This window comes from Ambystoma mexicanum, chromosome 12 (assembly GCF_040938575.1).
Source record: "Ambystoma mexicanum isolate Mex_15411 chromosome 12, UKY_AmexF1_1, whole genome shotgun sequence".
NCBI classification, from domain to species: domain Eukaryota; kingdom Metazoa; phylum Chordata; class Amphibia; order Caudata; family Ambystomatidae; genus Ambystoma; species Ambystoma mexicanum.
This window is the reverse complement of record NC_090936.1, coordinates 897,674,376-897,962,733: the sequence shown is the minus strand read 5'-3', so window position 1 is coordinate 897,962,733 and position 288,358 is coordinate 897,674,376.

The following is a 288,358-nucleotide window of genomic DNA, read 5'->3' as shown; positions in this document are numbered from 1 at the left end:
AGATTTTGGGCAGTAATGGGTTAATGACAGCATATTGGTGGAGCTTTCTCATTTCAACATGTTCTTCATGTGTGCTTGCATCATTTTCATGTGAGTTTCGCTGCCGTTTTATATATGAGGGTACCGTTCCGGCCTGTTCCGGGTACTTTTTCGTGATAAAATGTAGATTTTGGGCAGTAATGAGTTAATGACAGCATATTGGTGGAGCTTTCTCATTTCAACATGTTCTTCATGTGTGCTTGCATCATTTTCATGTGAGTTTTGCTGCCGTTTTATATATTAGGGTACCGTTCCGGCCCGTTACGGGTACTTTTTCGTGATAAAATGTAGATTTTGCGCAGTAATGGGTTAATGACAGCATATTGGTTCACCTTTCTCATTTCAAAATGTTCTTCATGGGTGTTTGCATCATTTTCAGGTGAGTTCACTGCCGTTTTATATATTAGGGTAGCGTTCCGGCCCGTTCCGGGTACTTTTTCTTGATAAAATGTAGATTTTGGGCAGTAATGGGTTAATGACAACATATTGGTGCACCTTCCTCATTTTGAAATATTCTGCATGTGTGTTTGCATCATTTTCAGGTGATTTGTGCTGCCTTTGTATATGTTAGGGTACCGTTCTGGCCGTTCCGGGTACTTTTTCGTGTTAAAATGTAGATTTTGGGCAGTAACGGGTTAATGACAGCCTATTCGTGCACCTTTCTCTTTTCAAAATGTTCTTCATGTGTATTTGCATCATTTTCAGGTGATTTGTGATGCCATTTTATATGTTAGGGTACCGTTCCGGCTCGTTCCGGGTACTTTTTCGTGTGAAAATGTAGATTTTGGGCAGTAATGGGTTAATGACAGCATATTGGTGCACCTTTCTCATTTCAAAATGTACTTCATGTGTGTTTGCATCATTTTCATGTGAGTTTCGCTGCCGTTTTATATATTAGGGTAGCGTTCTTGTCGGTTCCGGGAACTTTTTCGTGTTAAACTGTAGATTTTGGGAGTAATGGGTTAATGACAACATATTGGTGCACCTTTCTCATTTCAAAATGTTCTGCATGTGTGTTTACATCATTTTCTGGTGATTTGTGCTGCCATTTTATATTTTAGGGTACCGTTCCGGCTCGTTCCGGGTACTTTTTCGTGTGAAAATGTAGATTTTGGGCAGTAATGGGTTAATGACAGCATATTGGTGGAGCTTTCTCATTTTAACATGTTCTTCATGTGTGTTTACATCATTTTCAGGTGAGTTTTGCTGCCGTTTTATATATTAGGGGAGCATTCCGGCCTTTCCGGGAACTTTTTCTTGTTAAAATGTAGATTTTGGGCAGTAATGGGTTAATGACAGCATATTGGTGCACCTTTATCATTTCAAAATGTTCTTCATGTGTGTTTGCATCATTTTCAGATGATTTTTGCTGCCAGTTTATATGTTAGGGTACGGTTCCGGTCCGTTCTAGGTACTTTTTCGTGTGAAAATATAGATTTTGGGCAGTAATGGGTTAATGACAACATATTGGTGCACCTTTCTCATTTCAAAATGTTCTGCATGTATGTTTGCATCATTTTCAGGTGATTTGTGCTGCCATTTTATATGTTAGGGTATCGTTCCGGCCCGTTCCGGGTACTTTTTCGTGTTAACATGTAGATTTTGGGCCGTAATGGGTTAATGACAGCCTATTGGTGCACCTTGCTCATTTCAAAGTAATCTTCATGTGTCTTTGCATCATTTTCAGGTGATTTGTGCTGCCATTTTATATGTTAGGGTATCGTTCCGGCCCGTTCCGGGTACTTTTTTGTGTTAAAATGTAGATTTTGGGCAGTAATGGGTTAATGACAGCCTATTGGTGCACCTTTCTCATTTCAAAATATTCTTCATGTGTCTTTGCATCATTTTCAGGTGATTTGTGCTGCCATTTTATATGTTAGGGTACCGTTCCGACTCGTTCCGGGTACTTTTTCGTGTGAAAAGGTAGATTTTAGGCAGTAATGGGTTAATGACAGCATATTGGTGGAGCTTTCTCATTTCAACATGTTCTTCATGTGTGTTTACATAATTTTCAGGTGAGTTTCGCTGCCGTTTTATATATTAGGGTAGCGTTCCGGCCCGTTGCGGGAACTTTTTCGTGGTAAAATGTAGATTTTGGGCAGTAATGGGTTAATGACAACATATTGGTGCACCTTTCTCATTTCAAAATGTTCTGCATGTGTGTTTGCATCATTTTCAGGTGATTTGTGCTGCCATTTTATATGTTAGGGTATCGTTCCGGCCCGTTCTGGGTACTTTTTCGTGTTAAAATGTAGATTTTGGGCAGTAATGGGTTAATGACAGCCTATTGGTGCACCTTTCTCATTTCAAAATATTCTCCATGTGTCTTTGCATCATTTTCAGGTGATTTGTGCTGCCATTTTATATGTTAGGGTACCGTTGTGACTCGTTCCGGGTACTTTTTCGTGTGAAAATGTAGATTTTGGGCAGTAATCGGTTAATGACAGCATATTGGTGGAGCTTTCTCATTTCAACATTTTCTTCATGTGTGTTTACATCATTTTCAGGTGAGTTTCGCTGCCGTTTTATATATTAGGGTAGCGTTCCGGCCCGTTCCGGGAACTTTTTCGTGTTAAAATGTAGATTTTGGGCAGTAATGGGTTAATGACAGCATATTGGTGCACCTTTATCATTTCAAAATGTTATTCATGTGTGTTTGCATCATTTTCAGGTGATTTTTGCTGCCTTTTTATATGTTAGGGTACCGTTCCGGCCCGTTCCGGGTACTTTTTCGTGTGAAAATATAGATTTTGGGCAGTAATGGGTTAATGACAGCATATTGGTGCACCTTTATCATTTCAAAATGTTATTCATGTATGTTTGCATCATTTTCAGGTGATTTGTGCTGCCATTTTATATGTTAGGGTATCGTTTTGCCCCGTTCCAGGTACTTTTTCGTGTTAAAATGTAGATTTTGGGCAGTAATGGGTTAATGACAGCATATTGGTGCACCTTTCTCATTTCAACATTTTCTTCATGTGTGTTTACATCATTTTCAGGTGAGTTTTGCTGCCGTTTTATATATTAGGGTAGCGTTCCGGCCCGTTCTGGGATCTTTTTCGTGTTAAAATGTAGATTTTGGGCAGTAATGGGTTAATGACAGCATATTGGTGGAGCTTTCTCATTTCAAATTATTCTGCATGTGTGTTTGCATCATTTTCAGGTGATTTTTGCTGCCTTTGTATATGTTAGGGTACCGTTCTGGCCCGTTCCGGGTACTTTTTCGTGTTAAAATGTAGATTTTGGGCAGTAATGGGTTAATGACAGCCTATTGGTGCACCTTTCTCATTTCAAAATGTTCTTCATGTGTGTTTGCATCATTTTCAGGTGATTTGTGATGCCTTTTTATATGTTAGGGTACCGTTCTGGCCCGTTCTGTGTACTTTTTTGTGTGAAAATGTACATTTTGGGCAGTAATGGGTTAATGACAGCATATTGGTGCACCTTTCTCATTTCAAAATGTTCTTCATGTGTGTTTGCATCATTTTCAGGTGATTTTTGCTGCCAGTTTATATGTTAGGGTACGGTTCCGGCCCGTTCTGGGTACTTTTTCGTGATAAAATGTAGATTTTGGGCAGTAAAGGGTTAATGACAGCATATTGGTGCACCTTTATCATTTCAAAATGTTCTTCATGTGTGTTTGCATCATTTTCAGGTGATTTTTGCTGCCTTTTTATATGTTAGGGTACCGTTCCGGCCCGTTCCGGGTACTTTTTCGTGTGAAAATGTAGATTTTGGGCAGTAACGGGTTAATGACAGCATATTGGTGGACCTTTCTCATTTCAACATGTTCTTCATGTGTGTTTACATCATTCTCAGGCGAGTTTCGCTGCCGTTTTATATATTAAGGTAGCGTTCCGGCCCGTTCCGGGAACTATTTCGTGTTAAAATGTAGATTTTGGGCAGTAATGGGTTAATGACGGCATATTGGTGCACCTTTCTCATTTCAAAAGGTTCTTCATGTGTGTTTGCATTATTTTCATGTGAGTTTTACTGATATTTTATATGTTAGGGTAGCGTTACGGCCCGTTCCGGGTACTTTTTCGTGATAAAATGTAGATTTTGGGCAGTAATGGGTTAATGACAGCATATTGGTGGAGCTTTCTCATTTCAACATGTTCTTCATGTGTGCTTGCATCATTTTCAGGTGAGTTTCGCAGCCGTTTTATATATTAGGGTAGCGTTCCGGCCTGTTCCGGGTACTTTTTCGTGATAAAATGTAGATTTTGGGCAGTAATGGGTTAATGACAGCATATTGGTTCACCTTTCTCATTTCAAAATGTTCTTCATGGGTGTTTGCATCATTTTCAGGTGAGTTCACTGCCGTTTTATATATTAGGGTAGCGTTCCGGCCCGTTCCGGGTACTTTTTCTTGATAAAATGTAGATTTTGGGCAGTAATGGGTTAATCACAACCTATTGGTGCACCTTCCTCATTTTGAAATATTCTGCATGTGTTTTTGCATCATTTTCAGGTGATTTGTGCTGCCTTTGTATATGTTAGGGTACCGTTCTGGCCATTCCGGGTACTTTTTCGTGTTAAAATGTAGATTTTGGGCAGTAACGGGTTAATGACAGCCTATTCGTGCACCTTTCTCATTTCAAAATGTTCTTCATGTGTATTTGCATCATTTTCAGGTGATTTGTGATGCCATTTTATATGTTAGGGCACCGTTCCGGCTCGTTCCGGGTACTTTTTCGTGTGAAAATGTAGATTTTGGGCAGTAATGGGTTAATGACGGCATATTGGTGCACCTTTCTCATTTCAAAATGTACTTCATGTGTGTTTGCATCATTTTCATGTGAGTTTCGCTGCCGTTTTATATATTAGGGTAGCGTTCTTGTCCGTTCCGGGAACTTTTTCGTGTTAAACTGTAGATTTTGGGCAGTAATGGGTTAATGACAACATATTGGTGCACCTTTCTCATTTCAAAATGTTCTGCATGTTTGTTTACATCATTCTCAGGCGAGTTTCGCTGCCGTTTTATATATTAAGGTAGCGTTCCGGCCCGTTCCGGGAACTATTTCGTGTTAAAATGTAGATTTTGGGCAGTAATGGGTTAATGACGGCATATTGGTGCACCTTTCTCATTTCAAAAGGTTCTTCATGTGTGTTTGCATTATTTTCATGTGAGTTTTACTGATATTTTATATGTTAGGGTAGCGTTACGGCCCGTTCCGGGTACTTTTTCGTGATAAAATGTAGATTTTGGGCAGTAATGGGTTAATGACAGCATATTGGTGGAGCTTTCTCATTTCAACATGTTCTTCATGTGTGCTTGCATCATTTTCAGGTGAGTTTCGCTGCCGTTTTATATATTAGGGTAGCGTTCCGGCCTGTTCCGTGTACTTTTTCGTGATAAAATGTAGATTTTGGGCAGTAATGGGTTAATGACAGCATATTGGTGGAGCCTTCTCATTTCAACATGTTCTTCATGTGTGTTTGCATCATTTTCAGGTGATTTTTGCTGCCTTTTTATAAGTTAGGGTACCGTTCCGGCACGTTCCGTGTACTTATTCATTTTAAAATGTAGATTTTGGGCAGTAATGGGTTAATGACAGCCTATTGGTGCACCTTTCTCATTTCAAAATGTTCTTCATGTGTGCTTGCATCATTTCCATGTGAGTTTTGCTGCCGTTTTATATATTAGGGTACCGTTCCGGCCCGTTCTGGGTACTTTTCAGTGATAAAATGTAGATTTTGGGCAGTAATGGGTTAATGACAGCATATTGGTGGAACTTTCTCATTTCAACATGTTCTTCATGTGTGCTTGCATCATTTTCAGGTGAATTTCACTGTCGTTTTATTTATTAGGGTAGCGTTCCGGCCTGTTCCGGGTACTTTTTCGTGATAAAATGTAGATTTTGGGCAGTAATGGGTTAATGACAACATATTGGTGCACTTTTCTCATTTCAAAATGTTCTGCATGTGTGTTTGCATCATTTTCAGGTGATTTGTGCTGCCATTTTATATGTTAGGGTACCGTTCCGGCTCGTTCCGGGTACTTTTTCGTGTGAAAATGTAGATTTTGGGCAGTAATGGGTTAATGACAACATATTGGTGCACCTTTCCCATTTCAAAATGTTCTTCATGTGTGTTTGCATCATTTTCAGGTTATTTTTGCTGCCATTTTATATTTTAGGGTACCGTTCCGGCCCATTCCGGGTACTTTTTCGTGTTAAAATGTAGATTTTGGGCAGTAATGGGTTAATGACAGCATATTGGTGCACCTTTCTCATTTCAAAAGGTTCTTCATGTGTGTTTGCATTATTTTCAGGTGAGTTTTGCTGATATTTTATATGTTAGGGTACCATTCCGGGTACTTTTTCGTGTTAAAATGTAGATTTTGGGCAGTAATGGGTTAATGACATCATATTGGTGGAGCTTTCTCATTTCAACATGTTCTTCATGTGTGTTTGCATCATTTTCAGGTGATTTTTGCTGCCTTTTTATATGTTAGGGTACCGTTCCGGCCCGTTCCGGGTACTTTTTCGTGTTAAAATGTAGATTTTGGGCAGTAACGGGTTAATGACAGCATATTGGTGGAGCTTTCTCATTTCAACATGTTCTTCATGTGTGTTTACATCATTTTCAGGCATGTTTCGCTGCCGTTTGATATATCAAGGTAGCGTTCCGGCCCGTTTCGGGAACTTTTTCGTGTTAAAATGTAGATTTTGGGCAGTAATGGGTAAATGACAGCATATTGGTGCACCTTTCTCATTTCAAAATGTTCTTCATGTGTGTTTGCATCATTTTCAGGCGAGTTTCGCTGCCGTTTGATATATCAAGGTAGCGTTCCGGCCCGTTCTGGGAACTTTTTCGTGTTAAAATGTAGATTTTGGGCAGAAATGGGTTAATGACAGCATATTGGTGCACCTTTCTCATTTCAAAATGTTCTTCATGTGTGTTTGCATCATTTTCAGGTGATTTTTGCTGCCATTTTATATGTTAGGGTACCGTTCCGACCCATTCCGGGTACTTTTTCGTGTGAAAATGTAGATTTTGGGCAGTAATGGGTTAATGATAGCATATTGGTGTAGCTTTCTCATTTCAAAAGGTTCTTCATGTGTGTTTGCATTATTTTCAGGTGAGTTTTGCTGATATTTTATATGTTAGGGTACCGTTCCGGCCAGTTCCGGATACTTTTTAGTGATAAAATGTAGATTTTGGGCAGTAATGGGTTAATGACAGCATATTGGTGGAGCTTTCCCATTTCAACATGTTCTTCATGTGTGCTTGCATCATTTTCAGGGGAGTTTCGCTGCCGTTTTATATATTAGGGTAGGGTTCCGGCCCGTTCCGTGTACTTTTTTGTGATAAAATGTAGATTTTGGGCAGTAATGGGTTAATGACAGCATATTGGTCGAGCTTTCTCATTTCAACATGTTCTTCATGTGTGTTTGCATCATTTTCAGGTGATTTTTGCTGCCTTTTTGTATGTTAGGGTACCGTTCCGGCCCGTTCCGGGTACTTTTTCGTGTTAAAATGTAGATTTTGGGCAGTAATGGGTTAATGACAGCATATCGGTGGAACTTTCTCATTTGAACATGTTCTTCATGTGTGCTTGCATCATTTTCAGGTGAGTTTCACTGCCGTTTTATTTATTAGGGTAGCGTTCCAGCCTGTTATGGGTACTTTTCAGTGATAAAATGTAGATTTTGGGCAGTAATGGGTTAATGACAGCATATTGGTGGAACTTTCTCATTTCAACATGTTCTTCATGTGTGCTTGCATCATTTTCAGGTGAATTTCACTGTCGTTTTATTTATTAGGGTAGCGTTCCGGCCTGTTCCGGGTACTTTTTCGTGATAAAATGTAGATTTTGGGCAGTAATGGGTTAATGACAACATATTGGTGCACTTTTCTCATTTCAAAATGTTCTGCATGTGTGTTTGCATCATTTTCAGGTGATTTGTGCTGCCATTTTATATGTTAGGGTACCGTTCCGGCTCGTTCCGGGTACTTTTTCGTGTGAAAATGTAGATTTTGGGCAGTAATGGGTTAATGACAACATATTGGTGCACCTTTCCCATTTCAAAATGTTCTTCATGTGTGTTTGCATCATTTTCAGGTTATTTTTGCTGCCATTTTATATTTTAGGGTACCGTTCCGGCCCATTCCGGGTACTTTTTCGTGTTAAAATGTAGATTTTGGGCAGTAATGGGTTAATGACAGCATATTGGTGCACCTTTCTCATTTCAAAAGGTTCTTCATGTGTGTTTGCATTATTTTCAGGTGAGTTTTGCTGATATTTTATATGTTAGGGTACCATTCCGGGTACTTTTTCGTGTTAAAATGTAGATTTTGGGCAGTAATGGGTTAATGACATCATATTGGTGGAGCTTTCTCATTTCAACATGTTCTTCATGTGTGTTTGCATCATTTTCAGGTGATTTTTGCTGCCTTTTTATATGTTAGGGTACCGTTCCGGCCCGTTCCGGGTACTTTTTCGTGTTAAAATGTAGATTTTGGGCAGTAACGGGTTAATGACAGCATATTGGTGGAGCTTTCTCATTTCAACATGTTCTTCATGTGTGTTTACATCATTTTCAGGCATGTTTCGCTGCCGTTTGATATATCAAGGTAGCGTTCCGGCCCGTTTCGGGAACTTTTTCGTGTTAAAATGTAGATTTTGGGCAGTAATGGGTTAATGACAGCATATTGGTGCACCTTTCTCATTTCAAAATGTTCTTCATGTGTGTTTGCATCATTTTCAGGCGAGTTTCGCTGCCGTTTGATATATCAAGGTAGCGTTCCGGCCCGTTCTGGGAACTTTTTCGTGTTAAAATGTAGATTTTGGGCAGAAATGGGTTAATGACAGCATATTGGTGCACCTTTCTCATTTCAAAATGTTCTTCATGTGTGTTTGCATCATTTTCAGGTGATTTTTGCTGCCATTTTATATGTTAGGGTACCGTTCCGACCCATTCCGGGTACTTTTTCGTGTGAAAATGTAGATTTTGGGCAGTAATGGGTTAATGATAGCATATTGGTGTAGCTTTCTCATTTCAAAAGGTTCTTCATGTGTGTTTGCATTATTTTCAGGTGAGTTTTGCTGATATTTTATATGTTAGGGTACCGTTCCGGCCAGTTCCGGATACTTTTTAGTGATAAAATGTAGATTTTGGGCAGTAATGGGTTAATGACAGCATATTGGTGGAGCTTTCCCATTTCAACATGTTCTTCATGTGTGCTTGCATCATTTTCAGGGGAGTTTCGCTGCCGTTTTATATATTAGGGTAGGGTTCCGGCCCGTTCCGTGTACTTTTTTGTGATAAAATGTAGATTTTGGGCAGTAATGGGTTAATGACAGCATATTGGTCGAGCTTTCTCATTTCAACATGTTCTTCATGTGTGTTTGCATCATTTTCAGGTGATTTTTGCTGCCTTTTTGTATGTTAGGGTACCGTTCCGGCCCGTTCCGGGTACTTTTTCGTGTTAAAATGTAGATTTTGGGCAGTAATGGGTTAATGACAGCATATCGGTGGAACTTTCTCATTTGAACATGTTCTTCATGTGTGCTTGCATCATTTTCAGGTGAGTTTCACTGCCGTTTTATTTATTAGGGTAGCGTTCCAGCCTGTTATGGGTACTTTTTCGTGATAAAATGTAGATTTTGGGCAGTAATGGGTTAATGACAGCATATTGGTGCACCTTTCTCATTTCAAAATGTTCTTCATGGGTGTTTGCATCATTTTCAGGTGAGTTTCGCTGCCGTTTTATATATTAGGGTAGTGTTCCGGCCCGTTCCGGGTACTTTTTTGTGATAAAATGTAGATTTTGGGCAGTAATGGGTTAATGACAACATATTGGTGCCCCTTTCTCATTTCAAAATGTTCTGCATGTGTGTTTGCATCATTTTCAGGTGATTTTTGCTGCCTTTTTATATGTTAGGGTACCGTTCCGGCCCGTTCCGGGTACTTTTTCGTGTTAAAATGTAGATTTTGGGCAGTAATGGGTTAATGACAGCCTATTGGTGCACCTTTCTCATTTCAAAATGTTCTTCATGTGTGTTTGCATCATTTTCAGATGATTTGTGCTGCCATTTTATATGTTAGGGTACCGTTCCGGCTCGTTCCGGGTACTTGTTCGTGTGAAAATGTAGATTTTGGGCAGTAACGGGTTAATGACAGCATATTGGTGGACCTTTCTCATTTCAACATGTTCTTCATGTGTGTTTACATCATTCTCAGGCGAGTTTCGCTGCCGTTTTATATATTAAGGTAGCGTTCCAGCCCGTTCCGGGAACTATTTCGTGTTAAAATGTAGATTTTGGGCAGTAATGGGTTAATGACAGCATATTGGGGCACCTTTCTCATTTCAAAAGGTTCTTCATGTGTGTTTGCATTATTTTCATGTGAGTTTTACTGATATTTTATATGTTAGGGTAGCGTTACGGCCCGTTCCGGGTACTTTTTCGTGATAAAATGTAGATTTTGGGCAGTAATGGGTTAATGACAGCATATTGGTGGAGCTTTCTCATTTCAACATGTTCTTCATGTGTGCTTGCATCATTTTCAGGTGAGTTTCGCTGCCGTTTTATATATTAGGATAGCGTTCCGGCCTGTTCCGTGTACTTTTTCGTGATAAAATGTAGATTTTGGGCAGTAATGGGTTAATGACAGCATATTGGTGGAGCTTTCTCATTTCAACATGTTCTTCATGTGTGCTTGCATCATTTTCATGTGAGTTTCGCTGCCGTTTTATATATGAGGGTACCGTTCCGGCCTGTTCCGGGTACTTTTTCGTGATAAAATGTAGATTTTGGGCAGTAATGAGTTAATGACAGCATATTGGTGGAGCTTTCTCATTTCAACATGTTCTTCATGTGTGCTTGCATCATTTTCATGTGAGTTTTGCTGCCGTTTTATATATTAGGGTACCGTTCCGGCCCGTTACGGGTACTTTTTCGTGATAAAATGTAGATTTTGCGCAGTAATGGGTTAATGACAGCATATTGGTTCACCTTTCTCATTTCAAAATGTTCTTCATGGGTGTTTGCATCATTTTCAGGTGAGTTCACTGCCGTTTTATATATTAGGGTAGCGTTCCGGCCCGTTCCGGGTACTTTTTCTTGATAAAATGTAGATTTTGGGCAGTAATGGGTTAATGACAACATATTGGTGCACCTTCCTCATTTTGAAATATTCTGCATGTGTGTTTGCATCATTTTCAGGTGATTTGTGCTGCCTTTGTATATGTTAGGGTACCGTTCTGGCCGTTCCGGGTACTTTTTCGTGTTAAAATGTAGATTTTGGGCAGTAACGGGTTAATGACAGCCTATTCGTGCACCTTTCTCATTTCAAAATGTTCTTCATGTGTATTTGCATCATTTTCAGGTGATTTGTGATGCCATTTTATATGTTAGGGTACCGTTCCGGCTCGTTCCGGGTACTTTTTCGTGTGAAAATGTAGATTTTGGGCAGTAATGGGTTAATGACAGCATATTGGTGCACCTTTCTCATTTCAAAATGTACTTCATGTGTGTTTGCATCATTTTCATGTGAGTTTCGCTGCCGTTTTATATATTAGGGTAGCGTTCTTGTCCGTTCCGGGAACTTTTTCGTGTTAAACTGTAGATTTTGGGAGTAATGGGTTAATGACAACATATTGGTGCACCTTTCTCATTTCAAAATGTTCTGCATGTGTGTTTACATCATTTTCTGGTGATTTGTGCTGCCATTTTATATTTTAGGGTACCGTTCCGGCTCGTTCCGGGTACTTTTTCATGTGAAAATGTAGATTTTGGGCAGTAATGGGTTAATGACAGCATATTGGTGGAGCTTTCTCATTTTAACATGTTCTTCATGTGTGTTTACATCATTTTCAGGTGAGTTTTGCTGCCGTTTTATATATTAGGGTAGCATTCCGGCCTTTCCGGGAACTTTTTCTTGTTAAAATGTAGATTTTGGGCAGTAATGGGTTAATGACAGCATATTGGTGCACCTTTATCATTTCAAAATGTTCTTCATGTGTGTTTGCATCATTTTCAGATGATTTTTGCTGCCAGTTTATATGTTAGGGTACGGTTCCGGTCCGTTCTAGGTACTTTTTCGTGTGAAAATATAGATTTTGGGCAGTAATGGGTTAATGACAACATATTGGTGCACCTTTCTCATTTCAAAATGTTCTGCATGTATGTTTGCATCATTTTCAGGTGATTTGTGCTGCCATTTTATATGTTAGGGTATCGTTCCGGCCCGTTCCGGGTACTTTTTCGTGTTAACATGTAGATTTTGGGCAGTAATGGGTTAATGACAGCCTATTGGTGCACCTTGCTCATTTCAAAGTAATCTTCATGTGTCTTTGCATCATTTTCAGGTGATTTGTGCTGCCATTTTATATGTTAGGGTACCGTTGTGACTCGTTCCGGGTACTTTTTCGTGTGAAAATGTAGATTTTGGGCAGTAATGGGTTAATGACAGCATATTGGTGGAGCTTTCTCATTTCAACATTTTCTTCATGTGTGTTTACATCATTTTCAGGTGAGTTTCGCTGCCGTTTTATATATTAGGGTAGCGTTCCGGCCCGTTCCGGGAACTTTTTCGTGTTAAAATGTAGATTTTGGGCAGTAATGGGTTAATGACAGCATATTGGTGCACCTTTATCATTTCAAAATGTTATTCATGTGTGTTTGCATCATTTTCAGGTGATTTTTGCTGCCTTTTTATATGTTAGGGTACCGTTCCGGCCCGTTCCGGGTACTTTTTCGTGTGAAAATATAGATTTTGGGCAGTAATGGGTTAATGACAGCATATTGGTGCACCTTTATCATTTCAAAATGTTATTCATGTATGTTTGCATCATTTTCAGGTGATTTGTGCTGCCATTTTATATGTTAGGGTATCGTTTTGGCCCGTTCCAGGTACTTTTTCGTGTTAAAATGTAGATTTTGGGCAGTAATGGGTTAATGACAGCATATTGGTGCACCTTTCTCATTTCAACATTTTCTTCATGTGTGTTTACATCATTTTCAGGTGAGTTTTGCTGCCGTTTTATATATTAGGGTAGCGTTCCGGCCCGTTCTGGGATCTTTTTCGTGTTAAAATGTAGATTTTGGGCAGTAATGGGTTAATGACAGCATATTGGTGGAGCTTTCTCATTTCAAATTATTCTGCATGTGTGTTTGCATCATTTTCAGGTGATTTTTGCTGCCTTTGTATATGTTAGGGTACCGTTCTGGCCCGTTCCGGGTACTTTTTCGTGTTAAAATATAGATTTTGGGCAGTAATGGGTTAATGACAGCCTATTGGTGCACCTTTCTCATTTCAAAATGTTCTTCATGTGTGTTTGCATCATTTTCAGGTGATTTGTGATGCCTTTTTATATGTTAGGGTACCGTTCTGGCCCGTTCCGTGTACTTTTTTGTGTGAAAATGTACATTTTGGGCAGTAATGGGTTAATGACAGCATATTGGTGCACCTTTCTCATTTCAAAATGTTCTTCATGTGTGTTTGCATCATTTTCATGTGAGTTTCGCTGCCGTTTTATATATTAGGGTAGCGTTCTTGTCCGTTCCGGGAACTTTTTCGTGTTAAACTGTAGATTTTGGGAGTAATGGGTTAATGACAACATATTGGTGCACCTTTCTCATTTCAAAATGTTCTGCATGTGTGTTTACATCATTTTCTGGTGATTTGTGCTGCCATTTTATATTTTAGGGTACCGTTCCGGCTCGTTCCGGGTACTTTTTCGTGTGAAAATGTAGATTTTGGGCAGTAATGGGTTAATGACAGCATATTGGTGCACCTTTCTCATTTCAAAATGTTCTGCATGTGTGTTTGCATCATTTTCAGGTGAGTTTCACTGCCGTTTTATTTATTAGGGTAGCGTTCCAGCCTGTTCTGGGTACTTTTTCGTGATAAAATGTAGATTTTGGGCAGTAATGGGTTAATGACAGCATATTGGTGCACCTTTCTCATTTCAAAATGTTCTTCATGGGTGTTTGCATCATTTTCAGGTGAGTTTCGCTGCCGTTTTATATATTAGGGTAGTGTTCCGGCCCGTTCTGGGTACTTTTTCGTGATAAAATGTAGATTTTGGGCAGTAAAGGGTTAATGACAGCATATTGGTGCACCTTTATCATTTCAAAATGTTCTTCATGTGTGTTTGCATCATTTTCAGGTGATTTTTGCTGCCTTTTTATATGTTAGGGTACCGTTCCGGCCCGTTCCGGGTACTTTTTCGTGTTAAAATGTAGATTTTGGGCAGTAATGGGTTAATGACAGCCTATTCGTGCACCTTTCTCATTTCAAAATGTTCTTCATGTGTGTTTGCATCATTTTCAGATGATTTGTGCTGCCATTTTATATGTTAGGGTACCGTTCCGGCTCGTTCCGGGTACTTGTTCGTGTGAAAATGTAGATTTTGGGCAGTAACGGGTTAATGACAGCATATTGGTGGACCTTTCTCATTTCAACATGTTCTTCATGTGTGTTTACATCATTCTCAGGCGAGTTTCGCTGCCGTTTTATATATTAAGGTAGCGTTCCGGCCCGTTCCGGGAACTATTTCGTGTTAAAATGTAGATTTTGGGCAGTAATGGGTTAATGACGGCATATTGGTGCACCTTTCTCATTTCAAAAGGTTCTTCATGTGTGTTTGCATTATTTTCATGTGAGTTTTACTGATATTTTATATGTTAGGGTAGCGTTACGGCCCGTTCCGGGTACTTTTTCGTGATAAAATGTAGATTTTGGGCAGTAATGGATTAATGACAGCATATTGGTGGAGCTTTCTCATTTCAACATGTTCTTCATGTGTGCTTGCATCATTTTCAGGTGAGTTTCGCAGCCGTTTTATATATTAGGGTAGCGTTCCGGCCTGTTCCGTGTACTTTTTCGTGATAAAATGTAGATTTTGGGCAGTAATGGGTTAATGACAGCATATTGGTGGAGCTTTCTCATTTCAACATGTTCTTCATGTGTGCTTGCATCATTTTCATGTGAGTTTTGCTGCCGTTTTATATATGAGGGTACCGTTCCGGCCTGTTCCGGGTACTTTTTCGTGATAAAATGTAGATTTTGGGCAGTAATGAGTTAATGACAGCATGTTGGTGGAGCTTTCTCATTTCAACTTGTTCTTCATGTGTGCTTGCATCATTTTCATGTGAGTTTTGCTGCCGTTTTATATATTAGGGTACCGTTCCGGCCCGTTCCGGGTACTTTTTCGTGATAAAATGTAGATTTTGGGCAGTAATGGGTTAATGACAGCATATTGGTTCACCTTTCTCATTTCAAAATGTTCTTCATGGGTGTTTGCATCATTTTCAGGTGAGTTCACTGCCGTTTTATATATTAGGGTAGCGTTCCGGCCCGTTCCGGGTACTTTTTCTTGATAAAATGTAGATTTTGGGCAGTAATGGGTTAATCACAACCTATTGGTGCACCTTCCTCATTTTGAAATATTCTGCATGTGTTTTTGCATCATTTTCAGGTGATTTGTGCTGCCTTTGTATATGTTAGGGTACCGTTCTGGCCATTCCGGGTACTTTTTCGTGTTAAAATGTAGATTTTGGGCAGTAACGGGTTAATGACAGCCTATTCGTGCACCTTTCTCATTTCAAAATGTTCTTCATGTGTATTTGCATCATTTTCAGGTGATTTGTGATGCCATTTTATATGTTAGGGCACCGTTCCGGCTCGTTCCGGGTACTTTTTCGTGTGAAAATGTAGATTTTGGGCAGTAATGGGTTATTGACGGCATATTGGTGCACCTTTCTCATTTCAAAATGTACTTCATGTGTGTTTGCATCATTTTCATGTGAGTTTCGCTGCCGTTTTATATATTAGGGTAGCGTTCTTGTCCGTTCCGGGAACTTTTTCGTGTTAAACTGTAGATTTTGGGCAGTAATGGGTTAATGACAACATATTGGTGCACCTTTCTCATTTCAAAATGTTCTGCATGTGTGTTTACATCATTTTCTGGTGATTTGTGCTGCCATTTTATATGTTAGGGTACCGTTCCGGCTCGTTCCGGGTACTTTTTCGTGTGAAAATGTAGATTTTGGGCAGTAATGGGTTAATGACAGCATATTGGTGGAGCTTTCTCATTTTAACATGTTCTTCATGTGTGTTTACATCATTTTCAGGTGAGTTTCGCTGCCATTTTATATATTAGGGTAGCGTTCCGGCCCGTTCCGGGAACTATTTCGTGTTAAAATGTAGATTTTGGGCAGTAATGGGTTAATGACAGCATATTGGTGCACCTTTATCATTTCAAAATGTTCTTCATGTGTGTTTGCATTATTTTCATGTGAGTTTTACTGATATTTTATATGTTAGGGTAGCGTTACGGCCCGTTCCGGGTACTTTTTCGTGATAAAATGTAGATTTTGGGCAGTAATAGGTTAATGACAGCATATTGGTGCACCTTTCTCATTTCAAAATGTTCTTCATGTTTGCTTGCATCATTTTCAGGTGAGTTTTGCTGCCGTTTTATATATTAGGGTAGCGTTCCGGCCTGTTCCGGGTACTTTTTCGTGTTAAGATGTAGATTTTGGGCAGTAATGGGTTAATGACAGCATATTGGTGGAGCTTTCTCATTTCAACATTTTCTTCATGTGTGTTTACATCATTTTCAGGTGAGTTTCGCTGCCGTTTTATATATTAGGGTAGCGTTCCAGCCCGTTCTGGGATCTTTTTCGTGTTAAAATGTAGATTTTGGGCAGTAATGGGTTAATGACAGCATATTGGTGCACCTTTATCATTTCAAAATGTTCTTCATGTGTGTTTGCATCATTTTCAGGTGATTTTTGCTGCCAGTTTATATGTTAGGGTACGGTTCCGGCTCGTTCTGGGTATTTTCGTGTGAAAATGTAGAATTTGGGCAGTAATGGGTTAATGACAGCATATTGGTGGAGCTTTCTCATTTCAGCATGTTCTTCATGTGTGTTTACATCATTTTCAGGTGAGTTTCGCTGCCATTTTATATATTAGGGTAGCGTTCCGGCCCGTTCCGGGAACTTTTTTGTGTTAAAATGTAGATTTTGGGCAGTAATGGGTTAATGACAACATATTGGTGCACCTTTCTCATTTCAAAATGTTCTGCATGTGTGTTTGCATCATTTTCAGGTGAGTTTCACTGCCGTTTTATTTATTAGGGTAGCGTTCCAGCCTGTTCTGGGTACTTTTTCGTGATAAAATGTAGATTTTGGGCAGTAATGGGTTAATGACAGCATATTGGTGCACCTTTCTCATTTCAAAATGTTCTTCATGTGTGTTTGCATCATTTTCAGGTGATTTGTGCTGCCATTTTATATGTTAGGGTACCGTTCCGGGTACTTTTGTGTGTTAAAATGTAGATTTTGGGCAGTAATGGGTTAATGACAGCCTATTGGTGCACCTTTCTCATTTCAAAATGTTCTTCATGTGTGTTTGCATTATTTTCAGGTGAGTTTTGCTGATATTTTATATGTTAGGGTAGCGTTCCGGACCGTTCCGGGTACTTTTTTGTGATAAAATGTAGATTTTGGGCAGTAATGGGTTAATGACAGCATATTGGTGGAGCCTTCTCATTTCAACATGTTCTTCATGTGTGTTTGCATCATTTTCAGGTGATTTTTGCTGCCTTTTTATAAGTTAGGGTACCGTTCCGGCACGTTCCGTGTACTTATTCATTTTAAAATGTAGATTTTGGGCAGTAATGGGTTAATGACAGCCTATTGGTGCACCTTTCTCATTTCAAAATGTTCTTCATGTGTGCTTGCATCATTTCCATGTGAGTTTTGCTGCCGTTTTATATATTAGGGTACCGTTCCGGCCCGTTCTGGGTACTTTTTAGTGATAAAATGTAGATGTTGGGCAGTAATGGGTTAATGACAGCATATTGGTGGAACTTTCTCATTTCAACATGTTCTTCATGTGTGCTTGCATCATTTTCAGGTGAATTTCACTGTCGTTTTATTTATTAGGGTAGCGTTCCGGCCTGTTCCGGGTACTTTTTCGTGATAAAATGTAGATTTTGGGCAGTAATGGGTTAATGACAACATATTGGTGCACTTTTCTCATTTCAAAATGTTCTGCATGTGTGTTTGCATCATTTTCAGGTGATTTTTGCTGCCTTTTTATATGTTAGGGTACCGTTCCGGCCCGTTCCGGGTACTTTTTCGTGTTAAAATGTAGATTTTGGGCAGTAACGGGTTAATGACAGCATATTGGTGGAGCTTTCTCATTTCAACATGTTCTTCATGTGTGTTTACATCATTTTCAGGCGTGTTTCGCTGCCGTTTGATATATCAAGGTAGCGTTCCGGCCCGTTTCGGGAACTTTTTTGTGTTAAAATGTAGATTTTGGGCAGTAATGGGTTAATGACAGCATATTGGTGCACCTTTCTCATTTCAAAATGTTCTTCATGTGTGTTTGCATCATTTTCAGGTGAGTTTCGCTGCCGTTTGATATATTAAGGTAGCGTTCCGGCCCGTTCTGGGAACTTTTTCGTGTTAAAATGTAGATTTTGGGCAGTAATGGGTTAATGACAACATATTGGTGCACCTTCCTCATTTTGAAATATTCTGCATGTGTGTTTGCATCATTTTCAGGTGATTTGTGCTGCCTTTGTATATGTTAGGGTACCGTTCTGGCCGTTCCGGGTACTTTTTCGTGTTAAAATGTAGATTTTGGGCAGTAACGGGTTAATGACAGCCTATTCGTGCACCTTTCTCATTTCAAAATGTTCTTCATGTGTATTTGCATCATTTTCAGGTGATTTGTGATGCCATTTTATATGTTAGGGTACCGTTCCGGCTCGTTCCGGGTACTTTTTCGTGTGAAAATGTAGATTTTGGGCAGTAATGGGTTAATGACAGCATATTGGTGCACCTTTCTCATTTCAAAATGTACTTCATGTGTGTTTGCATCATTTTCATGTGAGTTTCGCTGCCGTTTTATATATTAGGGTAGCGTTCTTGTCCGTTCCGGGAACTTTTTCGTGTTAAACTGTAGATTTTGGGAGTAATGGGTTAATGACAACATATTGGTGCACCTTTCTCATTTCAAAATGTTCTGCATGTGTGTTTACATCATTTTCTGGTGATTTGTGCTGCCATTTTATATTTTAGGGTACCGTTCCGGCTCGTTCCGGGTACTTTTTCGTGTGAAAATGTAGATTTTGGGCAGTAATGGGTTAATGACAGCATATTGGTGGAGCTTTCTCATTTTAACATGTTCTTCATGTGTGTTTACATCATTTTCAGGTGAGTTTTGCTGCCGTTTTATATATTAGGGTAGCATTCCGGCCTTTCCGGGAACTTTTTCTTGTTAAAATGTAGATTTTGGGCAGTAATGGGTTAATGACAGCATATTGGTGCACCTTTATCATTTCAAAATGTTCTTCATGTGTGTTTGCATCATTTTCAGATGATTTTTGCTGCCAGTTTATATGTTAGGGTACGGTTCCGGTCCGTTCTAGGTACTTTTTCGTGTGAAAATATAGATTTTGGGCAGTAATGGGTTAATGACAACATATTGGTGCACCTTTCTCATTTCAAAATGTTCTGCATGTATGTTTGCATCATTTTCAGGTGATTTGTGCTGCCATTTTATATGTTAGGGTATCGTTCCGGCCCGTTCCGGGTACTTTTTCGTGTTAACATGTAGATTTTGGGCAGTAATGGGTTAATGACAGCCTATTGGTGCACCTTGCTCATTTCAAAGTAATCTTCATGTGTCTTTGCATCATTTTCAGGTGATTTGTGCTGCCATTTTATATGTTAGGGTATCGTTCCGGCCCGTTCCGGGTACTTTTTTGTGTTAAAATGTAGATTTTGGGCAGTAATGGGTTAATGACAGCCTATTGGTGCACCTTTCTCATTTCAAAATATTCTTCATGTGTCTTTGCATCATTTTCAGGTGATTTGTGCTGCCATTTTATATGTTAGGGTACCGTTCCGACTCGTTCCGGGTACTTTTTCGTGTGAAAAGGTAGCTTTTAGGCAGTAATGGGTTAATGACAGCATATTGGTGGAGCTTTCTCATTTCAACATGTTCTTCATGTGTGTTTACATCATTTTCAGGTGAGTTTCGCTGCCGTTTTATATATTAGGGTAGCGTTCCGGCCCGTTGCGGGAACTTTTTCGTGGTAAAATGTAGATTTTGGGCAGTAATGGGTTAATGACAGCATATTGGTGGAGCTTTCTCATTTCAAATTATTCTGCATGTGTGTTTGCATCATTTTCAGGTGAGTTTCGCTGCCGTTTTATATATTAGGGTAGCGTTCCGGCCCGTTCTGGGAACTTTTTCGTGTTAAAATGTAGATTTTGGGCAGTAATGGGTTAATGACAGCATATTGGTGCACCTTTCTCATTTCAAAATGTTATTCATGTGTGTTTGCATCATTTTCAGGTGATTTTTGCTGCCTTTTTATATGTTAGGGTACCGTTCCGGCCCGTTCCGGGTACTTTTTCGTGTGAAAATATAGATTTTGGGCAGTAATGGGTTAATGACAGCATATTGGTGCACCTTTATCATTTCAAAATGTTATTCATGTATGTTTGCATCATTTTCAGGTGATTTGTGCTGCCATTTTATATGTTAGGGTATCGTTTTGGCCCGTTCCAGGTACTTTTTCGTGTTAAAATGTAGATTTTGGGCAGTAATGGGTTAATGACAGCATATTGGTGCACCTTTCTCATTTCAACATTTTCTTCATGTGTGTTTACATCATTTTCAGGTGAGTTTTGCTGCCGTTTTATATATTAGGGTAGCGTTCCGGCCCGTTCTGGGATCTTTTTCGTGTTAAAATGTAGATTTTGGGCAGTAATGGGTTAATGACAGCATATTGGTGGAGCTTTCTCATTTCAAATTATTCTGCATGTGTGTTTGCATCATTTTCAGGTGATTTTTGCTGCCTTTGTATATGTTAGGGTACCGTTCTGGCCCGTTCCGGGTACTTTTTCGTGTTAAAATATAGATTTTGGGCAGTAATGGGTTAATGACAGCCTATTGGTGCACCTTTCTCATTTCAAAATGTTCTTCATGTGTGTTTGCATCATTTTCAGGTGATTTGTGATGCCTTTTTATATGTTAGGGTACCGTTCTGGCCCGTTCCGTGTACTTTTTTGTGTGAAAATGTACATTTTGGGCAGTAATGGGTTAATGACAGCATATTGGTGCACCTTTCTCATTTCAAAATGTTCTTCATGTGTGTTTGCATCATTTTCAGGTGATTTTTGCTGCCAGTTTATATGTTAGGGTACGGTTCCGGCCCGTTCTGGGTACTTTTCGTGTGAAAATGTAGATTTTGGGCAGTAATGGGTTAATGACAGCATATTGGTGCACCTTTCTCATTTCAAAATGTTCTTCATGGGTGTTTGCATCATTTTCAGGTGAGTTTCGCTGCCGTTTTATATATTAGGGTAGTGTTCCGGCCCGTTCTGGGTACTTTTTCGTGATAAAATGTAGATTTTGGGCAGTAAAGGGTTAATGACAGCATATTGGTGCACCTTTATCATTTCAAAATGTTCTTCATGTGTGTTTGCATCATTTTCAGGTGATTTTTGCTGCCTTTTTATATGTTAGGGTACCGTTCCGGCCCGTTCCGGGTACTTTTTCGTGTTAAAATGTAGATTTTGGGCAGTAATGGGTTAATGACAGCCTATTCGTGCACCTTTCTCATTTCAAAATGTTCTTCATGTGTGTTTGCATCATTTTCAGATGATTTGTGCTGCCATTTTATATGTTAGGGTACCGTTCCGGCTCGTTCCGGGTACTTGTTCGTGTGAAAATGTAGATTTTGGGCAGTAACGGGTTAATGACAGCATATTGGTGGACCTTTCTCATTTCAACATGTTCTTCATGTGTGTTTACATCATTCTCAGGCGAGTTTCGCTGCCGTTTTATATATTAAGGTAGCGTTCCGGCCCGTTCCGGGAACTATTTCGTGTTAAAATGTAGATTTTGGGCAGTAATGGGTTAATGACGGCATATTGGTGCACCTTTCTCATTTCAAAAGGTTCTTCATGTGTGTTTGCATTATTTTCATGTGAGTTTTACTGATATTTTATATGTTAGGGTAGCGTTACGGCCCGTTCCGGGTACTTTTTCGTGATAAAATGTAGATTTTGGGCAGTAATGGATTAATGACAGCATATTGGTGGAGCTTTCTCATTTCAACATGTTCTTCATGTGTGCTTGCATCATTTTCAGGTGAGTTTCGCAGCCGTTTTATATATTAGGGTAGCGTTCCGGCCTGTTCCGTGTACTTTTTCGTGATAAAATGTAGATTTTGGGCAGTAATGGGTTAATGACAGCATATTGGTGGAGCTTTCTCATTTCAACATGTTCTTCATGTGTGCTTGCATCATTTTCATGTGAGTTTTGCTGCCGTTTTATATATGAGGGTACCGTTCCGGCCTGTTCCGGGTACTTTTTCGTGATAAAATGTAGATTTTGGGCAGTAATGAGTTAATGACAGCATGTTGGTGGAGCTTTCTCATTTCAACTTGTTCTTCATGTGTGCTTGCATCATTTTCATGTGAGTTTTGCTGCCGTTTTATATATTAGGGTACCGTTCCGGCCCGTTCCGGGTACTTTTTCGTGATAAAATGTAGATTTTGGGCAGTAATGGGTTAATGACAGCATATTGGTTCACCTTTCTCATTTCAAAATGTTCTTCATGGGTGTTTGCATCATTTTCAGGTGAGTTCACTGCCGTTTTATATATTAGGGTAGCGTTCCGGCCCGTTCCGGGTACTTTTTCTTGATAAAATGTAGATTTTGGGCAGTAATGGGTTAATCACAACCTATTGGTGCACCTTCCTCATTTTGAAATATTCTGCATGTGTTTTTGCATCATTTTCAGGTGATTTGTGCTGCCTTTGTATATGTTAGGGTACCGTTCTGGCCATTCCGGGTACTTTTTCGTGTTAAAATGTAGATTTTGGGCAGTAACGGGTTAATGACAGCCTATTCGTGCACCTTTCTCATTTCAAAATGTTCTTCATGTGTATTTGCATCATTTTCAGGTGATTTGTGATGCCATTTTATATGTTAGGGCACCGTTCCGGCTCGTTCCGGGTACTTTTTCGTGTGAAAATGTAGATTTTGGGCAGTAATGGGTTAATGACGGCATATTGGTGCACCTTTCTCATTTCAAAATGTACTTCATGTGTGTTTGCATCATTTTCATGTGAGTTTCGCTGCCGTTTTATATATTAGGGTAGCGTTCTTGTCCGTTCCGGGAACTTTTTCGTGTTAAACTGTAGATTTTGGGCAGTAATGGGTTAATGACAACATATTGGTGCACCTTTCTCATTTCAAAATGTTCTGCATGTGTGTTTACATCATTCTCAGGCGAGTTTCGCTGCCGTTTTATATATTAAGGTAGCGTTCCGGCCCGTTCCGGGAACTATTTCGTGTTAAAATGTAGATTTTGGGCAGTAATGGGTTAATGACGGCATATTGGTGCACCTTTCTCATTTCAAAAGGTTCTTCATGTGTGTTTGCATTATTTTCATGTGAGTTTTACTGATATTTTATATGTTAGGGTAGCGTTACGGCCCGTTCCGGGTACTTTTTCGTGATAAAATGTAGATTTTGGGCAGTAATGGGTTAATGACAGCATATTGGTGGAGCTTTCTCATTTCAACATGTTCTTCATGTGTGCTTGCATCATTTTCAGGTGAGTTTCGCTGCCGTTTTATATATTAGGGTAGCGTTCCGGCCTGTTCCGTGTACTTTTTCGTGATAAAATGTAGATTTTGGGCAGTAATGGGTTAATGACAGCATATTGGTGGAGCCTTCTCATTTCAACATGTTCTTCATGTGTGTTTGCATCATTTTCAGGTGATTTTTGCTGCCTTTTTATAAGTTAGGGTACCGTTCCGGCACGTTCCGTGTACTTATTCATTTTAAAATGTAGATTTTGGGCAGTAATGGGTTAATGACAGCCTATTGGTGCACCTTTCTCATTTCAAAATGTTCTTCATGTGTGCTTGCATCATTTCCATGTGAGTTTTGCTGCCGTTTTATATATTAGGGTACCGTTCCGGCCCGTTCTGGGTACTTTTCAGTGATAAAATGTAGATTTTGGGCAGTAATGGGTTAATGACAGCATATTGGTGGAACTTTCTCATTTCAACATGTTCTTCATGTGTGCTTGCATCATTTTCAGGTGAATTTCACTGTTGTTTTATTTATTAGGGTAGCGTTCCGGCCTGTTCCGGGTACTTTTTCGTGATAAAATGTAGATTTTGGGCAGTAATGGGTTAATGACAACATATTGGTGCACTTTTCTCATTTCAAAATGTTCTGCATGTGTGTTTGCATCATTTTCAGGTGATTTGTGCTGCCATTTTATATGTTAGGGTACCGTTCCGGCTCGTTCCGGGTACTTTTTCGTGTGAAAATGTAGATTTTGGGCAGTAATGGGTTAATGACAACATATTGGTGCACCTTTCCCATTTCAAAATGTTCTTCATGTGTGTTTGCATCATTTTCAGGTTATTTTTGCTGCCATTTTATATTTTAGGGTACCGTTCCGGCCCATTCCGGGTACTTTTTCGTGTTAAAATGTAGATTTTGGGCAGTAATGGGTTAATGACAGCATATTGGTGCACCTTTCTCATTTCAAAAGGTTCTTCATGTGTGTTTGCATTATTTTCAGGTGAGTTTTGCTGATATTTTATATGTTAGGGTACCATTCCGGGTACTTTTTCGTGTTAAAATGTAGATTTTGGGCAGTAATGGGTTAATGACATCATATTGGTGGAGCTTTCTCATTTCAACATGTTCTTCATGTGTGTTTGCATCATTTTCAGGTGATTTTTGCTGCCTTTTTATATGTTAGGGTACCGTTCCGGCCCGTTCCGGGTACTTTTTCGTGTTAAAATGTAGATTTTGGGCAGTAACGGGTTAATGACAGCATATTGGTGGAGCTTTCTCATTTCAACATGTTCTTCATGTGTGTTTACATCATTTTCAGGCATGTTTCGCTGCCGTTTGATATATCAAGGTAGCGTTCCGGCCCGTTTCGGGAACTTTTTCGTGTTAAAATGTAGATTTTGGGCAGTAATGGGTTAATGACAGCATATTGGTGCACCTTTCTCATTTCAAAATGTTCTTCATGTGTGTTTGCATCATTTTCAGGCGAGTTTCGCTGCCGTTTGATATATCAAGGTAGCGTTCCGGCCCGTTCTGGGAACTTTTTCGTGTTAAAATGTAGATTTTGGGCAGTAATGGGTTAATGACAGCATATTGGTGCACCTTTCTCATTTCAAAATGTTCTTCATGTGTGTTTGCATCATTTTCAGGTGATTTTTGCTGCCATTTTATATGTTAGGGTACCGTTCCGACCCATTCCGGGTACTTTTTCGTGTGAAAATGTAGATTTTGGGCAGTAATGGGTTAATGATAGCATATTGGTGTAGCTTTCTCATTTCAAAAGGTTCTTCATGTGTGTTTGCATTATTTTCAGGTGAGTTTTGCTGATATTTTATATGTTAGGGTACCGTTCCGGCCAGTTCCGGATACTTTTTAGTGATAAAATGTAGATTTTGGGCAGTAATGGGTTAATGACAGCATATTGGTCGAGCTTTCTCATTTCAACATGTTCTTCATGTGTGTTTGCATCATTTTCAGGTGATTTTTGCTGCCTTTTTGTATGTTAGGGTACCGTTCCGGCCCGTTCCGGGTACTTTTTCGTGTTAAAATGTAGATTTTGGGCAGTAATGGGTTAATGACAGCATATCGGTGGAACTTTCTCATTTGAACATGTTCTTCATGTGTGCTTGCATCATTTTCAGGTGAGTTTCACTGCCGTTTTATTTATTAGGGTAGCGTTCCAGCCTGTTATGGGTACTTTTTCGTGATAAAATGTAGATTTTGGGCAGTAATGGGTTAATGACAGCATATTGGTGCACCTTTCTCATTTCAAAATGTTCTTCATGGGTGTTTGCATCATTTTCAGGTGAGTTTCGCTGCCGTTTTATATATTAGGGTAGTGTTCCGGCCCGTTCCGGGTACTTTTTTGTGATAAAATGTAGATTTTGGGCAGTAATGGGTTAATGACAACATATTGGTGCCCCTTTCTCATTTCAAAATGTTCTGCATGTGTGTTTGCATCATTTTCAGGTGATTTTTGCTGCCTTTTTATATGTTAGGGTACCGTTCCGGCCCGTTCCGGGTACTTTTTCGTGTTAAAATGTAGATTTTGGGCAGTAATGGGTTAATGACAGCCTATTGGTGCACCTTTCTCATTTCAAAATGTTCTTCATGTGTGTTTGCATCATTTTCAGATGATTTGTGCTGCCATTTTATATGTTAGGGTACCGTTCCGGCTCGTTCCGGGTACTTGTTCGTGTGAAAATGTAGATTTTGGGCAGTAACGGGTTAATGACAGCATATTGGTGGACCTTTCTCATTTCAACATGTTCTTCATGTGTGTTTACATCATTCTCAGGCGAGTTTCGCTGCCGTTTTATATATTAAGGTAGCGTTCCAGCCCGTTCCGGGAACTATTTCGTGTTAAAATGTAGATTTTGGGCAGTAATGGGTTAATGACAGCATATTGGGGCACCTTTCTCATTTCAAAAGGTTCTTCATGTGTGTTTGCATTATTTTCATGTGAGTTTTACTGATATTTTATATGTTAGGGTAGCGTTACGGCCCGTTCCGGGTACTTTTTCGTGATAAAATGTAGATTTTGGGCAGTAATGGGTTAATGACAGCATATTGGTGGAGCTTTCTCATTTCAACATGTTCTTCATGTGTGCTTGCATCATTTTCAGGTGAGTTTCGCTGCCGTTTTATATATTAGGATAGCGTTCCGGCCTGTTCCGTGTACTTTTTCGTGATAAAATGTAGATTTTGGGCAGTAATGGGTTAATGACAGCATATTGGTGGAGCTTTCTCATTTCAACATGTTCTTCATGTGTGCTTGCATCATTTTCATGTGAGTTTCGCTGCCGTTTTATATATGAGGGTACCGTTCCGGCCTGTTCCGGGTACTTTTTCGTGATAAAATGTAGATTTTGGGCAGTAATGAGTTAATGACAGCATATTGGTGGAGCTTTCTCATTTCAACATGTTCTTCATGTGTGCTTGCATCATTTTCATGTGAGTTTTGCTGCCGTTTTATATATTAGGGTACCGTTCCGGCCCGTTACGGGTACTTTTTCGTGATAAAATGTAGATTTTGCGCAGTAATGGGTTAATGACAGCATATTGGTTCACCTTTCTCATTTCAAAATGTTCTTCATGGGTGTTTGCATCATTTTCAGGTGAGTTCACTGCCGTTTTATATATTAGGGTAGCGTTCCGGCCCGTTCCGGGTACTTTTTCGTGTGAAAATGTAGATTTTGGGCAGTAATGGGTTAATGATAGCATATTGGTGTAGCTTTCTCATTTCAAAAGGTTCTTCATGTGTGTTTGCATTATTTTCAGGTGAGTTTTGCTGATATTTTATATGTTAGGGTACCGTTCCGGCCAGTTCCGGATACTTTTTAGTGATAAAATGTAGATTTTGGGCAGTAATGGGTTAATGACAGCATATTGGTGGAGCTTTCCCATTTCAACATGTTCTTCATGTGTGCTTGCATCATTTTCAGGGGAGTTTCGCTGCCGTTTTATATATTAGGGTAGGGTTCCGGCCCGTTCCGTGTACTTTTTTGTGATAAAATGTATATTTTGGGCAGTAATGGGTTAATGACAGCATATTGGTCGAGCTTTCTCATTTCAACATGTTCTTCATGTGTGTTTGCATCATTTTCAGGTGATTTTTGCTGCCTTTTTGTATGTTAGGGTACCGTTCCGGCCCGTTCCGGGTACTTTTTCGTGTTAAAATGTAGATTTTGGGCAGTAATGGGTTAATGACAGCATATCGGTGGAACTTTCTCATTTGAACATGTTCTTCATGTGTGCTTGCATCATTTTCAGGTGAGTTTCACTGCCGTTTTATTTATTAGGGTAGCGTTCCAGCCTGTTATGGGTACTTTTTCGTGATAAAATGTAGATTTTGGGCAGTAATGGGTTAATGACAGCATATTGGTGCACCTTTCTCATTTCAAAATGTTCTTCATGGGTGTTTGCATCATTTTCAGGTGAGTTTCGCTGCCGTTTTATATATTAGGGTAGTGTTCCGGCCCGTTCCGGGTACTTTTTTGTGATAAAATGTAGATTTTGGGCAGTAATGGGTTAATGACAACATATTGGTGCCCCTTTCTCATTTCAAAATGTTCTGCATGTGTGTTTGCATCATTTTCAGGTGATTTTTGCTGCCTTTTTATATGTTAGGGTACCGTTCCGGCCCGTTCCGGGTACTTTTTCGTGTTAAAATGTAGATTTTGGGCAGTAATGGGTTAATGACAGCCTATTGGTGCACCTTTCTCATTTCAAAATGTTCTTCATGTGTGTTTGCATCATTTTCAGATGATTTGTGCTGCCATTTTATATGTTAGGGTACCGTTCCGGCTCGTTCCGGGTACTTGTTCGTGTGAAAATGTAGATTTTGGGCAGTAACGGGTTAATGACAGCATATTGGTGGACCTTTCTCATTTCAACATGTTCTTCATGTGTGTTTACATCATTCTCAGGCGAGTTTCGCTGCCGTTTTATATATTAAGGTAGCGTTCCAGCCCGTTCCGGGAACTATTTCGTGTTAAAATGTAGATTTTGGGCAGTAATGGGTTAATGACAGCATATTGGGGCACCTTTCTCATTTCAAAAGGTTCTTCATGTGTGTTTGCATTATTTTCATGTGAGTTTTACTGATATTTTATATGTTAGGGTAGCGTTACGGCCCGTTCCGGGTACTTTTTCGTGATAAAATGTAGATTTTGGGCAGTAATGGGTTAATGACAGCATATTGGTGGAGCTTTCTCATTTCAACATGTTCTTCATGTGTGCTTGCATCATTTTCAGGTGAGTTTCGCTGCCGTTTTATACATTAGGATAGCGTTCCGGCCTGTTCCGTGTACTTTTTCGTGATAAAATGTAGATTTTGGGCAGTAATGGGTTAATGACAGCATATTGGTGGAGCTTTCTCATTTCAACATGTTCTTCATGTGTGCTTGCATCATTTTCATGTGAGTTTCGCTGCCGTTTTATATATGAGGGTACCGTTCCGGCCTGTTCCGGGTACTTTTTCGTGATAAAATGTAGATTTTGGGCAGTAATGAGTTAATGACAGCATATTGGTGGAGCTTTCTCATTTCAACATGTTCTTCATGTGTGCTTGCATCATTTTCATGTGAGTTTTGCTGCCGTTTTATATATTAGGGTACCGTTCCGGCCCGTTCCGGGTACTTTTTCGTGATAAAATGTAGATTTTGCGCAGTAATGGGTTAAAGACAGCATATTGGTTCACCTTTCTCATTTCAAAATGTTCTTCATGGGTGTTTGCATCATTTTCAGGTGAGTTCACTGCCGTTTTATATATTAGGGTAGCGTTCCGGCCCGTTCCGGGTACTTTTTCTTGATAAAATGTAGATTTTGGGCAGTAATGGGTTAATGACAACATATTGGTGCACCTTCCTCATTTTGAAATATTCTGCATGTGTGTTTGCATCATTTTCAGGTGATTTGTGCTGCCTTTGTATATGTTAGGGTACCGTTCTGGCCGTTCCGGGTACTTTTCCGTGTTAAAATGTAGATTTTGGGCAGTAACGGGTTAATGACAGCCTATTCGTGCACCTTTCTCATTTCAAAATGTTCTTCATGTGTATTTTCATCATTTTCAGGTGATTTGTGATGCCATTTTATATGTTAGGGTACCGTTCCGGCTCGTTCCGGGTACTTTTTCGTGTGAAAATGTAGATTTTGGGCAGTAATGGGTTAATGACAGCATATTGGTGCACCTTTCTCATTTCAAAATGTACTTCATGTGTGTTTGCATCATTTTCATGTGAGTTTCGCTGCCGTTTTATATATTAGGGTAGCGTTCTTGTCCGTTCCGGGAACTTTTTCGTGTTAAACTGTAGATTTTGGGAGTAATGGGTTAATGACAACATATTGGTGCACCTTTCTCATTTCAAAATGTTCTGTATGTGTGTTTACATCATTTTCTGGTGATTTGTGCTGCCATTTTATATTTTAGGGTACCGTTCCGGCTCGTTCCGGGTACTTTTTCGTGTGAAAATGTAGATTTTGGGCAGTAATGGGTTAATGACAGCATATTGGTGGAGCTTTCTCATTTTAACATGTTCTTCATGTGTGTTTACATCATTTTCAGGTGAGTTTTGCTGCCGTTTTATATATTAGGGTAGCATTCCGGCCTTTCCGGGAACTTTTTCTTGTTAAAATGTAGATTTTGGGCAGTAATGGGTTAATGACAGCATATTGGTGCACCTTTATCATTTCAAAATGTTCTTCATGTGTGTTTGCATCATTTTCAGATGATTTTTGCTGCCAGTTTATATGTTAGGGTACGGTTCCGGTCCGTTCTAGGTACTTTTTCGTGTGAAAATATAGATTTTGGGCAGTAATGGGTTAATGACAACATATTGGTGCACCTTTCTCATTTCAAAATGTTCTGCATGTATGTTTGCATCATTTTCAGGTGATTTGTGCTGCCATTTTATATGTTAGGGTATCGTTCCGGCCCGTTCCGGGTACTTTTTCGTGTTAACATGTAGATTTTGGGCAGTAATGGGTTAATGACAGCCTATTGGTGCACCTTGCTCATTTCAAAGTAATCTTCATGTGTCTTTGCATCATTTTCAGGTGATTTGTGCTGCCATTTTATATGTTAGGGTATCGTTCCGGCCCGTTCCGGGTACTTTTTTGTGTTAAAATGTAGATTTTGGGCAGTAATGGGTTAATGACAGCCTATTGGTGCACCTTTCTCATTTCAAAATATTCTTCATGTGTCTTTGCATCATTTTCAGGTGATTTGTGCTGCCATTTTATATGTTAGGGTACCGTTCCGACTCGTTCCGGGTACTTTTTCGTGTGAAAAGGTAGCTTTTAGGCAGTAATGGGTTAATGACAGCATATTGGTGGAGCTTTCTCATTTCAACATGTTCTTCATGTGTGTTTACATCATTTTCAGGTGAGTTTCGCTGCTGTTTTATATATTAGGGTAGCGTTCCGGCCCGTTGCGGGAACTTTTTCGTGGTAAAATGTAGATTTTGGGCAGTAATGGGTTAATGACAACATATTGGTGCACCTTTCTCATTTCAAAATGTTCTGCATGTGTGTTTGCATCATTTTCAGGTGATTTGTGCTGCCATTTTATATGTTAGGGTATCGTTCCGGCCCGTTCTGGGTACTTTTTCGTGTTAAAATGTAGATTTTGGGCAGTAATGGGTTAATGACAGCCTATTGGTGCACCTTTCTCATTTCAAAATATTCTCCATGTGTCTTTGCATCATTTTCAGGTGATTTGTGCTGCCATTTTATATGTTAGGGTACCGTTGTGACTCGTTCCGGGTACTTTTTCGTGTGAAAATGTAGATTTTGGGCAGTAATGGGTTAATGACAGCATATTGGTGGAGCTTTCTCATTTCAACATTTTCTTCATGTGTGTTTACATCATTTTCAGGTGAGTTTCGCTGCCGTTTTATATATTAGGGTAGCGTTCCGGCCCGTTCCGGGAACTTTTTCGTGTTAAAATGTAGATTTTGGGCAGTAATGGGTTAATGACAGCATATTGGTGCACCTTTATCATTTCAAAATGTTATTCATGTGTGTTTGCATCATTTACAGGTGATTTTTGCTGCCTTTTTATATGTTAGGGTACCGTTCCGGCCCGTTCCGGGTACTTTTTCGTGTGAAAATATAGATTTTGGGCAGTAATGGGTTAATGACAGCATATTGGTGCACCTTTATCATTTCAAAATGTTATTCATGTATGTTTGCATCATTTTCAGGTGATTTGTGCTGCCATTTTATATGTTAGGGTATCGTTTTGGCCCGTTCCAGGTACTTTTTCGTGTTAAAATGTAGATTTTGGGCAGTAATGGGTTAATGACAGCATATTGGTGCACCTTTCTCATTTCAACATTTTCTTCATGTGTGTTTACATCATTTTCAGGTGAGTTTTGCTGCCGTTTTATATATTAGGGTAGCGTTCCGGCCCGTTCTGGGATCTTTTTCGTGTTAAAATGTAGATTTTGGGCAGTAATGGGTTAATGACAGCATATTGGTGGAGCTTTCTCATTTCAAATTATTCTGCATGTGTGTTTGCATCATTTTCAGGTGATTTTTGCTGCCTTTGTATATGTTAGGGTACCGTTCTGGCCCGTTCCGGGTACTTTTTCGTGTTAAAATATAGATTTTGGGCAGTAATGGGTTAATGACAGCCTATTGGTGCACCTTTCTCATTTCAAAATGTTCTTCATGTGTGTTTGCATCATTTTCAGGTGATTTGTGATGCCTTTTTATATGTTAGGGTACCGTTCTGGCCCGTTCCGTGTACTTTTTTGTGTGAAAATGTACATTTTGGGCAGTAATGAGTTAATGACAGCATATTGGTGCACCTTTCTTATTTCAAAATGTTCTTCATGTGTGTTTGCATCATTTTCAGGTGATTTTTGCTGCCAGTTTATATGTTAGGGTACGGTTCCGGCCCGTTCTGGGTACTTTTCGTGTGAAAATGTAGATTTTGGGCAGTAATGGGTTAATGACAGCATATTGGTGCACCTTTCTCATTTCAAAATGTTCTTCATGGGTGTTTGCATCATTTTCAGGTGAGTTTCTCTGCCGTTTTATATATTAGGGTAGTGTTCCGGCCCGTTCTGGGTACTTTTTCGTGATAAAATGTAGATTTTGGGCAGTAAAGGGTTAATGACAGCATATTGGTGCACCTTTATCATTTCAAAATGTTCTTCATGTGTGTTTGCATCATTTTCAGGTGATTTTTGCTGCCTTTTTATATGTTAGGGTACCGTTCCGGCCTGTTCCAGGTACTTTTTCGTGTTAAAATGTAGATTTTGGGCAGTAATGGGTTAATGACAGCCTATTCGTGCACCTTTCTCATTTCAAAATGTTCTTCATGTGTGTTTGCATCATTTTCAGATGATTTGTGCTGCCATTTTATATGTTAGGGTACCGTTCCGGCTCGTTCCGGGTACTTGTTCGTGTGAAAATGTAGATTTTGGGCAGTAACGGGTTAATGACAGCATATTGGTGGACCTTTCTCATTTCAACATGTTCTTCATGTGTGTTTACATCATTCTCAGGCGAGTTTCGCTGCCGTTTTATATATTAAGGTAGCGTTCCGGCCCGTTCCGGGAACTATTTCGTGTTAAAATGTAGATTTTGGGCAGTAATGGGTTAATGACGGCATATTGGTGCACCTTTCTCATTTCAAAAGGTTCTTCATGTGTGTTTGCATTATTTTCATGTGAGTTTTACTGATATTTTATATGTTAGGGTAGCGTTACGGCCCGTTCCGGGTACTTTTTCGTGATAAAATGTAGATTTTGGGCAGTAATGGATTAATGACAGCATATTGGTGGAGCTTTCTCATTTCAACATGTTCTTCATGTGTGCTTGCATCATTTTCAGGTGAGTTTCGCAGCCGTTTTATATATTAGGGTAGCGTTCCGGCCTGTTCCGTGTACTTTTTCGTGATAAAATGTAGATTTTGGGCAGTAATGGGTTAATGACAGCATATTGGTGGAGCTTTCTCATTTCAACATGTTCTTCATGTGTGCTTGCATCATTTTCATGTGAGTTTTGCTGCCGTTTTATATATGAGGGTACCGTTCCGGCCTGTTCCGGGTACTTTTTCGTGATAAAATGTAGATTTTGGGCAGTAATGAGTTAATGACAGCATGTTGGTGGAGCTTTCTCATTTCAACTTGTTCTTCATGTGTGCTTGCATCATTTTCATGTGAGTTTTGCTGCCGTTTTATATATTAGGGTACCGTTCCGGCCCGTTCCGGGTACTTTTTCGTGATAAAATGTAGATTTTGGGCAGTAATGGGTTAATGACAGCATATTGGTTCACCTTTCTCATTTCAAAATGTTCTTCATGGGTGTTTGCATCATTTTCAGGTGAGTTCACTGCCGTTTTATATATTAGGGTAGCGTTCCGGCCCGTTCCGGGTACTTTTTCTTGATAAAATGTAGATTTTGGGCAGTAATGGGTTAATCACAACCTATTGGTGCACCTTCCTCATTTTGAAATATTCTGCATGTGTTTTTGCATCATTTTCAGGTGATTTGTGCTGCCTTTGTATATGTTAGGGTACCGTTCTGGCCATTCCGGGTACTTTTTCGTGTTAAAATGTAGATTTTGGGCAGTAACGGGTTAATGACAGCCTATTCGTGCACCTTTCTCATTTCAAAATGTTCTTCATGTGTATTTGCATCATTTTCAGGTGATTTGTGATGCCATTTTATATGTTAGGGTACCGTTGTGACTCGTTCCGGGTACTTTTTCGTGTGAAAATGTAGATTTTGGGCAGTAATGGGTTAATGACAGCATATTGGTGGAGCTTTCTCATTTCAACATTTTCTTCATGTGTGTTTACATCATTTTCAGGTGAGTTTCGCTGCCGTTTTATATATTAGGGTAGCGTTCCGGCCCGTTCCGGGAACTTTTTCGTGTTAAAATGTAGATTTTGGGCAGTAATGGGTTAATGACAGCATATTGGTGCACCTTTATCATTTCAAAATGTTATTCATGTGTGTTTGCATCATTTACAGGTGATTTTTGCTGCCTTTTTATATGTTAGGGTACCGTTCCGGCCCGTTCCGGGTACTTTTTCGTGTTAACATGTAGATTTTGGGCAGTAATGGGTTAATGACAGCATATTGGGGCACCTTTCTCATTTCAAAAGGTTCTTCATGTGTGTTTGCATTATTTTCATGTGAGTTTTACTGATATTTTATATGTTAGGGTAGCGTTACGGCCCGTTCCGGGTACTTTTTCGTGATAAAATGTAGATTTTGGGCAGTAATGGGTTAATGACAGCATATTGGTGGAGCTTTCTCATTTCAACATGTTCTTCATGTGTGCTTGCATCATTTTCAGGTGAGTTTCGCTGCCGTTTTATATATTAGGATAGCGTTCCGGCCTGTTCCGTGTACTTTTTCGTGATAAAATGTAGATTTTGGGCAGTAATGGGTTAATGACAGCCTATTGGTGCACCTTTCTCATTTCAAAATGTTCTTCATGTGTGTTTGCATCATTTTCAGATGATTTGTGCTGCCATTTTATATGTTAGGGTACCGTTCCGGCTCGTTCCGGGTACTTGTTCGTGTGAAAATGTAGATTTTGGGCAGTAACGGGTTAATGACAGCATATTGGTGGACCTTTCTCATTTCAAAATGTTCTGCATGTGTGTTTGCATCATTTTCAGGTGATTTTTGCTGCCTTTTTATATGTTAGGGTACCGTTCCAGCCCGTTCCGGGAACTATTTCGTGTTAAAATGTAGATTTTGGGCAGTAATGGGTTAATGACAGCATATTGGGGCACCTTTCTCATTTCAAAAGGTTCTTCATGTGTGTTTGCATTATTTTCATGTGAGTTTTACTGATATTTTATATGTTAGGGTAGCGTTACGGCCCGTTCCGGGTACTTTTTCGTGATAAAATGTAGATTTTGGGCAGTAATGGGTTAATGACAGCATATTGGTGGAGCTTTCTCATTTCAACATGTTCTTCATGTGTGCTTGCATCATTTTCAGGTGAGTTTCGCTGCCGTTTTATATATTAGGATAGCGTTCCGGCCTGTTCCGTGTACTTTTTCGTGATAAAATGTAGATTTTGGGCAGTAATGGGTTAATGACAGCATATTGGTGGAGCTTTCTCATTTCAACATGTTCTTCATGTGTGCTTGCATCATTTTCATGTGAGTTTCGCTGCCGTTTTATATATGAGGGTACCGTTCCGGCCTGTTCCGGGTACTTTTTCGTGATAAAATGTAGATTTTGGGCAGTAATGAGTTAATGACAGCATATTGGTGGAGCTTTCTCATTTCAACATGTTCTTCATGTGTGCTTGCATCATTTTCATGTGAGTTTTGCTGCCGTTTTATATATTAGGGTACCGTTCCGGCCCGTTACGGGTACTTTTTCGTGATAAAATGTAGATTTTGCGCAGTAATGGGTTAATGACAGCATATTGGTTCACCTTTCTCATTTCAAAATGTTCTTCATGGGTGTTTGCATCATTTTCAGGTGAGTTCACTGCCGTTTTATATATTAGGGTAGCGTTCCGGCCCGTTCCGGGTACTTTTTCTTGATAAAATGTAGATTTTGGGCAGTAATGGGTTAATGACAACATATTGGTGCACCTTCCTCATTTTGAAATATTCTGCATGTGTGTTTGCATCATTTTCAGGTGATTTGTGCTGCCTTTGTATATGTTAGGGTACCGTTCTGGCCGTTCCGGGTACTTTTTCGTGTTAAAATGTAGATTTTGGGCAGTAACGGGTTAATGACAGCCTATTCGTGCACCTTTCTCATTTCAAAATGTTCTTCATGTGTATTTGCATCATTTTCAGGTGATTTGTGATGCCATTTTATATGTTAGGGTACCGTTCCGGCTCGTTCCGGGTACTTTTTCGTGTGAAAATGTAGATTTTGGGCAGTAATGGGTTAATGACAGCATATTGGTGCACCTTTCTCATTTCAAAATGTACTTCATGTGTGTTTGCATCATTTTCATGTGAGTTTCGCTGCCGTTTTATATATTAGGGTAGCGTTCTTGTCCGTTCCGGGAACTTTTTCGTGTTAAACTGTAGATTTTGGGAGTAATGGGTTAATGACAACATATTGGTGCACCTTTCTCATTTCAAAATGTTCTGCATGTGTGTTTACATCATTTTCTGGTGATTTGTGCTGCCATTTTATATTTTAGGGTACCGTTCCGGCTCGTTCCGGGTACTTTTTCGTGTGAAAATGTAGATTTTGGGCAGTAATGGGTTAATGACAGCATATTGGTGGAGCTTTCTCATTTTAACATGTTCTTCATGTGTGTTTACATCATTTTCAGGTGAGTTTTGCTGCCGTTTTATATATTAGGGTAGCATTCCGGCCTTTCCGGGAACTTTTTCTTGTTAAAATGTAGATTTTGGGCAGTAATGGGTTAATGACAGCATATTGGTGCACCTTTATCATTTCAAAATGTTCTTCATGTGTGTTTGCATCATTTTCAGATGATTTTTGCTGCCAGTTTATATGTTAGGGTACGGTTCCGGTCCGTTCTAGGTACTTTTTCGTGTGAAAATATAGATTTTGGGCAGTAATGGGTTAATGACAACATATTGGTGCACCTTTCTCATTTCAAAATGTTCTGCATGTATGTTTGCATCATTTTCAGGTGATTTGTGCTGCCATTTTATATGTTAGGGTATCGTTCCGGCCCGTTCCGGGTACTTTTTCGTGTTAACATGTAGATTTTGGGCAGTAATGGGTTAATGACAGCCTATTGGTGCACCTTGCTCATTTCAAAGTAATCTTCATGTGTCTTTGCATCATTTTCAGGTGATTTGTGCTGCCATTTTATATGTTAGGGTATCGTTCCGGCCCGTTCCGGGTACTTTTTTGTGTTAAAATGTAGATTTTGGGCAGTAATGGGTTAATGACAGCCTATTGGTGCACCTTTCTCATTTCAAAATATTCTTCATGTGTCTTTGCATCATTTTCAGGTGATTTGTGCTGCCATTTTATATGTTAGGGTACCGTTCCGACTCGTTCCGGGTACTTTTTCGTGTGAAAAGGTAGCTTTTAGGCAGTAATGGGTTAATGACAGCATATTGGTGGAGCTTTCTCATTTCAACATGTTCTTCATGTGTGTTTACATCATTTTCAGGTGAGTTTCGCTGCCGTTTTATATATTAGGGTAGCGTTCCGGCCCGTTGCGGGAACTTTTTCGTGGTAAAATGTAGATTTTGGGCAGTAATGGGTTAATGACAACATATTGGTGCACCTTTCTCATTTCAAAATGTTCTGCATGTGTGTTTGCATCATTTTCAGGTGATTTGTGCTGCCATTTTATATGTTAGGGTATCGTTCCGGCCCGTTCTGGGTACTTTTTCGTGTTAAAATGTAGATTTTGGGCAGTAATGGGTTAATGACAGCCTATTGGTGCACCTTTCTCATTTCAAAATATTCTCCATGTGTCTTTGCATCATTTTCAGGTGATTTGTGCTGCCATTTTATATGTTAGGGTACCGTTGTGACTCGTTCCGGGTACTTTTTCGTGTGAAAATGTAGATTTTGGGCAGTAATGGGTTAATGACAGCATATTGGTGGAGCTTTCTCATTTCAACATTTTCTTCATGTGTGTTTACATCATTTTCAGGTGAGTTTCGCTGCCGTTTTATATATTAGGGTAGCGTTCCGGCCCGTTCCGGGAACTTTTTCGTGTTAAAATGTAGATTTTGGGCAGTAATGGGTTAATGACAGCATATTGGTGCACCTTTATCATTTCAAAATGTTATTCATGTGTGTTTGCATCATTTACAGGTGATTTTTGCTGCCTTTTTATATGTTAGGGTACCGTTCCGGCCCGTTCCGGGTACTTTTTCGTGTGAAAATATAGATTTTGGGCAGTAATGGGTTAATGACAGCATATTGGTGCACCTTTATCATTTCAAAATGTTATTCATGGATGTTTGCATCATTTTCAGGTGATTTGTGCTGCCATTTTATATGTTAGGGTATCGTTTTGGCCCGTTCCAGGTACTTTTTCGTGTTAAAATGTAGATTTTGGGCAGTAATGGGTTAATGACAGCATATTGGTGCACCTTTCTCATTTCAACATTTTCTTCATGTGTGTTTACATCATTTTCAGGTGAGTTTTGCTGCCGTTTTATATATTAGGGTAGCGTTCCGGCCCGTTCTGGGATCTTTTTCGTGTTAAAATGTAGATTTTGGGCAGTAATGGGTTAATGACAGCATATTGGTGGAGCTTTCTCATTTCAAATTATTCTGCATGTGTGTTTGCATCATTTTCAGGTGATTTTTGCTGCCTTTGTATATGTTAGGGTACCGTTCTGGCCCGTTCCGGGTACTTTTTTGTGTTAAAATATAGATTTTGGGCAGTAATGGGTTAATGACAGCCTATTGGTGCACCTTTCTCATTTCAAAATGTTCTTCATGTGTGTTTGCATCATTTTCAGGTGATTTGTGATGCCTTTTTATATGTTAGGGTACCGTTCTGGCCCGTTCCGTGTACTTTTTTGTGTGAAAATGTACATTTTGGGCAGTAATGGGTTAATGACAGCATATTGGTGCACCTTTCTTATTTCAAAATGTTCTTCATGTGTGTTTGCATCATTTTCAGGTGATTTTTGCTGCCAGTTTATATGTTAGGGTACGGTTCCGGCCCGTTCTGGGTACTTTTCGTGTGAAAATGTAGATTTTGGGCAGTAATGGGTTAATGACAGCATATTGGTGCACCTTTCTCATTTCAAAATGTTCTTCATGGGTGTTTGCATCATTTTCAGGTGAGTTTCGCTGCCGTTTTATATATTAGGGTAGTGTTCCGGCCCGTTCTGGGTACTTTTTCGTGATAAAATGTAGATTTTGGGCAGTAAAGGGTTAATGACAGCATATTGGTGCACCTTTATCATTTCAAAATGTTCTTCATGTGTGTTTGCATCATTTTCAGGTGATTTTTGCTGCCTTTTTATATGTTAGGGTACCGTTCCGGCCTGTTCCAGGTACTTTTTCGTGTTAAAATGTAGATTTTGGGCAGTAATGGGTTAATGACAGCCTATTCGTGCACCTTTCTCATTTCAAAATGTTCTTCATGTGTGTTTGCATCATTTTCAGATGATTTGTGCTGCCATTTTATATGTTAGGGTACCGTTCCGGCTCGTTCCGGGTACTTGTTCGTGTGAAAATGTAGATTTTGGGCAGTAACGGGTTAATGACAGCATATTGGTGGACCTTTCTCATTTCAACATGTTCTTCATGTGTGTTTACATCATTCTCAGGCGAGTTTCGCTGCCGTTTTATATATTAAGGTAGCGTTCCGGCCCGTTCCGGGAACTATTTTGTGTTAAAATGTAGATTTTGGGCAGTAATGGGTTAATGACGGCATATTGGTGCACCTTTCTCATTTCAAAAGGTTCTTCATGTGTGTTTGCATTATTTTCATGTGAGTTTTACTGATATTTTATATGTTAGGGTAGCGTTACGGCCCGTTCCGGGTACTTTTTCGTGATAAAATGTAGATTTTGGGCAGTAATGGATTAATGACAGCATATTGGTGGAGCTTTCTCATTTCAACATGTTCTTCATGTGTGCTTGCATCATTTTCAGGTGAGTTTCGCAGCCGTTTTATATATTAGGGTAGCGTTCCGGCCTGTTCCGTGTACTTTTTCGTGATAAAATGTAGATTTTGGGCAGTAATGGGTTAATGACAGCATATTGGTGGAGCTTTCTCATTTCAACATGTTCTTCATGTGTGCTTGCATCATTTTCATGTGAGTTTTGCTGCCGTTTTATATATGAGGGTACCGTTCCGGCCTGTTCCGGGTACTTTTTCGTGATAAAATGTAGATTTTGGGCAGTAATGAGTTAATGACAGCATGTTGGTGGAGCTTTCTCATTTCAACTTGTTCTTCATGTGTGCTTGCATCATTTTCATGGGAGTTTTGCTGCCGTTTTATATATTAGGGTACCGTTCCGGCCCGTTCCGGGTACTTTTTCGTGATAAAATGTAGATTTTGGGCAGTAATGGGTTAATGACAGCATATTGGTTCACCTTTCTCATTTCAAAATGTTCTTCATGGGTGTTTGCATCATTTTCAGGTGAGTTCACTGCCGTTTTATATATTAGGGTAGCGTTCCGGCCCGTTCCGGGTACTTTTTCTTGATAAAATGTAGATTTTGGGCAGTAATGGGTTAATGACAGCCTATTGGTGCACCTTTCTCATTTCAAAATATTCTCCATGTGTCTTTGCATCATTTTCAGGTGATTTGTGCTGCCATTTTATATGTTAGGGTACCGTTGTGACTCGTTCCGGGTACTTTTTCGTGTGAAAATGTAGATTTTGGGCAGTAATGGGTTAATGACAGCATATTGGTGGAGCTTTCTCATTTCAACATTTTCTTCATGTGTGTTTACATCATTTTCAGGTGAGTTTCGCTGCCGTTTTATATATTAGGGTAGCGTTCCGGCCCGTTCCGGGAACTTTTTCGTGTTAAAATGTAGATTTTGGGCAGTAATGGGTTAATGACAGCATATTGGTGCACCTTTATCATTTCAAAATGTTATTCATGTGTGTTTGCATCATTTACAGGTGATTTTTGCTGCCTTTTTATATGTTAGGGTACCGTTCCGGCCCGTTCCGGGTACTTTTTCGTGTGAAAATATAGATTTTGGGCAGTAATGGGTTAATGACAGCATATTGGTGCACCTTTATCATTTCAAAATGTTATTCATGTATGTTTGCATCATTTTCAGGTGATTTGTGCTGCCATTTTATATGTTAGGGTATCGTTTTGGCCCGTTCCAGGTACTTTTTCGTGTTAAAATGTAGATTTTGGGCAGTAATGGGTTAATGACAGCATATTGGTGCACCTTTCTCATTTCAACATTTTCTTCATGTGTGTTTACATCATTTTCAGGTGAGTTTTGCTGCCGTTTTATATATTAGGGTAGCGTTCCGGCCCGTTCTGGGATCTTTTTCGTGTTAAAATGTAGATTTTGGGCAGTAATGGGTTAATGACAGCATATTGGTGGAGCTTTCTCATTTCAAATTATTCTGCATGTGTGTTTGCATCATTTTCAGGTGATTTTTGCTGCCTTTGTATATGTTAGGGTACCGTTCTGGCCCGTTCCGGGTACTTTTTCGTGTTAAAATATAGATTTTGGGCAGTAATGGGTTAATGACAGCCTATTGGTGCACCTTTCTCATTTCAAAATGTTCTTCATGTGTGTTTGCATCATTTTCAGGTGATTTGTGATGCCTTTTTATATGTTAGGGTACCGTTCTGGCCCGTTCCGTGTACTTTTTTGTGTGAAAATGTACATTTTGGGCAGTAATGGGTTAATGACAGCATATTGGTGCACCTTTCTTATTTCAAAATGTTCTTCATGTGTGTTTGCATCATTTTCAGGTGATTTTTGCTGCCAGTTTATATGTTAGGGTACGGTTCCGGCCCGTTCTGGGTACTTTTCGTGTGAAAATGTAGATTTTGGGCAGTAATGGGTTAATGACAGCATATTGGTGCACCTTTCTCATTTCAAAATGTTCTTCATGGGTGTTTGCATCATTTTCAGGTGAGTTTCGCTGCCGTTTTATATATTAGGGTAGTGTTCCGGCCCGTTCTGGGTACTTTTTCGTGATAAAATGTAGATTTTGGGCAGTAAAGGGTTAATGACAGCATATTGGTGCACCTTTATCATTTCAAAATGTTCTTCATGTGTGTTTGCATCATTTTCAGGTGATTTTTGCTGCCTTTTTATATGTTAGGGTACCGTTCCGGCCTGTTCCAGGTACTTTTTCGTGTTAAAATGTAGATTTTGGGCAGTAATGGGTTAATGACAGCCTATTCGTGCACCTTTCTCATTTCAAAATGTTCTTCATGTGTGTTTGCATCATTTTCAGATGATTTGTGCTGCCATTTTATATGTTAGGGTACCGTTCCGGCTCGTTCCGGGTACTTGTTCGTGTGAAAATGTAGATTTTGGGCAGTAACGGGTTAATGACAGCATATTGGTGGACCTTTCTCATTTCAACATGTTCTTCATGTGTGTTTACATCATTCTCAGGCGAGTTTCGCTGCCGTTTTATATATTAAGGTAGCGTTCCGGCCCGTTCCGGGAACTATTTCGTGTTAAAATGTAGATTTTGGGCAGTAATGGGTTAATGACGGCATATTGGTGCACCTTTCTCATTTCAAAAGGTTCTTCATGTGTGTTTGCATTATTTTCATGTGAGTTTTACTGATATTTTATATGTTAGGTTAGCGTTACGGCCCGTTCCGGGTACTTTTTCGTGATAAAATGTAGATTTTGGGCAGTAATGGATTAATGACAGCATATTGGTGGTTCTTTCTCATTTCAACATGTTCTTCATGTGTGCTTGCATCATTTTCAGGTGAGTTTCGCAGCCGTTTTATATATTAGGGTAGCGTTCCGGCCTGTTCCGTGTACTTTTTCGTGATAAATGTAGATTTTGGGCAGTAATGGGTTAATGACAGCATATTGGTGGAGCTTTCTCATTTCAACATGTTCTTCATGTGTGCTTGCATCATTTTCATGTGAGTTTTGCTGCCGTTTTATATATGAGGGTACCGTTCCGGCCTGTTCCGGGTACTTTTTCGTGATAAAATGTAGATTTTGGGCAGTAATGAGTTAATGACAGCATGTTGGTGGAGCTTTCTCATTTCAACTTGTTCTTCATGTGTGCTTGCATCATTTTCATGTGAGTTTTGCTGCCGTTTTATATATTAGGGTACCGTTCCGGCCCGTTCCGGGTACTTTTTCATGATAAAATGTAGATTTTGGGCAGTAATGGGTTAATGACAGCATATTGGTTCACCTTTCTCATTTCAAAATGTTCTTCATGGGTGTTTGCATCATTTTCAGGTGAGTTCACTGCCGTTTTATATATTAGGGTAGCGTTCCGGCCCGTTCCGGGTACTTTTTCTTGATAAAATGTAGATTTTGGGCAGTAATGGGTTAATCACAACCTATTGGTGCACCTTCCTCATTTTGAAATATTCTGCATGTGTTTTTGCATCATTTTCAGGTGATTTGTGCTGCCTTTGTATATGTTAGGGTACCGTTCTGGCCATTCCGGGTACTTTTTCGTGTTAAAATGTAGATTTTGGGCAGTAACGGGTTAATGACAGCCTATTCGTGCACCTTTCTCATTTCAAAATGTTCTTCATGTGTATTTGCATCATTTTCAGGTGATTTGTGATGCCATTTTATATGTTAGGGCACCGTTCCGGCTCGTTCCGGGTACTTTTTCGTGTGAAAATGTAGATTTTGGGCAGTAATGGGTTATTGACGGCATATTGGTGCACCTTTCTCATTTCAAAATGTACTTCATGTGTGTTTGCATCATTTTCATGTGAGTTTCGCTGCCGTTTTATATATTAGGGTAGCGTTCTTGTCCGTTCCGGGAACTTTTTCGTGTTAAACGTTAGATTTTGGGCAGTAATGGGTTAATGACAACATATTGGTGCACCTTTCTCATTTCAAAATGTTCTGCATGTGTGTTTACATCATTCTCTGGCGAGTTTCGCTGCCGTTTTATATATTAAGGTAGCGTTCCGGCCCGTTCCGGGAACTATTTCGTGTTAAAATGTAGATTTTGGGCAGTAATGGGTTAATGACGGCATATTGGTGCACCTTTCTCATTTCAAAAGGTTCTTCATGTGTGTTTGCATTATTTTCATGTGAGTTTTACTGATATTTTATATGTTAGGGTAGCGTTACGGCCCGTTCCGGGTACTTTTTCGTGATAAAATGTAGATTTTGGGCAGTAATGGGTTAATGACAGCATATTGGTGGAGCTTTCTCATTTCAACATGTTCTTCATGTGTGCTTGCATCATTTTCAGGTGAGTTTCGCTGCCGTTTTATATATTAGGGTAGCGTTCCGGCCTGTTCCGTGTACTTTTTCGTGATAAAATGTAGATTTTGGGCAGTAATGGGTTAATGACAGCATATTGGTGGAGCTTTCTCATTTCAACATGTTCTTCATGTGTGCTTGCATCATTTTCATGTGAGTTTTGCTGCCGTTTTATATATGAGGGTACAGTTCCGGCCTGTTCCGGGTACTTTTTCGTGATAAAATGTAGATTTTGGGCAGTAATGAGTTAATGACAGCATGTTGGTGGAGCTTTCTCACTTCAACATGTTCTTCATGTGTGCTTGCATCATTTTCATGTGAGTTTTGCTGCCGTTTTATATATTAGGGTACCGTTCCGGCCCGTTCCGGGTACTTTTTCGTGATAAAATGTAGATTTTGGGCAGTAATGGGTTAATGACAGCATATTGGTTCACCTTTCTCATTTCAAAATGTTCTTCATGGGTGTTTGCATCATTTTCAGGTGAGTTCACTGCCGTTTTATATATTAGGGTAGCGTTCCGGCCCGTTCCGGGTACTTTTTCTTGATAAACTGTAGATTTTGGGCAGTAATGGGTTAATCACAACATATTGGTGCACCTTCCTCATTTTGAAATATTCTGCATGTGTTTTTGCATCATTTTCAGGTGATTTGTGCTGCCTTTGTATAAGTTAGGGTACCGTTCTGGCCATTCCGGGTACTTTTTCGTGTTAAAATGTAGATTTTGGGCAGTAACGGGTTAATGACAGCCTATTCGTGCACCTTTCTCATTTCTAAATGTTCTTCATGTGTATTTGCATCATTTTCAGGTGATTTGTGATGCCATTTTATATGTTAGGGCACCGTTCCGGCTCGTTCCGGGTACTTTTTCGTGTGAAAATGTAGATTTTGGGCAGTAATGGGTTAATGACGGCATATTGGTGCACCTTTCTCATTTCAGAATGTACTTCATGTGTGTTTGCATCATTTTCATGTGAGTTTCGCTGCCGTTTTATATATTAGGGTAGCGTTCTTGTCCGTTCCGGGAACTTTTTCGTGTTAAACTGTAGATTTTGGGCAGTAATGGGTTAATGACAACATATTGGTGCACCTTTCTCATTTCAAAATGTTCTGCATGTGTGTTTACATCATTTTCTGGTGATTTGTGCTGCCATTTTATATGTTAGGGTACCGTTCCGGCTCGTTCCGGGTACTTTTTCGTGTGAAAATGTAGATTTTGGGCAGTAATGGGTTAATGACAGCATATTGGTGGAGCTTTCTCATTTTAACATGTTCTTCATGTGTGTTTACATCATTTTCAGGTGAGTTTCGCTGCCATTTTATATATTAGGGTAGCGTTCCGGCCCGTTCCGGGAACTATTTCGTGTTAAAATGTAGATTTTGGGCAGTAATGGGTTAATGACAGCATATTGGTGCACCTTTATCATTTCAAAATGTTCTTCATGTGTGTTTGCATTATTTTCATGTGAGTTTTACTGATATTTTATATGTTAGGGTAGCGTTACGGCCCGTTCCGGGTACTTTTTCGTGATAAAATGTAGATTTTGGGCAGTAATAGGTTAATGACAGCATATTGGTGCACCTTTCTCATTTCAAAATGTTCTTCATGTGTGCTTGCATCATTTTCAGGTGAGTTTTGCTGCCGTTTTATATATTAGGGTAGCGTTCCGGCCTGTTCCGGGTACTTTTTCGTGTTAAGATGTAGATTTTGGGCAGTAATGGGTTAATGACAGCATATTGGTGGAGCTTTCTCATTTCAACATTTTCTTCATGTGTGTTTACATCATTTTCAGGTGAGTTTCGCTGCCGTTTTATATATTAGGGTAGCGTTCGAGCCCGTTCTGGGATCTTTTTCGTGTTAAAATGTAGATTTTGGGCAGTAATGGGTTAATGACAGCATATTGGTGCACCTTTATCATTTCAAAATGTTCTTCATGTGTGTTTGCATCATTTTCAGGTGATTTTTGCTGCCAGTTTATATGTTAGGGTACGGTTCCGGCCCGTTCTGGGTATTTTCGTGTGAAAATGTAGAATTTGGGCAGTAATGGGTTAATGACAGCATATTGGTGGAGCTTTCTCATTTCAGCATGTTCTTCATGTGTGTTTACATCATTTTCAGGTGAGTTTCGCTGCCATTTTATATATTAGGGTAGCGTTCCGGCCCGTTCCGGGAACTTTTTTGTGTTAAAATGTAGATTTTGGGCAGTAATGGGTTAATGACAACATATTGGTGCACCTTTCTCATTTCAAAATTTTCTGCATGTGTGTTTGCATCATTTTCAGGTGAGTTTCACTGCCGTTTTATTTATTAGGGTAGCGTTCCAGCCTGTTCTGGGTACTTTTTCGTGATAAAATGTAGATTTTGGGCAGTAATGGGTTAATGACAGCATATTGGTGCACCTTTCTCATTTCAAAATGTTCTTCATGTGTGTTTGCATCATTTTCAGGTGATTTGTGCTGCCATTTTATATGTTAGGGTACCGTTCCGGGTACTTTTGCGTGTTAAAATGTAGATTTTGGGCAGTAATGGGTTAATGACAGCCTATTGGTGCACCTTTCTCATTTCAAAATGTTCTTCATGTGTGTTTGCATTATTTTCAGGTGAGTTTTGCTGATATTTTATATGTTAGGGTAGCGTTCCGGACCGTTCCGGGTACTTTTTTGTGATAAAATGTAGATTTTGGGCAGTAATGGGTTAATGACAGCATATTGGTGGAGCCTTCTCATTTCAACATGTTCTTCATGTGTGTTTGCATCATTTTCAGGTGATTTTTGCTGCCTTTTTATAAGTTAGGGTACCGTTCCGGCACGTTCCGTGTACTTATTCATTTTAAAATGTAGATTTTGGGCAGTAATGGGTTAATGACAGCCTATTGGTGCACCTTTCTCATTTCAAAATGTTCTTCATGTGTGCTTGCATCATTTCCATGTGAGTTTTGCTGCCGTTTTATATATTAGGGTACCGTTCCGGCCCGTTCTGGGTACTTTTTAGTGATAAAATGTAGATGTTGGGCAGTAATGGGTTAATGACAGCATATTGGTGGAACTTTCTCATTTCAACATGTTCTTCATGTGTGCTTGCATCATTTTCAGGTGAATTTCACTGTCGTTTTATTTATTAGGGTAGCGTTCCGGCCTGTTCCGGGTACTTTTTCGTGATAAAATGTAGATTTTGGGCAGTAATGGGTTAATGACAACATATTGGTGCACTTTTCTCATTTCAAAATGTTCTGCATGTGTGTTTGCATCATTTTCAGGTGATTTTTGCTGCCTTTTTATATGTTAGGGTACCGTTCCGGCCCGTTCCGGGTACTTTTTCGTGTTAAAATGTAGATTTTGGGCAGTAACGGGTTAATGACAGCATATTGGTGGAGCTTTCTCATTTCAACATGTTCTTCATGTGTGTTTACATCATTTTCAGGCGTGTTTCGCTGCTGTTTGATATATCAAGGTAGCGTTCCGGCCCGTTTCGGGAACTTTTTTGTGTTAAAATGTAGATTTTGGGCAGTAATGGGTTAATGACAGCATATTGGTGCACCTTTCTCATTTCAAAATGTTCTTCATGTGTGTTTGCATCATTTTCAGGTGAGTTTCGCTGCCGTTTGATATATTAAGGTAGCGTTCCGGCCCGTTGTGGGAACTTTTTCGTGTTAAAATGTAGATTTTGGGCAGTAATGGGTTAATGACAACATATTGGTGCACCTTCCTCATTTTGAAATATTCTGCATGTGTGTTTGCATCATTTTCAGGTGATTTGTGCTGCCTTTGTATATGTTAGGGTACCGTTCTGGCCGTTCCGGGTACTTTTTCGTGTTAAAATGTAGATTTTTGGCAGTAACGGGTTAATGACAGCCTATTCGTGCACCTTTCTCATTTCAAAATGTTCTTCATGTGTATTTGCATCATTTTCAGGTGATTTGTGATGCCATTTTATATGTTAGGGTACCGTTCCGGCTCGTTCCGGGTACTTTTTCGTGTGAAAATGTAGATTTTGGGCAGTAATGGGTTAATGACAGCATATTGGTGCACCTTTCTCATTTCAAAATGTACTTCATGTGTGTTTGCATCATTTTCATGTGAGTTTCGCTGCCGTTTTATATATTAGGGTAGCGTTCTTGTCCGTTCCGGGAACTTTTTCGTGTTAAACTGTAGATTTTGGGAGTAATGGGTTAATGACAACATATTGGTGCACCTTTCTCATTTCAAAATGTTCTGCATGTGTGTTTACATCATTTTCTGGTGATTTGTGCTCCCATTTTATATTTTAGGGTACCGTTCCGGCTCGTTCCGGGTACTTTTTCGTGTGAAAATGTAGATTTTGGGCAGTAATGGGTTAATGACAGCATATTGGTGGAGCTTTCTCATTTTAACATGTTCTTCATGTGTGTTTACATCATTTTCAGGTGAGTTTTGCTGCCGTTTTATATATTAGGGTAGCATTCCGGCCTTGCCGGGAACTTTTTCTTGTTAAAATGTAGATTTTGGGCAGTAATGGGTTAATGACAGCATATTGGTGCACCTTTATCATTTCAAAATGTTCTTCATGTGTGTTTGCATCATTTTCAGATGATTTTTGCTGCCAGTTTATATGTTAGGGTACGGTTCCGGTCCGTTCTAGGTACTTTTTCGTGTGAAAATATAGATTTTGGGCAGTAATGGGTTAATGACAACATATTGGTGCACCTTTCTCATTTCAAAATGTTCTGCATGTATGTTTGCATCATTTTCAGGTGATTTGTGCTGCCATTTTATATGTTAGGGTATCGTTCCGGCCCGTTCCGGGTACTTTTTCGTGTTAACATGTAGATTTTGGGCAGTAATGGGTTAATGACAGCCTATTGGTGCACCTTGCTCATTTCAAAGTAATCTTCATGTGTCTTTGCATCATTTTCAGGTGATTTGTGCTGCCATTTTATATGTTAGGGTATCGTTCCGGCCCGTTCCGGGTACTTTTTTGTGTTAAAATGTAGATTTTGGGCAGTAATGGGTTAATGACAGCCTATTGGTGCACCTTTCTCATTTCAAAATATTCTTCATGTGTCTTTGCATCATTTTCAGGTGATTTGTGCTGCCATTTTATATGTTAGGGTACCGTTCCGACTCGTTCCGGGTACTTTTTCGTGTGAAAAGGTAGCTTTTAGGCAGTAATGGGTTAATGACAGCATATTGGTGGAGCTTTCTCATTTCAACATGTTCTTCATGTGTGTTTACATCATTTTCAGGTGAGTTTCGCTGCCGTTTTATATATTAGGGTAGCGTTCCGGCCCGTTGCGGGAACTTTTTCGTGGTAAAATGTAGATTTTGGGCAGTAATGGGTAATGACAACATATTGGTGCACCTTTCTCATTTCAAAATGTTCTGCATGTGTGTTTGCATCATTTTCAGGTGATTTGTGCTGCCATTTTATATGTTAGGGTATCGTTCCGGCCCGTTCTGGGTACTTTTTCGTGTTAAAATGTAGATTTTGGGCAGTAATGGGTTAATGACAGCCTATTGGTGCACCTTTCTCATTTCAAAATATTCTCCATGTGTCTTTGCATCATTTTCAGGTGATTTGTGCTGCCATTTTATATGTTAGGGTACCGTTGTGACTCGTTCCGGGTACTTTTTCGTGTGAAAATGTAGATTTTGGGCAGTAATGGGTTAATGACAGCATATTGGTGGAGCTTTCTCATTTCAACATTTTCTTCATGTGTGTTTACATCATTTTCAGGTGAGTTTCGCTGCCGTTTTATATATTAGGGTAGCGTTCCGGCCCGTTCCGGGAACTTTTTCGTGTTAAAATGTAGATTTTGGGCAGTAATGGGTTAATGACAGCATATTGGTGCACCTTTATCATTTCAAAATGTTATTCATGTGTGTTTGCATCATTTTCAGGTGATTTTTGCTGCCTTTTTATATGTTAGGGTACCGTTCCGGCCCGTTCCGGGTACTTTTTCGTGTGAAAATATAGATTTTGGGCAGTAATGGGTTAATGACAGCATATTGGTGCACCTTTATCATTTCAAAATGTTATTCATGTATGTTTGCATCATTTTCAGGTGATTTGTGCTGCCATTTTATATGTTAGGGTATCGTTTTGGCCCGTTCCAGGTACTTTTTCGTGTTAAAATGTAGATTTTGGGCAGTAATGGGTTAATGACAGCCTATTGGTGCACCTTTCTCATTTCAAAATATTCTTCATGTGTCTTTGCATCATTTTCAGGTGATTTGTGCTGCCATTTTATATGTTAGGGTACCGTTCCGACTCGTTCCGGGTACTTTTTCGTGTGAAAAGGTAGCTTTTAGGCAGTAATGGGTTAATGACAGCATATTGGTGGAGCTTTCTCATTTCAACATGTTCTTCATGTGTGTTTACATCATTTTCAGGTGAGTTTCGCTGCCGTTTTATATATTAGGGTAGCGTTCCGGCCCGTTGCGGGAACTTTTTCGTGGTAAAATGTAGATTTTGGGCAGTAATGGGTTAATGACAACATATTGGTGCACCTTTCTCATTTCAAAATGTTCTGCATGTGTGTTTGCATCATTTTCAGGTGATTTGTGCTGCCATTTTATATGTTAGGGTATTGTTCCGGCCCGTTCTGGGTACTTTTTCGTGTTAAAATGTAGATTTTGGGCAGTAATGGGTTAATGACAGCCTATTGGTGCACCTTTCTCATTTCAAAATATTCTCCATGTGTCTTTGCATCATTTTCAGGTGATTTGTGCTCCCATTTTATATTTTAGGGTACCGTTCCGGCTCGTTCCGGGTACTTTTTCGTGTGAAAATGTAGATTTTGGGCAGTAATGGGTTAATGACAGCATATTGGTGGAGCTTTCTCATTTTAACATGTTCTTCATGTGTGTTTACATCATTTTCAGGTGAGTTTTGCTGCCGTTTTATATATTAGGGTAGCATTCCGGCCTTTCCGGGAACTTTTTCTTGTTAAAATGTAGATTTTGGGCAGTAATGGGTTAATGACAGCATATTGGTGCACCTTTATCATTTCAAAATGTTCTTCATGTGTGTTTGCATCATTTTCAGATGATTTTTGCTGCCAGTTTATATGTTAGGGTACGGTTCCGGTCCGTTCTAGGTACTTTTTCGTGTGAAAATATAGATTTTGGGCAGTAATGGGTTAATGACAACATATTGGTGCACCTTTCTCATTTCAAAATGTTCTGCATGTATGTTTGCATCATTTTCAGGTGATTTGTGCTGCCATTTTATATGTTAGGGTATCGTTCCGGCCCGTTCCGGGTACTTTTTCGTGTTAACATGTAGATTTTGGGCAGTAATGGGTTAATGACAGCCTATTGGTGCACCTTGCTCATTTCAAAGTAATCTTCATGTGTCTTTGCATCATTTTCAGGTGATTTGTGCTGCCATTTTATATGTTAGGGTATCGTTCCGGCCCGTTCCGGGTACTTTTTTGTGTTAAAATGTAGATTTTGGGCAGTAATGGGTTAATGACAGCCTATTGGTGCACCTTTCTCATTTCAAAATATTCTTCATGTGTCTTTGCATCATTTTCAGGTGATTTGTGCTGCCATTTTATATGTTAGGGTACCGTTCCGACTCGTTCCGGGTACTTTTTCGTGTGAAAAGGTAGCTTTTAGGCAGTAATGGGTTAATGACAGCATATTGGTGGAGCTTTCTCATTTCAACATGTTCTTCATGTGTGTTTACATCATTTTCAGGTGAGTTTCGCTGCCGTTTTATATATTAGGGTAGCGTTCCGGCCCGTTGCGGGAACTTTTTCGTGGTAAAATGTAGATTTTGGGCAGTAATGGGTTAATGACAACATATTGGTGCACCTTTCTCATTTCAAAATGTTCTGCATGTGTGTTTGCATCATTTTCAGGTGATTTGTGCTGCCATTTTATATGTTAGGGTATCGTTCCGGCCCGTTCTGGGTACTTTTTCGTGTTAAAATGTAGATTTTGGGCAGTAATGGGTTAATGACAGCCTATTGGTGCACCTTTCTCATTTCAAAATATTCTCCATGTGTCTTTGCATCATTTTCAGGTGATTTGTGCTGCCATTTTATATGTTAGGGTACCGTTGTGACTCGTTCCGGGTACTTTTTCGTGTGAAAATGTAGATTTTGGGCAGTAATGGGTTAATGACAGCATATTGGTGGAGCTTTCTCATTTCAACATTTTCTTCATGTGTGTTTACATCATTTTCAGGTGAGTTTCGCTGCCGTTTTATATATTAGGGTAGCGTTCCGGCCCGTTCCGGGAACTTTTTCGTGTTAAAATGTAGATTTTGGGCAGTAATGGGTTAATGACAGCATATTGGTGCACCTTTATCATTTCAAAATGTTATTCATGTGTGTTTGCATCATTTTCAGGTGATTTTTGCTGCCTTTTTATATGTTAGGGTACCGTTCCGGCCCGTTCCGGGTACTTTTTCGTGTGAAAATATAGATTTTGGGCAGTAATGGGTTAATGACAGCATATTGGTGCACCTTTATCATTTCAAAATGTTATTCAAGTATGTTTGCATCATTTTCAGGTGATTTGTGCTGCCATTTTATATGTTAGGGTATCGTTTTGGCCCGTTCCAGGTACTTTTTCGTGTTAAAATGTAGATTTTGGGCAGTAATGGGTTAATGACAGCCTATTGGTGCACCTTTCTCATTTCAAAATATTCTTCATGTGTCTTTGCATCATTTTCAGGTGATTTGTGCTGCCATTTTATATGTTAGGGTACCGTTCCGACTCGTTCCGGGTACTTTTTCGTGTGAAAAGGTAGCTTTTAGGCAGTAATGGGTTAATGACAGCATATTGGTGGAGCTTTCTCATTTCAACATGTTCTTCATGTGTGTTTACATCATTTTCAGGTGAGTTTCGCTGCCGTTTTATATATTAGGGTAGCGTTCCGGCCCGTTGCGGGAACTTTTTCGTGGTAAAATGTAGATTTTGGGCAGTAATGGGTTAATGACAACATATTGGTGCACCTTTCTCATTTCAAAATGTTCTGCATGTGTGTTTGCATCATTTTCAGGTGATTTGTGCTGCCATTTTATATGTTAGGGTATTGTTCCGGCCCGTTCTGGGTACTTTTTCGTGTTAAAATGTAGATTTTGGGCAGTAATGGGTTAATGACAGCCTATTGGTGCACCTTTCTCATTTCAAAATATTCTCCATGTGTCTTTGCATCATTTTCAGGTGATTTGTGCTGCCATTTTATATGTTAGGGTACCGTTGTGACTCGTTCCGGGTACTTTTTCGTGTGAAAATGTAGATTTTGGGCAGTAATGGGTTAATGACAGCATATTGGTGGAGCTTTCTCATTTCAACATTTTCTTCATGTGTGTTTACATCATTTTCAGGTGAGTTTCGCTGCCGTTTTATATATTAGGGTAGCGTTCCGGCCCGTTCCGGGAACTTTTTCGTGTTAAAATGTAGATTTTGGGCAGTAATGGGTTAATGACAGCATATTGGTGCACCTTTATCATTTCAAAATGTTATTCATGTGTGTTTGCATCATTTTCAGGTGATTTTTGCTGCCTTTTTATATGTTAGGGTACCGTTCCGGCCCGTTCCGGGTACTTTTTCGTGTGAAAATATAGATTTTGGGCAGTAATGGGTTAATGACAGCATATTGGTGCACCTTTATCATTTCAAAATGTTATTCATGTATGTTTGCATCATTTTCAGGTGATTTGTGCTGCCATTTTATATGTTAGGGTATCGTTTTGGCCCGTTCCAGGTACTTTTTCGTGTTAAAATGTAGATTTTGGGCAGTAATGGGTTAATGACAGCATATTGGTGCAACTTTCTCATTTCAACATTTTCTTCATGTGTGTTTACATCATTTTCAGGTGAGTTTTGCTGCCGTTTTATATATTAGGGTAGCGTTCCGGCCCGTTCTGGGATCTTTTTCGTGTTAAAATGTAGATTTTGGGCAGTAATGGGTTAATGACAGCATATTGGTGGAGCTTTCTCATTTCAAATTATTCTGCATGTGTGTTTGCATCATTTTCAGGTGATTTTTGCTGCCTTTGTATATGTTAGGGTACCGTTCTGGCCCGTTCCGGGTACTTTTTCGTGTTAAAATATAGATTTTGGGCAGTAATGGGTTAATGACAGCCTATTGGTGCACCTTTCTCATTTCAAAATGTTCTTCATGTGTGTTTGCATCATTTTCAGGTGATTTGTGATGCCTTTTTATATGTTAGGGTACCGTTCTGGCCCGTTCCGTGTACTTTTTTGTGTGAAAATGTGCATTTTGGGCAGTAATGGGTTAATGACAGCATATTGGTGCACCTTTCTCATTTCAAAATGTTCTTCATGTGTGTTTGCATCATTTTCAGGTGATTTTTGCTGCCAGTTTATATGTTAGGGTACGGTTCCGGCCCGTTCTGGGTACTTTTCGTGTGAAAATGTAGATTTTGGGCAGTAATGGGTTAATGACAGCATATTGGTGCACCTTTCTCATTTCAAAATGTTCTTCATGGGTGTTTGCATCATTTTCAGGTGAGTTTCGCTGCCGTTTTATATATTAGGGTAGTGTTCCGGCCCGTTCTGGGTACTTTTTCGTGATAAAATGTAGATTTTGGGCAGTAAAGGGTTAATGACAGCATATTGGTGCACCTTTATCATTTCAAAATGTTCTTCATGTGTGTTTGCATCATTTTCAGGTGATTTTTGCTGCCTTTTTATATGTTAGGGTACCGTTCCGGCCCGTTCCGGGTACTTTTTCGTGTTAAAATGTAGATTTTGGGCAGTAATGGGTTAATGACAGCCTATTCGTGCACCTTTCTCATTTCAAAATGTTCTTCATGTGTGTTTGCATCATTTTCAGATGATTTGTGCTGCCATTTTATATGTTAGGGTACCGTTCCGGCTCGTTCCGGGTACTTGTTCGTGTGAAAATGTAGATTTTGGGCAGTAACGGGTTAATGACAGCATATTGGTGGACCTTTCTCATTTCAACATGTTCTTCATGTGTGTTTACATCATTCTCAGGCGAGTTTCGCTGCCGTTTTATATATTAAGGTAGCGTTCCGGCCCGTTCCGGGAACTATTTCGTGTTAAAATGTAGATTTTGGGCAGTAATGGGTTAATGACGGCATATTGGTGCACCTTTCTCATTTCAAAAGGTTCTTCATGTGTGTTTGCATTATTTTCATGTGAGTTTTACTGATATTTTATATGTTAGGGTAGCGTTACGGCCCGTTCCGGGTACTTTTTCGTGATAAAATGTAGATTTTGGGCAGTAATGGATTAATGACAGCATATTGGTGGAGCTTTCTCATTTCAACATGTTCTTCATGTGTGCTTGCATCATTTTCAGGTGAGTTTCGCAGCCGTTTTATATATTAGGGTAGCGTTCCGGCCTGTTCCGTGTACTTTTTCGTGATAAAATGTAGATTTTGGGCAGTAATGGGTTAATGACAGCATATTGGTGGAGCTTTCTCATTTCAACATGTTCTTCATGTGTGCTTGCATCATTTTCATGTGAGTTTTGCTGCCGTTTTATATATGAGGGTACCGTTCCGGCCTGTTCCGGGTACTTTTTCGTGATAAAATGTAGATTTTGGGCAGTAATGAGTTAATGACAGCATGTTGGTGGAGCTTTCTCATTTCAACTTGTTCTTCATGTCTGCTTGCATCATTTTCATGTGAGTTTTGCTGCCGTTTTATATATTAGGGTACCGTTCCGGCCCGTTCCGGGTACTTTTTCGTGATAAAATGTAGATTTTGGGCAGTAATGGGTTAATGACAGCATATTGGTTCACCTTTCTCATTTCAAAATGTTCTTCATGGGTGTTTGCATCATTTTCAGGTGAGTTCACTGCCGTTTTATATATTAGGGTAGCGTTCCGGCCCGTTCCGGGTACTTTTTCTTGATAAAATGTAGATTTTGGGCAGTAATGGGTTAATCACAACCTATTGGTGCACCTTCCTCATTTTGAAATATTCTGCATGTGTTTTTGCATCATTTTCAGGTGATTTGTGCTGCCTTTGTATATGTTAGGGTACCGTTCTGGCCATTCCGGGTACTTTTTCGTGTTAAAATGTAGATTTTGGGCAGTAACGGGTTAATGACAGCCTATTCGTGCACCTTTCTCATTTCAAAATGTTCTTCATGTGTATTTGCATCATTTTCAGGTGATTTGTGATGCCATTTTATATGTTAGGGCACCGTTCCGGCTCGTTCCGGGTACTTTTTCGTGTTAAAATGTAGATTTTGGGCAGTAATGGGTTATTGACGGCATATTGGTGCACCTTTCTCATTTCAAAATGTACTTCATGTGTGTTTGCATCATTTTCATGTGAGTTTCGCTGCCGTTTTATATATTAGGGTAGCGTTCCGGCCGTTCCGGGAACTTTTTCGTGTTAAAATGTAGATTTTGGGCAGTAATGGGTTAATGACAGCATATTGGTGCACCTTTATCATTTCAAAATGTTATTCATGTGTGTTTGCATCATTTTCAGGTGATTTTTGCTGCCTTTTTATATGTTAGGGTACCGTTCCGGCCCGTTCCGGGTACTTTTTCGTGTGAAAATATAGATTTTGGGCAGTAATGGGTTAATGACAGCATATTGGTGCACCTTTATCATTTCAAAATGTTATTCATGTATGTTTGCATCATTTTCAGGTGATTTGTGCTGCCATTTTATATGTTAGGGTATCGTTTTGGCCCGTTCCAGGTACTTTTTCGTGTTAAAATGTAGATTTTGGGCAGTAATGGGTTAATGACAGCCTATTGGTGCACCTTTCTCATTTCAAAATATTCTTCATGTGTCTTTGCATCATTTTCAGGTGATTTGTGCTGCCATTTTATATGTTAGGGTACCGTTCCGACTCGTTCCGGGTACTTTTTCGTGTGAAAAGGTAGCTTTTAGGCAGTAATGGGTTAATGACAGCATATTGGTGGAGCTTTCTCATTTCAACATGTTCTTCATGTGTGTTTACATCATTTTCAGGTGAGTTTCGCTGCCGTTTTATATATTAGGGTAGCGTTCCGGCCCGTTGCGGGAACTTTTTCGTGGTAAAATGTAGATTTTGGGCAGTAATGGGTTAATGACAACATATTGGTGCACCTTTCTCATTTCAAAATGTTCTGCATGTGTGTTTGCATCATTTTCAGGTGATTTGTGCTGCCATTTTATATGTTAGGGTATTGTTCCGGCCCGTTCTGGGTACTTTTTCGTGTTAAAATGTAGATTTTGGGCAGTAATGGGTTAATGACAGCCTATTGGTGCACCTTTCTCATTTCAAAATATTCTCCATGTGTCTTTGCATCATTTTCAGGTGATTTGTGCTCCCATTTTATATTTTAGGGTACCGTTCCGGCTCGTTCCGGGTACTTTTTCGTGTGAAAATGTAGATTTTGGGCAGTAATGGGTTAATGACAGCATATTGGTGGAGCTTTCTCATTTTAACATGTTCTTCATGTGTGTTTACATCATTTTCAGGTGAGTTTTGCTGCCGTTTTATATATTAGGGTAGCATTCCGGCCTTTCCGGGAACTTTTTCTTGTTAAAATGTAGATTTTGGGCAGTAATGGGTTAATGACAGCATATTGGTGCACCTTTATCATTTCAAAATGTTCTTCATGTGTGTTTGCATCATTTTCAGATGATTTTTGCTGCCAGTTTATATGTTAGGGTACGGTTCCGGTCCGTTCTAGGTACTTTTTCGTGTGAAAATATAGATTTTGGGCAGTAATGGGTTAATGACAACATATTGGTGCACCTTTCTCATTTCAAAATGTTCTGCATGTATGTTTGCATCATTTTCAGGTGATTTGTGCTGCCATTTTATATGTTAGGGTATCGTTCCGGCCCGTTCCGGGTACTTTTTCGTGTTAACATGTAGATTTTGGGCAGTAATGGGTTAATGACAGCCTATTGGTGCACCTTGCTCATTTCAAAGTAATCTTCATGTGTCTTTGCATCATTTTCAGGTGATTTGTGCTGCCATTTTATATGTTAGGGTATCGTTCCGGCCCGTTCCGGGTACTTTTTTGTGTTAAAATGTAGATTTTGGGCAGTAATGGGTTAATGACAGCCTATTGGTGCACCTTTCTCATTTCAAAATATTCTTCATGTGTCTTTGCATCATTTTCAGGTGATTTGTGCTGCCATTTTATATGTTAGGGTACCGTTCCGACTCGTTCCGGGTACTTTTTCGTGTGAAAAGGTAGCTTTTAGGCAGTAATGGGTTAATGACAGCATATTGGTGGAGCTTTCTCATTTCAACATGTTCTTCATGTGTGTTTACATCATTTTCAGGTGAGTTTCGCTGCCGTTTTATATATTAGGGTAGCGTTCCGGCCCGTTGCGGGAACTTTTTCGTGGTAAAATGTAGATTTTGGGCAGTAATGGGTTAATGACAACATATTGGTGCACCTTTCTCATTTCAAAATGTTCTGCATGTGTGTTTGCATCATTTTCAGGTGATTTGTGCTGCCATTTTATATGTTAGGGTATCGTTCCGGCCCGTTCTGGGTACTTTTTCGTGTTAAAATGTAGATTTTGGGCAGTAATGGGTTAATGACAGCCTATTGGTGCACCTTTCTCATTTCAAAATATTCTCCATGTGTCTTTGCATCATTTTCAGGTGATTTGTGCTGCCATTTTATATGTTAGGGTACCGTTGTGACTCGTTCCGGGTACTTTTTCGTGTGAAAATGTAGATTTTGGGCAGTAATGGGTTAATGACAGCATATTGGTGGAGCTTTCTCATTTCAACATTTTCTTCATGTGTGTTTACATCATTTTCAGGTGAGTTTCGCTGCCGTTTTATATATTAGGGTAGCGTTCCGGCCCGTTCCGGGAACTTTTTCGTGTTAAAATGTAGATTTTGGGCAGTAATGGGTTAATGACAGCATATTGGTGCACCTTTATCATTTCAAAATGTTATTCATGTGTGTTTGCATCATTTTCAGGTGATTTTTGCTGCCTTTTTATATGTTAGGGTACCGTTCCGGCCCGTTCCGGGTACTTTTTCGTGTGAAAATATAGATTTTGGGCAGTAATGGGTTAATGACAGCATATTGGTGCACCTTTATCATTTCAAAATGTTATTCAAGTATGTTTGCATCATTTTCAGGTGATTTGTGCTGCCATTTTATATGTTAGGGTATCGTTTTGGCCCGTTCCAGGTACTTTTTCGTGTTAAAATGTAGATTTTGGGCAGTAATGGGTTAATGACAGCCTATTGGTGCACCTTTCTCATTTCAAAATATTCTTCATGTGTCTTTGCATCATTTTCAGGTGATTTGTGCTGCCATTTTATATGTTAGGGTACCGTTCCGACTCGTTCCGGGTACTTTTTCGTGTGAAAAGGTAGCTTTTAGGCAGTAATGGGTTAATGACAGCATATTGGTGGAGCTTTCTCATTTCAACATGTTCTTCATGTGTGTTTACATCATTTTCAGGTGAGTTTCGCTGCCGTTTTATATATTAGGGTAGCGTTCCGGCCCGTTGCGGGAACTTTTTCGTGGTAAAATGTAGATTTTGGGCAGTAATGGGTTAATGACAACATATTGGTGCACCTTTCTCATTTCAAAATGTTCTGCATGTGTGTTTGCATCATTTTCAGGTGATTTGTGCTGCCATTTTATATGTTAGGGTATTGTTCCGGCCCGTTCTGGGTACTTTTTCGTGTTAAAATGTAGATTTTGGGCAGTAATGGGTTAATGACAGCCTATTGGTGCACCTTTCTCATTTCAAAATATTCTCCATGTGTCTTTGCATCATTTTCAGGTGATTTGTGCTGCCATTTTATATGTTAGGGTACCGTTGTGACTCGTTCCGGGTACTTTTTCGTGTGAAAATGTAGATTTTGGGCAGTAATGGGTTAATGACAGCATATTGGTGGAGCTTTCTCATTTCAACATTTTCTTCATGTGTGTTTACATCATTTTCAGGTGAGTTTCGCTGCCGTTTTATATATTAGGGTAGCGTTCCGGCCCGTTCCGGGAACTTTTTCGTGTTAAAATGTAGATTTTGGGCAGTAATGGGTTAATGACAGCATATTGGTGCACCTTTATCATTTCAAAATGTTATTCATGTGTGTTTGCATCATTTTCAGGTGATTTTTGCTGCCTTTTTATATGTTAGGGTACCGTTCCGGCCCGTTCCGGGTACTTTTTCGTGTGAAAATATAGATTTTGGGCAGTAATGGGTTAATGACAGCATATTGGTGCACCTTTATCATTTCAAAATGTTATTCATGTATGTTTGCATCATTTTCAGGTGATTTGTGCTGCCATTTTATATGTTAGGGTATCGTTTTGGCCCGTTCCAGGTACTTTTTCGTGTTAAAATGTAGATTTTGGGCAGTAATGGGTTAATGACAGCATATTGGTGCAACTTTCTCATTTCAACATTTTCTTCATGTGTGTTTACATCATTTTCAGGTGAGTTTTGCTGCCGTTTTATATATTAGGGTAGCGTTCCGGCCCGTTCTGGGATCTTTTTCGTGTTAAAATGTAGATTTTGGGCAGTAATGGGTTAATGACAGCATATTGGTGGAGCTTTCTCATTTCAAATTATTCTGCATGTGTGTTTGCATCATTTTCAGGTGATTTTTGCTGCCTTTGTATATGTTAGGGTACCGTTCTGGCCCGTTCCGGGTACTTTTTCGTGTTAAAATATAGATTTTGGGCAGTAATGGGTTAATGACAGCCTATTGGTGCACCTTTCTCATTTCAAAATGTTCTTCATGTGTGTTTGCATCATTTTCAGGTGATTTGTGATGCCTTTTTATATGTTAGGGTACCGTTCTGGCCCGTTCCGTGTACTTTTTTGTGTGAAAATGTGCATTTTGGGCAGTAATGGGTTAATGACAGCATATTGGTGCACCTTTCTCATTTCAAAATGTTCTTCATGTGTGTTTGCATCATTTTCAGGTGATTTTTGCTGCCAGTTTATATGTTAGGGTACGGTTCCGGCCCGTTCTGGGTACTTTTCGTGTGAAAATGTAGATTTTGGGCAGTAATGGGTTAATGACAGCATATTGGTGCACCTTTCTCATTTCAAAATGTTCTTCATGGGTGTTTGCATCATTTTCAGGTGAGTTTCGCTGCCGTTTTATATATTAGGGTAGTGTTCCGGCCCGTTCTGGGTACTTTTTCGTGATAAAATGTAGATTTTGGGCAGTAAAGGGTTAATGACAGCATATTGGTGCACCTTTATCATTTCAAAATGTTCTTCATGTGTGTTTGCATCATTTTCAGGTGATTTTTGCTGCCTTTTTATATGTTAGGGTACCGTTCCGGCCCGTTCCGGGTACTTTTTCGTGTTAAAATGTAGATTTTGGGCAGTAATGGGTTAATGACAGCCTATTCGTGCACCTTTCTCATTTCAAAATGTTCTTCATGTGTGTTTGCATCATTTTCAGATGATTTGTGCTGCCATTTTATATGTTAGGGTACCGTTCCGGCTCGTTCCGGGTACTTGTTCGTGTGAAAATGTAGATTTTGGGCAGTAACGGGTTAATGACAGCATATTGGTGGACCTTTCTCATTTCAACATGTTCTTCATGTGTGTTTACATCATTCTCAGGCGAGTTTCGCTGCCGTTTTATATATTAAGGTAGCGTTCCGGCCCGTTCCGGGAACTATTTCGTGTTAAAATGTAGATTTTGGGCAGTAATGGGTTAATGACGGCATATTGGTGCACCTTTCTCATTTCAAAAGGTTCTTCATGTGTGTTTGCATTATTTTCATGTGAGTTTTACTGATATTTTATATGTTAGGGTAGCGTTACGGCCCGTTCCGGGTACTTTTTCGTGATAAAATGTAGATTTTGGGCAGTAATGGATTAATGACAGCATATTGGTGGAGCTTTCTCATTTCAACATGTTCTTCATGTGTGCTTGCATCATTTTCAGGTGAGTTTCGCAGCCGTTTTATATATTAGGGTAGCGTTCCGGCCTGTTCCGTGTACTTTTTCGTGATAAAATGTAGATTTTGGGCAGTAATGGGTTAATGACAGCATATTGGTGGAGCTTTCTCATTTCAACATGTTCTTCATGTGTGCTTGCATCATTTTCATGTGAGTTTTGCTGCCGTTTTATATATGAGGGTACCGTTCCGGCCTGTTCCGGGTACTTTTTCGTGATAAAATGTAGATTTTGGGCAGTAATGAGTTAATGACAGCATGTTGGTGGAGCTTTCTCATTTCAACTTGTTCTTCATGTCTGCTTGCATCATTTTCATGTGAGTTTTGCTGCCGTTTTATATATTAGGGTACCGTTCCGGCCCGTTCCGGGTACTTTTTCGTGATAAAATGTAGATTTTGGGCAGTAATGGGTTAATGACAGCATATTGGTTCACCTTTCTCATTTCAAAATGTTCTTCATGGGTGTTTGCATCATTTTCAGGTGAGTTCACTGCCGTTTTATATATTAGGGTAGCGTTCCGGCCCGTTCCGGGTACTTTTTCTTGATAAAATGTAGATTTTGGGCAGTAATGGGTTAATCACAACCTATTGGTGCACCTTCCTCATTTTGAAATATTCTGCATGTGTTTTTGCATCATTTTCAGGTGATTTGTGCTGCCTTTGTATATGTTAGGGTACCGTTCTGGCCATTCCGGGTACTTTTTCGTGTTAAAATGTAGATTTTGGGCAGTAACGGGTTAATGACAGCCTATTCGTGCACCTTTCTCATTTCAAAATGTTCTTCATGTGTATTTGCATCATTTTCAGGTGATTTGTGATGCCATTTTATATGTTAGGGCACCGTTCCGGCTCGTTCCGGGTACTTTTTCGTGTTAAAATGTAGATTTTGGGCAGTAATGGGTTATTGACGGCATATTGGTGCACCTTTCTCATTTCAAAATGTACTTCATGTGTGTTTGCATCATTTTCATGTGAGTTTCGCTGCCGTTTTATATATTAGGGTAGCGTTCTTGTCCGTTCCGGGAACTTTTTCGTGTTAAACGTTAGATTTTGGGCAGTAATGGGTTAATGACAACATATTGGTGCACCTTTCTCATTTCAAAATGTTCTGCATGTGTGTTTACATCATTCTCTGGCGAGTTTCGCTGCCGTTTTATATATTAAGGTAGCGTTCCGGCCCGTTCCGGGAACTATTTCGTGTTAAAATGTAGATTTTGGGCAGTAATGGGTTAATGACGGCATATTGGTGCACCTTTCTCATTTCAAAAGGTTCTTCATGTGTGTTTGCATTATTTTCATGTGAGTTTTACTGATATTTTATATGTTAGGGTAGCGTTACGGCCCGTTCCGGGTACTTTTTCGTGATAAAATGTAGATTTTGGGCAGTAATGGGTTAATGACAGCATATTGGTGGAGCTTTCTCATTTCAACATGTTCTTCATGTGTGCTTGCATCATTTTCAGGTGAGTTTCGCTGCCGTTTTATATATTAGGGTAGCGTTCCGGCCTGTTCCGTGTACTTTTTCGTGATAAAATGTAGATTTTGGGCAGTAATGGGTTAATGACAGCATATTGGTGGAGCTTTCTCATTTCAACATGTTCTTCATGTGTGCTTGCATCATTTTCATGTGAGTTTTGCTGCCGTTTTATATATGAGGGTACCGTTCCGGCCTGTTCCGGGTACTTTTTCGTGATAAAATGTAGATTTTGGGCAGTAATGAGTTAATGACAGCATGTTGGTGGAGCTTTCTCACTTCAACATGTTCTTCATGTGTGCTTGCATCATTTTCATGTGAGTTTTGCTGCCGTTTTATATATCAGGGTACCGTTCCGGCCCGTTCCGGGTACTTTTTCGTGATAAAATGTAGATTTTGGGCAGTAATGGGTTAATGACAGCATATTGGTTCACCTTTCTCATTTCAAAATGTTCTTCATGGGTGTTTGCATCATTTTCAGGTGAGTTCACTGCCGTTTTATATATTAGGGTAGCGTTCCGGCCCGTTCCGGGTACTTTTTCTTGATAAAATGTAGATTTTGGGCAGTAATGGGTTAATCACAACATATTGGTGCACCTTCCTCATTTTGAAATATTCTGCATGTGTTTTTGCATCATTTTCAGGTGATTTGTGCTGCCTTTGTATAAGTTAGGGTACCGTTCTGGCCATTCCGGGTACTTTTTCGTGTTAAAATGTAGATTTTGGGCAGTAACGGGTTAATGACAGCCTATTCGTGCACCTTTCTCATTTCTAAATGTTCTTCATGTGTATTTGCATCATTTTCAGGTGATTTGTGATGCCATTTTATATGTTAGGGCACCGTTCCGGCTCGTTCCGGGTACTTTTTCGTGTGAAAATGTAGATTTTGGGCAGTAATGGGTTAATGACGGCATATTGGTGCACCTTTCTCATTTCAGAATGTACTTCATGTGTGTTTGCATCATTTTCATGTGAGTTTCGCTGCCGTTTTATATATTAGGGTAGCGTTCTTGTCCGTTCCGGGAACTTTTTCGTGTTAAACTGTAGATTTTGGGCAGTAATGGGTTAATGACAACATATTGGTGCACCTTTCTCATTTCAAAATGTTCTGCATGTGTGTTTACATCATTTTCTGGTGATTTGTGCTGCCATTTTATATGTTAGGGTACCGTTCCGGCTCGTTCCGGGTACTTTTTCGTGTGAAAATGTAGATTTTGGGCAGTAATGGGTTAATGACAGCATATTGGTGGAGCTTTCTCATTTTAACATGTTCTTCATGTGTGTTTACATCATTTTCAGGTGAGTTTCGCTGCCATTTTATATATTAGGGTAGCGTTCCGGCCCGTTCCGGGAACTATTTCGTGTTAAAATGTAGATTTTGGGCAGTAATGGGTTAATGACAGCATATTGGTGGAGCTTTCTCATTTCAACATGTTCTTCATGTGTGCTTGCATCATTTTCAGGTGAGTTTCGCTGCCGTTTTATATATTAGGGTAGCGTTCCGGCCTGTTCCGTGTACTTTTTCGTGATAAAATGTAGATTTTGGGCAGTAATGGGTTAATGACAGCATATTGGTGGAGCTTTCTCATTTCAACATGTTCTTCATGTGTGCTTGCATCATTTTCATGTGAGTTTTGCTGCCGTTTTATATATGAGGGTACCGTTCCGGCCTGTTCCGGGTACTTTTTCGTGATAAAATGTAGATTTTGGGCAGTAATGAGTTAATGACAGCATGTTGGTGGAGCTTTCTCACTTCAACATGTTCTTCATGTGTGCTTGCATCATTTTCATGTGAGTTTTGCTGCCGTTTTATATATCAGGGTACCGTTCCGGCCCGTTCCGGGTACTTTTTCGTGATAAAATGTAGATTTTGGGCAGTAATGGGTTAATGACAGCATATTGGTTCACCTTTCTCATTTCAAAATGTTCTTCATGGGTGTTTGCATCATTTTCAGGTGAGTTCACTGCCGTTTTATATATTAGGGTAGCGTTCCGGCCCGTTCCGGGTACTTTTTCTTGATAAAATGTAGATTTTGGGCAGTAATGGGTTAATCACAACATATTGGTGCACCTTCCTCATTTTGAAATATTCTGCATGTGTTTTTGCATCATTTTCAGGTGATTTGTGCTGCCTTTGTATAAGTTAGGGTACCGTTCTGGCCATTCCGGGTACTTTTTCGTGTTAAAATGTAGATTTTGGGCAGTAACGGGTTAATGACAGCCTATTCGTGCACCTTTCTCATTTCTAAATGTTCTTCATGTGTATTTGCATCATTTTCAGGTGATTTGTGATGCCATTTTATATGTTAGGGCACCGTTCCGGCTCGTTCCGGGTACTTTTTCGTGTGAAAATGTAGATTTTGGGCAGTAATGGGTTAATGACGGCATATTGGTGCACCTTTCTCATTTCAGAATGTACTTCATGTGTGTTTGCATCATTTTCATGTGAGTTTCGCTGCCGTTTTATATATTAGGGTAGCGTTCTTGTCCGTTCCGGGAACTTTTTCGTGTTAAACTGTAGATTTTGGGCAGTAATGGGTTAATGACAACATATTGGTGCACCTTTCTCATTTCAAAATGTTCTGCATGTGTGTTTACATCATTTTCTGGTGATTTGTGCTGCCATTTTATATGTTAGGGTACCGTTCCGGCTCGTTCCGGGTACTTTTTCGTGTGAAAATGTAGATTTTGGGCAGTAATGGGTTAATGACAGCATATTGGTGGAGCTTTCTCATTTTAACATGTTCTTCATGTGTGTTTACATCATTTTCAGGTGAGTTTCGCTGCCATTTTATATATTAGGGTAGCGTTCCGGCCCGTTCCGGGAACTATTTCGTGTTAAAATGTAGATTTTGGGCAGTAATGGGTTAATGACAGCATATTGGTGCACCTTTATCATTTCAAAATGTTCTTCATGTGTGTTTGCATTATTTTCATGTGAGTTTTACTGATATTTTATATGTTAGGGTAGCGTTACGGCCCGTTCCGGGTACTTTTTCGTGATAAAATGTAGATTTTGGGCAGTAATAGGTTAATGACAGCATATTGGTGCACCTTTCTCATTTCAAAATGTTCTTCATGTGTGCTTGCATCATTTTCAGGTGAGTTTTGCTGCCGTTTTATATATTAGGGTAGCGTTCCGGCCTGTTCCGGGTACTTTTTCGTGTTAAGATGTAGATTTTGGGCAGTAATGGGTTAATGACAGCATATTGGTGGAGCTTTCTCATTTCAACATTTTCTTCATGTGTGTTTACATCATTTTCAGGTGAGTTTCGCTGCCGTTTTATATATTAGGGTAGCGTTCCAGCCCGTTCTGGGATCTTTTTCGTGTTAAAATGTAGATTTTGGGCAGTAATGGGTTAATGACAGCATATTGGTGCACCTTTATCATTTCAAAATGTTCTTCATGTGTGTTTGCATCATTTTCAGGTGATTTTTGCTGCCAGTTTATATGTTAGGGTACGGTTCCGGCCCGTTCTGGGTATTTTCGTGTGAAAATGTAGAATTTGGGCAGTAATGGGTTAATGACAGCATATTGGTGGAGCTTTCTCATTTCAGCATGTTCTTCATGTGTGTTTACATCATTTTCAGGTGAGTTTCGCTGCCATTTTATATATTAGGGTAGCGTTCCGGCCCGTTCCGGGAACTTTTTTGTGTTAAAATGTAGATTTTGGGCAGTAATGGGTTAATGACAACATATTGGTGCACCTTTCTCATTTCAAAATGTTCTGCATGTGTGTTTGCATCATTTTCAGGTGAGTTTCACTGCCGTTTTATTTATTAGGGTAGCGTTCCAGCCTGTTCTGGGTACTTTTTCGTGATAAAATGTAGATTTTGGGCAGTAATGGGTTAATGACAGCATATTGGTGCACCTTTCTCATTTCAAAATGTTCTTCATGTGTGTTTGCATCATTTTCAGGTGATTTGTGCTGCCATTTTATATGTTAGGGTACGGTTCCGGGTACTTTTGCGTGTTAAAATGTAGATTTTGGGCAGTAATGGGTTAATGACAGCCTATTGGTGCACCTTTCTCATTTCAAAATGTTCTTCATGTGTGTTTGCATTATTTTCAGGTGAGTTTTGCTGATATTTTATATGTTAGGGTAGCGTTCCGGACCGTTCCGGGTACTTTTTTGTGATAAAATGTAGATTTTGGGCAGTAATGGGTTAATGAAGCATATTGGTGGAGCCTTCTCATTTCAACATGTTCTTCATGTGTGTTTGCATCATTTTCAGGTGATTTTTGCTGCCTTTTTATAAGTTAGGGTACCGTTCCGGCACGTTCCGTGTACTTATTCATTTTAAAATGTAGATTTTGGGCAGTAATGGGTTAATGACAGCCTATTGGTGCACCTTTCTCATTTCAAAATGTTCTTCATGTGTGCTTGCATCATTTCCATGTGAGTTTTGCTGCCGTTTTATATATTAGGGTACCGTTCCGGCCCGTTCTGGGTACTTTTTAGTGATAAAATGTAGATGTTGGGCAGTAATGGGTTAATGACAGCATATTGGTGGAACTTTCTCATTTCAACATGTTCTTCATGTGTGCTTGCATCATTTTCAGGTGAATTTCACTGTCGTTTTATTTATTAGGGTAGCGTTCCGGCCTGTTCCGGGTACTTTTTCGTGATAAAATGTAGATTTTGGTCAGTAATGGGTTAATGACAACATATTGGTGCACTTTTCTCATTTCAAAATGTTCTGCATGTGTGTTTGCATCATTTTCAGGTGATTTTTGCTGCCTTTTTATATGTTAGGGTACCGTTCCGGCCCGTTCCGGGTACTTTTTCGTGTTAAAATGTAGATTTTGGGCAGTAACGGGTTAATGACAGCATATTGGTGGAGCTTTCTCATTTCAACATGTTCTTCATGTGTGTTTACATCATTTTCAGGCGTGTTTCGCTGCCGTTTGATATATCAAGGTAGCGTTCCGGCCCGTTTCGGGAACTTTTTTGTGTTAAAATGTAGATTTTGGGCAGTAATGGGTTAATGACAGCATATTGGTGCACCTTTCTCATTTCAAAATGTTCTTCATGTGTGTTTGCATCATTTTCAGGTGAGTTTCGCTGCCGTTTGATATATTAAGGTAGCGTTCCGGCCCGTTCTGGGAACTTTTTCGTGTTAAAATGTAGATTTTGGGCAGTAATGGGTTAATGACAGCATATTGGTGGAGCTTTCTCATTTCAAAATGTTCTTCATGTGTGTTTGCATCATTTTCAGGTGATTTTTGCTGCCATTTTATATGTTAGGGTACCGTTCCGACCCATTCCGGGTACTTTTTCGTGTGAAAATGTAGATTTTGGGCAGTAATGGGTTAATGATAGCATATTGGTGTAGCTTTCTCATTTCAACACGTTCTTCATGTGTGTTTGCATAATTTTCAGGTGATTTTTGCTGCCATTTTATATGTTAGGGTACCGTTCCGGCCAGTTCCGGATACTTTTTAGTGATAAAATGTAGATTTTGGGCAGTAATGGGTTAATGACAGCATATTGGTGGAGCTTTCCCATTTCAACATGTTCTTCATGTGTGCTTGCATCATTTTCAGGGGAGTTTCGCTGCCGTTTTATATATTAGGGTAGCGTTCCGGCCCGTTCCGTGTACTTTTTTGTGATAAAATGTAGATTTTGGGCAGTAATGGGTTAATGACAGCATATTGGTGGAGCTTTCTCATTTCAACATGTTCTTCATGTGTGTTTGCATCATTTTCAGGTGATTTTTGCTGCCTTTTTATATGTTAGGGTACCGTTCCGGCCCGTTCCGGGTACTTTTTCGTGTTAAAATGTAGATTTTGGGCAGTAATGGGTTAATGACAGCCTATTGGTGCACCTTTCTCATTTCAAAATGTTCTTCATGTGTGCTTGCATCATTTCCACGTGCGTTTTTCTGCCGTTTTATATATTAGAGTACCGTTCCGGCCCGTTCCGGGTACTTTTTCGTGTTAAAATGTAGATTTTGGGCAGTAATGGGTTAATGACAGCATATCGGTGGAACTTTCTCATTTGAACATGTTCTGCATGTGTGCTTGCATCATTTTCAGGTGAGTTTCGCTGCCGTTTTATATATTAGGGTAGTGTTCCGGCCCGTTCCGGGTACTTTTTCATGATAAAATGTAGATTTTGGGCAGTAATGGGTTAATGACAACATATTGGTGCCCCTTTCTCATTTTATATATTAGGGTACCGTTCCGGCCCGTTACGGGTACTTTTTCGTGATAAAATGTAGATTTTGCGCAGTAATGGGTTAATGACAGCATATTGGTTCACCTTTCTCATTTCAAAATGTTCTTCATGGGTGTTTGCATCATTTTCAGGTGAGTTCACTGCCGTTTTATATATTAGGGTAGCGTTCCGGCCCGTTCCGGGTACTTTTTCTTGATAAAATATAGATTTTGGGCAGTAATGGGTTAATGACAACATATTGGTGCACCTTCCTCATTTTGAAATATTCTGCATGTGTGTTTGCATCATTTTCAGGTGATTTGTGCTGCCTTTGTATATGTTAGGGTACCGTTCTGGCCGTTCCGGGTACTTTTTCGTGTTAAAATGTAGATTTTGGGCAGTAACGGGTTAATGACAGCCTATTCGTGCACCTTTCTCATTTCAAAATGTTCTTCATGTGTATTTGCATCATTTTCAGGTGATTTGTGATGCCATTTTATATGTTAGGGTACCGTTCTGGCTCGTTCCGGGTACTTTTTCGTGTGAAAATGTAGATTTTGGGCAGTAATGGGTTAATGACAGCATATTGGTGCACCTTTCTCATTTCAAAATGTACTTCATGTGTGTTTGCATCATTTTCATGTGAGTTTCGCTGCCGTTTTATATATTAGGGTAGCGTTCTTGTCCGTTCCGGGAACTTTTTCGTGTTAAACTGTAGATTTTGGGAGTAATGGGTTAATGACAACATATTGGTGCACCTTTCTCATTTCAAAATGTTCTGCATGTGTGTTTACATCATTTTCTGGTGATTTGTGCTGCCATTTTATATTTTAGGGTACCGTTCCGGCTCGTTCCGGGTACTTTTTCGTGTGAAAATGTAGATTTTGGGCAGTAATGGGTTAATGACAGCATATTGGTGGAGCTTTCTCATTTTAACATGTTCTTCATGTGTGTTTACATCATTTTCAGGTGAGTTTTGCTGCCGTTTTATATATTAGGGTAGCATTCCGGCCTTTCCGGGAACTTTTTCTTGTTAAAATGTAGATTTTGGGCAGTAATGGGTTAATGACAGCATATTGGTGCACCTTTATCATTTCAAAATGTTCTTCATGTGTGTTTGCATCATTTTCAGGTGATTTTTGCTGCCAGTTTATATGTTAGGGTACGGTTCCGGTCCGTTCTAGGTACTTTTTCGTGTGAAAATATAGATTTTGGGCAGTAATGGGTTAATGACAACATATTGGTGCACCTTTCTCATTTCAAAATGTTCTGCATGTATGTTTGCATCATTTTCAGGTGATTTGTGCTGCCATTTTATATGTTAGGGTATCGTTCTGGCCCGTTCCGGGTACTTTTTCGTGTTAACATGTAGATTTTGGGCAGTAATGGGTTAATGACAGCCTATTGGTGCACCTTTCTCATTTCAAAATATTCTTCATGTGTCTTTGCATCATTTTCAGGTGATTTGTGCTGCCATTTTATATGTTAGGGTATCGTTCCGGCCCGTTCCGGGTACTTTTTTGTGTTAAAATGTAGATTTTGGGCAGTAATGGGTTAATGACAGCCTATTGGTGCACCTTTCTCATTTCAAAATATTCTTCATGTGTCTTTGCATCATTTTCAGGTGATTTGTGCTGCCATTTTATATGTTAGGGTACCGTTCCGACTCGTTCCGGGTACTTTTTCGTGTGAAAAGGTAGATTTTAGGCAGTAATGGGTTAATGACAGCATATTGGTGGAGCTTTCTCATTTCAACATTTTCTTCATGTGTGTTTACATCATTTTCAGGTGAGTTTCGCTGCCGTTTTATATATTAGGGAAGCGTTCCGGCCCGTTGCGGGAACTTTTTCGTAGTAAAATGTAGATTTTGGGCAGTAATGGGTTAATGACAACATATTGGTGCACCTTTCTCATTTCAAAATGTTCTGCATGTGTGTTTGCATCATTTTCAGGTGATTTGTGCTGCCATTTTATATGTTAGGGTACCGTTCCGACTCGTTCCAGGTACTTTTTCGTGTGAAAAGGTAGATTTTAGGCAGTAATGGGTTAATGACAGCATATTGGTGGAGCTTTCTCATTTCAACATTTTCTTCATGTGTGTTTACATCATTTTCAGGTGAGTTTCGCTGCCGTTTTATATATTAGGGTAGCGTTCCGGCCCGTTCCGGGAACTTTTTCGTGTTAAAATGTAGATTTTGGGCAGTAATGGGTTAATGACAGCATATTGGTTCACCTTTATCATTTCAAAATGTTATTCATGTGTGTTTGCATCATTTTCAGGTGATTTTTGCTGCCTTTTTATATGTTAGGGTACCGTTCCGGCCCGTTCCGGGTACTTTTTCGTGTGAAAATATAGATTTTGGGCAGTAATGGGTTAATGACAGCATATTGGTGCACCTTTATCATTTCAAAATGTTATTCATGTATGTTTGCATCATTTTCAGGTGATTTGTGCTGCCATTTTATATGTTAGGGTATCGTTTTGGCCCGTTCCAGGTACTTTTTCGTGTTAAAATGTAAATTTTGGGCAGTAATGGGTTAATGACAGCATATTGGTGCACCTTTCTCATTTCAACATTTTCTTCATGTGTGTTTACATCATTTTCAGGTGCGTTTTTCTGCCGTTTTATATATTAGGGTAGCGTTCTGGCCCGTTCTGGGATCTTTTTCGTGTTAAAATGTAGATTTTGGGCAGTAATAGGTTAATGACAGCATATTGGTGGAGCTTTCTCATTTCAAATTATTCTGCATGTGTGTTTGCATCATTTTCAGGTGATTTTTGCTGCCTTTGTATATGTTAGGGTACCGTTCTGGCCCGTTCCGGGTACTTTTTCGTGTTAAAATGTAGATTTTGGGCAGTAATGGGTTAATGACAGCCTATTGGTGCACCTTTCTCATTTCAAAATGTTCTTCATGTGTGTTTGCATCATTTTCAGGTGATTTGTGATGCCTTTTTATATGTTAGGGTACCGTTCTGGCCCGTTCCGTGTACTTTTTTGTGTGAAAATGTACATTTTGGGCAGTAATGGGTTAATGACAGCATATTGGTGCACTTTTCTCATTTCAAAATGTTCTTCATGTGTGTTTGCATCATTTTCAGGTGATTTTTGCTGCCAGTTTATATGTTAGGGTACGGTTCCGGCCCGTTCTGGGTACTTTTCGTGTGAAAATGTAGATTTTGGGCAGTAATGGGTTAATGACAACATATTGGTGCACCTTCCTCATTTTGAAATATTCTGCATGTGTGTTTGCATCATTTTCAGGTGATTTGTGCTGCCTTTGTATATGTTAGGGTACCGTTCTGGCCGTTCCGGGTACTTTTTCGTGTTAAAATGTAAATTTTGGGCAGTAACGGGTTAATGACAGCCTATTCGTGCACCTTTCTCATTTCAAAATGTTCTTCATGTGTATTTGCATCATTTTCAGGTGATTTGTGATGCCATTTTATATGTTAGGGTACCGTCCTGGCTCATTCCGGGTACTTTTTCGTGTGAAAATGTAGATTTTGGGCAGTAATGGGTTAATGACAGCATATTGGTGCACCTTTCTCATTTCAAAATGTACTTCATGTGTGTTTGCATCATTTTCATGTGAGTTTCGCTGCCGTTTTATATATTAGGGTAGCGTTCTTGTCCGTTCCGGGAACTTTTTCGTGTTAAACTGTAGATTTTGGGAGTAATGGGTTAATGACAACATATTGGTGCACCTTTCTCATTTCAAAATGTTCTGCATGTGTGTTTACATCATTTTCTGGTGATTTGTGCTGCCATTTTATATTTTAGGGTACCGTTCCGGCTCGTTCCGGGTACTTTTTCGTGTGAAAATGTAGATTTTGGGCAGTAATGGGTTAATGACAGCATATTGGTGGAGCTTTCTCATTTCAACATGTTCTTCATGTGTGTTTACATCATTTTCAGGTGAGTTTTGCTGCCGTTTTATATATTAGGGTAGCATTCCGGCCTTTCCGGGAACTTTTTCTTGTTAAAATGTAGATTTTGGGCAGTAATGGGTTAATGACAGCATATTGGTGCACCTTTATCATTTCAAAATGTTCTTCATGTGTGTTTGCATCATTTTCAGGTGATTTTTGCTGCCAGTTTATATGTTAGGGTACGGTTCCGGTCCGTTCTAGGTACTTTTTCGTGTGAAAATATAGATTTTGGGCAGTAATGGGTTAATGACAACATATTGGTGCACCTTTCTCATTTCAAAATGTTCTGCATGTATGTTTGCATCATTTTCAGGTGATTTGTTCTGCCATTTTATATGTTAGGGTATCGTTCTGGCCCGTTCCGGGTACTTTTTCGTGTTAACATGTAGATTTTGGGCAGTAATGGGTTAATGACAGCCTATTGGTGCACCTTTCTCATTTCAAAATATTCTTCATGTGTCTTTGCATCATTTTCAGGTGATTTGTGCTGCCATTTTATATGTTAGGGTATCGTTCCGGCCCGTTCCGGGTACTTTTTTGTGTTAAAATGTAGATTTTGGGCAGTAATGGGTTAATGACAGCCTATTGGTGCACCTTTCTCATTTCAAAATATTCTTCATGTGTCTTTGCATCATTTTCAGGTGATTTGTGCTGCCATTTTATATGTTAGGGTACCGTTCCGACTCGTTCCGGGTACTTTTTCGTGTGAAAAGGTAGATTTTAGGCAGTAATGGGTTAATGACAGCATATTGGTGGAGCTTTCTCATTTCAACATTTTCTTCATGTGTGTTTACATCATTTTCAGGTGAGTTTCGCTGCCGTTTTATATATTAGGGTAGCGTTCCGGCCCGTTGCGGGAACTTTTTCGTGGTAAAATGTAGATTTTGGGCAGTAATGGGTTAATGACAACATATTGGTGCACCTTTCTCATTTCAAAATGTTCTGCATGTGTGTTTGCATCATTTTCAGGTGATTTGTGCTGCCATTTTATATGTTAGGGTACCGTTGTGACTCGTTCCGGGTACTTTTTCCTGTGAAAATGTAGATTTTGGGCAGTAATGGGTTAATGACAGCCTATTGGTGCACCTTTCTCATTTCAAAATATTCTTCATGTGTCTTTGCATCATTTTCAGGTGATTTGTGCTGCCATTTTATATGTTAGGGTACCGTTCCGACTCGTTCCGGGTACTTTTTCGTGTGAAAAGGTAGATTTTAGGCAGTAATGGGTTAATGACAGCATATTGGTGGAGCTTTCTCATTTCAACATTTTCTTCATGTGTGTTTACATCATTTTCAGGTGAGTTTCGCTGCCGTTTTATATATTAGGGTAGCGTTCCGGCCGTTCCGGGAACTTTTTCGTGTTAAAATGTAGATTTTGGGCAGTAATGGGTTAATGACAGCATATTGGTGCACCTTTATCATTTCAAAATGTTATTCATGTGTGTTTGCATCATTTTCAGGTGATTTTTGCTGCCTTTTTATATGTTAGGGTACCGTTCCGGCCCGTTCCGGGTACTTTTTCGTGTGAAAATATAGATTTTGGGCAGTAATGGGTTAATGACAGCATATTGGTGCACCTTTATCATTTCAAAATGTTATTCATGTATGTTTGCATCATTTTCAGGTTATTTGTGCTGCCATTTTATATGTTAGGGTATCGTTTTGGCCCGTTCCAGGTACTTTTTCGTGTTAAAATGTAAATTTTGGGCAGTAATGGGTTAATGACAGCATATTGGTGCACCTTTCTCATTTCAACATTTTCTTCATGTGTGTTTACATCATTTTCAGGTGCGTTTTTCTGCCGTTTTATATATTAGGGTAGCGTTCCGGCCCGTTCTGGGATCTTTTTCGTGTTAAAATGTAGGTTTTGGGCAGTAATAGGTTAATGACAGCATATTGGTGGAGCTTTCTCATTTCAAATTATTCTGCATGTGTGTTTGCATCATTTTCAGGTGATTTTTGCTGCCTTTGTATATGTTAGGGTACCGTTCTGGCCCGTTCCGGGTACTTTTTCGTGTTAAAATGTAGATTTTGGGCAGTAATGGGTTAATGACAGCCTATTGGTGCACCTTTCTCATTTCAAAATGTTCTTCATGTGTGTTTGCATCATTTTCAGGTGATTTGTTCTGCCTTTTTATATGTTAGGGTACCGTTCTGGCCCGTTCCGTGTACTTTTTTGTGTGAAAATGTACATTTTGGGCAGTAATGGGTTAATGACAGCATATTGGTGCACCTTTCTCATTTCAAAATGTTCTTCATGTGTGTTTGCATCATTTTCAGGTGATTTTTGCTGCCAGTTTATATGTTAGGGTACGGTTCCGGCCCGTTCTGGGTACTTTTCGTGTGAAAATGTAGATTTTGGGCAGTAATGGGTTAATGACAGCATATTGGAGGAGCTTTCTCATTTCAACATGTTCTTCATGTGTGCTTGCATAATTTTCAGGTGAGTTTCACTTCTGTTTTATTTATTAGGGTAGCGTTCCAGCCTGTTCTGGGTACTTTTTCGTGATAAAATGTAGATTTTGGGCAGTAATGGGTTAATGACAGCATATTGGTGCACCTTTCTCATTTCAAAATGTTCTTCATGGGTGTTTGCATCATTTTCAGGTGAGTTTAGCAGCCGTTTTATATATTAGGGTAGTGTTCCGGCCCGTTCTGGGTACTTTTCCGTGATAAAATGTAGATTTTGGGCAGTAAAGGGTTAATGACAGCATATTGGTGCACCTTTATCATTTCAAAATGTTCTTCATGTGTGTTTGCATCATTTTCAGGTGATTTTTGCTGCCTTTTTATATGTTAGGGTACCGTTCCGGCCCGTTCCGGGTACTTTTTCGTGTTAAAATGTAGATTTTGGGCAGTAATGGGTTAATGACAGACTATTCGTGCACCTTTCTCATTTCAAAATGTTCTTCATGTGTGTTTGCATCATTTTCAGATGATTTGTGCTGCCATTTTATATGTTAGGGTACCGTTCCGGCTCGTTCCTGGTACTTGTTCGTGTGAAAATGTAGATTTTGGGCAGTAACGGGTTAATGACAGCATATTGGTGGACCTTTCTCATTTCAACATGTTCTTCATGTGTGTTTACATCATTCTCAGGCGAGTTTCGCTGCCGTTTTATATATTAAGGTAGCGTTCCGGCCCGTTCCGGGAACTATTTCGTGTTAAAATGTAGATTTTGGGCAGTAATGGGTTAATGACGGCATATTGGTGCACCTTTCTCATTTCAAAAGGTTCTTCATGTGTGTTTGCATTATTTTCATGTGAGTTTTACTGATATTTTATATGTTAGGGTAGCGTTACGGCCCGTTCCGGGTACTTTTTCGTGATAAAATGTAGATTTTGGGCAGTAATGGGTTAATGACAGCATATTGGTGGAGCTTTCTCATTTCAACATGTTCTTCATGTGTGCTTGCATCATTTTCAGGTGAGTTTCGCTGCCGTTTTATATATTAGGGTAGCGTTCCGGCTTGTTCCGTGTACTTTTTCGTGATAAAATGTAGATTTTGGGCAGTAATGGGTTAATGACAGCATATTGGTGGAGCTTTCTCATTTCAACATGTTCTTCATGTGTGTTTGCATCATTTTCATGTGAGTTTTGCTGCCGTTTTATATATGAGGGTACCGTTCCGGCCTGTTCCGGGTACTTTTTCGTGATAAAATGTAGATTTTGGGCAGTAATGAGTTAATGACAGCATGTTGGTGGAGCTTTCTCATTTCAACATGTTCTTCATGTGTGCTTGCATCATTTTCATGTGAGTTTTTCTGCCGTTTTATATATTAGGGTACCGTTCCGGCCCGTTCCGGGTACTTTTTCGTGATAAAATGTAGATTTTGGGCAGTGATGGGTTAATGACAGCATATTGGTTCACCTTTCTCATTTCAAAATGTTCTTCATGGGTGTTTGCATCATTTTCAGGTCAGTTCACTGCCGTTTTATATATTAGGGTAGCGTTCCGGTCCGTTCCGGGTACTTTTTCTTGATAAAATGTAGATTTTGGGCAGTAATGGGTTAATCACAACATATTGGTGCACCTTCCTCATTTTGAAATATTCTGCATGTGTTTTTGCATCATTTTCAGGTGATTTGTGCTGCCTTTGTATATGTTAGGGTACCGTTCTGGCCATTCCGGGTACTTTTTCGTGTTAAAATGTAGATTTTGGGCAGTAACGGGTTAATGACAGCCTATTCGTGGACCTTTCTCATTTCAAAATGTTCTTCATGTGTATTTGCATCATTTTCAGGTGATTTGTGATGCCATTTTATATGTTAGGGCACCGTTCCGGCTTGTTCCGGGTACTTTTTCGTGTGAAAATGTAGATTTTGGGCAGTAATGGGTTAATGACGGCATATTGGTGCACCTTTCTCATTTCAAAATGTACTTCATGTGTGTTTGCATCATTTTCATGTGAGTTTCGCTGCCGTTTTATATATTAGGGTAGCGTTCTTGTCCGTTCCGGGAACTTTTTCGTGTTAAACTGTAGATTTTGGGCAGTAATGGGTTAATGACAACATATTGGTGCACCTTTCTCATTTCAAAATGTTCTGCATGTGTGTTAACATCATTTTCTGGTGATTTGTGATGCCATTTTATATGTTAGGGTACCGTTCCGGCTCGTTCCGGGTACTTTTTCGTGTGAAAATGTAGATTTTGGGCAGTAATGGGTTAATGACAGCATATTGGTGGAGCTTTCTCATTTTAACATGTTCTTCATGTGTGTTTACATCATTTTCAGGTGAGTTTCGCTGCCATTTTATATATTCGGGTAGCGTTCCGGCCCGTTCCGGGAACTATTTCGTGTTAAAATGTAGATTTTGGGCAGTAATGGGTTAATGACAGCATATTGGTGCACCTATATCATTTCAAAATGTTCTTCATGTGTGTTTGCATTATTTTCATGTGAGTTTTACTGATATTTTATATGTTAGGGTAGCGTTACGGCCCGTTCCGGGTACTTTTTCGTGACAAAATGTAGATTTTGGGCAGTAATAGGTTAATGACAGCATATTGGTGCACCTTTCTCATTTCGAAATGTTCTTCATGTGTGCTTGCATCATTTTCAGGTGAGTTTTGCTGCCGTTTTATATATTAGGGTAGCGTTCCGGCCTGTTCCGGGATCTTTTTCGTGTTAAAATGTAGATTTTGGGCAGTAATGGGTTAATGATACCATATTGGTGCACCTTTCTCATTTGAAAATGTTCTTCATGTGTGTTTGCATCATTTTCAGGTGATTTTTGCTGCCATTTTATATGTTAGGGTACCGTTCCGGCCCATTCTGGGTACTTTTTCGTGTGAAAATGTAGATTTTGGGCAGTAATGGATTAATGACAGCATATTGGTGCACCTTTCTCATTTCAAAAGGTTCTTCATGTGTGTTTGCATTATTTTCAGGTGACTTTTGCTGATATTTTATATGTTAGGGTACCGTTCCGGCCAGTTACGGATACTTTTTAGTGATAAAATGTAGATTTTGGACAGTAATGGGTTAATGACAGCATATTGGTGGAGCTTTCCCATTTCAACATGTTCTTCATGTGTCTTTACATCATTTTCAGGTGAGTTTCGCTGCCGTTTTATATATTAGGGTAGCGTTCCGGCCCGTTCTGGGTACTTTTTCGTGATTAAAAGTAGATTTTGGGCAGTAATGGGTTAATGACAGCATATTGGTGGAGCTTTCTCATTTCAACATGTTCTTCATGTGTGTTTGCATCATTTTCAGGTGATTTTTGCTGCCTTTTTATATGTTAGGGTACCGTTCTGGCCCGTTCCGGGTACTTTTTCGTGTTAACATGTAGATTTTGGGCAGTAATGGGTTAATGACAGCCTATTGGTGCACCTTTCTCATTTCAAAATGTTCTTCATGTGTGTTTGCATCATTTTCAGGTGATTTGTGATGCCATTTTATATTTTAGGGTACCGTTCCAGCTCGTTCTGGGTACTTTTTCGTGTGAAAATGTAGATTTTGGGCATTAATAGGTTAATGACAGCATATTGGTGCACCTTTCTCATTTCAAAATGTACTTCATGTGTGTTTGCATCATTTTCAGGTGAGTTTCGCTGCCGTTTTATATATTAGGGTAGCGTTCCGGGAACTTTTTCGTGTTAAAATGTAGATTTTGGGCAGTAATGGGTTAATGACAACATATTGGTGCACCTTTCTCATTTTAAAATGTTCTGCATGTGTGCTTGCATCATTTTCAGGTGAGTTTCGCTGCCGTTTTATGTTTTAGGGTAGCGTTCCGGCCCGTTCCGGGTACTTTTTCGTGATAAAAAGTAGATTTTGGGCAGTAATGGGTTAATGACATCATATTGGTGGAGCTTTCTCATTTCAACAAGTTCTTCATGTGTGTTTGCATCATTTTCAAGTGATTTTTGCAGCCTTTTTATATGTTAGGGTACCGTTCTGGCCCGTTCCGTGTACTTTTTTGTGTTAAAATGTAGATTTTGGGCAGTAATGGGTTAATGACAGCCTATTGGTGCACCTTTCTCATTTCAAAATGTTCTTCATGTGTGTTTGCATCATTTTCAGGTGATTTGTGATGCCATTTTATATTTTAGGGTACCGTTCCAGCTCGTTCTGGGTACTTTTTCGTGTGAAAATGTAGATTTTGGGCATTAATAGGTTAATGACAGCATATTGGTGCACCTTTCTCATTTCAAAATGTACTTCATGTGTGTTTGCATCATTTTCAGGTGAGTTTCGCTGCCGTTTTATATATTAGGGTAGCGTTCCGGGAACTTTTTCGTGTTAAAATGTAGATTTTGGGCAGTAATGGGTTAATGACAACATATTGGTGCACCTTTCTCATTTTAAAATGTTCTGCATGTGTGCTTGCATCATTTTCAGGTGAGTTTCGCTGCCGTTTTATGTTTTAGGGTAGCGTTCCGGCCCGTTCCGGGTACTTTTTCGTGATAAAAAGTAGATTTTGGGCAGTAATGGGTTAATGACATCATATTGGTGGAGCTTTCTCATTTCAACAAGTTCTTCATGTGTGTTTGCATCATTTTCAGGTGATTTTTGCAGCCTTTTTATATGTTAGGGTACCGTTCTGGCCCGTTCCGTGTACTTTTTTGTGTTAAAATGTAGATTTTGGGCAGTAATGGGTTAATGACAGCCTATTGGTGCACCTTTCTCATTTCAAAATGTTCTTCATGTGTGTTTGCATCATTTTCAGGTGATTTGTGATGCCATTTTATATGTTAGGGTACCGTTCCGGCTCGTTCCGGGTACTTTTTCGTGTGAAAATGTAGATTTTGGGCAGTAATGGGTTAATGACAGCATATTGGTGCACCTTTCTCAGTTCAAAATGTACTTCATGTGTGTTTGCATCATTTTCAGGTGAATTTCGCTGCCGTTTTATATATTAGGGTAGTGTTCCGGCCCGTTCCGGGAACTTTTTCATGTTAAAATGTAGATTATGGGCAGTAATCGGTTAATGACAACATATTGGTGCACCTTTCTCATTTCACAATGTTCTGCATGTGTGTTTGCATCATTTTCAGATGATTTGTGCTGCCATTTTATATGTTGGGGTACCGTTCCGGCCCGTTCCGGGTACTTTTTCGTGGTAAAATGTAGATTTTGGGCAGTAATGGGTTAATGGCAGCCTATTGGTGCACCTTTCTCATTTCCAAATGTTCTTCATGTGTTTTTGCATCATTTTCAGGTGATTTGTGCTGCCATTTTATATGTAAGGGTACCGTTCCGTCTCGTTCCGGGTACTTTTTCGTGTGAAAATGTAGATTTTGGGCAGTAATGGGTTAATGACAGCATATTGGTGCACCTTTCCCATTTCAAAATGTTCTTCATGTGTGTTTGCATCATTTTCAGGTGATTTTTGCTGCCATTTTATATTTTAGGGTACCGTTCCGGCCCATTCCGAGTACTTTTTCGTGTGAAAATGTAGATTTTGGGCAGTAATGGGTTAATGACAGCATATTGGTGCACCTTTCTCATTTCAAAAGGTTCTTCATGTGTGTTTGCATTATTTTCAGGTGAATTTTGCTTATATTTTATATGTTAGGGTACCATTCCGGGTCCTTTTTCGTGTTAAAATGTAGATTTTGGGCAGTAATGGGTAAATGATAGCATATTGGTGGAGTTTTCTCATTTCAACATGTTCTTCATGTGTGTTTGCATCATTTTCAGGTGAGTTTTGCTGCCGTTTTATATATTAGGGTAGCGTTCCGGCCCGTTCCGGGAACTTTTTCGTGTTAAAATGTAGATTTTGGGCATTAATGGGTTAATGACAGCATATTGGTGCACCTTTCTCATTTCAAAATGTACTTCATGTGTGTTTGCATCATTTTCAGGTGAGTTTCGCTGCCGTTTTATATATTAGGGAAGCATTCCGGGAACTTTTTCGTGTTAAAATGTAGATTTTGGGCAGTAATGGGTTAATGACAGCATATTGGTGCACCTTTCTCATTTCAAAAGGTTCTTCATGTGTGTTTGCATTATTTTCAGGTGAATTTTGCTGATATTTTATATGTTAGGGTACCGTTCCGGCCCGTTCCGGGTACTTTTTCGTGTGAAAATGTAGATTTTGGGCAGTAATGGGTTAATGATAGCATATTGGTGGAGCTTTCTCATTTCAACACGTTCTTCATGTGTGTTTGCATAATTTTTCAGGAGATTTTTGCTGCCATTTTATATATTAGGGTACCGTTCCGGCCAGTTCCGGATACTTTTTAGTGATAAAATGTAGATTTTGGGCAGTAATGGGTTAATGACAGCCTATTGGTGCACCTTTCTCATTTCAAAATGTTCTTCATGTGTGCTTGCATCATTTCCATGTGAGTTTTGCTGCCGTTTTATATATTAGGGTACCGTTCCGGCCCGTTCCGCGTACTTTTTAGTGATAAAATGTAGATTTTGGGCAGTAATGGGTTAATGACAGCATATCGGTGGAACTTTCTCATTTCAACATGTTCTTCATGTGTGCTTGCATCATTTTCAAGTGATTTTTGCTGCCTTTTTATGTGTTAGGGTACCGTTCCGGCCCGTTCTGGGTACTTTTTCGTGTTAAAATGTAGATTTTGGGCAGTAATGGGTTAATGACAGCCTATTGGTGCACCTTTCTCATTTCAAAATGTTCTTCATGTGTGCTTGCATCATTACCATGTGAGTTTTGCTGCCGTTTTATATATTAGGGTAGCGTTCCGGCCTGTACCCGGTACTTTTTTGTGATAAAATGTAGATTTTTGGCAGTAATGGGTTAATGACAGCATATTGGTGGAGCATTCTCATTTCAACATGTTCTTCATGTGAGCTTGCATCATTTTCATGTGAGTTTCGCTGCCGTTTTATATATTAGGGTACCGTTACGGCCCGTTCCGGGTACTTTTTCGTGATAAAATGTAGATTTTGGGCAGTAATGGGTTAATGACAGCACATTGTTCATCCTTTGCCATTTCAAAATGTTCTTCATGTGTGTTTGCATCATTTTCAGGTGAGTTTTGCTGCCTTTTTATATATTAGGGTACCGCTCCGGCCCGTTCCCCGTACTTTTTCGTGAAAATGTAGATTTTGGGCAGTAATGGGTTAATGACAGCATATTGGTGCACCTTTCTCATTTCAAAAAGGTTCTTCATGTGTGTTTGCATTATTTTCAGGTGAATTTTGCTGATATTTTATATGTTAGGGTACCATTCCGGGTCCTTTTTCGTGTTAAAATGTAGATTTTGGGCAGTAATGGGTTAATGATAGCATATTGGTGGAGCTTTCTCATTTCAACATGTTCTTCATGTGTGTTTGCATCATTTTCAGGTGAGTTTTGCTGCCGTTTTATATATTAGGGTAGCGTTCCGGCCCGTTCCGTGTACTTTTTTGTGATAAAATGTAGATTTTGGGCAGTAATGGGTTAATGACAGCATATTGGTGGAGCTTTCTCATTTCAACATGTTCTTCATGTGTGTTTGCATCATTTTCAGGTGATTTTTGCTGCCTTTTTCTATGTTAGGGTACCGTTCCGGCCCGTTCCGTGTACTTTTTCGTGTTAAAATGTAGATTTTGGGCAGTAATGGGTTAATGACAGGCTATTGATGCACCTTTCACATTTCAAAATGTTCTTCATGTGTACTTGCATCATTTCCATGTGAGTGTTGCTGCTGTTTTATATATTAGGGTACCGTTCCGGCCCTTTCCGGGTACTTTTTAGTGAAAAAAATGTAGATTTTGGGCAGTAATGGGTTAATGACAGCATATTGGTGGAACTTTCTCATTTCAACATGTTCTTCATGGGTGTTTGCATCATTTTCAGGTGAGTTTCGCTGCCGTTTTATATATTAGGGTAGCGTTCCGGCCCGTTCCGGGTACTTTTTCGTGATGAAATGTAGATTTTGGGCAGTAATGGGTTAATGACAACATATTGGTGCATCTTTCTCATTTCAAAATGTTCTGCATGTGTGTTTGCATCATTTTCAGGTGATTTTTGCTGCCTTTTTATATGTTAGGGTACCGTTCCGGCCCGTTCCGGGTACTTTTTCGTGTTAAAATGTAGATTTTGGGCAGTAATGGGTTAATGACAGGCTATTGATGCACCTTTCACATTTCAAAATGTTCTTCATGTGTGTTTGCATCATTTTCAGGTGATTTTTGCTGCCATTCTATATTTTAGGGTACCGTTCCGGCCCATTCCGGGTACTTTTTCGTGTGAAAATGTAGTTTTTGGGCAGTAATGGGTTAATGACAGCATATTGGTGCACCTTTCTCATTTCAAAAGGTTCTTCATGTGTGTTTGCATTATTTTCAGGTGAGTTTTGCTGATATTTTATATGTTAGGGTACCATTCCGGGTACTTTTTCGTGTTAAAATGTAGATTTTGGGCAGTAATGGGCTAATGATAGCATATTGGTGGAGCTTTCTCATTTCAACATGTTCTTCATGTGTGTTTGCATCATTTTCAGGTGAGTTTCGCTGCCGTTTTATATATTAGGGTAGCGTTCCGGCCGGTTCCGGGAACTTTTTCGTGTTAAAATGTAGATTTTGGGCAGTAATGGGTTAATGACAGCATATTGGTGGAGCTTTCTCATTTCAAAATGTTCTTCATGTGTGTTTGCATTATTTTCAGGTGAGTTTTGCTGATATTTTATATGTTAGGGTACCGTTCCGGCCAGTTACGGATACTTTTTAGTGATAAAATGTAGATTTTGGGCAGTAATGTGTTAATGACAGCATATTGGTGGAGCTTTCCCATTTCAACATGTTCTTCATGTGTGCTTGCATCATTTTCAGGTGAGTTTCGCTGCCGTTTTATATTTTAGGGTAGCGTTCCGGCCCGTTCTGGGTACTTTTTCGTGATAAAAAGTAGATTTTGGGCAGTAATGGGTTAATGACAGCATATTGTTGGAGCTTTCTCATTTCAACATGTTCTTCATGTGTGTTTGCATCATTTTCAGGTGATTTTTGCTGCCTTTTTATATGTTAGGGTACCGTTCTGGCCCGTTCCGGGTACTTTTTCGTTTTAACATGTAGATTTTGGGCAGTAATGGGTTAATGACAACATATTGGTGCACCTTTCTCATTTTAAAATGTTCTGCATGTGTGCTTGCATCATTTTCAGATGATTTGTGATGCCATTTTATATTTTAGGGTACCGTTCCAGCTCGTTCCGGGTACTTTTTCGTCTGAAAATGTAGATTTTGGGCAGTAATGGGTTAATGACAGCATATCGGTGCACCTTTCTCATTTCAAAATGTACTTCATGTGTGTTTGCATCATTTTCAGGTGAATTTCGCTGCCGTTTTATATATTAGGGTAGTGTTCCGGCCCGTTCCGGGAACTTTTTCATGTTAAAATGTAGATTATGGGCAGTAATCGGTTAATGACAACATATTGGTGCACCTTTCTCATTTCAAAAGGTTCTTCATGTGTGTTTGCATTATTTTCAGGTGAGTTTTGCTGATATTTTATATGTTAGGGTACCATTCCGGGTACTTTTTCGTGTTAAAATGTAGATTTTGGGCAGTAATGGGTTAATGATACCATATTGGTGCACCTTTCTCATTTGAAAATGTTCTTCATGTGTGTTTGCATCATTTTCAGGTGATTTTTGCTGGCATTTTATATGTTAGGGTACCGTTCCGGCCCATTCTGGGTACTTTTTCGTGTGAAAATGTAGATTTTGGGCAGTAATGGATTAATGACAGCATATTGGTGCACCTTTCTCATTTCAAAAGGTTCTTCATGTGTGTTTGCATTATTTTCAGGTGACTTTTGCTGATATTTTATATGTTAGGGTACCGTTCCGGCCAGTTACGGATACTTTTTAGTGATAAAATGTAGATTTTGGACAGTAATGGGTTAATGACAGCATATTGGTGGAGCTTTCCCATTTCAACATGTTCTTCATGTGTCTTTACATCATTTTCAGGTGAGTTTCGCTGCCGTTTTATATATTAGGGTAGCGTTCCGGCCCGTTCTGGGTACTTTTTCGTGATTAAAAGTAGATTTTGGGCAGTAATGGGTTAATGACAGCATATTGGTGGAGCTTTCTCATTTCAACATGTTCTTCATGTGTGTTTGCATCATTTTCAGGTGATTTTTGCTGCCTTTTTATATGTTAGGGTACCGTTCTGGCCCGTTCCGGGTACTTTTTCGTGTTAACATGTAGATTTTGGGCAGTAATGGGTTAATGACAGCCTATTGGTGCACCTTTCTCATTTCAAAATGTTCTTCATGTGTGTTTGCATCATTTTCAGGTGATTTGTGATGCCATTTTATATTTTAGGGTACCGTTCCAGCTCGTTCTGGGTACTTTTTCGTGTGAAAATGTAGATTTTGGGCATTGATAGGTTAATGACAGCATATTGGTGCACCTTTCTCATTTCAAAATGTACTTCATAAGTGTTTGCATCATTTTCAGGTGAGTTTCGCTGCCGTTTTATATATTAGGGTAGCGTTCCGGGAACTTTTTCGTGTTAAAATGTAGATTTTGGGCAGTAATGGGTTAATGACAACATATTGGTGCACCTTTCTCATTTTAAAATGTTCTGCATGTGTGCTTGCATCATTTTCAGGTGAGTTTCGCTGCCGTTTTATGTTTTAGGGTAGCGTTCCGGCCCGTTCCGGCTACTTTTTCGTGATAAAAAGTAGATTTTGGGCAGTAATGGGTTAATGACATCATATTGGTGGAGCTTTCTCATTTCAACAAGTTCTTCATGTGTGTTTGCATCATTTTCAGGTGATTTTTGCAGCCTTTTTATATGTTAGGGTACCGTTCTGGCCCGTTCCGTGTACTTTTTTGTGTTAAAATGTAGATTTTGGGCAGTAATGGGTTAATGACAGCCTATTGGTGCACCTTTCTCATTTCAAAATGTTCTTCATGTGTGTTTGCATCATTTTCAGGTGATTTGTGATGCCATTTTATATTTTAGGGTACCGTTCCAGCTCGTTCTGGGTACTTTTTCGTGTGAAAATGTAGATTTTGGGCATTAATAGGTTAATGACAGCATATTGGTGCACCTTTCTCATTTCAAAATGTACTTCATGTGTGTTTGCATCATTTTCAGGTGAGTTTCGCTGCCGTTTTATATATTAGGGTAGCGTTCCGGGAACTTTTTCGTGTTAAAATGTAGATTTTGGGCAGTAATGGGTTAATGACAACATATTGGTGCACCTTTCTCATTTTAAAATGTTCTGCATGTGTGCTTGCATCATTTTCAGGTGAGTTTCGCTGCCGTTTTATGTTTTAGGGTAGCGTTCCGGCCCGTTCCGGGTACTTTTTCGTGATAAAAAGTAGATTTTGGGCAGTAATGGGTTAATGACATCATATTGGTGGAGCTTTCTCATTTCAACAAGTTCTTCATGTGTGTTTGCATCATTTTCAGGTGATTTTTGCAGCCTTTTTATATGTTAGAGTACCGTTCTGGCCCGTTCCGTGTACTTTTTTGTGTTAAAATGTAGATTTTGGGCAGTAATGGGTTAATGACAGCCTATTGGTGCACCTTTCTCATTTCAAAATGTTCTTCATGTGTGTTTGCATCATTTTCAGGTGATTTGTGATGCCATTTTATATGTTAGGGTACCGTTCCGGCTCGTTCCGGGTACTTTTTCGTGTGAAAATGTAGATTTTGGGCAGTAATGGGTTAATGACAGCATATTGGTGCACCTTTCTCAGTTCAAAATGTACTTCATGTGTGTTTGCATCATTTTCAGGTGAATTTCGCTGCCGTTTTATATATTAGGGTAGTGTTCCGGCCCGTTCCGGGAACTTTTTCATGTTAAAATGTAGATTATGGGCAGTAATCGGTTAATGACAACATATTGGTGCACCTTTCTCATTTCACAATGTTCTGCATGTGTGTTTGCATCATTTTCAGATGATTTGTGCTGCCATTTTATATGTTGGGGTACCGTTCCGGCCCGTTCCGGGTACTTTTTCGTGGTAAAATGTAGATTTTGGGCAGTAATGGGTTAATGGCAGCCTATTGGTGCACCTTTCTCATTTCCAAATGTTCTTCATGTGTTTTTGCATCATTTTCAGGTGATTTGTGCTGCCATTTTATATGTTAGGGTACCGTTCCGTCTCGTTCCGGGTACTTTTTCGTGTGAAAATGTAGATTTTGGGCAGTAATGGGTTAATGACAGCATATTGGTGCACCTTTCCCATTTCAAAATGTTCTTCATGTGTGTTTGCATCATTTTCAGGTGATTTTTGCTGCCATTTTATATTTTAGGGTACCGTTCCGGCCCATTCTGAGTACTTTTTCGTGTGAAAATGTAGATTTTGGGCAGTAATGGGTTAATGACAGCATATTGGTGCACCTTTCTCATTTCAAAAGGTTCTTCATGTGTGTTTGCATTATTTTCAGGTGAATTTTGCTTATATTTTATATGTTAGGGTACCATTCCGGGTCCTTTTTCGTGTTAAAATGTAGATTTTGGGCAGTAATGGGTAAATGATAGCATATTGGTGGAGTTTTCTCATTTCAACATGTTCTTCATGTGTGTTTGCATCATTTTCAGGTGAGTTTTGCTGCCGTTTTATATATTAGGGTAGCGTTCCGGCCCGTTCCGGGAACTTTTTCGTGTTAAAATGTAGATTTTGGGCATTAATGGGTTAATGACAGCATATTGGTGCACCTTTCTCATTTCAAAATGTACTTCATGTGTGTTTGCATCATTTTCAGGTGAGTTTCGCTGCCGTTTTATATATTAGGGAAGCGTTCCGGGAACTTTTTCGTGTTAAAATGTAGATTTTGGGCAGTAATGGGTTAATGACAGCATATTGGTGCACCTTTCTCATTTCAAAAGGTTCTTCATGTGTGTTTGCATTATTTTCAGGTGAATTTTGCTGATATTTTATATGTTAGGGTACCGTTCCGGCCCGTTCCGGGTACTTTTTCGTGTGAAAATGTAGATTTTGGGCAGTAATGGGTTAATGATAGCATATTGGTGGAGCTTTCTCATTTCAACACGTTCTTCATGTGTGTTTGCATAATTTTTCAGGAGATTTTTGCTGCCATTTTATATATTAGGGTACCGTTCCGGCCAGTTCCGGATACTTTTTAGTGATAAAATGTAGATTTTGGGCAGTAATGGGTTAATGACAGCCTATTGGTGCACCTTTCTCATTTCAAAATGTTCTTCATGTGTGCTTGCATCATTTTCAGGTGATTTTTGCTGCCATTTTATATTTTAGGGTACCGTTCCGGCCCATTCCGAGTACTTTTTCGTGTGAAAATGTAGATTTTGGGCAGTAATGGGTTAATGACAGCATATTGGTGCACCTTTCTCATTTCAAAAGGTTCTTCATGTGTGTTTGCATTATTTTCAGGTGAATTTTGCTTATATTTTATATGTTAGGGTACCATTCCGGGTCCTTTTTCGTGTTAAAATGTAGATTTTGGGCAGTAATGGGTAAATGATAGCATATTGGTGGAGTTTTCTCATTTCAACATGTTCTTCATGTGTGTTTGCATCATTTTCAGGTGAGTTTTGCTGCCGTTTTATATATTAGGGTAGCGTTCCGGCCCGTTCCGGGAACTTTTTCGTGTTAAAATGTAGATTTTGGGCATTAATGGGTTAATGACAGCATATTGGTGCACCTTTCTCATTTCAAAATGTACTTCATGTGTGTTTGCATCATTTTCAGGTGAGTTTCGCTGCCGTTTTATATATTAGGGAAGCGTTCCGGGAACTTTTTCGTGTTAAAATGTAGATTTTGGGCAGTAATGGGTTAATGACAGCATATTGGTGCACCTTTCTCATTTCAAAAGGTTCTTCATGTGTGTTTGCATTATTTTCAGGTGAATTTTGCTGATATTTTATATGTTAGGGTACCGTTCCGGCCCGTTCCGGGTACTTTTTCGTGTGAAAATGTAGATTTTGGGCAGTAATGGGTTAATGATAGCATATTGGTGGAGCTTTCTCATTTCAACACGTTCTTCATGTGTGTTTGCATAATTTTTCAGGAGATTTTTGCTGCCATTTTATATATTAGGGTACCGTTCCGGCCAGTTCCGGATACTTTTTAGTGATAAAATGTAGATTTTGGGCAGTAATGGGTTAATGACAGCCTATTGGTGCACCTTTCTCATTTCAAAATGTTCTTCATGTGTGCTTGCATCATTTCCATGTGAGTTTTGCTGCCGTTTTATATATTAGGGTACCGTTCCGGCCCGTTCCGCGTACTTTTTAGTGATAAAATGTAGATTTTGGGCAGTAATGGGTTAATGACAGCATATCGGTGGAACTTTCTCATTTCAACATGTTCTTCATGTGTGCTTGCATCATTTTCAAGTGATTTTTGCTGCCTTTTTATGTGTTAGGGTACCGTTCCGGCCCGTTCTGGGTACTTTTTCGTGTTAAAATGTAGATTTTGGGCAGTAATGGGTTAATGACAGCCTATTGATGCACCTTTCTCATTTCAAAATGTTCTTCATGTGTGCTTGCATCATTACCATGTGAGTTTTGCTGCCGTTTTATATATTAGGGTAGCGTTCCGGCCTGTACCCCGTACTTTTTTGTGATAAAATGTAGATTTTTGGCAGTAATGGGTTAATGACAGCATATTGGTGGAGCATTCTCATTTCAACATGTTCTTCATGTGAGCTTGCATCATTTTCATGTGAGTTTCGCTGCCGTTTTATATATTAGGGTACCGTTACGGCCCGTTCCGGGTACTTTTTCGTGATAAAATGTAGATTTTGGGCAGTAATGGGTTAATGACAGCACATTGTTCATCCTTTGCCATTTCAAAATGTTCTTCATGTGTGTTTGCATCATTTTCAGGTGAGTTTTGCTGCCGTTTTATATATTAGGGTACCGCTCCGGCCCGTTCCCCGTACTTTTTCGTGAAAATGTAGATTTTGGGCAGTAATGGGTTAATGACAGCATATTGGTGCACCTTTCTCATTTCAAAAAGGTTCTTCATGTGTGTTTGCATTATTTTCAGGTGAATTTTGCTGATATTTTATATGTTAGGGTACCATTCCGGGTCCTTTTTCGTGTTAAAATGTAGATTTTGGGCAGTAATGGGTTAATGATAGCATATTGGTGGAGCTTTCTCATTTCAACATGTTCTTCATGTGTGTTTGCATCATTTTCAGGTGAGTTTTGCTGCCGTTTTATATATTAGGGTAGCGTTCCGGCCCGTTCCGTGTACTTTTTTGTGATAAAATGTAGATTTTGGGCAGTAATGGGTTAATGACAGCATATTGGTGGAGCTTTCTCATTTCAACATGTTCTTCATGTGTGTTTGCATCATTTTCAGGTGATTTTTGCTGCCTTTTTCTATGTTAGGGTACCGTTCCGGCCCGTTCCGTGTACTTTTTCGTGTTAAAATGTAGATTTTGGGCAGTAATGGGTTAATGACAGGCTATTGATGCACCTTTCACATTTCAAAATGTTCTTCATGTGTGCTTGCATCATTTCCATGTGAGTGTTGCTGCTGTTTTATATATTAGGGTACCGTTCCGGCCCTTTCCGTGTACTTTTTAGTGAAAAAAATGTAGATTTTGGGCAGTAATGGGTTAATGACAGCATATTGGTGGAACTTTCTCATTTCAACATGTTCTTCATGGGTGTTTGCATCATTTTCAGGTGAGTTTCGCTGCCGTTTTATATATTAGGGTAGCGTTCCGGCCCGTTCCGGGTACTTTTTCGTGATGAAATGTAGATTTTGGGCAGTAATGGGTTAATGACAACATATTGGTGCATCTTTCTCATTTCAAAATGTTCTGCATGTGTGTTTGCATCATTTTCAGGTGATTTTTGCTGCCTTTTTATATGTTAGGGTACCGTTCCGGCCCGTTCCGGGTACTTTTTCGTGTTAAAATGTAGATTTTGGGCAGTAATGGGTTAATGACAGGCTATTGATGCACCTTTCACATTTCAAAATGTTCTTCATGTGTGTTTGCATCATTTTCAGGTGATTTTTGCTGCCATTCTATATTTTAGGGTACCGTTCCGGCCCATTCCGGGTACTTTTTCGTGTGAAAATGTAGTTTTTGGGCAGTAATGGGTTAATGACAGCATATTGGTGCACCTTTCTCATTTCAAAAGGTTCTTCATGTGTGTTTGCATTATTTTCAGGTGAGTTTTGCTGATATTTTATATGTTAGGGTACCATTCCGGGTACTTTTTCGTGTTAAAATGTAGATTTTGGGCAGTAATGGGCTAATGATAGCATATTGGTGGAGCTTTCTCATTTCAACATGTTCTTCATGTGTGTTTGCATCATTTTCAGGTGAGTTTCGCTGCCGTTTTATATATTAGGGTAGCGTTCCGGCCGGTTCCGGGAACTTTTTCGTGTTAAAATGTAGATTTTGGGCAGTAATGGGTTAATGACAGCATATTGGTGGAGCTTTCTCATTTCAAAATGTTCTTCATGTGTGTTTGCATTATTTTCAGGTGAGTTTTGCTGATATTTTATATGTTAGGGTACCGTTCCGGCCAGTTACGGATACTTTTTAGTGATAAAATGTAGATTTTGGGCAGTAATGTGTTAATGACAGCATATTGGTGGAGCTTTCCCATTTCAACATGTTCTTCATGTGTGCTTGCATCATTTTCAGGTGAGTTTCGCTGCCGTTTTATATTTTAGGGTAGCGTTCCGGCCCGTTCTGGGTACTTTTTCGTGATAAAAAGTAGATTTTGGGCAGTAATGGGTTAATGACAGCATATTGTTGGAGCTTTCTCATTTCAACATGTTCTTCATGTGTGTTTGCATCATTTTCAGGTGATTTTTGCTGCCTTTTTATATGTTAGGGTACCGTTCTGGCCCGTTCCGGGTACTTTTTCGTTTTAACATGTAGATTTTGGGCAGTAATGGGTTAATGACAACATATTGGTGCACCTTTCTCATTTTAAAATGTTCTGCATGTGTGCTTGCATCATTTTCAGATGATTTGTGATGCCATTTTATATTTTAGGGTACCGTTCCAGCTCGTTCCGGGTACTTTTTCGTGTGAAAATGTAGATTTTGGGCAGTAATGGGTTAATGACAGCATATCGGTGCACCTTTCTCATTTCAAAATGTACTTCATGTGTGTTTGCATCATTTTCAGGTGAATTTCCCTGCCGTTTTATATATTAGGGTAGTGTTCCGGCCCGTTCCGGGAACTTTTTCATGTTAAAATGTAGATTATGGGCAGTAATCGGTTAATGACAACATATTGGTGCACCTTTCTCATTTCAAAAGGTTCTTCATGTGTGTTTGCATTATTTTCAGGTGAGTTTTGCTGATATTTTATATGTTAGGGTACCATTCCGGGTACTTTTTCGTGTTAAAATGTAGATTTTGGGCAGTAATGGGCTAATGATAGCATATTGGTGGAGTTTTCTCATTTCAACATGTTCTTCATGTGTGTTTGCATCATTTTCAGGTGAGATTTGCTGCCGTTTTATATATTAGGGTAGCGTTCCGGCCCGTTCTGGGAACTTTTTCGTGTTAAAATGTAGATTTTGGGCATTAATGGGTTAATGACAGCATATTGGTGCACCTTTCTCATTTCAAAATGTACTTCATGTGTGTTTGCATCATTTTCAGGTGAGTTTCGCTGCCGTTTTATATATTACGGTAGCGTTCCGGGAACTTTTTCGTGTGAAAATGTAGATTTTGGGCAGTAATGGGTTAATGACAGCATATTGGTGCACCTTTCCCATTTAAAAATGTTCTTCATGTGTGTTTGCATCATTTTCAGGTGATTTTTGCTGCCATTTTATATTTTAGGGTACCGTTCTGGCCCATTCCGGGTACTTTTTCGTGTGAAAATGTAGATTTTGGGCAGTAATGGGTTAATGACAGCATATTGGTGCACCTTTCTCATTTCAAAAGGTTCTTCATGTGTATTTGCATTATTTGCAGGTGAGTTTTGTTGATATTTTATATGTTAGGGTACCATTCCGGGTACTTTTTCGTGTTAAAATGTAGATTTTGGGCAGTAATGGGCTAATGATAGCATATTGGTGGAGCTTTCTCATATCAACATGTCCTTCATGTGTGTTTGCATCATTTTCAGGTGAGTTTCGCTGCCGTTTTATAGTTAGGGTAGCGTTCCGGCCCGTTCCGGGAACTTTTTCGTGTTAAAATGTAGATTTTGGGCAGTAATGGGTTAATGATAGCATATTGGTGCACCTTTCTCATTTCAAAATGTTCTTCATGTGTGTTTGCATCATTTTCAGGTGATTTTTGCTGCCATTTTATATGTTAGGGTACCGTTCCGGCCCATTCCGGGTTCTTTTTCGTGTGAAAATGTAGATTTTGGGCAGTAATGGATTGATGACAGCATATTGGTGCACCTTTCCCATTTCAAAAGGTTCTTCATGTGTGTTTGTATTATTTTCAGGTGAGTTTGCTGATATTTTATATGTTAGGGTACTGTTCCGGCCAGTTACGGATACTTTTTAGTGATAAAATGTAGATTTTGGGCAGTAATGGGTTAATGACAGCATATTGGTGGAGCTTTCCCATTTCAACATGTTGTTCATGTGTGCTTCCATCATTTTCAGGTGAGTTTCGCTGCCGTTTTATATTTTAGGGTAGCGTTCCGGCCCGTTCTGTGTACTTTTTCGTGATAAAAAGTAGATTTTGGGCAGTAATGGGTTAATGACAGCATATTGGTGGAGCTTTCTCATTTCAACATGTTCTTCATGTGTGTTTGCATCATTTTCAGGTGATTTTTGCTGCCTTTTTATATGTTAGGGTACCGTTCTGGCCCGTTCCGGGTACTTTTTTGTGTTAACATGTAGATTTTGGGCAGTAATGGGTTAATGACAGCCTATTGGTGCACCTTTCTCATTTCAAAATGTTCTTCATGTGTGTTTGCATCATTTTCAGATGATTTGTGATGCCATTTTATATTTTAGGGTACCGTTCCAGCTCGTTCCGGGTACTTTTTCGTGTGAAAATGTAGATTTTGGGCATTAATGGGTTAATGACAGCATATTGGTGCACCTTTCTCATTTCAAAAGGTTCTTCATGTGTATTTGCATTATTTGCAGGTGAGTTTTGTTGATATTTTATATGTTAGGGTACCATTCCGGGTACTTTTTCGTGTTAAAATGTAGATTTTGGGCAGTAATGGGCTAATGATAGCATATTGGTGGAGCTTTCTCATATCAACATGTCCTTCATGTGTGTTTGCATCATTTTCAGGTGAGTTTCGCTGCCGTTTTATAGTTAGGGTAGCGTTCCGGCCCGTTCCGGGAACTTTTTCGTGTTAAAATGTAGATTTTGGGCAGTAATGGGTTAATGATAGCATATTGGTGCACCTTTCTCATTTCAAAATGTTCTTCATGTGTGTTTGCATCATTTTCAGGTGATTTTTGCTGCCATTTTATATGTTAGGGTACCGTTCCGGCCCATTCCGGGTTCTTTTTCGTGTGAAAATGTAGATTTTGGGCAGTAATGGATTGATGACAGCATATTGGTGCACCTTTCCCATTTCAAAAGGTTCTTCATGTGTGTTTGTATTATTTTCAGGTGAGTTTGCTGATATTTTATATGTTAGGGTACTGTTCCGGCCAGTTACGGATACTTTTTAGTGATAAAATGTAGATTTTGGGCAGTAATGGGTTAATGACAGCATATTGGTGGAGCTTTCCCATTTCAACATGTTGTTCATGTGTGCTTCCATCATTTTCAGGTGAGTTTCGCTGCCGTTTTATATTTTAGGGTAGCGTTCCGGCCCGTTCTGGGTACTTTTTCGTGATAAAAAGTAGATTTTGGGCAGTAATGGGTTAATGACAGCATATTGGTGGAGCTTTCTCATTTCAACATGTTCTTCATGTGTGTTTGCATCATTTTCAGGTGATTTTTGCTGCCTTTTTATATGTTAGGGTACCGTTCTGGCCCGTTCCGGGTACTTTTTTGTGTTAACATGTAGATTTTGGGCAGTAATGGGTTAATGACAGCCTATTGGTGCACCTTTCTCATTTCAAAATGTTCTTCATGTGTGTTTGCATCATTTTCAGATGATTTGTGATGCCATTTTATATTTTAGGGTACCGTTCCAGCTCGTTCCGGGTACTTTTTCGTGTGAAAATGTAGATTTTGGGCATTAATGGGTTAATGACAGCATATTGGTGCACCTTTCTCATTTCAAAATGTACTTCATGTGTGTTTGCATTATTTTCAGGTGAGTTTTGCTGATATTTTATATGTTAGGGTACCATTCCGGGTACTTTTTCGTGTTAAAATGTAGATTTTGGACAGTAATGGGCTAATGATAGCATATTGGTGGAGATTTCTCATTTCAACATGTTCTTCGTGTGTGTTTGCATCATTTTAGGTGAGTTTCGCTGCCGTTTTATATATTAGGGTAGCGTTCCGGCCCGTTCCGGGAACTTTTTCGTGTTAAAATGTAGATTTTGGGCATTAATGGGTTAATGACAGCATATTGGTGCACCTTTCTCATTTCAAAATGTACTTCATGTGTGTTTGCATCATTTTAGGTGAGTTTCGCTGCCGTTTTATATATTACGGTAGCGTTCCAGGAACTTTTTCGTGTTAAAATGTAGATTTTGGGCAGTAATGGGTTAGTGACAGCATATTGGTGCACCTTTCTCATTTCAAAATGTTCTTCATGTGTGTTTGCATCATTTTCAGGTGAGTTTTGCTGCCATTTTATATGTTAGGGTACCGTTCCGGCCCATTCCGTGAACTTTTTCGTGTTAAAATGTAGATTTTGGGCAGTAATGGGTTAATGACAGCCTATTGGTGCACCTTTCTCATTTCAAAATGTTCTTCATGTGTGTTTGCATCATTTTCAGGTGATTTGTGCTGCCATTTTATATGTTAGGGTACCGTTCCGGCTCGTTCTGGGTACTTTTTCGTGTGAAAATGTAGATTTTGGGCAGTAATGGTTTAATGACAGCATATTGGTGCACCTTTCCCATTTAAAAATGTTCTTCATGTGTGTTTGCATCATTTTCAGGTGATTTTTGCTGCCATTTTATATTTTAGGGTACCGTTCCGGCCCATTCCGGGTACTTTTTCGTGTGAAAATGTAGATTTTGGGCAGTAATGGGTTAATGACAGCATATTGGTGCACCTTTCTCATTTCAAAAGGTTCTTCATGTGTATTTGCATTATTTGCAGGTGAGTTTTGTTGATATTTTATATGTTAGGGTACCATTCCGGGTACTTTTTCGTGTTAAAATGTAGATTTTGGGCAGTAATGGGCTAATGATAGCATATTGGTGGAGCTTTCTCATTTCAACATGTTCTTCATGTGTGTTTGCATCATTTTCAGGTGAGTTTCGCTGCCGTTTTATATATTAGGGTAGCGTTCCGGCCCGTTCCGGGAACTTTTTCGTGTTAAAATGTAGATTTTGGGCAGTAATGGGTTAATGATAGCATATTGGTGCACCTTTCTCATTTCAAAATGTTCTTCATGTGTGTTTGCATCATTTTCATGTGATTTTTGCTGCCATTTTATATGTTAGGGTACCGTTCCAGCCCATTCCGGGTTCTTTTTCGTGTTAAAATGTAGAGTTTGGGCAGTAATGGATGAATGACAGCATATTGGTGCGCCTTTCTCATGTCAAAAGGTTCTTCATGTGTGTTTGCATTATTTTCAGGTGAGTTTTGCTAATATTTTATATGTTAGGGTACCGTTCCGGCCAGGTACGGGTGCTTTTTAGTGATAAAATGTAGATTTTGGGCAGTAATGGGTTAATGACAGCATATTGGTGGAGCTTTCCCATTTCAACATGTTCTTCATGTGTGCTTGCATCATTTTCAGGTGAGTTTCGCTACCGTTTTATATTTTAGGGTAGCGTTCTGGCCCGTTCCGGGTACTTTTTTGTGTTAACATGTAGATTTTGGGCAGTAATGGGTTAATGACAGCCTATTGGTGCACCTTTCTCATTTCAAAATGTTCTTCATGTGTGTTTGCATCATTTTCAGGTGACTTGTGATGCCATTTTATATTTTAGGGTACCGTTCCAGCTCGTTCCGGGTACTTTTTCGTGTGAAAATGTAGATTTTGGGCATTAATGGGTTAATGACAGCATATTGGTTCACCTTTCTCATTTCAAAATGTACTTCATGTGTGTTTGCATCATTTTCAGGTGAGTTTCGCTGCCGTTTTATATATTAGGGTAGCGTTCCGGGAACTTTTTCGTGTTAAAATGTAGATTTTGGGCAGTAATGGGTTAATGACAACATATTGGTCCACCTTTCTCATTTTAAAATGTTCTGCATGTGTGCTTGCATCATTTTCAGGTGAGTTTCGCTGCCGTTTTATGTTTTAGGGTAGCGTTCCGGCCCGTTCCGGGTACTTTTTCGTGATAAAAGGTAGATTTTGGGCAGTAATGGGTTAATGACATCATATTGGTGGAGCTTTCTCATTTTAACAAGTTCTTCATGTGTGTTTGCATCATTTTCAGGTGATTTTTGCAGCCTTTTTATATGTTAGGGTACCGTTCTGGCCCGTTCCGTGTACTTTTTTGTGTTAAAATGTAGATTTTGGGCAGTAATGGGTTAATGACAGCCTATTGGTGCACCTTTCTCATTTCAAAATGTTCTTCATGTGTGTTTGCATCATTTTCAGGTGATTTGTGATGCCATTTTATATGTTAGGGTACCGTTCCGGCTCGTTCCGGGTACTTTTTCGTGTTAAAATGTAGATTTTGGGCAGTAATGGGTTAATGACAGCCTATTGGTGCACCTTTCTCATTTCAAAATGTACTTCATGTGTGTTTGCATCATTTTCAGGTGAATTTCGCTGCCGTTTTATATATTAGGGTAGTGTTCCGGTCCGTTCCGGGAACTTTTTCATGTTAAAATGTAGATTATGGGCAGTAATCGGTTAATGACAACATATTGGTGCACCTTTCTCATTTCACAATGTTCTTCATGTGTGTTTGCATCATTTTCAGGTGATTTTTGCTGCCATTTTATATTTTAGGGTACCGTTCCGGCCCATTCCGGGTCCTTTTTCGTGTTAAAATGTAGATTTTGGGCAGTAATGGGTTAATGATAGCATATTGGTGGAACTTTCTCATTTCAACATGTTCTTCATGTGTGCTTGCATCATTTTCAGGTGAGTTTCACTGCCGTTTTATTTATTAGGGTAGCGTTCCGGCCTGTTCCGGGTACTTTTTCGTGATAAAATGTAGATTTTGGGCATTAATGGGTTAATGACAGCATATTGGTGCACCTTTCTCATTTCAAAATGTTCTTCATGGGTGTTTGCATCATTTTCAGGTGAGTTTCACTGCCGTTTTATTTATTAGGGTAGCGTTCCGGCCTGTTCCGGGTACTTTTTCGTGATAAAATGTAGATTTTGGGCATTAATGGGTTAATGACAGCATATTGGTGCACCTTTCTCATTTCAAAATGTTCTGCATGTGTGTTTGCATCATTTTCAGGTGATTTTTGCTGCCTTTTTATATGTTAGGGTACCGTTCCGGCCCGTTCCGGGTACTTTTTCGTGTTAAAATGTAGATTTTGGGCAGTAATGGGTTAATGACAGGCTCTTGATGCACCTTTCTCATTTCAAAATGTTCTTCATGTGTGTTTGCATCATTTTCAGGTGATTTTTGCTGCCATTTTATATTTTAGGGTACCGTTCCGGCCAATTTTCACTTTTTTGTGTGAAAATGTAGATTTTGGGCAGTAATGGGTTAATGACAGCATATTGGTGCACCTTTCTCATTTCAAAATGTACTTCATGTGTGTTTGCATCATTTTCAGGTGAGTTTCGCTGCCGTTTTATATATTAGGGTAGCGTTCCGGGAACTTTTTCGTGTTAAAATGTAGATTTTGGGCAGTAATGGGTTAATGACAACATATTGGTGCACCTTTCTCATTTTAAAATGTTCTGCATGTGTGCTTGCATCATTTTCAGGTGAGTTTCGCTGCCGTTTTATGTTTTAGGGTATCGTTCCGGCCCGTTCCGGGTACTTTTTCGTGATAAAAAGTAGATTTTGGGCAGTAATGGGTTAAATGACATCATATTGGTGGAGCTTTCTCATTTCAACAAGTTCTTCATGTGTGTTTGCATCATTTTCAGGTGATTTTTGCAGCCTTTTTATATGTTAGGGTACCGTTCCGGCTCGTTCCGGGTACTTTTTCGTGTGAAAATGTAGATTTTGGGCAGTAATGGGTTAATGACAGCATATTGGTGCACCTTTCACATTTCAAAATGTACTTCATGTGTGTTTGCATCATTTTCAGGTGAATTTCACTGCCGTTTTATATATTAGGGTAGTGTTCCGGCCCGTTCCGGGTACTTTTTCGTGTGAAAATGTAGATTTTGGGCAGTAATGGGTTAATGACAGCATATTGGTGCACCTTTCCCATTTCAAAATGTTCTTCATGTGTGTTTGCATCATTTTCAGGTGATTTTTGCTGCCATTTTATATTTTAGGGTACGGTTCCGGCCCATTCCGAGTACTTTTTCGTGTGAAAATATAGATTTTGGGCAGTAATGGGTTAATGACAGCATATTGGTGCACCTTTCTCATTTCAAAAGGTTCTTCATGTGTGTTTGCATTATTTTCAGGTGAATTTTGCTGATATTTTATATGTTAGGGTACCATTCCGGGTACTTTTTCGTGTTAAAATGTAGATTTTGGGCAGTAATGGGTTAATGATAGCATATTGGTGGAGTTTTCTCATTTCAACATGTTCTTCATATGTGTTTGCATCATTTTCAGGTGAGTTTCGTTGCCGTTTTATATATTAGGGTAGCGTTCCGGCCCGTTCCGGGAACTTTTTCGTGTTAAAATGTAGATTTTGGGCATTAATGGGTTAATGACAGCATATTGGTGCACCTTTCTCATTTCAAAATGTACTTCATGTGTGTTTGCATCATTTTCAGGTGAGTTTCGCTGCCGTTTTATATATTAGGGTAGCGTTCCGGGAACTTTTTCGTGTTAAAATGTAGATTTTGTGCAGTAATGGGTTAATGACAGCATATTGGTGCACCTTTCTCATTTCAAAAGATTCTTCATGTGTGTTTGCATTATTTTCAGGTGAATTTTGCTGATATTTTATATGTTAGGGTACCATTCCGGCCCGTTTTGGGTACTTTTTCGTGTGAAAATGTAGATTTTGGGCAGTAATGGGTTAATGATAGCATATTGGTGGAGCTTTCTCATTTCAACACGTTCTTCATGTGTGTTTGCATAATTTTTCAGGAGATTTTTGCTGCCATTTTATATATTAGGGTACCGTTCTGGCCAGTTCCGGATACTTTTTAGTGATAAAATGTAGATTTTGGGCAGTAATGGGTTAATGACAGCGTATTGGTGCACCTTTCTCATTTCAAAATGTTCTTCATGTGTGCTTGCATCATTTCCATGTGAGTTTTGCTGCCGTTTTATATATTAGGGTACCGTTCCGGCCCGTTCCGCGTACTTTTTAGTGATAAAATGTAGATTTTGGGCAGTAATGGGTTAATGACAGCATAGCGATGGAACTTTCTCATTTCAACATGTTCTTCATGTGTGCTTGCATCATTTTATGGTGATTTTTGCTGCCTTTTTATATGTTAGGGTACCGTTCCGGCCCGTTCCGGGTACTTTTTCGTGTTAAAATGTAGATTTTGGGCAGTAATGGGTTAATGACAGCCTATTGATGCACCTTTCTCATTTCAAAATGTTCTTCATGTGTGTTTGCATCATTTTCAGGTGATTTGTGCTGCCATTTTATATGCTAGGGTACCGTTCCGGCTCGTTCCGGGTACTTTTTCGTGTGAAAATGTAGGTTTTGGGCAGTAACGGGTTAATGACAGCATATTGGTGGAGCTTTCTCATTTCAACATGTTCTTCATGTGTGTTTACATCATTTTCAGGCGAGTTTCGCTGCCGTTTTATATATTAAGGTAGCGTTCCGGCCCATTCCGGGTACATTTTCGTGTGAAAATGTAGATTTTGGGCAGTAATGGGTTAATGATAGTATATTGGTGGAGCTTTCTCATTTCAAAAGGTTCTTCATGTGTGTTTGCATTATTTTCAGGTGAGTTTCGCTGGCATTTTATATATTAGGATACCGTTCCGGCCCGTTCCGGGTACTTTTTCGTGATAAAATTGTCATGATGCCTACCCCCGGAGAACCAGGCCAGGCCCAGCACCCCTGGGAGCAGGCATCATGCCCCCGGGTAAAAGCCCAGCGGCCCTTTATAGGGGCTCTTTGGACTCTGTCCTGGCGCCGTTGGCGCCAGGCTCATGTTGGACATCAGTCCTGGCGCCATAGGCGCCAGGCTCATAAGGGGAAGTGTTTGGTGCACTTACCTGAAGCAGACCATGCTGCATACTCACCTGATGCAGACCATGCTGCATGAAGAACCAAGCCAAATGAGGATTAGGAGGGACTATTTTTCTGAAGGAGCTATTTTGTTACTTGGGTGGGGCTGTGGAAGAATACTCACCTGGAACTTCTTCCAAGGCTATTTAAGCCATGCCCGGACAGCCACACGTGCTGCGCGTTGTTCTGCATCCCAGCAGCTGAACGCTCACCGTGTCTGCTCCTGCACCTGGACTCCAGCCACGCCCGCCTCGAACCTGGAACACCTTTAAGGGAATAAGAGAAGAGAAATGTGAAAACCAAGAACTTATTCAACCTTCTTACCTGCATCCGGAATCTTCACGCCAGCTTTCCTGAAGGAAGACTTCCATTTAAAAGCACCGCGTTGCTCGCTGCAGCGCCGCGCTTCACTCACCTGTTCCCGAGACGCCGCCCGGCTCCATCGCGGCTCTCAGCACCGGTCGCCACATCTCTGCACCTAGGGGAGAGAAGAAGAGACAAAAGGTGAGCAAGGGAACACAAGAGGAAAGCCGAATTTTCAGCCATATTACTTACCGGCTTTTCTTGGTGAACCATTCCACATCTCGGGTCGGCGCCGCACCTCTGGCAGGTACAACACCCCAGCCCCTAGGGGGAAAGGACAAAAGACATTGCTGGGGAATTATAAAGACATTTAGAGAGGTCGCCCTCATCACTAACTCACCTGATTTTACCACCGGCAATTTAACCCCTCAACGCATCGCCTTTGTTCTGCACCTGAAATAAAGGACAGAAAAAACAACATAAAAGGAGGCTCACACTTGAACTTTTGCATCTTCATACTTACGGGTATCGCTCAGAAAAGTCAAGTGGATTTGCCAGCGCCATTCTGAAAACCAGTGAAGTAACTGGACGAACGCGCGCCCCTGCACCAGAAGCAGGATGGAGAGTTCATCCTTCCAAACCATAAGGTGAGCTTAAACCGGGGGTTTTGGAGGAAGTCAGAGAAGAACGAAGGGAGTAAGGGGGGAGCAAGCACACTATTCAGCAGACAGCTAATCCCCTTTCTCATCTGCAGAAGGATATTCCTACGGGCCAGGCAAGCAAGATTTGGGGGTCCTGTTCAGTCGGTGGTCTGAATTCTGCGCATCACACTTGAAGAGGCCACAGCAACCCAGACCAGACCAGCGCCTCCGTGGGAGCCAGGTGAGCGTTACAAAAATGTAGATTCTGGGCAGTAATGGGTTAATGACAGCATATTGGTGGAGCTTTCTCGTTTCAACATGTTCTTCATGTGTGTTTGCATAATTTTCAGGTGATTTTTGCTGCCTTTTTATATGTTAGGGTACCGTTCCGGCTCATTCCGGGTACTTTTTCGTGTGAAAATGTAGATTTTGGGCAGTAATGGGTTAATGACAGCATATTGGTGCACCTTTCTCATTTCAAAATGTACTTCATGTGTGTTTGCATCATTTTCATGTGAGTTTCGCTGCCGTTTTATATATTAGGGTAGCGTTCTTGTCCGTTCCGGGAACTTTTTCGTGTTAAACTGTAGATTTTGGGAGTAATGGGTTAATGACAACATATTGGTGCACCTTTCTCATTTCAAAATGTTCTGCATGTGTGTTTACATCATTTTCTGGTGATTTGTGCTGCCATTTTATATTTTAGGGTACCGTTCCGGCTCGTTCCGGGTACTTTTTCGTGTGAAAATGTAGATTTTGGGCAGTAATGGGTTAATGACAGCATATTGGTGGAGCTTTCTCATTTTAACATGTTCTTCATGTGTGTTTACATCATTTTCAGGTGAGTTTTGCTGCCGTTTTATATATTAGGGTAGCATTCTGGCCTTTCCGGGAACTTTTTCTTGTTAAAATGTAGATTTTGGGCAGTAATGGGTTAATGACAGCATATTGGTGCACCTTTATCATTTCAAAATGTTCTTCATGTGTGTTTGCATCATTTTCAGGTGATTTTTGCTGCCAGTTTATATGTTAGGGTACGGTTCCGGTCCGGTCTAGGTACTTTTTCGTGTGAAAATATAGATTTTGGGCAGTAATGGGTTAATGACAACATATTGGTGCACCTTTCTCATTTCAAAATGTTCTGCATGTATGTTTGCATCATTTTCAGGTGATTTGTGCTGCCATTTTATATGTTAGGGTATCGTTCTGGCCCGTTCCGGGTACTTTTTCGTGTTAACATGTAGATTTTGGGCAGTAATGGGTTAATGACAGCCTATTGGTGCACCTTTCTCATTTCAAAATATTCTTCATGTGTCTTTGCATCATTTTCAGGTGATTTGTGCTGCCATTTTATATGTTAGGGTATCGTTCCGGCCCGTTCCGGGTACTTTTTTGTGTTAAAATGTAGATTTTGGGCAGTAATGGGTTAATGACAGCCTATTGGTGCACCTTTCTCATTTCAAAATATTCTTCATGTGTCTTTGCATCATTTTCAGGTGATTTGTGCTGCCATTTTATATGTTAGGGTACCGTTCCGACTCGTTCCGGGTACTTTTTCGTGTGAAAAGGTAGATTTTAGGCAGTAATGGGTTAATGACAGCATATTGGTGGAGCTTTCTCATTTCAACATTTTCTTCATGTGTGTTTACATCATTTTCAGGTGAGTTTCGCTGCCGTTTTATATATTAGGGTAGCGTTCCGGCCCGTTGCGGGAACTTTTTCGTGGTAAAATGTAGATTTTGGGCAGTAATGGGTTAATGACAACATATTGGTGCACCTTTCTCATTTCAAAATGTTCTGCATGTGTGTTTGCATCATTTTCAGGTGATTTGTGCTGCCATTTTATATGTTAGGGTACCGTTGTGACTCGTTCCGGGTACTTTTTCCTGTGAAAATGTAGATTTTGGGCAGTAATGGGTTAATGACAGCATATTGGTGGAGCTTTCTCATTTCAACATTTTCTTCATGTGTGTTTACATCATTTTCAGGTGAGTTTCGCTGCCGTTTTATATATTAGGGTAGCGTTCCGGCCCGTTCCGGGAACTTTTTCGTGTTAAAATGTAGATTTTGGGCAGTAATGGGTTAATGACAGCATATTGGTGCACCTTTCACATTTCAAAATGTACTTCATGTGTGTTTGCATCATTTTCAGGTGAGTTTCGCTGCCGTTTTATATATTAGGGTAGCGTTCCGGGAACTTTTTCGTGTTAAAATGTAGATTTTGGGCAGTAATGGGTTAATGACAGCATATTGGTGCACCTTTCTCATTTCAAAATGTACTTCATGTGTGTTTGCATCATTTTCAGGTGAGTTTCGCTGCCGTTTTATATATTAGGGTAGCGTTCCGGGAACTTTTTCGTGTTAAAATGTAGATTTTGGGCAGTAATGGGTTAATGACAACATATTGGTCCACCTTTCTCATTTTAAAATGTTCTGCATGTGTGCTTGCATCATTTTCAGGTGAGTTTCGCTGCCGTTTTATGTTTTAGGGTAGCGTTCCGGCCCGTTCCGGGTACTTTTTCGTGATAAAAGGTAGATTTTGGGCAGTAATGGGTTAATGACATCATATTGGTGGAGCTTTCTCATTTTAACAAGTTCTTCATGTGTGTTTGCATCATTTTCAGGTGATTTTTGCAGCCTTTTTATATGTTAGGGTACCGTTCTGGCCCGTTCCGTGTACTTTTTTGTGTTAAAATGTAGATTTTGGGCAGTAATGGGTTAATGACAGCCTATTGGTGCACCTTTCTCATTTCAAAATGTTCTTCATGTGTGTTTGCATCATTTTCAGGTGATTTGTGATGCCATTTTATATGTTAGGGTACCGTTCCGGCTCGTTCCGGGTACTTTTTCGTGTTAAAATGTAGATTTTGGGCAGTAATGGGTTAATGACAGCCTATTGGTGCACCTTTCTCATTTCAAAATGTACTTCATGTGTGTTTGCATCATTTTCAGGTGAATTTCGCTGCCGTTTTATATATTAGGGTAGTGTTCCGGTCCGTTCCGGGAACTTTTTCATGTTAAAATGTAGATTATGGGCAGTAATCGGTTAATGACAACATATTGGTGCACCTTTGTCATTTCACAATGTTCTTCATGTGTGTTTGCATCATTTTCAGGTGATTTTTGCTGCCATTTTATATTTTAGGGTACCGTTCCGGCCCATTCCGGGTCCTTTTTCGTGTTAAAATGTAGATTTTGGGCAGTAATGGGTTAATGATAGCATATTGGTGGAGCTTTCTCATTTCAAAAGGTTCTTCATGTGTGTTTGCATTATTTTCAGGTGAGTTTTGCTGTCGTTTTATATATTAGGGTAGCGTTCCGGCCCGTTCCGGGTACATTTTTGTGATAAAATGTAGATTTTGGGCAGTAATGGGTTAATGACAGCATATTGGTGGAGCTTTCTCATTTCAACATGTTCTTCATGTGTGTTTGCATCATTTTCAGGTGAGTTTTGCTGTCGTTTTATATATTAGGGTACCGTTCCGGCCCTTTCCGGGTACTTTTTAGTGATAAAATGTAGATTTTGGGCAGTAATGGGTTAATGACAGCATATTGGTGGAACTTTCTCATTTCAACATGTTCTTCATGTGTGCTTGCATCATTTTCAGGTGAGTTTCACTGCCGTTTTATTTATTAGGGTAGCGTTCCGGCCTGTTCCGGGTACTTTTTCGTGATAAAATGTAGATTTTGGGCATTAATGGGTTAATGACAGCATATTGGTGCACCTTTCTCATTTCAAAATGTTCTTCATGGGTGTTTGCATCATTTTCAGGTGAGTTTCACTGCCGTTTTATTTATTAGGGTAGCGTTCCGGCCTGTTCCGGGTACTTTTTCGTGATAAAATGTAGATTTTGGGCATTAATGGGTTAATGACAGCATATTGGTGCACCTTTCTCATTTCAAAATGTTCTGCATGTGTGTTTGCATCATTTTCAGGTGATTTTTGCTGCCTTTTTATATGTTAGGGTACCGTTCCGGCCCGTTCCGGGTACTTTTTCGTGTTAAAATGTAGATTTTGGGCAGTAATGGGTTAATGACAGGCTCTTGATGCACCTTTCTCATTTCAAAATGTTCTTCATGTGTGTTTGCATCATTTTCAGGTGATTTTTGCTGCCATTTTATATTTTAGGGTACCGTTCCGGCCCATTCCGGGTACTTTTTCGTGTGAAAATGTAGATTTTGGGCAGTAATGGGTTAATGACAGCATATTGGTGAACCTTTCTCATTTCAAAATGTACTTCATGTGTGTTTGCATCATTTTCAGGTGAGTTTCGCTGCCGTTTTATATATTAGGGTAGCGTTCCGGGAACTTTTTCGTGTTAAAATGTAGATTTTGGGCAGTAATGGGTTAATGACAACATATTGGTGCACCTTTCTCATTTTAAAATGTTCTGCATGTGTGCTTGCATCATTTTCAGGTGAGTTTCGCTGCCGTTTTATGTTTTAGGGTAGCGTTCCGGCCCGTTCCGGGTACTTTTTCGTGATAAAAAGTAGATTTTGGGCAGTAATGGGTTAAATGACATCATATTGGTGGAGCTTTCTCATTTCAACAAGTTCTTCATGTGTGTTTGCATCATTTTCAGGTGATTTTTGCAGCCTTTTTATATGTTAGGGTACCGTTCCGGCTCGTTCCGGGTACTTTTTCGTGTGAAAATGTAGATTTTGGGCAGTAATGGGTTAATGACAGCATATTGGTGCACCTTTCTCATTTCAAAATGTACTTCATGTGTGTTTGCATCATTTTCAGGTGAATTTCGCTGCCGTTTTATATATTAGGGTAGTGTTCCGGCCCGTTCCGGGTACTTTTTCGTGTGAAAATGTAGATTTTGGGCAGTAATGGGTTAATGACAGCATATTGGTGCACCTTTCCCATTTCAAAATGTTCTTCATGTGTGTTTGCATCATTTTCAGGTGATTTTTGCTGCCATTTTATATTTTAGGGTACCGTTCCGGCCCATTCCGAGTACTTTTTCGTGTGAAAATATAGATTTTGGGCAGTAATGGGTTAATGACAGCATATTGGTGCACCTTTCTCATTTCAAAAGGTTCTTCATGTGTGTTTGCATTATTTTCAGGTGAATTTTGCTGATATTTTATATGTTAGGGTACCATTCCGGGTACTTTTTCGTGTTAAAATGTAGATTTTGGGCAGTAATGGGTTAATGATAGCATATTGGTGGAGTTTTCTCATTTCAACATGTTCTTCATATGTGTTTGCATCATTTTCAGGTGAGTTTCGTTGCCGTTTTATATATTAGGGTAGCGTTCCGGCCCGTTCCGGGAACTTTTTCGTGTTAAAATGTAGATTTTGGGCATTAATGGGTTAATGACAGCATATTGGTGCACCTTTCTCATTTCAAAATGTACTTCATGTGTGTTTGCATCATTTTCAGGTGAGTTTCGCTGCCGTTTTATATATTAGGGTAGCGTTCCGGGAACTTTTTCGTGTTAAAATGTAGATTTTGGGCAGTAATGGGTTAGTGACAGCATATTGGTGCACCTTTCTCATTTCAAAATGTTCTTCATGTGTGTTTGCATCATTTTCAGGTTATTTTTGCTGCCATTTTATATGTTAGGGTACCGTTCCGGCCCATTCCGTGTACTTTTTCGTGTTAAAATGTAGATTTTGGGCAGTAATGGGTTAATGACAGCCTATTGGTGCACCTTTCACATTTCAAAATGTTCTTCATGTGTGTTTGCATCATTTTCAGGTGATTTGTGCTGCCATTTTATATGTTAGGGTACAGTTCCGGCTCGTTCCGGGTACTTTTTCGTGTGAAAATGTAGATTTTGGGCAGTAATGGTTTAATGACAGCATATTGGTGCACCTTTCCCATTTAAAAATGTTCTTCATGTGTGTTTGCATCATTTTCAGGTGATTTTTGCTGCCATTTTATATTTTAGGGTACTGTTCCGGCCCATTCCGGGTACTTTTTCGTGTGAAAATGTAGATTTTGGGCAGTAATGGGTTAATGACAGCATATTGGTGCACCTTTCTCATTTCAAAAGGTTCTTCATGTGTATTTGCATTATTTGCAGGTGAGTTTTGTTGATATTTTATATGTTAGGGTACCATTCCGGGTACTTTTTCGTGTTAAAATGTAGATTTTGGGCAGTAATGGGCTAATGATAGCATATTGGTGGAGCTTTCTCATTTCAACATGTTCTTCATGTGTGTTTGCATCATTTTCAGGTGAGTTTCGCTGCCGTTTTATATATTAGGGTAGCGTTCCGGCCCGTTCCGGGAACTTTTTCGTGTTCAAATGTAGATTTTGGGCAGTAATGGGTTAATGATAGCATATTGGTGCACCTTTCTCATTTCAAAATGTTCTTCATGTGTGTTTGCATCATTTTCATGTGATTTTTGCTGCCATTTTATATGTTAGGGTACCGTTCCAGCCAGGTACGGGTACTTTTTAGTGATAAAATGTAGATTTTGGGCAGTAATGGGTTAATGACAGCATATTGGTGGAGCTTTCCCATTTCAACATGTTCTTCATGTGTGCTTGCATCATTTTCAGGTGAGTTTCGCTGCCGTTTTATATTTTAGGGTAGCGTTCTGGCCCGTTCCGGGTACTTTTTTGTGTTAACATGTAGATTTTGGGCAGTAATGGGTTAATGACAGCATATTGGTGCACCTTTCTCATTTCAAAATGTACTTCATGTGTGTTTGCATCATTTTCAGGTGAGTTTCGCTGCCGTTTTATATATTAGGGTAGCGTTCCGGGAACTTTTTCGTGTTAAAATGTAGATTTTGGGCAGTAATGGGTTAATGACAACATATTGGTCCACCTTTCTCATTTTAAAATGTTCTGCATGTGTGCTTGCATCATTTTCAGGTGAGTTTCGCTGCCGTTTTATGTTTTAGGGTAGCGTTCCGGCCCGTTCCGGGTACTTTTTCGTGATAAAAGGTAGATTTTGGGCAGTAATGGGTTAATGACATCATATTGGTGGAGCTTTCTCATTTTAACAAGTTCTTCATGTGTGTTTGCATCATTTTCAGGTGGTTTTTGCAGCCTTTTTATATGTTTGGGTACCGTTCTGGCCCGTTCCGTGTACTTTTTTGTGTTAAAATGTAGATTTTGGGCAGTAATGGGTTAATGACAGCCTATTGGTGCACCTTTCTCATTTCAAAATGTTCTTCATGTGTGTTTGCATCATTTTCAGGTGATTTGTGATGCCATTTTATATGTTAGGGTACCGTTCCGGCTCGTTCCGGGTACTTTTTCGTGTTAAAATGTAGATTTTGGGCAGTAATGGGTTAATGACAGCCTATTGGTGCACCTTTCTCATTTCAAAATGTACTTCATGTGTGTTTGCATCATTTTCAGGTGAATTTCGCTGCCGTTTTATATATTAGGGTAGTGTTCCGGTCCGTTCCGGGAACTTTTTCATGTTAAAATGTAGATTATGGGCAGTAATCGGTTAATGACAACATATTGGTGCACCTTTCTCATTTCACAATGTTCTTCATGTGTGTTTGCATCATTTTCAGGTGATTTTTGCTGCCATTTTATATTTTAGGGTACCGTTCCGGCCCATTCCGGGTCCTTTTTCGTGTTAAAATGTAGATTTTGGGCAGTAATGGGTTAATGATAGCATATTGGTGGAGCTTTCTCATTTCAAAAGGTTCTTCATGTGTGTTTGCATTATTTTCAGGTGAGTTTTGCTGTCGTTTTATATATTAGGGTAGCGTTCCGGCCCGTTCCGGGTACTTTTTTGTGATAAAATGTAGATTTTGGGCAGTAATGGGTTAATGACAGCATATTGGTGGAGCTTTCTCATTTCAACATGTTCTTCATGTGTGTTTGCATCATTTTCAGGTGAGTTTTGCTGTCGTTTTATATATTAGGGTACCGTTCCGGCCCTTTCCGGGTACTTTTTAGTGATAAAATGTAGATTTTGGGCAGTAATGGGTTAATGACAGCATATTGGTGGAACTTTCTCATTTCAACATGTTCTTCATGTGTGCTTGCATCATTTTCAGGTGAGTTTCACTGCCGTTTTATTTATTAGGGTAGCGTTCCGGCCTGTTCCGGGTACTTTTTTGTGATAAAATGTAGATTTTGGGCATTAATGGGTTAATGACAGCATATTGGTGCACCTTTCTCATTTCAAAATGTTCTTCATGGGTGTTTGCATCATTTTCAGGTGAGTTTCACTGCCGTTTTATTTATTAGGGTAGCGTTCCGGCCTGTTCCGGGTACTTTTTCGTGATAAAATGTAGATTTTGGGCAGTAATGGGTTAATGACAGCATATTGGTGCACCTTTCTCATTTCAAAATGTTCTGCATGTGTGTTTGCATCACTTTCAGGTGATTTTTGCTGCCTTTTTATATGTTAGGGTACCGTTCCGGCCCGTTCCGGGTACTTTTTCGTGTTAAAATGTAGATTTTGGGCAGTAATGGGTTAATGACAGGCTCTTGATGCACCTTTCTCATTTCAAAATGTTCTTCATGTGTGTTTGCATCATTTTCAGGTGATTTTTGCTGCCATTTTATATTTTAGGGTACCGTTCCGGCCCATTCCGGGTACTTTTTCGTGTGAAAATGTAGATTTTGGGCAGTAATGGGTTAATGATAGCATATTGGTGCACCTTTCTCATTTCAAAATGTACTTCATGTGTGTTTACATCATTTTCAGGTGAGTTTCGCTGCCGTTTTATATATTAGGGTAGCGTTCCGGGAACTTTTTCGTGTTAAAATGTAGATTTTGGGCAGTAATGGGTTAATGACAACATATTGGTGCACCTTTCTCATTTTAAAATGTTCTGCATGTGTGCTTGCATCATTTTCAGGTGAGTTTCGCTGCCGTTTTATGTTTTAGGGTAGCGTTCCGGCCCGTTCCGGGTACTTTTTCGTGATAAAAAGTAGATTTTGGGCAGTAATGGGTTAAATGACATCATATTGGTGGAGCTTTCTCATTTCAACAAGTTCTTCATGTGTGTTTGCATCATTTTCAGGTGATTTTTGCAGCCTTTTTATATGTTAGGGTACCGTTCCGGCTCGTTCCGGGTACTTTTTCGTGTGAAAATGTAGATTTTGGGCAGTAATGGGTTAATGACAGCATATTGGTGCACCTTTCTCATTTCAAAATGTACTTCATGTGTGTTTGCATCATTTTCAGGTGAATTTCGCTGCCGTTTTATATATTAGGGTAGTGTTCCGGCCCGTTCCGGGTACTTTTTCGTGTGAAAATGTAGATTTTGGGCAGTAATGGGTTAATGACAGCATATTGGTGCACCTTTCCCATTTCAAAATGTTCTTCATGTGTGTTTGCATCATTTTCAGGTGATTTTTGCTGCCATTTTATATTTTAGGGTACCGTTCCGGCCCATTCCGAGTACTTTTTCGTGTGAAAATATAGATTTTGGGCAGTAATGGGTTAATGACAGCATATTGGTGCACCTTTCTCATTTCAAAAGGTTCTTCATGTGTGTTTGCATTATTTTCAGGTGAATTTTGCTGATACTTTATATGTTAGGGTACCATTCCGGGTACTTTTTCGTGTTAAAATGTAGATTTTGGGCAGTAATGGGTTAATGATAGCATATTGGTGGAGTTTTCTCATTTCAACATGTTCTTCATATGTGTTTGCATCATTTTCAGGTGAGTTTCGTTGCCGTTTTATATATTAGGGTAGCGTTCCGGCCCGTTCCGGGAACTTTTTCGTGTTAAAATGTAGATTTTGGGCATTAATGGGTTAATGACAGCATATTGGTGCACCTTTCTCATTTCAAAATGTACTTCATGTGTGTTTGCATCATTTTCAGGTGATTTTTGCTGCCATTTTATATGTTAGGGTACCGTTCCGGCCCATTCCGGGTTCTTTTTCGTGTGAAAATGTAGATTTTGGGCAGTAATGGATTGATGACAGCATATTGGTGCACCTTTCCCATTTCAAAAGGTTCTTCATGTGTGTTTGTATTATTTTCAGGTGAGTTTGCTGATATTTTATATGTTAGGGTACTGTTCCGGCCAGTTACGGATACTTTTTAGTGATAAAATGTAGATTTTGGGCAGTAATGGGTTAATGACAGCATATTGGTGGAGCTTTCCCATTTCAACATGTTGTTCATGTGTGCTTCCATCATTTTCAGGTGAGTTTCGCTGCCGTTTTATATTTTAGGGTAGCGTTCCGGCCCGTTCTGGGTACTTTTTCGTGATAAAAAGTAGATTTTGGGCAGTAATGGGTTAATGACAGCATATTGGTGGAGCTTTCTCATTTCAACATGTTCTTCATGTGTGTTTGCATCATTTTCAGGTGATTTTTGCTGCCTTTTTATATGTTAGGGTACCGTTCTGGCCCGTTCCGGGTACTTTTTTGTGTTAACATGTAGATTTTGGGCAGTAATGGGTTAATGACAGCCTATTGGTGCACCTTTCTCATTTCAAAATGTTCTTCATGTGTGTTTGCATCATTTTCAGATGATTTGTGATGCCATTTTATATTTTAGGGTACCGTTCCAGCTCGTTCCGGGTACTTTTTCGTGTGAAAATGTAGATTTTGGGCATTAATGGGTTAATGACAGCATATTGGTGCACCTTTCTCATTTCAAAATGTACTTCATGTGTGTTTGCATTATTTTCAGGTGAGTTTTGCTGATATTTTATATGTTAGGGTACCATTCCGGGTACTTTTTCGTGTTAAAATGTAGATTTTGGACAGTAATGGGCTAATGATAGCATATTGGTGGAGATTTCTCATTTCAACATGTTCTTCGTGTGTGTTTGCATCATTTTAGGTGAGTTTCGCTGCCGTTTTATATATTAGGGTAGCGTTCCGGCCCGTTCCGGGAACTTTTTCGTGTTAAAATGTAGATTTTGGGCATTAATGGGTTAATGACAGCATATTGGTGCACCTTTCTCATTTCAAAATGTACTTCATGTGTGTTTGCATCATTTTAGGTGAGTTTCGCTGCCGTTTTATATATTACGGTAGCGTTCCAGGAACTTTTTCGTGTTAAAATGTAGATTTTGGGCAGTAATGGGTTAGTGACAGCATATTGGTGCACCTTTCTCATTTCAAAATGTTCTTCATGTGTGTTTGCATCATTTTCAGGTGAGTTTTGCTGCCATTTTATATGTTAGGGTACCGTTCCGGCCCATTCCGTGAACTTTTTCGTGTTAAAATGTAGATTTTGGGCAGTAATGGGTTAATGACAGCCTATTGGTGCACCTTTCTCATTTCAAAATGTTCTTCATGTGTGTTTGCATCATTTTCAGGTGATTTGTGCTGCCATTTTATATGTTAGGGTACCGTTCCGGCTCGTTCTGGGTACTTTTTCGTGTGAAAATGTAGATTTTGGGCAGTAATGGTTTAATGACAGCATATTGGTGCACCTTTCCCATTTAAAAATGTTCTTCATGTGTGTTTGCATCATTTTCAGGTGATTTTTGCTGCCATTTTATATTTTAGGGTACCGTTCCGGCCCATTCCGGGTACTTTTTCGTGTGAAAATGTAGATTTTGGGCAGTAATGGGTTAATGACAGCATATTGGTGCACCTTTCTCATTTCAAAAGGTTCTTCATGTGTATTTGCATTATTTGCAGGTGAGTTTTGTTGATATTTTATATGTTAGGGTACCATTCCGGGTACTTTTTCGTGTTAAAATGTAGATTTTGGGCAGTAATGGGCTAATGATAGCATATTGGTGGAGCTTTCTCATTTCAACATGTTCTTCATGTGTGTTTGCATCATTTTCAGGTGAGTTTCGCTGCCGTTTTATATATTAGGGTAGCGTTCCGGCCCGTTCCGGGAACTTTTTCGTGTTAAAATGTAGATTTTGGGCAGTAATGGGTTAATGATAGCATATTGGTGCACCTTTCTCATTTCAAAATGTTCTTCATGTGTGTTTGCATCATTTTCATGTGATTTTTGCTGCCATTTTATATGTTAGGGTACCGTTCCAGCCCATTCCGGGTTCTTTTTCGTGTTAAAATGTAGAGTTTGGGCAGTAATGGATGAATGACAGCATATTGGTGCGCCTTTCTCATGTCAAAAGGTTCTTCATGTGTGTTTGCATTATTTTCAGGTGAGTTTTGCTAATATTTTATATGTTAGGGTACCGTTCCGGCCAGGTACGGGTGCTTTTTAGTGATAAAATGTAGATTTTGGGCAGTAATGGGTTAATGACAGCATATTGGTGGAGCTTTCCCATTTCAACATGTTCTTCATGTGTGCTTGCATCATTTTCAGGTGAGTTTCGCTACCGTTTTATATTTTAGGGTAGCGTTCTGGCCCGTTCCGGGTACTTTTTTGTGTTAACATGTAGATTTTGGGCAGTAATGGGTTAATGACAGCCTATTGGTGCACCTTTCTCATTTCAAAATGTTCTTCATGTGTGTTTGCATCATTTTCAGGTGACTTGTGATGCCATTTTATATTTTAGGGTACCGTTCCAGCTCGTTCCGGGTACTTTTTCGTGTGAAAATGTAGATTTTGGGCATTAATGGGTTAATGACAGCATATTGGTTCACCTTTCTCATTTCAAAATGTACTTCATGTGTGTTTGCATCATTTTCAGGTGAGTTTCGCTGCCGTTTTATATATTAGGGTAGCGTTCCGGGAACTTTTTCGTGTTAAAATGTAGATTTTGGGCAGTAATGGGTTAATGACAACATATTGGTCCACCTTTCTCATTTTAAAATGTTCTGCATGTGTGCTTGCATCATTTTCAGGTGAGTTTCGCTGCCGTTTTATGTTTTAGGGTAGCGTTCCGGCCCGTTCCGGGTACTTTTTCGTGATAAAAGGTAGATTTTGGGCAGTAATGGGTTAATGACATCATATTGGTGGAGCTTTCTCATTTTAACAAGTTCTTCATGTGTGTTTGCATCATTTTCAGGTGATTTTTGCAGCCTTTTTATATGTTAGGGTACCGTTCTGGCCCGTTCCGTGTACTTTTTTGTGTTAAAATGTAGATTTTGGGCAGTAATGGGTTAATGACAGCCTATTGGTGCACCTTTCTCATTTCAAAATGTTCTTCATGTGTGTTTGCATCATTTTCAGGTGATTTGTGATGCCATTTTATATGTTAGGGTACCGTTCCGGCTCGTTCCGGGTACTTTTTCGTGTTAAAATGTAGATTTTGGGCAGTAATGGGTTAATGACAGCCTATTGGTGCACCTTTCTCATTTCAAAATGTACTTCATGTGTGTTTGCATCATTTTCAGGTGAATTTCGCTGCCGTTTTATATATTAGGGTAGTGTTCCGGTCCGTTCCGGGAACTTTTTCATGTTAAAATGTAGATTATGGGCAGTAATCGGTTAATGACAACATATTGGTGCACCTTTCTCATTTCACAATGTTCTTCATGTGTGTTTGCATCATTTTCAGGTGATTTTTGCTGCCATTTTATATTTTAGGGTACCGTTCCGGCCCATTCCGGGTCCTTTTTCGTGTTAAAATGTAGATTTTGGGCAGTAATGGGTTAATGATAGCATATTGGTGGAACTTTCTCATTTCAACATGTTCTTCATGTGTGCTTGCATCATTTTCAGGTGAGTTTCACTGCCGTTTTATTTATTAGGGTAGCGTTCCGGCCTGTTCCGGGTACTTTTTCGTGATAAAATGTAGATTTTGGGCATTAATGGGTTAATGACAGCATATTGGTGCACCTTTCTCATTTCAAAATGTTCTTCATGGGTGTTTGCATCATTTTCAGGTGAGTTTCACTGCCGTTTTATTTATTAGGGTAGCGTTCCGGCCTGTTCCGGGTACTTTTTCGTGATAAAATGTAGATTTTGGGCATTAATGGGTTAATGACAGCATATTGGTGCACCTTTCTCATTTCAAAATGTTCTGCATGTGTGTTTGCATCATTTTCAGGTGATTTTTGCTGCCTTTTTATATGTTAGGGTACCGTTCCGGCCCGTTCCGGGTACTTTTTCGTGTTAAAATGTAGATTTTGGGCAGTAATGGGTTAATGACAGGCTCTTGATGCACCTTTCTCATTTCAAAATGTTCTTCATGTGTGTTTGCATCATTTTCAGGTGATTTTTGCTGCCATTTTATATTTTAGGGTACCGTTCCGGCCAATTTTCACTTTTTTGTGTGAAAATGTAGATTTTGGGCAGTAATGGGTTAATGACAGCATATTGGTGCACCTTTCTCATTTCAAAATGTACTTCATGTGTGTTTGCATCATTTTCAGGTGAGTTTCGCTGCCGTTTTATATATTAGGGTAGCGTTCCGGGAACTTTTTCGTGTTAAAATGTAGATTTTGGGCAGTAATGGGTTAATGACAACATATTGGTGCACCTTTCTCATTTTAAAATGTTCTGCATGTGTGCTTGCATCATTTTCAGGTGAGTTTCGCTGCCGTTTTATGTTTTAGGGTATCGTTCCGGCCCGTTCCGGGTACTTTTTCGTGATAAAAAGTAGATTTTGGGCAGTAATGGGTTAAATGACATCATATTGGTGGAGCTTTCTCATTTCAACAAGTTCTTCATGTGTGTTTGCATCATTTTCAGGTGATTTTTGCAGCCTTTTTATATGTTAGGGTACCGTTCCGGCTCGTTCCGGGTACTTTTTCGTGTGAAAATGTAGATTTTGGGCAGTAATGGGTTAATGACAGCATATTGGTGCACCTTTCACATTTCAAAATGTACTTCATGTGTGTTTGCATCATTTTCAGGTGAATTTCACTGCCGTTTTATATATTAGGGTAGTGTTCCGGCCCGTTCCGGGTACTTTTTCGTGTGAAAATGTAGATTTTGGGCAGTAATGGGTTAATGACAGCATATTGGTGCACCTTTCCCATTTCAAAATGTTCTTCATGTGTGTTTGCATCATTTTCAGGTGATTTTTGCTGCCATTTTATATTTTAGGGTACGGTTCCGGCCCATTCCGAGTACTTTTTCGTGTGAAAATATAGATTTTGGGCAGTAATGGGTTAATGACAGCATATTGGTGCACCTTTCTCATTTCAAAAGGTTCTTCATGTGTGTTTGCATTATTTTCAGGTGAATTTTGCTGATATTTTATATGTTAGGGTACCATTCCGGGTACTTTTTCGTGTTAAAATGTAGATTTTGGGCAGTAATGGGTTAATGATAGCATATTGGTGGAGTTTTCTCATTTCAACATGTTCTTCATATGTGTTTGCATCATTTTCAGGTGAGTTTCGTTGCCGTTTTATATATTAGGGTAGCGTTCCGGCCCGTTCCGGGAACTTTTTCGTGTTAAAATGTAGATTTTGGGCATTAATGGGTTAATGACAGCATATTGGTGCACCTTTCTCATTTCAAAATGTACTTCATGTGTGTTTGCATCATTTTCAGGTGAGTTTCGCTGCCGTTTTATATATTAGGGTAGCGTTCCGGGAACTTTTTCGTGTTAAAATGTAGATTTTGTGCAGTAATGGGTTAATGACAGCATATTGGTGCACCTTTCTCATTTCAAAAGATTCTTCATGTGTGTTTGCATTATTTTCAGGTGAATTTTGCTGATATTTTATATGTTAGGGTACCATTCCGGCCCGTTTTGGGTACTTTTTCGTGTGAAAATGTAGATTTTGGGCAGTAATGGGTTAATGATAGCATATTGGTGGAGCTTTCTCATTTCAACACGTTCTTCATGTGTGTTTGCATAATTTTTCAGGAGATTTTTGCTGCCATTTTATATATTAGGGTACCGTTCTGGCCAGTTCCGGATACTTTTTAGTGATAAAATGTAGATTTTGGGCAGTAATGGGTTAATGACAGCGTATTGGTGCACCTTTCTCATTTCAAAATGTTCTTCATGTGTGCTTGCATCATTTCCATGTGAGTTTTGCTGCCGTTTTATATATTAGGGTACCGTTCCGGCCCGTTCCGCGTACTTTTTAGTGATAAAATGTAGATTTTGGGCAGTAATGGGTTAATGACAGCATAGCGATGGAACTTTCTCATTTCAACATGTTCTTCATGTGTGCTTGCATCATTTTATGGTGATTTTTGCTGCCTTTTTATATGTTAGGGTACCGTTCCGGCCCGTTCCGGGTACTTTTTCGTGTTAAAATGTAGATTTTGGGCAGTAATGGGTTAATGACAGCCTATTGATGCACCTTTCTCATTTCAAAATGTTCTTCATGTGTGTTTGCATCATTTTCAGGTGATTTGTGCTGCCATTTTATATGCTAGGGTACCGTTCCGGCTCGTTCCGGGTACTTTTTCGTGTGAAAATGTAGGTTTTGGGCAGTAACGGGTTAATGACAGCATATTGGTGGAGCTTTCTCATTTCAACATGTTCTTCATGTGTGTTTACATCATTTTCAGGCGAGTTTCGCTGCCGTTTTATATATTAAGGTAGCGTTCCGGCCCATTCCGGGTACATTTTCGTGTGAAAATGTAGATTTTGGGCAGTAATGGGTTAATGATAGTATATTGGTGGAGCTTTCTCATTTCAAAAGGTTCTTCATGTGTGTTTGCATTATTTTCAGGTGAGTTTCGCTGGCATTTTATATATTAGGATACCGTTCCGGCCCGTTCCGGGTACTTTTTCGTGATAAAATTGTCATGATGCCTACCCCCGGAGAACCAGGCCAGGCCCAGCACCCCTGGGAGCAGGCATCATGCCCCCGGGTAAAAGCCCAGCGGCCCTTTATAGGGGCTCTTTGGACTCTGTCCTGGCGCCGTTGGCGCCAGGCTCATGTTGGACATCAGTCCTGGCGCCATAGGCGCCAGGCTCATAAGGGGAAGTGTTTGGTGCACTTACCTGAAGCAGACCATGCTGCATACTCACCTGATGCAGACCATGCTGCATGAAGAACCAAGCCAAATGAGGATTAGGAGGGACTATTTTTCTGAAGGAGCTATTTTGTTACTTGGGTGGGGCTGTGGAAGAATACTCACCTGGAACTTCTTCCAAGGCTATTTAAGCCATGCCCGGACAGCCACACGTGCTGCGCGTTGTTCTGCATCCCAGCAGCTGAACGCTCACCGTGTCTGCTCCTGCACCTGGACTCCAGCCACGCCCGCCTCGAACCTGGAACACCTTTAAGGGAATAAGAGAAGAGAAATGTGAAAACCAAGAACTTATTCAACCTTCTTACCTGCATCCGGAATCTTCACGCCAGCTTTCCTGAAGGAAGACTTCCATTTAAAAGCACCGCGTTGCTCGCTGCAGCGCCGCGCTTCACTCACCTGTTCCCGAGACGCCGCCCGGCTCCATCGCGGCTCTCAGCACCGGTCGCCACATCTCTGCACCTAGGGGAGAGAAGAAGAGACAAAAGGTGAGCAAGGGAACACAAGAGGAAAGCCGAATTTTCAGCCATATTACTTACCGGCTTTTCTTGGTGAACCATTCCACATCTCGGGTCGGCGCCGCACCTCTGGCAGGTACAACACCCCAGCCCCTAGGGGGAAAGGACAAAAGACATTGCTGGGGAATTATAAAGACATTTAGAGAGGTCGCCCTCATCACTAACTCACCTGATTTTACCACCGGCAATTTAACCCCTCAACGCATCGCCTTTGTTCTGCACCTGAAATAAAGGACAGAAAAAACAACATAAAAGGAGGCTCACACTTGAACTTTTGCATCTTCATACTTACGGGTATCGCTCAGAAAAGTCAAGTGGATTTGCCAGCGCCATTCTGAAAACCAGTGAAGTAACTGGACGAACGCGCGCCCCTGCACCAGAAGCAGGATGGAGAGTTCATCCTTCCAAACCATAAGGTGAGCTTAAACCGGGGGTTTTGGAGGAAGTCAGAGAAGAACGAAGGGAGTAAGGGGGGAGCAAGCACACTATTCAGCAGACAGCTAATCCCCTTTCTCATCTGCAGAAGGATATTCCTACGGGCCAGGCAAGCAAGATTTGGGGGTCCTGTTCAGTCGGTGGTCTGAATTCTGCGCATCACACTTGAAGAGGCCACAGCAACCCAGACCAGACCAGCGCCTCCGTGGGAGCCAGGTGAGCGTTACAAAAATGTAGATTCTGGGCAGTAATGGGTTAATGACAGCATATTGGTGGAGCTTTCTCGTTTCAACATGTTCTTCATGTGTGTTTGCATAATTTTCAGGTGATTTTTGCTGCCTTTTTATATGTTAGGGTACCGTTCCGGCTCATTCCGGGTACTTTTTCGTGTGAAAATGTAGATTTTGGGCAGTAATGGGTTAATGACAGCATATTGGTGCACCTTTCTCATTTCAAAATGTACTTCATGTGTGTTTGCATCATTTTCATGTGAGTTTCGCTGCCGTTTTATATATTAGGGTAGCGTTCTTGTCCGTTCCGGGAACTTTTTCGTGTTAAACTGTAGATTTTGGGAGTAATGGGTTAATGACAACATATTGGTGCACCTTTCTCATTTCAAAATGTTCTGCATGTGTGTTTACATCATTTTCTGGTGATTTGTGCTGCCATTTTATATTTTAGGGTACCGTTCCGGCTCGTTCCGGGTACTTTTTCGTGTGAAAATGTAGATTTTGGGCAGTAATGGGTTAATGACAGCATATTGGTGGAGCTTTCTCATTTTAACATGTTCTTCATGTGTGTTTACATCATTTTCAGGTGAGTTTTGCTGCCGTTTTATATATTAGGGTAGCATTCTGGCCTTTCCGGGAACTTTTTCTTGTTAAAATGTAGATTTTGGGCAGTAATGGGTTAATGACAGCATATTGGTGCACCTTTATCATTTCAAAATGTTCTTCATGTGTGTTTGCATCATTTTCAGGTGATTTTTGCTGCCAGTTTATATGTTAGGGTACGGTTCCGGTCCGGTCTAGGTACTTTTTCGTGTGAAAATATAGATTTTGGGCAGTAATGGGTTAATGACAACATATTGGTGCACCTTTCTCATTTCAAAATGTTCTGCATGTATGTTTGCATCATTTTCAGGTGATTTGTGCTGCCATTTTATATGTTAGGGTATCGTTCTGGCCCGTTCCGGGTACTTTTTCGTGTTAACATGTAGATTTTGGGCAGTAATGGGTTAATGACAGCCTATTGGTGCACCTTTCTCATTTCAAAATATTCTTCATGTGTCTTTGCATCATTTTCAGGTGATTTGTGCTGCCATTTTATATGTTAGGGTATCGTTCCGGCCCGTTCCGGGTACTTTTTTGTGTTAAAATGTAGATTTTGGGCAGTAATGGGTTAATGACAGCCTATTGGTGCACCTTTCTCATTTCAAAATATTCTTCATGTGTCTTTGCATCATTTTCAGGTGATTTGTGCTGCCATTTTATATGTTAGGGTACCGTTCCGACTCGTTCCGGGTACTTTTTCGTGTGAAAAGGTAGATTTTAGGCAGTAATGGGTTAATGACAGCATATTGGTGGAGCTTTCTCATTTCAACATTTTCTTCATGTGTGTTTACATCATTTTCAGGTGAGTTTCGCTGCCGTTTTATATATTAGGGTAGCGTTCCGGCCCGTTGCGGGAACTTTTTCGTGGTAAAATGTAGATTTTGGGCAGTAATGGGTTAATGACAACATATTGGTGCACCTTTCTCATTTCAAAATGTTCTGCATGTGTGTTTGCATCATTTTCAGGTGATTTGTGCTGCCATTTTATATGTTAGGGTACCGTTGTGACTCGTTCCGGGTACTTTTTCCTGTGAAAATGTAGATTTTGGGCAGTAATGGGTTAATGACAGCATATTGGTGGAGCTTTCTCATTTCAACATTTTCTTCATGTGTGTTTACATCATTTTCAGGTGAGTTTCGCTGCCGTTTTATATATTAGGGTAGCGTTCCGGCCCGTTCCGGGAACTTTTTCGTGTTAAAATGTAGATTTTGGGCAGTAATGGGTTAATGACAGCATATTGGTGCACCTTTCACATTTCAAAATGTACTTCATGTGTGTTTGCATCATTTTCAGGTGAGTTTCGCTGCCGTTTTATATATTAGGGTAGCGTTCCGGGAACTTTTTCGTGTTAAAATGTAGATTTTGGGCAGTAATGGGTTAATGACAGCATATTGGTGCACCTTTCTCATTTCAAAATGTACTTCATGTGTGTTTGCATCATTTTCAGGTGAGTTTCGCTGCCGTTTTATATATTAGGGTAGCGTTCCGGGAACTTTTTCGTGTTAAAATGTAGATTTTGGGCAGTAATGGGTTAATGACAACATATTGGTCCACCTTTCTCATTTTAAAATGTTCTGCATGTGTGCTTGCATCATTTTCAGGTGAGTTTCGCTGCCGTTTTATGTTTTAGGGTAGCGTTCCGGCCCGTTCCGGGTACTTTTTCGTGATAAAAGGTAGATTTTGGGCAGTAATGGGTTAATGACATCATATTGGTGGAGCTTTCTCATTTTAACAAGTTCTTCATGTGTGTTTGCATCATTTTCAGGTGATTTTTGCAGCCTTTTTATATGTTAGGGTACCGTTCTGGCCCGTTCCGTGTACTTTTTTGTGTTAAAATGTAGATTTTGGGCAGTAATGGGTTAATGACAGCCTATTGGTGCACCTTTCTCATTTCAAAATGTTCTTCATGTGTGTTTGCATCATTTTCAGGTGATTTGTGATGCCATTTTATATGTTAGGGTACCGTTCCGGCTCGTTCCGGGTACTTTTTCGTGTTAAAATGTAGATTTTGGGCAGTAATGGGTTAATGACAGCCTATTGGTGCACCTTTCTCATTTCAAAATGTACTTCATGTGTGTTTGCATCATTTTCAGGTGAATTTCGCTGCCGTTTTATATATTAGGGTAGTGTTCCGGTCCGTTCCGGGAACTTTTTCATGTTAAAATGTAGATTATGGGCAGTAATCGGTTAATGACAACATATTGGTGCACCTTTGTCATTTCACAATGTTCTTCATGTGTGTTTGCATCATTTTCAGGTGATTTTTGCTGCCATTTTATATTTTAGGGTACCGTTCCGGCCCATTCCGGGTCCTTTTTCGTGTTAAAATGTAGATTTTGGGCAGTAATGGGTTAATGATAGCATATTGGTGGAGCTTTCTCATTTCAAAAGGTTCTTCATGTGTGTTTGCATTATTTTCAGGTGAGTTTTGCTGTCGTTTTATATATTAGGGTAGCGTTCCGGCCCGTTCCGGGTACATTTTTGTGATAAAATGTAGATTTTGGGCAGTAATGGGTTAATGACAGCATATTGGTGGAGCTTTCTCATTTCAACATGTTCTTCATGTGTGTTTGCATCATTTTCAGGTGAGTTTTGCTGTCGTTTTATATATTAGGGTACCGTTCCGGCCCTTTCCGGGTACTTTTTAGTGATAAAATGTAGATTTTGGGCAGTAATGGGTTAATGACAGCATATTGGTGGAACTTTCTCATTTCAACATGTTCTTCATGTGTGCTTGCATCATTTTCAGGTGAGTTTCACTGCCGTTTTATTTATTAGGGTAGCGTTCCGGCCTGTTCCGGGTACTTTTTCGTGATAAAATGTAGATTTTGGGCATTAATGGGTTAATGACAGCATATTGGTGCACCTTTCTCATTTCAAAATGTTCTTCATGGGTGTTTGCATCATTTTCAGGTGAGTTTCACTGCCGTTTTATTTATTAGGGTAGCGTTCCGGCCTGTTCCGGGTACTTTTTCGTGATAAAATGTAGATTTTGGGCATTAATGGGTTAATGACAGCATATTGGTGCACCTTTCTCATTTCAAAATGTTCTGCATGTGTGTTTGCATCATTTTCAGGTGATTTTTGCTGCCTTTTTATATGTTAGGGTACCGTTCCGGCCCGTTCCGGGTACTTTTTCGTGTTAAAATGTAGATTTTGGGCAGTAATGGGTTAATGACAGGCTCTTGATGCACCTTTCTCATTTCAAAATGTTCTTCATGTGTGTTTGCATCATTTTCAGGTGATTTTTGCTGCCATTTTATATTTTAGGGTACCGTTCCGGCCCATTCCGGGTACTTTTTCGTGTGAAAATGTAGATTTTGGGCAGTAATGGGTTAATGACAGCATATTGGTGAACCTTTCTCATTTCAAAATGTACTTCATGTGTGTTTGCATCATTTTCAGGTGAGTTTCGCTGCCGTTTTATATATTAGGGTAGCGTTCCGGGAACTTTTTCGTGTTAAAATGTAGATTTTGGGCAGTAATGGGTTAATGACAACATATTGGTGCACCTTTCTCATTTTAAAATGTTCTGCATGTGTGCTTGCATCATTTTCAGGTGAGTTTCGCTGCCGTTTTATGTTTTAGGGTAGCGTTCCGGCCCGTTCCGGGTACTTTTTCGTGATAAAAAGTAGATTTTGGGCAGTAATGGGTTAAATGACATCATATTGGTGGAGCTTTCTCATTTCAACAAGTTCTTCATGTGTGTTTGCATCATTTTCAGGTGATTTTTGCAGCCTTTTTATATGTTAGGGTACCGTTCCGGCTCGTTCCGGGTACTTTTTCGTGTGAAAATGTAGATTTTGGGCAGTAATGGGTTAATGACAGCATATTGGTGCACCTTTCTCATTTCAAAATGTACTTCATGTGTGTTTGCATCATTTTCAGGTGAATTTCGCTGCCGTTTTATATATTAGGGTAGTGTTCCGGCCCGTTCCGGGTACTTTTTCGTGTGAAAATGTAGATTTTGGGCAGTAATGGGTTAATGACAGCATATTGGTGCACCTTTCCCATTTCAAAATGTTCTTCATGTGTGTTTGCATCATTTTCAGGTGATTTTTGCTGCCATTTTATATTTTAGGGTACCGTTCCGGCCCATTCCGAGTACTTTTTCGTGTGAAAATATAGATTTTGGGCAGTAATGGGTTAATGACAGCATATTGGTGCACCTTTCTCATTTCAAAAGGTTCTTCATGTGTGTTTGCATTATTTTCAGGTGAATTTTGCTGATATTTTATATGTTAGGGTACCATTCCGGGTACTTTTTCGTGTTAAAATGTAGATTTTGGGCAGTAATGGGTTAATGATAGCATATTGGTGGAGTTTTCTCATTTCAACATGTTCTTCATATGTGTTTGCATCATTTTCAGGTGAGTTTCGTTGCCGTTTTATATATTAGGGTAGCGTTCCGGCCCGTTCCGGGAACTTTTTCGTGTTAAAATGTAGATTTTGGGCATTAATGGGTTAATGACAGCATATTGGTGCACCTTTCTCATTTCAAAATGTACTTCATGTGTGTTTGCATCATTTTCAGGTGAGTTTCGCTGCCGTTTTATATATTAGGGTAGCGTTCCGGGAACTTTTTCGTGTTAAAATGTAGATTTTGGGCAGTAATGGGTTAGTGACAGCATATTGGTGCACCTTTCTCATTTCAAAATGTTCTTCATGTGTGTTTGCATCATTTTCAGGTTATTTTTGCTGCCATTTTATATGTTAGGGTACCGTTCCGGCCCATTCCGTGTACTTTTTCGTGTTAAAATGTAGATTTTGGGCAGTAATGGGTTAATGACAGCCTATTGGTGCACCTTTCACATTTCAAAATGTTCTTCATGTGTGTTTGCATCATTTTCAGGTGATTTGTGCTGCCATTTTATATGTTAGGGTACAGTTCCGGCTCGTTCCGGGTACTTTTTCGTGTGAAAATGTAGATTTTGGGCAGTAATGGTTTAATGACAGCATATTGGTGCACCTTTCCCATTTAAAAATGTTCTTCATGTGTGTTTGCATCATTTTCAGGTGATTTTTGCTGCCATTTTATATTTTAGGGTACTGTTCCGGCCCATTCCGGGTACTTTTTCGTGTGAAAATGTAGATTTTGGGCAGTAATGGGTTAATGACAGCATATTGGTGCACCTTTCTCATTTCAAAAGGTTCTTCATGTGTATTTGCATTATTTGCAGGTGAGTTTTGTTGATATTTTATATGTTAGGGTACCATTCCGGGTACTTTTTCGTGTTAAAATGTAGATTTTGGGCAGTAATGGGCTAATGATAGCATATTGGTGGAGCTTTCTCATTTCAACATGTTCTTCATGTGTGTTTGCATCATTTTCAGGTGAGTTTCGCTGCCGTTTTATATATTAGGGTAGCGTTCCGGCCCGTTCCGGGAACTTTTTCGTGTTCAAATGTAGATTTTGGGCAGTAATGGGTTAATGATAGCATATTGGTGCACCTTTCTCATTTCAAAATGTTCTTCATGTGTGTTTGCATCATTTTCATGTGATTTTTGCTGCCATTTTATATGTTAGGGTACCGTTCCAGCCAGGTACGGGTACTTTTTAGTGATAAAATGTAGATTTTGGGCAGTAATGGGTTAATGACAGCATATTGGTGGAGCTTTCCCATTTCAACATGTTCTTCATGTGTGCTTGCATCATTTTCAGGTGAGTTTCGCTGCCGTTTTATATTTTAGGGTAGCGTTCTGGCCCGTTCCGGGTACTTTTTTGTGTTAACATGTAGATTTTGGGCAGTAATGGGTTAATGACAGCATATTGGTGCACCTTTCTCATTTCAAAATGTACTTCATGTGTGTTTGCATCATTTTCAGGTGAGTTTCGCTGCCGTTTTATATATTAGGGTAGCGTTCCGGGAACTTTTTCGTGTTAAAATGTAGATTTTGGGCAGTAATGGGTTAATGACAACATATTGGTCCACCTTTCTCATTTTAAAATGTTCTGCATGTGTGCTTGCATCATTTTCAGGTGAGTTTCGCTGCCGTTTTATGTTTTAGGGTAGCGTTCCGGCCCGTTCCGGGTACTTTTTCGTGATAAAAGGTAGATTTTGGGCAGTAATGGGTTAATGACATCATATTGGTGGAGCTTTCTCATTTTAACAAGTTCTTCATGTGTGTTTGCATCATTTTCAGGTGGTTTTTGCAGCCTTTTTATATGTTTGGGTACCGTTCTGGCCCGTTCCGTGTACTTTTTTGTGTTAAAATGTAGATTTTGGGCAGTAATGGGTTAATGACAGCCTATTGGTGCACCTTTCTCATTTCAAAATGTTCTTCATGTGTGTTTGCATCATTTTCAGGTGATTTGTGATGCCATTTTATATGTTAGGGTACCGTTCCGGCTCGTTCCGGGTACTTTTTCGTGTTAAAATGTAGATTTTGGGCAGTAATGGGTTAATGACAGCCTATTGGTGCACCTTTCTCATTTCAAAATGTACTTCATGTGTGTTTGCATCATTTTCAGGTGAATTTCGCTGCCGTTTTATATATTAGGGTAGTGTTCCGGTCCGTTCCGGGAACTTTTTCATGTTAAAATGTAGATTATGGGCAGTAATCGGTTAATGACAACATATTGGTGCACCTTTCTCATTTCACAATGTTCTTCATGTGTGTTTGCATCATTTTCAGGTGATTTTTGCTGCCATTTTATATTTTAGGGTACCGTTCCGGCCCATTCCGGGTCCTTTTTCGTGTTAAAATGTAGATTTTGGGCAGTAATGGGTTAATGATAGCATATTGGTGGAGCTTTCTCATTTCAAAAGGTTCTTCATGTGTGTTTGCATTATTTTCAGGTGAGTTTTGCTGTCGTTTTATATATTAGGGTAGCGTTCCGGCCCGTTCCGGGTACTTTTTTGTGATAAAATGTAGATTTTGGGCAGTAATGGGTTAATGACAGCATATTGGTGGAGCTTTCTCATTTCAACATGTTCTTCATGTGTGTTTGCATCATTTTCAGGTGAGTTTTGCTGTCGTTTTATATATTAGGGTACCGTTCCGGCCCTTTCCGGGTACTTTTTAGTGATAAAATGTAGATTTTGGGCAGTAATGGGTTAATGACAGCATATTGGTGGAACTTTCTCATTTCAACATGTTCTTCATGTGTGCTTGCATCATTTTCAGGTGAGTTTCACTGCCGTTTTATTTATTAGGGTAGCGTTCCGGCCTGTTCCGGGTACTTTTTTGTGATAAAATGTAGATTTTGGGCATTAATGGGTTAATGACAGCATATTGGTGCACCTTTCTCATTTCAAAATGTTCTTCATGGGTGTTTGCATCATTTTCAGGTGAGTTTCACTGCCGTTTTATTTATTAGGGTAGCGTTCCGGCCTGTTCCGGGTACTTTTTCGTGATAAAATGTAGATTTTGGGCAGTAATGGGTTAATGACAGCATATTGGTGCACCTTTCTCATTTCAAAATGTTCTGCATGTGTGTTTGCATCACTTTCAGGTGATTTTTGCTGCCTTTTTATATGTTAGGGTACCGTTCCGGCCCGTTCCGGGTACTTTTTCGTGTTAAAATGTAGATTTTGGGCAGTAATGGGTTAATGACAGGCTCTTGATGCACCTTTCTCATTTCAAAATGTTCTTCATGTGTGTTTGCATCATTTTCAGGTGATTTTTGCTGCCATTTTATATTTTAGGGTACCGTTCCGGCCCATTCCGGGTACTTTTTCGTGTGAAAATGTAGATTTTGGGCAGTAATGGGTTAATGATAGCATATTGGTGCACCTTTCTCATTTCAAAATGTACTTCATGTGTGTTTACATCATTTTCAGGTGAGTTTCGCTGCCGTTTTATATATTAGGGTAGCGTTCCGGGAACTTTTTCGTGTTAAAATGTAGATTTTGGGCAGTAATGGGTTAATGACAACATATTGGTGCACCTTTCTCATTTTAAAATGTTCTGCATGTGTGCTTGCATCATTTTCAGGTGAGTTTCGCTGCCGTTTTATGTTTTAGGGTAGCGTTCCGGCCCGTTCCGGGTACTTTTTCGTGATAAAAAGTAGATTTTGGGCAGTAATGGGTTAAATGACATCATATTGGTGGAGCTTTCTCATTTCAACAAGTTCTTCATGTGTGTTTGCATCATTTTCAGGTGATTTTTGCAGCCTTTTTATATGTTAGGGTACCGTTCCGGCTCGTTCCGGGTACTTTTTCGTGTGAAAATGTAGATTTTGGGCAGTAATGGGTTAATGACAGCATATTGGTGCACCTTTCTCATTTCAAAATGTACTTCATGTGTGTTTGCATCATTTTCAGGTGAATTTCGCTGCCGTTTTATATATTAGGGTAGTGTTCCGGCCCGTTCCGGGTACTTTTTCGTGTGAAAATGTAGATTTTGGGCAGTAATGGGTTAATGACAGCATATTGGTGCACCTTTCCCATTTCAAAATGTTCTTCATGTGTGTTTGCATCATTTTCAGGTGATTTTTGCTGCCATTTTATATTTTAGGGTACCGTTCCGGCCCATTCCGAGTACTTTTTCGTGTGAAAATATAGATTTTGGGCAGTAATGGGTTAATGACAGCATATTGGTGCACCTTTCTCATTTCAAAAGGTTCTTCATGTGTGTTTGCATTATTTTCAGGTGAATTTTGCTGATACTTTATATGTTAGGGTACCATTCCGGGTACTTTTTCGTGTTAAAATGTAGATTTTGGGCAGTAATGGGTTAATGATAGCATATTGGTGGAGTTTTCTCATTTCAACATGTTCTTCATATGTGTTTGCATCATTTTCAGGTGAGTTTCGTTGCCGTTTTATATATTAGGGTAGCGTTCCGGCCCGTTCCGGGAACTTTTTCGTGTTAAAATGTAGATTTTGGGCATTAATGGGTTAATGACAGCATATTGGTGCACCTTTCTCATTTCAAAATGTACTTCATGTGTGTTTGCATCATTTTCAGGTGAGTTTCGCTGCCGTTTTATATATTAGGGTAGCGTTCCGGGAACTTTTTCGTGTTAAAATGTAGATTTTGTGCAGTAATGGGTTAATGACAGCATAATGGTGCACCTTTCTCATTTCAAAAGGTTCTTCATGTGTGTTTGCATTATTTTCAGGTGAATTTTGCTGATATTTTATATGTTAGGGTACCATTCCGGCCCGTTTCGGGTACTTTTTCGTGTGAAAATGTAGATTTTGGGCAGTAATGGGTTAATGATAGCATATTGGTGGAGCTTTCTCATTTCAACACGTTCTTCATGTGTGTTTGCATAATTTTTCAGGAGATTTTTGCTGCCATTTTATATATTAGGGTACCGTTCTGGCCAGTTCCGGATACTTTTTAGTGATAAAATGTAGATTTTGGGCAGTAATGGGTTAATGACAGCGTATTGGTGCACCTTTCTCATTTCAAAATGTTCTTCATGTGTGCTTGCATCATTTCCATGTGAGTTTTGCTGCCGTTTTATATATTAGGGTACCGTTCCGGCCCGTTCCGCGTACTTTTTAGTGATAAAATGTAGATTTTGGGCAGTAATGGGTTAATGACAGCATATCGATGGAACTTTCTCATTTCAACATGTTCTTCATGTGTGCTTGCATCATTTTATGGTGATTTTTGCTGCCTTTTTATATGTTAGGGTACCGTTCCGGCCCGTTCCGGGTACTTTTTCGTGTTAAAATGTAGATTTTGGGCAGTAATGGGTTAATGACAGCCTATTGATGCACCTTTCTCATTTCAAAATGTTCTTCATGTGTGTTTGCATCATTTTCAGGTGATTTGTGCTGCCATTTTATATGCTAGGGTACCGTTCCGGCTCGTTCCGGGTACTTTTTCGTGTGAAAATGTAGGTTTTGGGCAGTAACGGGTTAATGACAGCATATTGGTGGAGCTTTCTCATTTCAACATGTTCTTCATGTGTGTTTACATCATTTTCAGGCGAGTTTCGCTGCCGTTTTATATATTAAGGTAGCGTTCCGGCCCATTCCGGGTACATTTTCGTGTGAAAATGTAGATTTTGGGCAGTAATGGGTTAATGATAGTATATTGGTGGAGCTTTCCCATTTCAAAAGGTTCTTCATGTGTGTTTGCATTATTTTCAGGTGAGTTTCGCGGGCATTTTATATATTAGGATACCGTTCCGGCCCGTTCCGGGTACTTTTTCGTGATAAAATTGTCATGATGCCTACCCCCGGAGTACCAGGCCAGGCCCAGCACCCCTGGAAGCAGGCATCACGCCCCCGGATAAAAGCCCAGCGGCCCTTTATAGGGGCTCTTTGGACTCTGTCCTGGCGCCGTTGGCGCCAGGCTCATGTTGGACATCAGTCCTGGCGCCATAGGCGCCAGGCTCATAAGGGGAAGTGTTTGGTGCACTTACCTGAAGCAGACCATGCTGCATACTCACCGGATGCAGACCATGCTGCATGAAGAACCAAGCCAAATGAGGATTAGGAGGGACTATTTTTCTGAAGGAGCTATTTTGTTACTTGGGTGGGGCTGTGGAAGAATACTCACCTGGAACTTCTTCCAAGGCTATTTAAGCCATGCCCGGACAGCCACACGTGCTGCGCGTTGTTCTGCATCCCAGCAGCTGAACGCTCACCGTGTCTGCTCCTGCACCTGGACTCCAGCCACGCCCGCCTCGAACCTGGAACACCTTTAAGGGAATAAGAGAAGAGAAATGTGAAAACCAAGAACTTATTCAACCTTCTTACCTGCATCCGGAATCTTCACGCCAGCTTTCCTGAAGGAAGACTTCCATTTAAAAGCACCGCGTTGCTCGCTGCAGCGCCGCGCTTCACTCACCTGTTCCCGAGACGCCGCCCGGCTCCATCGCGGCTCTCAGCACCGATCGCCACATCTCTGCACCTAGGGGAGAGAAGAAGAGACAAAAGGTGAGCAAGGGAACACAAGAGGAAAGCCGAATTTTCAGCCATATTACTTACCGGCTTTTCTTGGTGAACCATTCCACATCTCGGGTCGGCGCCGCACCTCTGGCAGGTACCGCACCCCGGCCCCTATGGGGAAAGGACAAAAGACATTGCTGGGGAATTATAAAGACATTTAGAGGGGTCGCCCTCATCACTAACTCACCTGATTTTACCACCGGCAATTTAACCCCTCAACGCATCGCCTTTGTTCTGCACCTGAAATAAAGGACAGAAAAAACAACATAAAAGGAGGCTCACACTTGAACTTTTGCATCTTCATACTTACGGGTATCGCTCAGAAAAGTCAAGTGGATTTGCCAGCGCCATTCTGAAAACCAGTGAAGTAACTGGACGAACGCGCGCCCCTGCACCAGAAGCAGGATGGAGAGTTCATCCTTCCAAACCATAAGGTGAGCTTAAACCGGGGGTTTTGGAGGAAGTCAGAGAAGAACGAAGGGAGTAAGGGGGGAGCAAGCACACTATTCAGCAGACAGCTAATCCCCTTTCTCATCTGCAGAAGGATATTCCTACGGGCCAGGCAAGCAAGATTTGGGGGTCCTGTTCAGTCGGTGGTCTGAATTCTGCGCATCACGCTTGAAGAGGCCACAGCAACCCAGACCAGACCAGCGCCTCCGTGGGAGCCAGGTGAGCGTTACAAAAATGTAGATTCTGGGCAGTAATGGGTTAACGACAGCATATTGGTGGAGCTTTCTCGTTTCAACATGTTCTTCATGTGTGTTTGCATAATTTTCAGGTGATTTTTGCTGCCTTTTTATATGTTAGGGTACCGTTCCGGCCCGTTCTGGGTACTTTTTCGTGTTAAAATGTAGATTTTGGGTAGTAATGGGTTAATGACAGCCTATTGGTGCACCTTTCTCATTTCAAAATGTTCTTCATGTGTGCTTGCATCATTACCATGTGAGTTTTGCTGCCGTTTTATATATTAGGGTAGCGTTCCGGCCTGTACCCGGTACTTTTTCGTGATAAAATGTAGATTTTTGGCAGTAATGGGTTAATGACAGCATATTGGTGGAGCATTCTCATTTCAACATGTTCTTCATGTGAGCTTGCATCATTTTCATGTGAGTTTCGCTGCCGTTTTATATATTAGGGTACCGTTACGGCCCGTTCCGGGTACTTTTTCGTGATAAAATGTAGATTTTGGGCAGTAATGGGTTAATGACAGCACATCGTTCATCCTTTGCCATTTCAAAATGTTCTTCATGTGTGTTTGCATCATTTTCAGGTGAGTTTTGCTGCCGTTTTATATATTAGGGTACCGCTCCGGCCCGTTCCCCGTACTTTTTCGTGAAAATGTAGATTTTGGGCAGTAATGGGTTAATGACAGCATATTGGTGCACCTTTCTCATTTCAAAAAGGTTCTTCATGTGTGTTTGCATTATTTTCAGGTGAATTTTGCTGATATTTTATATGTTAGGGTACCATTCCGGGTCCTTTTTCGTGTTAAAATGTAGATTTTGGGCAGTAATGGGTTAATGATAGCATATTGGTGGAGCTTTCTCATTTCAACATGTTCTTCATGTGTGTTTGCATCATTTTCAGGTGAGTTTTGCTGCCGTTTTATATATTAGGGTAGCGTTCCGGCCCGTTCCGTGTACTTTTTTGTGATAAAATGTAGATTTTGGGCAGTAATGGGTTAATGACAGCATATTGGTGGAGCTTTCTCATTTCAACATGTTCTTCATGTGTGTTTGCATCATTTTCAGGTGATTTTTGCTGCCTTTTTCTATGTTAGGGTACCGTTCCGGCCCGTTCCGGGTACTTTTTCGTGTTAAAATGTAGATTTTGGGCAGTAACGGGTTAATGACAGCCTACTGGTGCACCTTTCACATTTCAAAATGTTCTTCATGTGTGCTTGCATCATTTCCATGTGAGTGTTGCTGCTGTTTTATATATTAGGGTACCGTTCCGGCCCTTTCCGGGTACTTTTTAGTGATAAAATGTAGATTTTGGGCAGTAATGGGTTAATGACAGCATATTGGTGGAACTTTCTCATTTCAACATGTTCTTCATGGGTGTTTGCATCATTTTCAGGTGAGTTTCGCTGCCGTTTTATATATTAGGGTAGCGTTCCGGCCCGTTCCGGGTACTTTTTCGTGATGAAATGTAGATTTTGGGCAGTAATGGGTTAATGACAACATATTGGTGCATCTTTCTCATTTCAAAATGTTCTGCATGTGTGTTTGCATCATTTTCAGGTGATTTTTGCTGCCTTTTTATATGTTAGGGTACCGTTCCGGCCCGTTCCGGGTACTTTTTCGTGTTAAAATGTAGATTTTGGGCAGTAATGGGTTAATGACAGGCTATTGATGCACCTTTCACATTTCAAAATGTTCTTCATGTGTGTTTGCATCATTTTCAGGTGATTTTTGCTGCCATTCTATATTTTAGGGTACCGTTCCGGCCCATTCCGGGTACTTTTTCGTGTGAAAATGTAGTTTTTGGGCAGTAATGGGTTAATGACAGCATATTGGTGCACCTTTCTCATTTCAAAAGGTTCTTCATGTGTGTTTGCATTATTTTCAGGTGAGTTTTGCTGATATTTTATATGTTAGGGTACCGTTCCGGCCAGTTACGGATACTTTTTAGTGATAAAATGTAGATTTTGGGCAGTAATGTGTTAATGACAGCATATTGGTGGAGCTTTCCCATTTCAACATGTTCTTCATGTGTGCTTGCATCATTTTCAGGTGAGTTTCGCTGCCGTTTTATATTTTAGGGTAGCGTTCCGGCCCGTTCTGGGTACTTTTTCGTGATAAAAAGTAGATTTTGGGCAGTAATGGGTTAATGACAGCATATTGTTGAAGCTTTCTCATTTCAACATGTTCTTCATGTGTGTTTGCATCATTTTCAGGTGATTTTGCTGCCTTTTTATATGTTAGGGTACCGTTCTGGCCCGTTCCGGGTACTTTTTCGTTTTAACATGTAGATTTTGGGCAGTAATGGGTTAATGACAACATATTGGTGCACCTTTCTCATTTTAAAATGTTCTGCATGTGTGCTTGCATCATTTTCAGATGATTTGTGATGCCATTTTATATTTTAGGGTACCGTTCCAGCTCGTTCCGGGTACTTTTTCGTGTGAAAATGTAGATTTTGGGCAGTAATGGGTTAATGACATCATATTGGTGGAGCTTTCTCATTTTAACAAGTTCTTCATGTGTGTTTGCATCATTTTCAGGTGATTTGTGATGCCATTTTATATGTTAGGGTACCGTTCCGGCTCGTTCCGGGTACTTTTTCGTGTTAAAATGTAGATTTTGGGCAGTAATGGGTTAATGACAGCCTATTGGTGCACCTTTCTCATTTCAAAATGTACTTCATGTGTGTTTGCATCATTTTCAGGTGAATTTCGCTGCCGTTTTATATATTAGGGTAGTGTTCCGGTCCGTTCCGGGTACTTTTTCGTGTTAAAATGTAGATTTTGGGCAGTAATGGGTTAATGACAGCCTATTGGTGCACCTTTCTCATTTCAAAATGTACTTCATGTGTGTTTGCATCATTTTCAGGTGAATTTCGCTGCCGTTTTATATATTAGGGTAGTGTTCCGGTCCGTTCCGGGAACTTTTTCTTGTTAAAATGTAGATTATGGGCAGTAATCGGTTAATGACAACATATTGGTGCACCTTTCTCATTTCACAATGTTCTTCATGTGTGTTTGCATCATTTTCAGGTGATTTTTGCTGCCATTTTATATTTTAGGGTACCGTTCCGGCCCATTCCGGGTCCTTTTTCGTGTTAAAATGTAGATTTTGGGCAGTAATGGGTTAATGATAGCATATTGGTGGAGCTTTCTCATTTCAAAAGGTTCTTCATGTGTGTTTGCATTATTTTCAGGTGAGTTTTGCTGTCGTTTTATATATTAGGGTAGCGTTCCGGCCCGTTCCGGGTACATTTTTGTGATAAAATGTAGATTTTGGGCAGTAATGGGTTAATGACAGCATATTGGTGGAGCTTTTTCATTTCAACATGTTCTTCATGTGTGTTTGCATCATTTTCAGGTGAGTTTTGCTGTCGTTTTATATATTAGGGTACCGTTCCGGCCCTTTCCGGGTACTTTTTAGTGATAAAATGTAGATTTTGGGCAGTAATGGGTTAATGACAGCATATTGGTGGAACTTTCTCATTTCAACATGTTCTTCATGTGTGCTTGCATCATTTTCAGGTGAGTTTCACTGCCGTTTTATTTATTAGGGTAGCGTTCCGGCCTGTTCCGGGTACTTTTTCGTGATAAAATGTAGATTTTGGGCATTAATGGGTTAATGACAGCATATTGGTGCACCTTTCTCATTTCAAAATGTTCTTCATGGGTGTTTGCATCATTTTCAGGTGAGTTTCACTGCCGTTTTATTTATTAGGGTAGCGTTCCGGCCTGTTCCGGGTACTTTTTCGTGATAAAATGTAGATTTTGGGCATTAATGGGTTAATGACAGCATATTGGTGCACCTTTCTCATTTCAAAATGTTCTGCATGTGTGTTTGCATCATTTTCAGGTGATTTTTGCTGCCTTTTTATATGTTAGGGTACCGTTCCGGCCCGTTCCGGGTACTTTTTCGTGTTAAAATGTAGATTTTGGGCAGTAATGGGTTAATGACAGGCTCTTGATGCACCTTTCTCATTTCAAAATGTTCTTCATGTGTGTTTGCATCATTTTCAGGTGATTTTTGCTGCCATTTTATATTTTAGGGTACCGTTCCGGCCCATTCCGGGTACTTTTTCGTGTGAAAATGTAGATTTTGGGCAGTAATGGGTTAATGACAGCATATTGGTGAACCTTTCTCATTTCAAAATGTACTTCATGTGTGTTTGCATCATTTTCAGGTGAGTTTCGCTGCCGTTTTATATATTAGGGTAGCGTTCCGGGAACTTTTTCGTGTTAAAATGTAGATTTTGGGCAGTAATGGGTTAATGACAACATATTGGTGCACCTTTCTCATTTTAAAATGTTCTGCATGTGTGCTTGCATCATTTTCAGGTGAGTTTCGCTGCCGTTTTATGTTTTAGGGTAGCGTTCCGGCCCGTTCCGGGTACTTTTTCGTGATAAAAAGTAGATTTTGGGCAGTAATGGGTTAAATGACATCATATTGGTGGAGCTTTCTCATTTCAACAAGTTCTTCATGTGTGTTTGCATCATTTTCAGGTGATTTTTGCAGCCTTTTTATATGTTAGGGTACCGTTCCGGCTCGTTCCGGGTACTTTTTCGTGTGAAAATGTAGATTTTGGGCAGTAATGGGTTAATGACAGCATATTGGTGCACCTTTCTCATTTCAAAATGTACTTCATGTGTGTTTGCATCATTTTCAGGTGAATTTCGCTGCCGTTTTATATATTAGGGTAGTGTTCCGGCCCGTTCCGGGTACTTTTTCGTGTGAAAATGTAGATTTTGGGCAGTAATGGGTTAATGACAGCATATTGGTGCACCTTTCCCATTTCAAAATGTTCTTCATGTGTGTTTGCATCATTTTCAGGTGATTTTTGCTGCCATTTTATATTTTAGGGTACCGTTCCGGCCCATTCCGAGTACTTTTTCGTGTGAAAATATAGATTTTGGGCAGTAATGGGTTAATGACAGCATATTGGTGCACCTTTCTCATTTCAAAAGGTTCTTCATGTGTGTTTGCATTATTTTCAGGTGAATTTTGCTGATATTTTATATGTTAGGGTACCATTCCGGGTACTTTTTCGTGTTAAAATGTAGATTTTGGGCAGTAATGGGTTAATGATAGCATATTGGTGGAGTTTTCTCATTTCAACATGTTCTTCATATGTGTTTGCATCATTTTCAGGTGAGTTTCGTTGCCGTTTTATATATTAGGGTAGCGTTCCGGCCCGTTCCGGGAACTTTTTCGTGTTAAAATGTAGATTTTGGGCATTAATGGGTTAATGACAGCATATTGGTGCACCTTTCTCATTTCAAAATGTACTTCATGTGTGTTTGCATCATTTTCAGGTGAGTTTCGCTGCCGTTTTATATATTAGGGTAGCGTTCCGGGAACTTTTTCGTGTTAAAATGTAGATTTTGGGCAGTAATGGGTTAGTGACAGCATATTGGTGCACCTTTCTCATTTCAAAATGTTCTTCATGTGTGTTTGCATCATTTTCAGGTTATTTTTGCTGCCATTTTCTATGTTAGGGTACCGTTCCGGCCCATTCCGTGTACTTTTTCGTGTTAAAATGTAGATTTTGGGCAGTAATGGGTTAATGACAGCCTATTGGTGCACCTTTCACATTTCAAAATGTTCTTCATGTGTGTTTGCATCATTTTCAGGTGATTTGTGCTGCCATTTTATATGTTAGGGTACAGTTCCGGCTCGTTCCGGGTACTTTTTCGTGTGAAAATGTAGATTTTGGGCAGTAATGGTTTAATGACAGCATATTGGTGCACCTTTCCCATTTAAAAATGTTCTTCATGTGTGTTTGCATCATTTTCAGGTGATTTTTGCTGCCATTTTATATTTTAGGGTACTGTTCCGGCCCATTCCGGGTACTTTTTCGTGTGAAAATGTAGATTTTGGGCAGTAATGGGTTAATGACAGCATATTGGTGCACCTTTCTCATTTCAAAAGGTTCTTCATGTGTATTTGCATTATTTGCAGGTGAGTTTTGTTGATATTTTATATGTTAGGGTACCATTCCGGGTACTTTTTCGTGTTAAAATGTAGATTTTGGGCAGTAATGGGCTAATGATAGCATATTGGTGGAGCTTTCTCATTTCAACATGTTCTTCATGTGTGTTTGCATCATTTTCAGGTGAGTTTCGCTGCCGTTTTATATATTAGGGTAGCGTTCCGGCCCGTTCCGGGAACTTTTTCGTGTTCAAATGTAGATTTTGGGCAGTAAGGGGTAATGATAGCATATTGGTGCACCTTTCTCATTTCAAAATGTTCTTCATGTGTGTTTGCATCATTTTCATGTGATTTTTGCTGCCATTTTATATGTTAGGGTACCGTTCCAGCCAGGTACGGGTACTTTTTAGTGATAAAATGTAGATTTTGGGCAGTAATGGGTTAATGACAGCATATTGGTGGAGCTTTCCCATTTCAACATGTTCTTCATGTGTGCTTGCATCATTTTCAGGTGAGTTTCGCTGCCGTTTTATATTTTAGGGTAGCGTTCTGGCCCGTTCCGGGTACTTTTTTGTGTTAACATGTAGATTTTGGGCAGTAATGGGTTAATGACAGCCTATTGGTGCACCTTTCTCATTTCAAAATGTTCTTCATGTGTGTTTGCATCATTTTCAGGTTATTTGTGATGCCATTTTATATTTTAGGGTACCGTTCCAGCTCGTTCCGGGTACTTTTTCGTGTGAAAATGTAGATTTTGGGCATTAATGGGTTAATGACAGCATATTGGTGCACCTTTCTCATTTCAAAATGTACTTCATGTGTGTTTGCATCATTTTCAGGTGAGTTTCGCTGCCGTTTTATATATTAGGGTAGCGTTCCGGGAACTTTTTCGTGTTAAAATGTAGATTTTGGGCAGTAATGGGTTAATGACAACATATTGGTCCACCTTTCTCATTTTAAAATGTTCTGCATGTGTGCTTGCATCATTTTCAGGTGAGTTTCGCTGCCGTTTTATGTTTTAGGGTAGCGTTCCGGCCCGTTCCGGGTACTTTTTCGTGATAAAAGGTAGATTTTGGGCAGTAATGGGTTAATGACATCATATTGGTGGAGCTTTCTCATTTTAACAAGTTCTTCATGTGTGTTTGCATCATTTTCAGGTGATTTTTGCAGCCTTTTTATATGTTAGGGTACCGTTCTGGCCCGTTCCGTGTACTTTTTTGTGTTAAAATGTAGATTTTGGGCAGTAATGGGTTAATGACAGCCTATTGGTGCACCTTTCTCATTTCAAAATGTTCTTCATGTGTGTTTGCATCATTTTCAGGTGATTTGTGATGCCATTTTATATGTTAGGGTACCGTTCCGGCTCGTTCCGGGTACTTTTTCGTGTTAAAATGTAGATTTTGGGCAGTAATGGGTTAATGACAGCCTATTGGTGCACCTTTCTCATTTCAAAATGTACTTCATGTGTGTTTGCATCATTTTCAGGTGAATTTCGCTGCCGTTTTATATATTAGGGTAGTGTTCCGGTCCGTTCCGGGAACTTTTTCATGTTAAAATGTAGATTATGGGCAGTAATCGGTTAATGACAACATATTGGTGCACCTTTCTCATTTCACAATGTTCTTCATGTGTGTTTGCATCATTTTCAGGTGATTTTTGCTGCCATTTTATATTTTAGGGTACCGTTCCGGCCCATTCCGGGTCCTTTTTCGTGTTAAAATGTAGATTTTGGGCAGTAATGGGTTAATAATAGCATATTGGTGGAGCTTTCTCATTTCAAAAGGTTCTTCATGTGTGTTTGCATTATTTTCAGGTGAGTTTTGCTGTCGTTTTATATATTAGGGTAGCGTTCCGGCCCGTTCCGGGTACTTTTTTGTGATAAAATGTAGATTTTGGGCAGTAATGGGTTAATGACAGCATATTGGTGGAGCTTTCTCATTTCAACATGTTCTTCATGTGTGTTTGCATCATTTTCAGGTGAGTTTTGCTGTCGTTTTATATATTAGGGTACCGTTCCGGCCCTTTCCGTGTACTTTTTAGTGATAAAATGTAGATTTTGGGCAGTAATGGGTTAATGACAGCATATTGGTGGAACTTTCTCATTTCAACATGTTCTTCATGTGTGCTTGCATCATTTTCAGGTGAGTTTCACTGCCGTTTTATTTATTAGGGTAGCGTTCCGGCCTGTTCCGGGTACTTTTTCGTGATAAAATGTAGATTTTGGGCATTAATGGGTTAATGACAGCATATTGGTGCACCTTTCTCATTTCAAAATGTTCTTCATGGGTGTTTGCATCATTTTCAGGTGAGTTTCACTGCCGTTTTATTTATTAGGGTAGCGTTCCGGCCTGTTCCGGGTACTTTTTCGTGATAAAATGTAGATTTTGGGCAGTAATGGGTTAATGACAGCATATTGGTGCACCTTTCTCATTTCAAAATGTTCTGCATGTGTGTTTGCATCATTTTCAGGTGATTTTTGCTGCCTTTTTATATGTTAGGGTACCGTTCCGGCCCGTTCCGGGTACTTTTTCGTGTTAAAATGTAGATTTTGGGCAGTAATGGGTTAATGACAGGCTCTTGATGCACCTTTCTCATTTCAAAATGTTCTTCATGTGTGTTTGCATCATTTTCAGGTGATTTTTGCTGCCATTTTATATTTTAGGGTACCGTTCCGGCCCATTCCGGGTACTTTTTCGTGTGAAAATGTAGATTTTGGGCAGTAATGGGTTAATGACAGCATATTGGTGCACCTTTCTCATTTCAAAATGTACTTCATGTGTGTTTGCATCATTTTCAGGTGAGTTTCGCTGCCGTTTTATATATTAGGGTAGCGTTCCGGGAACTTTTTCGTGTTAAAATGCAGATTTTGGGCAGTAATGGGTTAATGACAACATATTGGTGCACCTTTCTCATTTTAAAATGTTCTGCATGTGTGCTTGCATCATTTTCAGGTGAGTTTCGCTGCCGTTTTATGTTTTAGGGTAGCGTTCCGGCCCGTTCCGGGTACTTTTTCGTGATAAAAAGTAGATTTTGGGCAGTAATGGGTTAAATGACATCATATTGGTGGAGCTTTCTCATTTCAACAAGTTCTTCATGTGTGTTTGCATCATTTTCAGGTGATTTTTGCAGCCTTTTTATATGTTAGGGTACCGTTCCGGCTCGTTCCGGGTACTTTTTCGTGTGAAAATGTAGATTTTGGGCAGTAATGGGTTAATGACAGCATATTGGTGCACCTTTCTCATTTCAAAATGTACTTCATGTGTGTTTGCATCATTTTCAGGTGAATTTCGCTGCCGTTTTATATATTAGGGTAGTGTTCCGGCCCGTTCCGGGTACTTTTTCGTGTGAAAATATAGATTTTGGGCAGTAATGGGTTAATGACAGCATATTGGTGCACCTTTCTCATTTCAAAAGGTTCTTCATGTGTGTTTGCATTATTTTCAGGTGAATTTTGCTGATACTTCATATGTTAGGGTACCATTCCGGGTACTTTTTCGTGTTAAAATGTAGATTTTGGGCAGTAATGGGTTAATGATAGCATATTGGTGGAGTTTTCTCATTTCAACATGTTCTTCATATGTGTTTGCATCATTTTCAGGTGAGTTTCGTTGCCGTTTTATATATTAGGGTAGCGTTCCGGCCCGTTCCGGGAACTTTTTCGTGTTAAAATGTAGATTTTGGGCATTAATGGGTTAATGACAGCATATTGGTGCACCTTTCTCATTTCAAAATGTACTTCATGTGTGTTTGCATCATTTTCAGGTGAGTTTGGCTGCCGTTTTATATATTAGGGTAGCGTTCCGGGAACTTTTTCGTGTTAAAATGTAGATTTTGTGCAGTAATGGGTTAATGACAGCATAATGGTGCACCTTTCTCATTTCAAAAGGTTCTTCATGTGTGTTTGCATTATTTTCAGGTGAATTTTGCTGATATTTTATATGTTAGGGTACCATTCCGGCCCGTTTCGGGTCCTTTTTCGTGTGAAAATGTAGATTTTGGGCAGTAATGGGTTAATGATAGCATATTGGTGGAGCTTTCTCATTTCAACACGTTCTTCATGTGTGTTTGCATAATTTTTCAGGAGATTTTTGCTGCCATTTTATATATTAGGGTACCGTTCTGGCCAGTTCCGGATACTTTTTAGTGATAAAATGTAGATTTTGGGCAGTAATGGGTTAATGACAGCGTATTGGTGCACCTTTCTCATTTCAAAATGTTCTTCATGTGTGCTTGCATCATTTCCATGTGAGTTTTGCTGCCGTTTTATATATTAGGGTACCGTTCCGGCCCGTTCCGCGTACTTTTTAGTGATAAAATGTAGATTTTGGGCAGTAATGGGTTAATGACAGCATATCGATGGAACTTTCTCATTTCAACATGTTCTTCATGTGTGCTTGCATCATTTTATGGTGATTTTTGCTGCCTTTTTATATGTTAGGGTACCGTTCCGGCCCGTTCCGGGTACTTTTTCGTGTTAAAATGTAGATTTTGGGCAGTAATGGGTTAATGACAGCCTATTGATGCACCTTTCTCATTTCAAAATGTTCTTCATGTGTGTTTGCATCATTTTCAGGTGATTTGTGCTGCCATTTTATATGCTAGGGTACCGTTCCGGCTCGTTCCGGGTACTTTTTCGTGTGAAAATGTAGGTTTTGGGCAGTAACGGGTTAATGACAGCATATTGGTGGAGCTTTCTCATTTCAACATGTTCTTCATGTGTGTTTACATCATTTTCAGGCGAGTTTCGCTGCCGTTTTATATATTAAGGTAGCGTTCCGGCCCATTCCGGGTACATTTTCGTGTGAAAATGTAGATTTTGGGCAGTAATGGGTTAATGACAGTATATTGGTGGAGCTTTCTCATTTCAAAAGGTTCTTCATGTGTGTTTGCATTATTTTCAGGTGAGTTTCGCTGGCATTTTATATATTAGGATACCGTTCCGGCCCGTTCCGGGTACTTTTTCGTGATAAAATTGTCATGATGCCTACCCCCGGAGTACCAGGCCAGGCCCAGCACCCCTGGAAGCAGGCATCACGCCCCCGGATAAAAGCCCAGCGGCCCTTTATAGGGGCTCTTTGGACTCTGTCCTGGCGCCGTTGGCGCCAGGCTCATGTTGGACATCAGTCCTGGCGCCATAGGCGCCAGGCTCATAAGGGGAAGTGTTTGGTGCACTTACCTGAAGCAGACCATGCTGCATACTCACCGGATGCAGACCATGCTGCATGAAGAACCAAGCCAAATGAGGATTAGGAGGGACTATTTTTCTGAAGGAGCTATTTTGTTACTTGGGTGGGGCTGTGGAAGAATACTCACCTGGAACTTCTTCCAAGGCTATTTAAGCCATGCCCGGACAGCCACACGTGCTGCGCGTTGTTCTGCATCCCAGCAGCTGAACGCTCACCGTGTCTGCTCCTGCACCTGGACTCCAGCCACGCCCGCCTCGAACCTGGAACACCTTTAAGGGAATAAGAGAAGAGAAATGTGAAAACCAAGAACTTATTCAACCTTCTTACCTGCATCCGGAATCTTCACGCCAGCTTTCCTGAAGGAAGACTTCCATTTAAAAGCACCGCGTTGCTCGCTGCAGCGCCGCGCTTCACTCACCTGTTCCCGAGACGCCGCCCGGCTCCATCGCGGCTCTCAGCACCGATCGCCACATCTCTGCACCTAGGGGAGAGAAGAAGAGACAAAAGGTGAGCAAGGGAACACAAGAGGAAAGCCGAATTTTCAGCCATATTACTTACCGGCTTTTCTTGGTGAACCATTCCACATCTCGGGTCGGCGCCGCACCTCTGGCAGGTACCGCACCCCAGCCCCTATGGGGAAAGGACAAAAGACATTGCTGGGGAATTATAAAGACATTTAGAGGGGTCGCCCTCATCACTAACTCACCTGATTTTACCACCGGCAATTTAACCCCTCAACGCATCGCCTTTGTTCTGCACCTGAAATAAAGGACAGAAAAAACAACATAAAAGGAGGCTCACACTTGAACTTTTGCATCTTCATACTTACGGGTATCGCTCAGAAAAGTCAAGTGGATTTGCCAGCGCCATTCTGAAAACCAGTGAAGTAACTGGACGAACGCGCGCCCCTGCACCAGAAGCAGGATGGAGAGTTCATCCTTCCAAACCATAAGGTGAGCTTAAACCGGGGGTTTTGGAGGAAGTCAGAGAAGAACGAAGGGAGTAAGGGGGGAGCAAGCACACTATTCAGCAGACAGCTAATCCCCTTTCTCATCTGCAGAAGGATATTCCTACGGGCCAGGCAAGCAAGATTTGGGGGTCCTGTTCAGTCGGTGGTCTGAATTCTGCGCATCACGCTTGAAGAGGCCACAGCAACCCAGACCAGACCAGCGCCTCCGTGGGAGCCAGGTGAGCGTTACAAAAATGTAGATTCTGGGCAGTAATGGGTTAACGACAGCATATTGGTGGAGCTTTCTCGTTTCAACATGTTCTTCATGTGTGTTTGCATAATTTTCAGGTGATTTTTGCTGCCTTTTTATATGTTAGGGTACCGTTCCGGCCCGTTCTGGGTACTTTTTCGTGTTAAAATGTAGATTTTGGGTAGTAATGGGTTAATGACAGCCTATTGGTGCACCTTTCTCATTTCAAAATGTTCTTCATGTGTGCTTGCATCATTACCATGTGAGTTTTGCTGCCGTTTTATATATTAGGGTAGCGTTCCGGCCTGTACCCGGTACTTTTTCGTGATAAAATGTAGATTTTTGGCAGTAATGGGTTAATGACAGCATATTGGTGGAGCATTCTCATTTCAACATGTTCTTCATGTGAGCTTGCATCATTTTCATGTGAGTTTCGCTGCCCTTTTATATATTAGGGTACCGTTACGGCCCGTTCCGGGTACTTTTTCGTGATAAAATGTAGATTTTGGGCAGTAATGGGTTAATGACAGCACATCGTTCATCCTTTGCCATTTCAAAATGTTCTTCATGTGTGTTTGCATCATTTTCAGGTGAGTTTTGCTGCCGTTTTATATATTAGGGTACCGCTCCGGCCCGTTCCCCGTACTTTTTCGTGAAAATGTAGATTTTGGGCAGTAATGGGTTAATGACAGCATATTGGTGCACCTTTCTCATTTCAAAAAGGTTCTTCATGTGTGTTTGCATTATTTTCAGGTGAATTTTGCTGATATTTTATATGTTAGGGTACCATTCCGGGTCCTTTTTCGTGTTAAAATGTAGATTTTGGGCAGTAATGGGTTAATGATAGCATATTGGTGGAGCTTTCTCATTTCAACATGTTCTTCATGTGTGTTTGCATCATTTTCAGGTGAGTTTTGCTGCCGTTTTATATATTAGGGTAGCGTTCCGGCCCGTTCCGTGTACTTTTTTGTGATAAAATGTAGATTTTGGGCAGTAATGGGTTAATGACAGCATATTGGTGGAGCTTTCTCATTTCAACATGTTCTTCATGTGTGTTTGCATCATTTTCAGGTGATTTTTGCTGCCTTTTTCTATGTTAGGGTACCGTTCCGGCCCGTTCCGGGTACTTTTTCGTGTTAAAATGTAGATTTTGGGCAGTAACGGGTTAATGACAGCCTACTGGTGCACCTTTCACATTTCAAAATGTTCTTCATGTGTGCTTGCATCATTTCCATGTGAGTGTTGCTGCTGTTTTATATATTAGGGTACCGTTCCGGCCCTTTCCGGGTACTTTTTAGTGATAAAATGTAGATTTTGGGCAGTAATGGGTTAATGACAGCATATTGGTGGAACTTTCTCATTTCAACATGTTCTTCATGGGTGTTTGCATCATTTTCAGGTGAGTTTCGCTGCCGTTTTATATATTAGGGTAGCGTTCCGGCCCGTTCCGGGTACTTTTTCGTGATGAAATGTAGATTTTGGGCAGTAATGGGTTAATGACAACATATTGGTGCATCTTTCTCATTTCAAAATGTTCTGCATGTGTGTTTGCATCATTTTCAGGTGATTTTTGCTGCCTTTTTATATGTTAGGGTACCGTTCCGGCCCGTTCCGGGTACTTTTTCGTGTTAAAATGTAGATTTTGGGCAGTAATGGGTTAATGACAGGCTATTGATGCACCTTTCACATTTCAAAATGTTCTTCATGTGTGTTTGCATCATTTTCAGGTGATTTTTGCTGCCATTCTATATTTTAGGGTACCGTTCCGGCCCATTCCGGGTACTTTTTCGTGTGAAAATGTAGTTTTTGGGCAGTAATGGGTTAATGACAGCATATTGGTGCACCTTTCTCATTTCAAAAGGTTCTTCATGTGTGTTTGCATTATTTTCAGGTGAGTTTTGCTGATATTTTATATGTTAGGGTACCGTTCCGGCCAGTTACGGATACTTTTTAGTGATAAAATGTAGATTTTGGGCAGTAATGTGTTAATGACAGCATATTGGTGGAGCTTTCCCATTTCAACATGTTCTTCATGTGTGCTTGCATCATTTTCAGGTGAGTTTCGCTGCCGTTTTATATTTTAGGGTAGCGTTCCGGCCCGTTCTGGGTACTTTTTCGTGATAAAAAGTAGATTTTGGGCAGTAATGGGTTAATGACAGCATATTGTTGAAGCTTTCTCATTTCAACATGTTCTTCATGTGTGTTTGCATCATTTTCAGGTGATTTTGCTGCCTTTTTATATGTTAGGGTACCGTTCTGGCCCGTTCCGGGTACTTTTTCGTTTTAACATGTAGATTTTGGGCAGTAATGGGTTAATGACAACATATTGGTGCACCTTTCTCATTTTAAAATGTTCTGCATGTGTGCTTGCATCATTTTCAGATGATTTGTGATGCCATTTTATATTTTAGGGTACCGTTCCAGCTCGTTCCGGGTACTTTTTCGTGTGAAAATGTAGATTTTGGGCAGTAATGGGTTAATGACAGCATATCGGTGCACCTTTCTCATTTCAAAATGTACTTCATGTGTGTTTGCATCATTTTCAGGTGAATTTCGCTGCCGTTTTATATATTAGGGTAGTGTTCCGGCCCGTTCCGGGAACTTTTTCATGTTAAAATGTAGATTATGGGCAGTAATCGGTTAATGACAACATATTGGTGCACCTTTCTCATTTCAAAAGGTTCTTCATGTGTGTTTGCATTATTTTCAGGTGAGTTTTGCTGATATTTTATATGTTAGGGTACCATTCCGGGTACTTTTTCGTGTTAAAATGTAGATTTTGGGCAGTAATGGGCTAATGATAGCATATTGGTGGAGTTTTCTCATTTCAACATGTTCTTCATGTGTGTTTGCATCATTTTCAGGTGAGATTTGCTGCCGTTTTATATATTAGGGTAGCGTTCCGGCCCGTTCCGGGAACTTTTTCGTGTTAAAATGTAGATTTTGGGCATTAATGGGTTAATGACAGCATATTGGTGCACCTTTCTCATTTCAAAATGTACTTCATGTGTGTTTGCATCATTTTCAGGTGAGTTTCGCTGCCGTTTTATATATTACGGTAGCGTTCCGGGAACTTTTTCGTGTGAAAATGTAGATTTTGGGCAGTAATGGGTTAATGACAGCATATTGGTGCACCTTTCCCATTTAAAAATGTTCTTCATGTGTGTTTGCATCATTTTCAGGTGATTTTTGCTGCCATTTTATATTTTAGGGTACCGTTCTGGCCCATTCCGGGTACTTTTTCGTGTGAAAATGTAGATTTTGGGCAGTAATGGGTTAATGACAGCATATTGGTGCACCTTTCTCATTTCAAAAGGTTCTTCATGTGTATTTGCATTATTTGCAGGTGAGTTTTGTTGATATTTTATGTGTTAGGGTACCATTCCGGGTACTTTTTCGTGTTAAAATGTAGATTTTGGGCAGTAATGGGCTAATGATAGCATATTGGTGGAGCTTTCTCATATCAACATGTTCTTCATGTGTGTTTGCCTCATTTTCAGGTGAGTTTCGCTGCCGTTTTATAGTTAGGGTAGCGTTCCGGCCCGTTCCGGGAACTTTTTCGTGTTAAAATGTAGATTTTGGGCAGTAATGGGTTAATGATAGCATATTGGTGCACCTTTCTCATTTCAAAATGTTCTTCATGTGTGTTTGCATCATTTTCAGGTGATTTTTGCTGCCATTTTATATGTTAGGGTACCGTTCCGGCCCATTCCGGGTTCTTTTTCGTGTGAAAATGTAGATTTTGGGCAGTAATGGATTGATGACAGCATATTGGTGCACCTTTCCCATTTCAAAAGGTTCTTCATGTGTGTTTGTATTATTTTCAGGTGAGTTTGCTGATATTTTATATGTTAGGGTACCGTTCCGGCCAGTTACGGATACTTTTTAGTGATAAAATGTAGATTTTGGGCAGTAATGGGTTAATGACAGCATATTGGTGGAGCTTTCCCATTTCAACATGTTGTTCATGTGTGCTTGCATCATTTTCAGGTGAGTTTCGCTGCCGTTTTATATTTTAGGGTAGCGTTCCGGCCCGTTCTGGGTACTTTTTCGTGATAAAAAGTAGATTTTGGGCAGTAATGGGTTAATGACAGCATATTGGTGGAGCTTTCTCATTTCAACATGTTCTTCATGTGTGTTTGCATCATTTTCAGGTGATTTTTGCTGCCTTTTTATATGTTAGGGTACCGTTCTGGCCCGTTCCGGGTACTTTTTTGTGTTAACATGTAGATTTTGGGCAGTAATGGGTTAATGACAGCCTATTGGTGCACCTTTCTCAGTTCAAAATGTTCTTCATGTGTGTTTGCATCATTTTCAGATGATTTGTGATGCCATTTTATATTTTAGGGTACCGTTCCAGCTCGTTCCGGGTACTTTTTCGTGTGAAAATGTAGATTTTGGGCATTAATGGGTTAATGACAGCATATTGGTGCACCTTTCTCATTTCAAAATGTACTTCATGTGTGTTTGCATCATTTTCAGGTGAGTTTCGCTGCCGTTTTATATATTAGGGTAGCGTTCCGGGAACTTTTTCGTGTTAAAATGTAGATTTTGGGCAGTAATGGGTTAATGACAACATATTGGTGCACCTTTCTCATTTTAAAATGTTCTGCATGTGTGCTTGCATCATTTTCAGGTGAGTTTCGCTGCCGTTTTATGTTTTAGGGTAGCGTTCCGGCCCGTTCCGGGTACTTTTTCGTGATAAAAAGTAGATTTTGGGCAGTAATGGGTTAATGACATCATATTGGTGGAGCTTTCTCATTTTAACAAGTTCTTCATGTGGTTTGCATCATTTTCAGGTGATTTTTGCAGCCTTTTTATATGTTAGGGTACCGTTCTGGCCCGTTCCGTGTACTTTTTTGTGTTAAAATGTAGATTTTGGGCAGTAATGGGTTAATGACAGCCTATTGGTGCACCTTTCTCATTTCAAAATGTTCTTCATGTGTGTTTACATCATTTTCAGGTGATTTGCGATGCCATTTTATATGTTAGGGTACCGTTCCGGGTCGTTCCGGGTACTTTTTCGTGTGAAAATGTAGATTTTGGGCAGTAATGGGTTAATGACAGCATATTGGTGCACCTTTCTCATTTCAAAATGTACTTCATGTGTGTTTGCATCATTTTCAGGTGAATTTCGCTGCCGTTTTATATATCAGGGTAGTGTTCCGGCCCGTTCCGGGAACTTTTTCATGTTAAAATGTAGATTATGGGCAGTAATCGGTTAATGACAACATATTGGTGCACCTTTCTCATTTCACAATGTTCTGCATGTGTGTTTGCATCATTTTCAGATGATTTGTGCTGCCATTTTATATGTTAAGGTACCGTTCCGGCCCGTTCCGGGTACTTTTTCGCGTTAAAATGTAGATTTTGGGCAGTAATGGGTTAATGACAGCCTATTGGTGCACCTTTCTCATTTCAAAATGTTCTTCATGTGTGTTTGCATCATTTTCAGGTGATTTTTGCTGCCATTTTATATTTTAGGGTACCGTTCCGGCCCATTCCGAGTACTTTTTCGTGTGAAAATGTAGATTTTGGGCAGTAATGGGTTAATGACAGCATATTGGTGCACCTTTCTCATTTCAAAAGGTTCTTCATGTGTGTTTGCATTATTTTCAGGTGAATTTTGCTGATATTTTATATGTTAGGGTACCATTCCGGGTCCTTTTTCGTGTTAAAATGTAGATTTTGGGCAGTAATGGGTTAATGATAGCATATTGGTGGAGCTTTCTCATTTCAACATGTTCTTCATGTGTGTTTGCATCATTTTCAGGTGATTTTTGCTGCCTTTTTCTATGTTAGGGTACCGTTCCGGCCCGTTCCGGGTACTTTTTCATGTTAAGATGTAGATTTTGGGCAGTAATGGGTTAATGACAGCCTATTGGTGCACCTTTCACATTTCAAAATGTTCTTCATGTGTGCTTGCATCATTTCCATGTGAGTTTTGCTGCCGTTTTATATATTAGGGTACCGTTCTGGCCCGTTCCAGGTACTTTTTAGTGATAAAATGTAGATTTTGGGCAGTAATGGGTTAATGACAGCATATTGGTGGAACTTTCTCATTTCAACATGTTCTTCATGTGTGCTTGCATCATTTTCAGGTGAGTTTCACTGCCGTTTTATATATTAGGGTAGCGTTCCGGCCCGTTCCGGTTACTTTTTCGTGATGAAATGTAGATTTTGGGCAGTAATGGGTTAATGACAACATATTGGTGCACCTTTCTCATTTCAAAATGTTCTGCATGTGTGTTTGCATCATTTTCAGGTGATTTTTGCTGCCTTTTTATATGTTAGGGTACCGTTCCGGCCCGTTCCGGTTACTTTTTCGTGATGAAATGTAGATTTTGGGCAGTAATGGGTTAATGACAACATATTGGTGCACCTTTCTCATTTCAAAATGTTCTGCATGTGTGTTTGCATCATTTTCAGGTGATTTCTGCTGCCTTTTCATATGTTAGGGTACCGTTCCGGCCCGTTCCGGGTACTTTTTCGTGTTAAAATGTAGATTTTGGGCAGTAATGGGTTAATGACAGGCTATTGATGCACCTTTCTCATTTCACAATGTTCTTCATGTGTGTTTGCATCATTTTCAGGTGATTTGTGCTGCCATTTTATATGTTAGGGTACCGTTCCTGCTCCTTCCGTGTACTTTTTCGTGTGAAAATGTAGATTTTGGGCAGTAACGGGTTAATGGCAGCATATTGGTGGAGCTTTCTCATTTCAACATGTTCTTTTTGTGTGTTTACATCATTTTCAGGCGAGTTTCGCTGCCGTTTTATATATTAAGGTAGCGTTCCGGCCTGTTCGGGAACTTTTTCGTGTGAAAATGTAGATTTTGGGCAGTAATGGGTTAATGACAGCATATTGGTGCACCTTTCTCATTTCAAAAGGTTCTTCATGTGTGTTTGCATTATTTTCAGGTGAATTTTGCAGATATTTTATATGTTAGGGTACCATTCCGGGTCCTTTTTCGTGTTAAAATGTAGATTTTGGGCAGTAATGGGTTAATGATAGCATAATGGTGGAGCTTTCTCATTTCACCATGTTCTTCATGTGTGTTTGCATCATTTTCAGGTGAGTTTTGCTGTCGTTTTATATATTAGGGTACCGTTCCGGCCCTTTCCGGGTACTTTTTAGTGATAAAATGTAGATTTTGGGCAGTAATGGGTTAATGACAGCATATTGGTGGAACTTTCTCATTTCAACATGTTCTTCATGTGTGCTTGCATCATTTTCAGGTGAGTTTCACTGCCGTTTTATTTATTAGGGTAGCGTTCCTGCCTGTTCCGGGTACTTTTTCGTGATAAAATGTAGATTTTGGGCATTAATTTGTTAATGACAGCATATTGGTGCACCTTTCTCATTTCAAAATGTTCTGCATGTGTGTTTGCATCATTTTCAGGTGATTTTTGCTGCCTTTTTATATTTTAGGGTACCGTTCTGGCCCATTCCGGGTACTTTTTCGTGTGAAAATGTAGATTTTGGGCAGTAATGGGTTAATGACAGCATATTGGTGCACCTTTCTCATTTCAAAAGGTTCTTCATGTGTGTTTGCATTATTTTCAGGTGAGTTTTGCTGATATTTTATATGTTAGGGTACCATTCCGGGTACTTTTTCGTGTTAAAATGTAGATTTTGGGCAGTAATGGGCTAATGATAGCATATTGGTGGAGTTTTCTCATTTCAACATGTTCTTCATGTGTGTTTGCATCATTTTCAGGTGAGTTTTGCTGCCGTTTTATATATTAGGGTAGCGTTCCGGCCCGTTCCGGGAACTTTTTCGTGTTAAAATGTAGATTTTGGGCATTAATGGGTTAATGACAGCATATTGGTGCACCTTTCTCATTTCAAAATGTACTTCATGTGTGTTTGCATCATTTTCAGGTGAGTTTCGCTGCCGTTTTATATATTACGGTAGCGTTCCGGGAACTTTTTCGTGTGAAAATGTAGATTTTGGGCAGTAATGGGTTAATGACAGCATATTGGTGCACCTTTCCCATTTAAAAATGTTCTTCATGTGTGTTTGCATCATTTTCAGGTGATTTTTGCTGCCATTTTATATTTTTGGGTACCGTTCTGGCCCATTCCGGGTACTTTTTCGTGTGAAAATGTAGATTTTGGGCAGTAATGGGTTAATGACAGCATATTGGTGCACCTTTCTCATTTCAAAAGGTTCTTCATGTGTATTTGCATTATTTGCAGGTGAGTTTTGTTGATATTTTATATGTTAGGGTACCATTCCGGGTACTTTTTCGTGTTAAAATGTAGATTTTGGGCAGTAATGGGCTAATGATAGCATATTGGTGGAGCTTTCTCATTTCAACATGTTCTTCATGTGTGTTTGCATCATTTTCAGGTGAGTTTCGCTGCCGTTTTATAGTTAGGGTAGCGTTCCGGCCCGTTCCGGGAACTTTTTCGTGTTAAAATGTAGATTTTGGGCAGTAATGGGTTAATGATAGCATATTGGTGCACCTTTCTCATTTCAAAATGTTCTTCATGTGTGTTTGCATCATTTTCAGGTGATTTTTGCTGCCATTTTATATGTTAGGGTACCGTTCCGGCCCATTCCGGGTTCTTTTTCGTGTGAAAATGTAGATTTTGGGCAGTAATGGATTGATGACAGCATATTGGTGCACCTTTCCCATTTCAAAAGGTTCTTCATGTGTGTTTGTATTATTTTCAGGTGAGTTTGCTGATATTTTATATGTTAGGGTACCGTTCCGGCCAGTTACGGATACTTTTTAGTGATACAATGTAGATTTTGGGAAGTAATGGGTTAATGACAGCATATTGGTGGAGCTTTCCCATTTCAACATGTTCTTCATGTGTGCTTGCATCATTTTCAGGTGAGTTTCGCTGCCGTTTTATATTTTAGGGTAGCGTTCCGGCCCGTTCTGGGTACTTTTTCGTGATAAAAAGTAGATTTTGGGCAGTAATGGGTTAATGACAGCATATTGGTGGAGCTTTCTCATTTCAACATGTTCTTCATGTGTGTTTGCATCATTTTCAGGTGATTTTTGCTGCCTTTTTATATGTTAGGGTACCGTTCTGGCCCGTTCCGGGTACTTTTTTGTGTTAACATGTAGATTTTGGGCAGTAATGGGTTAATGACAGCCTATTGGTGCACCTTTCTCATTTCAAAATGTTCTTCATGTGTGTTTGCATCATTTTCAGATGATTTGTGATGCCATTTTATATTTTAGGGTACAGTTCCAGCTTGTTCCGGGTACTTTTTCGTGTGAAAATGTAGATTTTGGGCATTAATGGGTTAATGACAGCATATTGGTGCACCTTTCTCATTTCAAAATGTACTTCATGTGTGTTGGCATCATTTTCAGGTGAGTTTCGCTGCCGTTTTATATATTAGGGTAGCGTTCCGGGAACTTTTTCGTGTTAAAATGTAGATTTTGGGCAGTAATGGGTTAATGACAACATATTGGTGCACCTTTCTCATTTTAAAATGTTCTGCATGTGTGCTTGCATCATTTTCAGGTGAGTTTCGCTGCCGTTTTATGTTTTAGGGTAGCGTTCCGGCCCGTTCCGGGTACTTTTTCGTGATAAAAAGTAGATTTTGGGCAGTAATGGGTTAATGGCATCATATTGGTGGAGCTTTCTCATTTTAACAAGTTCTTCATGTGGTTTGCATCATTTTCAGGTGATTTTTGCAGCCTTTTTATATGTTAGGGTACCGTTCTGGCCCGTTCCGTGTACTTTTTTGTGTTAAAATGTAGATTTTGGGCAGTAATGGGTTAATGACAGCCTATTGGTGCACCTTTCTCATTTCAAAATGTTCTTCATGTGTGTTTGCATCATTTTCAGGTGATTTGTGATGCCATTTTATATGTTAGGGTACCGTTCCGGGTCGTTCCGGGTACTTTTTCGTGTGAAAATGTAGATTTTGGGCAGTAATGGGTTAATGACAGCATATTGGTGCACCTTTCTCATTTCAAAATGTACTTCATGTGTGTTTGCATCATTTTCAGGTGAATTTCGCTGCCGTTTTATATATCAGGGTAGTGTTCCGGCCCGTTCCGGGAACTTTTTCATGTTAAAATGTAGATTATGGGCAGTAATCGGTTAATGACAACATATTGGTGCACCTTTCTCATTTCACAATATTCTGCATGTGTGTTTGCATCATTTTCAGATGATTTGTGCTGCCATTTTATATGTTAAGGTACCGTTCCGGCCTGTTCCAGGTACTTTTTCGCGTTAAAATGTAGATTTTGGGCAGTAATGGGTTAATGACAGCCTATTGGTGCACCTTTCTCATTTCAAAATGTTCTTCATGTGTGTTTGCATCATTTTCAGGTGATTTGTGCTGCCATTTTATATGTTAGGGTACCGTTCCGGCTCGTTCCGGGTACTTTTTCGTGTGAAAATGTAGATTTTGGGCAGTAATGGGTTAATGACAGCATATTGGTGCACCTTTCCCATTTCAAAATGTTCTTCATGTGTGTTTGCATCATTTTCAGGTGATTTTTGCTGCCATTTTATATTTTAGGGTACCGTTCCGGCCCATTCCGAGTACTTTTTCGTGTGAAAATGTAGATTTTGGGCAGTAATGGGTTAATGACAGCATATTGGTGCACCTTTCTCATTTCAAAAGGTTCTTCATGTGTGTTTGCATTATTTTCAGGTGAATTTTGCTGATATTTTATATGTTAGGGTACCATTCCGGGTCCTTTTTCGTGTTAAAATGTAGATTTTGGGCAGTAATGGGTTAATGACAGCCTATTGGTGCACCTTTCACATTTCAAAATGTTCTTCATGTGTGCTTGCATCATTTCCATGTGAGTTTTGCTGCCGTTTTATATATTAGGGTACCGTTCTGGCCCGTTCCAGGTACTTTTTAGTGATAAAATGTAGATTTTGGGCAGTAATGGGTTAATGACAGCATATTGGTGGAACTTTCTCATTTCAACATGTTCTTCATGTGTGCTTGCATCATTTTCAGGTGAGTTTCACTGCCGTTTTATATATTAGGGTAGCGTTCCGGCCCGTTCCGGTTACTTTTTCGTGATGAAATGTAGATTTTGGGCAGTAATGGGTTAATGACAACATATTGGTGCACCTTTCTCATTTCAAAATGTTCTGCATGTGTGTTTGCATAATTTTCAGGTGATTTTTGCTGCCTTTTTATATGTTAGGGTACCGTTCCGGCCCGTTCCGGTTACTTTTTCGTGATGAAATGTAGATTTTGGGCAGTAATGGGTTAATGACAACATATTGGTGCACCTTTCTCATTTCAAAATGTTCTGCATGTGTGTTTGCATCATTTTCAGGTGATTTCTGCTGCCTTTTCATATGTTAGGGTACCGTTCCGGCCCGTTCCGGGTACTTTTTCGTGTTAAAATGTAGATTTTGGGCAGTAATGGGTTAATGACAGGCTATTGATGCACCTTTCTCATTCCACAATGTTCTTCATGTGTGTTTGCATCATTTTCAGGTGATTTGTGCTGCCATTTTATATGTTAGGGTACCGTTCCTGCTCCTTCCGTGTACTTTTTCGTGTGAAAATGTAGATTTTGGGCAGTAATGGGTTAATGACAGCATATTGGTGCACCTTTCTCATTTCAAAATGTACTTCATGTGTGTTTGCATCATTTTCAGGTGAATTTCGCTGCCGTTTTATATATCAGGGTAGTGTTCCGGCCCGTTCCGGGAACTTTTTCATGTTAAAATGTAGATTATGGGCAGTAATCGGTTAATGACAACATATTGGTGCACCTTTCTCATTTCACAATGTTCTGCATGTGTGTTTGCATCATTTTCAGATGATTTGTGCTGCCATTTTATATGTTAAGGTACCGTTCCGGCCCGTTCCGGGTACTTTTTCGCGTTAAAATGTAGATTTTGGGCAGTAATGGGTTAATGACAGCCTATTGGTGCACCTTTCTCATTTCAAAATGTTCTTCATGTGTGTTTGCATCATTTTCAGGTGATTTGTGCTGCCATTTTATATGTTAGGGTACCGTTCCGGCTCGTTCCGGGTACTTTTTCGTGTGAAAATGTAGATTTTGGGCAGTAATGGGTTAATGACAGCATATTGGTGCACCTTTCCCATTTCAAAATGTTCTTCATGTGTGTTTGCATCATTTTCAGGTGATTTTTACTGCCATTTTATATTTTAGGGTACCGTTCCGGCCCATTCCGAGTACTTTTTCGTGTGAAAATGTAGATTTTGGGCAGTAATGGGTTAATGACAGCATATTGGTGCACCTTTCTCATTTCAAAAGGTTCTTCATGTGTGTTTGCATTATTTTCAGGTGAATTTTGCTGATATTTTATATGTTAGGGTACCATTCCGGGTCCTTTTTCGTGTTAAAATGTAGATTTTGGGCAGTAATGGGTTAATGATAGCATATTGGTGGAGCTTTCTCATTTCAACATGTTCTTCATGTGTGTTTGCATCATTTTCAGGTGATTTTTGCTGCCTTTTTCTATGTTAGGGTACCGTTCCGGCCTGTTCCGGGTACTTTTTCATGTTAAAATGTAGATTTTGGGCAGTAATGGGTTAATGACAGCCTATTGGTGCACCTTTCACATTTCAAAATGTTCTTCATGTGTGCTTGCATCATTTCCATGTGAGTTTTGCTGCCGTTTTATATATTAGGGTACCGTTCTGGCCCGTTCCAGGTACTTTTTAGTGATAAAATGTAGATTTTGGGCAGTAATGGGTTAATGACAGGATATTGGTGGAACTTTCTCATTTCAACATGTTCTTCATGTGTGCTTGCATCATTTTCAGGTGAGTTTCACTGCCGTTTTATATATTAGGGTAGCGTTCCGGCCCGTTCCGGTTACTTTTTCGTGATGAAATGTAGATTTTGGGCAGTAATCGGTTAATGACAACATATTGGTGCACCTTTCTCATTTCACAATGTTCTGCATGTGTGTTTGCATCATTTTCAGATGATTTGTGCTGCCATTTTATATGTTAAGGTACCGTTCCGGCCCGTTCCGGGTACTTTTTCGCGTTAAAATGTAGATTTTGGGCAGTAATGGGTTAATGACAGCCTATTGGTGCACCTTTCTCATTTCAAAATGTTCTTCATGTGTGTTTGCATCATTTTCAGGTGATTTGTGCTGCCATTTTATATGTTAGGGTACCGTTCCGGCTCGTTCCGGGTACTTTTTCGTGTGAAAATGTAGATTTTGGGCAGTAATGGGTTAATGACAGCATATTGGTGCACCTTTCCCATTTCAAAATGTTCTTCATGTGTGTTTGCATCATTTTCAGGTGATTTTTGCTGCCATTTTATATTTTAGGGTACCGTTCCGGCCCATTCCGAGTACTTTTTCGTGTGAAAATGTAGATTTTGGGCAGTAATGGGTTAATGACAGCATATTGGTGCACCTTTCTCATTTCAAAAGGTTCTTCATGTGTGTTTGCATTATTTTCAGGTGAATTTTGCTGATATTTTATATGTTAGGGTACCATTCCGGGTCCTTTTTCGTGTTAAAATGTAGATTTTGGGCAGTAATGGGTTAATGATAGCATATTGGTGGAGCTTTCTCATTTCAACATGTTCTTCATGTGTGTTTGCATCATTTTCAGGTGATTTTTGCTGCCTTTTTCTATGTTAGGGTACCGTTCCGGCCCGTTCCGGGTACTTTTTCATGTTAAAATGTAGATTTTGGGCAGTAATGGGTTAATGACAGCCTATTGGTGCACCTTTCACATTTCAAAATGTTCTTCATGTGTGCTTGCATCATTTCCATGTGAGTTTTGCTGCCGTTTTATATATTAGGGTACCGTTCTGGCCCGTTCCAGGTACTTTTTAGTGATAAAATGTAGATTTTGGGCAGTAATGGGTTAATGACAGCATATTGGTGGAACTTTCTCATTTCAACATGTTCTTCATGTGTGCTTGCATCATTTTCAGGTGAGTTTCACTGCCGTTTTATATATTAGGGTAGCGTTCCGGCCCGTTCCGGTTACTTTTTCGTGATGAAATGTAGATTTTGGGCAGTAATGGGTTAATGACAACATATTGGTGCACCTTTCTCATTTCAAAATGTTCTGCATGTGTGTTTGCATCATTTTCAGGTGATTTTTGCTGCCTTTTTATATGTTAGGGTACCGTTCCGGCCCGTTCCGGTTACTTTTTCGTGATGAAATGTAGATTTTGGGCAGTAATGGGTTAATGACAACATATTGGTGCACCTTTCTCATTTCAAAATGTTCTGCATGTGTGTTTGCATCATTTTCAGGTGATTTCTGCTGCCTTTTCATATGTTAGGGTACCGTTCCGGCCCGTTCCGGGTACTTTTTCGTGTTAAAATGTAGATTTTGGGCAGTAATGGGTTAATGACAGGCTATTGATGCACCTTTCTCATTCCACAATGTTCTTCATGTGTGTTTGCATCATTTTCAGGTGATTTGTGCTGCCATTTTATATGTTAGGGTACCGTTCCTGCTCCTTCCGTGTACTTTTTCGTGTGAAAATGTAGATTTTGGGCAGTAACGGGTTAATGGCAGCATATTGGTGGAGCTTTCTCATTTCAACATGTTCTTCTTGTGTGTTTACATCATTTTCAGGGGAGTTTCGCTGCCGTTTTATATATTAAGGTAGCGTTCCGGCCTGTTCGGGAACTTTTTCGTGTGAAAATGTAGATTTTCGGCAGTAATGGGTTAATGACAGCATATTGGTGCACCTTTCTCATTTCAAAAGGTTCTTCATGTGTGTTTGCATTATTTTCAGGTGAATTTTGCAGATATTTTATATGTTAGGGTACCATTCCGGGTCCTTTTTCGTGTTAAAATGTAGATTTTGGGCAGTAATGGGTTAATGATAGCATATTGGTGGAGCTTTCTCATTTCACCATGTTCTTCATGTGTGTTTGCATCATTTTCAGGTGAGTTTTGCTGTCGTTTTATATATTAGGGTAGCGTTCCGGCCCGTTCCGGGTACTTTTTTGTGATAAAATGTAGATTTTGGGCAGTAATGGGTTAATGACAGCATATTGGTGGAGCTTTCTCATTTCAACATGTTCTTCATGTGTGTTTGCATCATTTTCAGGTGAGTTTTGCTGTCGTTTTATATATTAGGGTACCGTTCCGGCCCTTTCCGGGTACTTTTTAGTGATAAAATGTAGATTTTGGGCAGTAATGGGTTAATGACAGCATATTGGTGGAACTTTCTCATTTCAACATGTTCTTCATGTGTGCTTGCATCATTTTCAGGTGAGTTTCACTGCCGTTTTATTTATTAGGGTAGCGTTCCGGCCTGTTCCGGGTACTTTTTCGTGATAAAATTTAGATTTTGGGCATTAATGGGTTAATGACAGCATATTGGTGCACCTTTCTCATTTCAAAATGTTCTTCATGGGTGTTTGCATCATTTTCAGGTGAGTTTCACTGCCGTTTATTTATTAGGGTAGCGTTCCGGCCTGTTCCGGGTACTTTTTCGTGATAAAATGTAGATTTTGGGCATTAATGGGTTAATGACAGCATATTGGTGCACCTTTCTCATTTCAAAATGTTCTGCATGTGTGTTTGCATCATTTTCAGGTGATTTTTGCTGCCTTTTTATATTTTAGGGTACCGTTCTGGCCCATTCCGGGTACTTTTTCGTGTGAAAATGTAGATTTTGGGCAGTAATGGGTTAATGACAGCATATTGGTGCACCTTTCTCATTTCAAAAGGTTCTTCATGTGTATTTGCATTATTTGCAGGTGAGTTTTTTTGATATTTTATATGTTAGGGTACCATTCCGGGTACTTTTTCGTGTTAAAATGTAGATTTTGGGCAGTAATGGGCTAATGATAGCATATTGGTGGAGCTTTCTCATTTCAACATGTTCTTCATGTGTGTTTGCATCATTTTCAGGTGAGTTTCGCTGCCGTTTTATAGTTAGGGTAGCGTTCCGGCCCGTTCCGGGAACTTTTTCGTGTTAAAATGTAGATTTTGGGCAGTAATGGGTTAATGATAGCATATTGGTGCACCTTTCCCATTTCAAAAGGTTCTTCATGTGTGTTTGTATTATTTTCAGGTGAGTTTTGCTGATATTTTATATGTTAGGGTACCGTTCCGGCCAGTTACGGATACTTTTTAGTGATAAAATGTAGATTTTGGGCAGTAATGGGTTAATGACAGCATATTGGTGGAGCTTTCCCATTTCAACATGTTCTTCATGTGTGCTTGCATCATTTTCAGGTGAGTTTCGCTGCCGTTTTATATTTTAGGGTAGCGTTCCGGCCCGTTCTGGGTACTTTTTCGTGATAAAAAGTAGATTTTGGGCAGTAATGGGTTAATGACAGCATATTGGTGGAGTTTTCTCATTTCAACATGTTCTTCATGTGTGTTTGCATCATTTTCAGGTGATTTTTGCTGCCTTTTTATATGTTAGGGTACCGTTATGGCCCGTTCCGGGTACTTTTTTGTGTTAACATGTAGATTTTGGGCAGTAATGGGTTAATGACAGCCTATTGGTGCACCTTTCTCATTTCAAAATGTTCTTCATGTGTGTTTGCATCATTTTCAGATGATTTGTGATGCCATTTTATATTTTAGGGTACCGTTCCAGCTCGTTCCGGGTACTTTTTCGTGTGAAAATGTAGATTTTGGGCATTAATGGGTTAATGACAGCATATTGGTGCACCTTTCTCATTTCAAAATGTACTTCATGTGTGTTTGCATCATTTTCAGGTGAGTTTCGCTGCCGTTTTATATATTAGGGTAGCGTTCCGGGAACTTTTTCGTGTTAAAATGTAGATTTTGGGCAGTAATGGGTTAATGACAACATATTGGTGCACCTTTCTCATTTTAAAATGTTCTGCATGTGTGCTTGCATCATTTTCAGGTGAGTTTCGCTGCCGTTTTATGTTTTAGGGTAGCGTTCCGGCCCGTTCCGGGTACTTTTTCGTGATAAAAAGTAGATTTTGGGCAGTAATGGGTTAATGACATCATATTGGTGGTGCTTTCTCATTTTAACAAGTTCTTCATGTGGTTTGCATCATTTTCAGGTGATTTTTGCAGCCTTTTTATATGTTAGGGTACCGTTCTGGCCCGTTCCGTGTACTTTTTTGTGTTAAAATGTAGATTTTGGGCAGTAATGGGTTAATGACAGCCTATTGGTGCACCTTTCTCATTTCAAAATGTTCTTCATGTGTGTTTGCATCATTTTCAGGTGATTTGTGATGCCATTTTATATGTTAGGGTACCGTTCCGGGTCGTTCCGGGTACTTTTTCGTGTGAAAATGTAGATTTTGGGCAGTAATGGGTTAATGACAGCATATTGGTGCACCTTTCTCATTTCAAAATGTACTTCATGTGTGTTTGCATCATTTTCAGGTGAATTTCGCTGCCGTTTTATATATTAGGGTAGTGTTCCGGCCCGTTCCGGGAACTTTTTCATGTTAAAATGTAGATTATGGGCAGTAATCGGTTAATGACAACATATTGGTGCACTTTTCTCATTTCACAATGTTCTGCATGTGTGTTTGCATCATTTTCAGATGATTTGTGCTGCCATTTTATATGTTAAGGTACCGTTCCGGCCCGTTCCGTGTACTTTTTCGCGTTAAAATGTAGATTTTGGGCAGTAATGGGTTAATGACAGCCTATTGGTGCACCTTTCTCATTTCAAAATGTTCTTCATGTGTGTTTGCATCATTTTCAGGTGATTTGTGCTTCCATTTTATATGTTAGGGTACCGTTCCAGCTCGTTCCGGGTACTTTTTCGTGTGAAAATGTAGATTTTGGGCAGTAATGGGTTAATGACAGCATATTGGTGTACCTTTCCCATTTCAAAATGTTCTTCATGTGTGTTTGCATCATTTTCAGGTGATTTTTGCTGCTATTTTATATTTTAGGGTACCGTTCCGGCCCATTCCGAGTACTTTTTCGTGTGAAAATGTAGATTTTGGGCAGTAATGGGTTAATGACAGCATATTGGTGCACCTTTCTCATTTCAAAAGGTTCTTCATGTGTGTTTGCATTATTTTCAGGTGAATTTTGCTGATATTTTATATGTTAGGGTACCATTCCGGGTCCTTTTTCGTGTTAAAATGTAGATTTTGGGCAGTAATGGGTTAATGATAGCATATTGGTGCACCTTTCACATTTCAAAATGTTCTTCATGTGTGCTTGCATCATTTCCATGTGAGTTTTGCTGCCGTTTTATATATTAGGGTACCGTTCTGGCCCGTTCCGGGTACTTTTTAGTGATAAAATGTAGATTTTGGGCAGTAATGGGTTAATGACAACATATTGGTGCACCTTTCTCATTTCAAAATGTTCTGCATGTGTGTTTGCATCATTTTCAGGTGATTTTTGCTGCCTTTTTATAGGTTAGGGTACCATTCCGGCCCGTTCCGGTTACTTTTTCGTGATGAAATGTAGATTTTGGGCAGTAATGGGTTAATGACAACATATTGGTGCACCTTTCTCATTTCAAAATGTTCTGCATGTGTGTTTGCATCATTTTCAGGTGATTTCTGCTGCCTTTTCATATGTTAGGGTACCGTTCCGGCCCGTTCCGGGTACTTTTTCGTGTTAAAATGTAGATTTTGGGCAGTAATGGGTTAATGACAACATATTGGTGCACCTTTCTCATTTCAAAATGTTCTGCATGTGTGTTTGCATCATTTTCAGGTGATTTATGCTGCCATTTTATATGTTAGGGTACCGTTCCTGCTCCTTCCGTGTACTTTTTCGTGTGAAAATGTAGATTTTGGGCAGTAATGGGTTAATGATAGCATATTGGTGGAGCTTTCTCATTTCAACACGTTCTTCATGTGTGTTTGCATAATTTTTCAGGATATTTTTGCTGCCATTTTATATATTAGGGTACCGTTCCGGCCAGTTCCGGATACTTTTTAGTGATAAAATGTAGATTTTGGGCAGTAATGGGTTAATGACAGCCTATTGGTGCACCTTTCTCATTTCAAAATGTTCTTCATGTGTGCTTGCATCATTTCCATGTGAGTTTTGCTGCCGTTCTATATATTAGGGTACCGTTCCGGCCCGTTCCGGGTACTTTTTCGTGTTAAAATGTAGATTTTGGGCAGTAATGGGTTAATGACAGCCTATTGATGCACCTTTCTCATTTCAAAATGTTCTTCATGTGTGTTTGCATCATTTTCAGGTAATTTGTGCTGCCATTTTATATGCTAGGGTACCGTTCCGGCTCGTTCCGGGTACTTTTTCGTGTAAAAATGTAGATTTTGGGCAGTAACGAGTTAAGGACAGAGTATTGGTGGAGCTTTCTCATTTCAACATGTTCTTCATGTGTGTTTACATCATTTTCAGGCGAGTTTCGCTGCCGTTTTATATATTAAGGTAGCGTTCCGGCCCGTTCCGGCTACTTTTTCGTGTAAAAATGTAGATTTTGGGCAGTAATGGGTTAATGATAGTCAATTGGTGGAGCTTTCTCATTTCAAAAGGTTCTTCATGTGTGTTTGCATTATTTTCAGGTGAGTTTCGCTGGCGTTTTATATATTAGGATACCGTTCCGGCCCGTTCCGGGTACTTTTTCGTGATAAAATTGTCATGATGCCTACCCCCGGAGTACCAGGCCAGGCCCAGCACCCCTGGGAGCAGGCATCATGCCCCCGGGTAAAAGCCCAGCGGCCCTTTATAGGGGCTCTTTGGACTCTGTCCTGGCGCCGTTGGCGCCAGCCTCATGTTGGACATCAGTCCTGGCGCCATAGGCGCCAGGCTCATAAGGGGAAGTGTTTGGTGCACTTACCTGAAGCAGACCATGCTGCATACTCACCTGATGCAGACCATGCTGCATGAAGAACCAAGCCAAATGAGGATTAGGAGGGACTATTTTTCTGAAGGAGCTATTTTGTTACTTGGGTGGGGCTGTGGAAGAATACTCACCTGGAACTTCTTCCAAGGCTATTTAAGCCATGCCCGGACAGCCACACGTGCTGCGCGTTGTTCTGCATCCCAGCAGCTGAACGCTCACCGTGTCTGCTCCTGCACCTGGACTCCAGCCAGGCCCGCCTCGAACCTGGAACACCTGTAAGGGAATAAGAGAAGAGAAAGGTGAAAACCAAGAACTTATTCAACCTTCTTACCTGCATCCGGAATCTTCACGCCAACATTCCTGAAGGAAGACTTCCATTTAAAAGCACCGCGTTGCTCGCTGCAGCGCCGCGCTTCACTCACCTGTTCCCGAGACGCCGCCCGGCTCCATCGCGGCTCTCAGCACCGGTCGCCACATCTCTGCACCTAGGGGAGAGAAGAAGAGACAAAAGATGAGCAAGGGAACACAAGAGGAAAGCCGAATTTTCAGCCATATTACTTACCGGCTTTTCTTGGTGAACCATTCCACATCTCGGGTCGGCGCCGCACCTCTGGCAGGTACCGCACCCCGGCCCCTATGAGGAAAGGACAAAAGACATTACTGGGGAATTATAAAGACATTTAGAGGGGTCGCCCTCATCACTAACTCACCTGATTTTACCACTGGCAATTTAACCCCTCAACGCATCGCCTTTGTTCTGCACCTGAAATAAAGGACAGAAAAAACAACATAAAAGGAGGCTCACACTTGAACTTTTGCATCTTCATACTTACGGCGTATCGCTCAGAAAAGTCAAGTGGATTTGCCAGCGCCATTCTGAAAACCAGTGAAGTAACTGGACGAACGCGCGCCCCTGCACCAGAAGCAGGATGGAGAGTTCATCCTTCCAAACCATAAGGTGAGCTTAAACCGGGGGTTTTGGAGGAAGTCAGAGAAGAACGAAGGGGGTAAGGGGGGAGCAAGCACACTATTCAGCAGACAGCTAATCCCCTTTCTCATCTGCAGAAGGATATTCCTACGGGCCAGGCAAGCAAGATTTGGGGGTCCTGTTCAGTCGGTGGTCCGAATTCTGCGCATCACGCTTGAAGAGGCCACAGCAACCCAGACCAGACCAGCGCCTCCGTGGGAGCCAGGTGAGCGTTACAAAAATGTAGATTCTGGGCAGTAATGGGTTAATGACAGCATATTGGTGGAGCTTTCTCATTTCAACATGTTCTTCATGTGTGTTTGCATAATTTTCAGGTGATTTTTGCTGCCTTTTTATATGTTAGGGTACCGTTCCGGCCCGTTCCGGGTACTTTTTCGTGTTAAAATGTAGATTTTGGGTAGTAATGGGTTAATGACAGCCTATTGGTGCACCTTTCTCATTTCAAAATGTTCTTCATGTGTGCTTGCATCATTACCATGTGAGTTTTGCTGCCGTTTTATATATTAGGGTAGCATTCCGGCCTGTACCGGGTACTTTTTCGTGATAAAATGTAGATTTTTGGCAGTAATGGGTTAATGACAGCATATTGGTGGAGCTTTCTCATTTCAAAAGGTTCTTCATGTGTGTTTGCATTATTTTCAGGTGAGTTTTGCTGATATTTTATATGTTAGGGTACCGTTCCGGCCAGTTACGGATACTTTTTAGTGATAAAATGTAGATTTTGGGCAGTAATGGGTTAATGACAGCATATTGGTGGAGCTTTCCCATTTCAACATGTTCTTCATGTGTGCTTGCATCATTTTCAGGTGAGTTTCGCTGCCGTTTTATATTTTAGGGTAGCGTTCCGGCCCGTTCTGGGTACTTTTTAGTGATAAAATGTAGATTTTGGGCAGTAATGGGTTAATGACAGCATATTGGTGGAGCTTTCTCATTTCAACATGTTCTTCATGTGTGTTTGCATCATTTTCAGGTGATTTTTGCTGCCTTTTTATATGTTATGGTACCGTTCTGGCCCGTTCCGGGTACTTTTTCGTGTGAAAATGTAGATTTTGGGCATTAATGGGTTAATGACAGCATATTGGTGCACCTTTCTCATTTCAAAATGTACTTCATGTGTGTTTGCATCATTTTCAGGTGAGTTTCGCTGCCGTTTTATATATTAGGGTAGCGTTCCGGGAACTTTTTCGTGTTAAAATGTAGATTTTGGGCAGTAATGGGTTAATGACAACATATTGGTGCACCTTTCTCATTTTAAAATGTTCTGCATGTGTGCTTGCATCATTTTCAGGTGAGTTTCGCTGCCGTTTTATATTTTAGGGTAGCGTTCCGGCCCGTTCTGGGTACTTTTTCGTGATAAAAAGTAGATTTTGGGCAGTAATGGGTTAATGACAGCATATTGGTGGAGCTTTCTCATTTCAAAAGGTTCTTCATGTGTGTTTGCATTATTTTCAGGTGAGTTTTGCTGATATTTTATATGTTAGGGTACCGTTCCGGCCAGTTACGGATACTTTTTAGTGATAAAATGTAGATTTTGGGCAGTAATGGGTTAATGACAGCATATTGGTGGAGCTTTCCCATTTCAACATGTTCTTCATGTGTGCTTGCATCATTTTCAGGTGAGTTTCGCTGCCGTTTTATATTTTAGGGTAGCGTTCCGGCCCGTTCTGGGTACTTTTTAGTGATAAAATGTAGATTTTGGGCAGTAATGGGTTAATGACAGCATATTGGTGGAGCTTTCTCATTTCAACATGTTCTTCATGTGTGTTTGCATCATTTTCAGGTGATTTTTGCTGCCTTTTTATATGTTATGGTACCGTTCTGGCCCGTTCCGGGTACTTTTTTGTGTTAACATGTAGATTTTGGGCAGTAATGGGTTAATGACAGCCTATTGGTGCACCTTTCTCATTTCAAAATGTTCTTCATGTGTGTTTGCATCATTTTCAGGTGATTTGTGATGCCATTTTATATTTTAGGGTACCGTTCCAGCTCGTTCCGGGTACTTTTTCGTGTGAAAATGTAGATTTTGGGCATTAATGGGTTAATGACAGCATATTGGTGCACCTTTCTCATTTCAAAATGTACTTCATGTGTGTTTGCATCATTTTCAGGTGAGTTTCGCTGCCGTTTTATATATTAGGGTAGCGTTCCGGGAACTTTTTCGTGTTAAAATGTAGATTTTGGGCAGTAATCTGTTAATGACAACATATTGGTGCACCTTTCTCATTTTAAAATGTTCTGCATGTGTGCTTGCATCATTTTCAGGTGAGTTTCGCTGCCGTTTTATATTTTAGGGTAGCGTTCCGGCCCGTTCTGGGTACTTTTTCGTGATAAAAAGTAGATTTTGGGCAGTAATGGGTTAATGACAGCATATTGGTGGAGCTTTCTCATTTCAACATGTTCTTCATGTGTGTTTGCATCATTTTCAGGTGATTTTTGCTGCCTTTTTATATGTTATGGTACCGTTCTGGCCCGTTCCGGGTACTTTTTTGTGTTAACATGTAGATTTTGGGCAGTAATGGGTTAATGACAGCCTATTGGTGCACCTTTCTCATTTCAAAATGTTCTTCATGTGTGTTTGCATCATTTTCAGGTGATTTGTGATGCCATTTTATATTTTAGGGTACCGTTCCAGCTCGTTCCGGGTACTTTTTCGTGTGAAAATGTAGATTTTGGGCATTAATGGGTTAATGACAGCATATTGGTGCACCTTTCTCATTTCAAAATGTACTTCATGTGTGTTTGCATCATTTTCAGGTGAGTTTCGCTGCCGTTTTATATATTAGGGTAGCGTTCCGGGAACTTTTTCGTGTTAAAATGTAGATTTTGGGCAGTAATGGGTTAATGACAACATATTGGTGCACCTTTCTCATTTTAAAATGTTCTGCATGTGTGCTTGCATCATTTTCAGGTGAGTTTCGCTGCCGTTTTATGTTTTAGGGTAGCGTTCCGGCCCGTTCCGGGTACTTTTTCGTGATAAAAAGTAGATTTTGGGCAGTAATGGGTTAATGACATCATATTGGTGGAGCTTTCTCATTTTAACAAGTTCTTCATGTGTGTTTGCATCATTTTCAGGTGATTTTTGCAGCCTTTTTATATGTTAGGGTACCGTTCTGGCCCGTTCCGTGTACTTTTTTGTGTTAAAATGTAGATTTTGGGCAGTAATGGGTTAATGACAGCCTATTGGTGCACCTTTCTCATTTCAAAATGTTTTTCATGTGTGTTTGCATCATTTTCAGGTGATTTGTGATGCCTTTTTATATGTTAGGGTACCGTTCCGGCTCGTTCCGGGTACTTTTTCGTGTGAAAATGTAGATTTTGGGCAGTAATGGGTTAATGACAGCATATTGGTGCACCTTTCTCATTTCAAAATGTACTTCATGTGTGTTTGCATCATTTTCAGGTGATTTTTGCTGCCTTTTTATATGTTATGGTACCGTTCTGGCCCGTTCCGGGTACTTTTTTGTGTTAACATGTAGATTTTGGGCAGTAATGGGTTAATGACAGCCTATTGGTGCCCCTTTCTCATTTCAAAATGTTCTTCATGTGTGTTTGCATCATTTTCAGGTGATTTGTGATGCCATTTTATATTTTAGGGTACCGTTCCAGCTCGTTCCGGGTACTTTTTCGTGTGAAAATGTAGATTTTGGGCAGTAATGGATTGATGACAGCATATTGGTGCACCTTTCTCATTTCAAAATGTACTTCATGTGTGTTTGCATCATTTTCAGGTGAGTTTCGCTGCCGTTTTATATATTAGGGTAGCGTTCCGGGAACTTTTTCGTGTTAAAATGTAGATTTTGGGCAGTAATGGGTTAATGACAACATACTGGTGCACCTTTCTCATTTTAAAATGTTCTGCATGTGTGCTTGCATCATTTTCAGGTGAGTTTCGCTGCCGTTTTATATTTTAGGGTAGCGTTCCGGCCCGTTCTGGGTACTTTTTCGTGATAAAAAGTAGATTTTGGGCAGTAATGGGTTAATGACAGCATATTGGTGGAGCTTTCTCATTTCAACATGTTCTTCATGTGTGTTTGCATCATTTTCAGGTGATTTTTGCTGCCTTTTTATATGTTATGGTACCGTTCTGGCCCGTTCCGGGTACTTTTTTGTGTTAACATGTAGATTTTGGGCAGTAATGGGTTAATGACAGCCTATTGGTGCACCTTTCTCATTTCAAAATGTTCTTCATGTGTGTTTGCATCATTTTCAGGTGATTTGTGATGCCATTTTATATTTTAGGGTACCGTTCCAGCTCGTTCCGGGTACTTTTTCGTGTGAAAATGTAGATTTTGGGCATTAATGGGTTAATGACAGCATATTGGTGCACCTTTCTCATTTCAAAATGTACTTCATGTGTGTTTGCATCATTTTCAGGTGAGTTTCGCTGCCGTTTTATATATTAGGGTAGCGTTCCGGGAACTTTTTCGTGTTAAAATGTAGATTTTGGGCAGTAATGGGTTAATGACAACATATTGGTGCACCTTTCTCATTTTAAAATGTTCTGCATGTGTGCTTGCATCATTTTCAGGTGAGTTTCGCTGCCGTTTTATGTTTTAGGGTAGCGTTCCGGCCCGTTCCGGGTACTTTTTCGTGATAAAAAGTAGATTTTGGGCAGTAATGGGTTAATGACAGCATATTGGTGGAGCTTTCTCATTTCAACATGTTCTTCATGTGTGTTTGCATCATTTTCAGGTGAGTTTTGCTGTCGTTTTATATATTAGGGTACCGTTCCGGCCCTTTCCGGGTACTTTTTAGTGATAAAATGTAGATTTTGGGCAGTAATGGGTTAATGACAGCATATTGGTGGAACTTTCTCATTTCAACATGTTCTTCATGTGTGCTTGCATCATTTTCAGGTGAGTTTCACTGCCGTTTTATTTATTAGGGTAGCGTTCCGGCCTGTTCCGGGTACTTTTTCGTGATAAAATGTAGATTTTGGGCATTAATGGGTTAATGACAGCATATTGGTGCACCTTTCTCATTTCAAAATGTTCTTCATGGGTGTTTGCATCATTTTCAGGTGAGTTTCACTGCCGTTTATTTATTAGGGTAGCGTTCCGGCCTGTTCCGGGTACTTTTTCGTGATAAAATGTAGATTTTGGGCATTAATGGGTTAATGACAGCATATTGGTGCACCTTTCTCATTTCAAAATGTTCTTCATGGGTGTTTGCATCATTTTCAGGTGAGTTTCACTGCCGTTTATTTATTAGGGTAGCGTTCCGGCCTGTTCCGGGTACTTTTTCGTGATAAAATGTAGATTTTGGGCATTAATGGGTTAATGACAGCATATTGGTGCACCTTTCTCATTTCAAAATGTTCTGCATGTGTGTTTGCATCATTTTCAGGTGATTTTTGCTGCCTTTTTATATTTTAGGGTACCGTTCTGGCCCATTCCGGGTACTTTTTCGTGTGAAAATGTAGATTTTGGGCAGTAATGGGTTAATGACAGCATATTGGTGCACCTTTCTCATTTCAAAAGGTTCTTCATGTGTATTTGCATTATTTGCAGGTGCGTTTTGTTGATATTTTATATGTTAGGGTACCATTCCGGGTACTTTTTCGTGTTAAAATGTAGATTTTGGGCAGTAATGGGCTAATGATAGCATATTGGTGGAGCTTTCTCATTTCAACATGTTCTTCATGTGTGTTTGCATCATTTTCAGGTGAGTTTCGCTGCCGTTTTATAGTTAGGGTAGCGTTCCGGCCCGTTCCGGGAACTTTTTCGTGTTAAAATGTAGATTCTGGGCAGTAATGGGTTAATGATAGCATATTGATTCACCTTTCCCATTTCAAAAGGTTCTTCATGTGTGTTTGTATTATTTTCAGGTGAGTTTTGCTGATATTTTATATGTTAGGGTACCGTTCCGGCCAGTTACGGATACTTTTTAGTGATAAAATGTAGATTTTGGGCAGTAATGGGTTAATGACAGCATATTGGTGGAGCTTTCCCATTTCAACATGTTCTTCATGTGTGCTTGCATCATTTTCAGGTGAGTTTCGCTGCCGTTTTATATTTTAGGGTAGCGTTCCGGCCCGTTCTGGGTACTTTTTCGTGATAAAAAGTAGATTTTGGGCAGTAATGGGTTAATGACAGCATATTGGTGGAGTTTTCTCATTTCAACATGTTCTTCATGTGTGTTTGCATCATTTTCAGGTGATTTTTGCTGCCTTTTTATATGTTAGGGTACCGTTATGGCCCGTTCCGGGTACTTTTTTGTGTTAACATGTAGATTTTGGGCAGTAATGGGTTAATGACAGCCTATTGGTGCACCTTTCTCATTTCAAAATGTTCTTCATGTGTGTTTGCATCATTTTCAGATGATTTGTGATGCCATTTTATATTTTAGGGTACCGTTCCAGCTCGTTCCGGGTACTTTTCCGTGTGAAAATGTAGATTTTGGGCATTAATGGGTTAATGACAGCATATTGGTGCACCTTTCTCATTTCAAAATGTACTTCATGTGTGTTTGCATCATTTTCAGGTGAGTTTCGCTGCCATTTTATATATTAGGGTAGCGTTCCGGGAACTTTTTCGTGTTAAAATGTAGATTTTGGGCAGTAATGGGTTAATGACAACATATTGGTGCACCTTTCTCATTTTAAAATGTTCTGCATGTGTGCTTGCATCATTTTCAGGTGAGTTTCGCTGCCGTTTTATGTTTTAGGGTAGCGTTCCGGCCCGTTCCGGGTACTTTTTCGTGATAAAAAGTAGATTTTGGGCAGTAATGGGTTAATGACATCATATTGGTGGTGCTTTCTCATTTTAACAAGTTCTTCATGTGGTTTGCATCATTTTCAGGTGATTTTTGCAGCCTTTTTATATGTTAGGGTACCGTTCTGGCCCGTTCCGTGTACTTTTTTGTGTTAAAATGTAGATTTTGGGCAGTAATGGGTTAATGACAGCCTATTGGTGCACCTTTCTCATTTCAAAATGTTCTTCATGTGTGTTTGCATCATTTTCAGGTGATTTGTGATGCCATTTTATATGTTAGGGTACCGTTCCGGGTCGTTCCGGGTACTTTTTCGTGTGAAAATGTAGATTTTGGGCAGTAATGGGTTAATGACAGCATATTGGTGCACCTTTCTCATTTCAAAATGTACTTCATGTGTGTTTGCATCATTTTCAGGTGAATTTCGCTGCCGTTTTATATATTAGGGTAGTGTTCCGGCCCGTTCCGGGAACTTTTTCATGTTAAAATGTAGATTATGGGCAGTAATCGGTTAATGACAACATATTGGTGCACTTTTCTCATTTCACAATGTTCTGCATGTGTGTTTGCATCATTTTCAGATGATTTGTGCTGCCATTTTATATGTTAAGGTACCGTTCCGGCCCGTTCCGGGTACTTTTTCGCGTTAAAATGTAGATTTTGGGCAGTAATGGGTTAATGACAGCCTATTGGTGCACCTTTCTCATTTCAAAATGTTCTTCATGTGTGTTTGCATCATTTTCAGGTGATTTGTGCTTCCATTTTATATGTTAGGGTACCGTTCCGGCTCGTTCCGGGTACTTTTTCGTGTGAAAATGTAGATTTTGGGCAGTAATGGGTTAATGACAGCATATTGGTGCACCTTTCCCATTTCAAAATGTTCTTCATGTGTGTTTGCATCATTTTCAGGTGATTTTTGCTGCTATTTTATATTTTAGGGTACCGTTCCGGCCCATTCCGAGTACTTTTTCGTGTGAAAATGTAGATTTTGGGCAGTAATGGGTTAATGACAGCATATTGGTGCACCTTTCTCATTTCAAAAGGTTCTTCATGTGTGTTTGCATTATTTTCAGGTGAATTTTGCTGATATTTTATATGTTAGGGTACCATTCCGGGTCCTTTTTCGTGTTAAAATGTAGATTTTGGGCAGTAATGGGTTAATGATAGCATATTGGTGCACCTTTCACATTTCAAAATGTTCTTCATGTGTGCTTGCATCATTTCCATGTGAGTTTTGCTGCCGTTTTATATATTAGGGTACCGTTCTGGCCCGTTCCGGGTACTTTTTAGTGATAAAATGTAGATTTTGGGCAGTAATGGGTTAATGACAACATATTGGTGCACCTTTCTCATTTCAAAATGTTCTGCATGTGTGTTTGCATCATTTTCAGGTGATTTTTGCTGCCTTTTTATATGTTAGGGTACCGTTCCGGCCCGTTCCGGTTACTTTTTCGTGATGAAATGTAGATTTTGGGCAGTAATGGGTTAATGACAACATATTGGTGCACCTTTCTCATTTCAAAATGTTCTGCATGTGTGTTTGCATCATTTTCAGGTGATTTCTGCTGCCTTTTCATATGTTAGGGTACCGTTCCGGCCCGTTCCGGGTACTTTTTCGTGTTAAAATGTAGATTTTGGGCAGTAATGGGTTAATGACAACATATTGGTGCACCTTTCTCATTTCAAAATGTTCTGCATGTGTGTTTGCATCATTTTCAGGTGATTTGTGCTGCCATTTTATATGTTAGGGTACCGTTCCTGCTCCTTCCGTGTACTTTTTCGTGTGAAAATGTAGATTTTGGGCAGTAATGGGTTAATGATAGCATATTGGTGGAGCTTTCTCATTTCAACACGTTCTTCATGTGTGTTTGCATAATTTTTCAGGATATTTTTGCTGCCATTTTATATATTAGGGTACCGTTCCGGCCAGTTCCGGATACTTTTTAGTGATAAAATGTAGATTTTGGGCAGTAATGGGTTAATGACAGCCTATTGGTGCACCTTTCTCATTTCAAAATGTTCTTCATGTGTGCTTGCATCATTTCCATGTGAGTTTTGCTGCCGTTCTATATATTAGGGTACCGTTCCGGCCCGTTCCGGGTACTTTTTCGTGTTAAAATGTAGATTTTGGGCAGTAATGGGTTAATGACAGCCTATTGATGCACCTTTCTCATTTCAAAATGTTCTTCATGTGTGTTTGCATCATTTTCAGGTAATTTGTGCTGCCATTTTATATGCTAGGGTACCGTTCCGGCTCGTTCCGGGTACTTTTTCGTGTAAAAATGTAGATTTTGGGCAGTAACGGGTTAAGGACAGAGTATTGGTGGAGCTTTCTCATTTCAACATGTTCTTCATGTGTGTTTACATCATTTTCAGGCGAGTTTCGCTGCCGTTTTATATATTAAGGTAGCGTTCCGGCCCGTTCCGGCTACTTTTTCGTGTAAAAATGTAGATTTTGGGCAGTAATGGGTTAATGATAGTCAATTGGTGGAGCTTTCTCATTTCAAAAGGTTCTTCATGTGTGTTTGCATTATTTTCAGGTGAGTTTCGCTGGCGTTTTATATATTAGGATACCGTTCCGGCCCGTTCCGGGTACTTTTTCGTGATAAAATTGTCATGATGCCTACCCCCGGAGTACCAGGCCAGGCCCAGCACCCCTGGGAGCAGGCATCATGCCCCCGGGTAAAAGCCCAGCGGCCCTTTATAGGGGCTCTTTGGACTCTGTCCTGGCGCCGTTGGCGCCAGCCTCATGTTGGACATCAGTCCTGGCGCCATAGGCGCCAGGCTCATAAGGGGAAGTGTTTGGTGCACTTACCTGAAGCAGACCATGCTGCATACTCACCTGATGCAGACCATGCTGCATGAAGAACCAAGCCAAATGAGGATTAGGAGGGACTATTTTTCTGAAGGAGCTATTTTGTTACTTGGGTGGGGCTGTGGAAGAATACTCACCTGGAACTTCTTCCAAGGCTATTTAAGCCATGCCCGGACAGCCACACGTGCTGCGCGTTGTTCTGCATCCCAGCAGCTGAACGCTCACCGTGTCTGCTCCTGCACCTGGACTCCAGCCAGGCCCGCCTCGAACCTGGAACACCTGTAAGGGAATAAGAGAAGAGAAAGGTGAAAACCAAGAACTTATTCAACCTTCTTACCTGCATCCGGAATCTTCACGCCAACATTCCTGAAGGAAGACTTCCATTTAAAAGCACCGCGTTGCTCGCTGCAGCGCCGCGCTTCACTCACCTGTTCCCGAGACGCCGCCCGGCTCCATCGCGGCTCTCAGCACCGGTCGCCACATCTCTGCACCTAGGGGAGAGAAGAAGAGACAAAAGATGAGCAAGGGAACACAAGAGGAAAGCCGAATTTTCAGCCATATTACTTACCGGCTTTTCTTGGTGAACCATTCCACATCTCGGGTCGGCGCTGCACCTCTGGCAGGTACCGCACCCCGGCCCCTATGAGGAAAGGACAAAAGACATTACTGGGGAATTATAAAGACATTTAGAGGGGTCGCCCTCATCACTAACTCACCTGATTTTACCACTGGCAATTTAACCCCTCAACGCATCGCCTTTGTTCTGCACCTGAAATAAAGGACAGAAAAAACAACATAAAAGGAGGCTCACACTTGAACTTTTGCATCTTCATACTTACGGCGTATCGCTCAGAAAAGTCAAGTGGATTTGCCAGCGCCATTCTGAAAACCAGTGAAGTAACTGGACGAACGCGCGCCCCTGCACCAGAAGCAGGATGGAGAGTTCATCCTTCCAAACCATAAGGTGAGCTTAAACCGGGGGTTTTGGAGGAAGTCAGAGAAGAACGAAGGGGGTAAGGGGGGAGCAAGCACACTATTCAGCAGACAGCTAATCCCCTTTCTCATCTGCAGAAGGATATTCCTACGGGCCAGGCAAGCAAGATTTGGGGGTCCTGTTCAGTCGGTGGTCCGAATTCTGCGCATCACGCTTGAAGAGGCCACAGCAACCCAGACCAGACCAGCGCCTCCGTGGGAGCCAGGTGAGCGTTACAAAAATGTAGATTCTGGGCAGTAATGGGTTAATGACAGCATATTGGTGGAGCTTTCTCATTTCAACATGTTCTTCATGTGTGTTTGCATAATTTTCAGGTGATTTTTGCTGCCTTTTTATATGTTAGGGTACCGTTCCGGCCCGTTCCGGGTACTTTTTCGTGTTAAAATGTAGATTTTGGGTAGTAATGGGTTAATGACAGCCTATTGGTGCACCTTTCTCATTTCAAAATGTTCTTCATGTGTGCTTGCATCATTACCATGTGAGTTTTGCTGCCGTTTTATATATTAGGGTAGCATTCCGGCCTGTACCGGGTACTTTTTCGTGATAAAATGTAGATTTTTGGCAGTAATGGGTTAATGACAGCATATTGGTGGAGCTTTCTCATTTCAAAAGGTTCTTCATGTGTGTTTGCATTATTTTCAGGTGAGTTTTGCTGATATTTTATATGTTAGGGTACCGTTCCGGCCAGTTACGGATACTTTTTAGTGATAAAATGTAGATTTTGGGCAGTAATGGGTTAATGACAGCATATTGGTGGAGCTTTCCCATTTCAACATGTTCTTCATGTGTGCTTGCATCATTTTCAGGTGAGTTTCGCTGCCGTTTTATATTTTAGGGTAGCGTTCCGGCCCGTTCTGGGTACTTTTTAGTGATAAAATGTAGATTTTGGGCAGTAATGGGTTAATGACAGCATATTGGTGGAGCTTTCTCATTTCAACATGTTCTTCATGTGTGTTTGCATCATTTTCAGGTGATTTTTGCTGCCTTTTTATATGTTATGGTACCGTTCTGGCCCGTTCCGGGTACTTTTTTGTGTTAACATGTAGATTTTGGGCAGTAATGGGTTAATGACAGCCTATTGGTGCACCTTTCTCATTTCAAAATGTTCTTCATGTGTGTTTGCATCATTTTCAGGTGATTTGTGATGCCATTTTATATTTTAGGGTACCGTTCCAGCTCGTTCCGGGTACTTTTTCGTGTGAAAATGTAGATTTTGGGCATTAATGGGTTAATGACAGCATATTGGTGCACCTTTCTCATTTCAAAATGTACTTCATGTGTGTTTGCATCATTTTCAGGTGAGTTTCGCTGCCGTTTTATATATTAGGGTAGCGTTCCGGGAACTTTTTCGTGTTAAAATGTAGATTTTGGGCAGTAATGGGTTAATGACAACATATTGGTGCACCTTTCTCATTTTAAAATGTTCTGCATGTGTGCTTGCATCATTTTCAGGTGAGTTTCGCTGCCGTTTTATATTTTAGGGTAGCGTTCCGGCCCGTTCTGGGTACTTTTTCGTGATAAAAAGTAGATTTTGGGCAGTAATGGGTTAATGACAGCATATTGGTGGAGCTTTCTCATTTCAAAAGGTTCTTCATGTGTGTTTGCATTATTTTCAGGTGAGTTTTGCTGATATTTTATATGTTAGGGTACCGTTCCGGCCAGTTACGGATACTTTTTAGTGATAAAATGTAGATTTTGGGCAGTAATGGGTTAATGACAGCATATTGGTGGAGCTTTCCCATTTCAACATGTTCTTCATGTGTGCTTGCATCATTTTCAGGTGAGTTTCGCTACCGTTTTATATTTTAGGGTAGCGTTCCGGCCCGTTCTGGGTACTTTTTAGTGATAAAATGTAGATTTTGGGCAGTAATGGGTTAATGACAGCATATTGGTGGAGCTTTCTCATTTCAACATGTTCTTCATGTGTGTTTGCATCATTTTCAGGTGATTTTTGCTGCCTTTTTATATGTTATGGTACCGTTCTGGCCCGTTCCGGGTACTTTTTTGTGTTAACATGTAGATTTTGGGCAGTAATGGGTTAATGACAGCCTATTGGTGCACCTTTCTCATTTCAAAATGTTCTTCATGTGTGTTTGCATCATTTTCAGGTGATTTGTGATGCCATTTTATATTTTAGGGTACCGTTCCAGCTCGTTCCGGGTACTTTTTCGTGTGAAAATGTAGATTTTGGGCATTAATGGGTTAATGACAGCATATTGGTGCACCTTTCTCATTTCAAAATGTACTTCATGTGTGTTTGCATCATTTTCAGGTGAGTTTCGCTGCCGTTTTATATATTAGGGTAGCGTTCCGGGAACTTTTTCGTGTTAAAATGTAGATTTTGGGCAGTAATCTGTTAATGACAACATATTGGTGCACCTTTCTCATTTTAAAATGTTCTGCATGTGTGCTTGCATCATTTTCAGGTGAGTTTCGCTGCCGTTTTATATTTTAGGGTAGCGTTCCGGCCCGTTCTGGGTACTTTTTCGTGATAAAAAGTAGATTTTGGGCAGTAATGGGTTAATGACAGCATATTGGTGGAGCTTTCTCATTTCAACATGTTCTTCATGTGTGTTTGCATCATTTTCAGGTGATTTTTGCTGCCTTTTTATATGTTATGGTACCGTTCTGGCCCGTTCCGGGTACTTTTTTGTGTTAACATGTAGATTTTGGGCAGTAATGGGTTAATGACAGCCTATTGGTGCACCTTTCTCATTTCAAAATGTTCTTCATGTGTGTTTGCATCATTTTCAGGTGATTTGTGATGCCATTTTATATTTTAGGGTACCGTTCCAGCTCGTTCCGGGTACTTTTTCGTGTGAAAATGTAGATTTTGGGCATTAATGGGTTAATGACAGCATATTGGTGCACCTTTCTCATTTCAAAATGTACTTCATGTGTGTTTGCATCATTTTCAGGTGAGTTTCGCTGCCGTTTTATATATTAGGGTAGCGTTCCGGGAACTTTTTCGTGTTAAAATGTAGATTTTGGGCAGTAATGGGTTAATGACAACATATTGGTGCACCTTTCTCATTTTAAAATGTTCTGCATGTGTGCTTGCATCATTTTCAGGTGAGTTTCGCTGCCGTTTTATGTTTTAGGGTAGCGTTCCGGCCCGTTCCGGGTACTTTTTCGTGATAAAAAGTAGATTTTGGGCAGTAATGGGTTAATGACATCATATTGGTGGAGCTTTCTCATTTTAACAAGTTCTTCATGTGTGTTTGCATCATTTTCAGGTGATTTTTGCAGCCTTTTTATATGTTAGGGTACCGTTCTGGCCCGTTCCGTGTACTTTTTTGTGTTAAAATGTAGATTTTGGGCAGTAATGGGTTAATGACAGCCTATTGGTGCACCTTTCTCATTTCAAAATGTTTTTCATGTGTGTTTGCATCATTTTCAGGTGATTTGTGATGCCTTTTTATATGTTAGGGTACCGTTCCGGCTCGTTCCGGGTACTTTTTCGTGTGAAAATGTAGATTTTGGGCAGTAATGGGTTAATGACAGCATATTGGTGCACCTTTCTCATTTCAAAATGTACTTCATGTGTGTTTGCATCATTTTCAGGTGATTTTTGCTGCCTTTTTATATGTTATGGTACCGTTCTGGCCCGTTCCGGGTACTTTTTTGTGTTAACATGTAGATTTTGGGCAGTAATGGGTTAATGACAGCCTATTGGTGCCCCTTTCTCATTTCAAAATGTTCTTCATGTGTGTTTGCATCATTTTCAGGTGATTTGTGATGCCATTTTATATTTTAGGGTACCGTTCCAGCTCGTTCCGGGTACTTTTTCGTGTGAAAATGTAGATTTTGGGCAGTAATGGATTGATGACAGCATATTGGTGCACCTTTCTCATTTCAAAATGTACTTCATGTGTGTTTGCATCATTTTCAGGTGAGTTTCGCTGCCGTTTTATATATTAGGGTAGCGTTCCGGGAACTTTTTCGTGTTAAAATGTAGATTTTGGGCAGTAATGGGTTAATGACAACATACTGGTGCACCTTTCTCATTTTAAAATGTTCTGCATGTGTGCTTGCATCATTTTCAGGTGAGTTTCGCTGCCGTTTTATATTTTAGGGTAGCGTTCCGGCCCGTTCTGGGTACTTTTTCGTGATAAAAAGTAGATTTTGGGCAGTAATGGGTTAATGACAGCATATTGGTGGAGCTTTCTCATTTCAACATGTTCTTCATGTGTGTTTGCATCATTTTCAGGTGATTTTTGCTGCCTTTTTATATGTTATGGTACCGTTCTGGCCCGTTCCGGGTACTTTTTTGTGTTAACATGTAGATTTTGGGCAGTAATGGGTTAATGACAGCCTATTGGTGCACCTTTCTCATTTCAAAATGTTCTTCATGTGTGTTTGCATCATTTTCAGGTGATTTGTGATGCCATTTTATATTTTAGGGTACCGTTCCAGCTCGTTCCGGGTACTTTTTCGTGTGAAAATGTAGATTTTGGGCATTAATGGGTTAATGACAGCATATTGGTGCACCTTTCTCATTTCAAAATGTACTTCATGTGTGTTTGCATCATTTTCAGGTGAGTTTCGCTGCCGTTTTATATATTAGGGTAGCGTTCCGGGAACTTTTTCGTGTTAAAATGTAGATTTTGGGCAGTAATGGGTTAATGACAACATATTGGTGCACCTTTCTCATTTTAAAATGTTCTGCATGTGTGCTTGCATCATTTTCAGGTGAGTTTCGCTGCCGTTTTATGTTTTAGGGTAGCGTTCCGGCCCGTTCCGGGTACTTTTTCGTGATAAAAAGTAGATTTTGGGCAGTAATGGGTTAATGACAGCATATTGGTGGAGCTTTCTCATTTCAACATGTTCTTCATGTGTGTTTGCATCATTTTCAGGTGAGTTTTGCTGTCGTTTTATATATTAGGGTACCGTTCCGGCCCTTTCCGGGTACTTTTTAGTGATAAAATGTAGATTTTGGGCAGTAATGGGTTAATGACAGCATATTGGTGGAACTTTCTCATTTCAACATGTTCTTCATGTGTGCTTGCATCATTTTCAGGTGAGTTTCACTGCCGTTTTATTTATTAGGGTAGCGTTCCGGCCTGTTCCGGGTACTTTTTCGTGATAAAATGTAGATTTTGGGCATTAATGGGTTAATGACAGCATATTGGTGCACCTTTCTCATTTCAAAATGTTCTTCATGGGTGTTTGCATCATTTTCAGGTGAGTTTCACTGCCGTTTATTTATTAGGGTAGCGTTCCGGCCTGTTCCGGGTACTTTTTCGTGATAAAATGTAGATTTTGGGCATTAATGGGTTAATGACAGCATATTGGTGCACCTTTCTCATTTCAAAATGTTCTTCATGGGTGTTTGCATCATTTTCAGGTGAGTTTCACTGCCGTTTATTTATTAGGGTAGCGTTCCGGCCTGTTCCGGGTACTTTTTCGTGATAAAATGTAGATTTTGGGCATTAATGGGTTAATGACAGCATATTGGTGCACCTTTCTCATTTCAAAATGTTCTGCATGTGTGTTTGCATCATTTTCAGGTGATTTTTGCTGCCTTTTTATATTTTAGGGTACCGTTCTGGCCCATTCCGGGTACTTTTTCGTGTGAAAATGTAGATTTTGGGCAGTAATGGGTTAATGACAGCATATTGGTGCACCTTTCTCATTTCAAAAGGTTCTTCATGTGTATTTGCATTATTTGCAGGTGCGTTTTGTTGATATTTTATATGTTAGGGTACCATTCCGGGTACTTTTTCGTGTTAAAATGTAGATTTTGGGCAGTAATGGGCTAATGATAGCATATTGGTGGAGCTTTCTCATTTCAACATGTTCTTCATGTGTGTTTGCATCATTTTCAGGTGAGTTTCGCTGCCGTTTTATAGTTAGGGTAGCGTTCCGGCCCGTTCCGGGAACTTTTTCGTGTTAAAATGTAGATTCTGGGCAGTAATGGGTTAATGATAGCATATTGATTCACCTTTCCCATTTCAAAAGGTTCTTCATGTGTGTTTGTATTATTTTCAGGTGAGTTTTGCTGATATTTTATATGTTAGGGTACCGTTCCGGCCAGTTACGGATACTTTTTAGTGATAAAATGTAGATTTTGGGCAGTAATGGGTTAATGACAGCATATTGGTGGAGCTTTCCCATTTCAACATGTTCTTCATGTGTGCTTGCATCATTTTCAGGTGAGTTTCGCTGCCGTTTTATATTTTAGGGTAGCGTTCCGGCCCGTTCTGGGTACTTTTTCGTGATAAAAAGTAGATTTTGGGCAGTAATGGGTTAATGACAGCATATTGGTGGAGTTTTCTCATTTCAACATGTTCTTCATGTGTGTTTGCATCATTTTCAGGTGATTTTTGCTGCCTTTTTATATGTTAGAGTACCGTTATGGCCCGTTCCGGGTACTTTTTTGTGTTAACATGTAGATTTTGGGCAGTAATGGGTTAATGACAGCCTATTGGTGCACCTTTCTCATTTCAAAATGTTCTTCATGTGTGTTTGCATCATTTTCAGATGATTTGTGATGCCATTTTATATTTTAGGGTACCGTTCCAGCTCGTTCCGGGTACTTTTCCGTGTGAAAATGTAGATTTTGGGCATTAATGGGTTAATGACAGCATATTGGTGCACCTTTCTCATTTCAAAATGTACTTCATGTGTGTTTGCATCATTTTCAGGTGAGTTTCGCTGCCATTTTATATATTAGGGTAGCGTTCCGGGAACTTTTTCGTGTTAAAATGTAGATTTTGGGCAGTAATGGGTTAATGACAACATATTGGTGCACCTTTCTCATTTTAAAATGTTCTGCATGTGTGCTTGCATCATTTTCAGGTGAGTTTCGCTGCCGTTTTATGTTTTAGGGTAGCGTTCCGGCCCGTTCCGGGTACTTTTTCGTGATAAAAAGTAGATTTTGGGCAGTAATGGGTTAATGACATCATATTGGTGGTGCTTTCTCATTTTAACAAGTTCTTCATGTGGTTTGCATCATTTTCAGGTGATTTTTGCAGCCTTTTTATATGTTAGGGTACCGTTCTGGCCCGTTCCGTGTACTTTTTTGTGTTAAAATGTAGATTTTGGGCAGTAATGGGTTAATGACAGCCTATTGGTGCACCTTTCTCATTTCAAAATGTTCTTCATGTGTGTTTGCATCATTTTCAGGTGATTTGTGATGCCATTTTATATGTTAGGGTACCGTTCCGGGTCGTTCCGGGTACTTTTTCGTGTGAAAATGTAGATTTTGGGCAGTAATGGGTTAATGACAGCATATTGGTGCACCTTTCTCATTTCAAAATGTACTTCATGTGTGTTTGCATCATTTTCAGGTGAATTTCGCTGCCGTTTTATATATTAGGGTAGTGTTCCGGCCCGTTCCGGGAACTTTTTCATGTTAAAATGTAGATTATGGGCAGTAATCGGTTAATGACAACATATTGGTGCACTTTTCTCATTTCACAATGTTCTGCATGTGTGTTTGCATCATTTTCAGATGATTTGTGCTGCCATTTTATATGTTAAGGTACCGTTCCGGCCCGTTCCGGGTACTTTTTCGCGTTAAAATGTAGATTTTGGGCAGTAATGGGTTAATGACAGCCTATTGGTGCACCTTTCTCATTTCAAAATGTTCTTCATGTGTGTTTGCATCATTTTCAGGTGATTTGTGCTTCCATTTTATATGTTAGGGTACCGTTCCGGCTCGTTCCGGGTACTTTTTCGTGTGAAAATGTAGATTTTGGGCAGTAATGGGTTAATGACAGCATATTGGTGCACCTTTCCCATTTCAAAATGTTCTTCATGTGTGTTTGCATCATTTTCAGGTGATTTTTGCTGCTATTTTATATTTTAGGGTACCGTTCCGGCCCATTCCGAGTACTTTTTCGTGTGAAAATGTAGATTTTGGGCAGTAATGGGTTAATGACAGCATATTGGTGCACCTTTCTCATTTCAAAAGGTTCTTCATGTGTGTTTGCATTATTTTCAGGTGAATTTTGCTGATATTTTATATGTTAGGGTACCATTCCGGGTCCTTTTTCGTGTTAAAATGTAGATTTTGGGCAGTAATGGGTTAATGATAGCATATTGGTGCACCTTTCACATTTCAAAATGTTCTTCATGTGTGCTTGCATCATTTCCATGTGAGTTTTGCTGCCGTTTTATATATTAGGGTACCGTTCTGGCCCGTTCCGGGTACTTTTTAGTGATAAAATGTAGATTTTGGGCAGTAATGGGTTAATGACAACATATTGGTGCACCTTTCTCATTTCAAAATGTTCTGCATGTGTGTTTGCATCATTTTCAGGTGATTTTTGCTGCCTTTTTATATGTTAGGGTACCGTTCCGGCCCGTTCCGGTTACTTTTTCGTGATGAAATGTAGATTTTGGGCAGTAATGGGTTAATGACAACATATTGGTGCACCTTTCTCATTTCAAAATGTTCTGCATGTGTGTTTGCATCATTTTCAGGTGATTTCTGCTGCCTTTTCATATGTTAGGGTACCGTTCCGGCCCGTTCCGGGTACTTTTTCGTGTTAAAATGTAGATTTTGGGCAGTAATGGGTTAATGACAACATATTGGTGCACCTTTCTCATTTCAAAATGTTCTGCATGTGTGTTTGCATCATTTTCAGGTGATTTGTGCTGCCATTTTATATGTTAGGGTACCGTTCCTGCTCCTTCCGTGTACTTTTTCGTGTGAAAATGTAGATTTTGGGCAGTAATGGGTTAATGATAGCATATTGGTGGAGCTTTCTCATTTCAACACGTTCTTCATGTGTGTTTGCATAATTTTTCAGGATATTTTTGCTGCCATTTTATATATTAGGGTACCGTTCCGGCCAGTTCCGGATACTTTTTAGTGATAAAATGTAGATTTTGGGCAGTAATGGGTTAATGACAGCCTATTGGTGCACCTTTCTCATTTCAAAATGTTCTTCATGTGTGCTTGCATCATTTCCATGTGAGTTTTGCTGCCGTTCTATATATTAGGGTACCGTTCCGGCCCGTTCCGGGTACTTTTTCGTGTTAAAATGTAGATTTTGGGCAGTAATGGGTTAATGACAGCCTATTGATGCACCTTTCTCATTTCAAAATGTTCTTCATGTGTGTTTGCATCATTTTCAGGTAATTTGTGCTGCCATTTTATATGCTAGGGTACCGTTCCGGCTCGTTCCGGGTACTTTTTCGTGTAAAAATGTAGATTTTGGGCAGTAACGGGTTAAGGACAGAGTATTGGTGGAGCTTTCTCATTTCAACATGTTCTTCATGTGTGTTTACATCATTTTCAGGCGAGTTTCGCTGCCGTTTTATATATTAAGGTAGCGTTCCGGCCCGTTCCGGCTACTTTTTCGTGTAAAAATGTAGATTTTGGGCAGTAATGGGTTAATGATAGTCAATTGGTGGAGCTTTCTCATTTCAAAAGGTTCTTCATGTGTGTTTGCATTATTTTCAGGTGAGTTTCGCTGGCGTTTTATATATTAGGATACCGTTCCGGCCCGTTCCGGGTACTTTTTCGTGATAAAATTGTCATGATGCCTACCCCCGGAGTACCAGGCCAGGCCCAGCACCCCTGGGAGCAGGCATCATGCCCCCGGGTAAAAGCCCAGCGGCCCTTTATAGGGGCTCTTTGGACTCTGTCCTGGCGCCGTTGGCGCCAGCCTCATGTTGGACATCAGTCCTGGCGCCATAGGCGCCAGGCTCATAAGGGGAAGTGTTTGGTGCACTTACCTGAAGCAGACCATGCTGCATACTCACCTGATGCAGACCATGCTGCATGAAGAACCAAGCCAAATGAGGATTAGGAGGGACTATTTTTCTGAAGGAGCTATTTTGTTACTTGGGTGGGGCTGTGGAAGAATACTCACCTGGAACTTCTTCCAAGGCTATTTAAGCCATGCCCGGACAGCCACACGTGCTGCGCGTTGTTCTGCATCCCAGCAGCTGAACGCTCACCGTGTCTGCTCCTGCACCTGGACTCCAGCCAGGCCCGCCTCGAACCTGGAACACCTGTAAGGGAATAAGAGAAGAGAAAGGTGAAAACCAAGAACTTATTCAACCTTCTTACCTGCATCCGGAATCTTCACGCCAACATTCCTGAAGGAAGACTTCCATTTAAAAGCACCGCGTTGCTCGCTGCAGCGCCGCGCTTCACTCACCTGTTCCCGAGACGCCGCCCGGCTCCATCGCGGCTCTCAGCACCGGTCGCCACATCTCTGCACCTAGGGGAGAGAAGAAGAGACAAAAGATGAGCAAGGGAACACAAGAGGAAAGCCGAATTTTCAGCCATATTACTTACCGGCTTTTCTTGGTGAACCATTCCACATCTCGGGTCGGCGCCGCACCTCTGGCAGGTACCGCACCCCGGCCCCTATGAGGAAAGGACAAAAGACATTACTGGGGAATTATAAAGACATTTAGAGGGGTCGCCCTCATCACTAACTCACCTGATTTTACCACTGGCAATTTAACCCCTCAACGCATCGCCTTTGTTCTGCACCTGAAATAAAGGACAGAAAAAACAACATAAAAGGAGGCTCACACTTGAACTTTTGCATCTTCATACTTACGGCGTATCGCTCAGAAAAGTCAAGTGGATTTGCCAGCGCCATTCTGAAAACCAGTGAAGTAACTGGACGAACGCGCGCCCCTGCACCAGAAGCAGGATGGAGAGTTCATCCTTCCAAACCATAAGGTGAGCTTAAACCGGGGGTTTTGGAGGAAGTCAGAGAAGAACGAAGGGGGTAAGGGGGGAGCAAGCACACTATTCAGCAGACAGCTAATCCCCTTTCTCATCTGCAGAAGGATATTCCTACGGGCCAGGCAAGCAAGATTTGGGGGTCCTGTTCAGTCGGTGGTCCGAATTCTGCGCATCACGCTTGAAGAGGCCACAGCAACCCAGACCAGACCAGCGCCTCCGTGGGAGCCAGGTGAGCGTTACAAAAATGTAGATTCTGGGCAGTAATGGGTTAATGACAGCATATTGGTGGAGCTTTCTCATTTCAACATGTTCTTCATGTGTGTTTGCATAATTTTCAGGTGATTTTTGCTGCCTTTTTATATGTTAGGGTACCGTTCCGGCCCGTTCCGGGTACTTTTTCGTGTTAAAATGTAGATTTTGGGTAGTAATGGGTTAATGACAGCCTATTGGTGCACCTTTCTCATTTCAAAATGTTCTTCATGTGTGCTTGCATCATTACCATGTGAGTTTTGCTGCCGTTTTATATATTAGGGTAGCATTCCGGCCTGTACCGGGTACTTTTTCGTGATAAAATGTAGATTTTTGGCAGTAATGGGTTAATGACAGCATATTGGTGGAGCTTTCTCATTTCAAAAGGTTCTTCATGTGTGTTTGCATTATTTTCAGGTGAGTTTTGCTGATATTTTATATGTTAGGGTACCGTTCCGGCCAGTTACGGATACTTTTTAGTGATAAAATGTAGATTTTGGGCAGTAATGGGTTAATGACAGCATATTGGTGGAGCTTTCCCATTTCAACATGTTCTTCATGTGTGCTTGCATCATTTTCAGGTGAGTTTCGCTGCCGTTTTATATTTTAGGGTAGCGTTCCGGCCCGTTCTGGGTACTTTTTAGTGATAAAAAGTAGATTTTGGGCAGTAATGGGTTAATGACAGCATATTGGTGGAGCTTTCTCATTTCAACATGTTCTTCATGTGTGTTTGCATCATTTTCAGGTGATTTTTGCTGCCTTTTTATATGTTATGGTACCGTTCTGGCCCGTTCCGGGTACTTTTTTGTGTTAACATGTAGATTTTGGGCAGTAATGGGTTAATGACAGCCTATTGGTGCACCTTTCTCATTTCAAAATGTTCTTCATGTGTGTTTGCATCATTTTCAGGTGATTTGTGATGCCATTTTATATTTTAGGGTACCGTTCCAGCTCGTTCCGGGTACTTTTTCGTGTGAAAATGTAGATTTTGGGCATTAATGGGTTAATGACAGCATATTGGTGCACCTTTCTCATTTCAAAATGTACTTCATGTGTGTTTGCATCATTTTCAGGTGAGTTTCGCTGCCGTTTTATATATTAGGGTAGCGTTCCGGGAACTTTTTCGTGTTAAAATGTAGATTTTGGGCAGTAATCTGTTAATGACAACATATTGGTGCACCTTTCTCATTTTAAAATGTTCTGCATGTGTGCTTGCATCATTTTCAGGTGAGTTTCGCTGCCGTTTTATATTTTAGGGTAGCGTTCCGGCCCGTTCTGGGTACTTTTTCGTGATAAAAAGTAGATTTTGGGCAGTAATGGGTTAATGACAGCATATTGGTGGAGCTTTCTCATTTCAACATGTTCTTCATGTGTGTTTGCATCATTTTCAGGTGATTTTTGCTGCCTTTTTATATGTTATGGTACCGTTCTGGCCCGTTCCGGGTACTTTTTTGTGTTAACATGTAGATTTTGGGCAGTAATGGGTTAATGACAGCCTATTGGTGCACCTTTCTCATTTCAAAATGTTCTTCATGTGTGTTTGCATCATTTTCAGGTGATTTGTGATGCCATTTTATATTTTAGGGTACCGTTCCAGCTCGTTCCGGGTACTTTTTCGTGTGAAAATGTAGATTTTGGGCATTAATGGGTTAATGACAGCATATTGGTGCACCTTTCTCATTTCAAAATGTACTTCATGTGTGTTTGCATCATTTTCAGGTGAGTTTCGCTGCCGTTTTATATATTAGGGTAGCGTTCCGGGAACTTTTTCGTGTTAAAATGTAGATTTTGGGCAGTAATGGGTTAATGACAACATATTGGTGCACCTTTCTCATTTTAAAATGTTCTGCATGTGTGCTTGCATCATTTTCAGGTGAGTTTCGCTGCCGTTTTATGTTTTAGGGTAGCGTTCCGGCCCGTTCCGGGTACTTTTTCGTGATAAAAAGTAGATTTTGGGCAGTAATGGGTTAATGACATCATATTGGTGGAGCTTTCTCATTTTAACAAGTTCTTCATGTGTGTTTGCATCATTTTCAGGTGATTTTTGCAGCCTTTTTATATGTTAGGGTACCGTTCTGGCCCGTTCCGTGTACTTTTTTGTGTTAAAATGTAGATTTTGGGCAGTAATGGGTTAATGACAGCCTATTGGTGCACCTTTCTCATTTCAAAATGTTTTTCATGTGTGTTTGCATCATTTTCAGGTGATTTGTGATGCCTTTTTATATGTTAGGGTACCGATCCGGCTCGTTCCGGGTACTTTTTCGTGTGAAAATGTAGATTTTGGGCAGTAATGGGTTAATGACAGCATATTGGTGCACCTTTCTCATTTCAAAATGTACTTCATGTGTGTTTGCATCATTTTCAGGTGATTTTTGCTGCCTTTTTATATGTTATGGTACCGTTCTGGCCCGTTCCGGGTACTTTTTTGTGTTAACATGTAGATTTTGGGCAGTAATGGGTTAATGACAGCCTATTGGTGCCCCTTTCTCATTTCAAAATGTTCTTCATGTGTGTTTGCATCATTTTCAGGTGATTTGTGATGCCATTTTATATTTTAGGGTACCGTTCCAGCTCGTTCCGGGTACTTTTTCGTGTGAAAATGTAGATTTTGGGCAGTAATGGATTGATGACAGCATATTGGTGCACCTTTCTCATTTCAAAATGTACTTCATGTGTGTTTGCATCATTTTCAGGTGAGTTTCGCTGCCGTTTTATATATTAGGGTAGCGTTCCGGGAACTTTTTCGTGTTAAAATGTAGATTTTGGGCAGTAATGGGTTAATGACAACATACTGGTGCACCTTTCTCATTTTAAAATGTTCTGCATGTGTGCTTGCATCATTTTCAGGTGAGTTTCGCTGCCGTTTTATATTTTAGGGTAGCGTTCCGGCCCGTTCTGGGTACTTTTTCGTGATAAAAAGTAGATTTTGGGCAGTAATGGGTTAATGACAGCATATTGGTGGAGCTTTCTCATTTCAACATGTTCTTCGTGTGTGTTTGCATCATTTTCAGGTGATTTTTGCTGCCTTTTTATATGTTATGGTACCGTTCTGGCCCGTTCCGGGTACTTTTTTGTGTTAACATGTAGATTTTGGGCAGTAATGGGTTAATGACAGCCTATTGGTGCACCTTTCTCATTTCAAAATGTTCTTCATGTGTGTTTGCATCATTTTCAGGTGATTTGTGATGCCATTTTATATTTTAGGGTACCGTTCCAGCTCGTTCCGGGTACTTTTTCGTGTGAAAATGTAGATTTTGGGCATTAATGGGTTAATGACAGCATATTGGTGCACCTTTCTCATTTCAAAATGTACTTCATGTGTGTTTGCATCATTTTCAGGTGAGTTTCGCTGCCGTTTTATATATTAGGGTAGCGTTCCGGGAAATTTTTCGTGTTAAAATGTAGATTTTGGGCAGTAATGGGTTAATGACAACATATTGGTGCACCTTTCTCATTTTAAAATGTTCTGCATGTGTGCTTGCATCATTTTCAGGTGAGTTTCGCTGCCGTTTTATGTTTTAGGGTAGCGTTCCGGCCCGTTCCGGGTACTTTTTCGTGATAAAAAGTAGATTTTGGGCAGTAATGGGTTAATGACAGCATATTGGTGGAGCTTTCTCATTTCAACATGTTCTTCATGTGTGTTTGCATCATTTTCAGGTGAGTTTTGCTGTCGTTTTATATATTAGGGTAGCGTTCCAGCCTGTTATGGGTACTTTTTCGTGATAAAATGTAGATTTTGGGCAGTAATGGGTTAATGACAGCATATTGGTGCACCTTTCTCATTTCAAAATGTTCTTCATGGGTGTTTGCATCATTTTCAGGTGAGTTTCACTGCCGTTTTATTTATTAGGGTAGCGTTCCGGCCTGTTCCGGGTACTTTTTCGTGATAAAATGTAGATTTTGGGCATTAATGGGTTAATGACAGCATATTGGTGCACCTTTCTCATTTCAAAATGTTCTTCATGGGTGTTTGCATCATTTTCAGGTGAGTTTCACTGCCGTTTATTTATTAGGGTAGCGTTCCGGCCTGTTCCGGGTACTTTTTCGTGATAAAATGTAGATTTTGGGCATTAATGGGTTAATGACAGCATATTGGTGCACCTTTCTCATTTCAAAATGTTCTTCATGGGTGTTTGCATCATTTTCAGGTGAGTTTCACTGCCGTTTATTTATTAGGGTAGCGTTCCGGCCTGTTCCGGGTACTTTTTCGTGATAAAATGTAGATTTTGGGCATTAATGGGTTAATGACAGCATATTGGTGCACCTTTCTCATTTCAAAATGTTCTGCATGTGTGTTTGCATCATTTTCAGGTGATTTTTGCTGCCTTTTTATATTTTAGGGTACCGTTCTGGCCCATTCCGGGTACTTTTTCGTGTGAAAATGTAGATTTTGGGCAGTAATGGGTTAATGACAGCATATTGGTGCACCTTTCTCATTTCAAAAGGTTCTTCATGTGTATTTGCATTATTTGCAGGTGCGTTTTGTTGATATTTTATATGTTAGGGTACCATTCCGGGTACTTTTTCGTGTTAAAATGTAGATTTTGGGCAGTAATGGGCTAATGATAGCATATTGGTGGAGCTTTCTCATTTCAACATGTTCTTCATGTGTGTTTGCATCATTTTCAGGTGAGTTTCGCTGCCGTTTTATAGTTAGGGTAGCGTTCCGGCCCGTTCCGGGAACTTTTTCGTGTTAAAATGTAGATTCTGGGCAGTAATGGGTTAATGATAGCATATTGATTCACCTTTCCCATTTCAAAAGGTTCTTCATGTGTGTTTGTATTATTTTCAGGTGAGTTTTGCTGATATTTTATATGTTAGGGTACCGTTCCGGCCAGTTACGGATACTTTTTAGTGATAAAATGTAGATTTTGGGCAGTAATGGGTTAATGACAGCATATTGGTGGAGCTTTCCCATTTCAACATGTTCTTCATGTGTGCTTGCATCATTTTCAGGTGAGTTTCGCTGCCGTTTTATATTTTAGGGTAGCGTTCCGGCCCGTTCTGGGTACTTTTTCGTGATAAAAAGTAGATTTTGGGCAGTAATGGGTTAATGACAGCATATTGGTGGAGTTTTCTCATTTCAACATGTTCTTCATGTGTGTTTGCATCATTTTCAGGTGATTTTTGCTGCCTTTTTATATGTTAGGGTACCGTTATGGCCCGTTCCGGGTACTTTTTTGTGTTAACATGTAGATTTTGGGCAGTAATGGGTTAATGACAGCCTATTGGTGCACCTTTCTCATTTCAAAATGTTCTTCATGTGTGTTTGCATCATTTTCAGATGATTTGTGATGCCATTTTATATTTTAGGGTACCGTTCCAGCTCGTTCCGGGTACTTTTCCGTGTGAAAATGTAGATTTTGGGCATTAATGGGTTAATGACAGCATATTGGTGCACCTTTCTCATTTCAAAATGTACTTCATGTGTGTTTGCATCATTTTCAGGTGAGTTTCGCTGCCATTTTATATATTAGGGTAGCGTTCCGGGAACTTTTTCGTGTTAAAATGTAGATTTTGGGCAGTAATGGGTTAATGACAACATATTGGTGCACCTTTCTCATTTTAAAATGTTCTGCATGTGTGCTTGCATCATTTTCAGGTGAGTTTCGCTGCCGTTTTATTTTTTAGGGTAGCGTTCCGGCCCGTTCCGGGTACTTTTTCGTGATAAAAAGTAGATTTTGGGCAGTAATGGGTTAATGACATCATATTGGTGGTGCTTTCTCATTTTAACAAGTTCTTCATGTGGTTTGCATCATTTTCAGGTGATTTTTGCAGCCTTTTTATATGTTAGGGTACCGTTCTGGCCCGTTCCGTGTACTTTTTTGTGTTAAAATGTAGATTTTGGGCAGTAATGGGTTAATGACAGCATATTGGTGCACCTTTCTCATTTCAAAATGTACTTCATGTGTGTTTGCATCATTTTCAGGTGAATTTCGCTGCCGTTTTATATATTAGGGTAGTGTTCCGGCCCGTTCCGGGAACTTTTTCATGTTAAAATGTAGATTATGGGCAGTAATCGGTTAATGACAACATATTGGTGCACTTTTCTCATTTCACAATGTTCTGCATGTGTGTTTGCATCATTTTCAGATGATTTGTGCTGCCATTTTATATGTTAAGGTACCGTTCCGGCCCGTTCCGGGTACTTTTTCGCGTTAAAATGTAGATTTTGGGCAGTAATGGGTTAATGACAGCCTATTGGTGCACCTTTCTCATTTCAAAATGTTCTTCATGTGTGTTTGCATCATTTTCAGGTGATTTGTGCTTCCATTTTATATGTTAGGGTACCGTTCCGGCTCGTTCCGGGTACTTTTTCGTGTGAAAATGTAGATTTTGGGCAGTAATGGGTTAATGACAGCATATTGGTGCACCTTTCCCATTTCAAAATGTTCTTCATGTGTGTTTGCATCATTTTCAGGTGATTTTTGCTGCTATTTTATATTTTAGGGTACCGTTCCGGCCCATTCCGAGTACTTTTTCGTGTGAAAATGTAGATTTTGGGCAGTAATGGGTTAATGACAGCATATTGGTGCACCTTTCTCATTTCAAAAGGTTCTTCATGTGTGTTTGCATTATTTTCAGGTGAATTTTGCTGATATTTTATATGTTAGGGTACCATTCCGGGTCCTTTTTCGTGTTAAAATGTAGATTTTGGGCAGTAATGGGTTAATGATAGCATATTGGTGCACCTTTCACATTTCAAAATGTTCTTCATGTGTGCTTGCATCATTTCCATGTGAGTTTTGCTGCCGTTTTATATATTAGGGTACCGTTCTGGCCAGTTCCGGGTACTTTTTAGTGATAAAATGTAGATTTTGGGCAGTAATGGGTTAATGACAACATATTGGTGCACCTTTCTCATTTCAAAATGTTCTGCATGTGTGTTTGCATCATTTTCAGGTGATTTTTGCTGCCTTTTTATATGTTAGGGTACCGTTCCGGCCCGTTCCGGTTACTTTTTCGTGATGAAATGTAGATTTTGGGCAGTAATGGGTTAATGACAACATATTGGTGCACCTTTCTCATTTCAAAATGTTCTGCATGTGTGTTTGCATCATTTTCAGGTGATTTCTGCTGCCTTTTCATATGTTAGGGTACCGTTCCGGCCCGTTCCGGGTACTTTTTCGTGTTAAAATGTAGATTTTGGGCAGTAATGGGTTAATGACAACATATTGGTGCACCTTTCTCATTTCAAAATGTTCTGCATGTGTGTTTGCATCATTTTCAGGTGATTTGTGCTGCCATTTTATATGTTAGGGTACCGTTCCTGCTCCTTCCGTGTACTTTTTCGTGTGAAAATGTAGATTTTGGGCAGTAATGGGTTAATGATAGCATATTGGTGGAGCTTTCTCATTTCAACACGTTCTTCATGTGTGTTTGCATAATTTTTCAGGATATTTTTGCTGCCATTTTATATATTAGGGTACCGTTCCGGCCAGTTCCGGATACTTTTTAGTGATAAAATGTAGATTTTGGGCAGTAATGGGTTAATGACAGCCTATTGGTGCACCTTTCTCATTTCAAAATGTTCTTCATGTGTGCTTGCATCATTTCCATGTGAGTTTTGCTGCCGTTCTATATATTAGGGTACCGTTCCGGCCCGTTCCGGGTACTTTTGCGTGTTAAAATGTAGATTTTGGGCAGTAATGGGTTAATGACAGCCTATTGATGCACCTTTCTCATTTCAAAATGTTCTTCATGTGTGTTTGCATCATTTTCAGGTAATTTGTGCTGCCATTTTATATGCTAGGGTACCGTTCCGGCTCGTTCCGGGTACTTTTTCGTGTAAAAATGTAGATTTTGGGCAGTAACGGGTTAAGGACAGAGTATTGGTGGAGCTTTCTCATTTCAACATGTTCTTCATGTGTGTTTACATCATTTTCAGGCGAGTTTCGCTGCCGTTTTATATATTAAGGTAGCGTTCCGGCCCGTTCCGGCTACTTTTTCGTGTAAAAATGTAGATTTTGGGCAGTAATGGGTTAATGATAGTCAATTGGTGGAGCTTTCTCATTTCAAAAGGTTCTTCATGTGTGTTTGCATTATTTTCAGGTGAGTTTCGCTGGCGTTTTATATATTAGGATACCGTTCCGGCCCGTTCCGGGTACTTTTTCGTGATAAAATTGTCATGATGCCTACCCCCGGAGTACCAGGCCAGGCCCAGCACCCCTGGGAGCAGGCATCATGCCCCCGGGTAAAAGCCCAGCGGCCCTTTATAGGGGCTCTTTGGACTCTGTCCTGGCGCCGTTGGCGCCAGCCTCATGTTGGACATCAGTCCTGGCGCCAGGCTCATAAGGGGAAGTGTTTGGTGCACTTACCTGAAGCAGACCATGCTGCATACTCACCTGATGCAGACCATGCTGCATGAAGAACCAAGCCAAATGAGGATTAGGAGGGACTATTTTTCTGAAGGAGCTATTTTGTTACTTGGGTGGGGCTGTGGAAGAATACTCACCTGGAACTTCTTCCAAGGCTATTTAAGCCATGCCCGGACAGCCACACGTGCTGCGCGTTGTTCTGCATCCCAGCAGCTGAACGCTCACCGTGTCTGCTCCTGCACCTGGACTCCAGCCAGGCCCGCCTCGAACCTGGAACACCTGTAAGGGAATAAGAGAAGAGAAAGGTGAAAACCAAGAACTTATTCAACCTTCTTACCTGCATCCGGAATCTTCACGCCAACATTCCTGAAGGAAGACTTCCATTTAAAAGCACCGCGTTGCTCGCTGCAGCGCCGCGCTTCACTCACCTGTTCCCGAGACGCCGCCCGGCTCCATCGCGGCTCTCAGCACCGGTCGCCACATCTCTGCACCTAGGGGAGAGAAGAAGAGACAAAAGATGAGCAAGGGAACACAAGAGGAAAGCCGAATTTTCAGCCATATTACTTACCGGCTTTTCTTGGTGAACCATTCCACATCTCGGGTCGGCGCCGCACCTCTGGCAGGTACCGCACCCCGGCCCCTATGAGGAAAGGACAAAAGACATTACTGGGGAATTATAAAGACATTTAGAGGGGTCGCCCTCATCACTAACTCACCTGATTTTACCACTGGCAATTTAACCCCTCAACGCATCGCCTTTGTTCTGCACCTGAAATAAAGGACAGAAAAAACAACATAAAAGGAGGCTCACACTTGAACTTTTGCATCTTCATACTTACGGCGTATCGCTCAGAAAAGTCAAGTGGATTTGCCAGCGCCATTCTGAAAACCAGTGAAGTAACTGGACGAACGCGCGCCCCTGCACCAGAAGCAGGATGGAGAGTTCATCCTTCCAAACCATAAGGTGAGCTTAAACCGGGGGTTTTGGAGGAAGTCAGAGAAGAACGAAGGGGGTAAGGGGGGAGCAAGCACACTATTCAGCAGACAGCTAATCCCCTTTCTCATCTGCAGAAGGATATTCCTACGGGCCAGGCAAGCAAGATTTGGGGGTCCTGTTCAGTCGGTGGTCCGAATTCTGCGCATCACGCTTGAAGAGGCCACAGCAACCCAGACCAGACCAGCGCCTCCGTGGGAGCCAGGTGAGCGTTACAAAAATGTAGATTCTGGGCAGTAATGGGTTAATGACAGCATATTGGTGGAGCTTTCTCATTTCAACATGTTCTTCATGTGTGTTTGCATAATTTTCAGGTGATTTTTGCTGCCTTTTTATATGTTAGGGTACCGTTCCGGCCCGTTCCGGGTACTTTTTCGTGTTAAAATGTAGATTTTGGGTAGTAATGGGTTAATGACAGCCTATTGGTGCACCTTTCTCATTTCAAAATGTTCTTCATGTGTGCTTGCATCATTACCATGTGAGTTTTGCTGCCGTTTTATATATTAGGGTAGCATTCCGGCCTGTACCGGGTACTTTTTCGTGATAAAATGTAGATTTTTGGCAGTAATGGGTTAATGACAGCATATTGGTGGAGCTTTCTCATTTCAAAAGGTTCTTCATGTGTGTTTGCATTATTTTCAGGTGAGTTTTGCTGATATTTTATATGTTAGGGTACCGTTCCGGCCAGTTACGGATACTTTTTAGTGATAAAATGTAGATTTTGGGCAGTAATGGGTTAATGACAGCATATTGGTGCACCTTTCTCATTTCAAAATGTACTTCATGTGTGTTTGCATCATTTTCAGGTGAGTTTCGCTGCCGTTTTATATATTAGGGTAGCGTTCCGGGAACTTTTTCGTGTTAAAATGTAGATTTTGGGCAGTAATCTGTTAATGACAACATATTGGTGCACCTTTCTCATTTTAAAATGTTCTGCATGTGTGCTTGCATCATTTTCAGGTGAGTTTCGCTGCCGTTTTATATTTTAGGGTAGCGTTCCGGCCCGTTCTGGGTACTTTTTCGTGATAAAAAGTAGATTTTGGGCAGTAATGGGTTAATGACAGCATATTGGTGGAGCTTTCTCATTTCAACATGTTCTTCATGTGTGTTTGCATCATTTTCAGGTGATTTTTGCTGCCTTTTTATATGTTATGGTACCGTTCTGGCCCGTTCCGGGTACTTTTTTGTGTTAACATGTAGATTTTGGGCAGTAATGGGTTAATGACAGCCTATTGGTGCACCTTTCTCATTTCAAAATGTTCTTCATGTGTGTTTGCATCATTTTCAGGTGATTTGTGATGCCATTTTATATTTTAGGGTACCGTTCCAGCTCGTTCCGGGTACTTTTTCGTGTGAAAATGTAGATTTTGGGCATTAATGGGTTAATGACAGCATATTGGTGCACCTTTCTCATTTCAAAATGTACTTCATGTGTGTTTGCATCATTTTCAGGTGAGTTTCGCTGCCGTTTTATATATTAGGGTAGCGTTCCGGGAACTTTTTCGTGTTAAAATGTAGATTTTGGGCAGTAATGGGTTAATGACAACATATTGGTGCACCTTTCTCATTTTAAAATGTTCTGCATGTGTGCTTGCATCATTTTCATGTGAGTTTCGCTGCCGTTTTATGTTTTAGGGTAGCGTTCCGGCCCGTTCCGGGTACTTTTTCGTGATAAAAAGTAGATTTTGGGCAGTAATGGGTTAATGACATCATATTGGTGGAGCTTTCTCATTTTAACAAGTTCTTCATGTGTGTTTGCATCATTTTCAGGTGATTTTTGCAGCCTTTTTATATGTTAGGGTACCGTTCTGGCCCGTTCCGTGTACTTTTTTGTGTTAAAATGTAGATTTTGGGCAGTAATGGGTTAATGACAGCCTATTGGTGCACCTTTCTCATTTCAAAATGTTTTTCATGTGTGTTTGCATCATTTTCAGGTGATTTGTGATGCCTTTTTATATGTTAGGGTACCGATCCGGCTCGTTCCGGGTACTTTTTCGTGTGAAAATGTAGATTTTGGGCAGTAATGGGTTAATGACAGCATATTGGTGCACCTTTCTCATTTCAAAATGTACTTCATGTGTGTTTGCATCATTTTCAGGTGATTTTTGCTGCCTTTTTATATGTTATGGTACCGTTCTGGCCCGTTCCGGGTACTTTTTTGTGTTAACATGTAGATTTTGGGCAGTAATGGGTTAATGACAGCCTATTGGTGCCCCTTTCTCATTTCAAAATGTTCTTCATGTGTGTTTGCATCATTTTCAGGTGATTTGTGATGCCATTTTATATTTTAGGGTACCGTTCCAGCTCGTTCCGGGTACTTTTTCGTGTGAAAATGTAGATTTTGGGCAGTAATGGATTGATGACAGCATATTGGTGCACCTTTCTCATTTCAAAATGTACTTCATGTGTGTTTGCATCATTTTCAGGTGAGTTTCGCTGCCGTTTTATATATTAGGGTAGCGTTCCGGGAACTTTTTCGTGTTAAAATGTAGATTTTGGGCAGTAATGGGTTAATGACAACATACTGGTGCACCTTTCTCATTTTAAAATGTTCTGCATGTGTGCTTGCATCATTTTCAGGTGAGTTTCGCTGCCGTTTTATATTTTAGGGTAGCGTTCCGGCCCGTTCTGGGTACTTTTTCGTGATAAAAAGTAGATTTTGGGCAGTAATGGGTTAATGACAGCATATTGGTGGAGCTTTCTCATTTCAACATGTTCTTCATGTGTGTTTGCATCATTTTCAGGTGATTTTTGCTGCCTTTTTATATGTTATGGTACCGTTCTGGCCCGTTCCGGGTACTTTTTTGTGTTAACATGTAGATTTTGGGCAGTAATGGGTTAATGACAGCCTATTGGTGCACCTTTCTCATTTCAAAATGTTCTTCATGTGTGTTTGCATCATTTTCAGGTGATTTGTGATGCCATTTTATATTTTAGGGTACCGTTCCAGCTCGTTCCGGGTACTTTTTCGTGTGAAAATGTAGATTTTGGGCATTAATGGGTTAATGACAGCATATTGGTGCACCTTTCTCATTTCAAAATGTACTTCATGTGTGTTTGCATCATTTTCAGGTGAGTTTCGCTGCCGTTTTATATATTAGGGTAGCGTTCCGGGAAATTTTTCGTGTTAAAATGTAGATTTTGGGCAGTAATGGGTTAATGACAACATATTGGTGCACCTTTCTCATTTTAAAATGTTCTGCATGTGTGCTTGCATCATTTTCAGGTGAGTTTCGCTGCCGTTTTATGTTTTAGGGTAGCGTTCCGGCCCGTTCCGGGTACTTTTTCGTGATAAAAAGTAGATTTTGGGCAGTAATGGGTTAATGACAGCATATTGGTGGAGCTTTCTCATTTCAACATGTTCTTCATGTGTGTTTGCATCATTTTCAGGTGAGTTTTGCTGTCGTTTTATATATTAGGGTACCGTTCCGGCCCTTTCCGTGTACTTTTTAGTGATAAAATGTAGATTTTGGGCAGTAATGGGTTAATGACAGCATATTGGTGGAACTTTCTCATTTCAACATGTTCTTCATGTGTGCTTGCATCATTTTCAGGTGAGTTTCACTGCCGTTTTATTTATTAGGGTAGCGTTCCGGCCTGTTCCGGGTACTTTTTCGTGATAAAATGTAGATTTTGGGCATTAATGGGTTAATGACAGCATATTGGTGCACCTTTCTCATTTCAAAATGTTCTTCATGGGTGTTTGCATCATTTTCAGGTGAGTTTCACTGCCGTTTATTTATTAGGGTAGCGTTCCGGCCTGTTCCGGGTACTTTTTCGTGATAAAAATGTAGATTGTGGGCATTAATGGGTTAATGACAGCATATTGGTGCACCTTTCTCATTTCAAAATGTTCTGCATGTGTGTTTGCATCATTTTCAGGTGATTTTTGCTGCCTTTTTATATTTTAGGGTACCGTTCTGGCCCATTCCGGGTACTTTTTCGTGTGAAAATGTAGATTTTGGGCAGTAATGGGTTAATGACAGCATATTGGTGCACCTTTCTCATTTCAAAAGGTTCTTCATGTGTATTTGCATTATTTGCAGGTGCGTTTTGTTGATATTTTATATGTTAGGGTACCATTCCGGGTACTTTTTCGTGTTAAAATGTAGATTTTGGGCAGTAATGGGTTAATGATAGCATATTGATTCACCTTTCCCATTTCAAAAGGTTCTTCATGTGTGTTTGTATTATTTTCAGGTGAGTTTTGCTGATATTTTATATGTTAGGGTACCGTTCCGGCCAGTTACGGATACTTTTTAGTGATAAAATGTAGATTTTGGGCAGTAATGGGTTAATGACAGCATATTGGTGGAGCTTTCCCATTTCAACATGTTCTTCATGTGTGCTTGCATCATTTTCAGGTGAGTTTCGCTGCCGTTTTATATTTTAGGGTAGCGTTCCGGCCCGTTCTGGGTACTTTTTCGTGATAAAAAGTAGATTTTGGGCAGTAATGGGTTAATGACAGCATATTGGTGGAGTTTTCTCATTTCAACATGTTCTTCATGTGTGTTTGCATCATTTTCAGGTGATTTTTGCTGCCTTTTTATATGTTAGGGTACCGTTATGGCCCGTTCCGGGTACTTTTTTGTGTTAACATGTAGATTTTGGGCAGTAATGGGTTAATGACAGCCTATTGGTGCACCTTTCTCATTTCAAAATGTTCTTCATGTGTGTTTGCATCATTTTCAGATGATTTGTGATGCCATTTTATATTTTAGGGTACCGTTCCAGCTCGTTCCGGGTACTTTTCCGTGTGAAAATGTAGATTTTGGGCATTAATGGGTTAATGACAGCATATTGGTGCACCTTTCTCATTTCAAAATGTACTTCATGTGTGTTTGCATCATTTTCAGGTGAGTTTCGCTGCCGTTTTATATATTAGGGTAGTGTTCCGGCCCGTTCCGGGAACTTTTTCATGTTAAAATGTAGATTATGGGCAGTAATCGGTTAATGACAACATATTGGTGCACTTTTCTCATTTCACAATGTTCTGCATGTGTGTTTGCATCATTTTCAGATGATTTGTGCTGCCATTTTATATGTTAAGGTACCGTTCCGGCCCGTTCCGGGTACTTTTTCGCGTTAAAATGTAGATTTTGGGCAGTAATGGGTTAATGACAGCCTATTGGTGCACCTTTCTCATTTCAAAATGTTCTTCATGTGTGTTTGCATCATTTTCAGGTGATTTGTGCTTCCATTTTATATGTTAGGGTACCGTTCCGGCTCGTTCCGGGTACTTTTTCGTGTGAAAATGTAGATTTTGGGCAGTAATGGGTTAATGACAGCATATTGGTGCACCTTTCCCATTTCAAAATGTTCTTCATGTGTGTTTGCATCATTTTCAGGTGATTTTTGCTGCTATTTTATATTTTAGGGTACCGTTCCGGCCCATTCCGAGTACTTTTTCGTGTGAAAATGTAGATTTTGGGCAGTAATGGGTTAATGACAGCATATTGGTGCACCTTTCTCATTTCAAAAGGTTCTTCATGTGTGTTTGCATTATTTTCAGGTGAATTTTGCTGATATTTTATATGTTAGGGTACCATTCCGGGTCCTTTTTCGTGTTAAAATGTAGATTTTGGGCAGTAATGGGTTAATGATAGCATATTGGTGCACCTTTCACATTTCAAAATGTTCTTCATGTGTGCTTGCATCATTTCCATGTGAGTTTTGCTGCCGTTTTATATATTAGGGTACCGTTCTGGCCCGTTCCGGGTACTTTTTAGTGATAAAATGTAGATTTTGGGCAGTAATGGGTTAATGACAACATATTGGTGCACCTTTCTCATTTCAAAATGTTCTGCATGTGTGTTTGCATCATTTTCAGGTGATTTTTGCTGCCTTTTTATATGTTAGGGTACCGTTCCGGCCCGTTCCGGTTACTTTTTCGTGATGAAATGTAGATTTTGGGCAGTAATGGGTTAATGACAACATATTGGTGCACCTTTCTCATTTCAAAATGTTCTGCATGTGTGTTTGCATCATTTTCAGGTGATTTCTGCTGCCTTTTCATATGTTAGGGTACCGTTCCGGCCCGTTCCGGGTACTTTTTCGTGTTAAAATGTAGATTTTGGGCAGTAATGGGTTAATGACAACATATTGGTGCACCTTTCTCATTTCAAAATGTTCTGCATGTGTGTTTGCATCATTTTCAGGTGATTTGTGCTGCCATTTTATATGTTAGGGTACCGTTCCTGCTCCTTCCGTGTACTTTTTCGTGTGAAAATGTAGATTTTGGGCAGTAATGGGTTAATGATAGCATATTGGTGGAGCTTTCTCATTTCAACACGTTCTTCATGTGTGTTTGCATAATTTTTCAGGATATTTTTGCTGCCATTTTATATATTAGGGTACCGTTCCGGCCAGTTCCGGATACTTTTTAGTGATAAAATGTAGATTTTGGGCAGTAATGGGTTAATGACAGCCTATTGGTGCACCTTTCTCATTTCAAAATGTTCTTCATGTGTGCTTGCATCATTTCCATGTGAGTTTTGCTGCCGTTCTATATATTAGGGTACCGTTCCGGCCCGTTCCGGGTACTTTTTCGTGTTAAAATGTAGATTTTGGGCAGTAATGGGTTAATGACAGCCTATTGATGCACCTTTCTCATTTCAAAATGTTCTTCATGTGTGTTTGCATCATTTTCAGGTAATTTGTGCTGCCATTTTATATGCTAGGGTACCGTTCCGGCTCGTTCCGGGTACTTTTTCGTGTAAAAATGTAGATTTTGGGCAGTAACGGGTTAAGGACAGAGTATTGGTGGAGCTTTCTCATTTCAACATGTTCTTCATGTGTGTTTACATCATTTTCAGGCGAGTTTTGCTGCCGTTTTATATATTAAGGTAGCGTTCCGGCCCGTTCCGGCTACTTTTTCGTGTAAAAATGTAGATTTTGGGCAGTAATGGGTTAATGATAGTCAATTGGTGGAGCTTTCTCATTTCAAAAGGTTCTTCATGTGTGCTTGCATTATTTTCAGGTGAGTTTCGCTGGCGTTTTATATATTAGGATACCGTTCCGGCCCGTTCCGGGTACTTTTTCGTGATAAAATTGTCATGATGCCTACCCCCGGAGTACCAGGCCAGGCCCAGCACCCCTGGGAGCAGGCATCATGCCCCCGGGTAAAAGCCCAGCGGCCCTTTATAGGGGCTCTTTGGACTCTGTCCTGGCGCCGTTGGCGCCAGCCTCATGTTGGACATCAGTCCTGGCGCCATAGGCGCCAGGCTCATAAGGGGAAGTGTTTGGTGCACTTACCTGAAGCAGACCATGCTGCATACTCACCTGATGCAGACCATGCTGCATGAAGAACCAAGCCAAATGAGGATTAGGAGGGACTATTTTTCTGAAGGAGCTATTTTGTTACTTGGGTGGGGCTGTGGAAGAATACTCACCTGGAACTTCTTCCAAGGCTATTTAAGCCATGCCCGGACAGCCACACGTGCTGCGCGTTGTTCTGCATCCCAGCAGCTGAACGCTCACCGTGTCTGCTCCTGCACCTGGACTCCAGCCAGGTCCGCCTCGAACCTGGAACACCTGTAAGGGAATAAGAGAAGAGAAAGGTGAAAACCAAGAACTTATTCAACCTTCTTACCTGCATCCGGAATCTTCACGCCAACATTCCTGAAGGAAGACTTCCATTTAAAAGCACCGCGTTGCTCGCTGCAGCGCCGCGCTTCACTCACCTGTTCCCGAGACGCCGCCCGGCTCCATCGCGGCTCTCAGCACCGGTCGCCACATCTCTGCACCTAGGGGAGAGAAGAAGAGACAAAAGATGAGCAAGGGAACACAAGAGGAAAGCCGAATTTTCAGCCATATTACTTACCGGCTTTTCTTGGTGAACCATTCCACATCTCGGGTCGGCGCCGCACCTCTGGCAGGTACCGCACCCCGGCCCCTATGAGGAAAGGACAAAAGACATTACTGGGGAATTATAAAGACATTTAGAGGGGTCGCCCTCATCACTAACTCACCTGATTTTACCACTGGCAATTTAACCCCTCAACGCATCGCCTTTGTTCTGCACCTGAAATAAAGGACAGAAAAAACAACATAAAAGGAGGCTCACACTTGAACTTTTGCATCTTCATACTTACGGCGTATCGCTCAGAAAAGTCAAGTGGATTTGCCAGCGCCATTCTGAAAACCAGTGAAGTAACTGGACGAACGCGCGCCCCTGCACCAGAAGCAGGATGGAGAGTTCATCCTTCCAAACCATAAGGTGAGCTTAAACCGGGGGTTTTGGAGGAAGTCAGAGAAGAACGAAGGGGGTAAGGGGGGAGCAAGCACACTATTCAGCAGACAGCTAATCCCCTTTCTCATCTGCAGAAGGATATTCCTACGGGCCAGGCAAGCAAGATTTGGGGGTCCTGTTCAGTCGGTGGTCCGAATTCTGCGCATCACGCTTGAAGAGGCCACAGCAACCCAGACCAGACCAGCGCCTCCGTGGGAGCCAGGTGAGCGTTACAAAAATGTAGATTCTGGGCAGTAATGGGTTAATGACAGCATATTGGTGGAGCTTTCTCATTTCAACATGTTCTTCATGTGTGTTTGCATAATTTTCAGGTGATTTTTGCTGCCTTTTTATATGTTAGGGTACCGTTCCGGCCCGTTCCGGGTACTTTTTCGTGTTAAAATGTAGATTTTGGGTAGTAATGGGTTAATGACAGCCTATTGGTGCACCTTTCTCATTTCAAAATGTTCTTCATGTGTGCTTGCATCATTACCATGTGAGTTTTGCTGCCGTTTTATATATTAGGGTAGCATTCCGGCCTGTACCGGGTACTTTTTCGTGATAAAATGTAGATTTTTGGCAGTAATGGGTTAATGACAGCATATTGGTGGAGCTTTCTCATTTCAAAAGGTTCTTCATGTGTGTTTGCATTATTTTCAGGTGCGTTTTGCTGATATTTTATATGTTAGGGTACCGTTCCGGCCAGTTACGGATACTTTTTAGTGATAAAATGTAGATTTTGGGCAGTAATGGGTTAATGACAGCATATTGGTGGAGCTTTCCCATTTCAACATGTTCTTCATGTGTGCTTGCATCATTTTCAGGTGAGTTTCGCTGCCGTTTTATATTTTAGGGTAGCGTTCCGGCCCGTTCTGGGTACTTTTTAGTGATAAAAAGTAGATTTTGGGCAGTAATGGGTTAATGACAGCATATTGGTGGAGCTTTCTCATTTCAACATGTTCTTCATGTGTGTTTGCATCATTTTCAGGTGATTTTTGCTGCCTTTTTATATGTTATGGTACCGTTCTGGCCCGTTCCGGGTACTTTTTTGTGTTAACATGTAGATTTTGGGCAGTAATGGGTTAATGACAGCCTATTGGTGCACCTTTCTCATTTCAAAATGTTCTTCATGTGTGTTTGCATCATTTTCAGGTGATTTGTGATGCCATTTTATATTTTAGGGTACCGTTCCAGCTCGTTCCGGGTACTTTTTCGTGTGAAAATGTAGATTTTGGGCATTAATGGGTTAATGACAGCATATTGGTGCACCTTTCTCATTTCAAAATGTACTTCATGTGTGTTTGCATCATTTTCAGGTGAGTTTCGCTGCCGTTTTATATATTAGGGTAGCGTTCCGGGAACTTTTTCGTGTTAAAATGTAGATTTTGGGCAGTAATCTGTTAATGACAACATATTGGTGCACCTTTCTCATTTTAAAATGTTCTGCATGTGTGCTTGCATCATTTTCAGGTGAGTTTCGCTGCCGTTTTATATTTTAGGGTAGCGTTCCGGCCCGTTCTGGGTACTTTTTCGTGATAAAAAGTAGATTTTGGGCAGTAATGGGTTAATGACAGCATATTGGTGGAGCTTTCTCATTTCAACATGTTCTTCATGTGTGTTTGCATCATTTTCAGGTGATTTTTGCTGCCTTTTTATATGTTATGGTACCGTTCTGGCCCGTTCCGGGTACTTTTTTGTGTTAACATGTAGATTTTGGGCAGTAATGGGTTAATGACAGCCTATTGGTGCACCTTTCTCATTTCAAAATGTTCTTCATGTGTGTTTGCATCATTTTCAGGTGATTTGTGATGCCATTTTATATTTTAGGGTACCGTTCCAGCTCGTTCCGGGTACTTTTTCGTGTGAAAATGTAGATTTTGGGCATTAATGGGTTAATGACAGCATATTGGTGCACCTTTCTCATTTCAAAATGTACTTCATGTGTGTTTGCATCATTTTCAGGTGAGTTTCGCTGCCGTTTTATATATTAGGGTAGCGTTCCGGGAACTTTTTCGTGTTAAAATGTAGATTTTGGGCAGTAATGGGTTAATGACAACATATTGGTGCACCTTTCTCATTTTAAAATGTTCTGCATGTGTGCTTGCATCATTTTCAGGTGAGTTTCGCTGCCGTTTTATGTTTTAGGGTAGCGTTCCGGCCCGTTCCGGGTACTTTTTCGTGATAAAAAGTAGATTTTGGGCAGTAATGGGTTAATGACATCATATTGGTGGAGCTTTCTCATTTTAACAAGTTCTTCATGTGTGTTTGCATCATTTTCAGGTGATTTTTGCAGCCTTTTTATATGTTAGGGTACCGTTCTGGCCCGTTCCGTGTACTTTTTTGTGTTAAAATGTAGATTTTGGGCAGTAATGGGTTAATGACAGCCTATTGGTGCACCTTTCTCATTTCAAAATGTTTTTCATGTGTGTTTGCATCATTTTCAGGTGATTTGTGATGCCTTTTTATATGTTAGGGTACCGATCCGGCTCGTTCCGGGTACTTTTTCGTGTGAAAATGTAGATTTTGGGCAGTAATGGGTTAATGACAGCATATTGGTGCACCTTTCTCATTTCAAAATGTACTTCATGTGTGTTTGCATCATTTTCAGGTGATTTTTGCTGCCTTTTTATATGTTATGGTACCGTTCTGGCCCGTTCCGGGTACTTTTTTGTGTTAACATGTAGATTTTGGGCAGTAATGGGTTAATGACAGCCTATTGGTGCCCCTTTCTCATTTCAAAATGTTCTTCATGTGTGTTTGCATCATTTTCAGGTGATTTGTGATGCCATTTTATATTTTAGGGTACCGTTCCAGCTCGTTCCGGGTACTTTTTCGTGTGAAAATGTAGATTTTGGGCAGTAATGGATTGATGACAGCATATTGGTGCACCTTTCTCATTTCAAAATGTACTTCATGTGTGTTTGCATCATTTTCAGGTGAGTTTCGCTGCCGTTTTATATATTAGGGTAGCGTTCCGGGAACTTTTTCGTGTTAAAATGTAGATTTTGGGCAGTAATGGGTTAATGACAACATACTGGTGCACCTTTCTCATTTTAAAATGTTCTGCATGTGTGCTTGCATCATTTTCAGGTGAGTTTCGCTGCCGTTTTATATTTTAGGGTAGCGTTCCGGCCCGTTCTGGGTACTTTTTCGTGATAAAAAGTAGATTTTGGGCAGTAATGGGTTAATGACAGCATATTGGTGGAGCTTTCTCATTTCAACATGTTCTTCATGTGTGTTTGCATCATTTTCAGGTGATTTTTGCTGCCTTTTTATATGTTATGGTACCGTTCTGGCCCGTTCCGGGTACTTTTTTGTGTTAACATGTAGATTTTGGGCAGTAATGGGTTAATGACAGCCTATTGGTGCACCTTTCTCATTTCAAAATGTTCTTCATGTGTGTTTGCATCATTTTCAGGTGATTTGTGATGCCATTTTATATTTTAGGGTACCGTTCCAGCTCGTTCCGGGTACTTTTTCGTGTGAAAATGTAGATTTTGGGCATTAATGGGTTAATGACAGCATATTGGTGCACCTTTCTCATTTCAAAATGTACTTCATGTGTGTTTGCATCATTTTCAGGTGAGTTTCGCTGCCGTTTTATATATTAGGGTAGCGTTCCGGGAAATTTTTCGTGTTAAAATGTAGATTTTGGGCAGTAATGGGTTAATGACAACATATTGGTGCACCTTTCTCATTTTAAAATGTTCTGCATGTGTGCTTGCATCATTTTCAGGTGAGTTTCGCTGCCGTTTTATGTTTTAGGGTAGCGTTCCGGCCCGTTCCGGGTACTTTTTCGTGATAAAAAGTAGATTTTGGGCAGTAATGGGTTAATGACAGCATATTGGTGGAGCTTTCTCATTTCAACATGTTCTTCATGTGTGTTTGCATCATTTTCAGGTGAGTTTTGCTGTCGTTTTATATATTAGGGTACCGTTCCGGCCCTTTCCGGGTACTTTTTAGTGATAAAATGTAGATTTTGGGCAGTAATGGGTTAATGACAGCATATTGGTGGAACTTTCTCATTTCAACATGTTCTTCATGTGTGCTTGCATCATTTTCAGGTGAGTTTCACTGCCGTTTTATTTATTAGGGTAGCGTTCCGGCCTGTTCCGGGTACTTTTTCGTGATAAAATGTAGATTTTGGGCATTAATGGGTTAATGACAGCATATTGGTGCACCTTTCTCATTTCAAAATGTTCTTCATGGGTGTTTGCATCATTTTCAGGTGAGTTTCACTGCCGTTTATTTATTAGGGTAGCGTTCCGGCCTGTTCCGGGTACTTTTTCGTGATAAAATGTAGATTGTGGGCATTAATGGGTTAATGACAGCATATTGGTGCACCTTTCTCATTTCAAAATGTTCTGCATGTGTGTTTGCATCATTTTCAGGTGATTTTTGCTGCCTTTTTATATTTTAGGGTACCGTTCTGGCCCATTCCGGGTACTTTTTCGTGTGAAAATGTAGATTTTGGGCAGTAATGGGTTAATGACAGCATATTGGTGCACCTTTCTCATTTCAAAAGGTTCTTCATGTGTATTTGCATTATTTGCAGGTGCGTTTTGTTGATATTTTATATGTTAGGGTACCATTCCGGGTACTTTTTCGTGTTAAAATGTAGATTTTGGGCAGTAATGGGCTAATGATAGCATATTGGTGGAGCTTTCTCATTTCAACATGTTCTTCATGTGTGTTTGCATCATTTTCAGGTGAGTTTCGCTGCCGTTTTATAGTTAGGGTAGCGTTCCGGCCCGTTCCGGGAACTTTTTCGTGTTAAAATGTAGATTTTGGGCAGTAATGGGTTAATGATAGCATATTGATTCACCTTTCCCATTTCAAAAGGTTCTTCATGTGTGTTTGTATTATTTTCAGGTGAGTTTTGCTGATATTTTATATGTTAGGGTACCGTTCCGGCCAGTTACGGATACTTTTTAGTGATAAAATGTAGATTTTGGGCAGTAATGGGTTAATGACAGCATATTGGTGGAGCTTTCCCATTTCAACATGTTCTTCATGTGTGCTTGCATCATTTTCAGGTGAGTTTCGCTGCCGTTTTATATTTTAGGGTAGCGTTCCGGCCCGTTCTGGGTACTTTTTCGTGATAAAAAGTAGATTTTGGGCAGTAATGGGTTAATGACAGCATATTGGTGGAGTTTTCTCATTTCAACATGTTCTTCATGTGTGTTTGCATCATTTTCAGGTGATTTTTGCTGCCTTTTTATATGTTAGGGTACCGTTATGGCCCGTTCCGGGTACTTTTTTGTGTTAACATGTAGATTTTGGGCAGTAATGGGTTAATGACAGCCTATTGGTGCACCTTTCTCATTTCAAAATGTTCTTCATGTGTGTTTGCATCATTTTCAGATGATTTGTGATGCCATTTTATATTTTAGGGTACCGTTCCAGCTCGTTCCGGGTACTTTTCCGTGTGAAAATGTAGATTTTGGGCATTAATGGGTTAATGACAGCATATTGGTGCACCTTTCTCATTTCAAAATGTACTTCATGTGTGTTTGCATCATTTTCAGGTGAGTTTCGCTGCCGTTTTATATATTAGGGTAGCGTTCCGGGAACTTTTTCGTGTTAAAATGTAGATTTTGGGCAGTAATGGGTTAATGACAACATATTGGTGCACCTTTCTCATTTTAAAATGTTCTGCATGTGTGCTTGCATCATTTTCAGGTGAGTTTCGCTGCCGTTTTATGTTTTAGGGTAGCGTTCCGGCCCGTTCCGGGTACTTTTTCGTGATAAAAAGTAGATTTTGGGCAGTAATGGGTTAATGACATCATATTGGTGGTGCTTTCTCATTTTAACAAGTTCTTCATGTGGTTTGCATCATTTTCAGGTGATTTTTGCAGCCTTTTTATATGTTAGGGTACCGTTCTGGCCCGTTCCGTGTACTTTTTTGTGTTAAAATGTAGATTTTGGGCAGTAATGGGTTAATGACAGCCTATTGGTGCACCTTTCTCATTTCAAAATGTTCTTCATGTGTGTTTGCATCATTTTCAGGTGATTTGTGATGCCATTTTATATGTTAGGGTACCGTTCCGGGTCGTTCCGGGTACTTTTTCGTGTGAAAATGTAGATTTTGGGCAGTAATGGGTTAATGACAGCATATTGGTGCACCTTTCTCATTTCAAAATGTACTTCATGTGTGTTTGCATCATTTTCAGGTGAATTTCGCTGCCGTTTTATATATTAGGGTAGTGTTCCGGCCCGTTCCGGGAACTTTTTCATGTTAAAATGTAGATTATGGGCAGTAATCGGTTAATGACAACATATTGGTGCACTTTTCTCATTTCACAATGTTCTGCATGTGTGTTTGCATCATTTTCAGATGATTTGTGCTGCCATTTTATATGTTAAGGTACCGTTCCGGCCCGTTCCGGGTACTTTTTCGCGTTAAAATGTAGATTTTGGGCAGTAATGGGTTAATGACAGCCTATTGGTGCACCTTTCTCATTTCAAAATGTTCTTCATGTGTGTTTGCATCATTTTCAGGTGATTTGTGCTTCCATTTTATATGTTAGGGTACCGTTCCGGCTCGTTCCGGGTACTTTTTCGTGTGAAAATGTAGATTTTGGGCAGTAATGGGTTAATGACAGCATATTGGTGCACCTTTCCCATTTCAAAATGTTCTTCATGTGTGTTTGCATCATTTTCAGGTGATTTTTGCTGCTATTTTATATTTTAGGGTACCGTTCCGGCCCATTCCGAGTACTTTTTCGTGTGAAAATGTAGATTTTGGGCAGTAATGGGTTAATGACAGCATATTGGTGCACCTTTCTCATTTCAAAAGGTTCTTCATGTGTGTTTGCATTATTTTCAGGTGAATTTTGCTGATATTTTATATGTTAGGGTACCATTCCGGGTCCTTTTTCGTGTTAAAATGTAGATTTTGGGCAGTAATGGGTTAATGATAGCATATTGGTGCACCTTTCACATTTCAAAATGTTCTTCATGTGTGCTTGCATCATTTCCATGTGAGTTTTGCTGCCGTTTTATATATTAGGGTACCGTTCTGGCCCGTTCCGGGTACTTTTTAGTGATAAAATGTAGATTTTGGGCAGTAATGGGTTAATGACAACATATTGGTGCACCTTTCTCATTTCAAAATGTTCTGCATGTGTGTTTGCATCATTTTCAGGTGATTTTTGCTGCCTTTTTATATGTTAGGGTACCGTTCCGGCCCGTTCCGGTTACTTTTTCGTGATGAAATGTAGATTTTGGGCAGTAATGGGTTAATGACAACATATTGGTGCACCTTTCTCATTTCAAAATGTTCTGCATGTGTGTTTGCATCATTTTCAGGTGATTTCTGCTGCCTTTTCATATGTTAGGGTACCGTTCCGGCCCGTTCCGGGTACTTTTTCGTGTTAAAATGTAGATTTTGGGCAGTAATGGGTTAATGACAACATATTGGTGCACCTTTCTCATTTCAAAATGTTCTGCATGTGTGTTTGCATCATTTTCAGGTGATTTGTGCTGCCATTTTATATGTTAGGGTACCGTTCCTGCTCCTTCCGTGTACTTTTTCGTGTGAAAATGTAGATTTTGGGCAGTAATGGGTTAATGATAGCATATTGGTGGAGCTTTCTCATTTCAACACGTTCTTCATGTGTGTTTGCATAATTTTTCAGGATATTTTTGCTGCCATTTTATATATTAGGGTACCGTTCCGGCCAGTTCCGGATACTTTTTAGTGATAAAATGTAGATTTTGGGCAGTAATGGGTTAATGACAGCCTATTGGTGCACCTTTCTCATTTCAAAATGTTCTTCATGTGTGCTTGCATCATTTCCATGTGAGTTTTGCTGCCGTTCTATATATTAGGGTACCGTTCCGGCCCGTTCCGGGTACTTTTTCGTGTTAAAATGTAGATTTTGGGCAGTAATGGGTTAATGACAGCCTATTGATGCACCTTTCTCATTTCAAAATGTTCTTCATGTGTGTTTGCATCATTTTCAGGTAATTTGTGCTGCCATTTTATATGCTAGGGTACCGTTCCGGCTCGTTCCGGGTACTTTTTCCTGTAAAAATGTAGATTTTGGGCAGTAACGGGTTAAGGACAGAGTATTGGTGGAGCTTTCTCATTTCAACATGTTCTTCATGTGTGTTTACATCATTTTCAGGCGAGTTTCGCTGCCGTTTTATATATTAAGGTAGCGTTCCGGCCCGTTCCGGCTACTTTTTCGTGTAAAAATGTAGATTTTGGGCAGTAATGGGTTAATGATAGTCAATTGGTGGAGCTTTCTCATTTCAAAAGGTTCTTCATGTGTGTTTGCATTATTTTCAGGTGAGTTTCGCTGGCGTTTTATATATTAGGATACCGTTCCGGCCCGTTCCGGGTACTTTTTCGTGATAAAATTGTCATGATGCCTACCCCCGGAGTACCAGGCCAGGCCCAGCACCCCTGGGAGCAGGCATCATGCCCCCGGGTAAAAGCCCAGCGGCCCTTTATAGGGGCTCTTTGGACTCTGTCCTGGCGCCGTTGGCGCCAGCCTCATGTTGGACATCAGTCCTGGCGCCATAGGCGCCAGGCTCATAAGGGGAAGTGTTTGGTGCACTTACCTGAAGCAGACCATGCTGCATACTCACCTGATGCAGACCATGCTGCATGAAGAACCAAGCCAAATGAGGATTAGGAGGGACTATTTTTCTGAAGGAGCTATTTTGTTACTTGGGTGGGGCTGTGGAAGAATACTCACCTGGAACTTCTTCCAAGGCTATTTAAGCCATGCCCGGACAGCCACACGTGCTGCGCGTTGTTCTGCATCCCAGCAGCTGAACGCTCACCGTGTCTGCTCCTGCACCTGGACTCCAGCCAGGCCCGCCTCGAACCTGGAACACCTGTAAGGGAATAAGAGAAGAGAAAGGTGAAAACCAAGAACTTATTCAACCTTCTTACCTGCATCCGGAATCTTCACGCCAACATTCCTGAAGGAAGACTTCCATTTAAAAGCACCGCGTTGCTCGCTGCAGCGCCGCGCTTCACTCACCTGTTCCCGAGACGCCGCCCGGCTCCATCGCGGCTCTCAGCACCGGTCGCCACATCTCTGCACCTAGGGGAGAGAAGAAGAGACAAAAGATGAGCAAGGGAACACAAGAGGAAAGCCGAATTTTCAGCCATATTACTTACCGGCTTTTCTTGGTGAACCATTCCACATCTCGGGTCGGCGCCGCACCTCTGGCAGGTACCGCACCCCGGCCCCTATGAGGAAAGGACAAAAGACATTACTGGGGAATTATAAAGACATTTAGAGGGGTCGCCCTCATCACTAACTCACCTGATTTTACCACTGGCAATTTAACCCCTCAACGCATCGCCTTTGTTCTGCACCTGAAATAAAGGACAGAAAAAACAACATAAAAGGAGGCTCACACTTGAACTTTTGCATCTTCATACTTACGGCGTATCGCTCAGAAAAGTCAAGTGGATTTGCCAGCGCCATTCTGAAAACCAGTGAAGTAACTGGACGAACGCGCGCCCCTGCACCAGAAGCAGGATGGAGAGTTCATCCTTCCAAACCATAAGGTGAGCTTAAACCGGGGGTTTTGGAGGAAGTGTAGGGGAGGAATGGCCACGAGGCCCTCCTCACCTACAGCTCCCTCCCCAGGTGAGGACCATGGCTCGGTGGGAGCACCCTCATGCCACCCGGGCCCAGGTGGAGGGGGGTTCACCCGCCGACGACATTGCCCACACGCACCCTGTCTTTGCATTTACCGAAACTTAAGTTAGGCCTAGACGCCATCGTGCACAGCAAACATGGTGTGAGTTCAGCACACTGTAACGAGGCCCCCACCTTTGGAGGGCCTTTCATGCATCTCTGCCGCCTCAGCAGCCCTGGCAGATCCGCTGCGAGCGCGTTCCCATGAGAAAGTCGGAGATGAGCTAACCCGAGATGCCAACACGGCAACATTATATTAGTAACAATGTGATATTGCACCCCGTATGACCCGGACCGCAAGGCCGGGGCAACGGGGAAAAAAGCTGAAGCATCACTATCTGAAGAAGGTAGAAAATAGTTCAAGTATTGGTATTAATGAACTACCTCTGTTTAAATTGTGAACGAACCACAAAAATGTAACGTTATATGATATCCCTCCAGGTCTGGACTAATGCTGCTATAACCACGGAGAAAGATGTTGACCAAACGTGTAACCTCTATTTGTAAAAGTGTTTTTCAATAGTATGTAGAAACTTGAACTCATATATGTTTTGAATCACCCAAAGCGGCGAGCATCAATCTCTGTAGGCCATAACCTAGATATCCCTCGTATAACGTCTAATGTACATACAATACGCACACAATGTAGTGAACATAATGTTAGGTAATGAAAAGGTACTGGAACCGACTGTATTAAAGAAATGTGTAACGAAAATGAAATATATATATATATATATGTGTGTCTGAATAACGTTAAAATAAGGCAGAACAGTATAAAACTTCTGCATTCACTGATCAGCAACGCACGAGGAAAATACCTTTGTGAGTATATGCAAGGTCATTCCCTCTCCCACCCCACCAAGCCTGCCAGATAAAAAAGCTAAGACTTGTGCTGCGCTCCCTCACCTCCCCCAACCAAGCTGGCGTTACTTCAGAGAGTCAGAGGCCCCGGCGCCGCAACCAAGGCCACAGCCCGCCACCTGTGTTATTTACAGCACGGTAATAAACCCACGGATGAACCCACTGATCTACCAGCACCCTCTCATAAATCCCCACGAACCCCCCCAAGAATCCTGACCCCGTGTAAGGACGACCCCCATCATTGGGACAAGACACAGAGACCCATCTATATAATAACTTCTAACGCAGCAGACAGACATGTATCACTCGGCCCAGGTCCCAGAGCCCCGTCCCGTGACCTAAAATACCGGTCAATAAGACACAGGTAAATCTCACCCCAACCAACAACCACCAGACCTCTCACGAGGTGCATTCCTCATGTGTTGTGTTTATTTTATAAGATAAGCTGGTGAAGCGATTTATTAATGAACGTAAATGTCATTTTCTGAATAACTGTAGTGTGCATGGCCTAGGGCAAATGAGACAGGAAAGGTATTCGTTATTGTCACAGGCTGCCCCAGCACATCAACACCGCATGGATGACCTCAAGCCGGCCTGCCAGGCCCAACCCAACCCACGAGGCTGACCAGTGACGTCGTCCCGCCAAGACCAACCCCGCGCCAGCAACACCTATAGTTAGTCGACACCACCCAATCCCAATTGACTTGTGCCCCCTATAGTGTTTAGGTGTTGATGACGTTTTTTGTATTAGAAATACGCCTGTCTTTGCTATTGTCAGGCAGAGCGCTCTCGTAGGTTGCAGAGTTCTTTGCATGCCTTATCCTTGGATAAACTCCCACTTACGCTCACCCGCACTCTGTCTTGGTCTTATTCCCACTACGGGAGAGTCCCTTATTGTCTCTCATTGCGGGGAGGATCGTGCTGAATTGGGGGCGCTTCCTTTCAGTGGTGACCCCGATAGCGTGATATCTCCAAACTATTTTTCCTAACTCCTTCTTAAACGACCCCCTTGTGGCACGAGAATCTCCGGTCGAGAAGGGATACGCACGGTGAGCCGTCTCCGGGAGGCCGCCCGCCAACGGCGACCGGCACAATAAGAAGTGCGCACTCAATGAGAAAGGGTACGGGATCCCGATTGGAAAAAAATCCCCTTTGAGTGCCGCTCGCCGGAGCCAGGGGCTGACCGTTGAGTTACCGGTGACGCCGCCTGGACGGACCCAGTTTCGGAGAGTATCGGTTCAAGACGGGCACGTGAGTACCGAGTGCGAGTGATCGTCAAGGGGAAAAGAAAGGGAATTGGGAATAACAGAACGGGGACAGGTAGAGGAGAAGAATATCGGGGGTCTACTACAGACGGGTCTTGAAATTTTCTTTATTCTTTCTTTTGCATATGGCCATTAGGAGTAAGAAATAAGTGACGTGGTAGAAGTGACGGAAACCTAGCTCCGAGAGGGGGTGGAAGGCGGCGCCGCATAGTGCTATCTAGACTAGTACTGGGAATATATGAAGAAGTGAGAAATAAGTTATTGGTGTCTAGCAAAAGGAGACACCGGGAATATTTTTTAGTGATTGTGCTCTCTCTCTCTATTTCTTCTTTTTCCATTTCCACGGGGTAGGGGGCGAAAATGAGAAGGGTATAAAGAAGTTAGAACATCTTAAAAAGCGGGGACTCAGTAGTGGCACGTACAGACGTGAACACAGTAACCTTAGCAGGAAAACAGGGACAGCTGGTTAGGGAGGAAAGGGAGGAGAAAGACAAAGAGTGTGAGTGGAAAGCATTGTGAAGGGTGCGCGCACCGTACGAGTGTGAGAGACGAACGGGTGGCCGCGAGGTGGTGTCAGAGAGTGTGGCCATAACCAGTACTTGATCAATTACAAGTGAGATCACATAAGAGTGCCTGGGAATGGGAAGGAGATGAGATATGGTGAGTGAGAAGAGATTTGTGCAGTGAATAACGGTGGGTGATAATTTTAAGAGGTCCGCTCTTGTCTGTGCCATAAAGGAATACATACGCATATTTACAGCTAATAAAAGGTAACGAAAGCGAACGAGGTAGCGCTAGCGATTTAAAGGATGGGGGCTGAAACTCCCTTGTCACACATTTGCAAGAGCTTGCCGGGATATGCTGAACGCATAAATAAATATCATGATCAATGGTTAACAGAATTGAAAGGGGAGGGGTTGCCCCAGATTTGGCCAGAAGGAGGGTCTTTTGACAAAAGCGTTCTTGATATGGTATGTACATGTATTCGCCTTAAGTATAAGGGAAAAAAATGGCAGAACAGGAAGGAGATATTAGATCTTTGGAGATTGTTTGAGGAAGTACCCCCACCCAAAGCTCCAGCTCCAAATATTGATTTACCCTCCACCACAGACAATCCACTAATGATCCCGCGAGAGGAAAAGGAACAGTTAAGTACAGAACAGCCTGCGGAAGTGGTTATGTTGTACCCAATATTACCTAAACCAGCCCCTGCAGCAGGATATAGCGACCCGATTTATGTGCCTCCCCCTTCAACCAGCACGCCACAAAGACCAACTGCACCCCCACCATACGAAAACACCAGAGAGCGCACCCAGGGAGGCACACAGAGAGTGGACATAGAGAAGTTAACGAGTGACTTAGAGTCGAGGCTTACAGTGGCACGAGATGAGCTCTCAAGAATAAAAGACATATGTGAACGCACAGCGTGCGCCCCCACACAATCTGGACGCACGTCTAGAGCGTCGAGCGAAAGTAGACAAATTGAGGAAGGATGGAAAAAGGGGGAAATACTGTTCAGAATTGAGGAAGAACCGACCAGGATAATAGAAGTAGGGACAGCAGAAGGAAGCATTGGTGATGTCTCGCGAGAGAGAGGGATCAGAGAGGATTTGTTATGTGATGTCAGAGGAGGGGGGGATGAGAGTGATAGATTGAGCATGGCAGTAGGAGGAGAAGGCGAGGAGCTAGATGGGGCATGTTCACTGGGGACTATAGAGGATGAATGGATAGGACGACTAAGAAATAGGGTGGGGAAGATGGCGTCATTAGAGTCAGCAGTGACTAAGGAAAAGGAAGCTGCAACGGCAAAAGGGAAATTACAACTACCATTACTCCACAGGGGAGGTGGGAGGCCGAACTATATACCGTGGGCTCAGATGGACAAGGCTAACTTAATGAAATTACTACCACAGCTGTCAGGAGGGGCAAGCAAGTGGATATATGCATTTGAAAAACATACCGCGGGTATACCGCTGGCAGTAGGCGATGTGAAAAGCCTACTAGTGTCCGCAGTAGGGGATCAGGCAGACAGAGTGTGGGCTAAAGCGGGTTTTCCAGCTGTAACTTTGGAGTGTGATCGCCATGATGGGGCTTCTTTTAACACCGTGCGAGCAAGGGTGTGGGACGCACTGCGGGAAACCTTCCCAGATACCCCTGATCTGCAGTCAGTAATGCAATGTACCATGAATGATGGGGAGGACGCTATGGATTACATTCTCCGGGTGCAGGAGATGTGGAGAGCGGAAACGGGTACGCCCTGGCACCAATCCACGTCTCTATTTTACTTCATCATTAAAAGAGGGCTCCCAAAGGAAGTGCAAAAGGCACTAGATAAAATAGCAGGTGTTGAGGCAAAAGGCTGGCCGGAGATCCAAAGCATAATAGTACACCATTGTAAACGGATCAAAGAAAGAGAGAGGGAAGTAGCACAGAAAAGGTTGGCGGACGAGGCGAAGTTGGTGCAATCAAAATTGGTGAAGGTCGCAGCAGCGGTAGCGGGACTCCCACTCATACGGGAGGGAGAGGAAGGAGAGGAGGGGCAAATAGCAATACAAGGAAGAATAGCAGCGAATTGGGCAGGACAAGGGCAACGACAGTGGACAGAGCAGGCCCCAAGAGGAGGAAGAGGTGGGTACAGGGGGCGAAGAGGAGGACAAGGGTATGGAGGAATGGGAGGAAATGGGTGGCAGGGTCCCAGAGGTCCACAGGGGAGCTGTTGGAATTGTGGGAGATGGGGGCATTACTCAAGGGAATGTAGGAGCAGACAAAACAACGGTTTCCAAGAAATAGAACAGTACGGACACCCCCATCCAGGAAGCCCCTACGGCCTCCCCATGGGACAATACCAGCAACCAGACAATGTAGTACAAAGGAGTAACGCACAACTACACGGACATCAATACCGAACACAAACCAGCCCACAGAATAATGACAATGTGCACTACACGCCTGGTAATACTTTCGCCACAGGAGCTAATGGGGCACCAGCCCCCGCACCTTACAGTGGAGTGTCAGTAGTTTCGGGGAATATTTTCGATCAAGGGGGGGCAATGAGACACCCCGCATAGGACAGCCCACAGAGAGCACTTGCGTGTCCAGTACTGTCTACGACCCACAATGCATCAGAGGAACCATTGATAGGAGCGCAGATAGGAGACAAGCAATTCATATTCATGGTGGATTCGGGAGCGGAGAAATCATGCATTAGAGAGGGCCGGTTCCCGTTATCTAATAGAACGTTAGAGACGCAGGGGTTCTCTGGGGCTGTAATTGAAGTTCCTTACACAGAGGTATTGGATGTGACAGTGGGGGGTAAAACAGTGAAAGCACCCTTACTGTACTATGAAAACTCTCCCATCAACTTACTGGGGAGAGATCTCTTGAGCAAACTAAACATGACCATATCATTCACAGGGAGCGGCATCGTATGTTCAACGCCAGGCATATGCCCCCTCCGTATATTAGCAGTAATACACGGCCACACAATAATAAAAGAGATCAGAGGGGTACCAAGAAATGAGGAGATGTTTGTTGAAGGCATGAGAACATTGGCTCTCATAGTACCAGAACTAAAAAGGGTGGAGTGGAGAATACCAGCAGAATTCCTTTTTCGTCCCATAGCAAGCCCTGACACTGCTCTTGGGGAAGTACTATCATTGGATTTGCATGCAATACATGTATCAGCAAACAGAATATGCGTGATTGGTATTGACATGGAAGGGTGTGAGTGGCGGACAGTATTGTGTACAAATGCAAATATCCCCCTGAGAGAGCTCTCGGACGAGGAGCTATTTTCTGACACTGAGGGAGATGGTGAAGTAGTGATGGAACTGGCAATGCCCTGCGACATCGTAGTTACAGCCAGACAAACTAAAGTTGAACTAATGGCGGTAGTAGGAGCACCGCATACATTTTTTGATGAAGCGTGAGTTCAGTACCCGCTAACTTATGGACTAATGGCCCCCACGATGTAGGGTTGCTACATGAAGTTCAGCCTGTGGTGATAAAAGTAAAACAAGGAGCAATACTACCCCGGGTGAAACAATATCCACTGTCGCGAGAAGCAGAAGAAGGGATCAGAGAGACAATAGAAGCACTGCTAGCACAGGGTATAATAGTGCCCTCAAACTCCCCATGCAACACATGCATTTACCCAATCAAAAAAGCGAAGGGGGGTTCATGGAGGATGATACAAGATTTACGCCCATTGAACGATGTGGTAATGAAGGAGTTCCCTTTAGTCCCGAACCCGGCGACAATACTGTGCAACATTCCAAAAATAGCATCACACTTCACAGTAATTGACTTAAAAAATGCATTCTTTTCGATTCCCTTGGCAGAAGAGAGCAGGTACTTGACAGCATTTACATTGGGAGGAAGGAGGTTCGAACACTGCAGACTACCACAAGGATATTGCGAGAGCCCAAGCATATTTAACAGGGTACTACATGAAGATCTGGGGAATTTGTCTGTAGAAAGCACAGTGATTCAGTACGTTGATGATTTATTGGTTTGTGCACAGGCTGAGGAAGAATGCAGACAGGACTCGATAACACTCTTGACATTATTGGCAAATAAGGGGTACAAGGTGGACAAGGGGAAGTTACAATACTGTCTGACGGAGGTCCTATACTTGGGTCAGTTGATATCAAAGGATGGCAAGCGAATTATACCAGACAGGGCACAGGCGATTAGAACAATTGGGGAGCCCAAAACAGTAAAAGAGATGCAGAAATTTCTGGGTATGTGTAACTATTGCCGAGCATGGATATTGGACTATGCGGCGTACACAAGGCCCCTGCTACAGGCACTGAAAGAAGCACAACAAGAACACAAACACATAGAATGGACAGAGGTGATGAACACAGCATTTAACTCACTAAAAGAGCTGATATCAAGCGCTCCAGTACTAGCAAACCCAGATTATGGGCGCGAATTCTTCTTATTTTCACACTGCAAAGGAACATTGATGACAGCAGTACTGACACAGAAAACATCCTTAGGGCACAAACCACTAGCTTACTACAGCGGCACCCTAGACGCAGTAATGCAAGGTCATTTCGCCTGCGAGCAATCCCTAGCTGCAGCCGCGTTCGCAATTGAAAAAAGTGCCACGATAGTAATGGGCTGCCCGGTGACACTGTTTGTGGAACACTCACTTTTTGCAATATTAGAGCGAACAAAGAGCACATTGACAACACAACGCGCCACAGCATATGAGATAATACTGTCCAGCGCTAACATCCATATAGTAAGATGTAAAACAGTGAACTAAGCCACATTCATCACAGAGGCATGCACCATAGAGGACATGCAAAACCACAACTGCGCCACGTACACAGGTGACGAAAGTAAGGATCAAGTGATTTTTGAAAATGCCCTGACCGAGGGTGAGGTGTATTTTGTGGACGGGTCAGCATCAATCGACATGGAGACAGGAGAAAAGCATGTGGGTATGGCAGTGGTACGATTAGAGGAAGATGAATATGAGATACTAGTACAACACCGCCTCCCATCGCACTATTCAGCGCAAGCAGCAGAACTAATAGCGCTAATAGAAGCATTGCATGCCGCCAAGGGGTGCGCAGTGACCATATATACAGACTCAGCATACATGACAACAACAGTTCACGGCGGGTTGGCCCGGTGGGGGCGGAGAGGGTTTCGGCGAGCAGACGGAACGCCAGTCCAGCATGCAGAATTATTGAAAGAACTGATTGAGGCCCTGCAAGACCCCACGGCAGTGGCCATCGTAAAATGTCAAGCTCATACCGCAAATACAGATTTTATATCTTTGGGGAACGCGGCAGCAGACGCCGCTGCCAAAGCAGCTTCATATCTACAAAAAGGTGAAATAGGAGAGTACATGTTGCACCACACAGCAAGCCAAGAAGTCCCCACAGGATACAACATGATGTCCACACAGGAGATAATAGAGCTGCAAGAGGGAGCTAGTGCAGAGGAAAAATTGCTGTGGACTAAGAGAGGATGCAGCAAATCACCGACTGATTTATTGTGGCGACAAGAGATTTCAGGAAAAGTGGTAATTCCAATCACGCTGTTAGAAATAGCATTTCAACAACTACACTTTCCTGCACACAACACAAAGAAACACATAATGGCAGAGATACAAGAAGATTGGTTTACACCTTGACTCCAGGAACACGTCACAAGGTTAGCTCTAGAATGCACGACATGTCAAATTTACAACTCAGGTATGACATTGCGTACACTAAGGGGTACGATACCAAAACCAAGTGGCCCATTCAGAGAGCTCCACATTGATTATGTAGACATGGGAGAAAGGTGTAACGGGGCTCGATACATGATTGTGGTTATATGTCCATTTTCGAGGTGGGTGGAGGCAGGCCCTTGTGCCCGCCCTGACGCGAAGGGCGCCGCGAAGTTCCTAGTGCGGGAAGTGTTTCCGCGCTGGGGAATTTGCGACGTTATTCGCTCAGATAACGGGACGCATTTTGTTAATGAACTCTTTAAAGAAGTGACTACATTATTGGGAATAAAGCACAAATTATGTTCGATTTATCATCCTCAAAGTAATGGCGTCGTAGAAAAGATAAACGGCCTGTTAAAAAGCAGATTATCAAAACTTTGTTTTTCCCTTAAAAAGACTTGGATGTACTGCCTGCCTTTGGCCTTGTTTGAACTACGAAACCAGCCAAGTAAGGATCACCATTTGTCCCCGCACGAGATCGTCACGGGAAGAAGAATGCACACAGCGCATTCGCCTCTCCGTGAGCGTTCTGATGCACACAGAAGCGCAGCTATATTGGGGGAGGAGTTCACAGAATACCTGCGAAAATTGACACGGGCAGCGCGCGTAATTTCAAAGCAACTAGCCCCCCCCTCGACAAGAGAGGAGGGGAACGCGACTGAACCAAACGGTTTGCCTGAAAAACCACTACAGCTAATGCCTGGTGACCTTATATATGTTAGAAGTTTTGTGCGGAGGTGGAACGCATCACGCTTCCATGGCCCCTATGAGGTAGTGTTTTGCACGCCTACAGCAGTAAAGGTTAAGGGCCTGCGATATTGGGTGCATTTGACAGATGTACGTAAAGCTTACAGCGCTGCGGAGAGTGAGGTGCAGGATGAGGCACAGGCAACAGCGGACGATGAAGTTGTGCGGAATGAATGATTTGAATTTTGTGTGCTTCATGAGATGAACAGTGAACACACTTAGCGCGCAACAAATGTCCTGGACTAAAACATGTACACATGTATATGTAAATTTTCTTTTTACAATTTTTGAAAGTTTTGCGTGGGGTTCTTTTTTCCCTTCCTGTACTCTTTAAGATGTTTTTTATTATTGTTGTTTTTAAAAATGTCATGTTTTTTATTATTTATATATATATATAGTAAGGTACGAATAATATTGACTGAAAGCTACCTTGTCTGTCAACAAACCCCCTTCCTCACCCAACCCTATATTTTATCACCGAAACGTTACAATGTGGAAATGCTTACATGTTTGTATTTAATGAACTTTTGTGTCTCAAACAGGATTTATCATGGCATCGAATGGGCAGCCTGCAACTAATAGATATGTTAGATTTAGAGAAATGTTAGTGGCTAGATTAACATATTCATTTGAATGTGGTTTATCAATGTGTGCTATCGTGTTCTTCATCTCAATGTTTTGTCTGGTGTTACACTGGATTATAGCGTTCATCTCTACCGAGATGAACGAGGGGGGAGGGGGGAACAACACCACCCTTGCTCCTGGAACGAAAACAATTCCGACTGTAGGTATCAAAGAAGGTGATTTCTTGATCTGGGATGGATCACACTTTGTGTGGGGATACTATACTACACCACCCACTGCTGTCCTCTCACAATGGAGAACCAAAAATGTAGATAATGACACAATGTCCCAACCTGGAACATACAACAACCACACGATCCCTCCCGCCCCAATTTCAAACAACGATCTCTTGTTTATTAATGAGGATGGAAAAGTGATTATGATGACAGAACACAAGTCCCTATATGAAGAATTAGAAAAGGGGGGTGGGAGGGAGGAAGGGGGGCCTGGTTCTTCACCTCCTATAACGAGAAGGTACAGAAGAAGGGAGAAAAGTAGGCGGAGAAGAGAGACTGGTGGAAAAGGGTATGATGAGTATTATGGGCTAGGGTTAGACAAAATGGAAGACCCACGACACCCTCACCAAGCAAATAAATGGTATGCAGATATGAGCACAACAGCTAAACAAACAACCAATGAGAGCTGTTATGTCTGCTCACTTATCCCCCATGCATCAGGCACACCTAAAGTATTGTTGCCACGAGAATTGCCCATTGTGGATGCCCAATGTCTCCTTCATCTCACGCTGTGTAGAATAAAGAACACTTTCCAAGCACACGATGTTTCTTTCAGAATGGTACAGAACAACAAAACGTGCTATTCGCAAGCGTCTGGAGTGATCTGCCTTAAAGAACCTTTCTTTGCAATACAAGGGACACTGTTTTCCGAAAGCAAATGGAAAGACGAAGAAGTGCTGTGCAAGGCAGAAGCACTGAAGGGTGTTCAACCGGAAAAGTTGCGGTGGATGGAAAGAACGTGCTTGCCAATATGGAAAGAACACATCCCTAAATTAACATGGGTAACAGCGATGGAAAAACCCTTTAAGCTACAAAGTGAAATACAAAACAAACTATGTTTCAAGGGAGAAGGAAAAATGGCAATAGGAACGAACAAGAACTGTAACAAAACTCTCACCATCCCAGATATGAAAAAAGGAACAGCAGCACTAATGGACACCTACTGGGTATGCGGGAACAAGGCGTACCTGCACCTTCCCCAATCATGGAGTGGTAGCTGCTCAATGGCCACTTTGCATTCAACACTAATGGTGATTCCCGAAAGCCATATTGACAGAAGTAACACGATGAACGAAGGCTTGAACCAGAATGCAGCGTCTCCAACTACACAAGCGCACCTTTATGTCCTGTCCTCCGGAGGGAAAGGAGAAGAGCTCTCAAGGAACAAGCGAGCCTCGAACTACATATCACAAGCATCATCTGATTTATTGGCACAGATCCCAGACAAGTATCGCCTGTTCAGCTCCGTGGAAACATTCTTTGCTTCACTAGTATCAAGTGTCCAAGCAAGAGCAAATGCAAAATGGCTCCAGATCACACGGTGGGAACTGATCCAGTTGGCCAATGACACTGAAGAAGGGTTTAACATAATAAAGGTGGAACTACGAGCTCTGCGATTAATGACCATGCAAAACAGGTATGTCCTAGACCTGTTAACAGCAATCGATGGAGGTGTTTGCCGAAAAATAGGAAGTGCATGCTGCACGTTCGTACCTTCCGAAGACGCAGAAAATGGGTCCCTGTCCCACGTTATTGAAGCAGTACATAACCTGGGCGAGAAGATGAAAATGGAAGGTGGAGCTGAGGATAGCTCGTGGTTCGACAATATCTTCTCTTGGGTTCCCTCATGGCTTGGAGTGACAATGAAGTTCCTGATACCAATAGTGGTGATCATCCTTGTGATGTTCTGCCTGTGCCAGGTGGGCCTCCGATGTTGTGCTAATGCAGTCCCTAACGGTGCAATGATGATGGTGACAATGGGCAACTCCGGTGGTACAATTAAAGCAACACAAGAAGTACATGTGCAGACAGGAACAGACAACACCCCCAGGTACCAGTTAGTGCCTATGTGCCGTGACAAGTACATAGTAGATAAGCTATGGCACACCACGATTAAAGAACCACGAGACGTAGAACTGGAATGGTATGAGGAGGTCTGGGTAGATCTGGAAGAGACCGGCGACTGTATATATTTGACATGTACACCAGACGAGTATGCTAGGAGAGGTGAGAGCTTAAGGGGGGTGTGCAGAGCATGGATGCCTATAAAAGGAACCCCTGCATGGGATGGTGCAGTGTTAGAAGAACAAGAATGTAGAAGATTAGAAGAGCTAAAGAAATTCGTTACTTTAAGTAACGAAAGGGGGGAAATGTAGGGGAGGAATGGCCACGAGGCCCTCCTCACCTACAGCTCCCTCCCCAGGTGAGGACCATGGCTCGGTGGGAGCACCCTCATGCCACCCGGGCCCAGGTGGAAGGGGGTTCACCCGCCGACGACATTGCCCACACGCACCCTGTCTTTGCATTTACCGAAACTTAAGTTAGGCCTAGACGCCATCGTGCACAGCAAACATGGTGTGAGTTCAGCACACTGTAACGAGGCCCCCACCTTTGGAGGGCCTTTCATGCATCTCTGCCGCCTCAGCAGCCCTGGCAGATCCGCTGCGAGCGCGTTCCCATGAGAAAGTCGGAGATGAGCTAACCCGAGATGCCAACACGGCAACATTATATTAGTAACAATGTGATATTGCACCCCGTATGACCCGGACCGCAAGGCCGGGGCAACGGGGAAAAAAGCTGAAGCATCACTATCTGAAGAAGGTAGAAAATAGTTCAAGTATTGGTATTAATGAACTACCTCTGTTTAAATTGTGAACGAACCACAAAAATGTAACGTTATATGATATCCCTCCAGGTCTGGACTAATGCTGCTATAACCACGGAGAAAGATGTTGACCAAACGTGTAACCTCTATTTGTAAAAGTGTTTTTCAATAGTATGTAGAAACTTGAACTCATATATGTTTTGAATCACCCAAAGCGGCGAGCATCAATCTCTGTAGGCCATAACCTAGATATCCCTCGTATAACGTCTAATGTACATACAATACGCACACAATGTAGTGAACATAATGTTAGGTAATGAAAAGGTACTGGAACCGACTGTATTAAAGAAATGTGTAACGAAAATGAAATATATATATATATATATGTGTGTCTGAATAACGTTAAAATAAGGCAGAACAGTATAAAACTTCTGCATTCACTGATCAGCAACGCACGAGGAAAATACCTTTGTGAGTATATGCAAGGTCATTCCCTCTCCCACCCCACCAAGCCTGCCAGATAAAAAAGCTAAGACTTGTGCTGCGCTCCCTCACCTCCCCCAACCAAGCTGGCGTTACTTCAGAGAGTCAGAGGCCCCGGCGCCGCAACCAAGGCCACAGCCCGCCACCTGTGTTATTTACAGCACGGTAATAAACCCACGGATGAACCCACTGATCTACCAGCACCCTCTCATAAATCCCCACGAACCCCCCCAAGAATCCTGACCCCGTGTAAGGACGACCCCCATCATTGGGACAAGACACAGAGACCCATCTATATAATAACTTCTAACGCAGCAGACAGACATGTATCACTCGGCCCAGGTCCCAGAGCCCCGTCCCGTGACCTAAAATACCGGTCAATAAGACACAGGTAAATCTCACCCCAACCAACAACCACCAGACCTCTCACGAGGTGCATTCCTCATGTGTTGTGTTTATTTTATAAGATAAGCTGGTGAAGCGATTTATTAATGAACGTAAATGTCATTTTCTGAATAACTGTAGTGTGCATGGCCTAGGGCAAATGAGACAGGAAAGGTATTCGTTATTGTCACAGGCTGCCCCAGCACATCAACACCGCATGGATGACCTCAAGCCGGCCTGCCAGGCCCAACCCAACCCACGAGGCTGACCAGTGACGTCGTCCCGCCAAGACCAACCCCGCGCCAGCAACACCTATAGTTAGTCGACACCACCCAATCCCAATTGACTTGTGCCCCCTATAGTGTTTAGGTGTTGATGACGTTTTTTGTATTAGAAATACGCCTGTCTTTGCTATTGTCAGGCAGAGCGCTCTCGTAGGTTGCAGAGTTCTTTGCATGCCTTATCCTTGGATAAACTCCCACTTACGCTCACCCGCACTCTGTCTTGGTCTTATTCCCACTACGGGAGAGTCCCTTATTGTCTCTCATTGCGGGGAGGATCGTGCTGAATTGGGGGCGCTTCCTTTCAGAAGTCAGAGAAGAACGAAGGGGGTAAGGGGGGAGCAAGCACACTATTCAGCAGACAGCTAATCCCCTTTCTCATCTGCAGAAGGATATTCCTACGGGCCAGGCAAGCAAGATTTGGGGGTCCTGTTCAGTCGGTGGTCCGAATTCTGCGCATCACGCTTGAAGAGGCCACAGCAACCCAGACCAGACCAGCGCCTCCGTGGGAGCCAGGTGAGCGTTACAAAAATGTAGATTCTGGGCAGTAATGGGTTAATGACAGCATATTGGTGGAGCTTTCTCATTTCAACATGTTCTTCATGTGTGTTTGCATAATTTTCAGGTGATTTTTGCTGCCTTTTTATATGTTAGGGTACCGTTCCGGCCCGTTCCGGGTACTTTTTCGTGTTAAAATGTAGATTTTGGGTAGTAATGGGTTAATGACAGCCTATTGGTGCACCTTTCTCATTTCAAAATGTTCTTCATGTGTGCTTGCATCATTACCATGTGAGTTTTGCTGCCGTTTTATACATTAGGGTAGCATTCCGGCCTGTACCGGGTACTTTTTCGTGATAAAATGTAGATTTTTGGCAGTAATGGGTTAATGACAGCATATTGGTGGAGCTTTCTCATTTCAAAAGGTTCTTCATGTGTGTTTGCATTATTTTCAGGTGAGTTTTGCTGATATTTTATATGTTAGGGTACCGTTCCGGCCAGTTACGGATACTTTTTAGTGATAAAATGTAGATTTTGGGCAGTAATGGGTTAATGACAGCATATTGGTGGAGCTTTCCCATTTCAACATGTTCTTCATGTGTGCTTGCATCATTTTCAGGTGAGTTTCGCTGCCGTTTTATATTTTAGGGTAGCGTTCCGGCCCGTTCTGGGTACTTTTTAGTGATAAAATGTAGATTTTGGGCAGTAATGGGTTAATGACAGCATATTGGTGGAGCTTTCCCATTTCAACATGTTCTTCATGTGTGCTTGCATCATTTTCAGGTGAGTTTCGCTGCCGTTTTATATTTTAGGGTAGCGTTCCGGCCCGTTCTGGGTACTTTTTAGTGATAAAATGTAGATTTTGGGCAGTAATGGGTTAATGACAGCATATTGGTGGAGCTTTCTCATTTCAACATGTTCTTCATGTGTGTTTGCATCATTTTCAGGTGATTTTTGCTGCCTTTTTATATGTTATGGTACCGTTCTGGCACGTTCCGGGTACTTTTTTGTGTTAACATGTAGATTTTGGGCAGTAATGGGTTAATGACAGCCTATTGGTGCACCTTTCTCATTTCAAAATGTTCTTCATGTGTGTTTGCATCATTTTCAGGTGATTTGTGATGCCATTTTATATTTTAGGGTACCGTTCCAGCTCGTTCCGGGTACTTTTTCGTGTGAAAATGTAGATTTTGGGCATTAATGGGTTAATGACAGCATATTGGTGCACCTTTCTCATTTCAAAATGTACTTCATGTGTGTTTGCATCATTTTCAGGTGAGTTTCGCTGCCGTTTTATATATTAGGGTAGCGTTCCGGGAACTTTTTCGTGTTAAAATGTAGATTTTGGGCAGTAATGGGTTAATGACAACATATTGGTGCACCTTTCTCATTTTAAAATGTTCTGCATGTGTGCTTGCATCATTTTCAGGTGAGTTTCGCTGCCGTTTTATATTTTAGGGTAGCGTTCCGGCCCGTTCTGGGTACTTTTTCGTGATAAAAAGTAGATTTTGGGCAGTAATGGGTTAATGACAGCATATTGGTGGAGCTTTCTCATTTCAAAAGGTTCTTCATGTGTGTTTGCATTATTTTCAGGTGAGTTTTGCTGATATTTTATATGTTAGGGTACCGTTCCGGCCAGTTACGGATACTTTTTAGTGATAAAATGTAGATTTTGGGCAGTAATGGGTTAATGACAGCATATTGGTGGAGCTTTCCCATTTCAACATGTTCTTCATGTGTGCTTGCATCATTTTCAGGTGAGTTTCGCTGCCGTTTTATATTTTAGGGTAGCGTTCCGGCCCGTTCTGGGTACTTTTTAGTGATAAAATGTAGATTTTGGGCAGTAATGGGTTAATGACAGCATATTGGTGGAGCTTTCTCATTTCAACATGTTCTTCATGTGTGTTTGCATCATTTTCAGGTGATTTTTGCTGCCTTTTTATATGTTATGGTACCGTTCTGGCCCGTTCCGGGTACTTTTTTGTGTTAACATGTAGATTTTGGGCAGTAATGGGTTAATGACAGCCTATTGGTGCACCTTTCTCATTTCAAAATGTTCTTCATGTGTGTTTGCATCATTTTCAGGTGATTTGTGATGCCATTTTATATTTTAGGGTACCGTTCCAGCTCGTTCCGGGTACTTTTTCGTGTGAAAATGTAGATTTTGGGCATTAATGGGTTAATGACAGCATATTGGTGCACCTTTCTCATTTCAAAATGTACTTCATGTGTGTTTGCATCATTTTCAGGTGAGTTTCGCTGCCGTTTTATATATTAGGGTAGCGTTCCGGGAACTTTTTCGTGTTAAAATGTAGATTTTGGGCAGTAATGGGTTAATGACAACATATTGGTGCACCTTTCTCATTTTAAAATGTTCTGCATGTGTGCTTGCATCATTTTCAGGTGAGTTTCGCTGCCGTTTTATGTTTTAGGGTAGCGTTCCGGCCCGTTCCGGGTACTTTTTCGTGATAAAAAGTAGATTTTGGGCAGTAATGGGTTAATGACAGCATATTGGTGGAGCTTTCTCATTTCAACATGTTCTTCATGTGTGTTTGCATCATTTTCAGGTGAGTTTTGCTGTCGTTTTATATATTAGGGTACCGTTCCGGCCCTTTCCGGGTACTTTTTAGTGATAAAATGTAGATTTTGGGCAGTAATGGGTTAATGACAGCATATTGGTGGAACTTTCTCATTTCAACATGTTCTTCATGTGTGCTTGCATCATTTTCAGGTGAGTTTCACTGCCGTTTTATTTATTAGGGTAGCGTTCCGGCCTGTTCCGGGTACTTTTTCGTGATAAAATGTAGATTTTGGGCATTAATGGGTTAATGACAGCATATTGGTGCACCTTTCTCATTTCAAAATGTTCTTCATGGGTGTTTGCATCATTTTCAGGTGAGTTTCACTGCCGTTTATTTATTAGGGTAGCGTTCCGGCCTGTTCCGGGTACTTTTTCGTGATAAAATGTAGATTTTGGGCATTAATGGGTTAATGACAGCATATTGGTGCACCTTTCTCATTTCAAAATGTTCTGCATGTGTGTTTGCATCATTTTCAGGTGATTTTTGCTGCCTTTTTATATTTTAGGGTACCGTTCTGGCCCATTCCGGGTACTTTTTCGTGTGAAAATGTAGATTTTGGGCAGTAATGGGTTAATGACAGCATATTGGTGCACCTTTCTCATTTCAAAAGGTTCTTCATGTGTATTTGCATTATTTGCAGGTGAGTTTTGTTGATATTTTATATGTTAGGGTACCATTCCGGGTACTTTTTCGTGTTAAAATGTAGATTTTGGGCAGTAATGGGCTAATGATAGCATATTGGTGGAGCTTTCTCATTTCAACATGTTCTTCATGTGTGTTTGCATCATTTTCAGGTGAGTTTCGCTGCCGTTTTATAGTTAGGGTAGCGTTCCGGCCCGTTCCGGGAACTTTTTCGTGTTAAAATGTAGATTTTGGGCAGTAATGGGTTAATGATAGCATATTTATGCACCTTTCCCATTTCAAAAGGTTCTTCATGTGTGTTTGTATTATTTTCAGGTGAGTTTTGCTGATATTTTATATGTTAGGGTACCGTTCCGGCCAGTTACGGATACTTTTTAGTGATAAAATGTAGATTTTGGGCAGTAATGGGTTAATGACAGCATATTGGTGGAGCTTTCCCATTTCAACATGTTCTTCATGTGTGCTTGCATCATTTTCAGGTGAGTTTCGCTGCCGTTTTATATTTTAGGGTAGCGTTCCGGCCCGTTCTGGGTACTTTTTCGTGATAAAAAGTAGATTTTGGGCAGTAATGGGTTAATGACAGCATATTGGTGGAGTTTTCTCATTTCAACATGTTCTTCATGTGTGTTTGCATCATTTTCAGGTGATTTTTGCTGCCTTTTTATATGTTAGGGTACCGTTATGGCCCGTTCCGGGTACTTTTTTGTGTTAACATGTAGATTTTGGGCAGTAATGGGTTAATGACAGCCTATTGGTGCACGTTTCTCATTTCAAAATGTTCTTCATGTGTGTTTGCATCATTTTCAGATGATTTGTGATGCCATTTTATATTTTAGGGTACCGTTCCAGCTTGTTCCGGGTACTTTTTCGTGTGAAAATGTAGATTTTGGGCATTAATGGGTTAATGACAGCATATTGGTGCACCTTTCTCATTTCAAAATGTACTTCATGTGTGTTTGCATCATTTTCAGGTGAGTTTCGCTGCCGTTTTATATATTAGGGTAGCGTTTCGGGAACTTTTTCGTGTTAAAATGTAGATTTTGGGCAGTAATGGGTTAATGACAACATATTGGTGCACCTTTCTCATTTTAAAATGTTCTGCATGTGTGCTTGCATCATTTTCAGGTGAGTTTCGCTGCCGTTTTATGTTTTAGGGTAGCGTTCCGGCCCGTTCCGGGTACTTTTTCGTGATAAAAAGTAGATTTTGGGCAGTAATGGGTTAATGACATCATATTGGTGGTGCTTTCTCATTTTAACAAGTTCTTCATGTGGTTTGCATCATTTTCAGGTGATTTTTGCAGCCTTTTTATATGTTAGGGTACCGTTCTGGCCCGTTCCGTGTACTTTTTTGTGTTAAAATGTAGATTTTGGGCAGTAATGGGTTAATGACAGCCTATTGGTGCACCTTTCTCATTTCAAAATGTTCTTCATGTGTGTTTGCATCATTTTCAGGTGATTTGTGATGCCATTTTATATGTTAGGGTACCGTTCCGGGTCGTTCCGGGTACTTTTTCGTGTGAAAATGTAGATTTTGGGCAGTAATGGGTTAATGACAGCATATTGGTGCACCTTTCTCATTTCAAAATGTACTTCATGTGTGTTTGCATCATTTTCAGGTGAATTTCGCTGCCGTTTTATATATTAGGGTAGTGTTCCGGCCCGTTCCGGGAACTTTTTCATGTTAAAATGTAGATTATGGGCAGTAATCGGTTACTGACAACATATTGGTGCACTTTTCTCATTTCACAATGTTCTGCATGTGTGTTTGCATCATTTTCAGATGATTTGTGCTGCCATTTTATATGTTAAGGTACCGTTCCGGCCCGTTCCGGGTACTTTTTCGCGTTAAAATGTAGATTTTGGGCAGTAATGGGTTAATGACAGCCTATTGGTGCACCTTTCTCATTTCAAAATGTTCTTCATGTGTGTTTGCATCATTTTCAGGTGATTTGTGCTTCCATTTTATATGTTAGGGTACCGTTCCGGCTCGTTCCGGGTACTTTTTCGTGTGAAAATGTAGATTTTGGGCAGTAATGGGTTAATGACAGCATATTGGTGCACCTTTCCCATTTCAAAATGTTCTTCATGTGTGTTTGCATCATTTTCAGGTGATTTTTGCTGCTATTTTATATTTTAGGGTACCGTTCCGGCCCATTCCGAGTACTTTTTCGTGTGAAAATGTAGATTTTGGGCAGTAATGGGTTAATGACAGCATATTGGTGCACCTTTCTCATTTCAAAAGGTTCTTCATGTGTGTTTGCATTATTTTCAGGTGAATTTTGCTGATATTTTATATGTTAGGGTACCATTCCGGGTCCTTTTTCGTGTTAAAATGTAGATTTTGGGCAGTAATGGGTTAATGATAGCATATTGGTGCACCTTTCACATTTCAAAATGTTCTTCATGTGTGCTTGCATCATTTCCATGTGAGTTTTGCTGCCGTTTTATATATTAGGGTACCGTTCTGGCCCGTTCCGGGTACTTTTTAGTGATAAAATGTAGATTTTGGGCAGTAATGGGTTAATGACAACATATTGGTGCACCTTTCTCATTTCAAAATGTTCTGCATGTGTGTTTGCATCATTTTCAGGTGATTTTTGCTGCCTTTTTATATGTTAGGGTACCGTTCCGGCCCGTTCCGGTTACTTTTTCGTGATGAAATGTAGATTTTGGGCAGTAATGGGTTAATGACAACATATTGGTGCACCTTTCTCATTTCAAAATGTTCTGCATGTGTGTTTGCATCATTTTCAGGTGATTTCTGCTGCCTTTTCATATGTTAGGGTACCGTTCCGGCCCGTTCCGGGTACTTTTTCGTGTTAAAATGTAGATTTTGGGCAGTAATGGGTTAATGACAACAAATTGGTGCACCTTTCTCATTTCAAAATGTTCTGCATGTGTGTTTGCATCATTTTCAGGTGATTTGTGCTGCCATTTTATATGTTAGGGTACCGTTCCTGCTCCTTCCGTGTACTTTTTCGTGTGAAAATGTAGATTTTGGGCAGTAATGGGTTAATGATAGCATATTGGTGGAGCTTTCTCATTTCAACACGTTCTTCATGTGTGTTTGCATAATTTTTCAGGATATTTTTGCTGCCATTTTATATATTAGGGTACCGTTCCGGCCAGTTCCGGATACTTTTTAGTGATAAAATGTAGATTTTGGGCAGTAATGGGTTAATGACAGCCTATTGGTGCACCTTTCTCATTTCAAAATGTTCTTCATGTGTGCTTGCATCATTTCCATGTGAGTTTTGCTGCCGTTCTATATATTAGGGTACCGTTCCGGCCCGTTCCGGGTACTTTTTCGTGTTAAAATGTAGATTTTGGGCAGTAATGGGTTAATGACAGCCTATTGATGCACCTTTCTCATTTCAAAATGTTCTTCATGTGTGTTTGCATCATTTTCAGGTAATTTGTGCTGCCATTTTATATGCTAGGGTACCGTTCCGGCTCGTTCCGGGTACTTTTTCGTGTAAAAATGTAGATTTTGGGCAGTAACGGGTTAAGGACAGAGTATTGGTGGAGCTTTCTCATTTCAACATGTTCTTCATGTGTGTTTACATCATTTTCAGGCGAGTTTCGCTGCCGTTTTATATATTAAGGTAGCGTTCCGGCCCGTTCCGGCTACTTTTTCGTGTAAAAATGTAGATTTTGGGCAGTAATGGGTTAATGATAGTCAATTGGTGGAGCTTTCTCATTTCAAAAGGTTCTTCATGTGTGTTTGCATTATTTTCAGGTGAGTTTCGCTGGCGTTTTATATATTAGGATACCGTTCCGGCCCGTTCCGGGTACTTTTTCGTGATAAAATTGTCATGATGCCTACCCCCGGAGTACCAGGCCAGGCCCAGCACCCCTGGGAGCAGGCATCATGCCCCCGGGTAAAAGCCCAGCGGCCCTTTATAGGGGCTCTTTGGACTCTGTCCTGGCGCCGTTGGCGCCAGCCTCATGTTGGACATCAGTCCTGGCGCCATAGGCGCCAGGCTCATAAGGGGAAGTGTTTGGTGCACTTACCTGAAGCAGACCATGCTGCATACTCACCTGATGCAGACCATGCTGCATGAAGAACCAAGCCAAATGAGGATTAGGAGGGACTATTTTTCTGAAGGAGCTATTTTGTTACTTGGGTGGGGCTGTGGAAGAATACTCACCTGGAACTTCTTCCAAGGCTATTTAAGCCATGCCCGGACAGCCACACGTGCTGCGCGTTGTTCTGCATCCCAGCAGCTGAACGCTCACCGTGTCTGCTCCTGCACCTGGACTCCAGCCAGGCCCGCCTCGAACCTGGAACACCTGTAAGGGAATAAGAGAAGAGAAAGGTGAAAACCAAGAACTTATTCAACCTTCTTACCTGCATCCGGAATCTTCACGCCAACATTCCTGAAGGAAGACTTCCATTTAAAAGCACCGCGTTGCTCGCTGCAGCGCCACGCTTCACTCACCTGTTCCCGAGACGCCGCCCGGCTCCATCGCGGCTCTCAGCACCGGTCGCCACATCTCTGCACCTAGGGGAGAGAAGAAGAGACAAAAGATGAGCAAGGGAACACAAGAGGAAAGCCGAATTTTCAGCCATATTACTTACCGGCTTTTCTTGGTGAACCATTCCACATCTCGGGTCGGCGCCGCACCTCTGGCAGGTACCGCACCCCGGCCCCTATGAGGAAAGGACAAAAGACATTACTGGGGAATTATAAAGACATTTAGAGGGGTCGCCCTCATCACTAACTCACCTGATTTTACCACTGGCAATTTAACCCCTCAACGCATCGCCTTTGTTCTGCACCTGAAATAAAGGACAGAAAAAACAACATAAAAGGAGGCTCACACTTGAACTTTTGCATCTTCATACTTACGGCGTATCGCTCAGAAAAGTCAAGTGGATTTGCCAGCGCCATTCTGAAAACCAGTGAAGTAACTGGACGAACGCGCGCCCCTGCACCAGAAGCAGGATGGAGAGTTCATCCTTCCAAACCATAAGGTGAGCTTAAACCGGGGGTTTTGGAGGAAGTCAGAGAAGAACGAAGGGGGTAAGGGGGGAGCAAGCACACTATTCAGCAGACAGCTAATCCCCTTTCTCATCTGCAGAAGGATATTCCTACGGGCCAGGCAAGCAAGATTTGGGGGTCCTGTTCAGTCGGTGGTCCGAATTCTGCGCATCACGCTTGAAGAGGCCACAGCAACCCAGACCAGACCAGCGCCTCCGTGGGAGCCAGGTGAGCGTTACAAAAATGTAGATTCTGGGCAGTAATGGGTTAATGACAGCATATTGGTGGAGCTTTCTCATTTCAACATGTTCTTCATGTGTGTTTGCATAATTTTCAGGTGATTTTTGCTGCCTTTTTATATGTTAGGGTACCGTTCCGGCCCGTTCCGGGTACTTTTTCGTGTTAAAATGTAGATTTTGGGTAGTAATGGGTTAATGACAGCCTATTGGTGCACCTTTCTCATTTCAAAATGTTCTTCATGTGTGCTTGCATCATTACCATGTGAGTTTTGCTGCCGTTTTATATATTAGGGTAGCATTCCGGCCTGTACCGGGTACTTTTTCGTGATAAAATGTAGATTTTTGGCAGTAATGGGTTAATGACAGCATATTGGTGGAGCTTTCTCATTTCAAAAGGTTCTTCATGTGTGTTTGCATTATTTTCAGGTGAGTTTTGCTGATATTTTATATGTTAGGGTACCGTTCCGGCCAGTTACGGATACTTTTTAGTGATAAAATGTAGATTTTGGGCAGTAATGGGTTAATGACAGCATATTGGTGGAGCTTTCCCATTTCAACATGTTCTTCATGTGTGCTTGCATCATTTTCAGGTGAGTTTCGCTGCCGTTTTATATTTTAGGGTAGCGTTCCGGCCCGTTCTGGGTACTTTTTAGTGATAAAATGTAGATTTTGGGCAGTAATGGGTTAATGACAGCATATTGGTGGAGCTTTCTCATTTCAACATGTTCTTCATGTGTGTTTGCATCATTTTCAGGTGATTTTTGCTGCCTTTTTATATGTTATGGTACCGTTCTGGCCCGTTCCGGGTACTTTTTTGTGTTAACATGTAGATTTTGGGCAGTAATGGGTTAATGACAGCCTATTGGTGCACCTTTCTCATTTCAAAATGTTCTTCATGTGTGTTTGCATCATTTTCAGGTGATTTGTGATGCCATTTTATATTTTAGGGCACCGTTCCAGCTCGTTCCGGGTACTTTTTCGTGTGAAAATGTAGATTTTGGTCATTAATGGGTTAATGACAGCATATTGGTGCACCTTTCTCATTTCAAAATGTACTTCATGTGTGTTTGCATCATTTTCAGGTGAGTTTCGCTGCCGTTTTATATATTAGGGTAGCGTTCCGGGAACTTTTTCGTGTTAAAATGTAGATTTTGGGCAGTAATGGGTTAATGACAACATATTGGTGCACCTTTCTCATTTTAAAATGTTCTGCATGTGTGCTTGCATCATTTTCAGGTGAGTTTCGCTGCCGTTTTATATTTTAGGGTAGCGTTCCGGCCCGTTCTGGGTACTTTTTCGTGATAAAAAGTAGATTTTGGGCAGTAATGGGTTAATGACAGCATATTGGTGGAGCTTTCTCATTTCAAAAGGTTCTTCATGTGTGTTTGCATTATTTTCAGGTGAGTTTTGCTGATATTTTATATGTTAGGGTACCGTTCCGGCCAGTTACGGATACTTTTTAGTGATAAAATGTAGATTTTGGGCAGTAATGGGTTAATGACAGCATATTGGTGGAGCTTTCCCATTTCAACATGTTCTTCATGTGTGCTTGCATCATTTTCAGGTGAGTTTCGCTGCCGTTTTATATTTTAGGGTAGCGTTCCGGCCCGTTCTGGGTACTTTTTAGTGATAAAATGTAGATTTTGGGCAGTAATGGGTTAATGACAGCATATTGGTGGAGCTTTCCCATTTCAACATGTTCTTCATGTGTGCTTGCATCATTTTCAGGTGAGTTTCGCTGCCGTTTTATATTTTAGGGTAGCGTTCCGGCCCGTTCTGGGTACTTTTTAGTGATAAAATGTAGATTTTGGGCAGTAATGGGTTAATGACAGCATATTGGTGGAGCTTTCTCATTTCAACATGTTCTTCATGTGTGTTTGCATCATTTTCAGGTGATTTTTGCTGCCTTTTTATATGTTATGGTACCGTTCTGGCACGTTCCGGGTACTTTTTTGTGTTAACATGTAGATTTTGGGCAGTAATGGGTTAATGACAGCCTATTGGTGCACCTTTCACATTTCAAAATGTTCTTCATGTGTGTTTGCATCATTTTCAGGTGATTTGTGATGCCATTTTATATTTTAGGGTACCGTTCCAGCTCGTTCCGGGTACTTTTTCGTGTGAAAATGTAGATTTTGGGCATTAATGGGTTAATGACAGCATATTGGTGCACCTTTCTCATTTCAAAATGTACTTCATGTGTGTTTGCATCATTTTCAGGTGAGTTTCGCTGCCGTTTTATATATTAGGGTAGCGTTCCGGGAACTTTTTCGTGTTAAAATGTAGATTTTGGGCAGTAATGGGTTAATGACAACATATTGGTGCACCTTTCTCATTTTAAAATGTTCTGCATGTGTGCTTGCATCATTTTCAGGTGAGTTTCGCTGCCGTTTTATATTTTAGGGTAGCGTTCCGGCCCGTTCTGGGTACTTTTTCGTGATAAAAAGTAGATTTTGGGCAGTAATGGGTTAATGACAGCATATTGGTGGAGCTTTCTCATTTCAAAAGGTTCTTCATGTGTGTTTGCATTATTTTCAGGTGAGTTTTGCTGATATTTTATATGTTAGGGTACCGTTCCGGCCAGTTACGGATACTTTTTAGTGATAAAATGTAGATTTTGGGCAGTAATGGGTTAATGACAGCATATTGGTGGAGCTTTCCCATTTCAACATGTTCTTCATGTGTGCTTGCATCATTTTCAGGTGAGTTTCGCTGCCGTTTTATATTTTAGGGTAGCGTTCCGGCCCGTTCTGGGTACTTTTTAGTGATAAAATGTAGATTTTGGGCAGTAATGGGTTAATGACAGCATATTGGTGGAGCTTTCTCATTTCAACATGTTCTTCATGTGTGTTTGCATCATTTTCAGGTGATTTTTGCTGCCTTTTTATATGTTATGGTACCGTTCTGGCCCGTTCCGGGTACTTTTTTGTGTTAACATGTAGATTTTGGGCAGTAATGGGTTAATGACAGCCTATTGGTGCACCTTTCTCATTTCAAAATGTTCTTCATGTGTGTTTGCATCATTTTCAGGTGATTTGTGATGCCATTTTATATTTTAGGGTACCGTTCCAGCTCGTTCCGGGTACTTTTTCGTGTGAAAATGTAGATTTTGGGCATTAATGGGTTAATGACAGCATATTGGTGCACCTTTCTCATTTCAAAATGTACTTCATGTGTGTTTGCATCATTTTCAGGTGAGTTTCGCTGCCGTTTTATATATTAGGGTAGCGTTCCGGGAACTTTTTCGTGTTAAAATGTAGATTTTGGGCAGTAATGGGTTAATGACAACATATTGGTGCACCTTTCTCATTTTAAAATGTTCTGCATGTGTGCTTGCATCATTTTCAGGTGAGTTTCGCTGCCGTTTTATGTTTTAGGGTAGCGTTCCGGCCCGTTCCGGGTACTTTTTCGTGATAAAAAGTAGATTTTGGGCAGTAATGGGTTAATGACAGCATATTGGTGGAGCTTTCTCATTTCAACATGTTCTTCATGTGTGTTTGCATCATTTTCAGGTGAGTTTTGCTGTCGTTTTATATATTAGGGTACCGTTCCGGCCCTTTCCGGGTACTTTTTAGTGATAAAATGTAGATTTTGGGCAGTAATGGGTTAATGACAGCATATTGGTGGAACTTTCTCATTTCAACATGTTCTTCATGTGTGCTTGCATCATTTTCAGGTGAGTTTCACTGCCGTTTTATTTATTAGGGTAGCGTTCCGGCCTGTTCCGGGTACTTTTTCGTGATAAAATGTAGATTTTGGGCATTAATGGGTTAATGACAGCATATTGGTGCACCTTTCTCATTTCAAAATGTTCTTCATGGGTGTTTGCATCATTTTCAGGTGAGTTTCACTGCCGTTTATTTATTAGGGTAGCGTTCCGGCCTGTTCCGGGTACTTTTTCGTGATAAAATGTAGATTTTGGGCATTAATGGGTTAATGACAGCATATTGGTGCACCTTTCTCATTTCAAAATGTTCTGCATGTGTGTTTGCATCATTTTCAGGTGATTTTTGCTGCCTTTTTATATTTTAGGGTACCGTTCTGGCCCATTCCGGGTACTTTTTCGTGTGAAAATGTAGATTTTGGGCAGTAATGGGTTAATGACAGCATATTGGTGCACCTTTCTCATTTCAAAAGGTTCTTCATGTGTATTTGCATTATTTGCAGGTGAGTTTTGTTGATATTTTATATGTTAGGGTACCATTCCGGGTACTTTTTCGTGTTAAAATGTAGATTTTGGGCAGTAATGGGCTAATGATAGCATATTGGTGGAGCTTTCTCATTTCAACATGTTCTTCATGTGTGTTTGCATCATTTTCAGGTGAGTTTCGCTGCCGTTTTATAGTTAGGGTAGCGTTCCGGCCCGTTCCGGGAACTTTTTCGTGTTAAAATGTAGATTTTGGGCAGTAATGGGTTAATGATAGCATATTTATGCACCTTTCCCATTTCAAAAGGTTCTTCATGTGTGTTTGTATTATTTTCAGGTGAGTTTTGCTGATATTTTATATGTTAGGGTACCGTTCCGGCCAGTTACGGATACTTTTTAGTGATAAAATGTAGATTTTGGGCAGTAATGGGTTAATGACAGCATATTGGTGGAGCTTTCCCATTTCAACATGTTCTTCATGTGTGCTTGCATCATTTTCAGGTGAGTTTCGCTGCCGTTTTATATTTTAGGGTAGCGTTCCGGCCCGTTCTGGGTACTTTTTCGTGATAAAAAGTAGATTTTGGGCAGTAATGGGTTAATGACAGCATATTGGTGGAGTTTTCTCATTTCAACATGTTCTTCATGTGTGTTTGCATCATTTTCAGGTGATTTTTGCTGCCTTTTTATATGTTAGGGTACCGTTATGGCCCGTTCCGGGTACTTTTTTGTGTTAACATGTAGATTTTGGGCAGTAATGGGTTAATGACAGCCTATTGGTGCACGTTTCTCATTTCAAAATGTTCTTCATGTGTGTTTGCATCATTTTCAGATGATTTGTGATGCCATTTTATATTTTAGGGTACCGTTCCAGCTTGTTCCGGGTACTTTTTCGTGTGAAAATGTAGATTTTGGGCATTAATGGGTTAATGACAGCATATTGGTGCACCTTTCTCATTTCAAAATGTACTTCATGTGTGTTTGCATCATTTTCAGGTGAGTTTCGCTGCCGTTTTATATATTAGGGTAGCGTTTCGGGAACTTTTTCGTGTTAAAATGTAGATTTTGGGCAGTAATGGGTTAATGACAACATATTGGTGCACCTTTCTCATTTTAAAATGTTCTGCATGTGTGCTTGCATCATTTTCAGGTGAGTTTCGCTGCCGTTTTATGTTTTAGGGTAGCGTTCCGGCCCGTTCCGGGTACTTTTTCGTGATAAAAAGTAGATTTTGGGCAGTAATGGGTTAATGACATCATATTGGTGGTGCTTTCTCATTTTAACAAGTTCTTCATGTGGTTTGCATCATTTTCAGGTGATTTTTGCAGCCTTTTTATATGTTAGGGTACCGTTCTGGCCCGTTCCGTGTACTTTTTTGTGTTAAAATGTAGATTTTGGGCAGTAATGGGTTAATGACAGCCTATTGGTGCACCTTTCTCATTTCAAAATGTTCTTCATGTGTGTTTGCATCATTTTCAGGTGATTTGTGATGCCATTTTATATGTTAGGGTACCGTTCCGGGTCGTTCCGGGTACTTTTTCGTGTGAAAATGTAGATTTTGGGCAGTAATGGGTTAATGACAGCATATTGGTGCACCTTTCTCATTTCAAAATGTACTTCATGTGTGTTTGCATCATTTTCAGGTGAATTTCGCTGCCGTTTTATATATTAGGGTAGTGTTCCGGCCCGTTCCGGGAACTTTTTCATGTTAAAATGTAGATTATGGGCAGTAATCGGTTACTGACAACATATTGGTGCACTTTTCTCATTTCACAATGTTCTGCATGTGTGTTTGCATCATTTTCAGATGATTTGTGCTGCCATTTTATATGTTAAGGTACCGTTCCGGCCCGTTCCGGGTACTTTTTCGCGTTAAAATGTAGATTTTGGGCAGTAATGGGTTAATGACAGCCTATTGGTGCACCTTTCTCATTTCAAAATGTTCTTCATGTGTGTTTGCATCATTTTCAGGTGATTTGTGCTTCCATTTTATATGTTAGGGTACCGTTCCGGCTCGTTCCGGGTACTTTTTCGTGTGAAAATGTAGATTTTGGGCAGTAATGGGTTAATGACAGCATATTGGTGCACCTTTCCCATTTCAAAATGTTCTTCATGTGTGTTTGCATCATTTTCAGGTGATTTTTGCTGCTATTTTATATTTTAGGGTACCGTTCCGGCCCATTCCGAGTACTTTTTCGTGTGAAAATGTAGATTTTGGGCAGTAATGGGTTAATGACAGCATATTGGTGCACCTTTCTCATTTCAAAAGGTTCTTCATGTGTGTTTGCATTATTTTCAGGTGAATTTTGCTGATATTTTATATGTTAGGGTACCATTCCGGGTCCTTTTTCGTGTTAAAATGTAGATTTTGGGCAGTAATGGGTTAATGATAGCATATTGGTGCACCTTTCACATTTCAAAATGTTCTTCATGTGTGCTTGCATCATTTCCATGTGAGTTTTGCTGCCGTTTTATATATTAGGGTACCGTTCTGGCCCGTTCCGGGTACTTTTTAGTGATAAAATGTAGATTTTGGGCAGTAATGGGTTAATGACAACATATTGGTGCACCTTTCTCATTTCAAAATGTTCTGCATGTGTGTTTGCATCATTTTCAGGTGATTTTTGCTGCCTTTTTATATGTTAGGGTACCGTTCCGGCCCGTTCCGGTTACTTTTTCGTGATGAAATGTAGATTTTGGGCAGTAATGGGTTAATGACAACATATTGGTGCACCTTTCTCATTTCAAAATGTTCTGCATGTGTGTTTGCATCATTTTCAGGTGATTTCTGCTGCCTTTTCATATGTTAGGGTACCGTTCCGGCCCGTTCCGGGTACTTTTTCGTGTTAAAATGTAGATTTTGGGCAGTAATGGGTTAATGACAACAAATTGGTGCACCTTTCTCATTTCAAAATGTTCTGCATGTGTGTTTGCATCATTTTCAGGTGATTTGTGCTGCCATTTTATATGTTAGGGTACCGTTCCTGCTCCTTCCGTGTACTTTTTCGTGTGAAAATGTAGATTTTGGGCAGTAATGGGTTAATGATAGCATATTGGTGGAGCTTTCTCATTTCAACACGTTCTTCATGTGTGTTTGCATAATTTTTCAGGATATTTTTGCTGCCATTTTATATATTAGGGTACCGTTCCGGCCAGTTCCGGATACTTTTTAGTGATAAAATGTAGATTTAGGGCAGTAATGGGTTAATGACAGCCTATTGGTGCACCTTTCTCATTTCAAAATGTTCTTCATGTGTGCTTGCATCATTTCCATGTGAGTTTTGCTGCCGTTCTATATATTAGGGTACCGTTCCGGCCCGTTCCGGGTACTTTTTCGTGTTAAAATGTAGATTTTGGGCAGTAATGGGTTAATGACAGCCTATTGATGCACCTTTCTCATTTCAAAATGTTCTTCATGTGTGTTTGCATCATTTTCAGGTAATTTGTGCTGCCATTTTATATGCTAGGGTACCGTTCCGGCTCGTTCCGGGTACTTTTTCGTGTAAAAATGTAGATTTTGGGCAGTAACGGGTTAAGGACAGAGTATTGGTGGAGCTTTCTCATTTCAACATGTTCTTCATGTGTGTTTACATCATTTTCAGGCGAGTTTCGCTGCCGTTTTATATATTAAGGTAGCGTTCCGGCCCGTTCCGGCTACTTTTTCGTGTAAAAATGTAGATTTTGGGCAGTAATGGGTTAATGATAGTCAATTGGTGGAGCTTTCTCATTTCAAAAGGTTCTTCATGTGTGTTTGCATTATTTTCAGGTGAGTTTCGCTGGCGTTTTATATATTAGGATACCGTTCCGGCCCGTTCCGGGTACTTTTTCGTGATAAAATTGTCATGATGCCTACCCCCGGAGTACCAGGCCAGGCCCAGCACCCCTGGGAGCAGGCATCATGCCCCCGGGTAAAAGCCCAGCGGCCCTTTATAGGGGCTCTTTGGACTCTGTCCTGGCGCCGTTGGCGCCAGCCTCATGTTGGACATCAGTCCTGGCGCCATAGGCGCCAGGCTCATAAGGGGAAGTGTTTGGTGCACTTACCTGAAGCAGACCATGCTGCATACTCACCTGATGCAGACCATGCTGCATGAAGAACCAAGCCAAATGAGGATTAGGAGGGACTATTTTTCTGAAGGAGCTATTTTGTTACTTGGGTGGGGCTGTGGAAGAATACTCACCTGGAACTTCTTCCAAGGCTATTTAAGCCATGCCCGGACAGCCACACGTGCTGCGCGTTGTTCTGCATCCCAGCAGCTGAACGCTCACCGTGTCTGCTCCTGCACCTGGACTCCAGCCAGGCCCGCCTCGAACCTGGAACACCTGTAAGGGAATAAGAGAAGAGAAAGGTGAAAACCAAGAACTTATTCAACCTTCTTACCTGCATCCGGAATCTTCACGCCAACATTCCTGAAGGAAGACTTCCATTTAAAAGCACCGCGTTGCTCGCTGCAGCGCCACGCTTCACTCACCTGTTCCCGAGACGCCGCCCGGCTCCATCGCGGCTCTCAGCACCGGTCGCCACATCTCTGCACCTAGGGGAGAGAAGAAGAGACAAAAGATGAGCAAGGGAACACAAGAGGAAAGCCGAATTTTCAGCCATATTACTTACCGGCTTTTCTTGGTGAACCATTCCACATCTCGGGTCGGCGCCGCACCTCTGGCAGGTACCGCACCCCGGCCCCTATGAGGAAAGGACAAAAGACATTACTGGGGAATTATAAAGACATTTAGAGGGGTCGCCCTCATCACTAACTCACCTGATTTTACCACTGGCAATTTAACCCCTCAACGCATCGCCTTTGTTCTGCACCTGAAATAAAGGACAGAAAAAACAACATAAAAGGAGGCTCACACTTGAACTTTTGCATCTTCATACTTACGGCGTATCGCTCAGAAAAGTCAAGTGGATTTGCCAGCGCCATTCTGAAAACCAGTGAAGTAACTGGACGAACGCGCGCCCCTGCACCAGAAGCAGGATGGAGAGTTCATCCTTCCAAACCATAAGGTGAGCTTAAACCGGGGGTTTTGGAGGAAGTCAGAGAAGAACGAAGGGGGTAAGGGGGGAGCAAGCACACTATTCAGCAGACAGCTAATCCCCTTTCTCATCTGCAGAAGGATATTCCTACGGGCCAGGCAAGCAAGATTTGGGGGTCCTGTTCAGTCGGTGGTCCGAATTCTGCGCATCACGCTTGAAGAGGCCACAGCAACCCAGACCAGACCAGCGCCTCCGTGGGAGCCAGGTGAGCGTTACAAAAATGTAGATTCTGGGCAGTAATGGGTTAATGACAGCATATTGGTGGAGCTTTCTCATTTCAACATGTTCTTCATGTGTGTTTGCATAATTTTCAGGTGATTTTTGCTGCCTTTTTATATGTTAGGGTACCGTTCCGGCCCGTTCCGGGTACTTTTTCGTGTTAAAATGTAGATTTTGGGTAGTAATGGGTTAATGACAGCCTATTGGTGCACCTTTCTCATTTCAAAATGTTCTTCATGTGTGCTTGCATCATTACCATGTGAGTTTTGCTGCCGTTTTATATATTAGGGTAGCATTCCGGCCTGTACCGGGTACTTTTTCGTGATAAAATGTAGATTTTTGGCAGTAATGGGTTAATGACAGCATATTGGTGGAGCTTTCTCATTTCAAAAGGTTCTTCATGTGTGTTTGCATTATTTTCAGGTGAGTTTTGCTGATATTTTATATGTTAGGGTACCGTTCCGGCCAGTTACGGATACTTTTTAGTGATAAAATGTAGATTTTGGGCAGTAATGGGTTAATGACAGCATATTGGTGGAGCTTTCCCATTTCAACATGTTCTTCATGTGTGCTTGCATCATTTTCAGGTGAGTTTCGCTGCCGTTTTATATTTTAGGGTAGCGTTCCGGCCCGTTCTGGGTACTTTTTAGTGATAAAATGTAGATTTTGGGCAGTAATGGGTTAATGACAGCATATTGGTGGAGCTTTCTCATTTCAACATGTTCTTCATGTGTGTTTGCATCATTTTCAGGTGATTTTTGCTGCCTTTTTATATGTTATGGTACCGTTCTGGCCCGTTCCGGGTACTTTTTTGTGTTAACATGTAGATTTTGGGCAGTAATGGGTTAATGACAGCCTATTGGTGCACCTTTCTCATTTCAAAATGTTCTTCATGTGTGTTTGCATCATTTTCAGGTGATTTGTGATGCCATTTTATATTTTAGGGCACCGTTCCAGCTCGTTCCGGGTACTTTTTCGTGTGAAAATGTAGATTTTGGTCATTAATGGGTTAATGACAGCATATTGGTGCACCTTTCTCATTTCAAAATGTACTTCATGTGTGTTTGCATCATTTTCAGGTGAGTTTCGCTGCCGTTTTATATATTAGGGTAGCGTTCCGGGAACTTTTTCGTGTTAAAATGTAGATTTTGGGCAGTAATGGGTTAATGACAACATATTGGTGCACCTTTCTCATTTTAAAATGTTCTGCATGTGTGCTTGCATCATTTTCAGGTGAGTTTCGCTGCCGTTTTATATTTTAGGGTAGCGTTCCGGCCCGTTCTGGGTACTTTTTCGTGATAAAAAGTAGATTTTGGGCAGTAATGGGTTAATGACAGCATATTGGTGGAGCTTTCTCATTTCAAAAGGTTCTTCATGTGTGTTTGCATTATTTTCAGGTGAGTTTTGCTGATATTTTATATGTTAGGGTACCGTTCCGGCCAGTTACGGATACTTTTTAGTGATAAAATGTAGATTTTGGGCAGTAATGGGTTAATGACAGCATATTGGTGGAGCTTTCCCATTTCAACATGTTCTTCATGTGTGCTTGCATCATTTTCAGGTGAGTTTCGCTGCCGTTTTATATTTTAGGGTAGCGTTCCGGCCCGTTCTGGGTACTTTTTAGTGATAAAATGTAGATTTTGGGCAGTAATGGGTTAATGACAGCATATTGGTGGAGCTTTCTCATTTCAACATGTTCTTCATGTGTGTTTGCATCATTTTCAGGTGATTTTTGCTGCCTTTTTATATGTTATGGTACCGTTCTGGCCCGTTCCGGGTACTTTTTTGTGTTAACATGTAGATTTTGGGCAGTAATGGGTTAATGACAGCCTATTGGTGCACCTTTCTCATTTCAAAATGTTCTTCATGTGTGTTTGCATCATTTTCAGGTGATTTGTGATGCCATTTTATATTTTAGGGTACCGTTCCAGCTCGTTCCGGGTACTTTTTCGTGTGAAAATGTAGATTTTGGGCATTAATGGGTTAATGACAGCATATTGGTGCACCTTTCTCATTTCAAAATGTACTTCATGTGTGTTTGCATCATTTTCAGGTGAGTTTCGCTGCCGTTTTATATATTAGGGTAGCGTTCCGGGAACTTTTTCGTGTTAAAATGTAGATTTTGGGCAGTAATCTGTTAATGACAACATATTGGTGCACCTTTCTCATTTTAAAATGTTCTGCATGTGTGCTTGCATCATTTTCAGGTGAGTTTCGCTGCCGTTTTATATTTTAGGGTAGCGTTCCGGCCCGTTCTGGGTACTTTTTCGTGATAAAAAGTAGATTTTGGGCAGTAATGGGTTAATGACAGCATATTGGTGGAGCTTTCTCATTTCAACATGTTCTTCATGTGTGTTTGCATCATTTTCAGGTGATTTTTGCTGCCTTTTTATATGTTATGGTACCGTTCTGGCCCGTTCCGGGTACTTTTTTGTGTTAACATGTAGATTTTGGGCAGTAATGGGTTAATGACAGCCTATTGGTGCACCTTTCTCATTTCAAAATGTTCTTCATGTGTGTTTGCATCATTTTCAGGTGATTTGTGATGCCATTTTATATTTTAGGGTACCGTTCCAGCTCGTTCCGGGTACTTTTTCGTGTGAAAATGTAGATTTTGGGCATTAATGGGTTAATGACAGCATATTGGTGCACCTTTCTCATTTCAAAATGTACTTCATGTGTGTTTGCATCATTTTCAGGTGAGTTTCGCTGCCGTTTTATATATTAGGGTAGCGTTCCGGGAACTTTTTCGTGTTAAAATGTAGATTTTGGGCAGTAATGGGTTAATGACAACATATTGGTGCACCTTTCTCATTTTAAAATGTTCTGCATGTGTGCTTGCATCATTTTCAGGTGAGTTTCGCTGCCGTTTTATGTTTTAGGGTAGCGTTCCGGCCCGTTCCGGGTACTTTTTCGTGATAAAAAGTAGATTTTGGGCAGTAATGGGTTAATGACATCATATTGGTGGAGCTTTCTCATTTTAACAAGTTCTTCATGTGTGTTTGCATCATTTTCAGGTGATTTTTGCAGCCTTTTTATATGTTAGGGTACCGTTCTGGCCCGTTCCGGGTACTTTTTTGTGTTAAAATGTAGATTTTGGGCAGTAATGGGTTAATGACAGCCTATTGGTGCACCTTTCTCATTTCAAAATGTTTTTCATGTGTGTTTGCATCATTTTCAGGTGATTTGTGATGCCTTTTTATATGTTAGGGTACCGTTCCGGCTCGTTCCGGGTACTTTTTCGTGTGAAAATGTAGATTTTGGGCAGTAATGGGTTAATGACAGCATATTGGTGCACCTTTCTCATTTCAAAATGTACTTCATGTGTGTTTGCATCATTTTCAGGTGATTTTTGCTGCCTTTTTATATGTTATGGTACCGTTCTGGCCCGTTCCGGGTACTTTTTTGTGTTAACATGTAGATTTTGGGCAGTAATGGGTTAATGACAGCCTATTGGTGCACCTTTCTCATTTCAAAATGTTCTTCATGTGTGTTTGCATCATTTTCAGGTGATTTGTGATGCCATTTTATATTTTAGGGTACCGTTCCAGCTCGTTCCGGGTACTTTTTCGTGTGAAAATGTAGATTTTGGGCAGTAATGGATTGATGACAGCATATTGGTGCACCTTTCTCATTTCAAAATGTACTTCATGTGTGTTTGCATCATTTTCAGGTGAGTTTCGCTGCCGTTTTATATATTAGGGTAGCGTTCCGGGAACTTTTTCGTGTTAAAATGTAGATTTTGGGCAGTAATGGGTTAATGACAACATATTGGTGCACCTTTCTCATTTTAAAATGTTCTGCATGTGTGCTTGCATCATTTTCAGGTGAGTTTCGCTGCCGTTTTATATTTTAGGGTAGCGTTCCGGCCCGTTCTGGGTACTTTTTCGTGATAAAAAGTAGATTTTGGGCAGTAATGGGTTAATGACAGCATATTGGTGGAGCTTTCTCATTTCAACATGTTCTTCATGTGTGTTTGCATCATTTTCAGGTGATTTTTGCTGCCTTTTTATATGTTATGGTACCGTTCTGGCCCGTTCCGGGTACTTTTTTGTGTTAACATGTAGATTTTGGGCAGTAATGGGTTAATGACAGCCTATTGGTGCACCTTTCTCATTTCAAAATGTTCTTCATGTGTGTTTGCATCATTTTCAGGTGATTTGTGATGCCATTTTATATTTTAGGGTACCGTTCCAGCTCGTTCCGGGTACTTTTTCGTGTGAAAATGTAGATTTTGGGCATTAATGGGTTAATGACAGCTTATTGGTGCACCTTTCTCATTTCAAAATGTACTTCATGTGTGTTTGCATCATTTTCAGGTGAGTTTCGCTGCCGTTTTATATATTAGGGTAGCGTTCCGGGAACTTTTTCGTGTTAAAATGTAGATTTTGGGCAGTAATGGGTTAATGACAACATATTGGTGCACCTTTCTCATTTTAAAATGTTCTGCATGTGTGCTTGCATCATTTTCAGGTGAGTTTCGCTGCCGTTTTATGTTTTAGGGTAGCGTTCCGGCCCGTTCCGGGTACTTTTTCGTGATAAAAAGTAGATTTTGGGCAGTAATGGGTTAATGACATCATATTGGTGGAGCTTTCTCATTTTAACAAGTTCTTCATGTGTGTTTGCATCATTTTCAGGTGATTTTTGCAGCCTTTTTATATGTTAGGGTACCGTTCTGGCCCGTTCCGTGTACTTTTTTGTGTTAAAATGTAGATTTTGGGCAGTAATGGGTTAATGACAGCCTATTGGTGCACCTTTCTCATTTCAAAATGTTCTTCATGTGTGTTTGCATCATTTTCAGGTGATTTGTGATGCCTTTTTATATGTTAGGGTACCGTTCCGGCTCGTTCCGGGTACTTTTTCGTGTGAAAATGTAGATTTTGGGCAGTAATGGGTTAATGACAGCATATTGGTGCACCTTTCTCATTTCAAAATGTACTTCATGTGTGTTTGCATCATTTTCAGGTGAATTTTGCTGCCGTTTTATATATTAGGGTAGTGTTCCGGCCCGTTCCGGAAACTTTTTCATGTTAAAATGTAGATTATGGGTAGTAATCGGTTAATGACAACATATTGGTGCACCTTTCTCATTTCACAATGTTCTGCATGTGTGTTTGCATCATTTTCAGATGATTTGTGCTGCCATTTTATATGTTAAGGTACCGTTCCGGCCCGTTCCGGGTACTTTTTCGTGTTAAAATGTAGATTTTGGGCAGTAATGGGTCAATGACATCCTATTGGTGCACCTTTCCCATTTCAAAATGTTCTTCATGTGTGTTTGCATCATTTTCAGGTGATTTGTGCTGCCATTTTATATGTTAGGGTACCGTTCCGGCTCGTTCCGGGTACTTTTTCGTGTGAAAATGTAGATTTTGGGCAGTAATGGGTTAATGACAGCATATTGGTGCACCTTTCCCATTTCAAAATGTTCTTCATGTGTGTTTGCATCATTTTCAGGTGGATTTTGCTGATATTTTATATGTTAGGGTACCATTCCGGGTCCTTTTTCGTGTTAAAATGTAGATTTTGGGCAGTAATGGGTTAATGATAGCATATTGGTGGAGCTTTCTCATTTCAACATGTTCTTCATGTGTGTTTGCATCATTTTCAGGTGATTTTTGCTGCCTTTTTCTATGTTAGGGTACCGTTCCGGCCCGTTCCGGGTACTTTTTCATGTTAAAATGTAGATTTTGGGCAGTAATGGGTTAATGACAGCCTATTGGTGCACCTTTCACATTTCAAAATGTTCTTCATGTGTGCTTGCATCATTTCCATGTTAGTTTTGCTGCCGTTTTATATATTAGGGTACCGTTCTGGCCCGTTCCGGGTACTTTTTAGTGATAAAATGTAGATTTTGGGCAGTAATGGGTTAATGACAGCATATTGGTGGAACTTTCTCATTTCAACATGTTCTTCATGTGTGCTTGCATCATTTTCAGGTGAGTTTCACTGCCGTTTTATATATTAGGGTAGCGTTCCGGCCCGTTCCGGTTACTTTTTCGTGATGAAATGTAGATTTTGGGCAGTAATGGGTTAATGACAACATATTGGTGCACCTTTCTCATTTCAAAATGTTCTGCATGTGTGTTTGCATCATTTTCAGGTGATTTTTGCTGCCTTTTTATATGTTAGGGTACCGTTCCGGCCCGTTCCGGTTACTTTTTCGTGATGAAATGTAGATTTTGGGCAGTAATGGGTTAATGACAACATATTGGTGCACCTTTCTCATTTCAAAATGTTCTGCATGTGTGTTTGCATCATTTTCAGGTGATTTCTGCTGCCTTTTCATATGTTAGGGTACCGTTCCGGCCCGTTCCGGGTACTTTTTCGTGTTAAAATGTAGATTTTGGGCAGTAATGGGTTAATGACAACAAATTGGTGCACCTTTCTCATTTCAAAATGTTCTGCATGTGTGTTTGCATCATTTTCAGGTGATTTGTGCTGCCATTTTATATGTTAGGGTACCGTTCCTGCTCCTTCCGTGTACTTTTTCGTGTGAAAATGTAGATTTTGGGCAGTAATGGGTTAATGATAGCATATTGGTGGAGCTTTCTCATTTCAACACGTTCTTCATGTGTGTTTGCATAATTTTTCAGGATATTTTTGCTGCCATTTTATATATTAGGGTACCGTTCCGGCCAGTTCCGGATACTTTTTAGTGATAAAATGTAGATTTTGGGCAGTAATGGGTTAATGACAGCCTATTGGTGCACCTTTCTCATTTCAAAATGTTCTTCATGTGTGCTTGCATCATTTCCATGTGAGTTTTGCTGCCGTTCTATATATTAGGGTACCGTTCCGGCCCGTTCCGGGTACTTTTTCGTGTTAAAATGTAGATTTTGGGCAGTAATGGGTTAATGACAGCCTATTGATGCACCTTTCTCATTTCAAAATGTTCTTCATGTGTGTTTGCATCATTTTCAGGTAATTTGTGCTGCCATTTTATATGCTAGGGTACCGTTCCGGCTCGTTCCGGGTACTTTTTCGTGTAAAAATGTAGATTTTGGGCAGTAACGGGTTAAGGACAGAGTATTGGTGGAGCTTTCTCATTTCAACATGTTCTTCATGTGTGTTTACATCATTTTCAGGCGAGTTTCGCTGCCGTTTTATATATTAAGGTAGCGTTCCGGCCCGTTCCGGCTACTTTTTCGTGTAAAAATGTAGATTTTGGGCAGTAATGGGTTAATGATAGTCAATTGGTGGAGCTTTCTCATTTCAAAAGGTTCTTCATGTGTGTTTGCATTATTTTCAGGTGAGTTTCGCTGGCGTTTTATATATTAGGATACCGTTCCGGCCCGTTCCGGGTACTTTTTCGTGATAAAATTGTCATGATGCCTACCCCCGGAGTACCAGGCCAGGCCCAGCACCCCTGGGAGCAGGCATCATGCCCCCGGGTAAAAGCCCAGCGGCCCTTTATAGGGGCTCTTTGGACTCTGTCCTGGCGCCGTTGGCGCCAGCCTCATGTTGGACATCAGTCCTGGCGCCATAGGCGCCAGGCTCATAAGGGGAAGTGTTTGGTGCACTTACCTGAAGCAGACCATGCTGCATACTCACCTGATGCAGACCATGCTGCATGAAGAACCAAGCCAAATGAGGATTAGGAGGGACTATTTTTCTGAAGGAGCTATTTTGTTACTTGGGTGGGGCTGTGGAAGAATACTCACCTGGAACTTCTTCCAAGGCTATTTAAGCCATGCCCGGACAGCCACACGTGCTGCGCGTTGTTCTGCATCCCAGCAGCTGAACGCTCACCGTGTCTGCTCCTGCACCTGGACTCCAGCCAGGCCCGCCTCGAACCTGGAACACCTGTAAGGGAATAAGAGAAGAGAAAGGTGAAAACCAAGAACTTATTCAACCTTCTTACCTGCATCCGGAATCTTCACGCCAACATTCCTGAAGGAAGACTTCCATTTAAAAGCACCGCGTTGCTCGCTGCAGCGCCACGCTTCACTCACCTGTTCCCGAGACGCCGCCCGGCTCCATCGCGGCTCTCAGCACCGGTCGCCACATCTCTGCACCTAGGGGAGAGAAGAAGAGACAAAAGATGAGCAAGGGAACACAAGAGGAAAGCCGAATTTTCAGCCATATTACTTACCGGCTTTTCTTGGTGAACCATTCCACATCTCGGGTCGGCGCCGCACCTCTGGCAGGTACCGCACCCCGGCCCCTATGAGGAAAGGACAAAAGACATTACTGGGGAATTATAAAGACATTTAGAGGGGTCGCCCTCATCACTAACTCACCTGATTTTACCACTGGCAATTTAACCCCTCAACGCATCGCCTTTGTTCTGCACCTGAAATAAAGGACAGAAAAAACAACATAAAAGGAGGCTCACACTTGAACTTTTGCATCTTCATACTTACGGCGTATCGCTCAGAAAAGTCAAGTGGATTTGCCAGCGCCATTCTGAAAACCAGTGAAGTAACTGGACGAACGCGCGCCCCTGCACCAGAAGCAGGATGGAGAGTTCATCCTTCCAAACCATAAGGTGAGCTTAAACCGGGGGTTTTGGAGGAAGTCAGAGAAGAACGAAGGGGGTAAGGGGGGAGCAAGCACACTATTCAGCAGACAGCTAATCCCCTTTCTCATCTGCAGAAGGATATTCCTACGGGCCAGGCAAGCAAGATTTGGGGGTCCTGTTCAGTCGGTGGTCCGAATTCTGCGCATCACGCTTGAAGAGGCCACAGCAACCCAGACCAGACCAGCGCCTCCGTGGGAGCCAGGTGAGCGTTACAAAAATGTAGATTCTGGGCAGTAATGGGTTAATGACAGCATATTGGTGGAGCTTTCTCATTTCAACATGTTCTTCATGTGTGTTTGCATAATTTTCAGGTGATTTTTGCTGCCTTTTTATATGTTAGGGTACCGTTCCGGCCCGTTCCGGGTACTTTTTCGTGTTAAAATGTAGATTTTGGGTAGTAATGGGTTAATGACAGCCTATTGGTGCACCTTTCTCATTTCAAAATGTTCTTCATGTGTGCTTGCATCATTACCATGTGAGTTTTGCTGCCGTTTTATATATTAGGGTAGCATTCCGGCCTGTACCGGGTACTTTTTCGTGATAAAATGTAGATTTTTGGCAGTAATGGGTTAATGACAGCATATTGGTGGAGCTTTCTCATTTCAAAAGGTTCTTCATGTGTGTTTGCATTATTTTCAGGTGAGTTTTGCTGATATTTTATATGTTAGGGTACCGTTCCGGCCAGTTACGGATACTTTTTAGTGATAAAATGTAGATTTTGGGCAGTAATGGGTTAATGACAGCATATTGGTGGAGCTTTCCCATTTCAACATGTTCTTCATGTGTGCTTGCATCATTTTCAGGTGAGTTTCGCTGCCGTTTTATATTTTAGGGTAGCGTTCCGGCCCGTTCTGGGTACTTTTTAGTGATAAAATGTAGATTTTGGGCAGTAATGGGTTAATGACAGCATATTGGTGGAGCTTTCTCATTTCAACATGTTCTTCATGTGTGTTTGCATCATTTTCAGGTGATTTTTGCTGCCTTTTTATATGTTATGGTACCGTTCTGGCCCGTTCCGGGTACTTTTTTGTGTTAACATGTAGATTTTGGGCAGTAATGGGTTAATGACAGCCTATTGGTGCACCTTTCTCATTTCAAAATGTTCTTCATGTGTGTTTGCATCATTTTCAGGTGATTTGTGATGCCATTTTATATTTTAGGGCACCGTTCCAGCTCGTTCCGGGTACTTTTTCGTGTGAAAATGTAGATTTTGGTCATTAATGGGTTAATGACAGCATATTGGTGCACCTTTCTCATTTCAAAATGTACTTCATGTGTGTTTGCATCATTTTCAGGTGAGTTTCGCTGCCGTTTTATATATTAGGGTAGCGTTCCGGGAACTTTTTCGTGTTAAAATGTAGATTTTGGGCAGTAATGGGTTAATGACAACATATTGGTGCACCTTTCTCATTTTAAAATGTTCTGCATGTGTGCTTGCATCATTTTCAGGTGAGTTTCGCTGCCGTTTTATATTTTAGGGTAGCGTTCCGGCCCGTTCTGGGTACTTTTTCGTGATAAAAAGTAGATTTTGGGCAGTAATGGGTTAATGACAGCATATTGGTGGAGCTTTCTCATTTCAAAAGGTTCTTCATGTGTGTTTGCATTATTTTCAGGTGAGTTTTGCTGATATTTTATATGTTAGGGTACCGTTCCGGCCAGTTACGGATACTTTTTAGTGATAAAATGTAGATTTTGGGCAGTAATGGGTTAATGACAGCATATTGGTGGAGCTTTCCCATTTCAACATGTTCTTCATGTGTGCTTGCATCATTTTCAGGTGAGTTTCGCTGCCGTTTTATATTTTAGGGTAGCGTTCCGGCCCGTTCTGGGTACTTTTTAGTGATAAAATGTAGATTTTGGGCAGTAATGGGTTAATGACAGCATATTGGTGGAGCTTTCTCATTTCAACATGTTCTTCATGTGTGTTTGCATCATTTTCAGGTGATTTTTGCTGCCTTTTTATATGTTATGGTACCGTTCTGGCCCGTTCCGGGTACTTTTTTGTGTTAACATGTAGATTTTGGGCAGTAATGGGTTAATGACAGCCTATTGGTGCACCTTTCTCATTTCAAAATGTTCTTCATGTGTGTTTGCATCATTTTCAGGTGATTTGTGATGCCATTTTATATTTTAGGGTACCGTTCCAGCTCGTTCCGGGTACTTTTTCGTGTGAAAATGTAGATTTTGGGCATTAATGGGTTAATGACAGCATATTGGTGCACCTTTCTCATTTCAAAATGTACTTCATGTGTGTTTGCATCATTTTCAGGTGAGTTTCGCTGCCGTTTTATATATTAGGGTAGCGTTCCGGGAACTTTTTCGTGTTAAAATGTAGATTTTGGGCAGTAATCTGTTAATGACAACATATTGGTGCACCTTTCTCATTTTAAAATGTTCTGCATGTGTGCTTGCATCATTTTCAGGTGAGTTTCGCTGCCGTTTTATATTTTAGGGTAGCGTTCCGGCCCGTTCTGGGTACTTTTTCGTGATAAAAAGTAGATTTTGGGCAGTAATGGGTTAATGACAGCATATTGGTGGAGCTTTCTCATTTCAACATGTTCTTCATGTGTGTTTGCATCATTTTCAGGTGATTTTTGCTGCCTTTTTATATGTTATGGTACCGTTCTGGCCCGTTCCGGGTACTTTTTTGTGTTAACATGTAGATTTTGGGCAGTAATGGGTTAATGACAGCCTATTGGTGCACCTTTCTCATTTCAAAATGTTCTTCATGTGTGTTTGCATCATTTTCAGGTGATTTGTGATGCCATTTTATATTTTAGGGTACCGTTCCAGCTCGTTCCGGGTACTTTTTCGTGTGAAAATGTAGATTTTGGGCATTAATGGGTTAATGACAGCATATTGGTGCACCTTTCTCATTTCAAAATGTACTTCATGTGTGTTTGCATCATTTTCAGGTGAGTTTCGCTGCCGTTTTATATATTAGGGTAGCGTTCCGGGAACTTTTTCGTGTTAAAATGTAGATTTTGGGCAGTAATGGGTTAATGACAACATATTGGTGCACCTTTCTCATTTTAAAATGTTCTGCATGTGTGCTTGCATCATTTTCAGGTGAGTTTCGCTGCCGTTTTATGTTTTAGGGTAGCGTTCCGGCCCGTTCCGGGTACTTTTTCGTGATAAAAAGTAGATTTTGGGCAGTAATGGGTTAATGACATCATATTGGTGGAGCTTTCTCATTTTAACAAGCTCTTCATGTGTGTTTGCATCATTTTCAGGTGATTTTTGCAGCCTTTTTATATGTTAGGGTACCGTTCTGGCCCGTTCCGGGTACTTTTTTGTGTTAAAATGTAGATTTTGGGCAGTAATGGGTTAATGACAGCCTATTGGTGCACCTTTCTCATTTCAAAATGTTTTTCATGTGTGTTTGCATCATTTTCAGGTGATTTGTGATGCCTTTTTATATGTTAGGGTACCGTTCCGGCTCGTTCCGGGTACTTTTTCGTGTGAAAATGTAGATTTTGGGCAGTAATGGGTTAATGACAGCATATTGGTGCACCTTTCTCATTTCAAAATGTACTTCATGTGTGTTTGCATCATTTTCAGGTGATTTTTGCTGCCTTTTTATATGTTATGGTACCGTTCTGGCCCGTTCCGGGTACTTTTTTGTGTTAACATGTAGATTTTGGGCAGTAATGGGTTAATGACAGCCTATTGGTGCACCTTTCTCATTTCAAAATGTTCTTCATGTGTGTTTGCATCATTTTCAGGTGATTTGTGATGCCATTTTATATTTTAGGGTACCGTTCCAGCTCGTTCCGGGTACTTTTTCGTGTGAAAATGTAGATTTTGGGCAGTAATGGATTGATGACAGCATATTGGTGCACCTTTCTCATTTCAAAATGTACTTCATGTGTGTTTGCATCATTTTCAGGTGAGTTTCGCTGCCGTTTTATATATTAGGGTAGCGTTCCGGGAACTTTTTCGTGTTAAAATGTAGATTTTGGGCAGTAATGGGTTAATGACAACATATTGGTGCACCTTTCTCATTTTAAAATGTTCTGCATGTGTGCTTGCATCATTTTCAGGTGAGTTTCGCTGCCGTTTTATATTTTAGGGTAGCGTTCCGGCCCGTTCTGGGTACTTTTTCGTGATAAAAAGTAGATTTTGGGCAGTAATGGGTTAATGACAGCATATTGGTGGAGCTTTCTCATTTCAACATGTTCTTCATGTGTGTTTGCATCATTTTCAGGTGATTTTTGCTGCCTTTTTATATGTTATGGTACCGTTCTGGCCCGTTCCGGGTACTTTTTTGTGTTAACATGTAGATTTTGGGCAGTAATGGGTTAATGACAGCCTATTGGTGCACCTTTCTCATTTCAAAATGTTCTTCATGTGTGTTTGCATCATTTTCAGGTGATTTGTGATGCCATTTTATATTTTAGGGTACCGTTCCAGCTCGTTCCGGGTACTTTTTCGTGTGAAAATGTAGATTTTGGGCATTAATGGGTTAATGACAGCTTATTGGTGCACCTTTCTCATTTCAAAATGTACTTCATGTGTGTTTGCATCATTTTCAGGTGAGTTTCGCTGCCGTTTTATATATTAGGGTAGCGTTCCGGGAACTTTTTCGTGTTAAAATGTAGATTTTGGGCAGTAATGGGTTAATGACAACATATTGGTGCACCTTTCTCATTTTAAAATGTTCTGCATGTGTGCTTGCATCATTTTCAGGTGAGTTTCGCTGCCGTTTTATGTTTTAGGGTAGCGTTCCGGCCCGTTCCGGGTACTTTTTCGTGATAAAAAGTAGATTTTGGGCAGTAATGGGTTAATGACATCATATTGGTGGAGCTTTCTCATTTTAACAAGTTCTTCATGTGTGTTTGCATCATTTTCAGGTGATTTTTGCAGCCTTTTTATATGTTAGGGTACCGTTCTGGCCCGTTCCGTGTACTTTTTTGTGTTAAAATGTAGATTTTGGGCAGTAATGGGTTAATGACAGCCTATTGGTGCACCTTTCTCATTTCAAAATGTTCTTCATGTGTGTTTGCATCATTTTCAGGTGATTTGTGATGCCTTTTTATATGTTAGGGTACCGTTCCGGCTCGTTCCGGGTACTTTTTCGTGTGAAAATGTAGATTTTGGGCAGTAATGGGTTAATGACAGCATATTGGTGCACCTTTCTCATTTCAAAATGTACTTCATGTGTGTTTGCATCATTTTCAGGTGAATTTTGCTGCCGTTTTATATATTAGGGTAGTGTTCCGGCCCGTTCCGGAAACTTTTTCATGTTAAAATGTAGATTATGGGTAGTAATCGGTTAATGACAACATATTGGTGCACCTTTCTCATTTCACAATGTTCTGCATGTGTGTTTGCATCATTTTCAGATGATTTGTGCTGCCATTTTATATGTTAAGGTACCGTTCCGGCCCGTTCCGGGTACTTTTTCGTGTTAAAATGTAGATTTTGGGCAGTAATGGGTCAATGACATCCTATTGGTGCACCTTTCCCATTTCAAAATGTTCTTCATGTGTGTTTGCATCATTTTCAGGTGATTTGTGCTGCCATTTTATATGTTAGGGTACCGTTCCGGCTCGTTCCGGGTACTTTTTCGTGTGAAAATGTAGATTTTGGGCAGTAATGGGTTAATGACAGCATATTGGTGCACCTTTCCCATTTCAAAATGTTCTTCATGTGTGTTTGCATCATTTTCAGGTGGATTTTGATGATATTTTATATGTTAGGGTACCATTCCGGGTCCTTTTTCGTGTTAAAATGTAGATTTTGGGCAGTAATGGGTTAATGATAGCATATTGGTGGAGCTTTCTCATTTCAACATGTTCTTCATGTGTGTTTGCATCATTTTCAGGTGATTTTTGCTGCCTTTTTCTATGTTAGGGTACCGTTCCGGCCCGTTCCGGGTACTTTTTCATGTTAAAATGTAGATTTTGGGCAGTAATGGGTTAATGACAGCCTATTGGTGCACCTTTCACATTTCAAAATGTTCTTCATGTGTGCTTGCATCATTTCCATGTTAGTTTTGCTGCCGTTTTATATATTAGGGTACCGTTCTGGCCCGTTCCGGGTACTTTTTAGTGATAAAATGTAGATTTTGGGCAGTAATGGGTTAATGACAGCATATTGGTGGAACTTTCTCATTTCAACATGTTCTTCATGTGTGCTTGCATCATTTTCAGGTGAGTTTCACTGCCGTTTTATATATTAGGGTAGCGTTCCGGCCCGTTCCGGTTACTTTTTCGTGATGAAATGTAGATTTTGGGCAGTAAAGGGTTAATGACAGCATATTGGTGCACCTTTATCATTTCAAAATGTTCTTCATGTGTGTTTGCATCATTTTCAGGTGATTTTTGCTGCCTTTTTATATGTTAGGGTACCGTTCCGGCCTGTTCCAGGTACTTTTTCGTGTTAAAATGTAGATTTTGGGCAGTAATGGGTTAATGACAGCCTATTCGTGCACCTTTCTCATTTCAAAATGTTCTTCATGTGTGTTTGCATCATTTTCAGATGATTTGTGCTGCCATTTTATATGTTAGGGTACCGTTCCGGCTCGTTCCGGGTACTTGTTCGTGTGAAAATGTAGATTTTGGGCAGTAATGGGTTAATCACAACATATTGGTGCACCTTTCTCATTTCAAAATGTTCTGCATGTGTGTTTGCATCATTTTCAGGTGATTTTTGCTGCCTTTTTATATGTTAGTGTACCGTTCCGGCCCGTTCCGGTTACTTTTTCGTGATGAAATGTAGATTTTGGGCAGTAATGGGTTAATGACAACATATTGGTGCACCTTTCTCATTTCAAAATGTTCTGCATGTGTGTTTGCATCATTTTCAGGTGATTTCTGCTGCCTTTTCATATGTTAGGGTACCGTTCCGGCCCGTTCCGGGTACTTTTTCGTGTTAAAATGTAGATTTTGGGCAGTAATGGGTTAATGACAGGCTATTGATGCACCTTTCTCATTTCACAATGTTCTTCATGTGTGTTTGCATCATTTTCAGGTGATTTGTGCTGCCATTTTATATGTTAGGGTACCGTTCCTGCTCCTTCCGTGTACTTTTTCGTGTGAAAATGTAGATTTTGGGCAGTAACGGGTTAATGGCAGCATATTGGTGGAGCTTTCTCATTTCAACATGTTCTTCTTGTGTGTTTACATCATTTTCAGGCGAGTTTCGCTGCCGTTTTATATATTAAGGTAGCGTTTCGGCCTGTTCGGGAACTTTTTCGTGTGAAAATGTAGATTTTCGGCAGTAATGGGTTAATGACAGCATATTGGTGCACCTTTCTCATTTCAAAAGGTTCTTCATGTGTGTTTGCATTATTTTCAGGTGAATTTTTCTGATATTTTATATTTTAGGGTACCGTTCCGGCCCGTTCCGGGTACTTTTTCGTGTGAAAATGTAGATTTTGGGCAGTAATGGGTTAATGATAGCATATTGGTGGAGCTTTCTCATTTCAACACGTTCTTCATGTGTGTTTGCATAATTTTTCAGGATATTTTTGCTGCCATTTTATATATTAGGGTACCGTTCCGGCCAGTTCCGGATACTTTTTAGTGATAAAATGTAGATTTTGGGCAGTAATGGGTTAATGACAGCCTATTGGTGCACCTTTCTCATTTCAAAATGTTCTTCATGTGTGCTTGCATCATTTCCATGTGAGTTTTGCTGCCGTTCTATATATTAAGGTACCGTTCCGGCCCGTTCCGTGTACTTTTTAGTGATAAAATGTAGATTTTGGGCAGTAATGGGTTAATGACAGCATATCGGTGGAACTTTCTCATTTCAACATTTTCTTCATGTGTGCTTGCATCATTTTCAGGTGATTTTTGCTGCCTTTTTATATGTTAGGGTACCGTTCCGGCCCGTTCCGGGTACTTTTTCGTGTGAAAATGTAGATTTTGGGCATTAATGGGTTAATGACAGCATATTGGTGCACCTTTCTCATTTCAAAATGTACTTCATGTGTGTTTGCATCATTTTCAGGTGAGTTTCGCTGCCGTTTTATATATTAGGGTAGCGTTCCGGGAACTTTTTCGTGTTAAAATGTAGATTTTGGGCAGTAATGGGTTAATGACAACATATTGGTGCACCTTTCTCATTTTAAAATGTTCTGCATGTGTGCTTGCATCATTTTCAGGTGAGTTTCGCTGCCGTTTTATGTTTTAGGGTAGCGTTCCGGCCCGTTCCGGGTACTTTTTCGTGATAAAAAGTAGATTTTGGGCAGTAATGGGTTAATGACATCATATTGGTGGAGCTTTCTCATTTTAACAAGTTCTTCATGTGTGTTTGCATCATTTTCAGGTGATTTTTGCAGCCTTTTTATATGTTAGGGTACCGTTCTGGCCCGTTCCGGGTACTTTTTTGTGTTAAAATGTAGATTTTGGGCAGTAATGGGTTAATGACAGCCTATTGGTGCACCTTTCTCATTTCAAAATGTTTTTCATGTGTGTTTGCATCATTTTCAGGTGATTTGTGATGCCTTTTTATATGTTAGGGTAACGTTCCGGCTCGTTCCGGGTACTTTTTCGTGTGAAAATGTAGATTTTGGGCAGTAATGGGTTAATGACAGCATATTGGTGCACCTTTCTCATTTCAAAATGTACTTCATGTGTGTTTGCATCATTTTCAGGTGATTTTTGCTGCCTTTTTATATGTTATGGTACCGTTCTGGCCCGTTCCGGGTACTTTTTTGTGTTAACATGTAGATTTTGGGCAGTAATGGGTTAATGACAGCCTATTGGTGCACCTTTCTCATTTCAAAATGTTCTTCATGTGTGTTTGCATCATTTTCAGGTGATTTGTGATGCCATTTTATATTTTAGGGTACCGTTCCAGCTCGTTCCGGGTACTTTTTCGTGTGAAAATGTAGATTTTGGGCAGTAATGGATTGATGACAGCATATTGGTGCACCTTTCTCATTTCAAAATGTACTTCATGTGTGTTTGCATCATTTTCTGGTGAGTTTCGCTGCCGTTTTATATATTAGGGTAGCGTTCCGGGAACTTTTTCGTGTTAAAATGTAGATTTTGGGCAGTAATGGGTTAATGACAACATATTGGTGCACCTTTCTCATTTTAAAATGTTCTGCATGTGTGCTTGCATCATTTTCAGGTGAGTTTCGCTGCCGTTTTATATTTTAGGGTAGCGTTCCGGCCCGTTCTGGGTACTTTTTCGTGATAAAAAGTAGATTTTGGGCAGTAATGGGTTAATGACAGCATATTGGTGGAGCTTTCTCATTTCAACATGTTCTTCATGTGTGTTTGCATCATTTTCAGGTGATTTTTGCTGCCTTTTTATATGTTATGGTACCGTTCTGGCCCGTTCCGGGTACTTTTTTGTGTTAACATGTAGATTTTGGGCAGTAATGGGTTAATGACAGCCTATTGGTGCACCTTTCTCATTTCAAAATGTTCTTCATGTGTGTTTGCATCATTTTCAGGTGATTTGTGATGCCATTTTATATTTTAGGGTACCGTTCCAGCTCGTTCCGGGTACTTTTTCGTGTGAAAATGTAGATTTTGGGCATTAATGGGTTAATGACAGCTTATTGGTGCACCTTTCTCATTTCAAAATGTACTTCATGTGTGTTTGCATCATTTTCAGGTGAGTTTCGCTGCCGTTTTATATATTAGGGTAGCGTTCCGGGAACTTTTTCGTGTTAAAATGTAGATTTTGGGCAGTAATGGGTTAATGACAACATATTGGTGCACCTTTCTCATTTTAAAATGTTCTGCATGTGTGCTTGCATCATTTTCAGGTGAGTTTCGCTGCCGTTTTATGTTTTAGGGTAGCGTTCCGGCCCGTTCCGGGTACTTTTTCGTGATAAAAAGTAGATTTTGGGCAGTAATGGGTTAATGACATCATATTGGTGGAGCTTTCTCATTTTAACAAGTTCTTCATGTGTGTTTGCATCATTTTCAGGTGATTTTTGCAGCCTTTTTATATGTTAGGGTACCGCTCTGGCCCGTTCCGTGTACTTTTTTGTGTTAAAATGTAGATTTTGGGCAGTAATGGGTTAATGGCAGCCTATTGGTGCACCTTTCTCATTTCAAAATGTTCTTCATGTGTGTTTGCATCATTTTCAGGTGATTTGTGATGCCTTTTTATATGTTAGGGTACCGTTCCGGCTCGTTCCGGGTACTTTTTCGTGTGAAAATGTAGATTTTGGGCAGTAATGGGTTAATGACAGCATATTGGTGCACCTTTCTCATTTCAAAATGTACTTCATGTGTGTTTGCATCATTTTCAGGTGAATTTTGCTGCCGTTTTATATATTAGGGTAGTGTTCCGGCCCGTTCCGGAAACTTTTTCATGTTAAAATGTAGATTATGGGTAGTAATCGGTTAATGACAACATATTGGTGCACCTTTCTCATTTCACAATGTTCTGCATGTGTGTTTGCATCATTTTCAGATGATTTGTGCTGCCATTTTATATGTTAAGGTACCGTTCCGGCCCGTTCCGGGTACTTTTTCGTGTTAAAATGTAGATTTTGGGCAGTAATGGGTCAATGACATCCTATTGGTGCACCTTTCCCATTTCAAAATGTTCTTCATGTGTGTTTGCATCATTTTCAGGTGATTTGTGCTGCCATTTTATATGTTAGGGTACCGTTCCGGCTCGTTCCGGGTACTTTTTCGTGTGAAAATGTAGATTTTGGGCAGTAATGGGTTAATGACAGCATATTGGTGCACCTTTCCCATTTCAAAATGTTCTTCATGTGTGTTTGCATCATTTTCAGGTGGATTTTGCTGATATTTTATATGTTAGGGTACCATTCCGGGTCCTTTTTCGTGTTAAAATGTAGATTTTGGGCAGTAATGGGTTAATGATAGCATATTGGTGGAGCTTTCTCATTTCAACATGTTCTTCATGTGTGTTTGCATCATTTTCAGGTGATTTTTGCTGCCTTTTTCTATGTTAGGGTACCGTTCCGGCCCGTTCCGGGTACTTTTTCATGTTAAAATGTAGATTTTGGGCAGTAATGGGTTAATGACAGCCTATTGGTGCACCTTTCACATTTCAAAATGTTCTTCATGTGTGCTTGCATCATTTCCATGTTAGTTTTGCTGCCGTTTTATATATTAGGGTACCGTTCTGGCCCGTTCCGGGTACTTTTTAGTGATAAAATGTAGATTTTGGGCAGTAATGGGTTAATGACAGCATATTGGTGGAACTTTCTCATTTCAACATGTTCTTCATGTGTGCTTGCATCATTTTCAGGTGAGTTTCACTGCCGTTTTATATATTAGGGTAGCGTTCCAGCCCGTTCCGGCTACTTTTTCGTGTAAAAATGTAGATTTTGGGCAGTAATGGGTTAATGATAGTCAATTGGTGGAGCTTTCTCATTTCAAAAGGTTCTTCATGTGTGTTTGCATTATTTTCAGGTGAGTTTCGCTGGCGTTTTATATATTAGGATACCGTTCCGGCCCGTTCCGGGTACTTTTTCGTGATAAAATTGTCATGATGCCTACCCCCGGAGTACCAGGCCAGGCCCAGCACCCCTGGGAGCAGGCATCATGCCCCCGGGTAAAAGCCCAGCGGCCCTTTATAGGGGCTCTTTGGACTCTGTCCTGGCGCCGTTGGCGCCAGCCTCATGTTGGACATCAGTCCTGGCGCCATAGGCGCCAGGCTCATAAGGGGAAGTGTTTGGTGCACTTACCTGAAGCAGACCATGCTGCATACTCACCTGATGCAGACCATGCTGCATGAAGAACCAAGCCAAATGAGGATTAGGAGGGACTATTTTTCTGAAGGAGCTATTTTGTTACTTGGGTGGGGCTGTGGAAGAATACTCACCTGGAACTTCTTCCAAGGCTATTTAAGCCATGCCCGGACAGCCACACGTGCTGCGCGTTGTTCTGCATCCCAGCAGCTGAACGCTCACCGTGTCTGCTCCTGCACCTGGACTCCAGCCAGGCCCGCCTCGAACCTGGAACACCTGTAAGGGAATAAGAGAAGAGAAAGGTGAAAACCAAGAACTTATTCAACCTTCTTACCTGCATCCGGAATCTTCACGCCAACATTCCTGAAGGAAGACTTCCATTTAAAAGCACCGCGTTGCTCGCTGCAGCGCCGCGCTTCACTCACCTGTTCCCGAGACGCCGCCCGGCTCCATCGCGGCTCTCAGCACCGGTCGCCACATCTCTGCACCTAGGGGAGAGAAGAAGAGACAAAAGATGAGCAAGGGAACACAAGAGGAAAGCCGAATTTTCAGCCATATTACTTACCGGCTTTTCTTGGTGAACCATTCCACATCTCGGGTCGGCGCCGCACCTCTGGCAGGTACCGCACCCCGGCCCCTATGAGGAAAGGACAAAAGACATTACTGGGGAATTATAAAGACATTTAGAGGGGTCGCCCTCATCACTAACTCACCTGATTTTACCACTGGCAATTTAACCCCTCAACGCATCGCCTTTGTTCTGCACCTGAAATAAAGGACAGAAAAAACAACATAAAAGGAGGCTCACACTTGAACTTTTGCATCTTCATACTTACGGCGTATCGCTCAGAAAAGTCAAGTGGATTTGCCAGCGCCATTCTGAAAACCAGTGAAGTAACTGGACGAACGCGCGCCCCTGCACCAGAAGCAGGATGGAGAGTTCATCCTTCCAAACCATAAGGTGAGCTTAAACCGGGGGTTTTGGAGGAAGTCAGAGAAGAACGAAGGGGGTAAGGGGGGAGCAAGCACACTATTCAGCAGACAGCTAATCCCCTTTCTCATCTGCAGAAGGATATTCCTGCGGGCCAGGCAAGCAAGATTTGGGGGTCCTGTTCAGTCGGTGGTCCGAATTCTGCGCATCACGCTTGAAGAGGCCACAGCAACCCAGACCAGACCAGCGCCTCCGTGGGAGCCAGGTGTGCGTTACAAAAATGTAGATTCTGGGCAGTAATGGGTTAATGACAGCATATTGGTGGAGCTTTCTCATTTCAACATGTTCTTCATGTGTGTTTGCATAATTTTCAGGTGATTTTTGCTGCCTTTTTATATGTTAGGGTACCGTTCCGGCCCGTTCCGGGTACTTTTTCGTGTTAAAATGTAGATTTTGGGTAGTAATGGGTTAATGACAGCCTATTGGTGCACCTTTCTCATTTCAAAATGTTCTTCATGTGTGCTTGCATCATTACCATGTGAGTTTTGCTGCCGTTTTATATATTAGGGTAGCGTTCCGGCCTTTACCGGGCACTTTTTCGTGATAAAATGTAGATTTTTGGCAGTAATGGGTTAATGACAGCATATTGGTGGAGCTTTCTCATTTCAAAAGGTTCTTCATGTGTGTTTGCATTATTTTCAGGTGAGTTTTGCTGATATTTTATATGTTAGGGTACCATTCCGGCCAGTTACGGATACTTTTTAGTGATAAAATGTAGATTTTGGGCAGTAATGGGTTAATGACAGCATATTGGTGGAGCTTTCCCATTTCAACATGTTCTTCATGTGTGCTTGCATCATTTTCAGGTGAGTTTCACTGCCGTTTTATATTTTAGAGTCGCGTTCCGGCCCGTTCTGGGTACTTTTTCGTGATAAAAAGTAGATTGTGGGCAGTAATGGGTTAATGACAGCATATTGGTGGAGCTTTCTCATTTCAACATGTTCTTCATGTGTGTTTGCATCATTTTCAGCTGATTTGTGATGCCATTTTATATTTTAGGGTACCGTTCCAGCTCGTTCCGGGTACTTTTTCGTGTGAAAATGTAGATTTTTGGCATTAATGGGTTAATGACAGCATATTGGTGCACCTTTCTCATTTCAAAATGTACTTCATGTGTGTTTGCATCATTTTCAGGTCAGTTTCGCTGCCGTTTTATATATTAGGGTAGCGTTCCGGGAACTTTTTCGTGTTAAAATGTAGATTTTGGGCAGTAATGACAGCATATTGGTGGAGCTTTCTCATTTCAACATGTTTGCTGCCTTTTTATATGTTAGGGTACCGTTCTGGCCCGTTCCGGGTACTTTTTCGTGTTAACATGTAGATTTTGGGCAGTAATGGGTTAATGACAGCCTATTGGTGCACCTTTCTCATTTCAACATGTTCTTCATGTGTGTTTGCATAATTTTCAGGAGATTTTTGCTGCCTTTTTATATGTTAGGGTACCGTTCCGGCCAGTTCCGGGTACTTTTTCGTGTTAAAATGTAGATTTTGGGTAGTAATGGGTTAATGACAGCCTATTGGTGCACCTTTCTCATTTCAAAATGTTCTTCATGTGTGCTTGCATCATTACCATGTGACTTTTGCTGCCGTTTTATATATTAGGGTAGCGTTCCGGCCTGTACTGGGTACTTTTTCGTGATAAAATGTAGATTTTTGCCAGTAATGGGTTAATGACAGCATATTGGTGGAGCTTTCTCATTTCAACATGTTCTTCATGTGTGCTTGCATCATTTTCATGTGAGTTTCGCTGCCGTTCTATATATTAGGGTACCGTTCCGGCCCGTCCCGTGTACTTTTTAGTGATAAAATGTAGATTTTGGGCAGTAATGGGTTAATGACAGCATATCGGTGGAACTTTCTCATTTCAACATTTTCTTAATGTGTGCTTGCATCATTTTCAGGTGATTTTTGCTGCCTTTTTATATGTTAGGGTACCGTTCCGGCCCGTTCCGGGTACTTTTTCGTGTTAAAATGTAGATTTTGGGCAGTAATGGGTTAATGACAGCCTATTGATGCACCTTTCTCATTTCAAAATGTTCTTCATGTGTGTTTGCATCATTTTCAGGTAATTTGTGCTGCCATTTTATATGCTAGGGTACCGTTCCAGCTCGTTCCGGGTACTTTTTCGTGTAAAAATGTAGATTTTGGGCAGTAACGGGTTAAGGACAGAGTATTGGTGGAGCTTTCTCATTTCAACATGTTCTTCATGTGTGTTTACATCATTTTCAGGCGAGTTTCGCTGCCGTTTTATATATTAAGGTAGCGTTCCGGCCCGTTCCGGGTACTTTTTCGTGTAAAAATGTAGATTTTGGGCAGTAATGGGTTAATGATAGTATATTGGTGGAGCTTTCTCATTTCAAAAGGTTCTTCATGTGTGTTTGCATTATTTTCAGGTGAGTTTTGCTGATATTTTATATGTTAGGGTACCGTTCCGGCCCGTTCCGGGTACTTTTTCGTGTGAAAATGTAGATTTTGGGCAGTAATGGGTTAATGATAGCATATTGGTGGAGCTTTCTCATTTCAACATGTTCTTCATGTGTGATTGCATCATTTTCAGGTGAGTTTCGCTGGCGTTTTATATATTAGGATACCGTTCCGGCCCGTTCCGGGTACTTTTTCGTGATAAAATTGTCATGATGCCTACCCCCGGAGTACCAGGCCAGGCCCAGCACCCCTGGGAGCAGGCATCATGCCCCCAGGTAAAAGCCCAGCGGCCCTTTATAGGGGCTCTTTGGACTCTGTCCTGGCGCCGTTGGCACCAGGCTCATGTTGGACATCAGTCCTGGCGCCATAGGCGCCAGGCTCATAAGGGGAAGTGTTTGGTGCACTTACCTGAAGCAGACCATGCTGCATACTCACCTGATGCAGACCATGCTGCATGAAGAACCAAGCCAAATGAGGATTAGGAGGGACTATTTTTCTGAAGGAGCTATTTTGTTACTTGGGTGGGGCTGTGGAAGAATACTCACCTGGAACTTCTTCCAAGGCTATTTAAGCCATGCCCGGACAGCCACACGTGCTGCGCGTTGTTCTGCATCCCAGCAGCTGAACGCTCACCATGTCTGCTCCTGCACCTGGACTCCAGCCAGGCCCGCCTCGAACCTGGAACACCTGTAAGGGAATAAGAGAAGAGAAAGGTGAAAACCAAGAACTTATTCAACCTTCTTACCTGCATCCGGAATCTTCACGCCAGCATTCCTGAAGGAAGAATTCCATTTAAAAGCACCGCGTTGCTCGCTGCAGCGCCGCGCTTCACTCACCTGTTCCCGAGACGCCGCCCGGCTCCATCGCGGCTCTCAGCACCGGTCGCCACATCTCTGCACCTAGGGGAGAGAAGAAGAGACAAAAGGTGAGCAAGGGAACACAAGAGGAAAGCCGAATTTTCAGCCATATTACTTACCGGCTTTTCTTGGTGAACCATTCCACATCTCGGGTCGGCGCCGCACCTCTGGCAGGTACCGCACCCCGGCCCCTATGGAGAAAGGACAAAAGACATTACTGGGGAATTATAAAGACATTTAGAGGGGTCGCCCTCATCACTAACTCACCTGATTTTACCACCGGCAATTTAACCCCTAAACGCATCGCCTTTGTTCTGCACCTGAAATAAAGGACAGAAAAAACAACATAAAAGGAGGCTCACACTTGTACTTTTGCATCTTCATACTTACGGCGTATCGCTCAGAAAAGTCAAGTGGATTTGCCAGCGCCATTCTGAAAACCAGTGAAGTAACTGGACGAACGCGCGCCCCTGCACCAGAAGCAGGATGGAGAGTTCATCCTTCCAAACCATAAGGTGAGCTTAAACCGGGGGTTTTGGAGGAAGTCAGAGAAGAACGAAGGGGGTAAGGGGGGAGCAAGCACACTATTCAGCAGACAGCTAATCCCCTTTCTCATCTGCAGAAGGATATTCCTACGGGCCAGGCAAGAAAGATTTGGGGGTCCTGTTCAGTCGGTGGTCCGAATTCTGCGCATCACGCTTGAAGAGGCCACAGCAACCCAGACCAGACCAGCGCCTCCGTGGGAGCCAGGTGAGCGTTACAAAAATGTAGATTCTGGGCAGTAATGGGTTAATGACAGCATATTGGTGGAGCTTTCTCATTTCAACATGTTCTTCATGTGTGTTTGCATAATTTTCAGGTGATTTTTGCTGCCTTTTTATATGTTAGGGTACCGTTCCGGCCCGTTCCGGGTACTTTTTCGTGTTAAAATGTAGATTTTGGGTAGTAATAGGTTAATGACAGCCTATTGGTGCACCTTTCTCATTTCAAAATGTTCTTCATGTGTGCTTGCATCATTACCATGTGAGTTTTGCTGCCGTTTTATATATTAGGGTAGCGTTCCGGCCTGTACCGGGTACTTTTTCGTGATAAAATGTAGATTTTTGGCAGTAATGGGTTAATGACAGCATATTGGTGGAGCTTTCTCATTTCAAAAGGTTCTTCATGTGTGTTTGCATTATTTTCAGGTGAGTTTTGCTGATATGTTATATGTTAGGGTACCATTCCGGCCAGTTACGGATACTTTTTAGTGATAAAATGTAGATTTTGGGCAGTAATGGGTTAATGACAGCATATTGGTGGAGCTTTCCCATTTCAACATGTTCTTCATGTGTGCTTGCATCATTTTCAGGTGAGTTTCACTGCCGTTTTATATTTTAGAGTCGCGTTCCGGCCCGTTCTGGGTACTTTTTCGTGATAAAAAGTAGATTGTGGGCAGTAATGGGTTAATGACAGCATATTGGTGGAGCTTTCTCATTTCAACATGTTCTTCATGTGTGTTTGCATCATTTTCAGCTGATTTGTGATGCCATTTTATATTTTAGGGTACCGTTCCAGCTCGTTCCGGGTACTTTTTCGTGTGAAAATGTAGATTTTTGGCATTAATGGGTTAATGACAGCATATTGGTGCACCTTTCTCATTTCAAAATGTACTTCATGTGTGTTTGCATCATTTTCAGGTCAGTTTCGCTGCCGTTTTATATATTAGGGTAGCGTTCCGGGAACTTTTTCGTGTTAAAATGTAGATTTTGGGCAGTAATGACAGCATATTGGTGGAGCTTTCTCATTTCAACATGTTTGCTGCCTTTTTATATGTTAGGGTACCGTTCTGGCCCGTTCCGGGTACTTTTTCGTGTTAACATGTAGATTTTGGGCAGTAATGGGTTAATGACAGCCTATTGGTGCACCTTTCTCATTTCAACATGTTCTTCATGTGTGTTTGCATAATTTTCAGGAGATTTTTGCTGCCTTTTTATATGTTAGGGTACCGTTCCGACCAGTTCCGGGTACTTTTTCGTGTTAAAATGTAGATTTTGGGTAGTAATGGGTTAATGACAGCCTATTGGTGCACCTTTCTCATTTCAAAATGTTCTTCATGTGTGCTTGCATCATTACCATGTGACTTTTGCTGCCGTTTTATATATTAGGGTAGCGTTCCGGCCTGTACTGGGTACTTTTTCGTGATAAAATGTAGATTTTTGCCAGTAATGGGTTAATGACAGCATATTGGTGGAGCTTTCTCATTTCAACATGTTCTTCATGTGTGCTTGCATCATTTTCATGTGAGTTTCGCTGCCGTTTTATATATTAGGGTACCGTTATGGCCTGTTCCGGGTACTTTTTCTTGATAAAATGTAGATTTTGGGCAGTAATGGGTTAATGACAGCACATTGTTCATCCTTTGCCATTTCAAAATGTTCTTCATGTGTGTTTGCATCATTTTCAGGTGAGTTTTGCTGCCGTTTTATATATTAGGGTACCGCTCCGGCCCGTTCCCCGTACTTTTTCGTGAAAATGTAGATTTTGGGCAGTAATGGGCTAATGACAGCACATTTTTCATCCTTTGCCATTTCCAAAATGTTCTTCATGTGTGTTTGCATCATTTTCAGGTGAGTTTTGCTGCCATTTTATATATTAGGTTACCGTTCTGGGTACTTTTTCATGATAAAATGTAGATTTTGGGCAGTAATGGATTAATGACAGCATATGGGTGCACCTTTCTCATTTCAAAATGTTCTTCATGTGTGCTTGCATCATTACCATGTGAGTTTTGCTGCCGTTCTATATATCAGGGTAGCGTTCTGGCCCGTTCCGGGAACTTTTTCGTGTTAAACTGTAGATTCTTGGCAGTAATGGGGTAATGACAGCATATTGGTGGAGCTTTCTCATTTCAACATGTTCTTCATGTGTGCTTGCATCATTTTCTTGTGAGTTTCGCTGCCGTTTTATATATTAGGGTAGCGTTCCGGCCCGTTCCGGGAACTTTTTCGTGTTAAAATGTAGATTTTGGTCAGTAATGGGTTAATGACAGCATATTGGTGGAGCTTTCTCATTTCAACATGTTCTTCATGTGTGTTTACATCATTTTCAGGTGAGTTTCGCTGCCGTTTTATATATTAGGCTAGCGTTTCGGCCCGTTCCGGGAACTTTTTCGTGTTAAAATGTAGATTTTGGGCAGTAATGGGTTAATGATAGCATATTGGTGCACCGTTCTCATTTGAAAATGTTCTTCATGTGTGTTTGCATCATTTTCAGGTGATTCTTACTGCCATTTTATATGTTAGGGTACCGTTCCGGCCCATTCCGGGTACTTTTTCGTGTGAAAATGTAGATTTTGGGCAGTAATGGATTAATGACAGCATATTGGTGCACCTTTCTCATTTCAAAAGGTTCATGTGTGTTTGCATTATTTTCAGGTGAGTTTTGCTGATATTTTATATGTTAGGGTACCGTTCCGGCCAGTTACGGATACTTTTTAGTGATAAAATGTAGATTTTGGGCAGTAATGGGTTAATGACAGCATATTGGTGGAGCTTTCCCATTTCAACATGTTCTTCATGTGTGCTTGCATCATTTTCAGGTGAGGTTCACTGCCGTTTTATATTTTAGGGTCGCGTTCCGGCCCGTTCTGGGTACTTTTTCGTGATAAAAAGTAGATTTTGGGCAGTAATGGGTTAATGACAGCATATTGGTGGAGCTTTCTCATTTCAACATGTTCTTCATGTGTGTTTGCATCATTTTCAGGTGATTTTTGCTGCCTTTTTATATGTTAGGGTACCGTTCTGGCCCGTTCCGGGTACTTTTTCGTGTTAACATGTAGATTTTGGGCAGTAATGGGTTAATGACAGCCTATTGGTGCACCTTTCTCATTTCAAAATGTTCTTCATGTTCGCCATTTTATATTTTAGGGTACCGTTCCAGCTCGTTCCGGGTACTTTTTCGTGTGAAAATGTAGATTTTTGGTATTAATGGGTTACTGACAGCATATTGGTGCACCTTTCTCATTTCAAAATGTACTTCATGTGTGTTTGCATCATTTTCAGGTCAGTTCCGCTGCCGTTTTATATATTAGGGTAGCGTTCCGGGAACTTTTTCGTGTTAAAATGTAGATTTTGGGCAGTAATGACAGCATATTGGTGGAGCTTTCTCATTTCAACATGTTTGCTGCCTTTTTATATGTTAGGGTACCGTTCTGGCCCGTTCCGGGTACTTTTTCGTGTTAACATGAAGATTTTGGGCAGTAATGGGTTAATGACAGCCTATTGGTGCACCTTTCTCATTTCAACATGTTCTTCATGTGTGTTTGCATAATTTTCAGGAGATTTTTGCTGCCTTTTTATATGTTAGGGTAGCGTTCCGGCCTGTACTGGGTACTTTTTCGTGATAAAATGTAGATTTTTGCCAGTAATGGGTTAATGACAGCATATTGGTGGAGCTTTCTCATTTCAACATGTTCTTCATGTGTGTTTGCATCATTTTCAGGTCAGTTTCGCTGCCGTTTTATATATTAGGGTAGCGTTCCGGGAACTTTTTCGTGTTAAAATGTAGATTTTGGGCAGTAATGGGTTAATGACATCATATTGGTGGAGCTTTCTCATTTCAACATGTTCTTCATGTGTGTTTGCATCATTTTCAGGTGATTTGTGATGCCATTTTATATGTTAGGGTACCGTTCCGGCTCGTTCCGGGTACTTTTTCGTGTGAAAATGTAGATTTTGGGCAGTAATGGGTTAATAACAGCATATTGGTGCACCTTTCTCATTTCAAAATGTACTTCATGTGTGTTTGCATCATTTTCAGGTTAATTTTGCTGCCGTTTTATATATTAGGGTAGTGTTCCGGCCCGTTCCGGGAACTTTTTCATGTTAAAATGTAGATTATGGGCAGTAATCGGTTAATGACAACATATTGGTGCACCTTTCTCATTTCAAAATGTTCTGCATGTGTGTTTGCATCATTTTCAGGTGATTTGTGCTGCCATTTTATATGTTAGGGTACCGTTCCGGCTGTCACGGCTCGCTCCCTTCGCTCCCGTTCCCGCCACTTGGGGGCATGTTTTGGGGTTTCTTCCCTACTGGACATTTCCTCCGAACCTTATGCTACAGTGTCCTGATGAATTGGGAGCGCTAAAACCTTATTTCCCCAATTACTTCCCTTCCGGATCCATTCCAGGTTTTTGGCAGCCAGCATGCTACTGCTACTATAATCAAATGACTATGCTTCCCAGAATGCCTGGCTCACTGCCTCACCTCCTCCCTTGCAGGACAAGGCTGGGTGGAGGATAGGCAACACCTGTGGCTGCAGGTGCAGCAGGCGACACGCCTGAGGGGTGTGCTCGTTTAGCAGCTTTAAAAGCCTCAGTCTGCTTCAGTCCAGCGCTGGTCATTGTTGCAGCGTTCCTGTTGTGACTGGTCCCTTGTTCCTGGTTCCTAGTTTTTGTACCCAGTTCTAGTTAGTGTTTCTTGTTCCTTGTCCTGGAATTCGTATTTGTATGCCTAATTGATTTCTGCCTTTTGGAAATCCCTTTCTCCCTTTCTCTGTCTGCAGGCAGCCTTTCTCTGAGCTTTCCTTTTGCTGTAGCCCAATTGCCTGTGTTCACTGTTTCCTAGAAATTGCCCTTTGCTACTGAAAGACTTGTTGCATTAATCTTTCCTTTACAGGTTTAGTTTCCTGCCTTTTCACCTTGGATGGGTGGGAAGGTTTCCCTTTTGAAATCGTTTTCACTGCTCCTGATCCTTGCCTTCTATTGGGATCCATGCCATGTTTTCCTTTACACTTTTACATGTATTTCCTATTTTATCATTAGGTATGGGAAGCTGTTGTAACTAGCCCCTGTGTGATTATCTTTTGTTTTCCACACTGTACTATTCCTTCTTGCCTCTTGACTTGGGTTTAGGTATTTAGTCATCCTCACTCTTTGCCTTTACTGTCTTCTGGGTTCTTGTTTGGTTTACAGGGTTGTGGGTTAGTACTGACTTCTGAAGTGGTCTTTCCGGTCCTCGTGAATACGGACATCCAAGTGGTCTTTCCGGTCTTCGTGAGTACTGGCATTAATGTGGTCATTCCGGTCCTTGTGAGTACTGTTTCCAAATTCCTTATCCAGTACCATCTAGAGTGTCAGCTTACAGATTCTGTCCCTGCTTGCCCTCTACGTGGGCTTAGCGCTGTCAGTATCTGTAATAGCATAGTGGGTAAGGAGTTTGCCGACTTTCCTTTCAGTCATAAGGAGGTTCTAAGTGCTTACCCTACATTCCTTTTCTTATAGTGGTATACACGAGTCTTGGGTATTGAATGCACGTTGTTATATTCAAGGTTGTTTAGTGTGTATTTTGTGCACATTTCCCCTGCCATATCCATCGCCTTCTTCCTTTCCTGACACCGGCTCGTTCCGGGTACTTTTTCGTGTGAAAATGTAGATTTTGGGCAGTAATGGGTTAATGACAGCATATTGGTGCACCTTTCCCATTTCAAAATGTTCTTCATGTGTGTTTGCATCATTTTCAGGTGATTTTTGCTGCCATTTTATATTTTAGGGTACCGTTCCGGCCCATTCCGAGTACTTTTTCGTGTTAAAATGTAGATTTTGGGCAGTAATGGGTTAATGATAGCATATTGGTGGAGCTTTCTCATTTCAACATGTTCTTCATGTGTGTTTGCATCATTTTCAGGTGAGTTTTGCTGCCATTTTATATATTAGGGTAGCGTTCCCCCCCGTTCCGGGTACTTTTTTGTGATAAAATGTAGATTTTGGGCAGTAATGGGTTAATGACAGCATATTGGTGGAGCTTTCTCATTTCAACATGTTCTTCATGTGTGTTTGCATCATTTTCAGGTGATTTTTGCTGCCTTTTTCTATGTTAGGGTACCATTCCGGCCCGTTCCGGGTACTTTTTCGTGTGAAAATGTAGATTTTGGGCAGTAACGGGTTAATGGCAGCATATTGGTGGAGCTTTCTCATTTCAACATGTTCTTCTTGTGTGTTTACATCATTTTCAGGCGAGTTTCGCTGCCGTTTTGTATATTAAGGTAGCGTTCCGGGAACTTTTTCATGTGAAAATGTAGATTTTGGGCAGTAATGGGTTAATGACAGCCTATTGGTGCACCTTTCTCATTTCAAGAGGTTTTTCATGTGTGTTTGCATTATTTTCAGGTGAATTTTGCTGATATTTTATATGTTAGGGTACCGTTCCGGCCCGTTCCGGGTACTTTTTCGTGTGAAAATGTAGATTTTGGGCAGTAATGGGTTAATGATAGCTTATTGCTGGAGCTTTCTCATTTCAACACGTTCTTCATGTGTGTTTGCATAATTTTTCAGGTGATTTTTGCTGCCATTTTATATGTAAGGGTACCGTTCCGGCCAGTTCCGGATACTTTTTCGTGTTAAAATGTAGATTTTGGGCAGTATTGGGTTAATGACAGAATATTGGTGCACCCTTCTCATTTCAAAATGTTCTTCATGTGTGTTTGCATCCTTTTCAGGTGATTTCTGCTGCCATTTTATGTGTTAGGGTACCGTTCCGGCCCATTCCGGGTACTTTTTCGTGTGAAAATGTAGATTTTGGGCAGTAATGGGTTAATGATAGCATATTGGTGGAGCTTTCTCATTTCAAAAGGTTCTTCATGTGTGTTTGCATTATTTTCAGGTGCGTTTTGCTGATATTTTATATGTTAGGGTACCGTTCCGGGTACTTTTTTGTGTGAAAATGTAGATTTTGGGCAGTAATGGGTTAATGATAACATATTGGTGGAGCTTTCTCATTTCAACATGTTCTTCATGTGTGTTTGCATCATTTTCAGGTGATTTGTGCTGCCATTTTATATGTTAGGGTATCGTTCCGGCCTGTTCCGGATACTTTTTCGTGTTAAAATGTAGATTTTGGTCAGTAATGGGTTAATGACAGCATATTGGTGCACCTTTCCCATTTCAAAATGTTCTTCATGTGTGTTTGCATCATTTTCTTGTGAGTTTCGCTGCCGTTTTATATATTAGGGTAGCGTTCCGGCCCGTTCCGGGAACTTTTTCGTGTTAAAATGTAGATTTTGGGCAGTAATGGGTTAATGACAGCATATTTGTGGAGCTTTCTCATTTGAAAATGTTCTTCATGTGTGTTTGCATCATTTTCAGGTGATTCTTGCTGCCATTTTATATGTTAGGGTACCGTTCCGGCCCATTCCGGGTACTTTTTCGTGTGAAAATGTAGATTTTGGGCAGTAATGGATTAATGACAGCATATTGGTGCACCTTTCTCATTTCAAAAGGTTCATGTGTGTTTGCATTATTTTCAGGTGAGTTTTGCTGATATTTTATATGTTAGGGTACCGTTCCGGCCAGTTACGGATACTTTTTAGTGATAAAATGTAGATTTTGGGCAGTAATGGGTTAATGACAGCATATTGGTGGAGCTTTCCCATTTCAACATGTTCTTCATGTGTGCTTGCATCATTTTCAGGTGAGGTTCACTGCCGTTTTATATTTTAGGGTCGCGTTCCGGCCCGTTCTGGGTACTTTTTCGTGATAAAAAGTAGATTTTGGGCAGTAATGGGTTAATGACAGCATATTGGTGCACCTTTCTCATTTCAACATGTTCTTCATGTGTGTTTGCATCATTTTCAGGTGATTTTTGCTGCCTTTTTATATGTTAGGGTACCGTTCTGGCCCGTTCCGGGTACTTTTTCGTGTGAAAATGTAGATTTTTGGCATTAATGGGTTAATGACAGCATATTGGTGCACCTTTCTCATTTCAAAATGTACTTCATGTGTGTTTGCATCATTTTCAGGTCAGTTTCGCTGCCGTTTTATATATTAGGGTAGCGTTCCGGGAACTTTTTCGTGTTAAAATGTAGATTTTGGGCAGTAATGACAGCATATTGGTGGAGCTTTCTCATTTCAACATGTTTGCTGCCTTTTTATATGTTAGGGTACCGTTCTGGCCCGTTCCGGGTACTTTTTCGTGATAAAAAGTAGATTTTGGGCAGTAATGGGTTAATGACAGCATATTGGTGCACCTTTCTCATTTCAACATGTTCTTCATGTGTGCTTGCATCATTACCATGTGAGTTTTGCTGCCGTTTTATATATTAGGGTAGCGTTCCGGCCTGTACTGGGTACTTTTTCATGATAAAATGTAGATTTTTGCCAGTAATGGGTTAATGACAGCATATTGGTGGAGCTTTCTCATTTCAACATGTTCTTCATGTGTGTTTGCATCATTTTCAGGTCAGTTTCGCTGCCGTTTTATATATTAGGGTAGCGTTCCGGGAACTTTTTCGTGTTAAAATGTAGATTTTGGGCACTAATGGGTTAATGACATCATATTGGTGGAGCTTTCTCATTTCAACATGTTCTTCATGTGTGTTTGCATCATTTTCAGGTGATTTGTGATGCCATTTTATATGTTAGGGTACCGTTCCGGCTCGTTCCGGGTACTTTTTCGTGTGAAAATGTAGATTTTGGGCAGTAATGGGTTAATAACAGCATATTGGTGCACCTTTCTCATTTCAAAATGTACTTCATGTGTGATTGCATCTTTTTCAGGTGAATTTTGCTGCCGTTTTATATATTAGGGTAGTGTTCGGGCCCGTTCCGGGAACTTTTTCATGTTAAAATGTAGATTATGGGTAGTAATCGGTTAATGACAACATATTGGTGCACCTTTCTCATTTCACAATGTTCTGCATGTGTGTTTGCATCATTTTCAGGTGATTTGTGCTGCCATTTTATATGTTAGGGTACCGTTCCGGCTCGTTCCGGGTACTTTTTCGTGTGAAAATGTAGATTTTGGGCAGTAATGGGTTAATGACAGCATATTGGTGCACCTTTCTCATTTCAAAATGTACTTCATGTGTGTTTGCATCATTTTCAGGTGAATTTTGCTGCAGTTTTATATATTAGGGTAGTGTTCCGGCCCGTTCCGGGAACTTTTTCATGTTAAAATGTAGATTATGGGTAGTAATCGGTTAATGACAACATATTGGTGCACCTTTCTCATTTCACAATGTTCTGCATGTGTGTTTGCATCATTTTCAGGTGATTTGTGCTGCCATTTTATATGTTAGGGTACCGTTCCGGCTCGTTCCGGGTACTTTTTCGTGTGAAAATGTAGATTTTGGGCAGTAATGGGTTAATGACAGCATATTGGTGCACCTTTCCCATTTCAAAATGTTCTTCATGTGTGTTTGCATCATTTTCAGGTGATTTTTGCTGCCATTTTATATTTTAGGGTACCGTTCCGGCCCATTCCGAGTACTTTTTCGTGTGAAAATGTAGATTTTGGGCAGTAATGGATTAATGACAGCATATTGGTGCACCTTTCTCATTTCAAAAGGTTCTTCATGTGTGTTTGCATTATTTTCAGGTGAATTTTGCTGATATTTTATATGTTAGGGTACCATTCTGGGTCTTTTTTCGTGTTAAAATGTAGATTTTGGGCCGTAATGGGTTAATGATAGCATATTGGTGGAGCTTTCTCATTGCAACATGTTCTTCATGTGTGTTTGCATCATTTTCAGGTGAGTTTTGCTGCCATTTTATATATTAGGGTAGCGTTCCCCCCCGTTCCGGGTACTTTTTTGTGATAAAATGTAGATTTTGGGCAGTAATGGGTTAATGACAGCATATTGGTGGAGCTTTCTCATTGCAACATGTTCTTCATGTGTGTTTGCATCATTTTCAGGTGAGTTTTGCTGCCATTTTATATATTAGGGTAGCGTTCCCCCCCGTTCCGGGTACTTTTTCGTGTTAAAATGTAGATTTTGGGCAGTAATGGGTTAATGACAGCCTATTGGTGCACCTTTCTCATTTCAAAAGGTTTTTCATGTGTGTTTGCATTATTTTCAGGTGAATTTTGCTGATATTTTATATGTTAGGGTACCGTTCCGGCCCGTTCCGGGTACTTTTTCGTGTGAAAATGTAGATTTTGGGCAGTAATGGGTTAATGATAGCTTATTGCTGGAGCTTTCTCATTTCAACACGTTCTTCATGTGTGTTTGCATAATTTTTCAGGTGATTTTTGCTGCCATTTTATATGTAAGGTTACCGTTCCGGCCAGTTCCGGATACTTTTTCGTGTTAAAATGTAGATTTTGGGCAGTATTGGGTTAATGACAGCATATTGGTGCACCCTTCTCATTTCAAAATGTTCTTCATGTGTGTTTGCATCCTTTTCAGGTGATTTTTGCTGCCATTTTATGTGTTAGGGTACCGTTCCGGCCCATTCCGTGTACTTTTTCGTGTGAAAATGTAGATTTTGGGCAGTAATGGGTTAATGATAGCATATTGGTGGAGCTTTCTCATTTCAAAAGGTTCTTCATGTGTGTTTGCATTATTTTCAGGTGAGTTTTGCTGATATTTCATATGTTAGGGTACGGTTCCGGCCCGTTCCGGGTACTTTTTTGTGTGAAAATGTAGATTTTGGGCAGTAATGGGTTAATGATAACATATTGGTGGAGCTTTCTCATTTCAACATGTTCTTCATGTGTATTTGCATCATTTTCAGGTGATTTGTGCTGCCATTTTATATGTTAGGGTACCGTTCCGGCCAGTTCCGGATACTTTTTCGTGTTAAAATGTAGATTTTGGGCAGTAATGGGTTAATGACAGCATATTGGTGCACCTTTCTCATTTCAAAATGTTCTTCATGTGTGTTTGCATCATTTTCAGGTGATTTTTGCTGCCATTTTATGTGTTAGGGTACCGTTCCGGCCCATTCCGGGTACTTTTTCGTGTGAAAATGTGGATTTTGGGCAGTAATGGGTTAATGACAGCATATTGGTGCACCTTTCCCATTTCAAAATGTTCTTCATGTGTGTTTGCATCATTTTCAGGTGATTTTTGCTGCCATTTTATATTTTAGGGTACCTTTCCGGCCCATTCCGAGTACTTTTTCGTGTGAAAAGTAGATTTTGGGCAGTAATGGGTTAATGACAGCATATTGGTGGAGCTTTCTCATTTCAACATGTTCTTCATGTGTGTTTACATCAATTTCAGGTGAGTTTCGCTGCCGTTTTATATATTAGGCTAGCGTTCCGGCCCGTTCCGGGAACTTTTTCGTGTTAAAATGTAGATTTTGGGCAGTAATGGGTTAATGATAGCATATTGGTGCACCGTTCTCATTTGAAAATGTTCTTCATGTGTGTTTGCATCATTTTCAGGTGATTCTTGCTGCCATTTTATATGTTAGGGTACCGTTCCGGCTCGTTCCGGGTACTTTTTCGTGTGAAAATGTAGATTTTGGGCAGTAATGGATTAATGACAGCATATTGGTGCACCTTTCTCATTTCAAAAGGTTCATGTGTGTTTGCATTATTTTCAGGTGAGTTTTGCTGATATTTTATATGTTAGGGTACCGTTCCGGCCAGTTACGGATACTTTTTAGTGATAAAATGTAGATTTTGGGCAGTAATGGGTTAATGACAGCATATTGGTGGAGCTTTCCCATTTCAACATGTTCTTCATGTGTGCTTGCATCATTTTCAGGTGAGGTTCACTGCCGTTTTATATTTTAGGGTCGCGTTCCGGCCCGTTCTGGGTACTTTTTCGTGATAAAAAGTAGATTTTGGGCAGTAATGGGTTAATGACAGCATATTGGTGGAGCTTTCTCATTTCAACATGTTCTTCATGTGTGTTTGCATCATTTTCAGGTGATTTTTGCTGCCTTTTTATATGTTAGGGTACCGTTCTGGCCCGTTCCGGGTACTTTTTCGTTTTAACATGTAGATTTTGGGCAGTAATGGGTTAATGACAGCCTATTGGTGCACCTTTCTCATTTCAAAATGTTCTTCATGTTCGCCATTTTATATTTTAGGGTACCGTTCCAGCTCGTTCCGGGTACTTTTTCGTGTGAAAATGTAGATTTTTGGCATTAATGGGTTAATGACAGCATATTGGTGCACCTTTCTCATTTCAAAATGTACTTCATGTGTGTTTGCATCATTTTCAGGTCAGTTTCGCTGCCGTTTTATATATTAGGGTAGCGTTCCGGGAACTTTTTCGTGTTAAAATGTAGATTTTGGGCAGTAATGACAGCATATTGGTGGAGCTTTCTCATTTCAACATGTTTGCTGCCTTTTTATATGTTAGGGTACCGTTCTGGCCCGTTCCGGGTACTTTTTCGTGTTAACATGTAGATTTTGGGCAGTAATGGGTTAATGACAGCCTATTGGTGCACCTTTCTCATTTCAACATGTTCTTCATGTGTGTTTGCATAATTTTCAGGAGATTTTTGCTGCCTTTTTATATGTTAGGGTACCGTTCCAGCCAGTTCCGGGTACTTTTTCGTGTTAAAATGTAGATTTTGGGTAGTAATGGGTTAATGACAGCCTATTGGTGCACCTTTCTCATTTCAAAATGTTCTTCATGTGTGCTTGCATCATTACCATGTGAGTTTTGCTGCCGTTTTATATATTAGGGTAGCATTGCGGCCTGTACTGGGTACTTTTTCGTGATAAAATGTAGATTTTTGCCAGTAATGGGTTAATGACAGCATATTGGTGGAGCTTTCTCATTTCAACATGTTCTTCATGTGTGTTTGCATCATTTTCAGGTCAGTTTCGCTGCCGTTTTATATATTAGGGTAGCGTTCCGGGAACTTTTTCGTGTTAAAATGTAGATTTTGGGCAGTAATGGGTTAATGACATCATATTGGTGGAGCTTTCTCATTTCAACATGTTCTTCATGTGTGTTTGCATCATTTTTAGGTGATTTGTGATGCCATTTTATATGTTAGGGTACCGTTCCGGCTCGTTCCGGGTACTTTTTCGTGTGAAAATGTAGATTTTGGGCAGTAATGGGTTAATAACAGCATATTGGTGCACCTTTCTCATTTCAAAATGTACTTCATGTGTGTTTGCATCATTTTCAGGTGAATTTTGCTGCCGTTTTATATATTAGGGTAGTGTTCCGGCCCGTTCCGGGAACTTTTTCATGTTAAAATGTAGATTATGGGCAGTAATCGGTTAATGACAACATATTGGTGCACCTTTCTCATTTCACAATGTTCTGCATGTGTGTTTGCATCATTTTCAGGTGATTTGTGCTGCCATTTTATATGTTAGGGTACCGTTCCGGCTCGTTCCGGGTACTTTTTCGTGTGAAAATGTAGATTTTGGGCAGTAATGGGTTAATGACAGCATATTGGTGCACCTTTCCCATTTCAAAATGTTCTTCATGTGTGTTTGCATCATTTTCAGGTGATTTTTGCTGCCATTTTATATTTTAGGGTACCGTTCCGGCCCATTCCGAGTACTTTTTCGTGTGAAAATGTAGATTTTGGGCAGTAATGGATTAATGACAGCATATTGGTGCACCTTTCTCATTTCAAAAGGTTCTTCATGTGTGTTTGCATGATTTTCAGGTGAATTTTGCTAATATTTTATATGTTAGGGTACCATTCTGGGTCTTTTTTCGTGTTAAAATGTAGATTTTAGGCAGTAATGGGTTAATGATAGCATATTGGTGGAGCTTTCTCATTTCAACATGTTCTTCATGTGTGTTTGCATCATTTTCAGGTGAGTTTTGCTGCCATTTTATATATTAGGGTAGCGTTCCCCCCCGTTCCGGGTACTTTTTTGTGATAAAATGTAGATTTTGGGCAGTAATGGGTTAATGACAGCATATTGGTGGAGCTTTCTCATTTCAACATGTTCTTCATGTGTGTTTGCATCATTTTCAGGTGATTTTTGCTGCCTTTTTCTATGTTAGGGTACCGTTCCGGCCCGTTCCGGGTACTTTTTCGTGTTAAAATGTAGATTTTGGGCAGTAATGGGTTAATGACAGCCTATTGGTGCACCTTTCACATTTCAAAATGTTCTTCATGTGTGCTTGCAACATTTCCATGTGATTTGTGCTGCCATTTTATATGTTAGGGTACCGTTCCGGCTCGTTCCGGCTCGTTCCGTGTACTTTTTCGTGTGAAAATGTAGATTTTGGGCAGTAACGGGTTAATGGCAGCATATTGGTGTAGCTTTCTCATTTCAACATGTTCTTCTTGTGTGTTTACATCATTTTCAGGCGAGTTTCGCTGCCGTTTTGTATATTAAGGTAGCGTTCCGGCCCGTTCCGGGAACTTTTTCATGTGAAAATGTAGATTTTGGGCAGTAATGGGTTAATGACAGCCTATTGGTGCACCTTTCTCATTTCAAAAGGTTTTTCATGTGTGTTTGCATTATTTTCAGGTGAATTTTGCTGATATTTTATATGTTAGGGTACCGTTCCGGCCCGTTCCGGGTACTTTTTCGTGTGAAAATGTAGATTTTGGGCAGTAATGGGTTAATGATAGCTTATTGCTGGAGCTTTCTCATTTCAACATGTTCTTCATGTGTGTTTGCATAATTTTTCAGGTGATTTTTGCTGCCATTTTATATGTAAGGGTACCGTTCCGGCCAGTTCCGGATACTTTTTCGTGTTAAAATGTAGATTTTGGGCAGTATTGGGTTAATGACAGCATATTGGTGCACCCTTCTCATTTCAAAATGTTCTTCATGTGTGTTTCCATCCTTTTCAGGTGATTTTTGCTGCCATTTTATGTGTTAGGGTACCGTTCCAGCCCGTTCCCAGTACTTTTTCGTCTGAAAATGTAGATTTTGGGCAGTTATGGGATAATGACAGCACATTGTTCAAACTTTCCCATTTCCAAAATGTTCTTCATGTGTGTTTGCATCATTTTCAGGTGAGCTTTGCTGCCATTTTATATATTAGGGTACCGTTCCGGCCCGTTCCGCGTACTTTTTCATGATAAAATGTATATTTTGGGCAGTAACGGATTAATGACAACCTATTCGTGCACCTTTCTCATTTCAGAATGTTCTTCATGTGTATTTGCATCATTTTCAGGTGATTTGTGTTGCCATTTTATATGTTAGGGTACCGTTCCGGCCCGTTCCGGGTACTTTTTCATCTGAAAATGTAGATTTTGGGCAGTAATGGGTTAATGACAGCACATTGTTCAACCTTTCCCATTTCCAAAATGTTCTTCATGTGTGTTTGCATCATTTTCAGGTGAGTTTTGCTGCCATGTTATATATTAGGGTACCGTTCCGGCCCGTTCTGTGTACTTTTTCATGATAAAATGTAGATTTTGGGCAGTAATGGATTAATGACAGCCTATTCGTGCACCTTTCTCATTTCAAAATGTTCTTCATGCGTATTTGCATCATTTTCAGGTGATTTGTGATGCCATTTTATATGCTAGGGTACCGTTCCGGCTCGTTCCGGGTACTTTTTCGTGTGAAAATGTAGATTTTGGGCAGTAATGGGTTAATGACAGCATATTGGTGCACCTTTCTCATTTCAAAATGTTCTTCATGTGTGTTTGCATCATTTTCAGGTGAGTTTTGCTTCCATTTTATATTTTAGGGTACCGTTCCGGCCCATTCCGGGTACTTTTTCGTGTGAAAATGTAGATTTTGGGCAGTAATGGGTTAATGACAGCATATTGGTGCACCTTTCTCATTTCAACATGTTCTTCATGTGTGTTTGCATCATTTTCAGGTGATTTTTGCTGCCTTTTTATGTGTTAGGGTACCGTTCCGGCTCGTTCCCGGTACTTTTTCGTGTTAAAATGTAGATTTTGGGCAGTAATGGGTTAATGACAGCCTATTGGTGCACCTTTCTCATTTCAAAATGTTCTTCATGTGTGC